Source organism: Coregonus clupeaformis, chromosome 20 (genome assembly GCF_020615455.1).
Source record: "Coregonus clupeaformis isolate EN_2021a chromosome 20, ASM2061545v1, whole genome shotgun sequence".
NCBI classification, from domain to species: Eukaryota; Metazoa; Chordata; class Actinopteri; order Salmoniformes; family Salmonidae; genus Coregonus; species Coregonus clupeaformis.
Genome location: NC_059211.1, coordinates 8,844,627 through 9,132,984, shown reverse-complemented (window position 1 = coordinate 9,132,984; position 288,358 = coordinate 8,844,627). Strand labels below are relative to the sequence as shown.

Here is a 288,358-nt window from a genome sequence, read left to right as displayed (position 1 = left end):
TGGAGCTACACCACACAGCCCCGACCATGGAGCTACACCACACAACCCCGACCATGGAGCTACACCACACAACCCCGACCATGGAGCTACACCACACAGCCCCGACCATGGAGCTACACCACACAGCCCCGACCATGGAGCTACACCACACAACCCCGACCATGGAGCTACACCACACAGCCCCGACCATGGAGCTACACCACACAACCCCCGACCATGGAGCTACACCACACAGCCCCGACCATGGAGCTACACCACACAACCCCCGACCATGGAGCTACACCACACAGCCCCGACCATGGAGCTACACCACACAACCCCGACCATGGAGCTACACCACACAACACCGACCATGGAGCTACACCACACAACACCGACCATGGAGCTACACCACACAACCCCGACCATAGAGCTACACCACACAACACCGACCATGGAGCTACACCACACAATACTGACCATGGAGCTACACCACACAACCCCCCCAAAGGTGCCCACATGCTTTTGTTTCTAAAATGAACAGCCCTGAGAGAAGAAACAGAGAGGAAGAAGGAATAAAATGAGCTTTAACGACCTTAGCAGTGATGCAGTAATGCCTGTGAGGTACAAACACCGGAAATCCAAAAACCACACGACCACAGTTGCTGTGCCATGTTGCAACACATTATTTTTGTCTTCTGGCTAATTTCCAACAGGATTGGAGAATAGTAGTAGACAGGGAGGGAGAAAGAGAGATGCTATTATGAAATGCTGGCCTGCACTGTCTCCAATGTGTATTTGGGGGTCTCTGTTGCAAGGCAGAGGAGCACAAGCTCACCTCACCCGGCTACAGTCAGAACTATCTGATTCAGGCTTGACAGAGTATACAAGCAGTTTTCCTAACAAAACCTAGGACACTGTTGTGTCCCAGAGAAAGTCTATAGTGTGCATTTAAATAACAAAAAATATTAATCTATTTTATTCTAATTAAGGAATTCTCAAGTTGAAGGAGCTTTATTTTCCTCTGCGTGAGTGAAACATATTTAGTCTGTCAATTAGTTTTGTGACAGAAGCCTCTGCCATGCCGTTGCCGTGCGTGTCCATAAAACTCCATCCGCCATCCTGCCAAGAACCTGGAACCTCTCTGTATATTTTCAGTGTACCCCTGTGAGATTTTGCTGGTACTTAACTTTATTTGCAGCTTTCACAAGCCCCCTCTCAACCACACAAACAATGTCCCGTAAGTCCACTAATGAGGTGAGACTGATACTCTGACAACTGCAAGCCTCCAAACGTGACATTTCCTCAACATGAGCAGCTTTCAAATAACTAGACAAATTCCAACCAAGCCAAAAATGTGGCTTACTTGTTGTTTTTTTTACAGCCGTTCTCTCTCCCTTAGATCACTCACTCACTACTGTTAGCCCACCACCTCCATTACTTTTTTATTCGCATGCGTTTATCTAGTTCTATTTTGTCAAGGCTGGTGTTGCTTGACTGAGCTCTAAATGGTTTGCTGTCACTCAGGCTTTGATTATGTCTGTCCTGCATATGGCTGCAGATGCTGCGAAAATGAACGGCACAAGAATGCAGTTGGCTGATAGGTCTCAAACCATATCACAGTAAGGATATTCAATCTGTGGTGATACAGCAGTAAAGTCATGCTGAGAGAGAGACACAGAGAGAGAGAGGGAGAGAGAGAGAGGCAAAGGGAAAAATCTCCCTCAAATCTTCTCATCTACAAAGGTTATTTTCTGAATAGTAAGTATTCTGGCACAAGCCGCATGTTTTGTTTTTTTCTTTTAACAGAAATATGCATAGCCACAAACAGAAAGCATATGGAAGTATTTATGGAGACTCTTTGTTCTCGCAGTGTTGAATGTGTAATGTCAAGTCTTAAAAACCTCTTTTCATGTGTTTTTTCCTCCATTCTCCTCCTTTTGAAAGTGTGCGAATTGAATTTATAAGGTACAGCATATTACAAGCGAGCATTGGTGTAATTTGTTGCAATTACATTTTATAAACCCGCCAGTTACTTTTGTTATGTCCAGCCCTGCAGCAATTCACTTGTGGGAAGGCAATGTTCAATATTCAACATTTACCATGCAAAAAAAAGTTTGTGCCAATAAAAAGCTACATTTATGTGCGCTGGGACAGTGGCAATTGTATTTTTATCTGGATTGACATCTCATGGAGAAATTTGATTTTCTGAAAATCTCCAAAGTTGTTTCTTTGCCCATTAATCTTCCGCCTCTGGAGAGCAGAGCTCGGTGCAGCATAGTCTCTCTCTGTTGATATGTGTCTCAAAGCTGCACCGAGCTGACTGGGAACAATGGCTGCCCCAGTGAGACACCATTTTGTTACAGAGTGTGTGATTGGGGACGGGACGTAATCTTGAAAGTACAGTGACACCTAAAGGCTAATCTATAGCCCCACTGTACCCCTGTTAGTGAAGTAAGCAATTGTCAGTGAAGTAAGCAACTTACCCAAGAACATGCTGAAATTTTGGGGAAAGTAATGAGTTTTCACTTCTACCGCACTTAATAGTTGCAAGCACTGGCGTGGGGCGTCACATTCCCTTCCTAATGACATGCCTCGGGCTGCCTGCAGGAGAAGTGGCATTTTCATCTCACAACCTGAGAATCTGATTGGCCTCAAAAAATATATATATTCTGTTTTTTTTTCATCGGGTTGGTGAAACTATGTAAAAAAATATATAGTGTACGTGCCTGAAAACATTAATTTAAGCTGTGTGTGTGTATGCGTGTGTGCGTGCGTGTACATGCTTCACCAATACAGTACAAGGCAGGCGTTTGATCTGAGCTTGTTTTCAGGCACAAGCCTGTGTGCAGTCCCAGTTTTTAATATGGCAGAGCACTGTGGGTCCCAGTGTAACAATAAACTTTGTCTGAACTGTCAGCAGGTCTTAATCACTAGGATTACTGCAACACTAAAATGTTAGAATCCTGTTAATAACCCCAGTGGTGAAAAAGGTAAACAGCATTAGAGATACAGTCTAAATATTATTTTGAATTTCAGTACTTAATTTCATCACTTGCAAATATGTCAAGTGGGGGGGGATGACAATTTACAATTACAATTAAATCATTTTTTTATTTGCAATTGGTCATTTCAAAGAGCCTTCAGCGGTGCTGTCATTTCAGTTCCCTAGAGACTGGAAAGCTCTTGCATATTGTCCACAGTCAAATAGCCAAGTCTGCTAATGGGACTTCAGACGTGTGGATCTGAGTATGTGAGAGTGAGCATATAGCCTGTGAACATAGTCAACTATAAGGTTTCCTCAGTTAAGAGCCAAGTGAATAGTTTATTGACATACAAAAAAGGAATAGAATAGGTAAGACACATACTATAAGACAACAAGAAATTACTGTAGTAATAATAATTATAATGATAATTTATAATTATTATTACTATAATTTCTGTATTAACCACTTATTTTATATTTCTGTACATTTAATCATATCTGACATTCTTAGTGTTATTAACCTAATACATTACATTTTAAATAATATTATTTTCTGTGTTGTGGTTTACAAAAAATAACAACAACAAAAACTTCCCCTGCCTTGTATTGTTTTAGGTCATGTTCACTGCCAATCAATTTCAACATAGCTTACCCCTTTCAAATAGTAATTATGCAATTTCCCTTTAAACTCTAAAACTGTCAAAACTGAAAATAAATATGTAAAAGATATGAGCAGAATCATATATAGTATGACACCCATATATTTAAATATCATAAATGGTGTCTAGGGGAGTGTGTGCTCCTTTAAAGATTCACTCCGGGATCTTAACCCACAACAAATTTGTAACATAGCACATGAAATGGATGACGTGGTACACAATTGGATGATGTAGTACACAAAAACCGGGGAACCGTTTTGGCTCGTAAGCAGGACTTTCAAAACCACTGGCTGAAGGTATAAAAAAGTTATTTAAGGGTAAATCCCTTCACTGATGGGCCCAAATATTTTACCACTAAAATCTGCACTTGTGTGCAGTCCATTGCCCCTTCATCTCAATGTTAAAAAGCCAGTGGCACTGTTTCAGGGAGTAAAGCGGCTTGACTCCATGGCGATAGGGTCTCATGTCTGTTTCATGCTCTGGGAATAAGGGCAAAAAAAAATTAAGCAAAAAATTGTTACAATACAGTCTGTTCACAAAAGACCCTCTGAAGTTTCTGCTATGCTACCATGTGAACAAGGGTTCATACATGCGTTTTCATTATTCACAGTGTGTGTTTCTGGTTGGTGTTAATGCATGAAGTAAAAATTGCACTTATTTAGCATTAGTATGTAAAGTTAATGTATTTAATTTTGGATACAGAATATGAATGGGTGGAGGTTATGGATAGTCTTTCTTACATGTTTTGTCATCCATTCTATTACATTCTATTCACTGGTAGTAACGTGTATTTTACTTTTATTGTAATATACTGTACGAGGCTGTATTTTAATAAATGAATAACCCATACATCCTTTCGCCTGACGGATCACTGCAAACAGAAATGCATGAATAGCATAACATTTTACTTGTGTGCTAAATTGAAGTATTGAAATTTCACACATTCTCTGGAAAAGGCTATTGTCATTTCATTGGCAAAGCCTGATAGGGAAAGTTACATATATTAGAAAGAGCCACAGCCATTGCTTACATTTTATGAAATTATTATGAATTAAGACAGACATAGTGTTATGAATCTAGTCTTTATTGAAGTTCAGGATGCTCGTGCGTATATGAACATATTTCAATTTATGTTAGTCTCACTGTTCAGGCTATTAGGAATGGAAAAAAAAGAGAAGTGGGGGAGAGAAAATATAAATTAATTAGACAGTGATGGAAATAAAGACTTAATCAACATCCTTGCAATTATTTTGAAAACAATCCCTCAGCAGTAATCACATTTACATTTACATTTTCGTCATTTAGCAGACGCTCTTATCCAGAGCAACTTACAAATTGGTGCATTCACCTTATGATAGCCAGTGGGACAACCACTTTACAATATGTTATTTTTTTTTATTTTTTTTATTTTTTTTTTGGAGAAAAAAAAGTAATGAGAGTGTAGCCTGAGAAAGAGAAGGGGGGAGTATGAGAGAGAGAGTGTGAGAGAGTGTGAGAGTGTGAGAGAGTGTGAGAGAGAGAGAGAGAGAGAGAGAGAGAGAGAGAGAGAGAGAGAGAGAGAGAGAGAGAGAGACTGGGGAGGTAGAGAGAAAGAGAGTAGCCTATATATGGAGATTGAGAAAGAATGAAGGAGAAGAGAGTAAAGAGAGAGAGAGGGGAGGAAAAGGTAAGAGTCAAATGGAGATAGGTAGTGAGACAAAGAGAAAACAAGAGAGATGAGAAAGTGAGAGAAAAAGAGAAAGATAACTGCTAAAATAAAGGAAACACTTGAGTCAATGAGGGATACAAAGCAGGTGTTTCCACACAGGTGTGGTTCCTGAGTTAATTAAGCAATTAACATCCCATCATGCTTAGGGTCATGTATAAAAATGCCCAGTTGCCCATTAATTTGGCTACCATTGCTAGAAGAAGAGATCTCAGTGACTTTGAAAGATGTATCTCAAAAGAGCATAGGGGGTTTAAAAGGTATGTGTGTTGATGTGTGTGTGTGTCTCAGTCACCAGATCTCAACCCAATTGAACACTTACAGTATGGGAGATTCTGGAGCGGCGCCAACCATCAACAAAACGCCAAATTATGGAATTTCTTGTGGAAGAATGGTGTTCGAGACACTTGTCAAATCTATGCCAAGACGCATTGAAGCTGTTCTAGTGGCTCTTGGTGGCCTAACACCCTAATAAGACACTATGTTGGGGTTTCCTTTATTTTGGCAGTTACCTGTAGACTGTCCAGAGGAAAATATGCCCTGACAACTCTAACCTCCACAATAAGCACTCACATCAAATGGCCATTATTAAATGCAGAGACTGTTGAGGTCTACTCTGATTATCATGTGTCCGGTGCATCTGTGCTAGTCATATGCAAAGCATCCGAATCAGCACTCTATGGTATGAGTCTGTTGTATTTCAATAATCACCTTCTCAGTGTTCGAGGTATGATATTGCATCACAACAGCAGAGGGCCGAGAATTTGTCTTGGTTGTGGCCAAAAAATAAATAACCATAAATGGTATTTTAGAAATCATCACTTTTCCCCAATTTGCTGTTATTTTTGCCTGTGCCTAAAGCTTGGCTTCTTTAATAAATGAATGGATAATTGAATAAACTTAGCTCCATGTGCTTTTCTCTTTCGCTCTATGTGCTTTTTAAATTCCCAATGTAGCCCTCATACCATCATGGCCACCTAATCATCCCCAGCTTCCAATTGGCTCATTCATCCCCGTTCTTAGTCAACTTACCTCAAAATGCACTCACTCCTGAATGAGGAGATAGCGTGCATTTGTTTCAATGAGAATACATATAATTTGGTAATACTGAACTAATGTAAGACATTGACGTTTTGTTGTTTCCTCCATATTATGGATATCAGAAATTGTTCTCTGCTCATTTTACTCTGGCTAATGAAAGGGAGATTGCATCCCAAATGACACCCTATTCCCTGTATATTGCACTACTTTTGACCATGGCTCCGGTCAAAACTAGCACACTATGTAGGATATAGGGTGCTATTTGACATGCAGAAGGAGAGTAAATGCATTGAATCTGGGCTGTGAGTCAGCCTATCAAAGTGGAGTGTCATGAAAGAAAGCCCTAGACAGACATCTGCTCTGCAATGTTGCTGTGTTGACAGAATCAGTTGAGCATGTTTTTCTTTATTTCCCAGACTTTATCTCCATGCTAATGGAATATTCTAACCGCTCCAATGTGTACTGATGTGATGTGAGCCGCATGGTATTGTGATATGTGTCGCGCTCAAACCCTTCCCTTCGCATTGCGCTCAAACCCTTCCCTCTGCCTTTTGGTATGAAAAACTGTGCCTGACTGGGAAGAGAAACCCTCTAGCAGCAGCTATTTATAGGAAGCATCTTGCATTTGCATCTGGAGCTTATGAGAGAAGCATGAAGGAGACAGTCAATTTGAAAATAAATAATGTATTCTGTGAGCCAACACATTTGTTTTCTGGACGAAAAAAAATACTTTCTTCAGGATTTCTCATTTTTGCCCAAAAGGTGAAATAGACAGTCTTACCTAAATTGAATTAAACTCTGTGAATTTTCTTCCTGTACTGCTGCTTGTGTAGGTTAGTTTATCTATTTTCTGGGACAGCTTCACAGCAAGATACATTTACCAGGCTCCTCTGTGGCATTACTGTGTTTATATGAAACCATATAAATATATGTAAAAAAAAAAAAGTACATATAATCATAAAAAATAGGGGGAAAAAATACAATCATAAAAAGCATGTATGGATTTTTAAACAGCTATAAAGAACATTCCTATATCCTCTACCACAGGCCATAAGGATATTGCAGATGAATAAAAGTCAGAGTTCTTTGGTTCATCACATAATGGCAAAGAGAAGAAAAAAAACCTTGATGGATTAAACATGTTATTTGTGTTCATTCCCGCTGTTTGATATTCCGCGTGACGCATGCATGTGTGATTTGGCATCTGCATAAGCTCAAACTGCCAAAGACAAAAAACGAAGAGCCCACTGAATCCAACGCCTTCCATCTCACAATGAACATCACAGTGAAATATCACTGGCCCTCCCAGTATCAGAGCAACCACATCTCTATATGTGCTCAAACATACATTACATTTTACATTTTTGTCATTTAGCAGACGCTCTTATCCAGAGCGACTTACAGGAGCAATTAGGGTTAAGTGCCTTGCTCAAGGGCACATCGACAGATTTTAACCACTAAGCTACCTGCCGCCCCATACCATGATATGCGTTCCCTGTGATCGCACAGCATCACATTTGTTATTGAACGTGTTAATGGGCAGAATCTAGAATGGCCATCTTCAGAGATGGCCATTCCCAATTGTCAGATGGTGGTTCTGTCCTCCCCAAACACATTAAATAGCATAATTACCGGCCTGAAATGGAGTGTGAAAGGAGTTGTGTGCTCAAGGCTTCAATGGAACGCATTTACACTTGTGTGTTGTCACATTTTGGTAGCAGCAAAGTATAAATATGTTAATGTCTGTTTACCCCATTCACCACAAAGGCACGGGTGTATTGAGAGAGAAGTTCGGTGGAGCACACTGCAGCTTTTGGAAAGAGGGGGCTGAGGAAGAGGGAGAGGAGGGGAAAAGGAGGAGAGAAAGAAGGGGGAAGAGGAGGATGGGGATGTATACATTATTAAATATGGCTTCATCACATGTTCCTAGTTTCTTAGGGACTTATTATTCCGCACCGCTTTAATGAATAACAAGAGCTAGAGAGAGGGAAGAGAAGAGAGATAAGGGTGTGATTCATGTAGCAAGTGCAGAGACCACCACCATCTGGCTTTCAACGGTACTGCTAGCACAACAAATGCATCCTGTGTTGGAAATGTAGAAATAGCAACCTCCGCTGTGGCCCCGGCATTAGCATCCGACAAGGTCCTTGCCTGCCGCAAAACATACAGATTGCATTTGCTTTGTCAAGGGTACTTGTCAAACCCATGACAGACAGATTTTATGAGCTTTCACGTTGATGTGGGAAGTCCATGTCTCATGCCTTTCTACATGTGTGTGATGTTGGGGCTTGAAGTTATTGCCGCGCCCGTATCCAAGGTGACTGGAAATAAATAAATAAATGTTTAGGTGGTGGGGGTTATTCTGATTTCCAACTACACTACTTTTAGGAAGTTGACTATCTCACTCTCTTTAATTCCCCAATATATTATTCACTGTCTTTACAAATGTACATTATTAAAGTGCTACTAGTTCTTTATTTCCGATGTTACAATCTTGGGCATTGTAGCTCTGCTGTATTCCTACCTTTCTCTTTCCGATAATGTTATCAGTGCAAGGTGGTGCGAGAGAAAACAAGTAGCCTACGCCTTTCAGGGTTACTGAGAAAAGCTCCAGGGTTCTTTCAGTGATGCAATATCAGAGGTTGTCAAGTCCGTTTACAGAACAGCGTGATTTGAGCTCACGCTCCCTGTTTCCCCCCCTTTCATTTCTGCTAGGAGAGTAAAAGGTAGTGTCAGTGAAGAACCAAAGGGGAGGCTCAGCAGCCAAGAAGAAAGGCTTTAGCCTCTCTCCCCCGCCCTTCGCCTTCGTCACAGTCCCAAGACCTCTTGCTTGCCTTGCCTTGTGCCAGACAGCTACTGTGGATATATGTGTTGTTGTTGTAAAAACAAAGCACATTATTCACATTAAGTGTACATTTCTGCACTTTTCCCAACCACTTTCTATTAGCGTTTGATAATGATCCAAATTGTGGTTCTATCCTTGATGGTTTTGCATGATAAGGGTGGCTTTGGTTATCATGGGTTAGACAGATGACCATTTATAAGTGATATTCTTCAAGAATCAATGGGTATATATAATTCAATTGATTCGAAACGGCTGTGTAGATCACAAAATTATAATTTTGCTGGGTGACAATGAGTGAAGGCCATTTGAGGAGAGTTGCATTGTCAGTGTTTGAAACACTACCTTGAAATGGATCACTGACAGTCTCCATAATATTAGACCAGTCTGCTCTGTGCCATGTCAGCTTTATTCTGTAACTCTAAACCCATTTGCAGCTGTTTTAAGGCCCCTTTGATATTTTATTCCCCAACAATCTTGCCAACTGGATGTCTGTTGCTGTCTGAAGGGCTGTTGTGTATCCACTCTAACGGGTGACAGCTTAGCTATATATTTTGCTTGGTCGAGCCTCCGAGGACAGCAAACGAGCAGATAAGCCAAAGGGATTCGGCCGGGGACTAGCGGTGCACAAAAACGTCATGTTTATCATCACTATCAAAGGTTATGCCTCGCCATAATCTGAAGAAGGACTGTCTGTCGTGGCTGATTGAGAGGGCAAGGTGGTCGTCGGAGGGAACAGCTGTCTCGCTCTTTCTCCAGAGGGATGGAATAAGGGAGGAAGAGGCAAGGGGGGTTGCGTGGGGCAGACACCTGTAACATGTCACTCAAAGGCTGTCATCACACATCAGAGTCATTCATCATGTTTATAAAACCATTAATCTCACTCAGCCGAGGAGCAACTGTTTGTAGACTTGTAGATCACAGACTGGACCTGTCTGCTCAATGACGGCTCGAGGCCTAATAGATCAATTTTATGTTAATAGGAGTGTGTGAGCGTGTGTGTGTGTGTGTGTGTGTGTGTGTGTGTATAAGCGTGTGTATGTGTGTTTATGAGCGTGTGTGTGTGTGTGGTGTGTGTGTGTCCATGTAGACATGAGATGATGGGAAATCAGAGACCTGTGTCCTCCTACCATCATCAGTCTTCTCTACCTCTGATGTGCTTGGGTTATGCCGCATAGCCAACAATCAACATACATCAGCTTCTGTGGACCTTCCCAGTGGCGGTGAAACCAGGTTACGTTTGCCTGTAACCAGATGCCGGGACCTAAATCAGTCCCCTTTAGTCTGGGATGAACGATTATCCACATAAGCCAGTGTCCGTACATTTGTTGGAGGTAATCTCACAAGACATGGTTTTATTACCTCTGTACGCCTAATGGAGTTAGGCCTCTGTCCCTCGTTCACTTTGCTCCTCTCCCTCCCCTGTGAACTCATGTCATGGCTGGGAGGGTCAGGTGAGGAGGTGAGGAGGGGAGGAAGGTAGAGACCACTGATATTGAGGTGGAGGGGGGAAGCCACTAATAATGAGGCGGAGGGGGCAGGAGCAGGAGATCAGTCTTAAAGCTAGAATCCTTAGTTGCTACATCCATTTCTGGACTTACAAATTCATGATATATACCGATTGATTATTGAAGAATATAACTTATAAATGCCTCATGAACTAGTTCAACTGCCGTACCCCATGATAACCCAAATATGCTTGTTTAACTCTGTTTGTAAACAATGTCAATGTAAACAAACACTGTATAGCCTCAAAACATGGTTTAAACTAGAATGTTGATATCATGGATGGTCAGTATTTGCATCCATAGCTCTGTCTATGAATTTGAGAGTGGTTACATTTCTCCAGGCCCATCCCTCAGCTTTCTAACAAAACAGAGGTGGGGTGACCGCTTTGTTATTGTTTCAATTAAGGATTCTGGATTTAAAGTAATAACAGTGTGTTCTGAGGGGTGGGGGAGGACAGTTTAGTGTATGTTCCTGTTTGTCTAACAGCATCAAATAAATTATGCAATTACCTAAAAGCCGGTCAGCCAGCAAGCGACCAGTAAACATTCCTTTTCTAAAAGTGCATATATTGTCTTGGCGTGTGTGTGTTTGCTCACTCATGTGTATTTTCTGCTGAATTTATCATGCCACATAAACACTCTGTTGTTAAGCTCTTCGGGGGCCATTTTAAGTGTGCAGAAAAAAACAGGTACCCAGTCCTTGCTTCGGGTTCAGCAGTTCACACAGTCACCTCGTGAACACATTTTGTAACCTCTGAGAGACATTGATGGCCCTCTGCTCTCCAGAGCCAAAGAAGGACTTAAATAAAATAATATATATCCCAGTATGGGTCCCGAGCACACTTGGTCACACTGACCCTTCTCAGGACCCTCCAAGCCGAGCAGGAAGAGCCAGGGAAGGGGAAGGGCCACCCCGGCCGCATGCTGCTCAGGTGACCAGGAAACGTCTGGCCACAGGCTGGCCACCATCTGGTCTGGTCAGCATGTGAGCAATGCCAGAGCAGAGTGAACTAGAGCCGTGGAATCGGAGGGCTGAGCTGGTCAGCTCTGTTGGCAGGGGCACAAAGAACATGCTGGGAGCCTGGGATTGTAGTGTGTGTTCAATGGTTTATATTCAGAGAGAGAGGAAATGGGGGAGAGAGAGAGAGAGGGACTGGGGAGGTAGAGAGAAAGAGAGTAGCCTATATATGGAGATTGAGAAAGAATGAAGGAGAAGAGAGTAAAGAGAGAGAGAGGGGAGGAAAAGGTAAGAGTCAAATGGAGATAAGTAGTGAGACAAAGAGAAAACAAGAGAGATGAGAAAATGAGAGAAAGTGAGAGAAAAAGAGAAAGATAACTGCTAAAATAAAGGAAACACTTGAGTCAATGAGGGATACAAAGCAGGTGTTTCCACACAGGTGTGGTTCCTGAGTTAATTAAGCAATTAACATCCCATCATGCTTAGGGTCATGTATAAAAATGCCCAGTTGCCCATTATTTTGGCTACCATTGCTAGAAGAAGAGATCTCAGTGACTTTGAAAGATGTATCTCAAAAGAGCATAGGGGGTTTAAAAGGTGTGTGTGTTGATGTGTGTGTGTGTCTCAGTCACCAAAGAGTGAGCAAAGAAAAAGAGAGATTGCTAGCCATTTATGCTTCATTCATTTGTATCCATTACCTGACGTACAGTATGATAAAACCTGTATGAATCCTTAGCCCCAAATTGACACCAAAGAGTCCCACGTAAAGGCCCCAGATGCTATTCTTTGCTATGCCCTGTGAAAACACAACGTAGGCGAGCAGGTTGAACCCCGCAAGGGGTCGAGTTCAGGCTGAAGATGAGAGGAGGGATCATGGAAGCCTTACAGCTGGGACTGGGGGCTCTCAGGTTCTCTCTCTCTCTCTTCCTCCCTCCCTCTCGCGCTCTCTTCCTTTTCCTCTCTCTATTTGACAGGACAAGACAGGGACCTCCTCTTTTTTCAATTTTTCCACCCCCAGGTTGAAATTGCAGAGGGAACACTAGCAGTGGCGCCAAGTGCCCCATGATGACCTGTCCATGTCCCTCCACTCTCTCTCTCTTTATTTATCCCTCTCTCTTTCTCCCTGAGAGGTGTCCTGGGACATGCAGACTTTAGCGAAGTGCATCTCCAAACACCCTGTCTGTGGGCGAGCCTGTTTGTTTTACTGGCCCTGTAGGAGGCAAAGGACCAGTCAACTAGGGTCAAGAGAAGCTGAGAATGCATAGCTGCAATTGGCTCGGGGTGGGTCATTCACTTCAGACCCCAGATTGGTTTTCAACCGCAATACTAGCTGTTAGCTGAAATATAGTGTTTGGACAGTGAAGGACTTATATGAATACACTGGTAACGCACTGTTCTTGCATTGTTTGATCTCACAGCTTAAAGGGATAGTTCAGCCCAAACAGCTTAAATGGATAGTTTAGCCCAAATAAATTAGATGGTGATAATCTGTGTCATTCATTAGAAAATTAGGCCTGCTGTAGGTTCCTCCTAATGTCTACCTGTATGTAGACAACAGATGGTGTGGGACTCAACTTAACTTTTGATTTATGAAAATGTCAGAAAAACATTGATTTTGGGGTGAGCTTCATGTATTATAATAACCCTTCATATAAAAGAGTAGCATGTATAAGGTCGGCACAGATCAAGTTTTAGGGCATATTGAGGCTATACCTAAAGCGTTTACTGCACTGTGTCTTCTCTCCTCTCGCGTATCATTTCCCTCTGTCCCCGCTACCCCCTGGAGAATGGCTGTGGAGGGAAGTTTACTGGCGTCACGGACAGCTTTGGCAGATGTGAGCAGCTGTGCTCTTGAGAAGGTCTACTTAAAGGGGCCTTACAGGTGTCGTAATCAGGAGTTTCAAATCCTCCTGCTGCCTCTCCCTTAATCAGCCTCCAGGCTATTTTTGCCGACCCCTTGGGCTCTTCAGCTTTTTAACTCAGAGTTGTGCCTGAGAAGGTGATCCTCTCTCTCTCTTTCACACACAACCACATATCCAATATCCAGACCCAAAGCCAGGCAGACACAATAATAGACACCTTCGGATGTGTGGAGGTGATATTATCAGGGTAGAAACTCGTCAATTTCAGGGAGACTGCAGTAGTTCATTTTTATCAAACTGATATTTCAGCTGCCTATTTTGAGTCGCTACTAGATCATAACATGCAACTTAGTATACCTAACACCCCCGGAAACCTTTATCCGAACTCTCCGCACACCTCTCCCTAACTCCGGCTCTGTTATGTCTGATGTCTGAGCGGAGGGTCGGTTTTATCCTGCTAAAGGCCCACTGAACACTTGACCGTCTGGGGGGCTTTACGACTCCCCCAACTCCAGAGCTCGAGACAAGTCGCTCTCCCAGGGAATGAAGAGCTCAGACAAGACAGAGGCGAGCTCAGACACAGACAGTGGGATTTTGTTTTGATGGCTGGGTTTAGGCAACGAGTCAATTACACTTCCCCTGGGTTTAATACTCAGTGTAGTCTACACGTTAGTTATTAGTCAGTTGAGCATTGGGCCTGTCTTCTTCTGGCAACTGTGAGAGAGCAGGAAGAGTACAGTCGTGGTCAGAAGTTTTGAGAATGACACAAATATTAATTTTCACAAAGTCTGCTGCCTCAGTTTTTATGATGGCAATTTGCATATACTCCAGAATGTTATGAAGAGTGATCAGATGAATTGCAATTAAATTGCAAAGTCCCTCTTTGCCATGAAAATGAACTTAAAAATGAACACAAAAACATTTCCACTGCATTTCAGCCCTGCCACAAAAGGAACAGCTGACATCATGTCAGTGATTCTCTCGTTAACACAGGTGAAAGTGTTAGCGAGGACAAGGCTGGAGATCACTCTGTCATGCTGATTGAGTTAGAATAACAGACTGGAAGCTTTAAAAGGAGGGTGGTGCTTGAAATCATTGTTTTTCCTCTGTTAACCATGGTTACCTGCAAGGAAACACGTGCCGTTATCATTGCTTTGCACAAAAAGGATATTGCTGCTAGTAAGATTGCACCTTAATCAACCATTTATCGGATCATCAAGAACTTCAAGGTGAGAGGTTCAATTGTTGTGAAGAAGGCTTCAGGGCGCCCAAGAAAGTCCAGCAAGCGCCAGGACCGTCTCCTAAAGTTGATTCAGCTGTGGGATCGGGGCACCACCAGTGCAGAGCTTGCTCAGGAATGGCAGCAGGCAGGTGTGAGTGCATCTGCACGCACAGTGAGGAAGACTTTTGGAGGATGGCCTGGTGTCAAGAAGGGCAGCGAGGAAGCCACTTCTCTCCAGGAAAAACATCAGGGACAGACTGATATTCTGCAAAAGGTACAGGGATTGGACTGCTGAGGACTGGGGTAAAGTCATTTTCTCTGATGAATCCCCTTTCCGATTGTTTGGGGCATCCGGAAAAAAGCTTGTCCGGAGAAGACAAGGTGAGCGCTACCATCAGTCCTGTGTCATGCCAACAGTAAAGCATCCTGAGACCATTCATGTGTGGGGTTGCTTCTCAGCCAAGGGAGTGGGCTCACTCACAACACAGCCATGAATAAAGAATGGTACCAACACATCCTCCGAGAGCAACTTCTCCCAACCATCCAAGAACAGTTTGGTGATGAACAATGCCTTTTCCAGCATGATGGAGCACCTTGCCATAAGGTAAAAGTGATAACTAAGTCTCTCGGGGAACAAAACATCGACATTTTGGGTCCATGACCAGGAAACTCCCCAGACCTTAATCCCATTGAGAACTTGTGGTCAATCCTCAAGAGGCGGGTGGACAAACAAAACCCCACAAATTCTGACAAACTCCAAGCATTGATTATGCAAGAATGGGCTGCCATCAGTCAGGATGTGGCCCAGAAGTTAATTGACAGCATGCCAGGGCAGATTGCAGAGGTCTTGAAAAAGAAGGGTCAACACCGCAATTAATGTAATTGTCAATAAAAGCCTTTGACACATATGGAATGCTTGTAATTATACTTCAGTATACCATAGTAATATCTGACAAAAATATCTAATAACACTGAAGCAGCAAACTTTGTGAAGGCCAATACTTGTGTCATTCTCAAAACGTTTGACCACGACTGTATATGTCTTCTGCTAGGATTTCCTCGGCAGAAGAGGCTGAAGGATGGGATCAATTAAACATCAGTGGATGCGCTTAAAGAATGGAATTCTCAGTTGAAGGAAGATGTTCTCTCTTTCTCTCTCTCTCCTTCCACCATCACCAAGGTTTTGAAGCATATAATACCTCAGATCATCTGAATATTGAAGTCAGTGTGTTCAGCTATTTGAAATAATTACGTGGCAAATGAAAACGTTTTTCAATGATCTCTGATTTTAAAGCAGAATTAAAATAATTCTGTTCTTTATTTTAACTCCATTTGAAGTTTCAGTGTTTTCAACTCTGGTTGAAAGGCTTTTTATCACATCCTCTCTGATGATTTGTTACCACCGCAAAGTCTGCGCTGAATGCTGGAGATGCTCGAAAAAGTCCTGAAGCATCAAACAAATAACTACTGTATGTGCAAATATATCTGGATCATGAAATGGCAAACAAAAATAAATCAATAATCCCGTAATGTATCTTAATGTGACAGACTGTGATATAATATCATCACCTAGAGTAGATAGTGGGTTTTATAGTAGGTTTTATCCAATAGCTGAAGGCAAGTGTTGTCCTGATACTCAATGCCAAAATGCCATTTTCCTAACATCCTCTCCTCCAGAATGATTCAGCAAACCATTCTTTCCTCATCTTCCGCCCTCTGAAATGTGAGGATGATTCTTATGTAACACTGACGAAAAGCTTCCTTCTCATCTCTAGCCTACCCTCAATGGCCCTTGACACTGTGGTTTTGATATCAGGACAGCCTCAATCTTAGCATGACTTTTTTCAATCAAGGCTGTCCAAATATGCACACCATAGAGTTCAATACATTTTTTATGGATCAAAGTGTAATTTTCATTGTTGATATCTATTAAATCTGAATATCAACAAATCAGTGTATTTGAAGCACAGTACTTTTATCCACCTCTGCCATATGTGTATGTCCAAGAAGGGTAAAAACATATAGCTAATTAAAAATAAACGATTTACTCTCATTGTAATCAAATTAATAATTGAAAGGTTGCATTAGATTTTTTATGAATGCCATCACCTTCACCAGCTTTTTTCCAGTACGCACATTCAATGAATCATCTGAATGGAACGAACATAGAGATCCTATTAAATTACTAGAAGTGCTATGTCATAAACCCTCAAAGTTCCATAATGGGGCGAAAATGGCAGCCATCTTGGTCAGAGAGAAATCCAAAACCTAATTGGAATGAATGGCAGTAGAGACATTGGTGATGGATTTCCTGCTTTTACTTATGATAAATTGTGTAATGAAATCATAGTCAACCTAAAAGTCATTTAATTATAAATACAGTTCTTCACATTTATTGTTTTACACAATATCTTATCACAGCACTGGCAAACCATGGTTTACCAACTCCCTGACCAACATGGCTGACCTTTGGACCATCATAAGAAGGTTCATGTCCCTTCCAATATTCTAATTCCTAATTCTATGGAAATGAATATGAATTAAACAAAGTGATGACATTCAATATTCGCATCTCTCAATGTACATAAGAAAATCTGATTGAGAGTAGGTATGATATTTTGAACCCACCTAAGGTATTGTTAATCGGTTTCTAAATCACACACCATATACCTTATGTGCAGTTCAAAGATAGGTCTGCCGTGCGTGATCTAAAAGATACTCCGACACTCGCAGTGTAAGTAAAGAGGCCAATTATTTCAAGTTGCAGAGCGAGAAGGAACATTCTGGCAATTATTGAAGTCTGGATTTGCCCAGGTTTGCTAAGAAGCTGGAGAGGATGTGCAGAAACAAATTACCGTATTGAGTACTAAGCATAATTGAGTTCAGTTTTACTATCAAAACTTTCTTACATGATCTGGGGTGTCTCCCTCAAGTTAAATAAATAACTTAATTTTAGTGCAGGGGTCTCCATCCTTTTCTAGCATGAGAGCTACTTTTAAAAAAATTAACATGTCGCAAGCTACAATTAGTTTTGTATAGCTTTAAAATAGGCACATTCTTCACTTGTCCTCTAACCTGCAACTCTTACCTGGTTCCTTGGTGTACAAGATATGCGTTTTCTGTCAATATACCTGGTAAAAGAATGGTTAATAAACAACTCTAGGCTCCATAAAATTACAGTATATGTTGTATTTTCCTTTCTTCTGTTTTATACTCTCGATATTACAATTATTCATAGACAAACAACGCACATTGATGTTCTGATTCCATGTCAATGCATAAATCCGATCAGAAGAACATTTTTGAGGTCTGAAAAAAACTATTTTTGAGTATAATTCCCCTGTAAATATGCATCTAGCAAGAGAGGAATGTGTCGATGTGTTAGGCCTACTGCTGCGGCAAGTCATGGCAGGGTTAGCAAAACAATCGCCACCTAATTGACACAAATAATCATGTTGTAAGCCTACTTTGCGATTAACATTTAATTGAGAAGGTTTTTGGGGAAAGTCTTTCTGTCAACCCACAAGACGGTTATCATTAGCATCGCTAACTGGCTACATACAGAGTGATAGACAAATGCGCACACAAAACCGACAGACGAGGGCAAAATTGCTGGAAATTAATTGGCAGATATTGTGTTACATTTGGCTTTTTAAGCCAATAGCGGCTAACCAGGGGCAGAATAATGTCAATGTGGCTTTGATTGGATAGTACTATGTTTATGATAGTTTGTGATGGAACACATAAAACATTTATGTACTTTCAGAATTCCTTGGCGAGCTAATCATACATAGGTGGTTTGCGAGCTACTGGTAGCTCACGATCTACCTGTTGGAGACCCCTGCACTAGGACAACATACTGATTTAACTATTTAAACTGAAGTCCATTTTATCCTCAGATTTAGGCCTTTGAAACTACAAATGTAACCAACAACTCAAGTAACTCATGCCAGCAGTAAAATTAGATTAAAAAAACAGATAAAAACACACCTTATGGAACAGCGGGGACTGTGAAGCAACACAAAGATAGACACATGCATACAAACACACGATAACATAAGCACTATACACACATGTAAACATGGATTTTGTGTTATAGATATGTGGTAGTAGAGTAGAGGCCTGAGGGTACACAATATGTTGTGAAATCTGTTATGAATGTATTGTAATGTTTTTAAAATGTATAACTGCCTTAATTTTGCTGGACCCCAGGAAGAGACAGCAGCTAATGGGGATCCATAATAAATACAAATACAAATACAAACTCTTCACCAAGAACCTGAAGAATACGTTTTATGAAATAGGAAAGTAAATACAAGTTTCGGAAGACCTTGAACGGTTAGAATTGTCCTCGGGGATGTCTACCCAAAGTGTGAGCTTCAAAAGACTAGCGTCTGACTCATAATAGCAAAAAGATAACAGCTATATTTACTAAAGTGATTTCATGCAAAATTACTACACATCATCACAACAACCAGTCCATCAGAAATACACAGGTTTTCCTCCATTCTAATATACGCGCACTCACGCACATGCACACACACGCAGGTGTGGATACTACCCAGACCAGACCAGTGTGTGTGAGTGTGTGTGTGTGTGTGTGTGTGTGTGTGTGTGTGTGTAGGGTTGGGTAAATTATTTGTAAATGTAATCCATTACAGTTACTAGTTACCTGCACACATTTGTAATCAGTAACGGAACTTTTAGATTACCCATACTCAGTAACGTGATCTGATTACTTTCAGTTACTTTTGGATTACTTTCCCCTTAAGAGGCATTAGAAGAAGAAAATCAAACGCATTTGGTGTGTCATCACAGTGGTCTCTGACTTGTTGTCTTACTCACTCAGGTGGAACAAACTTAAACTTGCGCCTCTTTTCAATGCTGAATTGAATGTCACTGAGAAAACAGAAAGGTGTCATAATGTATTTTTTTTCACAAACATCCTTTCTGCATTTAAAAGTAATCCAATAAGTAATCATATTTTTGCTGGTATGTAACTGATTACAGTAATCAGTTAATCCACAACCCTGTGTTTGTGTGGGGGTGTGTGTGTGTGTGTGTGTCTGACTCAAATAGCTGAGTCATCTGGGAGGAGTAGCAGTGACCTGTGTCCGTCATATTGTTGTGACCAATGGGCAGCGTCCTCCTCAGACGGCACCATACCTAATGATGACGGACAGGTCCTTGCGGTGGAGCCACACAAAGAATGAGGAGAAACTCAGACACAAAGAGGGTGTTTTTGTAACCAAGGTTCATTTGGTGGGAATGCGCTTTTAAAAGTCCACTCTGTTTAGAGTGGATGAGGTCACAGTCTGTTAAAGCGATTCAGATCCCCATTGCCAAAATACCCACAACTGGAGTCTGGAGTAAAATAAATCTGTGAAGTACTCGTCCAGCTGAGTCAGAAGAACTCAGAGATTCCCAAAGCGAGTGCTGAGCCCAGATTAACCAAATGTTTCGGACAGCCAGGTCAGATTAAGAATTGGGAGAGAAATGGGGGTGACAAGAGTGCAGCAATAACCAACACCAGAGACAGACCAAAGGTGGAATTTGACATTTTGAAGTGGAATATGCTATAGGAAATCCTTTAGTTGAGTTTGAGGTTTAAAAACACTTTTGACTGAATAAGTTTGTATTTGTAGAAAAAAATAATATTTATTTTTAAAAGACGCAAAAGATTCACTCTCCCCATAACGCCAAAGCAAAACATGTAGAAAACTGCACACATAAAAAAAGTAGAAGAACAACTGCTTGCCTTAATTAATAACAATTAAGAGTCAACGGATGACATTGGGAAACTAGGAAGCGTTTGGTGAAAAAAAAGTAATCTGTTGTTTTGAGGGTGAAATTTCAACGACAGGATTATGTCATCATTGTAACCAATTTTCAACATAAACTAACCTTGTGTAAAATACACTACATGACCAAAAGTATGTGGACACCTGCTTGTCGAACCTCTCATTCCAAAATCATGGGCATTAATATGGAGTTGGTCCCCGATTTGCTGCTACAACAGCCTCCACTCTTCTGGGAAGGCTTTCCACTAGATGTTGGAACATTGCTGCGGGGACTTGCTTCCATTCAGCCACAAGAACATTAGTGAGGTCGGGCACTGATGTTGGGCGATTAGGCCTGGCGGTGTTCGATGGAGTTGAGGTCAGGGCTCTGTGCAGGCCAGTCAAGTTCTTCCACACCGATCTCGACAAACCATTTCTGTATGGACCTCGCTTTGTGCACGAGGGCATTGTCATGCTGACACAGGAAAGGGCCTTCCCCAAACTGTTGCCACAAAGTTGGCGTTAAGATTTCCCTTCGCTGGATCTAAGGGGCATAGCCCAAACCATGAGAAACAGCCCCAGACCATTATTCCTCTTCCACCAAACTTTACAGTTGGCACTATGCATTGGGGCAGGTAACATTCTCCTGGCATCCACCAAACCTAGATTTGTCCGTCGGACTGCCAGATGGTGAAGCATGATTCATCACTCCAGAGAATGCATTTCCACTGCTCCAGAGTCCAATGGCAGCAAGCTTTACACCACTCCAGCCGACACTTGGCATTGCGCATGGTGATCTTAGGCTTGTCTATGGCTGCTCGGCCATGGAAACTGCGCTTCAGCACTGAGCTTGTGTGGCCTACCACATTGCGGCTGAGCCATTATTGCTCCTAGACGTTTACACTTTACAATAACAGCAATTACAGTTGACCGGGGCAGCTCTAGCAGGGCAGAAAATTGACAAACTGACTTGTTGGAAAGGTGGCATCCTATGACGGTGCCACGTTGAAAGTCACTGAGCTCTTCAGTAAGGCCATTCTACTGCCAATCTTTGTCTATTGAGATTGCGTGGCTGTGTTCTCGGTTTTATACATCTGTCAGCAACGGGTGTGGCTGAAATAGCCAAATCCACTCATTTGAAGGGTTTCCACATACTTTTGTATATATAGTATATGTTGAATTTGTACCTTTGAAACAACGTCAGATCTTCAATGTTATTTTCACTATTTAAAAAACACTATAGGCTGGGCAGCACCTTCTACTGGAGAGTTGATCTACAGCTATTAATTTGGTCTCCCATCCAGGGTTTTAACCAAACCCTGCTTAGCTTTTATATTTGTCACTGACTACTACCAATGTACTATCGCAAGAAAGATTATTGAGAGATCTCTTAATAACTAAATAAATGGAGAGAATGCGATGGAGGGAATGGCGTCCGTTTTGCGGGCTCCTGACCAATTGTGCTATTTTGTGTCTTGTTTTGCGCTGATCTTAACTATATTTGTACATAATGTTTGCCCCATCGTTTCCTATGACCGAAAAGAGCTTCTGGACATCAGAACAGCTATCACTAACCTCGATTTGGACGAGGACTTCTACTTCAATGAGTCTGAGGCAAAAGACATATTGATTATCACGCACCAGGCCCAAACCCCAACACTCGAAGAAGGAGGAGACGGCGCTATAGAGGCCGGTGTGCGGGATACCTGACGAGACTACGTCGGAGAGCGGATAAATCACATCTACCTTCCGTTCGATTGGCGAACATGCAATCACTGGAGAATAAACTGGATGAGCTCTGTCCGAGACTATCCTATCAACGTGATCTGAAGAACTGTAAGATCCTATGTTCTCAGAGTCATGGCTGAACAAGGACATGGTAAATGTAAATCAAACTGGTTTTTCTATACATCGGCAGGACAGAACGGTGGCGTCGGGAAAGCTCAAGGGAGGTGGTGTATGTCTCTTTGTTAACAAAAGATGGTGCGCAATCTCTTATACAGTGAAGGAAAAAAGTATTTGATCCCCTGCTGATTTTTTACGTTTGCCCACTGACAAAGACATGATCAGTCTATAATTTTAATGGTAGGTTTATTTGAACAGTAAGAGCCAGAATAACAACAAAAAAATCCAGAAAAACGCATTTAAAAAATGTTATAAATTGATTTGCATTTTAATGAGGGAAATAAGTATTTGACCCCTCTCCAAAACATGACTTAGTTCTTGGTGGCAAAACCCTTGTTGGCAATCACAGAGGTCAGACGTTTCTTGTAGTTGGCCACCAGGTTTGCACACATCTCAGGAGGGATTTTGTTCCACTCCTGTTTGCAGATCTTCTCCAAGTCATTAAGGTTTCGAGGCTGACGTTTGGCAACTCGAACCTTCAGCTCCCTCCACAGATTTTCTATGGGATTAAGGTCTGGAGACTGGCTAGGCCACTCCAGGACCTTAATGTGCTTCTGTTTTGGGTCATTGTCATGCTGGAATACCTATCCACAACCCATTTTCAATGCCCTGGCTGAGGGAAGGAGGTTCTCTCCCAAGATTTGACTGTACATGGCCCCGTCCATCGTCCCTTTGATGCGGTGAAGTTGTCCTGTCCCCTTAGCAGAAAAACACCCCCAAAGCATAATGTTTCCACCTCCATGTTTGACGGTGGGGATGGTGTTCTTGGGGTCATAGGCAGCATTCCTCCTCCTCCAAACACGGCGAGTTGAGTTGATGCCAAAGAGCTCGATTTTGGTCTCATCTGACCACAACACTTTCACCCAGTTCTCCTCTGAATCATTCAGATGTTCATTGGCAAACTTCAGACGGCCCTGTATATGTGCTTTCTTGAGCAGGGGGACATTGCGGGCTCTGCAGGATTTCAGTCCTTCACGGCGTAGTGTGTTACCAATTGTTTTCTTGGTGACTATGGTCCCAGCTGCCTTGAGATCATTGACAAGATCCTCCCGTGTAGTTCTAGGCTGATTCCTCACCGTTCTCATGATCATTGCAACTCCAACTCCACGAGGTGAGATCTTGCATGGAGCCCCAGGCCGAGGGAGATTGACACTTCTTTTGTGTTTCTTCCATTTGCGAATAATCGCACCAACTGTTGTCACCTTACATTTACATTTTAGTCATTTAGCAGACGCTCTTATCCAGAGCGACTTACAGTTAGTGAATACAGTAATCCCTCGTTTATCGCGGGGGTTACGTTCCGAAAATGACCCGCGATAAGTGAAATCCGCGAAATAGAAAACTTTTTTTTTTTTACAATTAGCAACTATTACATGTATACAAATACAGTGACTCACGTGTAGGCCGTTTCACTGCTCTTCAGACTGGGCCGCTGCATCCTGACTGCGCTCTGCAGTGTTCTCTTCTTCTGAAGCCCGCGGTGCAGGTGTGTTTGTTCGGGAGAAGAACATAGTGATAGGCAGCTGTTGTCGCTCTTTTTTCTTCTTTGCAAAAAGATCCTTGTACACCGACATGCCACCATCGATTACGTTGGAGAACTGTAACGAACGGCTCATCAAAGGGTCCCATTCCTCAGCTACTCGCTTAAGTTCAGTGGCCATTCGCACCATGGTTGCTAAGCGACCAAGCGTTAGTCCTTCCTCCTCATCTCTCGTGTCCTCTTCTCCCTCTTCTCTTTCATCGTCGCCCATCCGCAGGTGCTTTTGTCGGTCCAGGCCGTTTCGTCGACATTATGGGTTTAGGAGATGTTCGAAATTACAAGATAATTTGGCCAACTTAATGTAAATTTGCCAAGCTGTTTTATGTACGTACACATAACTGCACGAGACGACAAAATGATAGCACAATTCGTAGCATGTTTTGATACAAGAAGCGGGAGTGAGTTTTTAGCGAATCAGAATGCAGAGCACAATGCACCAAAAAAAAAATGCATTATGAAAATCCGCGAAATAGCGAATCCGCGATAAGTGAACCGCGAAGTGGCGAGGGATCACTGTACATATATATATATATTTTTATATACTGGCCCCCCGTGGGAATCGAACACACAACCCTGGCGTTGCAAACGCCATGCTCTATCAACTGAGCTACATCCCTGCCATTCCCTCCCCTACCCTGGGCCAATTGTGCGCCGCCCATGAGTCTCCCGGTCGCGGCCGGCTGCGACAGTGGCACAGTTAGCACTGCGATGCGGCGCCTTAGACCACTGCGCCACTCTTCTCACCAAGCCGCTTGGCGATGGTCTTGTAGCCCATTCCAGCCTTGTGTAGGTCTGCAATCTTGTCCCTGACATCCTTGGAGAGCTCTTTGGTCTTGGCCATGGTGGAGAGTTTGGAATCTGATTGATTGCTTCTGTGGACAGGTGTCTTTTATACAGGTAACAAACTGAGATTATGAGCACTCCCTTTAAGAGTGTGCTCCTAATCTCAGCTCGTTACCTGTATAAAAGACACCTGGGAGCCAGAAATCTTTCTGATTGAGAGGGGGTCAAATACTTATTTCCCTCAATAAAATGCAAATCAATTTATAAAAAAATTTACATGCGTTTTTCTGCATTTTTTTGTTGTTATTCTGTCTCTCACTGTTCAAATAAACCTACCATTAAAATTATAGACTGATCATTTCTTTGTCAGTGGGCAAATGTACAAAATCAGCAGGGGATCAAATACTTTTTTTCCTCACTGTATTAAGGAAGTCTCGAGGTTCTGCTCACCTGAGTAAAATACCTCATGATAATTTGTAGACCATACTATTTACCAAGAGAGTTTTCATCAATATACAGGTATTTCGTAGCTGTCTATTTACCACCACAAACCAATGCTGGCACTAACACCGAACTCAATGAGCTGTATAGGGCCATAAGCTAACACCCAGAGGCGCTCCTAGTGGCCGGTGACTTTAATGCAGGAAAACTGACATCTGTTTGACCTAATTTCTACCAGCATGTCACCTGTGCAACTAGAGGTGAAATAACTCTAGATCACCTTTACTCCACACACAGAGACGCATAAAAAGCTTTCCCTCGCCCTCCTTTTGGCAAATCTGACCATAACTCTATCCTACTGATTCGTGCTTACAATCAAAAACTCCAACAGGAAGTAACAGTGACACGCTCAATACGGAAGTCGTCCAATGAAGTGAATGCTAGGCACAGACTGGAATATGTTCCGGGATTCATCCGATGGCATTGAGGAGTGTACCACGTCAGTCACCAGCTTCATTAGTAAGTGCATCAACGACATCATCCCCACATTGACCGTACGTACATATCCCAACCAGAAACCATGGATTACAGGCAACATCCGCACTGAGCTAAAGGCTAGAGCTGCCGCTTTGAAGGAGCGGGACGCTAATCCGGACGCTTATAATAAATCCCGCTACACCCTCCTACAAACCATCAAACAAGCAAAGCATCAATACAGGACCAAGATCAAATCCTACTACACCAGCTCTGATGCTCGTCGGATGTGACAGGGCTTGCAAACTATCACAGATTACAAAGGGAAACCCAGCCTCGAGCTGTCCAGTGACACAAGCCTACCAGACGAGCTAAATAACTTGCATGCTCGCTTCGAGGCTAGCAACACTGAACCATGTATGTGAGCACTAGCTATTCCGGTTGACTGTGTGATCACACTCTACGTAGCCGATGTGAGTAAGACTTTTAAACAGGTTAAATATAAGGCGGCAGGGCCAGACGGATTACCAGGACGCGTACTCCGAGCATGCGCTGACCAGCTGTCTTCATCGACATTTTCAACCTCTCCCTGGCCCAGTTTGTAATACATACTTGTTTCAAGCAGACCATCATAGTCCCTGTGCCCAAGAACGCCAATGTAACCGGTCTAAATGACTATTGCCCCGTAGCACTCACATCTGTAGCCATGAAATGTTTTGAAAGGCTGATCATGGCTGATCATGGCTCACATCAACACCCTCATCCCAGACACCCTGGACCCACTCTAATTCGATATACCGCTCCAACAGATTCACAAATGATGCAATCTCTATTGCACTCCAAGCTGCTCTGGACAAAAGGAACACCTACATGAGAATGCTGTTCATTGACTACAGCTTAGCGTTCAACACCATAGTGCCTTCCAAACTCATCACTAAGCTAAGGACCCTGGGATTTTACACCTCCCTCTGCAACTGTACCCTGGACTTCCTGGCGGGCTGCCCCCAGGTGGTGAGGGTAGGCAACAACACATCCACCTGACCCTCAACACGGGAGCCCCTCTGGGGTGCATGCTTAATCCCCTCCTGTACTCCCTGTTCACCCACGACTGCGTGTCCTCGCATGACTCCAACACCATTATTACGTTTGCAGATGGCACAACGGTGGTAGGCCTGATCACCGATGACGATGAGGCAGCCTACAGGGAGGAGGTCAGAGACCTGGCAGAGTGGTGCCAGGCCAACCTATCCCTCAACGTCAGCAAGACAAAGGAGCTGATCGTGGACTACAGGCAACGGCGGGCCGAGCATGTACCCCCAAGCCATAAGACTGCTAAATAGTTAGACTCTTTTGACTCATCACATACACTGCTGTTACTGTTTATTATCTATCCTGTTGCCTAGTCACTTTATCCCTACCTATATGTACACTACCAGTCAAAAGTTAGGACACACCTACTCGTTACAATTTTTTACATTGTAGAATAATAGTGAAGACATCAAAACTATGAAATAACACATATAGAATCATGTAGTAACCAAAAATGTGTTAAACAAATCAAAATATATTTTATATTTGAGATTCTTCAAATAGCCACCCTTTGCCTTGATGACAGCTTTGCACACTCTTGGTATTCTCTCAAGTAATTTGTGTTATTTCATAGTTTTGATGTCTTCACTATTATTCTACAATGTAGAAAATAGTAAAAATAAAGAAAAACCCTTGAATTAGTAGGTGTGTCCAAACTTTTGACTAGTACTGTACATATCTACCTAAATTACTTCGTAACCCTGCACATCGACTCGGTACTGGTATCCTGTCTATATAGCTAAGTTATCGTTACTCATTGTGTGTTTACGTGTTATTATTTTTCTCTATTATATCTCTTTTTTATCTCTTTGCATTGTTGGGAAGGGCCCGTAAATAAGCATTTTACTGTTAGTCTACACCGGTACTTTACGAAGCATGTGACCATTTTTTTTGGGGGGGGATTTGAATCATATTCACTGTTGCTATGGAAGTCATTCCAAAGGGTAGATTTAACAGTGCAAATTAAATGTCATATATCATCAATCTATTTAGGCCTATATAGCATTTGCAAAGACAGCAACAGGTATTGTTTCAATTCAACTAAGGGTTCAACTAAAAATAGACAATACATATAGGCCTAGGTTTTCAAGCTCTGGTTGATTGCAAATTTAATCTTCACGTTGGATTCACGTCTCCATCTCAACCAAAAATCTAAGTTAATAAAGAATAGGACTAAATCAAATCAAACTTCATTTAAAGTGCTTTTAAGTTTGATTAGCTTAGATGTAGTGTCACGTTCATTTAATGACGGGACAGACCAAGGCGCAGCGTGATATACGTACATGTTTATTAAACCAAATAAATACAACGACAAAACAACAAACTAAAGTCCAAGGTAGCATACACAACATACCTTACACGGAACAAGATCCCACAACTAGACAGTGCCAATAGGCTGCCTAAGTATGGTCCCCAATCAGAGACAACGAGCGACAGCTGCCTCTGATTGGGAACCACACCGGCAACATAGAAATACACATACTAGATAATAAACATAGAAAACGCACAACAAAGAATATACACACCCTGACTCAACATTTAAGCGTCCCGGATCCGGCTCGGGGCGTGACGACCTCTCACTCTCCGCCTCCCTGTTGCGCCCCTGGTCTGGTCTGGAGCGGACTGGAGGTCTAGAGCGGAGAGCTGGCACAACCCGTCCTGGCTGGCTGCCCACTTTCGCACTACACGTGCGGGCACAGGACGCACTGGGCTGTGCACGCGCACTGGCAATACAGTTCATAGAACTGGCGCAAGATATGCAGGACCAAGGAGGCGTACTGGAGACCAGGAGTGTTGAGCCGGCACACCCCGTCCTGGCTGGATGCCCATCTTCGCACAGCACGTACGTGGTGCAAGCACAGGACGTACAGGACTGTGCCGGCGCACTGGCGACACAGTACATAGCTCCGCATAACACGGAGCTTGCCCAGTCATACGCATCTTCGCGTGAGTACGGGGAGTTGGCTCTGCTCTAACCCTAGGCTCCGCCAAACACCCCGTGTGCCCCCCAACATTTTTTACTTGGGGCTACTTCTCGGGCTTCCTCCTCGACCGGCCTCCTCCGTGTTGCCGTTGCTCCTCTCCTGCCTGGGCATCTAACTTAGCCCATGGTCCTCTCCCCGCAAATATCTCTTCCCATGACCACAAATCGGCCACCTGTGACATGGCCATTCGCTCCGCCTGGGCACGCTGCTTGGTCCTCGTTTGGTGGGATCTTCTGTCACGTTCGTTTAATGACGGGACAGACCAAGGCGCAGCGTGATATACGTACATGTTTATTAAACCAAATAAACACAACGACAAAACAACAAACTAAACGAAAACGTGAAGTCCAAGGTAGCACACACAACATACCTTACACGAACAAGATCCCACAACTAGACAGTGCCAATAGGCTGCCTAAGTATTGTCCCCAATCAGAGACAACGAGCGACAGCTGCCTCTGATTGGGAACCACACCGGCCAACATAGAAATACACATACTAGATAATAAACATAGAAAACGCACAACAAAGAATATACACACCCTGACTCAACATTTAAGCGTCGCCAGAGTCAGGGCGTGACATGTAGTTATATTCTTTAACTAAGATTTTTGGTTGAGATGGAGATGTGAATCTGACATATCAATTATTAATTTGTAGACAAACTGGATATTGAATTGTGTTTGGTTGTCAACGCAACCAAATATCAACATTTGAGGCAGATGTATCTTCTGCTTGGATAGTTCCATTTACATTATAGTCATTTAGCAGACGCTCTTATCCAGAGCGACTTACAGTTAGTGAATAGATATTTTTTTTATACTGGCCCCCCGTGGGAATCGAACCCACAACCCTGGCGTTGCAAACGCCATGCTCTATCAACTGAGCTACATCCCTGCCGGCCTCCCTCCCCTACCCTGGACGACACTGGGCCAATTGTGCGCCGCCCATGAGTCTCCCGGTCGCGGCCGGCGGCGACAGAGCCTGGATTCGAACCAGGATCTCTAGTGGCACAGTTAGCACTGCGATGCAGTGCCTTAGACCACTGCGCCACTCAGGAGTTCCATCTGTGCCACTGACTTAGTCTGGCTTTAATTCCAGTTTGTCTAAAAATGTATAATTGATATGTTGGATTCACATCTCCATTTCAATCACAAATCTAAGTTAAAGCATGGGACTACATCAAATCAAACTTTAAATGCATTTTAAATCAAGTTTTTCGAGGCCATTTAGTTGTGCTATTAGATGAAGCACAGTGATAACACATTAAGTTGTTGAATATATACAAAGTATCTGACATTGTATTCCCATTTGGACTTTGTTTAAATGGTTGAAAGTGCAGACAACACATTTAGATGACAACTAAACCAAAAATCAGGCATTGTTTTACCATTCAAATTTTGTTGTGATTTTAAATGGTTGAAAGCATAGTGGTAACACATTGGGAATTCAACAAACTTCTGTCTGTCTTTTTGAGTGGGTAAATAAAGGCTGAAATTGCATTGATCAATGTCTCAACCAACTATTACCCAATTATCCACATTGAAATTACGTGGTGTGCCCAGTGGGGTGTGTCTCTGCAACGGTATGGTATTCTGTCTATTAGTGTGTTAGTACATTTTTCACACAACCACAGGCCATGTAAGATCTATCGAGCAAGGTCCAGACTCAATCAAACCCGCAATGGGGAAGGCCAGTTTACTACGTTTACCACAATGTGGGTTTGAATTAAGAGTCAAGGAAGGGGGTGTTGGTCCAATATACAAGGAAAATTACAAAATATATATTCATCAATTTAGCTATCCACCTATCTCTTCCTATAATGGCTTCACATAATTGTTCTGACCTAAGTTCAACATATACAGTAGACAGTTAGCATCTAATCCTCTACCTAAAAGTAAAGCAGTCTAGGCTTCAGACAGACAGAATAACACAAGGGTGTCATCCTCAGTAGACAGACAGAGGGCATGGTCAACAACAACCCCTGGTTTAAAACCAGATAAACCAGACAAGAGGGAGAGACAGGAGTCAGAGGTAAAGAAAACTATTGCAGCTAATTGGTCAATAAAGCCGTCCGTTCCCATTCAGAGGAGCATCCTTCTATGTGATACCGGGGCCAGAGGTATCCATGTGAAATGAGACATTTGTAATTACTGGAACGGGCGTGTAGGTGTGTCTCAGCACAAATCAGCAGCAGTACAGCAGTGAGGAAGGGAGAGCGATGGAGGGATAGAAAGAGGGAGAGAAGGACTGAGTGTAGGTGTGCCTCAAAACAGCAGCAGTCTGGCAGTGAGAGACGGAGGTATAAAGGGAAAGAGGGAAGGAGAGTGTGGCTGGCAGAGAAGGGAGAGATGGAAGGATGGAGATAGATAGAGGGAGGTATGGAGCGAAAGAGAGAGGGAAGAAGGAGTGGATGTACGTGTGACTCCAGTCGGTGGCAGTCCTGCATTAAGGGAGGGAGAGATGGAAGGAGGAAGGGAGGTATAGAAGGAGTGAATGAGTGTGGCTGGCAGAGCTAGGAGCCAGCCAGACAGCTGCTCCCCTTGTCCCCGTGCTCAGCGGTTGACTAATAGGCAGAGTGGCCCTGTCTCATGTCTAGCAGCCTGGCTGGAGGGGATGTATTGATAATATCCGCCAGGATGTCTCAATCCCCCCCTAAAGGGAGCGCTGGGGGAGGGGCGGGCGAGCGAGGGAGAGGACAAGGAGTCCCTGGGTAGCGGTTTGGCTGTGAGAGAGATGGGGGAGGGGAGAGGGCGATAGAAGGGAGACAGAAAAAGAGAGAGCGGAAAAGAAATGCATGCCAATAAAGCATTTTGAATTGAATTGAGAGAACAAGAGAGAGAAATAGATAGTGGCAGAGAGGGAGAGGGGGCTCGGTAGAACGAGAGAGGAGGAGAGGATAGGATGCACTCTAAAAAATGCTGGGTTGCAGACATTGGGACACATTTGTAGCCAATGTTGGGATAGTTTAGATACACTTAGGTTGAAGTCATTAAAACTTGTTTTTCAACCACTCCACAAATTTCTTGTTAACAAACTATCGTTTTTGCAAGTCGGTTAGGACATCTACTTTGTGCATGACAAGTAATTTTTCAAACAATTGTTTACAGACAGATTATTTCACTTATAATTCACTGTATCACAATTCCAGTGGGTCAGAAGTTTACATACATTAAGTTGAAGGTTGTGCGGCGCCCATAGGGCGGCGCACAATTGGCCCAGCGTCGTCCGGGTTTGGCCGGATTAGGCCGTCATTGTAAATAAGAATTTGTTCTTAACCGACTTGCCTAGTTAAATAAAGGTTAAAAAACTTTTTTTTAAACAAAAAAGAACTGTGCCTTTAAACAGCTTGGAAAATTCCAGAAAATGATGTCATGGATTTAGAAGCTTCTGATAGGCTAATTGACATCATTTGAGTCAATAGGAGGTGTACCTGTGGATGTATTTCAAGGACTACCTTCAAACTCAGTGCCTCTTTGCTTGACATCATGGGAAAATCAAAAGAAATCAGCCAAGACCTCAGAAAAAAAATTGTAGACCTCCACAAGTCTGGTTAACCTTGGGAGCAATTTTCAAAAGCCTGAAGGTACCACGTTCATCTGTACAAACAATAGTATGCAAGTATAAACACCATGGGACCACGCAGCCGTCATACTGCTCAGGAAGGAGACTTGTTCTGTCTCCTAGTGATGAACGTACTTTGGTGCGAAAAGTGCAAATCAATCCCAGAACAACAGCAAAGGACCTTGTGAAGATGCTGGAGGAAACAGGTACAAAAGTATCTATATCCACAGTAAAACGAGTCGTATATCGACATAACCTGAAAGGCCGCTCAGCAAGGAAGAAGCCACTGCTCCAAAACCGCCATAAAAAAAAGCCAGACTACGGTTTGCAACTGCACATGGGGAAAAAGATCGTACTTTTTGGAGAAATGTCCTCTGGTCTGATGAAACAAAAATAGAACTGTTTGGCCATAATGACCATTGTTATGTTTGGAGGAAAAAGGGGATACTTGCAAGTCGAAGAACACCATCCCAACTGTAATGCACGGGGGTGGCAGCATCATGCTGTGGGGTGCTTTGCTGCCGGAGGGACTGGTGCACTTCACAAAATAGATGGCATAATGAGGAAGGAAAATTATGTGGATATATTGAAGCAACATCTCAAGACATCAGTCAGGAAGTTAAAGCTTGGTCGCAAATGGGTCTTCCAAATGGACAATGACCCCAAGCATACTTCCAAAGCTGTGGCAAAATGGCTTAAGCACAACAAAGTCAAGGTATTGGAGTGGCCATCACAAAGCCTTGACCTCAATCCTATAGAAAATGTGTGGGCAGAACTGAAAAAGCATGTGCAAGCAAGGAGGCCTACAAACCTGTCTCAGTTACACCAGCTCTGTCAGGAGGAATGGGCCAAAATTCACCCAACTTATTGTGGGAAGCTTGTGGAAGGCTACCCAAAACGTTTGACCCAAGTTAAACAATTTAAAGACAATGCTCCCAAATACTAATTGAGTGTATGTAAACTTCTGACCCACTGGGAATGTGATGAAAGAAATAAAAATCTGAAATAAATCATTCTCTCTACTATTATTCTGACATTTCACATTCTTAAAATAAAGTGATGATCCTAACTGACGTAAGACAGGGAATTTTTACTAGGATTAAATGTCAGGAATTGTGAAAAACTGAGTTTAAATGTATTTGGCTAAGGTGTAAAGTGAGGGAAAAAAGTATTTGATCCCCTGCTGATTTTGTATGTTTGCCCACTGACAAAGACATGATCAGTCTATAATTTTAATGGTAGGTTTATTTGAACAGTGAGAGACAGAATAACAACAAAAATTCCTGAAAAACGCATGTAAAAAATGTTATAAATTGATTTGCATTTTAATGAGGGAAATAAGTATTTGACCCATCTGCAAAACATGACTTAGTACTTGGTGGCAAAACCCTTGTTGGCAATCACAGAGGTCAGACGTTTCTTGTAGTTGGCCACCAGGTTTGCACACATCTCAGGAGGGATTTTGTCCCACTCCTCTTTGCAGATCTTCTCCAAGTCATTCAGGTTTCGAGCCTGACGTTTGGCAACTCGAACCTTCAGCTCCCTCCACAGATTTTCTATGGGATTAAGGTCTGGAGACTGGCTAGGCCACTCCAGGACCTTAATGTGCTTCTTCTTGAGCCACTCCTTTGTTGCCTTGGCCGTGTGTTTTGGGTCATTGTCATGCTGGAATACCCATCCACGACCCATTTTCAATGCCCTGGCTGAGGGAAGGAGGTTCTCACCCAAGATTTGACGGTACATGGCGCCGTCCATCGTCCCTTTGATGCGGTGAAGTTGTCCTGTCCCCTTAGCAGAAAAATACCCCCAAAGCATAATGTTTCCACCTCCATGTTTGACGGTGGGGATGGTGTTCTTGGGGTCATAGGCAGCATTCCTCCTCCTCCAAACACGGCGAGTTGAGTTGATGCCAAAGAGCTCCATTTTGGTCTCATCTGACCACAACACTTTCACCTAGTTCTCCACTGAATCATTCAGATGTTCATTGGCAAACTTCAGACGGGCCTGTATATGTGCTTTCTTGAGCAGGGGGACCTTGCGGGCGCTGCAGGATTTCAGTCCTTCACGGCATAGTGTGCTACCAATTGTTTTCTTGGTGACTATGGTCCCAGCTGCCTCCCGTGTAGTTCTGGACCGTTCTCATGATCATTGCAACTCCACAAGGTGAGATCTTGCATGGAGCCCCAGGCCGAGGGAGATTGATAGTTATTTTGTGTTTCTTACAACTGTTGTCACCTTCTCACCAAGCTGTTTGGCGATGGTCTTATAGCCCATTCCAGCCTTCTGTAGGTCTACAATCTTGTCCCTGACATCCTTGGAGAGTTCTTTGGTCTTGGCCATGGTGGAGAGTTTGGAATCTGATTGATTGTTTCTGTGGACAGGTGTCTTTTATACAGGTAACAAACTGAGATTAGGAGCAGAAAAAAAAAAAGAGTATGCTCCTAATCTCAGCTCGTTACCTGTATAAAAGACACCTGGGAGCCAGAAATCTTTCTGATTGAGAGGGGGTCAAATACTTATTTCCTTCTTTAAAATGCAAATAAATTTATAACATTTTTGACATGCGTTTTTCAGGATTTTTTTGTTGTTATTCTGTCTCTCACTCTTCAAATAAACCTACCATTAACATTATAGACTGATCATTTCTTTGTCAATGGGCAAACGTACAAAATCAGCAGGGGATCAAATACTTTTTTCCCTCACTGTATGTAAACTTCTGACTTCAACAGTATGTCATATTTGTATTACTGTTATATTAGATCGAGTATGTAATGTGCAACAAAATTCTAGGAAAGTTGAAATTCGTAGTGTACAAACTTAACATGATCAACAGAAATTACAAAGAAAGAAAGAAAGAAAGAAAGAAAGAAAGAAAGAAAGAAAGAAAGAAAGAAAGAAAGAAAGAAAGAAAGAAAGAAAGAAAGAAAGAAAGAAAGAAAGAAAGAAAGAAAGAAAGAAAGAAAGAAAGAAAGAAAGAAAGAAAGAAAGAAAGAAAGAAAGAAGAAAGAAAGAAAGAAAGAAAGAAAGAAAGAAAGAAAGAAAGAAAGAAAGAAAGAAAGAAAGAAAGAAAGAAAGAAAGAAAGAAAGAAAGAAAGAAAGAAAGAAAGAAAGAAAGAAAGAAAGAAAGAAAGAAAGAAAGAAAGAAAACTCCACGGTTGGATGGCATACCAGTCGAGGTATACCAAACCTTTTTTGATATACTAAGAGGACCATTATTAGCATGTTTTAACCACTCCTATGTAAATGGTAGATTATCTGACACTCAAGAAGAAGGTCTGATTCATTATTACTGAAAAAGGAAGTGGAAAATATAAAGATCCAGTCCATTTACAAAATTGGAGGCCCCTTACACTTCAGTGTTGTGATGCAAAAATTCTAGCAAAATGTATAGTGCATAGAATTAAAAAGGTATTGTCGGATATTATTCATTCTAATCTATTATTCATTTTTACATGGAAGATACAGTGGGGAAAATAAGTATTTAGTCAGCCACCAATTGTGCAAGTTCTCCCACTTAAAAAGATGAGAGAGGCCTGTAATTTTCATCATAGGTACACGTCAACTATGACAGACAAAAGGAGGAAAAAAATTCCAGAAAATCACATTGTAGGATTTTTAATGAATTTATTTGCAAATTATGGTGGAAAATAAGTATTTGGTCAATAACAAAAGTTTCTCAATACTTTGTTATATACCCTTTGTTGGCAATGACACAGGTCAAACGTTTTCTGTAAGTCTTAACAAGGTTTTCACACACTGTTGCTGGTATTTTGGCCCATTCCTCCATGCAGATCTCCTCTAGAGCAGTGATGTTTTGGGGCTGTCGCTGGTCAACACGGACTTTCAACTCCCTCCAAAGATTTTCTATGGGGTTGAGATCTGGAAATGCTTCTTACGAAGCCACTCCTTCGTTGCCCGGGCGGTGTGTTTGGGATCATTGTCATGCTGAAAGACCCAGCCACGTTTCATCTTCAATGCCCTTGCTGATGGAAGGAGGTTTTCACTCAAAATCTCACCATACATGGCTCCATTCATTATTTCCTTTACACGGATCAGTCGTCCTGGTCCCTTTGCAGAAAAACAGCCCCAAAGCATGGTGTTTCCACCCCCATGCTTCACAGTAGGTATGGTGTTCTTTGGATGCAACTCAGCATTCTTTGTCCTCCAAACACGACGAGTTGAGTTTTTTCTAGCAAACTTCAGACGGGCCTGGACATGTAATGGTTTAAGCAGGGGGACACGTCTGGCACTGCAGGATTTGAGTCCCTGGCAGCGTAGTGTGTTACTGATGGTAGGCTTTGTTACTTTGGTCCCAGCTCTGTGCAGGTCATTCACTAGGTCCCCCCGTGTGGTTCTGGAATTTTTGCTCACCGTTCTTGTGATCATTTTGACCCCACGGGGTGAGATCTTGCGTGGAGCCCCAGATCGAGGGAGATTATCAGTGGTCTTGTATGTCTTCCATTTCCTAATAATTGCTCCCACAGTTGATTTCTTCAAACCAAGCTGCTTACCTATTGCAGATTCAGTCTTCCCAGCCTGGTGCAGGTCTACAATTTTGTTTCTGGTGTCCTTTGACAGCTCTTTGGTCTTGGCCATAGTGGAGTTTGGAGTGTGACTGTTTGAGGTTGTGGACAGGTGTTTTTTAAACTGATAACAAGTTCAAACAGGTGCCATTAATACAGGTAACGAGTGGAGGACAGAGGAGCCTCTTAAAGAAGAAGTTACAGGTCTGTGAGAGCCAGAAATCTTGCTTGTTTGTAGGTGACCAAATACTTATTTTTCACCATAATTTGCAAATAAATTCATTAAAAATCCTACAATGTGATTTTCTGGATTTTTTTTCTCTCAATTTGTCTGTCATAGTTGACGTGTACCTATGATGAAAATTACAGACCTCTCTCATCTTTTTAAGTGGGAGAACATGCACAATTGGTGGCTGACTAAATACTTTTTTTTCCCCACTGTACATTGGAGATAATATAAGGCAAGTATTGGAAACAATAGAACACTATGGAAAATATGGGAAACCAGGCCTGCTATTCATAGCAGACTTCGAAAAGGCATTTGATAAAGTACGACTGGGGTTTATATATAAATGCCTGGAGCATTTCAATTTTGGAGAATCTCTTCTAAAATGGGTCAGAATCATGTATAGTAACCCTAGGTGTAAAATAGTAAATAATGGCTATTTCTCAGAAAGTTTTAAACTGTCAAGAGGAGTGAAACAAGGTTGTCCACTATCGGCATATCTATTTATTGTGGCCATCGAGATGTTAGCTATTAAAATCAGATCCAATAATAATATCAGAGGATTACAAATCCAGGCCTTAAAAACAAAGGTGTCATTGTACGCTGATGATTCATGTTTTCTTTTAAATCCACAACTAGAATCCCTCCACAGCCTAATAGAGGATCTAGATACATTTTCTAACCTCTCTGGATTACAACCAAATTATGACAAATGTACTATATTACGTATTGGATCACTAAAAAATACAATTTTTACATTACCATGTAGTTTACCAATAAAATGGTCTGATGGTGATGTGGATATACTTGTAATACATATCCCAAAGGAAATAAATGATCTCACTTCAATACATTTTAATAGAAAGTTAGCAAAAATAGATAAGATTGTACTACCATGGAAAGGAAAATACCTGTCAATTTGTGGAAAAATCACCCTGATTAACTCTTTAGTATTATCCCAGTTTACCTATTTGCTTATGGTCTTGCGAACAGTTTTTTAAATTATATGAGAAAAAAATATTCAATTTTATTTGGAACGGCAAGCCAGACAAAATTAAAAGGGCATATTTATATAATGAATATGAATTCGGAGGACAGAAATGATTAAATATTAAAGCATTAGACCTATCACTAAAAGCTTCAGTCATACAAAAGTTATACTTAAATTCGAACTGGTTCTCAAGCAAATTAGTAAGATTGTCTCACCCAATGTTCAAGAAAGGCCTTTTTCCCTTTATTCAGATTACAACAACTAATTTTCAGTTATTTGAAAAGGAAATCATCTCCCAAATATCACCATTTCTAAAACAAGCCATAGAAAGTTGGTTGCAATTTCAATTTAATCCTCCAGAAACGACAGAACAAATAATGCAACAAATATTGTGGTTAAATTCAAATATACTAATTGACAAAAAACCTTTATTTTTTGACAGAATGTTTAAAAAAGGTATAATCTTCGTAAATTATATCATCGGTAGGACTGGTGGAGTTATGTCACACATGCAGCTAACAAAAACATATGGAAATGTCTGCTCTACCCAAAATTACAACCAAATAATTGCAGCCTTACCGCAAAAGTGGAAGAGGAAAGTGGAAGGGGGAGAAAGTAAGGAACTTGTCTGTCGGCCTTGCATTAAAGAACATAATTGGTTAAGGAAAACTGTGATAAATAAAAAAGTATATCAGTTTCACTTAAGGACCAAAGGATTGACAGCCATCCCATATAGATTGCAAAATAGTTGGGAAGAGATTTTTGATGTACCGATCCCATGGCATAGTGTTTATGAACTGACACGCAAAACGACACTGGATTCAAAAATTAGAATCTTTCAATTTAAATTATTATATAAAATTCTTGCTACCAATAGAATGTTATTTATATGGGGGGATACAATCTTCCCAGCTCTGCAGATTTTGCTGTGAAGAGACAGAATCATTAGATCATTTGTTTTGGTTCTGTCCATTTGTAGCTTGTTTTTGGACACAGGTCCAGGAATGGCTAAAGGATTGCAATATTTACCTGGAGCTAACCTTGCAGATAGCATTACTGGGTGATCTGAAAAGTCATAGTCAATCGATCAATAATATAATAATACTTTTAGCAAAAATTTTAATTTTTTATTCACAATCTGTAGAAGCAATGAGAATAGAAAGGTTCAGAACTTTTGTAAAACATCACAGTACGGTTGAAATATATATGGCAAATAGAAATCCTATATGGATGGTGTTAAGAGATAGATGGGAGGTATTGAATGGAGTTGAAGGATGGGACTAATAACAACTAATAACAAGATAACTAATAATGTAAGCATACTGTGTCCATAATAACTATATAGGTTGTATGTTGGGAGCTTTTGGGAAAGAGCACAGTTAGAAAGATATGGCATATAGAAGCAAACCGGATGGACATCATGAAAATGATCAGAGAGGTTGAGAGTAGAAGAAGTTCAGGAGCAAAAAATATATATATATATATATATATATATATATATATATATATATATATATATATATATATATATATATATATATATATAATAGAATTATTGTAAAATAGACTGTGTCCATAAGGTGTAGATAGTAAGTATAGGCCGGAAGTAGAGGCCTGGGCATTGTTGTTCACTAATTTACTCCAAGTAGGGAAAGGATGGCGGGGTTGAAAAGTAATAAAGGGGAGTATATATATAAAAAACATGGGGGATTGGAAGTGATGCAGACAATTACATTGATAGAAGTTACAATCTATCTGCAATATTAAGCTGATCCATCCCTCCCAAGAAAGAAAGAAAGAAAGAAAGAAAGAAAGAAAGAAAGAAAGAAAGAAAGAAAGAAAGAAAGAAAGAAAGAAAGAAAGAAAGAAAGAAAGAAAGAAAGAAAGAAAGAAAGAAAGAAAGAAAGAAAGAAAGAAAGAAAGAAAGAAAGAAAGAAAGAAAGAAAGAAAGAAAGAAAGAAAGAAAGAAAGAAAGAAAGAAAGAAAGAAAGAAAGAAAGAAAGAAAGAAAGAAAGAAAGAAAGAAAGAAAGAAAGAAAGAAAGAAAGAAAGAAAGAAAGAAAGAAAGAAAGCGATAGAGAGGACAGTTTTCTGCGGGTCCTGCTGTCTGCTTCCCTTCAGAAGTGTTAATTCAGCCACAGGAAGAGGAGCTCACTCACTCGCACCTCTCACTCCCTCTTGTTAGTCACAGGTACTACTTTCACAGGCACTTTATTATACGAATGCCTGTATCTCTGTATTCCATTTCTTATAATCACTCCAGGGGTGGCTTTGGATATCACCCAATGTTGGGAGATTGAGGCTGCTGGCTGTCACCCCCATGGTTGGAACAAAGTATAGCGGCCTCTGTGAGAGCTGGACACAGGGCTACGCAGTGTGTAGTATTGAGTGAGTCTGTGGCTCTGGCTTCGACAGCAGCAAGCTGTTAGTTGGATATGCATTAGAACCAGTGGAGGCTGGTGGGAGGAGCTATAGGAGGACAGGCTCACTGTAATGACTGTAATGGAATAAATGGAACGTTGGCTAGCTTGCTAGCTACTTTCAGAACAGCTCACTGACCATTTTACTCGCCCTAGCAGAGCTGGTTAGGCTGTTTTTATGTTATCCAGAGCATTTGTGACTGCAACAGTGCTGTGGCAAAAATGTAATTAAGCTTTTTTTGCCAACGTTTACTGACACCGGCCATATTCAACAGGTGTTGAGTGTTCGTAAATTCATCAGTTATTCTGCGCTCTGGCACACTCAGACGAGAGTGCTCTGAAATCGGAGCAGATAGTCGGGGGGAATTTACCAGCTACGTCTATCGACAGTTGTCGCAGTGACATCCTAAACATTTTTAGAGTCTTTTGTTTAGACATGGTTCGAATCCAGGCTCTGTTGTAGCCGGCCGCGACCGGGAGACCCATGGGGCGGCGCACAATTGGCCCAGCGTCGTCTAGGGTAGGGGAGGGAATGGCCGGCAGGGGGTGTAGCTCAGTTGGTAGAGCATGGCGTTTGCAACGCCAAGGTTGTGGGTTCAATTCCCACGGGGGGTATGAAAAATAATTGAAAAAAAATAATGTATGCACTCACTAACTGTAAGTCGCTCTGGATAAGAGCGTCTGCTAAATGACTAAAATGTAAAATGTAAATGTAAATGTAGCTAGCTAGCTAAACAATTAACCATAATCCAAACTCATAACGTTACTACCCTGCATGAATCTGCAGGTAGCTAACAAACCAGGTTCAATGTTAGCTAGCTAATATTAGGCTATAACTAGCAATGCAAATGGCTCTGAGATACGAATAATATTACTACACTGATCATACACATAACATTAGCTAGCTAGCTAACAGTACACTTTAACTTAAAATGAAAAATGACTTTCTGACAAAATTAGAAACGTGTAATATCTGAAAATGTTGCTAGCTAGACTCTCTTACCCGTATACATGAATGGACACTTCTCCCTCTGTCACGGATGCCATGGTTGCCCTTAGTTTGAAGATGTAATCCGGAGCCTTCTGTGTTCTCTTTTTGACTCCGTCTGCATATTTGCAATCAAACACCAGAATTTTCTCCATCTCCTTAGCTATCATTTTCTAATTCCACTGATTTCAAAACTCTGCCCTCCAGAAAGTCGAGAGCAACACTTATGCAGTTCTACTACGCGATATCTTTCAAAAAAGCCTTGATAGAAAGGATTACCTACACATACTGACCAGCTCATATTATAGACAGAAGCGCGCTACATGGCAGACCAATCCGAACTCATCTCTCGGCATGTCCAGCCCACTCATTATCTCAGCCAATCATGGCTAGCGGGAAGGTTGCTGTCTTTTTCCATAGCTAAACCAACTAGGCTTGTAATTTAACACTTTTATTCGTATTTACAGATGGCATACACGTTTGTTATTAAGGCACATGAAAGTTCACATGTTCCAGAAGGCATTTCTGCCCAAAAACACATTTTGATAAAAATAAATAGCTTACGTTCAAATGGCGCTCCTGTGAAGTCATGACACGCGACATACGCCTAGTTTCCTGAAACGAGTCACATATGGAAACCACGTTTGACTCCGTTCCAGCCATTACAATGAGCCCATTCCTCCTATAGCTCCTCCCACCAGTCTCCACTGATTAGAACAGTGCACTGTGAAAAAGCCAGCTCAATCAATTGCTTAATCAGTGTCATTCTGTGAGTTGAGTGGACTTCAAAAGGACAAAAATTGAAGCCAATGTGTTAGAGATTGTTTACTCAACAAACACTGCTCGAAGTGAGCTGAATTTGAAAAAGCATGTTGAGTAAAATTACAAATTCATGTTTGCCTTTGGAAGGCAACACTATAAAAAGCCAACTTAACCAATTGCTTAATCAGCGTTATGTGAGTTCAGTGTACTTCAAAAGGACAAGAATTTGAGCTAATGTGTTTTTTTTTTATACTCAACAAACTCTGCTCGGAATTGTGCTGAATTTGAACAAGCTTGTTGAGAAAAATTATAAATTAATGTTAGCGCAAAACCACTCAAAACCATGCTCATCATTATCATATTTCCCAGCATGCTTTATTGCAGGTTGATTTTCTGAATTGTTCGTTTCAATACATGTGTTTTTGCATGTATATCAGTGGAGCCTCCTCAGAGGAGGAAGGGAAGGACCATCCTCCTTTGTGAGTTTCATAAAAATAAAAATTTTAAAACATTAAAAAAGTTATCATTTTTAGATAAGATTATACTAAATATAATCACGTCACCAAATAATTGATTAAAACACACTATTTTGCAATGAAGGTCTACAGTAGCCTCAACAGCACTCTGTAGGGTAGCACCATGGTGTACCCGGAGAACAACTAGCTTCCGGCCTCCTCTGGGTACAAAACCTAGGAGGGTGATGGTTCTCACCCCATTCCATAGACTTACACAGTATTTATGACAACTTCTGGAGGTGTTCTCCAACCTATCTTAGCTCTTGCAGCATGGACTGACATGTTGTCCACCCAATCAAAGGATCAGATAATGAATCTAGTACTGAAAGCATAAGCTACAGCTAGCTAGCACTGCAGTGCATAAAATGTGGTGAGTCATTGACTCAAAGAGAGGGAAAGACAATAGTTGAACTGTTTTGAACAAAAATCCTAAATGAAGGAGAAGCAAGAGAGAGATAGATAGAGATTTTTTTTTTTTCTTCCACTTACTTAGCTAGCAAATGCACCTAGCTAGTTTAGCCTACTCAAACACCCTGCTTAAACAGAGGGATGCTATGTTAGCTAGCTGGCTATGACTATCCAACACAACACTGGAACTCTTCCAAGTCAAGGTAAGCTTTTGGTTTTACTAATTTATTGCCACCGGGGCCCGCCGGAGTAAGTGCTAAACAGCTTGCTGACTGTACACTGTAACGGTACTGTATGATTGTAGCGGTTTACTAATGCGTATATTAGTTATGTTGACTATGACATTACTTTAGCTAATATGGTGACCGATGCAGGCTGTGTGTAGCAGTTATGATATGGTTTGGCTTGGAAAGGTTTTTTCGCCTGGTCACATACAGCTGATGTGTTGTGCATTGAAGTCCACAAGCGAAAGGAAAATGTGAGAGGAGGAGAGCACATAGATGCAAAAAGGAATACAACGTGGCTGCTATGAAAGTGAACTGTGTTGACACGTGATAGGGGTGTATTCATTCCGCCGATTCTGTTGAAAAACGTTTCTTAAACAGAAGCAAACAGAACGAAATGGGGATAAACATACCTGAGTTTGTCCAATAGAAACTCTCGTTTGCAAGTGTTGGACTAATGATTACACCCTATATCAGCTAGCAGGCAAGAGTGTGCAAGGCGGTATTGAATGTGTCACTCTCTGTCCATATGTAACTGTCTGTCACCTCAAATTTTTCTCTCGACCTCTGTGCACCTACGTTGTAAACTTTCATTCATAGGCTAGGTTGTAGCAACCTCATGATGGGTATAGGGAGTATCATGTAGTAGCCTAAACCTAGCACTGTTACATTGAACTGAGTGAATGGAATATGAATGACAGTCATCCAATATGCTGTAATAGAAATAAGGCCATACTCATTAAAAAATTAAATCATCCTCCCTCATCTTAAACGGCACTGACAGCCACTGATGTACAGTATATTGATTGATTGGTTGATCAATCTTATGCTACACAAACATAAATAACATACATTTTTCTAAACTAATCCAATCTGTTAGTTGTTGGACTTGCATACGTTACTGATATGGCTGTTTCAGTTTATATGATTTAGGTAGTCTCATCAATCTTTCATACCCTGGCAGTCATTCTAAATGCAGGTTGCAGGTGATTAAAAGTTGGATTCCAATAGGAATTACAAATAATTTTGCAAGCCAGCATAATGTGACTTGCAGGTTTGACGTGGCCTGTAAACCAGGAGTTTCAGACCACTTTGTTAGGGTGTAACTAGGCCCTCAAAGAAAGGCCTTATGCTATACAGTACCAGTCAAAAGTTTGGACACACCTACTCATTCCAGGGTTTTTCTTTATTTTTAACATAGAATAATATTGAAGACATCAAAACTATGAAATAACACATATAGTGAGGGAAAAAAGTATTTGATCCCCTGCTGATTTTGTACGTTTGCCCACTGACAAAGAAATGATCAGTCTATAATTTTAATGGTAGGTTTATTTGAACAGTGAGAGACAGAATAACAACAAAACAATCCAGAAAAACACATGTCAAAAATGTTATCAATTGATTTGCATTTCAATGAGGGAAATAAGTATTTGACCCCTCTGCAAAACATGACTTAGTACTTGGTGGCAAAACCCTTGTTGGCAATCACAGAGGTCAGACGTTTCTTGTAGTTGGCCACCAGGTTTGCACACATCTCAGGAGGGATTTTTGTCCCACTCCTCTTTGCAGATCTTCTCCAAGTCATTAAGGTTTTGAGGCTGACATTTGGCAACTCGAACCTTCAGCTCCCTCCACAGATTTTCTATGGGATTAAGGTCTGGAGACTGGCTAGGCCACTCCAGGACCTTAATGGACCAAATACTTTTTTTCCCTCACTGTAGCTGAACCAACATACATCTCAAGATAAATTGTATGTTCACTCAACTTTTAACTTTAACTTGAGTATTTATTCGACGTTATTTGCATATTTTCCAGTGTGCCTTTTTCGAGTGCATTGTATTTATCACCCATGACTGTATTTGTTAGCGACAGAGACGTGGTTGTTGTATTCAATGGCTTTTAGTCCTGAAGCCTTCACCAAGTTAGTGACTAATTAAACTCTTTATGACAATACATTACATACACTACCGGTCAAAAGTTTGGACACACCTACTCATTCAAGGGTTTTTCTTTATTTTTACTATTTTCTACATTGTAGAATAATAGTGAAGACATAACAACTAATGAAATAACACATATGGAATCATTTAGTAAACAAAAAAGTGTTAAACAAATCAAAGGATATTTTATATTTGAGAATCTCCAAATAGCCACCCTTTGCCTTGATGACAGCTTTGCACACTCTTGGCATTCTCTCAACCAGCTTCAACTGGAATGCTTTTCCAACAGTCTTGAAGAAGTTCACACATATGCTGAGCACTTGTTGGCTGCTTTTCCTTCACTCTGCCGTCCGACTCATCGGGGGATGGTGGAGGCCAGGTCATCTAATGCAGCACTCCATCACTCTCCTTCTTGGTAAAATAGCCCTTACACAGCCTGGAGGTGTGTTGGGTCATTGTCCTGTTGAAAAACAAATTATATTCCCACTAAGCCCAAACCAGATGGGATGGCGTATCGCTGCAGAATGCTGTGGTAGCCATGCTGGTTAAGTGTGCCTTGAATTCTAAATAAATCACAGACAGTGTCACCAGCAATGCACCCCCACACCATAACACCTCCTCCTCCATGTTTCACAGTGGGAAATACACCTGCGGAGATCATCCGTTCACCCACACCGCATCTCACTAAGACACGGCGGTTGGAACCCAAAATCTCCAATTTGGACTCCAGACCAAAGGACACATTTCCACTGGTCTAATGTCTATTTCTCGTGTTTCTTGGCCAAAGCAGGTCTCTTCTTATTATTGGTGTCCTTTAGTAGTGGTTTCTTTGCAGCAACTCGACCATGAAGGCCTGATTCACACAGTCCCCTCTGAACAGTTGATGTTGAGATGTGTCTGTTACTTGAACTCTGAAGCATTTATTTGGGCTGCAATTTCTGAGGCTGGTAACTCTAATGAACTTTTCCTCTGCAGCACTCTGGGTCTTCCATTCCTGTCGGGTCCTCATGAGAGCCACTTTCATCATAGCGCTTGATGGTTTTTGCGACTGCACTTGAAGAAACTTTCAAAGTTCTTGAAATGTTCCGTATTGACTGACCGTCATGTCTTAAAGTAATGATGGACTGCCGTTTCTCTTTGCTTATTTGAGCTGTTCTTGCCATATTATGGACTTGGTCTTTTACCAAATAGGGCTATCTTCTGTATACAACCCCTACCTTGTCACAACACAACTGATTGGCTCAAACGCATTAAGAAGGAAATAAATTCCACAAATTAACTTTTAAGAAGGCACACCTGTTCATTGAAATGCATTCCAGGAGACTACCTCATGAAGCTGGTTGAGAGAATGCCAAGAGTGTGCAAAGCTGTCATCAAGGCAAATGGTGGCTATTTGAAGAATCTCAAATATAAAATATACTTTGATATGACTTTCTTGGTTACTACATGATTCCATACAGTGAAGGAAAAAATTATTTGATCCCCTGCTGATTTTGTACGTTTGCCCACTGACAAAGAAATGATCAGTCTATAATTTTAATGGTAGGTTTATTTGAACAGTGAGAGACAGAATAACAACAAGAAAATCCAGAGAAACGCATGTCAAAAATGTTATAAATTGATTTGCATTTTAGTGAGGGAAATAAGTATTTGACCCCCTCTCAATCAGAAAGATTTCTGGCTCCCAGGTGTCTTTTATACAGGTAACGAGCTGAGATTAGGAGCACACTCTTAAAGGGAGTGCTCCTAATCTCAGCTTGTTACCTGTATAAAAGACACCTGTCCACAGAAGCAATCAATCAATCAGATTCCAAACTCTCCACCATGGCCAAGACCAAAGACCTCTCCAAGGATGTCAGGGACAAGATTGTAGACCTACCATTAGCTGGAATGGGCTACAAGTCCATCGCCAAGCAGCTTGGTGAGAAGGTGACAACAGCTGGTGCGATTATTCGCAAATGGAACAAACACAAAATAACTGTAAATCTCCCTTGGCCTGGGGCTCCATGCAAGATCTCACCTCGTGGAGTTGCAATGATCATGAGAACCGTGAGGAATCAGCCCAGAACTACACGGGAGGATCTTGTCAATGATCTCAAGGCAGCTGGGACCATAGTCACCAATAAAACAATTGGTAACACACTTCGCCGTGAAGGACTGAAATCCTGCAGCGCCCGCAAGGTCCCCCTGCTCAAGAAAGCACATATACAGGGCCGTCTGAAGTTTGCCAATGAACATCTGAATGATTCAGAGGTGAACTGGGTGAAAGTGTTGTGGTCAGATGAGACCAAAATCGAGCTCTTTGGCATCAACTCAACTCGCCGTGTTTGGAGGAGGAGGAATGCTGCCTATGACCCCAAGAACACCATCCCCACCGTCAAACATGGAGGTGGAAACATTATGCTTTGGGGGTGTTTTTCTGCTAAGGGGACAGGACAACTTCACCGCATCAAAGGGACGATGGACGGGGCCATGTACCGTCAAATCTTGGGTGAGAACCTCCTTCCCTCAGCCAGGGCATTGAATATGGGTCGTGGATGGGTATTCCAGCATGATAATGACCCAAAACACACGGCCAAGGCAACAAAGGAGTGGCTCAAGAAGAAGCACATTAAGGTCCTGGAGTGGCCTAGCCAGTCTCCAGACCTTAATCCCATAGAAAATCTGTAGAGGGAGCTGAAGGTTCGAGTTGGGACAAAAATCCCTCCTGAGATGTGTGCAAACCTGGTGGCCAACTACAAGAAACGTCTGACCTCTGTGATTGCCAGCAAGGGTTTTGCCACCAAGTACTAAGTCATGTGTTGCAGAGGGGTCAAATACTTATTTCCCTCATTAAAATGCAAATCAATTGATAACATTTTTGACATGCTTTTTTCTGGATTGTTTTGTTGTTATTCTGTCTCTCACGGTTCAAATAAACCTACCATTAAAATTATAGACTGATCATGTCTTTGTCAGTGGGCAAGCGTACAAAATCAGATCAAATACTTTTTTCCCTCACTGTATGATGTGTGTAAAATACTTATTATAATGAGCTAATGCTAAGCTAATTACCAGCTATGTGTGGCGCCATGTTTGTTGACATCATATAATGCATTTTGGTCTGTCAGACCAAAGATATTATAACAAAACCAGGTGAAGGGATGGTTCGCTCGTCTTTTGAGTAAACTTCCGGAAGTGAATGATGGAAGTGAATGATGGTAGATGACACACCCCCTTCAACATGCATACTGCAAACAGACCCAACTCATCTTGTAACCTCTTATCTTTGGTTGACGCGAAAAAACTAACATGGCGGCGCACACAAACTACCCATTGTCGGATTACTTTGATTTTAATAAAGTGTTTTACTCAAGTATTTCAATCACTGGTGAGGTCACCCATGATGTGATGATTTGTAAATAGTAATTGCTATTAGCTCATTCATATTATGGTTTCTGTCAGCCGAGAGTTAGGTAAGTACACTATACATTCAAAAGTATGTGGACACCCCTTCAAATGAGTGGATTCAGCTATTTCAGCCACATCCGTTGCTGACAGGTGTATCAAATCAAGCACACAGCCATGCAATCTCAATAGACAAACATTGGCAGTAGAATAGCCCTACTGAAGAGTTCAATGACTTTCAACGTGGCACCGTCATAGGATGCCACCTTTCCAACAAGTCAGTTCGTCAAATATCTGCCCTGCTAGAGCTGCCCTTTGTCAACTGTAAGTGTTGTTATTGTGAAGTGGAAACATCTAGGAGCAACAACGGCTCAGCCGCAAAGTGGTAGGCCACACAAGCTTACATAACGGGACCGCCGAGTGCTGAAGCGCGTAAAAATCGTCTGTCCTCAGTTGCAACACTCACTACCGAGTTCCAAACTGCCTCTGGAAGCAATGTCAGCACAAGAACTGTTCGTCTGGAGCTTCATGAAATGGGTTTCCATGGCCGAGCAGCCATACACAAGCCTAAGATCAACATGCGCAATGTCAAGCGTCGGCTGGAGTGGTGTAAAGCTCGCCGCCATTGGACTCTGGAGCAGTGCAAACATAATGAATCACGCTTCACCATCTGGCAGTCCGACGGACTAATCTGGGTTTGGAGGATGCCAGGAGAATGTTACTTGCCCCAATGCAAGGTGCCAACTGTACAGTTTGGTGTAGGATGAATAATGGTCTGAGGCTGTTTTTCATGTTTCGGGCTAGGCCCCTTAGTTCCAGTGAAGGGAAATCTTAACGCTACAGCATACGATGACATTCTAGACGATTCTGTGCTTCAAACTTTGTGGCAACAGCTTGGGAAAGGCCCTTCCCTGTTTCAGTATGACAATGCCCCCGAGCACAAAGCGAGGTCCATACAGAAATGGTTTGTCAAGATCGGTGTGGAAGAACTTGACTGGACTGCACAGAGCCCTGACCTCAACCCCATTGAACACCTTTGGGATGAATTGGAACGCAGACTGCGAGCCAGGCCTAATCGCCCAACATCAGTGCCCGACCTCACAAATGCTCTTGTGGCTGAGTGGAAGCAAGTCCCTGCAGCAATGTTCCAATATTTAGTGGAAAGCCTTCCCAGAAGAGTGGAGGCTGTTTTGGCAGCAAAGGGGGGACCAACTCCATATTAATGCCCATGATTTTGGAATGACGAGCAGGTGTCCACATACTTTTGGTCATGTAGTTTATGACTGCTTGTGTTAGGTCACTCTTTCCTCAGTTAGCACTATGACTAATGTAGCCTACATTTTCCGGTTTGGATGAGAATTGTGTTATGTTGTCGCTACTTCTGTGATTGTCTGAACATTGCATCCAAAAAATAAACTGCTCACATTGAGGATGTAACGTTGTAAAGATTGTGTTTGTACGAGATGTTTTTGTGAAAAAACTGTGTGGCCAACTCAAACGCTGACTGTTGCGTCAATCGTAAATGGACATTCTAAATACGTTTTCTAATCACACTGGTTTGAGCGTACGCTGCAGGGACCACTGTAGAATGATCACACCCGTGTGTTTGTACATCTCAAAGGGTTAAAGGTCCTAAATGATGTCACCACTGCCCTTGATGTTGTGCTGCTATATTTATTGACTTGGCCAAAGTTTTCGATAGGTAGACCACTCCATTCTTGTGGGTCGGCTAAGGAGTATTGGTGTCTCTGAGGGGTCTTTGGCCTGCTTTGCTAACTTCCTCTCTCAAAGAGTGCGATGTGTAAAGTCAGAAATCTGCTGTCTCAACCCCTGCCTGTCACGAAGGGAGTACCCCAAAGCTCAATCCTAGGCCCCACACTCTTCTCAATTTACATAAACAACATAGCTCAGGCAGTAGGAAGCTCTCTCACTTATATGCAGATGATACAGTCTTTGTGTTGAATCAAATCAAATCAAAACAAAATGTATTTGCCATATGCGCCGAATACAGCAGGTGTAGACATTACAGTGAAATGCTTACTTACAAGCCCTTAACCAACAATGCAGTTTAAAAAAAATAAAAAAAGTTAAATAAAAAAGTGTTTATTAAAGAAAAATAGAAAATAAAAGCAAATAGCCAAAGAGCAGCAGTAAAATAAAATAACAGTAGGGAGGCTATATACAGGGGGGTACCGCTACAGAGTCAATGTGCGGGGGCACCGGCTAGTCGAGGTAATTGAGGTCATATGTACAAGTGGGTAGAGTTAAAGTGACTCTACCCACACCACGGTAGAAGTGGTGAAGGACCATACTGAATGCCATTGTCGCCATTGCTTCAGCCGGTTAGGGGGGGTTGAGGTTCACACTGTTATTTGTCAAATCTTCCCTTCCATGCATCTAGATACCATCTGTGGTCACCCACTAAAACAAAAATAAAAAGACCCCACGCAATAAATCAGAGTATTAGCCACTAACAAATATTCATTAACAGGTGGGTTGTGTGTGGGTGTTGGCGTGTGTGTGGTAAAAATAGTAGATTAAAAACAAACAAAATGGCCAGGCCTTACTTAATTTGGGAGCTTCCTTTACAGCTGGATCCGGGTACCTTTAACTGCTCTCCCAAGGCACTTGCCTTAAGAAGCCTTTCAAAGGGAGTGATATAGAATCATTGATAAACATGTAAAGAAAAGAAACTAGGTACCGGACATTCCATCAGTCGTATACAGAATTATACTTCAGACACGTCAAATGATACAGTGCCCCGTCAAGCTGAATAGGCACCTTCTAAAGTAAACAATCCCAGAGCCCCTCTCTTGTAATCATTGTCAGTTTGACCTGTTGCATTGAAATACAATACTGTACAAACTGTCCTTGGGACATAAACTAGTCAAAACATGAAACCTGTTGTTTAACAAATCTGCTAGGACCTTCAAAAAGTTGGTGCTGGCTTATCAGCTCAATATTCGGTACTTAAAACATTTGCTTGGATCTACTTCATTCTGGACACAGTTCCACGTAATGGAAACAGATTATTGCTTAAGATGACATTACCTTCTTACTTAAATCACTGGTGCTACCCAAACTATAGAATTGAGAAATAAATTGTCAAAAACGTGTCTTATTGAATTATTCATACCTCTGTACCAAATTTCGCCACTGTCTCTCTTACAGCCTGTTTGAGTTCAGTGTGTATTGGGGGCTATCTATTGTTCCACAGGAAGCTTATCTCTAACCCAAACAACAGATGACTTAAACATGAGAGCAGTGGACCAGGCCTTGAAGAGTGCGCACCAACATAACATTTTCCATCACAAGATACCTACACTGCAACCCTCATCCTTCACATACAGCACCTGTTCTGCCAGTCACATTCTGTTAAAGGTCCCCAAAGCAGCTAGTGACTGGAATGAGCTGCAAAAAACACTCAAACTGGACAGTTTTATCTCCATCTCTACATTCAAAGACAATCATGGACACTCTTACTGACACGTGGCTGCTTCGCGTGATGTGTTTTTGTCTCTACCATTCTTTCCCTTTTTGCTGTTGTCTGTGCCTAACAATGTTTGTGCTGTTTGTGCTGCTACCATGTTGTGTTTTGTCATGCTGTGTTGCTGCTATGTTGTGTTGTTGTCTTAGGTCTCTCATTATGTAGTGTTGTCTCTTTTGTCGTGATGTGCGTTTTGGCCTACATTTTGTATCCCAGCCCCCGTCCCCACAGGAGGCCTTTTGCCTCTTGCTAGGCCGTCATTATCAATAAGAAGTTGTTCTTAATTGACTTGCCTGGTTAAACAAAGGTTAAATAAAAATAAAAAGCCACTGCGTACAGGCCAGTTTGGCACCCCTAGGGGTACTAATGCCCCAGGTTGAGAACCACTATACTAGAACACCTTTAAGCCTCCAACAGTGACTTTCAATTGATATTCAAAGAGGGCAACAACCATCCTGGGGATAATAACTCATATATTATGATTGGGTTGTTGTTGACGAGATGGAGGGGAAAAAATAAAACACACTTTCCAGATCAGAGGACTCCCTTCCATTAAAGTATAGCAGCCATTTCTTAATTAGTTTGTTGATGAATGTAGCCTTTTGTTGTTCGGCTTACGGAAGACGGAATAACCTTTAGGATGAAGATGCCAAAAATCACCTTGAAATAGTTTCACAGTGCATGGAGGAGTGTCGGGGAGAAAATTAAAGGAGTCCTTGGTATCCAGGAGACAAATGCCTGAGATGGTTAGGTGGTGTGCAATGTGGAGTGTGTTTGGGTTTGTCAGTAGTCGGGGCCCCCAGCTGCGACGACGATGCTGTAAACCTCTGCCTGCTGATAATGTCCTGTGAAGCATGTCATTGTAGATGCAAGCAAGCACGCACACACACAAATGGTCAAAGTGTACCGCTTTATCACATTTGAGCAATCCACCTCTCACACTCTGCTCCCAGGCCAATTTTCACTCAGGTCACAGGGATGGAGAATCAGAGATGAGGGGCTTGTGGACTTGAGCGTACACTGGACCCTGGCTGCCTGCACAACTGGCTGAACCAGGATCCAGGACAGGTGAGGGAGGGAGAGAGAGAGGGGAGGGGAGAAGGGGGACAGAGGTCAAAAGGACAGTGCAGCGCCGTAGCGCAGGGGCTATATTTTTGGGACAAGTTGAAACACAAGGCTGGCTGTCAGTGTCTGCCTGTTTGGTGCAGAGGTCTCTGACCAGGAAGCGGTAGGAACTCAAGGTCATGACCTAACCCACCACTTCTACTAACAGAGAGAAGAAGGGAGGGAAGAAGGGATGGGGGCAAGGTCACTGCGTCATCTGAGAGGCCAGAGGAAGCTGGAAGCCAGCCTGGTGTAGAGATGGTAAATGAAGGCCGGGCTCACTGGTCTTCCCTGGGGGTCCGGGTCAAGACAAGACAAGAGAGGGCTGCGGGTCTCTCTCTTACACGCCTTGACGTGAGTGACGTTTGACATTTCCAAATGGGATCCAGGTTAGGGCTAACATGGACAGCCTGTCATAGCTTTGTGTCGTATAGTCACTCTGTCAGGCTATCAAAGGCACAGAGACCAAGCACAGTCACTCAGATGGACTATTGGGATTGAAGTAAAGGCTCTATATAGAACCAACGAGGGTTCAATGGCTCGCTTCATACTGAATATGGCAGTCTAAAAGATTCTACATGGAACCGCAAAGCACCCTTATGCAGATATAGGATAAATAATAAAAGTGGGCAGAAACTTGAGAACCTCTTTTGTTTTAAGCATTTTATTGCTATGTAAACTTAAAAATCCATACCTCAACTGAAAAGGTATTACTCTTAAATAACACAAAGTTCAGGCAAAATAAAATATTTGGCATTGTGAATTGATGTTCAGCAAAGTGTAAGGGGAGAATACATTTTTAGCACAGAATTTCCGCCATACCTATTAGTAAGAGAGTTGTTATAAAACGTACAGTATACTGTATCATGGAGTCTGTTTCCTATTACTGTTGAAAATTGAACCCATAAATTACGTGAGAAACGTAACACAATCTAGCCTAAACATGTAATACTGCATTTCTCCCTATTAACATTTAAATAGTTCCTAATGAGGGTTTCTACTGTAATTGATCACATATTAACTTGAATTAACCTTAATTAAAGACCAATGGAACACATTAGTGGATGGATACGCGGTGTATTGGCACCTCACTGTTTGCACTGGCACTTGTACCTGCGGGAGTGGGAAATAGGACACAGCTGATAAAACACGCAATGGCAGCTCCTCGGACGAGGCAAAGCACTGTAGTAACAGTACGACTTACAGAGAATCGCCAAAGAGACTCAAAAATGGACATGTGACATCATAATGATGTCATTTTCTAGTTGTAGACTGAGAATGTCTCCGTTACAACCAGGTAAAGATGTCTTTATCATGACGATATCACGTAATGGAAAATAAATCATATTCTCGTTCTTATCTGGTAAGATTTATTTTACTTACTATTTAACAAGACATTTACAAAACATCCTATTACAACCAGCAGGGATTCGAACTGGTTAAGGGAACAGAACCGAAAACCAAAAAAGAATGACATTTCGGGAGGATCGGAAACGGAACCAGGAACGAAAGTGATCTCTAGTGTTCCGGAACAGAACCGCTATCTATGAATCTTGAAAAACATTTAATAATGTTCTTTTTAGTTCAAAAAATATTCCTAAAGTCTAGTATATAATTCTGTAATTTGTTGATGTTATAATGCTACTAATAGTCTAAACATATTCCAATTCACATCATGTCATGACGTTCAGCGCCTTAAGTCAAGCCCCCTCCATGTCCACCCCTCTTTCTTGCATCTCGCGCCTGCATTTATCTGACCAGTCAAACGTAAACAACTATTTTACCCTTTCCAGAGCAAGCTACTCTATCAGCGCTAATTGGAGGAGTAAAATAATGAGCTGAATGTAAAAACAATGTTGATTTCACAGGTTATATTTTTTTTAAACAAAAAATGAACGATATGAATCATTACCTTTTTGGGTTTGAATTGGTTCAGAACTTTATTTTCTGGTGGGAACACCGGAATGGAACATAAAAAATAAGGGCTCTGCTCGGTACGATTGGAAAATAATTTTGGTTCAAACCTCTGACAACCAGTATACAACCGGACTATGACATAAGATGTCATAAATACATTATCGCAACCATTTTTGCCCCCCGCTCATAAATAACACACACTAAATAATGTGTCATACAATCCATATGTGATACAACACATACATGTAATTTAAGATACCCAAAAATCTAAATTAGTGTATTTAATGCGAGTGCAGACCAAAAGATTTAACACAAAAATTCAAGTATTTCCCACAATGCAGTTGTTCTGTCTATGGACAACGTCTGGGTGTAGAACTATAATCTATGCATGCAAGAACTACTGCTTACAGCATCAGCAGCAGTTTGTGGAGTGAGTCATTGGTCATGTTCCAGATCGCCTACATTGCAGTCTCGCTGCACGCAGCAACCATGCGTGCCATGTCATCGACTTTGCAGTCGGGCGTCAGATTGCTATAAACACCTATCCAGACGTTGTGAGATCTGGCAGGCGACTGCAATGTAGTCGACAATGTAGTTGACCTGGAAACCGGCCACGCTGTGATATACTGCAAGATGCATATTCAACAGGACGATATCCGAGACTCCATTTTGGCTCCCTATGGTGAGGCTGCAAAGTCAACTCATTCACTAAATAGCAGGGATGCTTGGCTCACTAAGTGGAAATAAACATTCTAGATGCTCTGTGGCTATACTGTGCTGCACTTGTCATTACAGACGCAAAATATAAGCTATAGTTAAAAGTTTAAGGGTCAACTGCAACCAACATTGAGCATGGTCTCAAAATGAGGTGATCTCTCGTTAAACCATCAATATGCCCTAAGATCACCTACACTGCTGATCTCAATTGCAACCACTATTGACCACCATATTACCGCGCCCTAAAACTGATGTCAGTGTTAACTTTAAGTCTCGGTTGCTGCCAAACATTTTCAAGACTATTTAGCCCTCTGGGTATTATCTTTGGTATAAATTAAACCTATTATTTGAGCAGATCAAGCACAGATTTAAATATGACAATCATTACATACAACTGAAATGAGGTATTCCTCGTTTACCAGAGAGAATCTACTGTGGCAATTTACGCTATACATTTTATTAATGTAAAGCTTGTGTTGGTATACTTACTTTTCATTTCCAATATTTAATCCATTAATAAAAACTTGTCTTAATACTGTATGGTAATTTCTTATCAAAAGGGGAAAATAAAGTATTCCTGAACTGTCAGCATCTAAAATCAACTTCATCAAGCCAATCATGATTTTGTTAATACAAATCTATATTTTTATTAAGTTAGCGAGTCTAGTCAAGGTATGTCAAATGACAAATTATATTCTAATGTGGCCCAAACATATATAATGTACTGTATTGTACTTTACTGTACTCGAGTAGAGTATAGTATAGCTCAGTAAAGTACAGTACAGGAAAGTAGAGTACAGTATAGTACAGTTGCAGTTTAGTACTCTACTGTAATGTACTATACTCTACATCCCTGTACTGAACTATACTCTACTCGAGTTTCTTACAATTCACTGGGTCTATATTCTTACAATAAATATTGATTAATTCAACTGATCTGCTGGTTTATTCTTGTGGGTTTTTGGTTGCAAGCAAGTTTGTTTTAACACGCAGGTGCATGTAAACTCCCATTAGTAGCGTTTTAAGAAATCCAGCGCTAAACTGCAGCTGCGCGTTCTACCAAGTTCTGCCTGTTGGTTGCAATTGACCCAATGGTTTTACATAAGTTAGTCTTTCCTCTCTCTACTGTACTTTGGGTTGTATTGACAGGAACATAAAGTGACTGTTAAAACAATGTAAACTAAAGCAACACATTGAAATAAGTTAAAAAATAAATAAAATACAAACAGCACCAAAATACATTTTGCAATTGTCATAACCAGCAAAAAAATAAGCTTATTTTTTTTCTCAACGAAGGGATAACTTGTTAATCTCATTCCATCTGCATACTGCGTCAGCATTCGCTGCATTCATGGAACATTTTACAAAATAAATGTAAGAATCCTTGTTCTGTTAGTTTTTTTCCTTTACAGTACCTTGTAACTGTACAGTGAGCGGATATATACAGCAATGTAAGGTACAATGAGAGAGAGAGAGAGAGAGAAAGAAAGAGATAAAGAGAGACTGAAAGAGACAGAGATAGAGAGAGAGAGACAGAGAAAGACTGGGTCGGGGCACATGAGAATGACCCATTGTCTGACACTAAGTGGAGCTCAGATCAAGAGTCCTGTTGGAACATTGGGCTGTTCTGGGCTGAGCAAGTGTGTCACTAATCTCACCCATATGTTCTGGCCTTTGTGGGGCCGCTGTGGGGTCCAAGGTCCACCAGTTCAGCCCTCATAACTGGTTAGTTGAACGGGAGGAGGGATTGGCTGGGGGTTACAGCTCATGAGGGTGGGCCTGGGCAGTCAGTCAGAACTGACCCATCCGGGTGGTGAACAGGCTGCGTGAGCGCGGCATGGCCGAGGAGACATGGCCGAAGCTGGACGAAGGCCACTTCATGATGAACTGGGAGGTCACTGGCAGCAGATACCTGCACAGACGGAGGGAAAGATGGAGGGAAGAGAGGAGGGGGAAGGTGGACAAGGGACATAATGAGGGGAGGATTAGAGGCCCAAAGGGTCACAGTGAAGAGATCATGGCCGCATTAACCCATTATACCTGCAAGCTGACGACACATTTACGAACTGAGGTTACGTCTCCCCTTTTGTTCCAGCCTAGACTAAAATACTTGCACCTTTCTAATGATGAGCTATGACTATGAGTTCCGCAGCCATCAAATAGACATCTGGCAAAAAGATATACAGTTGGTAGAGAAGGTGGGGATAAGACCAGTGTGAGGTGAGATGGCGTGAGTAAGTGAATCTAGAGCACCTGGATATGTATCAAATGTTATTCATCACATGCTTCATAAACAACAGGTGTAGACTAACAGTGAAGTGCTTAAAATAGAGAAATAATAGAAAAGTATTACACGTAATAATAAAAGTACACTGAACAAAAATATAAATTAAACATGTAAAGCGTCGGTCCCATGTTTCATGAGCTGAAATAAAAGATCCCAGAAATGTTACGCACAAAAAGCTTAATTCCCCCCAAAAATTTAAACAAATTTCTTAGCATCCCTGTTAGTGAGCATTTCTCTTTTGCTAAGATAATCCATACACCTGACAGGTGTGGCATATCAAGAAACAGCATGATCATTACACAGGTGCAACTTCTGTTGGGGGACAATAAAAGGCCACTATAAAATGTGCAGTTTTGTCAGGGAGGGTGCCTGCTATTGGCATGCTGACTGCAGGATTGTCCACCAGAGCTGTTGCCAGAGAATTAAATGTTCATTTCTCTACTACATTGTTTTAGAGAATTTGGTAGTACGTCCAACCAGCCTCACAACCGCAGACCACATGTAACAATACCAGCCCAGGACCTACACATCTGGCTTCTTCACCTGCGGGATCAGCCACCCAGACAGCTGATGAAACTATGGGTTTGCACAACCGAAGAATTTCTGCACAAACTTTCAGAAACCGTGTCAGGGAATCTCATCTGTGTGTTCGTCGTCCTCACCAGGGTCTTGACCTGACTGCAGTTCGGCGTCGTAACCGACTTCAGTAGGCAAATGTTCACCTTCGATGGCCACTGGCACTCTGGAGAAGTGTGCCCTTCACGGATGAATCCTGGTTTCAACTGTACCGGGCAGATGGCCATCGTGTGGGCGAGCGGTTTGCTGATATCAACATTGTGAACAGAATGCCCCATGGTGGCGGTGGGGTTATGGTATGGGTAGGCATAAACTACGGTTAATGAACACAATTTTATTGATGGCAATTTGAATGCACAGAGATACCGTGAAGAGATCCTGAGGCCCATTGTCGTGCAATTCATCCGCCGCCATCACCTCATGTTTCAGCATGATAATGCACGGCCCCATGTCACAAGGATTTGTACACAATTCCTAGAAGCTGAAAATGTCCCAGTTCTGCAATGGCCTGCATACTCACCAGGCATGTCACCCATTGAGTTTGGGATGCTCTAGATCGCGCTGCATGAGGCAAATTGTGGTCACACCAGATACTAACTGGTTTTCTGATCCATGCAACTATCTTTTTTTGAAAGGCATCTGTGACCAACTGATGCATATCTGTATTCCTAGTCATGTGAAATCCATAGATTAGGGCCTAATTAATTAATTTCAATTGACTGATTTCCTCATATGAACTGTAACTCAGTAAAATCTTTGAAATTGTTGCATGTTGCATTAATATTTTCGTTCAGTGTAATAATAAATACACAATGAGTAACGATAACTTAGCTATATACACAGGGTACCAGTACCGAGTCGATGTGCAGGAGTACAAGGAAATTGAGCTAGATACAGTGGGGAAAACAAGTATTTGATACACTGCCGATTTTGCAGGTTTTCCTACTTACAAAGCATGTAGAGGTCTGTAATTTTTATCATAGGTACACTTCAACTGTGAGAGACGGAATCTAAAACAAAAATCCAGAAAATCACATTGTATGATTTTTAAGTAATTCATTTGCATTTTATTGCATGGCATAAGTATTTGATCACCTACCAACCAGTAAGAATTCCGGCTCTCACAGACCTGTTAGTTTTTCTTTAAGAAGCCCTCCTGTTCTCCACTCATTACCTGTATTAACTGCACCTGTTTGAACTTGTTACCTGTATAAAAGACAACTGTCCACACACTCAATCAAACAGACTCCAACATCTCCACAATGGCCAAGACCAGAGAGCTGTGTAAGGACATCAGGGATAAAATTGCAGCACAAGGCTGGGATGGGCTACAGCACAATAGGCAAGCAGCTTGGTGAGAAGGCAACAACTGTTGGCGCAATTATTAGAAAATGGAAGAAGTTCAAGATGACGGTCAATCACCCTCAGTCTGGGGCTCCATGCAAGATCTCACCTCGTGGGGCATGAGGAAGGTGAGGGATCAGCCCAGAACTACACGGCAGGACCTGGTCAATGACCTGAAGAGAGCTGGGACCACAGTCTCAAAGAAAACCATTAGTAACACACTACGCCGTCATGGATTAAAATCCTGCAGCGCACGCAAGGTTCCCCTGCTCAAGCCAGCGCATGTCCAGGCCCGTCTTAAGTTTGCAAATGACCATCTGGATGATCCAGAGGAGGAATGGGAGAAGGTTGTGTGGTCTGATGAGACAAAAATAGAGCTTTTTGGTCTAAACTCCACTCGCCGTGTTTGGAGGAAGAAGAAGGATGAGTACAACCCCAAGAACACCATCCCAACCGTGAAGCATGGAGGTGGAAACATCATTCTTTGGGGATGCTTTTCTGTAAAGAGGACAGGACGACTGCACCGTTTGAGGGGAGGATGGATGGGGCCATGTATCGCGACATCTTGGCCAACAACCTCCTTCCCTAAGAGTAAGAGTAAGAGCATTGAAGATGGGTCGTGGCTGGGTCTTCCAGCATGACAATGACCCGAAACACACAGCCAGGGCAACTAAGGAGTGGCTCCGTAAGAAGCATCTCAAGGTCCTGGAGTGGCCTAGCCAGTCTCCAGACCTGAACCCAATAGAACATCTTTGGAGGGAGCTGAAAGTCCGTATTGCCCAGCGACAGCCCCGAAACCTGAAGGATCTGGAGAAGGTCTGTATGGAGGAGTGGGCCAAAATCCCTGCTGCAGTGTGTGCAAACCTGGTCAAGACCTACAGGAAACGTATTATCTCTGTAATTGCAAACAAAGGTTTCTGTACCAAATATTAAGTTCTGTTTCTGATGTATCAAATACTTATGTCATGCAATAAAATGCAAATGAATTACTTAAAAATCATACAATGTGATTTTTGTTTTAGATTCCGTCTCTCACAGTTGAAGTGTACCTATGATAAAAATGACAGACCTCTACATGCTTTGTAAGTAGAAAAACCTGCAAAATCGGCAGTGTATCAAATACTTGTTCTCCCCACTGTATGTACAGTACATATAACTAGGAATTAAGTGACTAGGCAACAGGATATTTAAAACATTAGAAGCAGCGTTATGTGATCAGTAAAAAAAAAAGTGTTTGCAAAAAAGGTCAATGCAGATAGTCCGGGTAGCTATTTGGTTAACTATTTAACTAACTATTTAGCAGTCTTATGGCTTGGGGGTAGAAGCTGTTCAGGGTCCTGTTGGTTCCAGACTTGGTGCATCAGTACCACTTGCTGTGCGGTAGCAGAGAGACCAGTCTATGACCTGGGTGGCTGGAATCTTTTTAAAAAATGTTGGGCCTATATGCCTGGTATAGAGGTCCTGGATGACAGCGAGTATGGCCCCAGTGATGTACTGGGCCGTATGCAATACCCTCTGTAGCACCTTTCGGTAGGATGCAAGCAGTTGCCGTACCAAGTGGTGAAGCTCTCGACCAGCTCCACTACAGCCCCGTCGATGTGAATGGGGGTGTGTTCGGCCCTCCATTTCCTGTAGTCCACGATCAGCTCCTTTGTCTTGCTGACGTTGAGAGGTTGTTGTCCTGGCACCACACTGCCAGGTCTCTGATCTCTACTTATAGGCCGTCTCACTGTCGTCGGTGATCAGGCCTACCACCATCATGTCGTCAGCTAACTTAATGCTGGTGTTGGAGTCGTGGATGAACAGGGAGTACAGCAGGGGACTAAGCACGCACCCCCGAGGGGTCCCCATGTTGCGGGTCAGCGTGGCGGATGTGTTATTGCTTAACCTCACCACCTGGGGGCGGTCCGTCAGGAAATCCAGGATCCAGTTGCAGAGGGAGGTGTTCAGACCTAGGGCCATTAGCTTAGTGATGAGCTTGGAGGGTACTATGGTGTTGAACGCTGAGCTGTAGTCACTGAACAGCATTCTCACATAGGTGTTTCTCTTGTTCAGGTGAGAGAGGGCAGTGTGGAGTGCAATAGAGATTGCGTAATCTGTGGATCTGTTGGTGCAGTATGTGAATTGGAGTGGGTCCAGGGTGTCTGGGATGATGGTGTTGATGTGAGTCATGACCAGCCTTTCAAAGCATTGATGTGAGTGCTACGACAGGTTATCTTGGCGTTCTTGGGCACAGGGACTATGGTGGTCTGCTTGGAACATGTAGGTATTACAGACTGGGTCAGGGAGAGGTTGAAAATGCATCCATAGCTCTGTCTATGAATTTGAGAGTAGTTACATTTCTTCAGCCCCATGCCTAAGCTGTTTACCAAAAAAGTGGCGAGTTTACCACTTTGTTATTGTTTGAACTGCAGATTTTCTCTTTAAATATTAGTACAGCTCAAACACAAACAACTCACTGTAACACTTTGCTTTATAACTTATAAGCATGTATGAACCTTTATAATGTCTAATAACAAGGCATATAATATGTAATTTAACTATATGTATCAATATTTAAACTCATTCAAAATGGCAAGGGACATCAATTAAGTAACTCAGGGAGAACAAAAATTACATGAGTAAAAAACTGCTTGCTCCAATTATACAGATTTTCAATGGGTAACTCTAATAAAACAGTTTGTCAACTAAACCATATGGATTATGGTGTGAAATAATGTTATTATGTTAGCTGCCAGATACCACTGTTCACTCTGACAGACTTTCCCTGTAAAATATCTCCTGGAAAAATTAGTCGAGCTGCTTCTTCTTCTTCTTTTTAAAGTCGACCGAAAAAAAGACTTGCTGCGTCGAGGGCATCTGCCGCAACAGAGCCCGACCCAGGAGAGTTGAGCAGGATTCAAATTAACTTCATTTAGCTCAAGAAGAATGTCCTTGAAAACCACTCAAGTGGGCCGTGCGGGTACTTGTCAAGCACAAGCTTTTCGATTGCGGTTGTTAAACTACCCACCCACAGTACTACTTGGCCTGTTCTAGAGCGGATTACTTAGCCAATACCCTCTCGTATTGCTGCACTGCTTCGCTACATCCTCACAACTTCAGGGGCACTGCTTACAATGGTTTCCGATGCGAGTTTCAACATTGACATTTAAACGTACAGTAGGATGGTGTTGCGGGATTGTCTGTCACCTTTCGGATTCATCCCTTTCCTGGTTTCTGATTATGTTGTCTGCGTCCAAAATGGCACCCTATTCCCTAATCTGTTTAAAAGTAGTGCACTACATAGGGAATAGGGAGCCATTTCGGAAGAAGCTTTGATTTCTCCTGAAGGCTTTCCTCTCTATCTGATTCCGTTCTGTTTGAGTTTTATTACAAACCCCCTAGACCGTGTTCGAAGGGGATCAGTCTGAAACTTTGGTGTTTATTATACTTCTTGGAAGGCATTACCATATTTCTTCCACGGAACACTTGTTGGCCAATGTATGGAAATGCCACTGCAAGAAATTAAATTCAAACATGGACTATGCGGTGATGCTTGTGGGTGGTGGTTTGTGATTGTGTGTACTCTTTTCCCTTTCTACTTCTCAGGAATTCACACAGAGAACAATCTTTCCACACTAGGTAGGCCGATCACGTGATATGGTCCCGACACTTAACTGTACTGAATAGAATAATTCACATTGTACTTTTCAGCTGGATTCAAGCAACTATGGTGGATGTGTAACCAGGCCAGCTCAGTAAATCTTGGTTTGGTTCGGCTTGGTTCAGTTCAGTAGTTTGAAAAGACATCTAGGCACACAATAATACTGTTGTGTGGCTATGTTCATATGTTCTGCCCACACAGAAAGAGAAGGCCTGTTCTGAGACCTACTGTATGTGATCAGTGACACATGTGTTCTGTACTCCTACCATGAGAGGTGCTTAAGTTAGAGTGGCAGTGTCTCTCATCACTGAGACCCACTCCACTCCAGTGTGTGTGTGTGTGTGTACCGCACAATATGTCTGTGTAAAATGCGTATTTGAGAGTGTGTGTGTGAGTGTGTGTGTGTTTGGCATGCGCGTGTGTGTTGCATATGTGTGCATTTACGAGCGTGTTAGTGTGTGTGTGTGTGTCAGGTAAGCAGGCAGCATAAGGATGCAGGTCAGGGGGTCCAGACACAACGGCAGTGAGTAGGGTATGAGTCACAGGCTAGCAGAAGGAGGTGACAGGTGCAAGATGGTGCTCTTCTCATAGGCAGACATAATGTCACCCCATCGAGACAAAGCATGTGGCTAATGACAAAATAACCGTAACCAGCCCCATGGTGGCCATGGGGCATTCACAAGTGTCTGATGGAATCAAAGGAAGGATGGCCATCGTTGTGAAACTGTGCTAAGCACGCAGTGCGATGGAACCCATTCTGTGTCAGTGACGAGAAGAGGTTAGGTTATTGGCCGGCCAGGGCTCACAGTCTCTTGCGATTGCATGTTGACAGGCTACTTCCCAACAGTCTCAACTTGTTTACTTTCCTTGCCTCCTTCCCTACATGACCTCTAATCTGTCCTTTCACCAGACAGCTTTCTTAACCTTTATTAGACTAAGTCTGACGAAAAAGGAGACAAGGTGAGGAATCTATCTGAGACTACTGGGACACAGCTACAGCAAGCCACAGTTAGCAGGAAGGTGTACAGTGAGGAATTGGGGTAGGGCTCAATTCCATTTTTATTTCAGTCAAATTCAGAGGATGAATTGAAAGTCCAAGGGTCCAATACTTTTGGATTCTTGAATGTTGAATTTCGATTTCCTTCCAGAGTTGACTGAATTGAAATGGAATACACTTGGAAAGTGTAAACACAACTAGAGACACCTCATTACCACATGTTTTTGACAGCATTACGGTAGCTAGCGAAAGAGTGTAGGAGCAGTTGCTAACTAACTGTAAATAACTTTAGCTAGCTAACTAACTTGGCTAACCGTGGGGTGAAACTATTCACTTATTCAGTTAGTTAGCTACCACACTGCTCTTTACTAGCAAACATAATGCTGCATTTAGCTAGGTAGCTATCTAACTTGGCTAGCTGAGGGGCGAAACAATTCACTTATTCACAGTTAGTTAGCTACCACACTGCTCTTTGCCAGAAAACATAAAGCTGCCTCCAAAACTATCAAGGTGTCTCCACTAACATTTTGATATTTGCAACATGTGGTCTTTCCAAGCATTTTGAGATCAACCCTGGTGAGGACTCAGTCAGACTGTAGGCAGCAAAGGGGTGAAGCCGGAGTGAGGGGAAGAATAGAGGTCACTGAATCGAGCATAGACCTGCGTCAATGGGCGAGGTGGCAGAGGAAGAAGAGGCAGTGGAAGAGGAAGAAGAGCCATGGGCGGAGGTGGCTGGTCCTGCAGCCAATGGTGAGCTTCCATGGTGAGCACACACACACACAGGAAGTTAAGAGAGATAGACCAATTTATTATTTTAATGGACAGAAGGAAGGATACCCCTCAGGGGCTAAGCAGGTAAATAGTATTCATTCAGGCAGGTTGCTTAATTCTCTTTCATATGCATGACTTTCCCCATAGGAGTGCTAAACGTGTGCTGCTGGCTGGTCTAGGGCTATTGATGCCGGGGCCGAACCACATAATCCCCTGGAGGCAGTGGTTCGATACCTGTTCCGCCACTCACTTTTTCTACGCTGTATCCCTCTCATCTATCTCCCAATCTCATAATCTAAAATAATACCTGTCAATAAAAACTTCTAAATAAGGAGTCCGACACACACACACACACACCACATCACTCCCACCCCTGTCTCTTGCCATTGAAAGGCGTCAAGTTCCTCAAAGATAAGGCATGAAGTTCTTCAAAAGAGATTCTGTTACACAGTCGACTATTATGCTCTGGTCAAAAATACTGTTTAAACAGACGGTTTTCTGTTAAAACTATAAGAAATAAATCATAACATTTCACGTGAATTCACAATATTGATGGTCTACATCACGCTTCCTGCAAAGAGAGAGACATTTTTATAATTTATGCTGCTTTTGCTTTTCATGACAGTGGCGTGTGTAGCTTGTTGTTGTTGTCGTCCAATCACAAGTCATCAAACCGGCACTAGGCTACAGTCAGAGCTAGAGCCTCCGTATAGCAAGTTATTCTGAGATATCTAAGCTAATCAATGGAAGATGGAATTAAAATGACAGAACTAAAAGTTAAATGAGAAGTACAGGCTACAACACCAAGAGTAAAAACAGGTAGGCTGCTACTTAATAATCTGAATGGAGTTGTTGTTATTTACTGTAGGAAGGGGAGAAAGCGCACAGTTAATAAAGTAGCTAAAGTTACTTTTTTTTTACTAACGTTACAGCATTGTTAGGTATTTGTTAAATTTGTACTTTTTCCTTTATGGTGATGATCGGAACCTAATACAGACTATCCAAAATCCCCCCAAACCCCACCCTTTTAATGACTAAGTTAGAAAGTGCAAAGTGATAGCCTGTTAAATATACACTGGTTATGAATCATCTAAAGCGTGCTGGGGGAAGGAGCAGGCGTAAGGTAATTTGTGGTACGCCTCATCTGGCTCATAATTGAATTAAACTGGCCTCAGGGGGCCTGCTAACCTGCACGCTAATCCCAAGGTCATTCCTTCCTGTTAACATTGTAGCCCTGTGTGTTCTTAGCTTGTGTTCCAAATAGCATCCTATTCCCTATATAGTGCACTACTTTTGACCAGGGCCCATAGGCTACAGTCAAAAGTAGTGCACTATATAGGTGATAGGGTGCCATTTGGGACGCATCTTAAAAGTTTACACATTCAAAACCAACCCCCCACCAAGTCTTACGAGGATCGACCTTAAAAATAGAAGTGTTATAGAAGGGGTATAGAGGCTGGGGTAAGGTGTTGGTCAGGTGAGATTCCTGTGAAGAATCGTAGTTAGGGCGAGATGGGGGGTTGTTGGGGCACAAATGTGCGGAAATAACGTTGTGAGCTGCCGGCATGCAAAGTTTCAAATGAGACCCATACTTTTTGAAATTTGTGTGTGTGTTGGTATCGGGATTGGGAAGGGTAAGGAGTAATATTAGAGTTGGCAGGGGGCAACAGAGTTAGGCGGGAAGTGGAAGAAACACTGGAAGAGAAAATATAAACACCTACCACTTGGTTCAGGTGCTAGATAGAGAAAGAAAATGCATGAAAAAAAAAATTATGTATTGGTGGGGTGCACAACACTTGGGCAACATTCTGATCCCCAGTGGAATTTTCATCAGGTCTGAGATTCGAAACATTGAAATACCAATGGGAATCATAACGTTGTCCAAGTCTTGTGTGTTGTCTCACTAACAACTCCATATTGGGGGTAGGGGTAAAAAATTCCCTAAGTTCCCAGTTTTTTTTCTCAGAAATGCCGTTTGGAGGCTTCCCAGAATCAGGAGGGAATTAGCATAGAGACCTCTAAACAGGAATTCTGTAGAACCTGGGAACTGGGAAAGTTTCTACCTCCAATCAGAATTTCAGGAAAAACCCGGGAACTTCAGGAAAGTTTCTACCTCCAACCAAGATTTATTTTTAAGTGTATGGAATTTTACAACCCAAGTTGGAAGCATATCAGTTGCGAAAATGATTTGTTTCATCAGTAGAAAACAAAAGAAGAATGGATGTTGATTGGATGTTGATCCTTACCTAGTGTCGTCCCATTCGGGGTTGAGGCCGGTGAGCGAGCCCCGGGACTCGGAGACGAACTTGTAGACAACGAGAAGGCAGTCCCTGCACAGCTGCACCAGCCTCTGGCAGCACTGGAGCTCCTGCGGCGACACCACCTCGCTGCTCTTATTGAAGATGGTCTCCCATGACGAGCTGCGCCACAGAGCACACACACACAAAGACATAAGCTGATAAAACAAATGCTGTACATTTAACCCCCTTTATCACACTGGCCATTCCCCCCGACTGTGAGGCGCTCAGATCTGTGAGAGAACTGAGGGGGCGGGGCGTTTTAATGTCTCTCCTCTCCGTCTCAACTGAGGGGGCGGGGCGTTTATCCTGTGGCTAGGGCGGCCCACGTCCTTCCGGAGTGCGCACCCTAATTAGACACAAGCAGCAAGTGGTGCCTGAGCCGCATCCGCTGGCTAATCCGCTTGGAGACTCGGACTCTCATCAAGTGAAATAAAGCCACTCACTGACTCGAACAAGGCCTGTTCACAGGCTACAGTACGGCGCACTCGGTCATTGACAATCAATTACCAGCTGTGGCAGTTGCCGGGGCAGCTATACAAAAACCCACGTAGCCCCCCACGACGAGCGAGGTGGCGGCGCTGCTAACTGGTTACAAAAATAATATGGAGAGGGAGGAAAAGGTTGAACCTTTATCAGCAACGAGATGAGAAGCTGGCTGAACCACAGCTGGCTCTTGAAGATGATATAATATAATGTTCGTGTGTGTGCATTTGTGAATAGGAGTGTGTGTGTGTGTGTTTCTATAAGGATGCAGAGTAAGATGAGTCACTATGTAGAAAGCCACTTACAGTCGGCACAAAAATGGCACACAAAAAAAGTCGGGAGAGACATCAAAGGACCTTACTAACAAACAGAAGTGGGTGAGGAAAGAAGAGTATGGGACCTACTTTAGCCATCCATCCTTCCTTCCTTCCTTCCTTCCTTCCTTCCTTTCTGACACATAAAAAGCCTAGATGATAAGAAAACAAGATCTGTGGCCACATTATGCAGACTGCAAAATGTGTCTCGACTCTGATAGACACGCGTTGCTTTCATCCCTGTAGCTCTTCGCAGGATGAGAGGGAATGTCTGTCTACTCTGTCTGTCTACACGGTCTGTCTGCCTGTCTACTCTGTATGTCTGCCTGTCTGTCTGTCTACTCTGTCTGTCCGGCTCTCTGCCAGTCTGTCTGTCTTTTTGTCTGTCTGTCTGCCATCTCCACAGCAGCGCATGTCTCGGCCTGCCAATAAGTCCACCAGCTGTCAATCAAACATGCATTTTGCATAATGTGGAGCCTAAAAATTCTGTCATTATCATGCTGTAGCATGGATTTCAGTTGTTACATACTTGTTGGACATTTGTTACTGAAATATGCACTTATCAAGACAGAGAGAGATACACGCACAATCCCAAATCGATCCCTAGCCCCTACCCTCTATGCACTTGGGGTGATCTGAGAGAATTGGATAGGTGTAAGCACAATGGTGAAAATTCCACTTAGCCTATCAGAGGGTGAGGGCATGGTGGAGCTATTACCATATTGTTAATACTCTCATATCTTTGCAGGTGCATAGGGGATAGTGGGTAGGGGTCGATATGGGATTGAGCACTACAGTACCAAGTATTGAAGAGAAATCAGTTATTGAGAGAGAGAGAGAGAGAGAGAGAGAGAGAGAGAGAGAGAGAGAGAGAGAGAGAGAGAGAGAGAGACCTACCCAGTGTTGGAGAACAAGTTCCACAGGCCCTGTCCATGGCTCCAGAGCAGTCGGTTGAAGACGCGGTTGAAAAGGCGGTACAAATGTAAACTGTCCACGTCGGGCTCCCTCCAAATCCGCTGCAGCACCGAGCGCACGTTGGTACGGACGATGTCCAGAACCTTCATGATACATTAAAGAAACAGACGAGAAAAAGGGAGAGTGATAGAGAGAAAAAAACGTTAGCACGTACGATGTCAAGAACCTTCATCAAACATTAAAAAAACTCACAAGATAGAGGGAGGGAGAGAAAGAAAATCAAAATAAATCAAGGTTTGAACAGACGCCAGGGGGACAGCATGAAAGACCACCGCAATGCAATAATATATTAAGAATCTAACAGGGAATTAGATAGTGTGCTTGCGAAGCAACACACTACTGTTATTCGTCATACTTCCAATTACTTATTATTATTATTCCCATCGCTACTCATCCTACAGCTTTTATGCAAAACATACCATTTCAACTTTATAATGTGCAGAGAGGTCTAACTTGAGTTGCTGAAATTAGTTTTTTATACTCATCATACTTTAAAAAATATAATCACTTAAAAATGCTAATTTTAACATGGAGGGTGACCAAAATATGAAATTTTTTGGAACACTGCTATTTGTACACCTTTTAAGATACAGAACACTCCAAATTACAAACCCTGCAAAAATCATTCTGATAACTATTATACCTCCTTTTACAATATTTAGCTTTTTGTAACTCCAAAAACTCCCATTAGTTAACATGGTGTTTCAAAACTAAACTTAATTGGCTAGCAACCCAGCAACAAGTAACTCCTTGTATAAGCTGAAGTACGCAAATGTTGTCAAAATAACACTAAATTCAATGCCTGATGTTTCCTATAGTCCTACTAACGCTTTTTTACTGATAAAATAAGCCATTTATAGGGCTGCCAACTTTTGAAGAAAGCTTGGAGTGAGATTTGCTGTGAATTTCAGTGGCACAACTCCTAGACGGGGAAGATTGCACTGTTTTAAAGCTCATTTCCTGCAATTCTACATATTTTGACAAGGCTTAGGCCTATGACAAGGGTGAATTTTATCTTAATAAAAACCACAGGTCAGGTGTATTCAGGATGCTTTGAACATTAAATGAACACTCATAATTTCTTACTTTGAGATTTTTTGGGGGGTGAAATGTAAAGTATGCAAATATTGTTTTAACATGTTTTATTCATACAGTAATGAAATGAGATAGGGAGACAGGCAAATGCTAGAAACAGTGGGAAGGTTGGAAGCAGGAGTTGATCCATGTTCTCAGGTGGAAAGTTGTATGTGACAGGTGCCGGTGAGTGTTACCACTACACCAAGGCTCTGCACATTTTTATATTAATGGTTGATGGCAGTGGGTAACCAACTCATAGACTGCAGTCTCCTTGTCCATAGACTGCTTTCAAGGTAAGGACACAAACATGTTGTATTTTGTCATTTGGGTGAAATATCGCTTTAAAATAGGGCTGGAAGAAAATCCTGCTGGCTCTCCAGGAGGGTTGGCCACCCCTGATCTATGTTTCCCAAGTTTTGTGTGTCCCCCAACCTTCAAGAAAAATCAAATGAATATCAATATTTAGGTGGTTTATGCCTACTAGTTGAAGATCCTTGCCATCATCTTACTCTACATAGACAAAATATGATGTGTTTATGAATTGTGACCCACCATACCATCTCTGCCTAGCATGTGCACAATACTAAAATGTCAAAAATTATATTTGATTCCTGGAGCATTTAATATCCAATGCTTATTTGTATGACTTATTCAAAACTATCCATGCATGGCTGCAACAATGCATAGACTAATATAATTCATTTTCAAAGATTTCAGATATGTGATTACACTGGCAAAATTGGAATAATAAAATAAGTGTGGGGAATAACAGTAGTGTTCTTGCTGACAAGCACATTAATTACCCTATGTTTCCACTGATCAGACTAAATAAAGTAAATAGATAACAGATAATAAAATCTCCTGAAGACAAAATGACATAAATCTGCCACTACACCCTAACTAAATTATTTTGGGAATCAAACTTACACTTTTGGGATCATAATATGTTTGACAAAATGATCAGGTCACCATACTAAACTTCCCTGCTAAAACATAATGTCTGCTCAGTTGGTAGAGCATGGCGCTTGCAACACCAGGGTTGTGGGTTCGTTTCCCACGGGGGGCCAGTATGAAAAATGTATGCACTCACTAACTGTAAGTCGCTCTGGATAAGAGCGTCTGCTAAATGACTAAAATGTAAATGCTGCCTTTTCGTTGTCACAGCCTAAATGGCAATCACCAAACGAGGGGACTAATGCAAGTGTGGATTAAATCGACTTTAGTACATATTGTCAAAAGGCTGCATTCTGCAATAGGGACGGGAGTAACAGCAACCTAATTATGTTGACAACATTGTACATAAAACAGCGCTCCCGTGCTACTCTTTTTACAGTTTTATAAACTCAGCAGAGAATGTTCTCTCTCTCCATTCATCTCCACTCTTGAGGGTGTTTCTTTAAAACATGCATCTAATCTCCTTGATCCCTTACATACAGTTGAAGTCGGAAGTTTACATACACTTAGGTTGGAGTCATAAAACTTGTTTTTCAACCACTCCACAAATATCTTGTTAAGTCGGTTAGGACATCTACTTTGTGCATGACACAAGTAATTTTTCCAACAATTGTTTACAGACAGATTATTTCACTTATAATTCACTGTATCACAATTCCAGGGGGTCAGAAGTTTACATACATTAAGTTGAAGGTTGTGCGCCGCCCATAGGTCGACCATAGGGCAGCGCACAATTGGCCCAGCGTCGTCCGGGTTTGGCCGGTTTAGGCCGTCATTGTAAATAAGAATTTGTTCTTAACTGACTTGCCTAGTTAAATAAAGGTTTAAAAACTTTTTTTTTAAACAAAAAAGAACTGTGCCTTTAAACAGTTTGGAAAATTCCAGAAAATGATGTCATGGATTTAGAAGCTTCTGATAGGCTAATTGACATCATTTGAGTCAATTGGAGGTGTACCTGTGGATGTATTTCAAGGCCTACCTTCAAACTCAGTGCCTCTTTGCTTGACATCATGGGAAAATCAAAATAAATCAGCCAAGACCTCAGAAAAAATATTGTTGACCTCCACAAGTCTGGTTCATTCTTGGGAGCAATTTTCAAACGCCTGAAGGTACCACGTTCATCTGTACAAACAATAGTACGCAATAATAAACACCATGGGACCACGCAGCCGTCATACCGCTCAGGAAGGAGACGCGTTCTGTCTCCTAGAGATGAACGTACTTTGGTACTTTGAAAAGGTGCAAATCAATCCCAGAACAACAGCAAAGGACCTTGTGAAGATGCTGGAGGAAACGGGTAAAATAGTATCTATATCCACAGTAAAACGAGTGCTATATCGACATAACCTGAAAGGCCGCTCAGCAAGGAAGGAGCCACTGCTCCAAAACCGCCATAAAAAAGCCAGACTACGGTTTGCAACTGCACATGGGGACAAAGATTGTACTTTTTGGAGAAATCTCCTCTGGTCTGATGAAACAAAAATAGAACTGTTTGGCTATAATGACCATCATTATGTTTGGAGGAAAAAGGGGGTTGCTTGCAAGCCGAAGAACACCATCCCAACCGTGAAGCACGGGGGTGGCAGCATCATGCTGTGGGGGTGCTTTGCTGCAGGAGGGACTGGTGCACTTCACAAAATAGATGGCATCATGAGGAAGGAAAATTATGTAGACATATTGAAGCAACATCTCAAGACATCAGTCAGGAAGTTAAAGCTTGGTCGCAAATGGGTCTTCCAAATGGACAATGACCCCAAGCATACTTCCAAAGTTGTGGCAAAATGGCTTAAGGAAAACAAAGTCAAGGTATTGGAGTGGCCATCACAAAGCCCTGACCTCAATCCTATAGAAAATGTGTGGGCAGAACTGAAAAAGCATGTGCGAGCAAGGAGGCCCACAAACCTGATTCAGTTACACCAGCTCTGTCAGGAGGAATGGGCCAAAATTCACCCAGCTTATTGTGGGAAGCTTGTGGAAGGCTACCCGAAACATTTGACCCAAGTTAAACAATTTAAAGGCAATGCTACCAAATACGAATTGAGTGTATGTAAACTACTGACCCACTGGGAATGTGATGAAAGAAATAAAAGCTGAAATAAATCATTCTCTCTACTATTATTCTGACATTTCACATTCTTAAAATAAAGTGGTGATCCTAACTGACCTAAGACAGGGAATTTCTACTAGGATTAAATATCAGGAATTGTGAAAAACTGAGTTTAAATGTATTTGGCTAAGGTGTATGTAAACTTCTGACTTCAACTGTAAATAGACCAATCATACTGTATGCTTCAATGTGCCGCAGTTCACAGTGCTGTGGCAAGACAGGACAATGATAGGGGTTCTGCTCATGATGTTAAATTGCAGGCACAGATTACCTTCAGAAGTCACAGAATGAGTTAAATAAAGTCCACCTGTGTGCAATCTAAGTGTCACATGATCTGTCACATGATCTCAGTATATATACACACACCTGTTCTGAAAGGCCCCAGAGTCTGCAACACCACTAAGCAAGGGGCACCACCAAGCAAGCGGCACCATGAAGACCAAGGAGCTCTCCAAACAGGTCAGGGACAAAGTTGTGCAGAAGTACAGATCAGGGTTGGGTTATAAAAAAATATCAGAAACTTTGAACATCCCACGGAGCACCATTAAATCCATTATTAAAAAATTGAAAGAATATGGCACCATAACAAACCTGCCAAGAGAGGGCCACCCACCAAAACTCATGGAACAGGCATTGAGGGCATTAATCAGAGAAGCAACAAAGAGACCAAAGATAACCCTGAAGGAGCTGCAAAGCTCCACAGCGGAGATTGGAGTATATGTCCATAGGACCACTTTAAGCCGTACACTCCACAGAGCTGGGCTTTTTGGCAAACACTTTTGGTGTTCACCAAAAGGCATGTGGGAGACTCCCCAAACATATGGAAGAAGGTACTCTGGTCAGATGAGACTAAAATTGAGCTTTTTGGCCATCAAGGGAAACGCTATGTCTGGCGCAAACCCGACACCTCTCATCACCCTGAGAACACCATCCCCACAGTGAAGCATGGTGGTGGCAGCATCATGCTTTGGGGATGTTTTTAATCGGCAGGGACTGGGAAACTGGTCAGAATTGAAGGAATGATGGATGGTGCTAAATACAGGGAAATACTTGAGGGAAACCTGTTTCAGTCTTCCAGAGATTTGAGACTGGGACAGAGGTTCACATTCCAGCAGGACAATGACCCTAAGCATACTGCTAAAGCAACACTCAAGTGGTTTAAGGGGAAACATTTAAATGTCTTGGAATGGCCTAGTCAAAGCCCAGACCTCAATCCAATTGAGAATCTGTGGTATGACTTAAAGATGTACACCAGTTGAACCCATCCAACTTGAAGGAGCTGGAGCAGTTTTGCCTTGAAGAATAGGCAAAAATCCCAGTGGCTAGATGTGCCAAGCTTATAGAGACATACCCCAAGAGACTTGCAGCTGTAATTGCTGCAAAAGGTGGCTCTACAAAGTATTGACTTTGGGGGGGTGAATAGTTATGCACGCTCAAGTTTTCTGTTTTTTTGTCTTATTTCTTGTTTGTTTCACAAAATAAAATATTTTGCATCTTCAAAGTGGTAGGCATGTTGTGTAAATCAAATGATACAAACCCCCCAAAAATCTATTTTAATTCCAAGTTGTAAGGCAACAAAATAGGAAAAATGCCAAGCGGGGTGAATACTTTCGCAAGCCACTGTAGGATAACAACATTGAGGTAAGATAGCTATTAATTTTGATACATGACATAGGCTTATAGTGTTTTCATATTTTCATGTACACTTTCATATTCAATGCAAAATACCTGATTTCCCACAAAAACAAGTGTAGTTTTGGGAAATCGCAACGTAATTTCAAGCATACCACAAGACTTTATAATTTAAAGCCTGGATATTTCAGCTCCTGTCATCCTAATTGTACTTTTTGCAACCCGTGGATTCTTTTTTTTAAAGACGACCACTGCAACATAAAATCTCTAAAAGTTGATGCGAGGAAGCGGCACCACTGTAAACAGTGCTCGGTGCTTTGTTGTAGGACGTATTATGTTACAAAATCAGACTTTGGATATAGGCCTAATGTTGATGATTTGTTAGAGAAATACCGCATTGAGCAACTCCGGGTCGTATTTTTCTGGGGAAATGTATTCTATACCATAAGGAGTGAAATGTCCTTCCTAAATTGCGTTTTCTCGCACTATGAGCCTGTGGGAACATAGTGGAATGGATACACAAGTGTGGTTGTTTGAACCTGTTAAGACAACGATATGCACATTCCAATGATCCAATGCAACAGTCTACAGTCGTGGTCAAAAGTTTTGAGAATGAGTATTGGTCTTCACAAAGTTTGCTGCTTCAGTGTTTTTAGATATTTTTCTCAGATGTTACTATGGTATACTGAAGTATAATTACAAGCATTCCATAAGTGTCAAAGACTTCTATTGACAATTACATTCAGTTTATGCAAAGAGTCAATATTTGCAGTGTTGACCCTTCTTCCGCCCTGGCATGCTGGGCCTCTGCAATCCGCCCTGGCATGCTGTCAATTAACTTCTGGGCCACATCCTGACTGGTGGCAGCCCATTCTTGCATAATCAATGCTTGGAGTTTGTCAGAATTTGTGGGTTTTTGTTTGTCCACCCGCCTCTTGAGGATCGACCACAAGTTCTCAATGGGATTAAGGTCTGGGGAGTTTCCTGGCCATTGACCCAAAATGTTGATGTTTTGTTCCCCGAGCCACTTAGTTATCACTTTTGCCTTATGGCAAGGTGCTCCATCATGCTGGAAAAGGCATTGTTCGTCATCAAACTGTTCTTGGATGGTTGGGAGAAGTTGCTCTCGGAGGATGTATTGGTACCATTCTTTATTCATGGCTGTGTTCTTCGGCAAAATTGTGAGTGAGCCCACTCCCTTGGCTGAGAAGCAACCCCACACATGAATGGTCCCAGGATGCTTTACTGTTGGCATGACACAGGACTGATGGTAGCACTCACCTTGTCTTCTCCGGACAAGCTTTTTTCCGGATGCCCCAAACAATTGGAAAGGGGATTCATCAGAGAAAATGACTTTACCCCAGTCCTCAGCAGTCCAATCCCTGTACCTTTTGCAGAATATCAGTCTGTCCCTGATGTTTTTCCTGGAGAGAAGTGGCTTCCTCGCTGCCCTTCTTGACACCAGGCCATCCTCCAAAATTATTCGCCTCACTGTGCATGCAGATGCACTCACACCTGCCTGCTGCCATTCCTGAGCAAGCTCTGCACTGGTGGTGCCCCGATCCCGCAGCTGAATCAACTTTAGGAGACGGTCCTGGCACTTGCTGGACTTTCTTGGGCGCCAGGAACCCTTCTTCACAACAATTGAACCTCTCTCCTTGAAGTTCTTGATTATCCGATAAATGGTTGATTTAGGTGCAATCTTACTAGCAGCAATATCCTTGCCTGTGAAGCCCTTTTTGTGCAAAGCAATGATGACGGCACGTGTTTCCTTGCAGGTAACCATGGTTAACAGAGGAAGAACAATGATTTCAAGCACCACCCTCCTTTTAAAACTTCCAGTCTGCATGACAGAGTGATCTCCAGCCTTGTCCTCGTCAACACTCTCACCTGTGTTAACGAGAGAATCACTGACATGATGGCAGCTGGTCCTTTTGTGGCAGGGCTGAAATGCAGTGGAAATGTTTTTTCATGGCAAAGAGGGACATTGCAATTAATTGCAATTCATCTGATCACTCTTCATAACATTCTGGAGTATATGCAAATTGCCATCATAAAAGCTGAGGCAGCAGACTTTGTGAAAATTAATATTTGTGTCATTCTCAAAACTTTTGACCACGACTGTAGACAGAATGAACGGGACAGTATGAAAAATGTCTGATAGCTCGCTTAGGAAACACTTTCTGTAGGCTAGTCTTAGAAACATTGTTTTTACCGTCTGTAGGACGAGGTGCCACTAGTTTTTAGGCTAATCTACAGTATAGCCTACAATGTTAAAGATATTCTCCTATCTAATTTCATACCCTATCGAAGACATGCACGGTTGCATGATTTCATTAGTAATTGGCACCGTGAGCAGAGGAGATCGATGTATGCAACATTGGTCATTCAATGTTTTAGGGAATATGTTGCTGTTTACATAATTTAGTAATGCGAGAATACACTAGGCCTACTTTCACATATTTGTAAAGGATATCTAGACTACAGATGGTATGAGGGATTATCCTGCACTCCACTGTTTAGCTGAAGCAAATTGGAACCCAGTGTCATCTAGCTACATAGTTTTCTAAGGCGTGATTTGTACTGTTAACTGCGTCTTACGTTATGGTGACACCAGGGGTGATAATAAGGCAGGTGTATTTATTTGACGGTTAAACTTGTCTCTTTCATCTTTTAAGGTAGACATCCAAAACACACTTTTTTCTTACTTTAGCTGCTTCGATGCAGCATTTTCATAACTGTTATGTTAGGCTATAAGTTACTTTTTAAACTGTAAGCATTTAAAGTTGCATTAATCAACATTGGAACCTTGGTTTCAATGGTCACCAAATATTTACTTTTCATTGGTTTTACTGGAAGATATTTCAAAGATATAGGCCTAACTATCTCACTATGTCAACTTTTTCCTCTACCATTAATAATAATACTTTCAGCCAGCTGAGCAAGCAAATAAAGCTTCTACTGAAACCTCCTTTTCTAGTTAAAAAAATTTATGCACTCACTAACTGTAAGTCGCTCTGGATAAGAGTGTCTGCTAAATGACTAAAATGTAAAATGTAACCTGAGGTTTCTAGTTTATTGGGAGTGTTCTTTCTTAGCTGGCAGGTGTGGCTGTGTATACTTGGAAGCTGATGCACACACAATACACAAACACACACACACACATACATAGTAATCAGACAAAGTGTGTAGGTAGGCAGTATCTGATGAAGGCAGAAAGAGTAGTACAGGCACCAGAGATTGCAGGCGGTCTATGAGGGCTCCCTCATCCCTCCTTTCCCTTCTCTTTTATTGCATATTTCAGAGCAGTGTAATTGCTATTGCTGTGGAGCCTTTTGATTTCTTGTCTCATTACTGATGGCCATGATGTGTGTGTGTGTGTTCCTGTGCGTGCTCGCGTATGTGTGTTTGTCGATATAGGAGAGTGTGTGTTTCTAAGGGCAGAGATGCACTTTTAATGGGCTAGCGTAACGTTGTCTCTATTTGACTGCTACCTCCACCATCACTAGGCAGCCTCCAATGCTAATCAGATAGCAGAGTGCTAGGATAGCTACAAGCCCAGCCAACGTATGGTGTTCATTAGAAAGGACCAGGGACAAGAGAGTCTATAGCATACATTCCAGCACATTCCACCACCACAGCCCACATAAGAGATCAACAACATTAATGTAACTTTTGTTCACTGCTTGTTATTCCTTGCTATGTCTAGCTAAGGCTGTCAACAACGGTGATGCTAGGCATAGCCACTTGCTCCCTCCCCCTCAGTCCTCATTCACTCCCCTGAACAGATCTGAGACAACAAGGCAGGTGTAACCAACAGCTCCTCCTAGTTTCCACCATATTGCTTTCACCTATCCAGATCTGTCAAGGGGACTGAACGGGGAGGCCAGAAGGGAGGAGCAAGTTTTTTAAATGAAATGCATGGAATTACATGTTTTTGATAGCACTCACTAAGAAATCTGCACACATCCAGAAACGCTGGTGTACTGAATTACCAAATGGCTCAATATGAAAATAATATAACACAATTAATACAAGCATTAAAGGTACAATCTGCTATATTTACAGCTGTTCAATGGCAATTTAAATAAATGATATACTGTATACCCATATACTGTAGGTTATAAAAGAGTGGGTACATTTCCCCAGCCCCATCTCTCATCTTCATTATGAATCAAGAGGTGGACTCTTGATTTTGACTGAAACACAAAATCAGGATAGTGGCTTTGATAACACTCACCTTCCTTTGTTTGGTGGAATCCAACTTCACCAGCCAGTAAGAGGCCACTTTGGGTTTGTGGTACTTCCAGTTGTCTAATATCTGAGAGAGAAAAGCACAGAATAAAATCAACAATCTGCAACAATAACTCAACAATAACTGTATTATTCACCAGTTGGGACATTGTGAAAAGAGGAGTAAAAGAGGAGTAGCCTTCGAACAAAAACTTAAACCCCCCGCAGCATTTTGCAAAGAAAGGAGACAAAAACTAAAATGATCTCCTTTTCCTATGTGTGTGTTTTTCTCTCTTTCTCTAGCTTTCTCTCTCTTGCTCATCCCCCGTTCTCAGCAATCAGCTCATAGAAGCAAAAAACAAATTCTCTTCTCTTTCTATTCTCCCCCTCTCTCTCTCCATCTCATCCCTCATTTTCAGCAATCAGCTCATGGAACCGGCGGGGTATTGTTACTCCGGTATTCAAACAGTTCAGGGTCTAACATTTGCGTTGTGCCTTGGAGACTAAATCAATGTCTTGCGGTAGAGACGCCGGGAACCGCGGACAAGGCCAGCTGCAACCGAATAGGCCTTTTCATCCAAGACACACAACCCAAAACTATATTCTATAGACCCGGCCGCCTCAGACCACCGCACCTTTTCACAGTTTATGGCCGTCTGTCAATCTGTGGAGTCTGGTGTTAGCACGGGTATAATTGACCTGTATTTTTTTTATTTTCTTCTTTTATGGTGTGAATGTGTCCAAAGAAGAAAGGCCTTACATTCGTCGAAATTGGCCTATATGGATAGGGCCAAATTTAAATTTTTCTAACAGAAGAACTATAAAAAACATATGCATGACCATGATAGCAAATGAAAGAGAAAACTTTATTATGGGGAAATTATCAGACCAAAGATGAGGACACAACAGTTCACCTGAATCCAAACATTACACTGTTGATTTGATGTGCATTTTCACAGCATTTGTCAATAACGAAATCTGACAATACTCTCCATACATTCAGTAACATTATAATAATATTCATTGAAATGTTGGAATAGGTGCAAGATAAGAAAAAACTATTACAAGGGTTTGAGTGAGAGGTCTAACTGGTGTCTCAAATTGGCCACACCCCTCTCCAAACTGTGCAGAGTTCCTAAGTAATTTCAATGCACTTATAACTCAAGGAAAGAGCCTTCAACTATAAGGTGTTCTTTTGAGCCCTCCTAGCTTTCCCATTGAGGAACTGAAGCAAGTAGACTTATAGTGTTTTGTTTGGAACACAGCCCTGCGTCCCCACCATCACACACTTACTGTTCTTGTTTCCGCAATCCAAAAATGGCTAGCTAATATGATCTTACAGTGTCAGGCTTTCAAAAGGCACTTCAAACAAACAGATTGTAACTTACAGGAAGAACCATTTTGGGTTCCATGTAAAACCCTTTCCACAGAGGTTTCTACTTGGAACCCAAAAGGGTTATCCTATGGGGACAGCCGAAGAACCCTTTTGCAACCCTTTTTTCTAAGATTGTATGCACACAATTTATGCCCACCTGACCCAGATTCCAGGTTCTTCGTGGAACCAAGAGGGTTCTACCTAGAACCAAAAAGGACTCCTCAAAGGGTTCTCCTATGGGGAGAGCCGAAGAACCCTTTTAGGTTCTAGATAGCACCTTTTTTTCTATGAGTGTAGCATGGAGTCATGAGTGCAATCAAGTGCATGTTCCGGCGCAACTTTTCTTCACAATATGACAAACATAGGCTCATTCTGTTCAGGACAACCCAGTGTATAATGCATGTCATCCTTCTAACTCTGGATCAACCATAGCGATCATAAATGTTGATACTGTAAATGAATTTTCAATTATGGAAATGTGAACTGCACATTTGGACTCATGGGTGTGTGGTTTTCTTGTATGACATCAAAGCGGTATTTTTTATAATATAATCCTCAACGTTTTATCTTTCAGAACACATCGATCAAAAGTAGCTCAATTAGCGGGAGGGATGGGGCATCTTCTTGTCGTGCGTGGTGCTCAGGTTTATAACGGCTGTCAGTCAAAACCCATACAGCGCTGTGAAGCAGAGAACCTGAGCTCTGATGTCATGTATAGCATGTTACAGTACAGCCACTGTGTTCCAATTTAGGCGCTTATTAATGATAAAATCTGCCATTTTCAACCTGTAGACGGGATGACAGGTGCTGTGAGTGGAAAGTGTTAAACTGAAACTGAGCTGAACCTATATGAAATCAGACACCTAATTTACATTAACATAATAATAATATTGATTCTCTATTACGATGCTAACCTTGCTATTTTACCAATCGCTATGTTTGAAATGCAGTGGTAAAGGGAATAGTGTGCCATTTGGGATACAACTGTGCCATTTGGGATACAACGATTCCACATGATTGCTGTGGTTCTGAATAATACTTGGCTCACGATTTCTAACAGATATCAAATTTACTTTGAAAATAACATCAATCACAAAATCACCTCAATTAGTCATTTTCGCAACTTGAAACCACATTTAAAGTAAAAATAGCAACTGTGTGGCTCAGTAGGTAGGAGCAATGTTTTGAATATAACAATAGCAAGCCACCATAGTTAACTATGAATATAAAACATTTTTAAGGTGCAATATAATATTTCCTAGTTGCTAAAATTCTAATAGTTTGCCTAATTTTATTTTATGTGACAAAACAAGCAAGTGTAGACAATCATTGTACCATCTAAACCGCTGTGAAATATATTTTCAATAACCAAAAATATTGTATTTCAGCTGTTTGAAGCTGGTGTACAAAATCGAAAGTAAAAGACACAAAAACTAAACTTAAGCATGGAAAGCATAGAAACAGCGCACATAGAACAGCTCTACGGCTTCTTAGACTTGCTTTCAACGCGAATGACAGATCTACAGTGGGGAAAAAAAGTATTTAGTCAGCCACCAATTGTGCAAGTTCTCCCACTTAAAAAGATGAGAGAGGCCTGTAATTTTCATCATAGGTACACGTCAACTATGACAGTCAAATTGAGATTTTTTTTCTCCAGAAAATCACATTGTAAGATTTTTAATGAATTTATTTGCAAATTATGGTGGAAAATAAGTATTTGGTCACCTACAAACAAGCAAGATTTCTGGCTCTCACAGACCTGTAACTTCTTCTTTAAGAGGCTCCTCTGTCCTCCACTCGTTACCTGTATTAATGGCACCTGTTTGAACTTGTTATCAGTATAAAAGACACCTGTCCACAACCTCAAACAGTCACACTCCAAACTCCACTATGGCCAAGACCAAAGAGCTGTCAAAGGACACCAGAAACAAAATTGTAGACCTGCACCAGGCTGGGAAGACTGAATCTGCAATAGGTAAGCAGCTTGGTTTGAAGAAATCAACTGTGGGAGCAATTATTAGGAAATGGAAGACATACAAGACCACTGATAATCTCCCTCGATCTGGGGCTCCACGCAAGATCTCACCCCGTGGGGTCAAAATGATCACAAGAACGGTGAGCAAAAATCCCAGAACCACACGGGGGGACCTAGTGAATGACCTGCAGAGAGCTGGGACCAAAGTAACAAAGCCTACCATCAGTAACACACTATGCCGCCAGGGACTCAAATCCTGCAGTGCCAGACGTGTCCCCCTGCTTAAGCCAGTACATGTCCAGGCCCGTCTGAAGTTTGCTAGAGTGCATTTGGATGATCCAGAAGAGGATTAGGAGAATGTCATATGGTCAGATGAAACCAAAATAGAACTTTTTGGTAAAAACTCAACTCGTCGTGTTTGGAGGACAAAGAATGCTGAGTTGCATCCAAAGAACACCATACCTACTGTGAAGCATGGGGGTGGAAACATCATGCTTTGGGGCTGTTTTTCTGCAAAGGGACCAGGACGACTGATCCGTGTAAAGGAAAGAATGAATGGGGCCATGTATCGTGAGATTTTGAGTGAAAACCTCCTTCCATCAGCAAGGGCATTGAAGATGAAACGTGGCTGGGTCTTTCAGCATGACAATGATCCTAAACACACTGCCCGGGCAACGAAGGAGTGGCTTCGTAAGAAGCATTTCAAGGTCCTGGAGTGGCCTAGCCAGTCTCCAGATTTCAACCCCATAGAAAATCTTTGGAGGGAGTTGAAAGTCTGTGTTGCCCAGCGACAGCCCCAAAACATCACTGCTCTAGAGGAGATCTGCATGGAGGAATGGGCCAAAATACCAGCAACAGTGTGTGAAAACCTTGTGAAGACTTACAGAAAACGTTTGACCTGTGTCATTGCCAACAAAGGGTATATAAAAAAGTATTGAGAAACTTTTGTTATTGACCAAATACTTATTTTCCACCATAATTTGCAAATAAATTCATTAATAATCCTACAATGTGATTTTCTGGATTTTTTTTCTCATTTTGTCTGTCATAGTTGACGTGTACCTATGATGAAAATTACAGGCCTCTCTCATCTTTTTAAGTGGGAGAACTTGCACAATTGGTGGCTGACTAAATACTTTTTTTCCCCACTGTATAACTCACATTTCTATGTGAATTTGGTCAGGTCGCCCAAAAAGTTACATATTGCAGCTTTAAGTTCACAGTCACAGTTAACCACGGTGGCTCACTATTTTTACATTGTCATCTCCCGAGTGAGGTAACCAGTCAGCCAGGTGCGGCTGCTCATCTGCGCCCCTATTAAGAGTTTATTAGCGGGACAGGTGGAACTGTAATTGTGTCACACGACCTCGACACCAATGTAGGAGAGGCGAACCGTCCAGGGGGAAAGAGGCATTGATAAATACACAGGAGCGGAGGGGAATACAGTGAGGCTTTCTGCTGCCCACGTTTTGGCCATGAGGGAGTTTTCAAAGACAATAGGCAGTCAGGAGGCCATTGTGGAGGGGCTGGGAGGTCAGGAATAGTCCCATACTGTATGGTTGGCTCTGGCCATTGTATCTCTTTGGAAATACGCTGTATATACTTTCACACACACACACACCTCATCCAGAACGGCCTCGGCCATCTCCTCAGTCTTCCCCGGGAAGCGGATCCTCATGGCGCTGAGAGCGGCCAGGCTCTGTCTCGTCAGCTCTGTCTCCTGGTCTTTACTCCTCAGGATCAGCACGGGATCGCCCTGCACATACAAACACACACACATGTTCAAAACACACACATAAGCCAAACAAATAAACAAAACAAATAAATACAGGCCCGACAGACACACATATAGGTCAAACACACACACACACACACACAAGAGTCAAACACACAAAGGAAAGAAAGGAGAGAAAAGAACATGAATGGGGTTTAAATGCTTTTCATCATGGGTTTCAGCTGAGATCTTCAGCTTGCTGCGAGAGAAAGAGAGAGAGATGGGGTAGAGAGAGAGAGAGAGAGAGAGAAGAGAGAGGGAAAAAGAAAGAGGTAAAGAAAGACAGAGAGAGATCGAGAGAGAGAAGACAGTGTGGCCATGGTAATTGGAGAGCACTCCAGCGGCTCATCAGAGATTCCATATCGCTGAGGCCTCCAGGAACCAACTGAGCCTGGCCATATAGAGAGAATGGGCATAATGTGTGTGTGTGTCAAGAGAGGCCAGCCACAGAGCTACAGTAGGTTAGGGGGACAGCTATCTGTACAGGCTTAGCGCCACACAGCACAGGGCCTCATCCAAAGAAGGGCCATCCACAGAATGTAGAGATAGTTTTAGCAACTTTAAAAGGTTTCGTCAGGCACTATATGGTATGGTAATGATAGCCTACTGTACGCTCCCAAGGGAGGGGGAGAAAGAGAGGGTGACAGAGATAATGTGATTGTAGTGTGAATGTAGAAAGTGTAATGATAAGTGCGTGTGTGTGTTTGTAACTCACCATGTTAGCGTGGATGGTACCTAGACTACTGCTGTGTGGCACCCTGTGGGCGGAGCCGCTGCGGCTGAGCGAATGAGAGCGCAGAGAAGCGGAGCTTGGCCTAACGAGGACCGTCGCCGCCGGAACGGAGGGCCTGGCCAGTGAGGCTCGCGTCTCATTGGTGGGTAACTGGCCGGCCAGGGAGGAGATAGAACGCGGGCAGGAGATGGAGCGTCTGATTGGCCCAGAGAGGGTCGGAGAGGAGGAGGCAGAGGGGCCTGCCTTGCCTGGCTTCATCAGAGGTTTCCAGTGCACCCGTCCTGAGAGAGAGAGGGATGAAGAAAAGGAGAAGAAAAAAAGATGACATGAAATGAAGGAATAAAGTGGTGACCTAAATAACTTAGTCCAAAGAGGGGGGAACTCTCTCTCCCTCTCTTTTTCTCCCCCTCTCATCTGTCTTCTCATGCTCTGCTTTTCATACTGTCCACTTTCATTCCATCGTTGGAAATGAAGTGTGGCATTAAAAGTCCCATTCTGGGGCCTGACGTGGTGGCCTATTGAATGTGGCTTTCATTAATCACTACAGCATGTGTTTCTGTGGCTGTGGCCCGGCTGTTCTCTTCCCTCTTCAGGCTGGATTAGAGAGCAGGGCAGCGGGCCCTTCCAGCCCAGTCACAGCCACAGAACCTCCCCAGGACCACGGAGCTTGAACCACCTCCAGCAGCACGTCCAGCCAGCCCAGTGTGTGTGTGTGTAAGCCTGGAGATGAAAGTTTGTGTGCATATGTGTGCGTCTGCTCGTATATGTGTGTCTGTCTGGACATGAGACAGGGTGTGTGTGTGTGTGTGTGTGTGTTGCTGCTCCACCGGCGAACCTTGAGGACGGAACTTGCCAAATCGGCCACATTATAGGGCTTAGCTGAGGCTGCCCCCAGATGGGCGCTTATGGAGTCGGTCGGCGGAGGCAAAGTCACTCCAGCGAAGAGCAGCTCCTCAAATCCAGCCAAATCACTTCTTTGTCCTTCATTCTGGATCTAGGCTGCATCCAAAATGGCCACCTATTTCCTATGTAGTGCTCTACTGTTGACCAGGGCCCATTGGACTCTGGTCAAAAGTAGTGCACTATATAGGGAATAGGGTGCCATTTGGGATATAGGCCTAATGGAAAATCTAATGCTAGAGCAGAAAAACACCCAATATTTCACAATGCAACACACAAATATATTTGTGTGTGTTTTTTCCACCTGGACTGGGACTGGGACTTTGAAACTTGGTGGAAAAGACAAATTACCTTATAAACCTGTAGGAATGTCCAACTTATCAATCTTTCCCTCTAGTTTCCCGAAGAGCACATTTCAGGCCAATTTGCTGAAAGAGTTTTCAAGGTAAGCCACAAGCCTCTCTATCGCTCTCTCTCTATCACACGCCACACACACACACAGTTTCATATCCAGACACACGCACACACACATACACACACTCGGTTTCATATCCAAACACACACACATACGGTTTCATATCCAGACTCACCACACACACACAAACACAAAAACAAACACACACACACGACGACGACTAGTAGAATAAAAAGCCTTCTCATGGAACCATCATCAGGCGATGACCCTAATTAAAAAAGATGGATTTAGCCTGTTTCATGTATTAATTAGGTAAACAAATGGATTGTACAGCTTTACATCAGTAATTTAGCTAGACCCGGACCTGGCCGACCAACACCACCACACCCAACACTGCATTATATCTAGGAACTTGGCACGCTGGAGAGAGAGAGAGAGAGAGAGAGAGAGAGAGAGAGAGAGAGAGAGAGAGAGAGAGAGAGAGAGAGAGAGAGAGAGAGAGAGAGAGAGAGAGAGAGAGAGAGAGAGAGAGAGAGAGAGAGAGAGAGAAAGAGAAAGAGAGTATGTGTGTGTGAGTGTAATATAGAGCAATCGTGTGTCTAATGCCTATGTGTATGTGCACACGTGTATTAGAGAGAAAAGGTGCGTGCTTGTGTGCGTGTACGTGCGTGGGCACCTACCTACTTACCAACCTGCCTGCCTGCGTGTATAGGACAGCCTAAGTGTGTGTCTGCATGCGTGTACGCACACACACGTGTGTATGTGACACAAGTTTGTTTTAGTAATTATTGGACCCTTGTAGTCATCTGGAAGGCATCAGGGCCAGAGAGCCCTCTCATATAACAGCCTTCTCCCCAATATACCAGGACTGCATCCCAAATGGCATCCTATTCCCTATATAGCTTAGTGCACTACTTTTGACCAGGGCCCATAGGGCTCTGGTGAAAAGTAGTGCCCTATGTAAAGAATATGGTGCCATTTGGGATGCAGCCCAAGAAAGGAGGAAATGGAGAGAATGTCCTGGAAATGTCCTTATTATAGAAGAGGCCTCTGATTGCTAATAAAGACATTCCCAGACCCCCTCCTCCATTTTACGAGGGTGTGTGTGTGTGAAGGGGGGAAGGAATGTGTGTATGTGTGTGTGCGTTTCTGTGTGTGTGTCTGTCTCTATGCGTGTTCGCCTGTGCATTTGTGTGTTTCGGTGCATGTGTATGGGGTGCTCTCCTCCTCTCCTCCTCACCTGAGCGCTCCGTCGACGACTTATACTTGTTCTCTCCCAGGTCGTAAGAGACACTCTTCTTCTCCCTTGTCTTCCCTCCTTCCCTCTCATCCTCCCTGTCATCCTCCTCTTCAGGGCCCTCCTCGGAGCTGCTGTTGTTGACACTGCTGCCGCTGGCGTCTCCTCCATCGCCTCCGTACTCCCTTTGTCTCCTGCCGCACGGCGTCTGGGCGCTCTCAGGCATGGAGGACAGGGGCTGACACACACACACACACGGAGAGACACACACCCACAGACAGAGAGAAACACAGACAGAGAGAGAGAGACATGCACACACAGAGAGAGAGAGATCGAGAGATAGAGATAGAGAGAGAGAGAGAGAGAGAGAGAGAGAGAGAGAGAGAGAGAGAGAGAGAGAGAGAGAGAAAGAGAGAGAGAGAGAGAGAGAAAGAGAGAGAGAGAGAGAGAGAGAGAGAGAGAGAGAGTGAGAGTGAGAGTGAGAGAGAGAGAGGGAAGATTATGTCAGCACCCACAGACACACCCTTCAACCCTAGCCAATTACCGTCCGTCACTGTGAGAAGCAGAGGTGACACCACGGGCCCGTACGTGTGTGTGTCAGTGTGAGTGTTCATGTGTCTACAACTATGTGTGCATCGGTGTATGTGTGTCTGTGTGTACTGATGTACGACCTTAATTTTAGCAAGTTTGCTACAGCAGGAAAATAATCCTGCAGCAACAGAAAATGTGAATTATTATGTGGATTATAATTAATGGACATTTTTTGTAGGGGTTGATACATTTTTTGTTAGGGCAAATCAAGAGTGGAAATTATAAACTTAATAGGCCTTCATTCATAAACCATGAATACACTACAATTTTGCATTTGCTGCTGTGCAGGAAAATTCTCAGCAACAAAAGAGTGATCAAATTAAGATCCTACATCTGTATGTGCATCTGCGCACGCACATGTGCGCGTGATCCACATCCCATTAATGTCTACACACCCAATGAGCCGTGTGTGTGTTGTCTCTGTAGCTGTGATTAAAGCGACGGTGGAGAGAGACATATTAATTCAATCCAAGCGGCCACTCAAATCCTCCTTCTTGGCCTTTGTACAATGAATTTATCATTTCCCCCCTCACCACCAGACACAAAAAAAGTTAATTAAATTGAATGTCTATTTCACACCGTGGAAGGAACACATTGTTAGCATTAATAAAGCATTCACATCTGTTATTCATCAACTAATTTAGCAAGCGTTTCTCGCGTACAAAACGTATGTGCAGACTGTGATCCTAGGCATGAGCTTATATACAATCACCAGAGGAGAGACAGGAGAGGAGAGGAAAAAGGGGGGAACAAAGGGGCGAGAGTGAGAGAGAGGGGGAAGAAAGAGAGAAAGGGAGAGACAAAAAGAGAAAGGGGAGAAAGGAAAACCATCTCTCTCTATCACCTTCTCTCTCTCTCCCTCTATCAACCCTTTCTACTCAGTGGCAACTCAAAGCAACGCTGCTTAAGTATGAATCCATAGTATTTAAATTGCTTCATTTCAACCCCTCTCTCCTTCTCACCCTCTTTTTCCAGATGGCCCGTAATACAGCCCCTGGGAGTGTGTCGATCCATCAGAGCACTCAGCGGAGGGCCAGCAGGCCAGTCAGTCCACGTCAGCCCGCACTTGGCATGGTCCAAAGTGACAGGCACAAATTAATTTCGACAAAAGCAATTGTGTCTGAATGAGTCGTTATCCTCGCGGAAAGGGCCCTAATACAGCAGAAAACTGTCCCATTGAGTTGCTGCGCACACTTGGTGACTGCGTCCCAAATGGCACCCTTTTCCCTATATAGTATTTTTGGTTAAAAAAAATAGTGCACTATGTAGAGAGGAGGGTGCCATTTGGGATGCAGCCCGTCGTGCATTTCCCCTACTTCAGCGGAGGAGTGAGGGATGGGTTTAGATGTGGGGTTGTGGAGAGAAAGGGAGAGAGGGGAAAGGCGATGGGGAGAGTAATGTGCTGTCATGGGGGATTGGGGGGATTGAGGCATGTGGGGTAACGGACTGAGAGAGAGAGAGAGGGAGAGGGGAAGTGAGGGAGAGGGAGAGCTGACAGGCCTTCCCTTAGGGGATTGGTTGTACCAGGGCGTTTCTCGCTCTCTTTCTCGCTTTGACTCTCGCTCTCCATTACTTGCTTTCTCTTGATCACTTTCTCTCTCTCTCTGATACCTTAGGATACCTAGGGGGCGCCAACGTTTTGTGGGGGGGGGCCTTCCTTGATAGAAAAAAATATATATTACAATGTGATTGTTTATACCGATCTAAAACAATGTAAAAATCTGCGAGGCTAGAAGCAAGAGGTAAAATGCCATGGGAAGACATGACTCTGATGCACATGGGAATATCTTTGGTTTGTCTCTATGACATTCAGAAGCTGAGCTACAGCCTTCTGAAGTCGAAGAGTAAAAGAAAATGGACTTTGCTTGGGAAGTAATCTTATACAATGTATGACTCTGTCGCTATCAATTGATCTACCTATTCACTTTCTGTAAAATAGTATGTATAATTAAATTGAGGTTTCATATAAATGATCATATAAAAACATATTTGGTAGCAGAATAACATTTGGAGAAATCGGGTCTAGACTTTATTTTCCTCATAATTATTATTATTAAATAGCCTACCTAAAAGATGTCATGAGTTGCAGGACGTATAATTGCAGGAAATAAGCTTCAAAACAACATTTTCCTAGGTCCCTCAAAACAAAATCAAGCTAGTGGTGTATTTAATATAAGCTATCTCAATAAACAATCTTTTTTTTTTTTTTTAAGAGGGGGGATGAAATTTTTCAAATGTGAAAAAGGGGGACCAGGGGTAAAAAGGTTGGGAATGCCTGCCTTAAGGCATATGCCCTTCTATACATCTCCCTCTCGCTCTCTCCCTTTTTTTCCTTCTTCCCTTTCTCTCAGACTTTCTCCTTCTCTCTTTCTGTGTGTTCCCTTAGGGCATCTGCCCCCTCTCTCTCCCTCCCTCCACCTATCCCTTACTCCCTCCATACCTCCCTCTCTTCACCTTCCTCCCTTTCTTCTTCTCCATCCCTCCCTCCCTGCCTCCTTCCCTCCCTCTCTATCTCACCTTGGGTCCTCTCTGCCGTGAGGATTTCCCCAGAAGCTTCTCGTCGTCCAGCTCACACTGCTCCAGCAGGTCCAAGATGTCCTCCTCCTGCAAACACACAGAATACAGTAGGTTAGTATTTGATAAACCTCATGAATCCATTAATAAAAGGACTCAATGGAGATGTAAATCATCCATTAATGTGAATGGGAGACTTAACCAGAAGTTTGAGTATGCATGCAGATCTCAAGTCAGAATACCAGCCTTTGTGAGAAAGAGGAAGAGTGCAGTACAGTATGGTACCGTAAAACACGGTATCGTAAACCAAATGCCAAATTATGAATTCAATCAATTACACATTCAATCAATCAATCAATCAATCAATCAATCAACCACCACTAATAAGGGTTGTAAGATTCTGTTGCTACTCCCGACCTGCAAGCAGACATGAAAACTCAGGTGTTCCACTTCCATAGTGCGTCAGTACCATAGCATAGCTAGACCATGAAAGACCTGGCAGAACATGTTTTGCTCTTTGGGTTGACTCTTTATTTATGTATGGGCTGCATCCCAAATGGCACCCTATACCCTAAAATAGTGCACTATGTAGGGAATAGGGTGCCATCTGGAACGCACCCATGATCAATCTGGAAACGTTATCGTACCCGTGGCCAATACGCTGGGCCCCTTTTCCTTTTTGGCCGCGGCTGAATTGGAGAGAGGGTGATTAATGTTGCTTTGTTGTCACGCATGGCACCCTCCCATTGTCTCTCAAATACAGATTAAATGTGACTGTGGTCTCTCAGATTAGCAATCAAGTAGCTTTAGGCTGCTCAAATGTCAAATGGGGGGACAAAAGTATGTGTGTCTGCTTGTGTGTGTGTGTGTACACGCATGTATTTGTGTGCCAGGGTCATAAGGCCAAAGCTGTGTTGGCATTTGGTTAAGTCCCTGATCATGAACCAACCAACCAGCGCAGCCAGCCTCTCTCTCTGCAGGAGGTTAGCTCATATAGACTCAAAGCCACATGTACATATGGCAGATCCCTCCAAATCCCTCTGCCGTGCTCTCTTCCTCCTTCCCTCCCTCCCTTTCTCTTTCTCTCTCCTTCCATCTCTCTCGCTCGGTCCATTCTAGGCTATTGCTAACTCTCTGTTTGTCTATCTGTCTCACCCTCCCTTCTCCTACTCTCAAACACACTTTCTCCTCTTTTGCTAAATCCCTCTCTTCCTCACAGTCCAAACCCCCCAAGTTACCAAACATACCTTACCTCTTTCTCTCGTCTGTCTCATACTCCACGTCTTTCCCCTCGCTCTCTCTCCCTTTCTCTCTTTCTTTATCCCTTTCTATAGAAACCAAACACCACCACTCCATCTGAAATTCATCATGAATAAAACTCCTCAGAAAGGCAGTGTGCATCCCAAATGGCACCCTATTCCCTACATAAAGCACTACTTTTGACCAGAGCTCTATGGGCCCTTGTCAAACGTAGTGTACTATTGGCAATAGGGTGCCATTTGGAATGCAGCCCGTCTCTCCCCCAATGCCAGAGCATCCCTGCGATTTCCCTATTAACAATGCTTTTCCCTATGAACGTACCCTCGCACCACAAACCACAGCAACACAGCTGCTTCCACTGCATTCCATAACATTTTTTACCATCGCAAGCACCTTCAAATACATTGAGATCCTTGAGAAAACCTCTTCAAATTAACACTGTGACAATTCACAGAGAAGAGCTAAGGAATAACAGTGAACGCCTAGACTGAGGAGAAGGGGAAAGGCCAGAGCCAGACAAAGCAACTGGAAACAAAGATGGAGGTTGTACGGGTTCGTCCTGCTTTTAACAAATGTAATGTTCAGCGCTCAATGGATGCTTTTCAAGGACAAGGTGACAAACACGGCTCGAGGAGAGGGCAACACACACGCACGCAAACACACGAAAACACACACACACACTCTCTCTCTCTCTTTGTATGTATTTTTGTCTCTTATTTTTCTTGCAGAGGAGAGAATATATATAGAGGATAGGAGCGAGATAGAGAGAGAGAGAGAGAGAGAGAGAGAGAGAGAGAGAAAGAGAGAAAGAGGGAGAGAGCGCAAGAGAGGGAGAGTGAAAAAGAGAGAGCGGTAAAGAGAGGAAAGAGTGTGTGTGTGTGTGTGTGTGCTGTTGAGTCTCAGGTACATGCCTTCATTCGTTTCAGAGGATTATTCATTTCCTTTTGAAGTGAGGCCGCTCGGCCGGCGAGGAAGGTCTGAAAGGCAGCCGAGAGGAGGCTTTCATACTTCTCCAGGAGCAGCTTGTCATCTGGGGGGTAAATACGTCTGTGGGAGCAGAGAGAGGGAACGAAAACAATGACGGAACATTAATTTAAATAAACAGTAACCGGCGAGGAAAGTCAACCAGTACCTTTTTCTATTTACGTGTTTTTTTTATGAACGTTTAAGTTCCCTCCCACTGGGCACAGACGTCAGTTCAACGTATATAATTGATTTACATTTGGTTGAGTTGTCAACTAATGTGAATTCAACGTAAAATCAACAAAAAATGTCACTTAAATCGAATGACATATTGAATTTAAGTTAAAGGTTGGGTGAAAAGAAGACTAAATTCTCATACGTTGATCACTTTTTTCAAATCCAATCAGTTTTCCATGTTGATTCAACGTCATCACATTTACTTTTTGGGTTGAAATGATGTGGAAACAACGTTGATTCAACCAGTTTTTGTCCAGTGGGCTCAGTGCTAATAGATGGATAGTTGAATTGATGGTGGAGAATGGCTTAAATGTATGTACAGATGTAGGATTTGACATTTTAGCCAGTTTGCTGCAGCAGGGATAATAATCCTACAGCAATAGGAAATGTGACTTTATAATTAATGGGACGTTTTGTTAGGATTTATGCATTTTTCGCAAGGGGAAATCAAGTCTGACATTTCAAAGTGGAAATTACAAACTTCAGAAGCCTTTTTAAACCTCAAAGAAGTTTGGCATTACCTGCATTGCAGGAAAGTTATCCTGCAACAGGGTGATCAAACATCTGTATAGCCAGTCATTTGGAAGTGCAAACAGCCCGCTTTGGGGTTGGATAGGCCCCCTCACCACCATAATCAAGGGGAAAACCAATGTAAATGTTGAGATCGTGGGGGGATAAAGCTGTCAATCCTTTAAGAGCTACACATGTGAGTGATGGCTCAACTCGAGAGGCAAAGTTTAGCGATGGCCCTATAGGGCTCTAGTCAAAAGTAGTACACTATATAGGGAATAGGGTATCATTTGGGACGCAGCCTGTGTGTTCGCCGTCGCTCATATCTTGGCCCCCGCTTTTAAACATATGGCAGCTTAATCTGCGATTTGACCAACATTTCTTCTGAAGGAGTTGTTCATGTTCAGAATGTTTCTGCATATTTTGGCCCTTGATTTGATTAGTTGGGGATCGTGTAAGAAGTCGCAATTACATCAGCTAAAAACTTGACCTATTTCAATGAGTTTCGTATTACGTCTTGACTCGTCCCTCCCAAGCCTTTTATTAAATCCCCTACGCTGTTTAATACACAGACACATTCACACATAAACACGCACAGACATGCACGCACACAGGCATGCACACACACACATTTCTGAGAAGTTTGATAAACGAGACGCAGTGACAGGCACTGGACCTGAGCTCCCTTTTAAGCCGGTCTCTCGTCTGACTTCCGTACCTGAAGCGCATTTCATCTAATGACGGGCTAAGTTCGTTAAGAGACTCCGCTAACGAGCAAGCCTAAATCAGATCCCGATGCCGTGTATGAATCACAGGGGCTGCTTCCCAAATGGCACTGTATTCCCTATATAGTGCGCTATGGCCCTATGGGCCCTTGTCAAAAGTGGTGCACTATAAAGGGAATAGGGTGCCACTTGGGACACAGTCAGGCTCTATTAGCTCGGGTTCCAGACTGGTGTGTCTGGCAGGGTTAGCTACCGACAATAATTCACAGACGCTTGTCGCCATTAGACTATCCGCTCATTGAGTGTTCAGGGAAGAGGTCACTTATGCAAAAAGGAGAGAGAGCGAGATGTGGTGGGAGAGAGAGAGAAAGAGAGACAGAAAGAGAAAGGAGAGGGATAAAGAGAGTATTAACAATGAACGAAAAACAAGTTCTGACTCAGACACGTCAACGTTACTATAAAGAATTGACGGGCCTACGTACGTCTTCTGAAGTCTTTATCAGAGAGAGGAGGAAGAGGAGGAGGAGGAGAGAGAGATCAGACGCTTACTCATTTGCCTATTCTTTTCGCATTACGTGGCTGTGCCGCCGCCTTTGTGAACGCACGGGATTCACGACTCGAACCTCCCCAACTCACTCTCTCTCTTTCTTTCTCTCAATAACTCCTTGGTACCACTCACGCACAAGAGTCACAACTCAAGCCTCCGCACCCCCTCACTCTCTCTCTTTCTCACTTTCTCCCCACTCAAACGTTCTATTTATTTTCTCTCTCAATGTTATTTATCCTCCTGAGATCCCGGTGCTCCGCATGTGACCCCGTAAATGTAAGAGGAGCCTTCCTCGCTCGGTGCCTCTTCCCCCCTTACCTGTAGTTCCCCAGATGTCTCTTTTCATGCTCCTCCCGGGAGATCTGCTTGCGGACCTGAGTCAGTTGCTCTTTCTGCAGAAATAAACCACAACAGGTAACAAAAAAAACATTGGGTAAAAAATACATAAATGAACAGCCCAAATTCACCATGGGCCGATTCAGACTTAGGAAATATATGCCTTTCCTACGCACGCCTTTCCGACGCAGTTCTCAGTAGTTGGTATTCAGACTTACCTTATGCAGGCGAGTAACACGCTCTACAGATGTGGCTATCTTGTATTATATGAAAACGTTGAATTCAACTGCTGAAAACCCTCCCAATTGCTGGCCAACAGATTTTCTTGTTGATTTTTCATTCAATCGGGTTGTCAGTAAATGTATCTTAAAGTGGAACTGACACTGTTTTTACTACTTTGCAGAAATGAAACAAACAGATATTAAAATATTAGCATTTTATGTTTGAAACCCAACTTTATAAGATTTATTTTTGTTTTAATAGGGTATATTTGACTCAAGATTCCATTACGTAGAGTAAGGCATTGTTTGCAGAATTAAAAGGATGCAGTCAATGCATGATTAATAAAATTCACCAATAAATCACTAGGTAGTCTAATAAATATTGCTATCAGGTTGTAAATCACAGTTAGTACATTGTTTGTTGCCTCCAGCAATTCAGGGGATGAACTGTTTCAGATTCACTCAACCAATATTTTGGGGGAAAAAGGACGAAAAGGGCGGTGATTGGGAATCTCAACACAATCAATCTAGCTATGCAGTACGTGGCTAAGGCTATAGTTTATCTATTTACAGTGAGGGAAAAAAGTATTTGATCCCCTGCTGATTTTGTAAGTTTGCCCACTGACAAAGACATGATCAGTCTATAATTTTAATGGTAGGTTTATTTGAACAGTGAGAGACAGAATAACAACAAAAACATCCAGAAAAATGCATGTAAAAAATGTTATGAATTGATTTGCATTTTAATGAGGGAAATAAGTATTTGACCCCTCTGCAAAACATGACTTAGTACTTGGTGGCAAAACCCTTGTTGGCAATCACAGAGGTCAGATGTTTCTTGTAGTTGGCCACGAGGTTTGCACACATCTCAGGAGGGATTTTGTCCCACTCCTCTTTGCAGATCTTCTCCAAGTCATTAAGGTTTCGAGGCTGATGTTTGTCAACTCAAACCTTCAGCTCCCTCCACAGATTTTCTATGGCATTAAGGTCTGGAGACTGGGTAGGCCACTCCAGGACCTTAATGTGCTTCTTCTTGAGCCACTCCTTTGTTGCCTTGGCCGTGTGTTTTGGATAATTGTCATGCTGGAATACCCATCCACGACCCATTTTCAATGCCCTGGCTGAGGGAAGGAGGTTCTCACCCAAGATTTGACGGTACATGGCCCCGTCCATCGTCCCTTTGATGCGGTGAAGTTGTCCTGTCCCCTTATCAGAAAAACACCCCCAAAGCATAATGTTTCCACCTCCATGTTTGACGGTGGGGATGGTGTTCTTGGGGTCATAGGCAGCATTCCTCCTCCTCCAAACACGGCGAGTTGAGTTGATGCCAAAGAGCTCGATTTTGGTCTCATCTGACCACAACACTTTCACCCAGTTCTCCTCTGAATCATTCAGATGTTCATTGGCAAACTTCAGACGGCCCTGTATATGTGCTTTCTTGAGCAGGGGGGACCTTCGCGGGCGCTGCAGGATTTCAGTCCTTCATGGCGTAGTGTGTTACCAATTGTTTTCTTGGTGACTATGGTCCCAGCTGCCTTGTGATCATTGACAAGATCCTCCCGTGTAGTTCTGGGCTGATTCCTCACCGTTCTCATGATCATTGCAACTCCACGAGGTGAGATCTTGCATGGAGCCCCAGGCCGAGGGAGATTGACAGTTATTTTGTGTTTCTTCCATTTGCGAATAATCGCACCAACTGTTGTCACCTTCTTACCAAGCTGCTTGGCGATGGTCTTGTAGCCCATTCCAGCCTTGTGTAGGTCTACAATCTTGTCCCTGACATCCTTGGAGAGCTCTTTGGTCTTGGCCATGGTGGAGAGTTTGGAATCTGATTGATTGATTGCTTCTGTGGACAGGTGTCTTTTATACAGGTAACAAGCTGAGATTAGGAGCACTCCCTTTAAGAGTGTCCTCCTAATCTCAGCTCGTTACCTGTATAAAAGACACCTGGGAGCCAGAAATCTTTCTGATTGAGAGGGGGTCAAATACTTATTTCCCTCACTGTATGTAGGCCTATTTAGCTATATGAATTGATAGCTAAGTCATTTAGCTATCTAGAACCTTAAATTACAGAGACAAGTACTGTAGCTAGCTAGCTAGCTAGCAGCTGGAAGAATGTCATGTTATCACCTGGACAAGTGGGTGAGTGGTAGACTTCCCCCCCATTGTATTCACAGTGCAATTTTGACTGTCAACTAAATACTGAAAAAGTATGAGAGGGTTTATATACTGTCCCCTGTGCTAGATTTTAGCTCATCTGGCTCAGGCTAACATCGTTGTTGTTGTTGTTCTGTACAGGCTGAGGTAGTTATCGAGAACCCAAGGCATTAACAAGGCATTCTGCCTTATCCAAAGGGTTCTCAGCTATAAGCACCGCTTACCGGTGGGACCAGGGGAACTACAATCCGGACGCTCTGTTTTGACATTTAGAAACCTGAATAATCATCGCCTGTTATACGGTTTTTGAAACATATGGAACTTATCTTTTATATCAGCGAGAAATAATCATTCAAATAAAAAATACAATAACCCTAATCCTATAAAAGTGTGATGTAATTTAACCTTTTATTTTAATATTATTATTTCTCGCTGATATGAAAGATAAGGTCCTTATGCACCAAAACCGTACCGCAAGCAATGCGTGTTAACGTTCAGAACGCGCGTCGGGGCTCTTAACAAAACTCCCCCGGCCAGAAGATACCTCCATGAATAGACACTAAAGGTAGTTAGTGTCTATGAATGGGCTAAGGCTGAGGGAGAAATAGTCTATCTGTTCGTTGTTTGAGCAATAGGACTGTAAAGTTCCCAAAAGTAAGACTCCTGTCATTTATATATTTGCAAAAAACTATTCAGGTTTATTTTGTGACTTTTGCTACTGCTTTCTAAACAATGATCCAAACAAAGTCGCGCTGTTCTGCTACCTGTAAACACAGTCCAGTGCAGTGCAACATCAAAGTGAATGGCACATGCTCATATGCTATGGCCTATTTTTATAATAGGCCTACTCTAGCTGTGATTGGTTATGGCACAGCAGTCTGTGTATCTGGACAAGACTGAGTTTGTATTGTTTTAATTTACTGCAGTGTCTATTAATTGCTCAAATGCACGTCTTTCCCATTCATATTACTATAAATAAATACCTGACTCTATGAACGTACAGTGAGGGAAAAAAGTATTTGATCTCCTGCTGATTTTGTACGTTTGCCCACTGACAAAGAAATGATAAGTCTATAATTTTAATGGTAGGTTTATTTGAACAGTGAGAGACAGAATTACAACAAAAAAATTAAGAAAAACGCATGTCAAAAATGTTATAAATTGATTTGCATTTTAATGAGGGAAATAAGTATTTGACCCCCTCTCAATCAGAAAGATTTCTGGCTCCCAGGTGTCTTTTATACAGGTAACGAGCTGAGATTAGGAGGACACTCTTAAAGGGAGTGCTCCTAATCTCATTTTGTTACCTGTATAAAAGACACCTGTCCACAGAAGCAATCAATCAATCAGATTCCAAACTCTCCACCATGGCCAAGACCAAAGAGCTCTCCAAGGATGTCAGGGACAAGATTGTAGACCTACACAAGGCTGGAATGGGCTACAAGACCATCCCCAAGCAGCTTGGTGAGAAGGTGACAACAGTTGGTGCGATTATTCGCAAATGGAAGAAACACAAAATAACTGTCAATCTCCCTCGGCCTGGGGCTCCATGCAAGATCTCACCTCGTGGAGTTGCAATGATCATGAGAACGGTGAGGAATCAGCCCAGAACTACACGGGAGGATCTTGTCAATGATCTCAAGGCAGCTGGGACCATAGTCACCAAGAAAAAAAATTGGTAACACACTACGCCGTGAAGGACTGAAATCCTGCAGCGCCCGCAAGGTCCCCCTGCTCAAGAAAGCACATATACAGGGCCGTCTGAAGTTTGCCAATGAACATCTGAATGATTCAGAGGAGAACTGGGTGAAAGTGTTGTGGTCAGATGAGACCAAAATGGAGCTCTTTGGCATCAACTCAACTCGCCGTGTTTGGAGGAGGAGGAATGCTGCCTATGACCCCAAGAACACCATCCCCACCGTCAAATATGGAGGTGGAAACATTATGCTTTGGGGGTGTTTTTCTGCTAAGGGGACAGGACAACTTCACCGCATCAAAGGGACGATGGACGTGGCCATGTACCGTCAAATCTTGGGTGAGAACCTCCTTCCCTCAGCCAGGGCATTGAAAATGGGTCGTGGATGGGTATTCCAGCATGACAATGACCCAAAACACACGGCCAAGGCAACAAAGGAGTGGCTCAAGAAGAAGCACATTAAGGTCCTGGAGTGGCCTAGCCAGTCTCCAGACCTTAATGCCATAGAAAATCTGTGGAGGGAGCTGAAGGTTTGAGTTGACAAACATCAGCCTCGAAACCTTAATGACTTGGAGAAGATCTGCAAAGAGGAGTGGGACAAAATCCCTCCTGAGATGTGTGCAAACCTGGTGGCCAACTACAAGAAACATCTGACCTCTGTGATTGCCAACAAGGGTTTTGCCACCAAGTACTAAGTCATGTTTTGCAGAGGGGTCAAATACTTATTTCCCTCATTAAAATGCAAATCAATTTATAACATTTTTGACATGCATTTTTCTGGATTTTCTTGTTGTTAATCTGTCTCTCACTGTTCAAATAAACATACCATTCAAATGATAGACTGATAATTTCTTTGTCAGTGGGCAAACGTACAAAATCAGCAGGGGATCAAATACTTTTTTCCCTCACTGTATGAAAACATGAACATTTGCACATCTATGTGCTCGCTTATCACAACAAACAAACCCCCCAAAAAATCGACATATTCTTCCCGAGGGTGTATATGAACAGATTTGAATAAGATTTAAAATGGTGCAAAATCGACTTTAAGCCACCTTTAACCCAATGAGTCCCACCATTGTGCTGGCATAATTTTGGACTTCTATCCCCTTTTAAACATTGTGTGTTTGAGCTACAGACTGCAAGGTACCATTGGATTTGTCTATTTATTCTGCAATCATTGGTACCAACCATTAGTCTGTGTGATTAACGGGGGATGAGCTAGAGCTGTGTTTGTGAGACAATGGCGGATCCCGAAGTGGCCCAGGGCCGGGTCTTTTTTGAAAGAACGTCTGTAGAGTCAGAATGGTTTGACTACAGACTATTAAAATATATATATATGAAAAGCTGAGACGAACATGAACACGCACGTGTAACATGTTTAGCTCTATGCTGCTCACAGGCTACACAAGAGTCATTAGAAGATAAGGGGTTCTTCTACATAGACGATCATAGGAAATCCCAGGACATAGCACCTATAATACTGTAATAAGCTCACAGTTGCTGTCACAAACTCCACACAGTTGTCACTAACTAGTTAGATATTAATTTCCCACTGAGCGAACAATTTCTGTACTTATAGCATTCATATGAATTCATTTTTCATCAGGTTTTTGCTTTAGGGCACCTTTAGTGTACCTTTCATTTGAATTTTGTCAACAAACTCATTAGAATATATGGAGAGTACGGGTTCAAAATATTAGGGATCAATGAAAGAAAGACATCTAAATATATGCATATTCATCTCTGTTTCAGCACCAATTGGTAGATGGAAAATACTCTGATATAAAATATATTGATGAATCACAAATACAGTGGTTTGATTCATCATGAAAGTTGCCATATTCAAGTTCAAACCATGAAATACTGGAAGGTGAGAAAAGTGTACAATAGGGTAATATTATAATAATAATTGTCCTATAAATCTACCCCATTCCTCACTAATCATGGAACTGTAATAACAACGGTCCAGTCGTCGTGAACCGTGCACCAGGCTCCAGGTTTGAACTGCTACCTGTGGCGTGAGTTCCATAATGATTCAAATAGGCTACATGTTCCAAATTAATACACAACGTTAGCCTAATATGATCCAATATTGCTAGTGACCCTCAGGAAGCAACTACACGGACGTGACAGAGGAAAGAAAGGTTAACAGAATGGAATGTTGCAAAATGTAGGCTACAAATTGAAGGAAACTAACACTAAAGTGACAGTTATAAATGTATGTGGATATTACTGACGGTGGCTCCTGATAGTGGCTAATATTTAACATGATACAAATTGTTTATATATATTTTTTAACCCCAGGCAAGCAATTAAAACATTCTAGAGCGCATAAATCAACTCGGTTGGTTCGGCGCTACAGAAGCCTATAGCTTGGGTCTCCAAATTTCATCCCCGAAAATTATTAGGACATACAATTACAGTGCCTTGAGAAAGTATTCACACCCCTTGACTTCTTCCACATTTTGTTGTGTTACAGCCTTAATTTAAAATTGATTACACTTAGATTTTTATTTGTCACTGGCCTACACACAATACCCCATAATGTCAAAGTGGAACTATGTTTTTCGAAATTGTTTTGAGTCAAAGGTATTCAACCCCTTTGTTTTGGCAAGCATAAATAAGTTCAGGAGTAAAAATGTGCTTAACAAGTCACATAATTACATTTTACATTTACATTTTAGTCATTTAGCAGACGCTCTTATCCAGAGCGACTTACAGTTAGTGAGTGCATACATTTTTATTTATTTTTATACTGGAATCGAACCCACAACCCTGGCGTTGCAAATGCCATGCTCTACCAACTGAGCTACATCCCTGCCGGCCATTCCCTCCCCTACCCTGGACGACGCTGGGCCAATTGTGTGCCGCCCCATGGGTCTCCCGGTCGCGGCCGGCTACGACAGAGCCTGGATTCGAACCAGGATCTCTAGTGGCACAGCTAGCACTGCGATGCAGTGCCTTAGACCACTGCGCCACTCAGGACACACATAATCAGTTGCATGGACTCACTCTGTGTGCAATAATAGTGTTTAACATGATTTTTTAATGACTACCTCATCTCTGTACCCCACACATACAGTTATCTGTAAGGTCCCTGTCGAGCAGTGAATTTCAAACACAGATTCAAGACCAGGGAGGTTTTCCAATGCCTCCCAAAGAAGGGCACCTATTGGTAGATGGGTAAAAAAATTTTTGCAGACCTTGAATATCCCTTTGAGCAGGGTGAAGTTATTAATCACACTTTGTATCACTCCACCCAGTCACTACAAAGATACAGGCGTCCTTCCTCAGTTGCCCGAGAGGAAGGAAAACGCTCAGGGATTTCACCAGTGGTTACTTTAAAACAGTTACAGAGTTTAATGGCTGTGATAGGAGAAGACCGAGGATGGATCAACAACATTGTAGTTACTCCACAATACTAACCTAATTGACAGAGTGTAAAGAAGGAGGCCTGTTCAGAATACAAATATTCTAAAACATGTATCCTGTTTGCAACAAGGCACTAAAGTAATGTAAGGCACTAAAGTAATGCAAAAAATGAATGTGGCAAAGCAATTCACATTTTGTCCTGAATACAAAGTGCTGTGTTTGGGACAAATCCAATACAACACATTACTGAGTACCACTCTCCATATTTTCAAGCATATTGGTGGCTGCATCATGTTATGGGTATGTTTCTAATCGTTAAGGACTGTTTTTCTGGAAAAAAATAAACGGAATGGAGCTAAGCACAGGCAAAACCCTAGAGGAAAACCTGGTTCAGTCTGCTTTCCACCAGATACTGGGAGATTAATTCACATTTCAGCAGGACAATAACCTAAAGCACAAGGCCAAATCTACACTGGAGTTGCTTACCAAGAAGACAGTGAATGTTCCTGAATGGCCGAGTTACAGTTTTGACTTAAATCTGTTGAAAATCTAGGGCAAGACTTGAAAATGGCTGTCTAGCAATGATCAACAACCAATTTGACAGAGCTTGAAGAATTTTGAAAATAATAAATGGGCAAACATTGTACAATCCAGGTGTGTAACGCTCTTAGAGACTTACCCAGAAAGACTCACAGCTGTAATCGCTGTCAAAGGTGATTATAACATGTATTGACTCAGGGATGTGAATACTTATGTAAATGAGATATTTCTGGATTTCATTTTCAATACATTTGCAAAAAAATTCTAAAAACATGTATTAACTTTGCCATTATGGGATATTGTGTGTCATGACTTGCCCTCATGGGTTGAGGATCAAAGATGCCGGCTCGGCAAAGGTTTGAACACCCCCTTTCCTGGGGGACAGTTTTATGACTGGTTATGAGGTTTGCATCTAATTGTTGTATAAAACGAATGATTAAGTATAATAATACTTTTGTGAAGATAATAATGTGATGTTAGCATTCTAGATGAGATGATTGTATTCCCTATTGATTTGTTCTCAGTCAGTGGCCACGCCCAGATGAGCACAAACATGATGAAACGCCCCCTTTTCTACTCAAGTATAAAACCCCTCATAACGAAATTCACCTCAGACCAAGCAGATTACGGTATAAGCCGGATGTTGCAAATGTTGCACATTTCTACCAGACCAGGAAGTGTGAAGCTGAAGCTACACGGCTTAAAATGGTTAGACCAGGAAGCCCCACGGCTTAAAATGGTTGACACGCTACAGACCAGCAGACGTGAAGCGTGAGCTAAACATTACAAAATGGTTAAACTCTACAGACCAGCCGACATGCAGCGCGAGCTGAATATGGCAAAATGGTGAAACTCTGAAACTCTCAACCTCTACACGAGGTGAAGAAGAAGACAACGCACTAGACCTTATCATCTCAGTCCACAGCTGGCATGTATAGTCGTCTAGAGAACTTTCACTAAAGACACGAGTTGGGAGGGACAATCCCTCTCAGACAACCGTTTGTGCATCTGAAGTATCTAATATAACAGATCAACTACGAACTACAGGGTATGCTGAAGTATCCATTCTAACCACCACTATGTCCAGAAACTCTACCAAGGACATTGGGATCTCTGGTGGGCAAACCAGAGTCCTACATCATCAACTATCGAGGACAGCTACACGTAAATACATGTTGCATTTCTAATCCGAATGAGCGGGTGCTAAACATTTGTATTTCCGTGAGCGTAGTTTCCAAAGTATCAACGATAGTTTGAATCTCTGTCTCTCCCTTCCAAGCATTCATGCTATTGTTAGTCCAGTCCATTAGGGACCTGTTTTCATTGTATTACGTTAGTAAAAAATAACCTGTGTGTGTGTGTGTGTGTGTGTGTTTGTATTGTGTTATTATTTAGTTAGTTAGTAAATAAATAATTAAGCCAATTTGTGTATTGCTGATTCATCAATAAAGTTAGGGTTCTTGCAGGTTCAAGGATTATGCGACGTTCAGAATGAGACTGATAAGAGGTAATTATTTAATAAGTGACTGTTATCGATATATATATATATCTAAGAGTTTAATTCGGGAGATGGTAACTCGTTAAACAACTTCTTCCGTGGTGCCCCAAATTCCGAATGAGTTAATTGTTACATGATTAATTTAATCAAGTGACAATTAAACATAGTTAGTTGATTCGATATATAACAGTCACCATATTAATATAAGTCACGTCATGACATGTGACACAACAAAAAGTGGAATAAGTCAAGCGGTATGAATAATTTATGAAGGCACTGTAAAATGTGTAATAACGGCACAGCTATTTATAGCCTACTTCACTGTGGAAAAGGGGCCACAATACATGTCATGTTGATATGATTTTCAGTTTGCTTCCATATGACTTGTTTCACATTCATCTCCAGCGATCATAAGGAAAAATAATCTAAAACAACTGCTATTTGTATTTACAATCGCCTTCTCCAAACCGATTACTCATTTACGTAGCTCTTATCAATAGCTCTTATCAATTTATAAATTACAGTGTATGGAGAATGGTATTATTTCTATCGGAATTCTATCGGAATGGAAATAGTAGATGTTTTTTCACTTGAAACCGAAAGGTGCTCAACCTTATTCATGGTTTCCTCGTGCGTGAAGACGTTGAAATTATTAGGGAATTAAGTCAAGGTCAGAATATCGCTTATCTGTATACACCTCTGCCATACCTCAATTTCTTTGATCTCCACCCCAATTGGTACCTTGCTGGCACTGGCTTTTCCCCATGCGTAAGTTCAAGGTCAGAATACACAAAAAGGGAATAATGCACAAGTAACTTGGTTCTGAATAACAACGAGTGAAGGAATGACACGTTTCTCTATTTAGAATCGGACTAATGAAGTCAGAGGCACAGAGCGGAGAAGCACAAAAGGCCTAGTGTTGAAAAGAAAGGAGTCGTCCTCCCTCCTCAACACCTGTTTTACACCGGCCCTGCCAATTTAAAATTCACATGGATTTTTCCTCCCACATTCCCATTTTTTTTATACATCAAAGAGCCATAATTGTGAGAAGGTCAGATGGTAGATTTTGCGAAGAGAGTCAGTCAGGGTTCCTCCAATTACAGTCACTGATCGGCTAAATTCTGGTACATGTCCGTACACTCACCCCTGGGTAGCGACGTATGTATCACCCACACTTGGATCTCACCGTGCCCTTTTAAAATAAAATATAGCTTGTGTTGCCATATGCCCCCTCCTTTCAGACCGCTAAAGGTTGATCAATGGACTAATCAAGGGGTGGAACCCACTAGCTACTTAAACCTGGCACTTAGCTCTGGAGAACGCGACAACCTCAACCAGCCTACTTCTAAAGCGTGTATAATGAAATGTTACGCTGTCGACTGAAACTTTTACAAGGGGAAGAAAAGAGCAGTAGTTTCTCTCATTCTGTCAAAAGTTTTTGTTTCTTGTTCGAGTCACTGCCACCGGCATAGTTAAGGCTATGTCGACATACGTTTTATTTAGGACTACTGTCCTTTAACACATCTCATCCATCTTTCTGTCGATCTCTCCATATCTGTTCAATAACAATGTGCATAATCTGCTAAATGGCATATATTATATTATTATATATTATTGTGCATTCAAAATACTAAAGCAGAGGGAATTCCTAATACTGAAATCATTTTAAAAAGTTGTTTTTTTACGCACCAGTTCTTCTTTCCTCCGCTCCAGCGTGTGGCGCTGTTTTTCTGCCTCGGAGGAGGCGGCCGAGAGCTTCTTCATGGAGCCCTGGCCGTAGAGCCGTCTCTGGGCCTCCGCCTTCTGCTGGGCCAGGTTACGCTTCTTGTCGCTCGCTCTGAAAGAAGAAACCACAACACAACAGAGACAAACAATGAAAACAATAAACTTTCTCTTTCTTATTTAGCTTCCCTCCAATACCTTTATTTACGAATTCTATAAAGTCTAATTTGATTATTCTTTCAAAGCCCCCATCCTCTCTCTTTTGGCATTGAAGCACAAAAAGTGGAATGCTGAACGTACCAAACCTGGATTCTTTCAAAAACCATAGCTGCACCTGAGTTTGCCCTCGAGTAATGGAATGAATATCGTCCAAAAAGTGCAAACCCACACTCCAGACAGGCTCAATCAAATGCTCAAAGCATTTGAAAAAAGTAAAGTTGGAAGGAGTCAGAAACATTGACTTTCTTCATATTCCTAATAAAGAAGTCAATGGTCCCCACTCACTAGCCCTTTAAATGTAATATTGTGCCCTGCAGTGGGCTCTGGGGTCACTCTGTGTCCTGGATTCCCCGGGAACTGCCCTAGCTCATTTGGGCGGAGGGATACGGATTGTGTTGACACCTTTCTAGAGCTGGGACTATAAACCGAATGTTATCGACACTGACCATACCGATCACTTATCGCAGGAATTTTGCTGATATTGTTCATTACATAGCCTATACTGGAGAAATGTGAAGTTTGAAATGAAATACGTTTGTTATGGGACAATTGATGACTACAACCATCAAACTAGTAGTAGTAGTTTAAAGTATAATAAAATAAAAAATAAAAACTGTTGTACATTAAAGTTATAAATGTATTGTTCTATTTATCATTATCACATCAATTCAGGCAATTTTTTGCTATATGGATTTTTTTCATATCACACAGCTCTACACCTTTCCAATTGAACCAAGTCACAAGCCCACCCTGCCACCACCAGCTACACCGGCCCACTCCTTAGAATGGTAAGGTATTCTTATTTAAGGAAATGTAACAATGTTTCTTTCACTCAGTGAACATACGCAGTTTGTCTGGTGCCAGACGTTGTTTCAATGTTCTTTCATCATGCCAAGATTTATTTGTTGGGAAATAATCTAATCTCCCCTTTTAGTCTTTCTGAACGCCGTAAACATCAGCAATGAAACAAATTCTTCTGATAAGGGATTAATTGTACTGTACTGCGTTAGAGCTGTTCCAAAATGCTTTTTCTTCTAATGATTTACTATACTGTACTGGGATGACCTAGAGCTGCGTTCAGTGTATCACTGTTACACAGTGCTGCCAAGCAGATCTTTTCCAATTCTTCTGATAAGGTATTTATATTGTACTGCACTGGGATAGAGCTGCATTCAGTGTATCACAATGTATCACTGTTACACAGTGCTGCCAAACAGATCTATTGTAGGGGTGTATTTGATCCACTCCAGTGTGTAAGTCCTAATGTAGTGGCATTCGTTGTTGTTTGTGGGGAGTGTATGGGGACTATATTTAGCCGTGTGATGGAGAGGCATAGAGAGAGCAGAGAGCTGGAGGTCAGGTCTGGGATGATCAATCAGTGTAGAGACTCAGGGCAGCCTGGGGACAGCACGGCCACAACTAGTCAGTATGGATACAATCACACACGCAAACGTGTACACAAACACATGCGCATGCGCACACACAGGCACACATGCACGCGGGCACACATGCACACACACAAACAGGTACCCACACACAGACACGTATACATACACTTATTGTGACCACTAACCGGCCTCCGCCCAGTAACCTGCCCTGAACTTTAGTCACTGTTACTAGCCGGCTACCACCCGGATCTCAACCCTGCACCTTAGAGACTGAGAACAAGTATTTGATACACTGCCGATTTTGCAGGTTTTCCAACTTACAAAGCATGTAGAGGTCTGTAATTTTTATCATAGGTACACTTCAACTGTGAGAGCCGGAATCTAAAACAAAAATCCAGAACATCACATTGTATGATTTTAAAGTAATTTATTTGCATTTTATTGCATGACATAAGTATTTGATCACCTACCAACCAGTAAGAATTCCGGCTCTCACAGACCTGTTAGTTTTTCTTTAAGAAGCCCTCCTGTTCTCCACTCATTACCTGTATTAACTGCACCTGTTTGAACTTGTTACCTGTATAAAAGACACCTGTCCACACACTCAATCAAACAGACTCCAACCTCTCCACAATGGCCAAGACCAGAGAGCTGTGTAAGGACATCAGGGATACAATTGTAGACCTGCACAAGGCTGGGATGGGCTACAGGACAATAGGCAAGCAGCTTGGTGAGAAGGCAACAACTGTTGGCGCAATTATTAGAAAATGGAAGAAGTTCAAGATGACGGTCAACACCCTCGGTCTGGGGCTCCATGCAAGATCTCACCTCGTGGGGCATCAATGATCATGAGGAAGGTGAGGGATCAGCCCAGAACTACACGGCAGGACCTGGTCAATGACCTGAAGAGAGCTGGGACCACAGTCTCAAAGAAAACCATTAGTAACACACCACGCCGTCATGGATTAAAATCCTGCAGCGCACGCAAGGTCCTCCTGCTCAAGCCAGCGCGTGTCCAGGCCCGTCTGAAGTTTGCCAATGACCATCTGCATGATCCAGAAAAGGAATGGGAGAAGGTCATGTGGTCTGATGAGACAAAAATATAGTTTTTTGGTCTAAACTCCACTCGCCGTGTTTGGAGGAAGAAGAAGCATGAGTACAACCCCAAGAACACCATCCCAACCGTGAATCATGGAGGTGGAAACATCATTCTTTGGGTTGCTTTTCTGCAAAGGGGACAGGACGACTGCACCATATTGAGGGGAGGATGGATGGGGCCATGTATCGCGAGATCTTGGCCATCAACCTCCTTCCCTCAGTAAGAGCATTGAAGATGGGTCGTGGCTGGGTCTTCCAGCATGACAACGACCCGAAACACACAGCCAAGGCAACTAAGGAGAAGCTCCGTAAGAAGCATCTCAAGGTCCTGGAGTGGCCTAGCCAGTCTCCAGACCTGAACCCAATAGAACATCTTTGGAGGGAGCTGAAAGTCCGTATTGCCCAGCGACAGCCCCGAAACCTGAAGGATCTGGAGAAGGTCTGTATGGAGGAGTGGGCCAAAATCCCTGCTGCAGTGTGTGCAAACCTGGTCAAGACCTACAGGAAACGTATGATCTCTGTAATTAGAACAAAGGTGTCTGTCCCAAATATTAAGTTCTGCTTTTCTGATGTATCAAATACTTATGTCATGCAATAAAATGCAAATTAATTACTTAAAAATCATACAATGTGATTTTCTGGATTTTTGTTTTAGATTCCGTCTCTCACAGTTGAAGTGTACCTATGATAAAAATTACAGACCTCTACATGCTTTGTAAGTAGGAAAACCTGCAAAATCGGCAGTGTATCAAATACTTGTTCTCCCCACTGTACATACAAATATATACAGTTGAAGTCGGAAGTTTACATACACCTTAGCCAAATACATTTCAACTCAGTTTTTCACAATTCCTGACATTTAATCCTAGTAAATATTCCCTGTTTTAGGTCAGTTAGGATCACCACTTTATTTTAAGAATGTGAAATGTCAGAATAATAGTAGAGAGAATGATTTATTTCAGCTTTTATTTATTTCATCACATTCCCAGGTGGATCAGAAGTTTACATACACTCAATTAGTATTTGGTAGCATTGCCCTTAAATTGTTTAACTTGGGTCAAACATTTTGGGTAGCCTTCCACAAGCTTCCCACAATAAGTTGGGTGAATTTTGGCCCATTCCTCCTGACAGAGCTGGTGTAACTGAGTCAGGTTTGTAGGCCTCCTTGCTCGCACACGCTTTTTCAGTTCTGCCCACACATTTTCTATAGGATTGAGGTCAGGGCTTTGTGATGGCCACTCCAATACATTGACTTTGTTGTCCTTAAGCCATTTTGCCACAACTTTGGAAGTATGCTTGGGTTCATTGTCCATTTGGAAGACCCATTTGCGACCAAGCTTTAACTTCCTGACTGATGTCTTGAGATGTTGCTTCAATATATCCACATAATTTTCCTTCCTCATGATGATATCTATTTTGTGAAGTGCACCAGTCCCTCCTACAGCAAAGCACCCCCACAGCATGATGCTGCCACCCCCGTGCTTCACGGTTGTGATGGTGTTCTTCGGCTTGCAAGCTCCCCCTTTTTCCTCCAAACATAACGATGGTCATTATGGCCAAAGAGTTCTATTTTTGTTTCATCAGACCAGAGGACATTTCTCCAAAAAGTACAATCTTTGTCCCCATGTGCAGTTGCAAACCTTAGTCTGGTTTTTTTATGGCAGTTTTGGAGCAGTGTCTTCTTCCTTGCTGAGCCGACTTTCAGGTTATGTCGATATACGACTCGTTTTACTGTGGATATATAGATACTTTTGTACCTGTTTTGTACCTGTTTCCTCCAGCATCTTCACAAGGTCCTTTGCTGTTGTTCTGGGATTGATTTGCACTTTTCGCACCAAAGTACGTTTAGGAGACAGAACGAGTCTCCTTCCTGAGCGGTATGACGGCTGCGTGGTCCCATGGTGTTTATACTTGCGTACTATTGTTTGTGCAGATGAACATGGTACCTTCAGGCATTTGGAAATTGCTCCCAAGGATGAACCAGACTTGTGGAGGTCTACAATCTTTTTTTCTGAGGTCTTGGCTGATTTCTTTTGATTTTCCCATGATGTCACGCAAAGAGGCACTGAGTTTGAAGGTAGGTCTTGAAATACATCCACAGGTACACCTCCAATTGACTCAAATGATGTCAATTAGCCTATCAGAAGCTTCTAAAGACATGACATAATTTTCTGGAATTTTCCAAGCTGTTTAAAGGCACAGTCAACTTAGTGTATGTAAACTTCTGACCCACTGGAATTGTGATACAGTAAATTATAAGTGAAATAATCTGTCTGTAAACAATTGTTGGAAAAATTACTTGTGTCATGCACAATGTAGATGTCCTAACTGACTTGCCAAAACTATAGTTTGTTAACAAGAAATTTGTGGAGTGGTTGAAAAACGAGTTTTAATGACTCCAACCTAAGTGTATGTAAACCTCCGACTTCAACTGTATATATTACATCATATTCTTTGCAGCGGTGGCAATAATTTAGTAGGGGTGGGCCACCGCTGCTAAAGGAATATAGTGGAAACTCTGCACACACACACACACACACACACACACACACACACACACACACACACACACACACACACACACACACACACACACACACACACACACACACACACACATATACAGTACACCATAAAGCATACTGTAAGTAACACATAACGACCGATTGAACAATGCACAAAGAGCATGGAGCAATGAAGAGGGCCTAAGCTTTGTAACTCTTTTTTTTCGCCATCCAACAATCCAGCACGTAACCCACTTTTACAAGGACTGCAGCATTAGCAGTTGTTAAAACAAAATACAGAAGCCTAGTAAACAACGCACTCCGTATCTCTAATGAAATCGCTCTAAAACTAATAACAAGAGGGGTAGATAGTGCGCACATCAAAGAATTGAAAATGTTTGTGGTGAAATAAAGAGAATCAATACAAATCTAAAACATTCAAAAGCCTTGGCCATGCAAAAGTTCAGCGTATGCTTTTTGATGAACTCATAATGGGCCTCGGGAGGCCGTGCGGATGATGATATTGTAGAAGTGTTGCTGATACACCGCATCTATAGGCCTACCTGATGTTGAGAAGTTTCAGTGCGTTGAGCAAGACCCCTTTCTTCACGTCGTAATCAATCTTTTGATCGGTCCCGAAGCTCGGCGCTCGATTGATCTGCAGGAGAAATTATTAAAATATAATTTTTTTCAACAGTGAAAAACAATTTTAAAAAACACTTTTGAATTGATTTGATTTATTTATTGTCTTAAGACATTGTACAGTTGCGAAGTACAAAGCCCAGAGGATAAAACATGAAAGCATTGTAATGTCTCTCTTTATGTTGTGTTACTTATGATTATAAGAATGGATTAAGCAACATTATTGAACACTTATTTCCAATGTGGTCTTTGCTTGTGCACTTTAGGGAGATTAGTGAGAGGAGGGAGGGGGACGTGTGTGCGCACGCGTGAGTGTATGTTAGGGAGGGGGGTTAGTGTTTATTGGTTGGAGGACACTTTAGAGCCTGGTCCTGTGACCTTTGACCTGGGCCCACATCCTGTCTGGTGGGCAGTGGGGGGGGGCAGCTGTCACCAGATATGTGACCCCGTCTCTGTGAGCCAATGACAGTGACCGGGAGCTCGGTCCGTGGCGTGCTACTGCCCCCTGTGTCCTATGGGACGATGGCACTGCCAGCCAATACAAACAGGCTCTTATTTCTCCGTGTTTGAGAGCATCAAACCTGTACAGCATTGTGAGTAAATTGTGCCTGACTGACTGATCTACAAATAATAAGGAATAGTTATTTATGATGCTAGGTGATTTGTAGATCAGTCGGTGGGCAATGTCGACTACAATGTCGAACAAGCCCAATAACACAGTACAGTAGCTCAGTACAAGCAGCACAAGCCATATGAATGGGATAAAACGTTCAGAGGATTCACTCACAGTGGCTCCATGCAAAAGCCCTATATAATTCGTTTTCATTCTTGCAAAATTTAAGAATGGCCTCCTTTCTTTCAAAAAGGCAAAAGGGTAAAAACGTTGTCAGTCAGTCGGGACAACGGATTCAGATATTAAGCGTTATACCGGACATCACAAAATCTATTATTTTCGGCGTTCTCATCCCCAGATGGTGGGGGAATTGTGGGCAGCAAAAAAAAAGGGGCCAGCATATCAAGGAGAGAACACTGATTGAATTCTGCCTAAAAGGGAGTTCAAATGACGGCGGCGCAGCCAGCGCTAACGGCGGGATCAGGTTTCAGTCCTTGAGCGCCACAACGAGATAACACTACTCCCCCGGTGACACATTCGCGCCACCTCTTTACCTTTTCATACACACAGCACTGCCACCATTTGGTGTAATTAGCTTAGCATTAGGTTGTGAAAACACACATAGGCACACACACACACACATATATATATTTAAATAACACTACATTTACACAAACAAGAAGGGAAACCTCCAGGTGCACACACTAAGTCAGTTCTATTTCCTGTAGTAAGCTCAATCTACACACTGTATTTGCGTCAGCAAATGGCCCCAAGACAGAAACACTGCAAATGCTCCCTAGGTACCAAGGCTCTGCGTTTCTCTCCTGGACGGCCAATCGCTAATCCCCAGCACAAAGGTGCTCGCTGATGTGTGCCAGGGCTTAGGGAGCGCTGCTGTAAGATCATATTTACATCACAACCTAGGCTCCATGCACCACTGAGCGTAGTGGCGCTAGGGTTGGCAACAGTGCGCTAAATCAATGAATTTACTGTAGCGGCCGTAACCCTACCAGGTCCTGTTGCCCCCATTGTCCCTGGGCCCTTTGAGCACAGACTGGCAACAGTACCATCGGAAAGCTGTACCTTGACACAAGCATGTACACACACACACACACACACACACACACTGGGTTACAGTAGCCGCAAAGAGCTAGTAACCTTGCCTGCCCCGCAGATAACCAAACAAAAACCAACAAAGAGCACTCATCAAGGTCTGACAATGCAGGAGGTGCCTTAGATTTACAGTGTCAGCCATTTAGCTTCTCCTATCCCAGTGTTCTCTCTCGCTCAGTGAAGTATGTTTATCCCAGTGCCTGAGAGATTTTAGCCTCATGTCCCACCTTCAGAAGAGAGAACATAATAGAAAGGGAAAGAGAAAGGGAGAAGAGTGTGCTTTTCATTTATATGCCCCTCACATAGTGTATGACACACACAAAGAGAGCATGGGGGTATGTACTGTACTGTGTGCTGAATGGGTAGTGCAGTTGCCATTGGTAATCCCGGCTGCGTTTTTTCTTGGCTTGTCTAATTTTTCAGTGTGATTTGTGGTGTCAATCTGTCACTGGGAGACCGGCAGCATAACAGACTCGCTCTTTCTCTTTCTTTCTCTCGCTCTCTGTTGATCTCCATCACTTTCTGTCTCTTTTCTCTCCTTATTTCCTTCTATCTCTCTCTCTCTCTCTACTGCTCTCCTTTTCTTTCTCCCCATCTCTCTCCTTCACTCCCTACTCTCTCTTTCTCCCCTTCACTCCTTCCATCTCTCTCAACCCTTTCAATCTCCTTCTCTCCTTCCCCTTCTCTCTCTCGCCTTCTTCTCTTGCTCGGTGATAGTCAGGCCAGTCTGCGCCTAATGAACCCCCGTAGCCTCTAAAATCCTGCTCTGATTTCCTTAAGTGTCTCAGGCAGGGGCTTAAAGAGCACGTGTTCCGAGAGGCATTCAATAAAAACGAAAAGATTATACGTTTTAACCTTGAGTTTTTCCCAAATTCACATTGACAACTGTAAATATATCAATCCCACTGCAAGAGAGTGAGAGAGCAAACGAGAACAAACAAAACATACATGTTTATATCATCGTTTTATTTATATATTTTTCCCCGGTCGATTTCAATTCTTCCAATTTAAAGGTTGGGATCAGAGTGAATGTCAGCTAGGTACATAGTGAATCAGTTACATACCCCGGGAAAATGTCTCTCTCTCTTTTTTTTTTTGCACCTGGATACGTGTCTTTGATGCATAAGTAACCTGCCAATGTTTCTATAGGCACATGTAAAATGTAGCTCCGTGGACGGGCGTTCTGCGTGCGATTAGCCCCACGTGAATCAACCATTTGGTTTAAATCGACTTTGATGTATTCACACTTTAATGATCCTGATTATTAACCTTAAAGCACATACGATGGGTGGATTTTGGACGGTTCAGTCATAAGAGAAAAAGTACAAATTCCCCCCACATAGCTGTCTGACACAGTAAGCTGAGTAGAGCCTTAAGGGCATTGGATAGAGCAGAGAGAGCCCTATAATAATATACGTATTAATGGATCAATGAATCAGTGCTCGTTCTCGACTCCCATTCTGTTTGTGTTTAAATACTCTGCAGACACTCAAATGCACGGTCGTGATTAATCTCTCTCAGTAAGACTAGCCTGCCTTATTATGCCTACATTAGTGTAAACAAAGCCTGGCTTTCTCAAACTCCGATATGGCCTCAAACACTCAGGGGTATCGGCGCAGTTCAACAGCCACCAGAATGGACTGTTATTGCAACACGAAGGCAAAAAGGGAGAGCGGTGATCCAGCTGGTCAGCCGGTTAAATGGGGCTCCGGTTTCGCCGCCTTCTCAATTACTGTTTTATTCCTTTGTCGCGTTTATAATGGTTAATTCCGACAGAGAAACTTGAGCTGGGAGTGGGAGCAGTCCAGAGCATGTTAAAGGTCCTGGGACTTACCAGACCAACACTTCACAAAAAGTCACCTGCCTTGACCCGCTTTGAATGGCTTGTACACATGCTTGTCCAAGGCTAACACCACACACACACACACACACACGATTGCTGCTATCCCAGCCTGATGATAAATGACTAAATGCTGGTGCTTGTTTTCAACTGGCCCATATACCAGACCTGTACATTCCTAATATGGTGCTTATTCTGTGAAATTGTAATGTAAAAAAATGTCATATAATAATTAACCTAACTTAGTTTTGCCATGGTTATGGATGGAGACAGACAGATCCCATGGATCATTGTAATTCTTATTTAAAGGGACAATATGCAGTTGGTTCATCCATTTTTGGACTTAAAGAAAAGTACCCATTGATTCTTGAAGAATATAACACATGGCTCATGAGCTTATTTCAACTGTCGTACCCCATCAGAACCCAAAACATAAGCTTGTTTCCCTCCAATGTTTGTAAACAAAGTAAATGTAAATAAACACTATATAGCCTCAAAACATAGTTAAAACTATCATTTGTATATCATGGATGGTCAGTCCTTGCATCCATAGCTGTCAATGAATTTGAAAGTGGTTACATTTCTCCAGCCCTATCCCTCAGGTTTTTTCCAAAACAGAGGTGGGGCGTTAGCTTTGTTATTGTTTAAACTGCTGATTGCTGCTTTAATAAACCCCTTATGAAGCCGTACAGCTGGAAGCTGAATACTGCCATCTAGAGTTCCATAGGTGATTAAATAGGCAGGGGCATGAAGGTATTCATAAACATTTAAAATATTACAGGAATAAAAAATTATGGATTTAAATCAGTGCAATAACTTATATTAATAACATATATTGGGGGACAAAGAAACTAAAATATAATGAAAAATGTCCAACTATATGTATGTTTTTGAATTCTTGGAAATGAAATCAAGATGGTGGAAATGTCTTGAGAAGAGGAAAAGGAGCATGATAACTCATTCTTAATCACCCCGAATTCACCTTTAATATTTAAGGAACAAAATGTATTTCAAAGCTTTGTTGAAATTATAAAACAGAGGTATTTTAATAAAAATAGTATCCAAGGCACTGTTTCCTTTATCCCCTAAATACTACAATTCACATTCCTACATTTATGAATATGTATTTGTAGCTCCATAAATACAAATGTGATATATTATAATATATAGGGCATAAAATAACCATGGTATCTCCACAGATTAAATATAATTTTATGAAAGCTTATGCAACTATGACCTACTTAATATTTTCTGAAATGAAAATAGACATTGAGGTATTTTAGGGTATTGTATTTTAGGGACACTATTGGATGTGTCTGCCCTGTGATGTAGACGTCTTTGGACTGGACACAGCGGCAAGGAGGGGAAGTAGTCGTCGCGCTGCATAGAGGATAACAGCAGAAGATCAAAGTGCGTGCGTGAGAGAGAGACAGAGAGAGAGAGAGCACGAGTGTGTGTTTGTGTGTGTGCGTGCATATGTGTGTATTTGTGCGCACCTTGAAAAGAGCTGCAGTATTTGTTTACACTTGCCAGTGCAGATCATTTCCATTCATCCCCCCAGCAGTAGAAAGGATGTCTGGCTTGTATTGGCTCTCAAGAAGGGACAAGCGAACCAAACTCATCTTGAAACAATTGGAGAGGGGGTTAGAGTGAGCTTCGTCTGACCACCGAGGGGGGTGTGGCCTGAGCTGTCGCCCGTCCCAAACACCAGCAGCACGCTTGACTCAAAGCACGCCTGCCCCATTAGCTGCCAATCACTCCTTGCGACACACCCCTGAGGTGGTGAAATGGTGGTATGGCTGTGAGGAGGAGGGGGGAAGTGGGCAATTACGCTGCAGCCTTCAACAAACAAACCCTGTAATGAGTGCGCTTCACATTGGAGAGCAGTGACATCACTCGTCACTGTGCGTGTACATGTGGCGCAAGAGTGTGTTTTCAAATACTCCCACACCACCTCTTTCAGACAGCCACGCCAACAAGGGCGGCAAAACACTTTTGTGTGTGTTTGCCCTTTTTTTCTTCTTTTTATCCACCTCCCATTTTGTTATGGGTCTGCTGCGTGTTTTACAAGTGTCAAGTCCCTCCCAGCCCCTCCTGAAGTATGAAAGGATGGGTTTGATGCTGGGAGAGATCAGAGCAGGTCGCAGTGGCTGCCCTGGAGAGAAAGAGTAACCCCTACAGAAACACACACACTGACACAAACACAGGAGTTCTGCATGCACAAAACATGCAGAGGCTGCCCTAAGAAGCTCCCTGATGTCTTTGAGAAGCTGGAGACCGGTGCCGCGGCACGAGACTCGGGTCAGCCTCGCAGCGACCTTCCAGCACTGTGTCCCAAATGGCACCCTATTCCTGATATAGTACACTACTTTTTACCAGGGCCCATAACGCTCTGGTCAAAAGTATTGCACTATAGGGAATAGATTGCCACTTGGGGCCCAGCCCAGGAATTATTCCTGCTAGATGCAAACAGTTGTTCCTTTTATTTGGAAAACCAGCTGTATTTCTTTTGATCACATACACACAAAAAAAAGAGTAAAACAGGATTTAATGAGGGCCGAACTCGACGAGTGGTCCACAGGCCAGTGTTCCCGGCCAGAGAAAACCCACCAATAATTCCTAAACAATAAATATGCTCACACCCAGGCGCTCCGTCTGTGGGATAGACATGCCGAATCATTTAACGGGACAGTTTGCATGTATATTCTCCCTTTTCTCCCTCTCGCTGTGCGCCCTGAATATTCTCTCCCGTCACCCGCTTTTGACATTATTCATCATGCTGGCTTAACATCTCCAGTGTGAATGGGGTCCTGGAAAGACTTGAGAAACAAGGTTCCTATGGGAGAGTGAGGGCCCTGGGGTGAATGATATCAGCGTTGCACCGCAATATTTAGTTAATGAGCGAAAGCATCCCGCATGACTCTCTCTCTCGCTCTCTCTGCCCCTTTCTTTTCGACACTACCCCAAGATACAACCCTTTGCTTGTATCTGTTAGATTTTTTTTTTCAGTGGGAGTTTTATTTCCTCACAAGCCCCCAGTATACGTCACCAGCGTTAATTATGTTCTTCTACTTTTTTCTCCTTTTCTTGCATGTGTGCAAACGGAACCCTTAAAATGATTAGAAAGCCAACAGTCTAACCAGTCGGTGAGCGTCGAATGGCGATGAATGAAAAGCTGCCAACGAGATGCAGATGCTGTGTGTGTGTGCGTGCGTGCATGTGTGTGCATGTATGTGTGTGTTTGTGCGCATGTATGACTTTGTATGTATGCATCAACGCAGGCGGGTCAATGAATGTGAGGTTTCTTGGGTTACACCATTTGTGTGTCTCTCCCCGTGTAATGCTGATGTTTTGACTGTCAATAGGAGGTAGAACCGGTGTTGAAAACCCAAGGAATTAAGATAAGGATCGCACAAAGCCTGTCTTTCTCTCACTGCTCAGTACAATGAGCCCTGCGTCTGATGTTGCTTTGGTTCGCTCGAATCTCTCACTCCCGCCTTCTCCATTTTCTCCTCCATCTTCAACCTAACAGCCACACTGCTGAAGTAATGCTTTGGTTATTATCGAGCAGGTGTGTGTTTGTACAAATGTACAGTCCCTTTTTCTGAATATCAGCACTTATTTTCAATATTTTTCAAGCTCCGTTGATTTTCCTTTGTGTCCGTTCATTGGGAAATCGCAGGAGCTCGAGATTGCCGAGGGTCTGTTCAGCTACGAGCAAGTGTCCCTAATCAAGGGTGTTTGCAACGGCACACAATGCTGAATGCCTTGTCAAAGCTGTGTGGCGACTTTTCAGGCGTAATTGCAGGATGTGAAACGCAATCATGTTCTTTTCTTAAAACCTACCCCCACAAAGAAACACACACGCATTCACACACACACACACACACACACACACACACACACACACAGCAAAGCTAATCGTATTTGACATTTTCTTTAATATGATAACATCTACCTTTCAGGTAGCCATAAGAATCCGACTAGACGTTCATTACTTCTCTCTAGTTGGAACGGTGCTATGCCATGATCAGAACAGTGTGGAGCCGGCGCAAGATACGGCTCAGAAAACGTACCTCAATCCAGTGATGGGAGATGGCAGTGTCCTCCTAAGTATCCCATTATCCCAACTGACAAATCGAAAAGATTGAAATACTGCTAGTTTTTAATGAAACTGCCTTTTTCGTCAGCATGCTAGGCTAGCTAATGCTAAAGCAACCCATTGGATTCAAAACTTCCGGTAGCATATAGAGACTCCATGTAATCTGGCCTGACACCGATGAGGTAACCTGAGATGTGAAGTCTCCACAGTTAAACAATTTTGCCTAGATTATGATTAACACATACACAAGTGTAAACAAACACAAACACAGCATAATTTTGACTGTGTGGGAATCTAAAAAGAACTAGAATACTAATCGACTTGGGATAATATTACATTTGCCCTAAAATGTTGTAATGCTTTTAGTTTAATTAAGATTTGTATCAGAGGGGATGGGATACGGGGACAGGGTTTGCAAATGGTTAAAATTCCAGGTGAGTAACCTAATATTTACTTCACTACTTAATACATACAACCACTACCATGAGCCAAGCAGCTGCAAAGAAAACGACTAAAGTTATTTTCAGGCTTCGTAGGATACACGCTGAGGGCTGGGGAGGGTTTCTGCACTCACGAGTGTATCCTGAGTAATCACTTGAATTTTGGAAATAAATTATTGTTGCTGTAAATGTAGCGTGAAAGAGAAGCGTTTTTTTGGGGGGGGGGCCGTGAAACTGGCAAGGATGTTAATTGATGAGAGTTATGGCGGGCTGCTAGTTGCACTGGGGGAATCATTACTGCTGAAGTGTAACAACTGCATCCATGGCTGTTTGCCTTCCCACACACACACGCATGCATGAACACAAAAGTATGCACGCACACACACATACACATCGCTCCAAACTCCAAACTTACACGGCAAAGGCATCAGCAGTCACTGAGAGTGCCTCACTCTCCGTGTCCTTTTGTCATTCAACTACACACACACAAACTCGGGAGTGTCAGGTAGTTACATAACATTTGTGTTCCACCATGAGTCGGCCAAATCTCTCAGGAACTACAGAGCGGCGCTTTCAAAAAACAGATAATATTATTTTGGGTTCACGCAATAGTGAAAACAAACAATTATCACCGAGGCATTTCATATCCTAGAGTCAATTTGTGAGAAGAGAAAGAAAATGGCATGCAGCACTTTGGGTTAAAGGATTTAGGCCAGTGGTCACCAACCGGTCGACCAAACATTTCTGTAAAAAGCCCAACGAGGCTTGCATTCCTATTTTTTTATTCGTGCCACGCTGTTTGCGGTAGGTGCACTTGATCCAGCTGCCCTGTGCACCGGGTAGTTGAAGTGTTCCCATTTTTTACCATTTCATGTGTCTGAAGGTACAAACTCTGCCTACCCAGCAAGCCCGGAGACCAAATCAAGTGCACCTATAGGCCTACCGCTGGCCAATCAGATAGCTCAGATCACCATGTCTGCAGTATATACAGTCAATGGTCTGCAGCTACCACGAGCCCAAAGCGAAGTTGATAGTCAACTCTACGGTGTGAGATTTCAAAACTTTAAAAACCATGACTAGAGGGACTGCTGTTTTTATGAGTGAATTCATGTTTAAGATTTTATTCAGCACTGTCAACACTTTATACGCCATAAAACGCCCTCTTCCTATCCACTCGTGCTACAAAGTGTATTGATAGACTTGCTTGTGTCTTTTTAGTATCAAGGAATATTTCACGTTCTCTGGTCATACGAGTAACAACATGAATTGGTGCATGAGTCAGAAATAATAAAGTGTAACGCGAGTTTCGTCATTAGCTGGAAGACGGTGCCCCCTTTTTGGTCAGTCAGCAGTCAGCAGAGGGAGGGAGAGCTGAGGGACAGTGAGAGGCAGCCTCTCCGCTGGTCTCGCTCTCCCTCTCCCGAGACTGACCATCAGATGCAGGCATCATCAGTCCAGTAAAATATTATTTTTAATAATTATTTCAATTCATGCCTCATGAGTAATACAACAAATGATCTATTACCAGTGTGATCATATACCTCAAGTTTTGAAATATTATTTTTAAATGGTCTGAGAAGAACATTGGCAGGGCAACTCAAGAATAGTGATAATGTATTGAGCCTATAGCCTACTGCACAAACCTCATTGCTACAGAACTGTTTTGAATAGGTTAATGTTGCATAGGCTTAAATTTTTTAAGTAATGTTTAAAAAAATATCTGAGCGCTAGATCTCGGCCTGCATTTTGACTCAGAAAGTGATCTCGGCTCAGAAAAGGTTGGTGACCACTGATTTAGGTCATGCTTTAACTGGCTGACATCAGTATTGGGAAGATAGAAATCCTGGACTGGAGTTTTAAGCTCCAAACAGGAACTGGGTCAAACTGCAGTCCTGACCTATATGTCTGTCTATCGTGTGTCTGTCTGTCTGTCTGTCGTGTGTGTGTGAATGAAATGAAATGTTATTTTCGTGTCAAATCGGCAGTTGGCAACCCATCCCTTATGAGATTCATTGACACATAAACAAACATTACAATAATTCACTGTGATAATTCAGTGATAATTCTTCTTCCGGTGCTATCTACAGCGCGCATCGCATAAAGAGTAAAAAATTAAATCTATACATAACAGTAAATAAGGTTATCCAAACAGAGCAGTAAAAAATATACATGCATACGTTACATATACAGATAAATAAATACAGAAAAATTAAACAGAAGGCATTTGAACCCAGTCTGGCACAAAGATAAGGTTCATGTGGGAGACATGCCTGCACACAATCTATATACACACGTGCCATTTGCCACATAGAAGCTAAATATGTTTATAATTTAATTATTGGTAGCCCTTTTTCATTTATTCCAGGCTTGATCTAAATATTCTGCGAACAGAAATACACAATGGACAAAAAAACATTTCAGTTTCTCCTCATTGCTCAGCCACATAACGCCAGGGTATATCAGGTGGGCTTTCTGGAATAAAAGCAGTGTATATCGTGGTAAAAAGGGCAATAGAGGATAAAAATGAGTTTCATTCTCTATTTCTTCGAGGTCCCAATAGTTACATATTCTTTCCTCTTCCATTTCACCACAATACCGAACTTGTTCTTCTATTCTGGTGGGGACCTGAAATTCCCAAAAGTCCCCACAAGGATAGTAAAATAAGGAAAATTTTCCCTCGTGGGGACATTTCCCACATCCCCACGAGAACAAAGGCTATTTTAAGCTTAAGGGTTAGGTTTAGGGTTAAGGTTAGAATTAGGGTTAGGGTTAGAATTAGGGTTAGGGGTTAGGTTTAGGCGTTAGGGTTAGGGGTTAGGGTAAGGGGTTGTAGAAAATAGGATTTTGAATTATTATTAATTTTTTTTGGGGGGGGGGTCCCCACGAGGATAGAAAAACAAGTGTGTGTGTGTGTGTGAGTGTGTGTATGTGTGTGTTTGATTGTGTGCATTTGTTTGCTTCAGTGTGTGTATGTGTTTGCGCACCACTCACAAACCGGAGTGGAGTGTAAGCAAAGTCAGCCTGTGTTTATGATAGCAGTCACTGTGAGGTAGTCACTCTCGCTGTCCCACTGATGCCACATTATTTCAGTTTATCACCACTGTCACGTCGTCAAACCATTGGAAATTTGAAACACAGCAGACAGGGGTGCCCCTCCTCTCTCAGACCGAGAGACGGACACAACCAGAAAGATACACCATTACTCCTATCTATGTCAATTGTATTTCCACAAGCCTGCATTTGTAGCAAGTATGAAAAAATCAAAAGAACACTTAACTTCTCCCACTACATTTGACTAAATTAAAATGTACAACTGCAGTAGCCATGATAGTTACTTAATAACACACGGCTGTTCATTTTGAATTAGGAAAAAATAAAGCTTATTGGAACTTGGTCCAGATATCAAAGTTAAACATTTTCAGGGAATTCTACAATGACGGTGCAATAACCTCCCTGGAATATTCTACCTGGAAACACTCAGATTTATAAAGCAGCTTGCTCATTTTCAACGAGGGTTGGTGTCAACTCCATTTCAATGTAAACAATCTGACTAAACTCCAATTTTTTAAAGAGCTTTGTAAAAGGGACTCAACAAACTTTAAAGAATGAAGCAAGAATAAAGGAGCAATTATTGTAAATTATTACTACAGATTTATTCAGGAATTGAAATATCCTCATTGAAAATAAATGGTCATTTTCCATTCCTGAAATTGAATTTCTGTTCACTTCCTGAGTTCAAACTGAATCAAAATGGCAAAGACCCCAAGCATGTTTTTCATAACAACAACAAAAATCTGAACATGTGTGTGCGCACATGCAAATGTATGTGCATTTATGCGTGTTTCAGTGCATGCCGTACCTCCAGAAGCCAGGGTTTGAGCTTGCGGTCCAGGATGATGTCAAAGCCCAGCACCTCGAAGCAGACGCTGTCGCTCCCTGGTGGCTGTCCGGGGCGACACATGCGGTAGGCATGGAGGACGTGGGGCTCAGCCACTATCAGAGTCTTCACCACCAGCTCCTGTCAACACACACAGAGAGTCAGATCCTATCACCACACACACACCTCCTCTCCCTCTTCTCTTTCCTCTACCTCTAATAATTCTAGAATTATTCAACATATTAGGCCTGCGTTCTCAGTAGTATATGCCAGAATCTGAAGTCTGCACTAGAGAGACCTCAGATGTAAACATTTTAATTCTGTTATAAATTACTATTTAAAAAAAACATACATTAATTCACTGTCTAGGTCTGAGACATAATTATTATGTACATTATCTAATGTGTAAACAAAAGGAAAAATGCATTGTTGATATAACTGCCTGCTCTCTCAAACACACACACACACAACCTCACACACGATACACATAAAGAAGATTCACACAAGCTCACACACACGCATGCACAAGTTCACACAAGACTGCAGGCAGTGAACAGAGCAACGCGAGGAGTAACATTAGTTAGAGTGTGTGTGTGTGTGTGTGTGTGTTTTGTGTGTGTGTGACATGGAAAACAGGCCTAGCACAGACCAGGCCCTGTGTTCTCTTATCAGGGCTGAGGCAGGCGTTGGCTTCCCAGGAGACGGACTGTGTTTCAGGGACGGCCTGCGGTGTGTGTACTGCAGGAAGGACAGGTCTATATGTATCTCATGCAGGCAGTGGGGGTATACGAGGGAGATGCAGGCAGGTACCCTGTAAAGAGATGCCCAGTGTAACATTGGCTTGGGTTATTCGCCAGGCTGGAGACTGGTATGTGTTTGTGTGTTTCAGATATTTGTGTTTGTGTGTGTGTGTTCAAACCAGGTAGCTTTGGCCCACTTTGGACAGAGAGGAGAAAATCGTATCAATAAACAATCCTACAATACCGTTACCTTGTTTGTTAACCTCTTTTTTTATATACACTACAAGTTAAAAGTTTGGACACACCTACTCATTCAAGGGTTGTTCTTTATTTTGTCTATTTTCTACATTGTAGAATAATAGTGAAGACATCAAAACTATGAAATAACACATATGGAATCATGTAGTAACCAAAAAAAGTGTTAAACAAATCAAAATATATTTTATATTTGAGATTCTTCAAATAGCCACCCTTTGCACACACTTGGAATGCAGTCGCAAAACCAATTAAGCGCTATGCTTCCTGAAGCACCTCCCACAAGTTGGATTGGCTTGATGGGCACTTCTTACGTACCAAACGGTCAAGCTGCTCCCACAACAGCTCAATAGGGTTGAGATCCGGTGACTGTGCTGGCCACTCCATTATAGACAGAATACCAGCTGACTGCTTCTTCCCTAAATCGTTATTGCATAGTTTGGAGCTGTGCTTTGGGTCATTGTCCTGTTGTAGGAGGAAATTGGCTCCAATCAAGCGTCATCCCCAGGGTATGGCTTGGCGTTGCAAAATGGAGTGATAGCCTTCCTTCTTCAAGATCCCTTTTACCCTGTACAAATCTCCCACTTTACCACCACCAAAGCACCCCCAGACAATCACATTGCCTCCACCATGCTTGACAGATGGCATCAAGCACTCCTGCAGCATCTTTTCATTTGGTTTGCGTCTCACAAATATTCTTCTTTTCTTCTTTTGCCCATCTTAATCTTTTATTTTTATTGGCCAGAAAAAAAAAGAAAAAAAAACCCATTGTAAAGTGGTTATCCCACTGGCTATAAGGTGAATGCACCTATTTGTAAGTCGCTCTGGATAAGAGCGTCTGCTAAATGACGTAAATGTAAATGTAACACAGGACTGATGGTTGCTGATAATGGGCCTCTGTACGCCTATGTCGATATTCCATTAATAATCTGCCGTTAACAACATTAACAATGTCTACACAGTATTTCTGATCAATTTGCTTTTCTTTCAAAAACAAGGACATTTCTAAGTGACCCAAAACTTTTGAACGGTAGTGTATGCGTTTCAAGAAGCTATGCGTATGTTGCACGTCACAACTTCACAGGAGAGGCATCTGAACGTTTATTTTGATTTGGATCAAAAAACATTTTTGTCAGAAATGCCTACTGGAACATGTGAACTTTTATGTGCCTTAATAACAAACTTGTGTACCATTTGTAAATACGAATACAATTGTTAAATTACGAGCATAGTTCGTTTAGCCACGGAAAAAGACAGGAACCTTCCTGCTACCCGTGATTGGCTGAGATAATGGGTGGGCTGGACATGCCGAGAGATGAGTTCTGATTGGTCTGCCATGCTTCTGTCTATAACATGAGCTGCTCAGTATGTGTAGATAATCCTTGCTACCGCAGCTTTTTTGAAAACGTTGCTACTGCTCTCAACATTGCTGCCCAGAATTTAGCAGGCGCTATCGACAAAGATCAGTGGGAAAAAGTTGTGATGGACTACTTTCTACACATGGTCAGTGTGAACCGGAGTGACTTGACACAACAACGGGGCAAACAAGCTGTAGCTAGCTACAAACCAAACGGAAAAGACACGCTGCCGTAAAGCATGCATCCATGTACACGGGTAAGAGTTTAGCTACATTTTCAGATACTTTTGTCAGAAAGTCGTTTTCATTGCAAGATAAAGCGTACTGTTAGTTAGCTAGCGAACGTTAGCTTGCTGGCTTACTAGCTAACGTTACGTGTATGATCTGTGTAGTAATATTATTTATATCTCAGAAAGCCATTTGCATTGCTAGTTACACCTGTGATTGTTTTATGCCTCTCTCCCATGTCAATATGCCTTGCCTATTGCTGTTTCGGTTAGTTCTTATTATACAATTTCACTGTAGAGCCCCCAGTCCCGCTCAACCTGCCTCAGATAGCTCTTTTGTCCCACCCCCCACACACATGGAAACCGGCTCAATCGGTGCCTCCAGTGATGCTATCTCTTTCATCGTTACCCAACGCTTAGGTTTACCGCCACTGTACTCATATCCTTCCATATCCTTGTCTGTACATAATGCCCGGAAATCTGCCCATTTTATTCCCTGTACCCAACGCACTAGAAGACCAGTTCTTAAAGCCTTTAGCCGTATCCTTATTCTTCTCCTCCTCTGTTCCTCTGGTGATGTAGAGGTTAACCCAGGCGCTGTAGCCCCCAGTATCACTCCTACTCCCCAGGCGCTCTCATTTGTTGACTTCTGTAACCGTAGAAGCCTTGGTTTCTTGCATGTTAACATCAGAAGCCTCCTCCCTAAGTTTGAGTTATTCACTGCGTTGGCACACTCCGCCAACCCTGATGTTCTAGCAGTGTCTGAATCCTGGTTTAGGAAGGCCACCAACCCTAAATCCGTAAACATGGGCTCCCTCATAGATATCATCCTGACTAATTTACCCTCTAAATACACCTCAGCTGTCTTCAATCAGGATCTCAGTGATCACTGCCTCATTGCCTGCGTCCGTAATGGGTCCGCGGTCAAACGAACACCCCTCATCACTGTCAAACGCTCCCTAAAACACTTCAGCGAGCAGGCCTTTCTAATCGACCTGGCCTGGGTATCCTGGATGGATATTGACCTCATTCCGTCAGTAGAGGATGCCTGGTTGTTCTTTAAAAGTGCTTTCCTCTCCATCTTAAATAAGCATGCCCCATTCAAAAACTTCAAAACTAAGAACAGATATAGCCTCTGGTTCACCCCAGACTTGACTGCCCTTGACCAGCACAAAAACATCCTGTGGCGTACTGCATTAGCATCGAACAGCCACCGCGATATGCAACTTTTCAGGGAAGTCAGGAACAAATATACACAATCAGTTAGGAAAGCAAAGACTAGCTTTTTCAAACAGAAGTTTGCATCCTGTAGCACTAACTCCAAAAAGTTTTGGGACACTGGACTTTAGTCCATGGAGAATAAGAGCACCTCCTCCCAGCTGCCCACTGCACTGAGGCCACCGATAAATTTACGATAATCGAGAATTTCAATAAGCATTTTGCTACGGCTGGCCATGCTTTCCACCTGGCTACCCCTACCCCGGCCACAAGCTCTGCACCCTCCGCTGCAACTTGCCCATGCCCCCCCCCCGCTTCTCCTGCACCCAAATTCAGATAGCTAATGTTCTGAAAGAGCTGCAAAATCTGGACCCCTACAAATCAGCTGGGCTAGACAATCTGGACCCTTTCTTTCTAAAATGAGCCACCGAAATTGTAGCAACCCCTGTTACTAGCCTGTTCAACCTCTCTTTCGTATCATCTGTGATCCCCAGAGATTGGAAAGCAGCCGCGGTCATCCCCCTCTTCAAAGGGGATGACACTCTAGATCCAAACTATTACAGACCTATATACATCCTGCCCTGCCTTTAGAAAGTATTTGAAAGCCAAGTTAACAAACAGATCACCGACCATTTCAAATTCCACCGTACCTTCTCCACTATGCAATCTGGTTTCCGAGCTGGTCATGGGTGCACCTCAGCCATGCTCAAGGTCCTAAGCGATATTATAACCGCGATCGCTAAAAGACAGTACTGTGCAGCCGTCTTCATCGACCTGCCCAAGGCTTTCGACTCTGTCAATCACCACATTCTTATTGGCAGACTAAATAGCCTTGGTTTCTCAAATGACTGCCTCGGCTGGTTCACCAACTACTTCTCAGATAGAGTTCAATGTGTCTGTCACGGATACAGCCGAGGCTGCCCCTCCTTGCTCGGGCAGGCTTCGGCGTTCGTCGTCACCGAAGTACTAGCTGCCACCGATCGATGTTTCTGTGTCACACTAGTCCTTTCTTTATTATTCACACCTGTTACTCATTAGGCTTATTGGTTTCCCTATATTACCTCTGTTTTCCCTCCTGGGTTTGTGCGTGATTGTTCGTTGTTACGTCGTCTGTTGAGCTGCTGTTTTGCTCTTCCCTGCATGGAGGGTTTGATATGGTTTACTTTGTGTTTAGTAAAGCCATACTTTTCTCAGTTCTGTGTCCTGCGCCTGATTCCGTTTCACCACTTCACCCAGACGCTGACAGTGTCATATCAGAGGGCCTGTTGTCTGGACCTCTGGCGGTCTCTATGGTGGTGCCACAGGGTTCAATTCTCGGGCCGACTCTATTATCTGTGTATATCAATGATGTCGCTCTTGCTGCTGGTGACTCTCAGATCCACCTCTACGCAGACGACACCATTTTGTATACATCTGGCCCTTCATTGGACACTGTGTTAACAAACCTCCAAACGAGCTTCAATGCCATACAACACTCCTTCCGTAGCCTCCAACTGCTATTAAACGCTAGTAAAACTAAATGCATGCTTTTCAATCGAACGCTGTTTGCACCCGCCCGCCCGACTAGAATCACTACTCTCGGCGGGTCTGACTTAGAATATGTGGACAACTACAAATACCTAGGTGTCTGGTTAGACCATAAGCTCTCCTTCCAGACTCACATTAAGCATCTCCAATCCAAAGTTAAATCTAGAATCAGCTTCCTATTTCGCAACAAAGCCTCCTTCACTCATGCTGCCAAACATGCCCTTGTAAAACTGACTATCCTACCGATCCTTGACTTCAGCGATGTCATTTACAAAATAGCCTCCAACACTCTACTCAGCAAATTGGATGTAGTCTCAGTGTCACAGTGCCATCCGTTTTGTCACCAAAGCCCCATATACTACCCACATTGTGACCTGTACGCTCTCGTTGGCTGGCCCTCACTACATATTCGTCGCCAATCCCACTGGCTCCAGGTCATCTATACATCTCTTCTAGGCAAATCCCTGCCTTATCTTAGCTCATTGGTCACCATAGCAACAGACACCCGTAGTATGCGCTCCAGCAGGTATATCTCACTGGTCATCCCCAAAGCCAACACCTCCTTTGGCCGCCATTCCTTTCAGTTCTCTGCTGCTAATGACTGGAACGAACTGCAAAAATCTCTGAAGCTGGAGAATCTTTTCTCCCTCACTAATTTTAAGCATCAGTTGTCAGAGCAGCTTACCGATCACTGCACCTGTACACAGCCCTTCTGTAATTAGCCCACCCAACTACCTCATCCCCATATTGTTGTTTATTTTGCTCATTTGCACCCCAGTATCTCTATTTGCACATCATCTTCTGCACATCTATCACTCCAGTGTTAATACTAAATTGTAATTATTTTGCACTATGGCCTACTTATTGCCTTACCTCCATAACTTACTACATTTGCACACACTGTATATAGATTTTCTATTGTGTTATTGACTGTACGTTGTGTTTATCCCATGTGTAACTCTGTGTTGTTGTTGTTTTTATCGCACTGCTTTGCTCTATCTTGGCCAGGTCGCAGTTGTAAATGAGAACTTGTTCTCAACTGGCCTACCTGGTTAAATAAAGGTTAAAAAAAATAACTGCCTAATGTTAGCTATCTAGCTAACATTGAACCTAGTTGGTTAGCTTTAGCTACCTGCAGATTCATACTCCAGCATTTCATGCATGGTGGCAAGCTATGACAATCCGTTTGTACTGTAGCTATGGATTGGGATTATGGTTCATTGTTTAGCTAGCTAGCTACATGTCTAAACAAAAGACTTGCGGGGTGATTACGGCCATCTATTGTATTTCATGAACATGTGTACATGTCTAGACAATAGTGACCTATCCACTTAGCTAGATGTGGCTGGTTATAGCATTTCTTTCACATGACCCATAAATTTAGACAAGTGTCTTGGAAAGCAATATCTAATAATTATAAAATATTTATGCAATATGGACACTTTCAAAGTCAGATTAGGATATAGGCCAAGGACTAGATAAAGTGTATTTTTACCTGGAGTTTTTCCTTATTGTAAGTTACTACTTAAACCACTTTTAGTCTAACAAACTTTGGTTGTTTACTACACTACTTTACTCACTCTGTTTAGCACATGGCCTCACATGTGAATCTTTAAAGAGATGGGTGGGGCTAAGGCTTAAGAGGGTGTGAACTATGCTGAATAGGTGTAGACAAAGAAGAGCTCTCCAATAGGTGTACCAAAACATGCAAGGACCATTTTCTCAAAAGTGGGGTTACAAGTTTATCAACTTTGAAAGCAGAATAACTTTTCCATTGTTCCTCAACTGCAGTGTATGATATACCATTTTGTACCGTAGCTCTGTCTTTTATCCAATGTAAAAAACACCATTTCTATTTGCTACATAAGACCGAATTGAGGCTGGTCAGTCACATACAGTCATGGCCAAAATTGTTGGCACCCCTGAAATTTTTCCAGAAAATGAAGTATTTCTCACAGAAAAGTATTGAAATTACACATGTTTTGCTATGCACATGTTTATTTCCTTTGTGTGTATTGGAATAACACAAAAAAAAACAGGAAAAAAGCCAATTTGACATAATTTCACACAAAACTCAAAAAATGGGCCGGACAAAATGATTGGCACCCTTAACTTAATATTTAGTTGCACACCCTTTGGAAAAAATAACTGAAATCAGTCGCTTCCTATAACCATCAATAAGCTTCTTACACCTCTCACCCGGAATTTTGGACCACTCTTCTTTTGCAAACTGCTCCAGGTCTCTCATATTGGATGGGTGCCTTTTCCCAACAGCAATTTTAAGATCTCTCCACAGGTGTTCAATGGGATTAAGATCTGGACTCATTGCTGGCCACTTCAGAACTCTCCAGCGCTTTGTTGCCATCCATTTCTGGGTGCTTTTTGAAGTATGTTTGGGGTCATTGTCCTGCTGGAAGACCCATGATCTCGGACGCAAACCCAGCTTTCTGACACTGGGCCCTACATTGCGACCCAAAATCCTTTGGTAATCCTCAGATTTCATGATGCCTTGCACACAGTCAAGGCACCCAGTGCCAGAGGCAGCAAAACAACCCCAAAACATCTTTGAACCTCCACCATATTTGACTGTAGGTACTGTGTTCTTTTCTTTGAAGGCTTCATTACATTTTCGGTAAACAGTAGAACGATGTGCTTTACCAAAAGCTCTATCTTGGTCTCATCTGTCCATAAGACGTTCTCCCAGAAGGAATTTGGCTTACTCATGTACATTTTGGCAAACTGTAGTCTTGCTTTTTTATGTCTCTGTGTCAGCAGTGGGGTCCTCCTGGGTCTCCTGCCATAGCGTTTCATTTCATTCAAATTTCGACGTATAGTTCGCGCTGACACTGATGCACCCTGAGCCTGCAGGACAGCTTGAATTTCTTTGGAACTTGTTTGGGGCTGCTTATCCACCATCCGGACTATCCTGCGTTGCAACCTTTCATCAATTTTTCTCTTCCGTCCACGTCCAGGGAGATTAGCTACAGTGCCATGGGTTGCAAACTTCTTGATCATGTTGCGCACTGTGGACAAAGGAACATCTAGATCTCTGGAGATGGACTTGTAACCTTGAGATTGTTGATATTTTTCCACAATTTTGGTTCTCAAGTCCTCAGACAGTTCTCTTTTCCTCTTTCTGTTCTCCATGCTTAGTGTGGCACACACAGAAACACAATGCAAAGACTGAGTCAACTTCTCTCCTTTTTATCTGCTTTCAGGTGTGATTTTTAGATTGCCCACACCTGTTACTTGCCCCAGGTGAGTTTAAAGGAGCATCACATGCTTGGAACAAACTTATTTATCCACAATTTTGAAAGGGTGCCAATAACTTTGTCCGGCCCATTTTTTTAGTTTTGTGTGAAATTATGTCAAATTTGCTTTTTTCCTGTTTTTTTTTGTGTTATTCCAATACACACAAAGGAAATAAACATGTGCATAGCAAAACATGTGTAATTTCAATACTTTTCTGTGAGAAATACTTCATTTTCTGGAAAAATTTCAGGGGTGCCAACAATTTTGGCCATGACTGTATATTTGGTGGTATTTTGTAAATGTTTTGTTGACAGGTACAGTCCATTCGGAAAGTATTCAGACCCGTTCACTTTTTCCACATTTTGTTACGTTACAGCCTTATTCTAAAATTGATTAAATCATTTTTTTCCCTCCATCAATCTACACACAACACCCCATAACAACAAAGCGAAAATAGGTTTTTAGAATTTTTTGCAAATGTATACAAATAAAAAAAAACAGAAATACCTTATTTACATAAGTATTCAGACCCTTTGCTATGACACTCAAAATTGAGCTCAGGTGCATCCTGTTTCCATTGACAATCCTTCAGATGTTTCTACAACTTGATTGGAGTCTACCTGTGGTAAATTCAATTGATTGGACATGATTTGGAAAGGCAAACACCTGTCTAAATAAGGTCCCACAGTTGACAGTGCATGTCAGTGCAAAACCGAGCCATGAGGTCGAAGGAATTGTCCACAGCATTGTGTCAAGGCACAGATCTGGGGAAGGGTATCAAAACATTTCTGCAGCATTGAAGGTCCCCAAGAACACAGTGGCCTCCATGATTCTTAAATGGAAGAAGTTTGGAACCACCAAGACTCTTCCTAGAGCTGGCCGCCCAGCCAAACTGAGCAATCGGGGGAGAAGGGCCTTGGTCAGGGACGTGACCAAGAACCTGATGGTCACTCTGACAGAGCTACACAGTTCCTCTGTGGAGACAGGAGAATTTTCCAGAAGGACAACCATCTCTGCAGCACTCCACCATTCAGGCCTTTATGGTAGAGTGGCCAGACGGAAGCCACTCCTCAGTAAAATGCACATGACAGCCCACTTGGAGTTTGCCAAAAGGCACCTAAAGACTCTCAGACCATGAGAAACAAGATTCTCTGGTCTGATGAAACCAAGATTGAACTCTTTGGCCTGAATGCCAAGCGTCACGTCTGGAGGAAACCTGGCACCATCCCTACAGTGAAGCATGGTGGTGGCAGCATCATGCTGTGGGGATGTTTTTCAGCAGCAGGGACTGGGAAACTAATCAGGATCGAGGGAAAGATGAATGGAGCAAAGTACAGAGAGAAAACCTGCTCCAGAGTGCTCAGGACCTCAGACTGGTGTGAAGGTTCACCTTCCAACAGGACAACGACCCTAAGCACACAGCCAAGACAATACAGGAGTGGCTTTGGGACAATGTCCTTGAGTGGCCCAGCCAGAGCCCGGACTTGAACCTGATCGAACATCTCTGGAGAGACCTGAAAATAGCTGTGCAGCGACGCTCCCCATCCAACCTGACAGAGCTTAAGAGGATCTGCAGAGAATGGGAGAAACTGACCCAAATACAGGTCTGCCACGCTTGTAGCGTCATACCCAAGAAGACTCAAGGCTGTAATCGCTGCCAAAGGTGCTTTAACAAAGTACTGAGTAATGGGTTTAAATACATATGTAAATTTGATTTCAGTTAAAAAAATCTAAAAACCTGTTTTTCCTTTGTCATTATGTGGTATTGTGTGTAGATTAATGAGGGGGAAAAACTATTTCATCAATTTTAGAATAAGGCTGTAACGCAGGGTTCTTCAATCCTGGTCCTGGAGGGCCGAAACACCTCTGTTTTTCATCCTCTCCTTCTAATCAGGGGCTAATTCAGACCTGGGAAAACCAGGTGAGTGCAATTAACTACCAGGTAGAAATAAAAAACAGAAGTGTTTCGGCCCTCCAGGACCAGGATTGAAGAACCCTGCTGTAACGTAACAAATTGTGGAAAAAGTCAAGGGGTTTGAAAACTTTCCGAATGCACTGTATATTCTGAAGTTACTATAGGATTTGACCTGAACATTTTAAGAGATAGATGAGAGAGGGAGTGCAGAAAGTGAGTGGAGAAACGGGGGATCGAACCGCTGCCTCCAGGGGCATATGTGGTCCAGGGGCGGCAGCACTAGCACTAGACCAGCCCGGCACGATTGTTAACATCTTCAGGTCAAATCCTATAGTAACTTCAGAATCCAGCGCATAACTCAAACTTTCGTATAAATTATGCATCGATGTCAACAAGAGATTTACACGAAAATGTAAATTACATGCATGTTTCTCGAGTTTGAATCCTGCCTTTTTAATAACATCTCTGTCCTTGACAGGGAGTGAAAGAGAATCGAGATGGTCAGATTCGTAAAAAAAAAAAGCCTACGAAGGATGGTTGAAAGGAAGCAGGCAGTGAGAGAATACCGTATGTGAACAGAGAGAATATGAGTATGTGAATTGCAGTGTGAAGAGCAAGAAGGTAGTAGATGGCAGAGTGAAGTCTCTAGAAGAGAGAAAAGCGGCCAGTGTCTTGTTGAGCTTGTGCACCGAGGATACAGTAACTAACTAGCCGATACCGTGTCCATATTAGGACAGACACAACCCTCCATGGAGTCACTGGAAGTACTCTGACACAACTTCCGTGGATATGTGACTGTCCTAATGTAGTTGATACGGTAGGTTCAATCAGTAAAGCTGGTAATGGATGGTTCACTTTACTTCATTCAGTAAGCACAATATAATTCACATTGCTTCCTCTTCTATGGGCACAGCGGGAATTTATATCTGATGTTGACAATGTTCTCATCAACAGCACAGCATCATGTCACTACAGAGGGAAGGAGAGGGAGGTAAAGAGGATCAAGAGGGAGAAGTGGAGGGATGAAACATCTGAAGCGGAGGTGTCAGCAGAACAGACTGACAGAAAAAAGTAAGCGTTTTGGGGAGAGATGAGAGAGCAAGAGGTTATGAGAGGTGATACATGAAAATGTTGGACACAACAACAGCGGGGCACCGAGAGGAGAGATGGATAGAGTAAGGGTGTGTCCCAATAATCTCTCCTTTCTCCTGAAGTGTGCACTCGTTCTTTACTACCTACAAATTTGAAAGCATTGGATTGGTGTATGCATGGGCTAGAGGGAGTTCCCATATACCAGTCATTGAGGGGTATACAGTGGAGAGATGATTATGGGAGGAGTTGAGAAACAGCTGCACCAAGGTCAGAGAGAGTGAGAGAAAAAGAGAGGGAGAGAAATTTAAGAGAGAACGCAAACCATACAAACGCCTCAATTCAGACAAGATGAAAGAAACTGGAGAAAGGTGTTTGGATGGACAAACCGCGAGCAGAACGAGGAAGTGAGACTTCCAAGAGACGCCTCCACTTGTTTTGTTTCGCCCATCCAAAAGCCAAACAAGCCTGGAGGTCGTTGAATCCCTGTCATAACAAAAGTCTTCAAACCTTGGCCGAAACTGGAATGGTACGCGGATGCTCAGTGTGTGTGTGTGTGTGTGTGTGTGTGTGTGTGTGTGTGTGTTTGTGTGTGTGTGTGCACGCATTCACGTGTGCTCACACTTACGGAAACATCCCCCCAGAACTTGGCCACGTCGTAATCGTTCATGCGCAGGAACTCAGTGAACCAACCAATGGACCTCTTGCTGCCTTTGTCTGCCGTCTCGTCCCTCTCGAAGTTCTCGTTGTGTTTGTTGACGGAGTAGTTTGTTAGATGCATGTACAGCTGGCTCTGTGGAGAGAGGAAGGGGTTTAATGAACGATTGAATCGTTTCAAATCAAATCAAAATCAAATCAAATGTTATTTGTCACATGCGCCGAATACAACAGGTGTAGACCTTACAGTGAAATGCTTACTTACAAGCCCTTAACCAACAATGCAGTTTTAAGAAAGAATACCAAAAACAATCACAAAAAATCCAATATAAAATAATACGAAATAAAAGTAACAAATAGTTAAAACGCAGCAGTAAAAATAACAATAGCGAGGCTATATCCAGGGGGTACCGGTACCGAGTCAATGTGTGGGGGCACATTGAAATCCCTAGTTCAGGGGCCGTATGTATCAAGCATTTCAGAGTAGAAGTGCTGATATAGGATAAGATCCCCTCTGTACATCTAAATCATATTCATTGTGACCTAAAAAGCCAAACTGATTCTTAAGATTGACACATACGGACCCGGGTCAGAGTTAACAAAATGTTTGCTACACTGCTGTAGTTCTTACTCACCCCTTTTGCTTTTAATTGTTTAACCCTGCATATTGTTACAAATACAGTATGTCCTATATATTTTGTCTCTTTATATGCTTTGTTCATACAGCCAATGATAAAAGTATAATGACAAAAAAAAAGGTTGCTACTAAGACCAATGCCATTTGTAGTTGGGCTATATCTCAAACAAGAAGACAAGACATCCCTGCCTAAATGGCAGTAATGCCATGGCCACTATATTCCCTGATAGCAGGCTGGCAGTCGGAAAATGGCACCATAGGCCCTTTATAGTGTAGTGTAGTGTAGTGTAGTGTAGTGTAGTGTAGTGTGTGTGTGTGTGTGTGTGTGTGTCTGTGTATTTGCCTGTGTGCATGTGCATCCCCGTGTGTGTATTTCACACTCACCAGGTTAGCCTCGTTGGGCGCGTGGTATTTCTCTGTGCCCATCCTGACGAGGCCGTCGTTGTAGAGGAAGATGCGTAGAGGGTCACAGGACGTTACAAGGATGTAGATCCTGAGGTCAAACTTGTAGCCCTCCATTAGGAACGGTTTGTCTAGGTACTCCTGCACTATGAAGTGGTCTTGAGCTTGAGCCGGTAGCTTTTCACAGTTTCGTATCAAGGAGATCCTGACAGAAGAACAACAACATAAATAACTTTATGTCTCTCACTACTTTTATTGAAGTAGCTTCAAAAGCTCAAGTGTATTGAGAATTTGGAAACAGAAAATATGCTCTATATGAATGACTACAAAGAAAAGGCAAGGCCAAATCTCTTTCACTAATGCTCCGGTTTACAAGTGCTCTACACAAATATACAGACACACAAAGTCCTACGAATAACTCAAATGAAAGCCTGTATGAGCACAAGTGCAGCATCTGGAGAGGATTGTAAGATTTACATTTTTTGTCAAAGCAAACAGTCCATCCTTGGGAGCAGTAAACGACATCAAATGCTGTTCCACGGCCTCTGACTATGTGCAGGTTAATAGGAAAGGACACGCTTGCCCATTTCAACCTCTGCTATAATTTATTTGCTTTGGTCTCTTGTCACTGGCACTCAGGGGTTATAGTATGCAGGCTGCAGTTCCCCCCAGTTAGTCTGACTTGCGGCCATTGAGTGGGGGTGAGGGTGTTTTCCAAACAAGAAAACTTGGTCCAGGGTAAAACATATCACCAGCACTCAGAGCTAAATTGGTTACATATTGGTGCATCCCCCCCACCTTTTTGTTTCATGGGAGTAGACCAGACTTGGGATAATTATAGTTTTAAATATGCTTTGTGGAAAGTAAATAATTGTTTCCTATACTATTCCAATCTATCTGACAGTAGATCATATTTGATCTACATGATACATTTATATCTGAACATTTTTAAATGTCCATTCTCCTGGATGTCCATTGCCCCTGGTGTAGATAATCAAGTCAAACCAATCAACCAATTATATTTTGTACAGTTAACAATAAATAACTTGTGACGCTCAAATACTGTATGAGTCTTTCAACATGCCACTGAAAAGGTCGAAAGCTGCAATTCATTTTATGATACCTGAAAATACTACAGAGAAATTAAAAGCCATTTGAAAACATTGCAAACAGAAAGCTGAAAGCTTAGCAAAAACAACTTTGAACCTCTTTGCTCATCTTGTTTCAAACACACCCTATACCATCTTTAAAGAGATAGTTTACTCAGAATACAAATTAACATGATTTTCCATCTACCTTGGCTGTAGTTGATTCAAGAAGGCAGTTTTTGAATATTTAGTTTCCTTTCCACAGTTAATAGCCAAATGTTATTACTGTTAGCATTCTTAGGAACACTTCACATTAATCTGTTATTGTGCCTGTGCAATAACACTTTAATTACTTTTGGAACAACATTTTATTAGCATGTTGTTACATAATACTTTGGTAATTGCATTTTAATTGCATAGCAATGAGCTGAGTTTTTGCAACTACGTAAGAGGAATAGTGACTTGTATGTATTAACTCGATTATTATGCAATTGTAAAGCAATTCCAAAGTCCTATGTAAGAACAATGTTACTATTGTAGTAATCAATCAAAGTTGCTACACATGTATAAGAACTTGATGTCAAGTGTTACTAAATTACCTTGTCTCAATTTTGAAACTGCAAGAGTGGTCCACTCTAATGTTGAGATGATTCCATGTCCCTCAGGTATTTAATTCTAGACTATATATTAAGATTCATATATGATAGCCCTCCAAACCATGTGCTCATGATCATATATTTAGACTAATTAATAATAATAATAAGCCATTTAGCAGACACTTTTATCCAAAGCGACTTACAGTCATGCGTGCATAAATTTTTTCCGTGTATGGGTGGTCCTGGGAATCGAACCCACTACCTTGGCGTTACAAGCGCCGTGCTCTACCAGCTGAGCTACAGAGGGCCACAATTCAACTGCCTGTTGTAATTTTTGGTTCTTCATCAAATATTTGGCAGCCATCAAATAAGTATTTGTTTTGTTTTCAACTAACTTGCATATATTCAAATACCTTTTCTGTGAGGTATTCAAAATATTTTCTAATATTATTTGTTTTTCTGAGACCTGTATTTGAATATCAAAGACAATAATAACCTTTAGTTGAAACCGGTTGAAACTCTATATTCGATGACCTCGAGTATTTGAAAAGTTGGTATTTTCAAATAAACTACAAAATAGAACTATTTTCTGCCCAGGTCTGGGGTAGACAGAAGCTTTGGCCTGGATGGAGGCTGTAGGACCTTATAGGTGGTTTGGTGGCACTAAGCCACAAGAGGAAAACGAGGAAACCTTGTTTATACAAGGTTTTCTAATGTTGGCCTGATCACATCCAAGGGAATACAGGTATGGTATAGGCTAGGGCTGACCCCATTTAGTATACTGGTCTATTGTTTGGTCGATAGGCTGTTGGTCGACCGACATTTCCTTAGTCGAGCAGTATATATATATATATTTGTAAAAAAATGTAATGGTGTACAAGACACCTGCCTGATTCTCGCCTGTCTGAGTGGAGTAATCCATTGTGGAGGCCACCCTAAGACATGTGCTACTGAAATTGTATATGGTTATATTACATAAGAACAATGGTGCAACACTAATAAAAATAATATTATTTTATAACAAATGCGCTTTCTCCCTCATTGGATAGTGGTCGCTATCCGTGGTTCTGAAACATCAGTGTGCTGTTGAATTGGCGCCTTTTCCTAAACAATGTTGCTATGTGCATAACAGCAAAGTTACCCAGCATATTGGTGTTGAGTACAATGCGGCGGAGGCAGCAGATGAGGAGATGAGAAAACAACCCTTGCCTTAATTGTCTAAGAAAAGTGATGAGAGAAGAAACCCCAACTTTATTAGGTCTATAATCAACAGCCTAACTGTTAAATGTGCCTGGCTTTATAAATTATCCATAGACAGTTAGGAAATCTGTCTTTTGAAATAAATGAATTAGGCCCTAATCTATGGATTTCACATGACTGAGCAGGGGCGCACCCTCTGGGGAGCCAGGCCCAGCCAATCAGAATGAGTTTTTCCCCATAAAAGGGCTTTATTACAAAACATATTGATACAACAGTAGCTAGGATGGGGAGAAATCTGTCTATAATAAAGCGCTGCTCTGCATTCTTAACAGCACTATCAACAAAGCAGGTCCTACAGGCCCTAGTTTTGTCGCACCTGGACTACTGTTCAGTCGTGTGGTCAGGTGCCACAAAGAGGGACTTAGGAAAATTGCAATTGGCTCAGAACAGGGCAGCACGGCTGGCCCTTGGATGTACACAGAGAGCGAACATTAATAATATGCATGTCAATCTCTCCTGGCTCAAACTACTTGTATTTGTGAGAGGTATTGACATGTTGAATGCACCGAGCTGTCTGTTTGAACTACTGGCACACAGCTCGGACACCCATGCATACCCCACAAGACATGCCACCAGAGGTCTCTTCACAGTCCCCAAGTCCAGAACAGACTATGGGAGGCGCACAGTACTACATAGAGCCATGACTACATGGAACTCTATTCCACATCAAGTAACTCATGCCAGCAGTAAAATTAGATTTAAAAAACAGATAAAAATACACCTTATGGAACAGTGGGGACTGTGAAGCAACACAAACATAGACACATGCATACAAACACATGATAACATACGCACTATACACACATGTACACATGGATTTTGTGTTATAGATATGTGGTAGTAGAGTAGAGGCCTGAGGGCACACACTTTATATGTTGTGAAATCTGTTATGAATGTATTGTAATGTTTTTAAACTGTATAACTGCCTTAATTTTGCTGGACCCCAGGAAGAGTTAATGGGGATCCATAATAAATACAAATACACATTTCATCAGCTGTCCGGGTGGCTGGTCTCAGATGATCCCACAGGTGAAGAAGCCGGATGTGGAGGTCCTGGACTGGTGTGGTTACATGTGGTTTTCGGTTGTGAGGCCGGTTAGACATACTGCCAAATTCTCTAAAACGACGTTGGAGGCAGCTTATGGTAGAGAAATGAACATTCAATTCTCTGGCAACAGCTCTGGTGGACATTCCTGCAGTCAGCATGCCAATTGCACGCTCCCTCAAAACTTGAGACATCTGAAGGCATTGTGCTGTGTGACTAAATTGATTTTATTGTCCCCAGCACGAGGTGATCCTGTGTAATGATCATGCTGTTTAATCAGCTTCTTGATATGCCACACCTGTCAGGTGGATGGATTATCTTGGCAAATGAGAAATGCTCACTAACAGGGATGTAAACAAATTTGTCCACAAAATTTGAGAGAAATAAGCTGTTTGTGCGTAAGGAAGTTTTCTGGGATCTTTTATTTCAGCTCATGAAACATGGGACCAACACTTTACATGTTGCGTTTTATATTTTTCTTCAATATAGGTCTAAAGTATCAAGAAGATCTGAAGAGTCAGTGGTATAACTTTGATAGAAAGATAGATGATGTGGACAGGGTTAAAAAGTATTTGTAGCTGGAGCGGTTATAGATTAGACGACATGATTGATGAGCGCACATGTCAAGTAATCAAAACCCACTTTTGCTGGGTTTAATTTGGCACCAGTGGGGATCTTGTGTTTAAGCCCAACACTTTTTAACAAGCTTCGGTTCAGACACAAACAATAACTTCATTTAGTTCTCCGACTGAAAATAAATTACTGGGGAAGATATAACTTAATTTCCTGCGTCACGCTGTGCGTTTCTCAAATCTAAATCTCTCGCATCCCCCTCCAAATGGCCGAGCTAATCTCATCATCTTTCACTTTCTTAATGTATTGCAATAATTCAGCCGTTGCCGGCTTTTATTTTTTAATAAATAAGGGCTTACTGACTGTAGCATGGGGCCATAAGTATTGCTCATATCCCACAAGGACAAACAGAAATGAGTGTGGGCCAATACACACGTGTTATACGCACTTCAATACCTCCATCTATTGGTGCAAAGTCAAAATACAGCCTAAGCTCCCTTAGAATACTACAAGGCTGAAAAGGCTTATTTTCAAGGCTTTACAATACTACAAGACCCTGAAAAACAGCCTATACATTGTCTACATAGTGCCGGAAATAATGCGTACCAAAGGAATCAGAGATAATTAAAAAAAAAAAGTGTAGCCTCGTAGCCATACTGTCTGTGCTGAAGCCAACTCTTGTCTTACATCATTGCAATGGTGGGCAATAATACTAGGCTAATACTTTTTACACAACATACTTGAAAGACCCTTTGGACTTTGTGATTGACCTGGGCCTTGATCATTTGTGCAGCAACATAAAACTTTTAAAACGTTTTGCAAAAGACAATGAATAGGTATGTTTGTTATTGGACAAGTCCAAGTACCACCTTGTTCCAGGCCGTCTTCTTGCGTTTGGTGCCAAATGATAACGACCCTGCATTTCGCCTGAAATGGCTGTCATTGCCTTCTGAAGGAGAGACAGAAGCAGCCCTGGGCAGCTGGGTCTATTTCTAGTCTGACCCGATCTCCGTGGTGATCTGTGGTGATTCAACAATCACATGCAGGGAACTTCAGGGAATGGACTTGCCAGGGCCCCGGCCGCGTCCTCGCTATCCACTGATTTATGTATGGAGAGTTGAAAACGAGGCCTGCTATGAGAATCGCTTTAGTCGTTCCACTGAATTACATAATTGAGGTCCTGGCACGTTATTATTTCCACGCTTATGTCAGGGCCATCTCTCTCACACTCTCCCCATTATCTTTCTCTCAGTCAGTTAGTCAGTCAGTCACTTGTAACGGCCCGAGGCAATCCATCCTCACCCTCCACCCTTGACCTACCCGTGACCCATGGCTCCGTTGGCAGGTTTGACGATAAACGTCTTCTGCTTGCGTTTCCGCCGCAGCTCCTTCACATAGTTCTGAAACTGGGTGTACTCGGCGGGGAAGATCCACGTTTTGGGAATAAAGCTGTACTCCTGAGGCTGGCTCTTGATCATTCTGTGTGCGGGGAGAAGAGAAAGGGAGCAGGGACAATAAGAGGAATAAATATATTTGCTGTAAAATTGTTTATATAATAAACCACAAAGCTTTGTATAATGCTTAGCCAATTACTAACTGGTAACCAAATTAGTGGTATTAAAATTACAGAAAAAGCACTTACTTGGACATATTCCTTGCCAAACAGTCTTTCCGGCAAATCTCCCCCATCCCAGGGAAATGGTTAATTTTCTACAGAAAAAGAGATGCAGACATAATAATGTTTTTGAGGCCATTGCGCCGTTCACCTCCAACCTCGCCCAAAAATTGAAACATTAAAGAGAAAACCCTGATGTGAGATTACAATGTTCTGACATTTTATGCCCAATTACGGACTCAAAACAAAAGGTGACTGTGAGACCTTTCTTAATCTTTATTTGGTTTACCCCATCGTTTTTAATTTAAAACAAAAAAAGTCGATCAATCTCTACTCCAAGGGGCAAGGTAATTGGTTGTGCATCGGAGCTCCTGCAATTGTAGGCAGTGACAGGTGAATGAATTGCTTTGAATGTGGGAGAGAGAAAAAAGCCAGGGTTTTCTGTATTCTTTGACCAAATGAGGCTGAACAGGGGTGTTAATTAGGCTCGTATGAACTGCAGCTTGACAGCAAACTTTCCAAGTAAATCACAGAACGAGAGAAAGAAGGAATGAAAAAAATTAACACGAACACGTGTGTGAAAGGAATCTGTGATTATCCGTATGAGACAGATGTAACTAGGGGCTCTGAGATTTGGAAGAAATCTCACAATTAGGCTGAAAGCTGTGCATGTGAGAGGCTTCATGAGTGAAAATCAAAACTGATTGTTCAGGGCTTCTTTTTTTCTGTTGTAAGCTTATGAGACTATTGCATCTGAAAGTCTAATCATCCTAGCTATGTAAAGTATGTAGTGATACTTCTAATTTCCACAGAGAGACATTTGAAGCATACCTACAGAAGTAACGTTCACTGCGTGCAGCTCACCGTGCACTAACATAAAGAACATGAGCACATCTACTGCTGCTAAGCTTCCCAGTAAAGCAATAAAAACAAGTAAGCATCCCAGAAGAAAAGTGCTCAAAATAGCCCACGTTAACATATGTAGCTTAAGAAACAAGGTTCATGAAATCAATAATTTGCTAGTAACAGATGACATTCATATTCTGACTTTCTCTGAAACTAACTTAGATAATACCTTTGATGATACAGTGGTAGCAATACAAGGTTATAACATTTACAGAAAATATAGAAATGCCAATGGTGGAGATGTTGCTGTTTATATACAGAACCACATTCCTGTGAAGATTAGAGAGGATCTCATGTTAAATACTGTTGAAGTAATATGGCTACAGGTTAATCTGCCTCACCTAAAGCCAATTCTGGTGGGAAGCTGCTATAGACCACCAAGTCCTAACAGTCAGTATCTGGATAACATGTGTGAAATGCTTGATAATGTATGTGATATCAATAGAGAGGTATACTTTCTGGGTGATTTAAATATTGACTGGCTGTCATCAGGCTGCCCACTCAAGAGAAAGCACAACCGATTGGCAAATGTATTGCAAATTGAGAAATCATGTGACTAAACGGAATAAAAATTGCTGAGGATAATAGCGGACGATATTGCCACTCCTATTTGCCATATTTTCAATTTAAGCCTACTATAATGTGTGTACCTCCAGGCTTGGAGGGTCGTCGTCGGGTGAGGTTGTGTCTCTGTCTGGCGGGAGGTAAGCTTGGCTTATATGGCTTTATTGGTGTCGAGTAAAGCTTAAACTATGTAGTTAGATTGTAGTTAGGTATTGTAGGTAGTTATCGTGGGTTATTGTATGTAATTATCTTAGGTATTGTATTCGGCTGAGCCCGGTGAAGCACAAGGCTAGCTAACCCACTACCTGGACTAGCTAGCGGGTGGCTACTGGTAACTATTATCAACTGTGGATAGTTGTTTCACGCTTGAGAGTACCTGTAATTACGCCAGCTAGCTGCCTACAATAATTACATACAATAATGCCTACCATTCAGCTGTTTTTCTAACCTCATTGTCTGAAGCGTTAACGTTAGGTAGTAAGTAGCTACTGTGCTTGAAATGTAGCTAGCTTGTTGCTACCTGGATAGCTACTAAACAATAGCTGGAACAACCTAGCGAACAGACGCGAACTGGCTGAATCGATTCAGTGGCTAGCTTTGCACTTGGCAAGCTAACAGTAGCTGCTAGGAGTAAGTTATAGCCTACATTTGTGTTTTGTTTTTACATACTGGTAGCCAGAGTCGTTCAAGGGAATTCGGGACATGGGTGACTAGTTAATGTTAGCTTGGCTCTCTCTGTGTGTTCGTGCCGTGGGAGGACGGGTTTCTTCGTTGGCAGAAAGCAATGGCTAGCTAGTATGCTAACTATTCTAGCTAACTAACTGGCTGAATAAGTTGACGACGGACTCGCTCAAGCTGTCGGGACTAACCCACAACGTTAGACACGGACACGAAGGATCTGCTTGGCGTGTTGACACACTGGTGGTTTGTTGTGGCCGAGTATTGGTGCTAAACCATGTTGTTGGAGCCCGGCATGCTAGTTGGCTGTGGCGTCATATGACTAGGTGCCCTGGACGGTTTTCACGGAAGAATACTGTACCAAGTTAGCTAGCTGAATAAATAATATGCCATTTAGCAGACGCTTTTATCCAAAGCGACTTACAGTCATGCGTGCATACATTTTTGTGTATGGGTGGTCCCGGGGATCGAACCCACTACCTTGGCGTTACAAGCGCCGTGCTCTACCAGTTGAGCTACAGAGGACCACAAATAAACAAAGTTAGTCTATTCCTAGAAAACATTGAACCGCTGTAGTTTACAACAATTATAGTTTCTGAGGTGGAAGTTGGGAGAGTTATATTTGGGTGTTTCAGTGAAACGTAAGTGAGGGAGGCCCCACTCTCTCGCTTTCCCAGATGTTTAGTTCATTTCATTCTGATCTCCTTTGCATTATTGTAGCCATTTTCTGAAGCCTGTCAACTATGCCTCTGTCTATCCCTGTTCTCTCCTCTCCGCAGAGGCTATACAAATGCCTCACACCGCGTGGATGCTGCCTCTCTAACCTGGTGGTCCCTGCACGCACGACCCACGTGGAGTTCCAGGTCTCCGGCAGCCTCTGGAACTGCCGTTCCAACAAGGCAGAGTTCATCTCAGCCTATGCTACCCTCCAGTCCCTCGACTTCTTGGCGCTGACGGAAACATGGATTACCACTGAAAACACTGCTACTCCTACTGCTCTCTCCTCGTCTGACCATGTGTTCTTGCATACCCCGAGAGCATCTGGTCAGCGGGGTGGTGGCACAGGAATCCTCATCTCACCCAAGTGGACTTTCTCTCTTTTTCCCCTGACCCATCTGTCTATCTCCTCATTTGAATTCGATGCTGTCACAGTCACTAGCCCATTCAAGCTTAACATCCTTGTCATTTATCGCCCTCCAGGTTCCCTTGGAGAGTTCATCAATGAGCTTGACACCTTGATAAGTTCCTTTCCTGAGGATGGCTCACCCCTCACAGTTCTGGGTGACTTCAACCTCCCTACGTCTACCTTTGACTCATTTCTCTCTGCCTCCTTCTTTCCACTCCTCTCCTCTTTTGACCTCACCCTCTCACCATCCCCCCACACTCACAAGGCAGGCAATACGCTTGACCTCATCTTTACTAGATGCTGTTCTTCTACTAATCTCACTGCAACTCCCCTCCATGTCTCCGACCACTACTTTGTATCCTTTTCTCTCTCGCTCTCCTCCAACACTACTCACTCTGCCCCTACTCAGATGGTAATGCGCCGTCGCAACCTTCGCTCTCTCTCTCCCGCTACTCTCTCCTCTTCCATCCTATCATCTCTTCCCTCTGCTCAATCCTTCTCTCTCCAATCTCCTGATTCGGCCTCCTCAATCCTCCTCTCCTCCCTTTCTGCATCCTTTGACTCTCTATGTCCCCTATCCTCCCGGCCGGCTCGGTCCTCCCCTCCTGCTCCGTGGCTTGACGACTCATTGCGAGCTCACAGAACAGGGCTCCGGGCAGCCGAGCGGAAATGGAGGAAAACTAGACTCCCTGCGGACCTGGCATATTTTCACTCCTCTCTACATTTTATTCATCTGTTTCTGCTGCTAAAGCCACTTTCTACCACTCTAAATTCCAAGCATCTGCCTCTAACCCTAGGAAGCTCTTTGCCACCTTCTCCTCCCTGCTGAATCCTCCTCCCCCTCTGTGGATGACTTCGTCAACCATTTTGAAAAGAAGGTTGATGACATCCGATCCTTGTTTATTAAGTCAAATGACACTGCTGGTCCTGCTCACACTGCCCTACCCTATGCTTTGACTTCTTTCTCCCCTCTCTCTCCAGATGAAATCTTGCGACTTGTGACGGCCGGCCGCCCAACAACCTGCCCGCTTGACCCTATCCCCTCCTCTCTTCTCCAGACCATCTCCGGTGACCTTCTCCCTTACCTCACCTCGCTCATCAACTCATCCTTGACCGCTGGCTATGTCTCTTCCGTCTTCAAGAGAGCGAGAGTTGCACCCCTTCTCAAAAAACCAACACTCGATCCCTCCGATGTCAACAACTACAGACCAGTATCCCTTCTTTCTTTTCTCTCCAAAACTCTTGAGCGTGCCGTCTTTAGCCAACTCTCTTGCTATCTCTCTCAGAATGACCTTCACCACGTGCTCTCACCACTGGTGTCCCCCAGGGCTCAGTTCTAGGCCCTCTACTATTCTCGCTATACACCAAGTCACTTGGCTCTGTCATATCCTCACATGGCCTCTCCTATCATTGCTACGTAGACGACACACAACTAATCTTCTCCTTTCCCCCTTCTGATAACCAGGTGGCGAATCACATCTCTGCATGTCTAGCAGACATATCAGTGTGGATAACGGATCACCACCTCAAGCTGAACCTCGGCAAGACGGAGCTGCTCTTCCTCCCGGCCATTACGGTTGACAACTCCGTTGTGTCCTCCTCCCAGAGTGCGAAGAGCCTTGGTGTGACCCTGGACAACACCCTGTCGTTCTCCGCTAACATCAAGGCGGTGACCCGATCCTGTAGGTTCATGCTCTACAACATTCGGAGAGTACGACCCTGCCTTACACAGGAAGCGGCACAGGTCCTAATCCAGGCACTTGTCATCTCCCGTCTGGATTACTGCAACTCGCTGTTGGCTGGGCTCCCTGCCTGTGCCATTAAACCCCTACAACTCATCCAGAATGCCGCAGCCCGTCTGGTGTTCAACCTTCCCAAGTTCTCTCACGTCACCCCGCTCCTCCGCACACTCCACTGGCTTCCAGTTGAAGCTTGCATCTGCTACAAGACCATGGTGCTTGCCTAGGGAGCTGTGAGGGGAACGGCACCTCCATACCTTCAGGCTCTGATCAGTCCCTACACCCAAACGAGGGCATTGCGTTCATCCACCTCCCGCTCAGCCCAGTCAGTTCCCGCTCAGCCCAGTCAAAACTGTTCGCTGCTCTGGCACCCCAATGGTGGAACAAGCTCCCTCACGACGCCAGGACAGCGGAGTCACTCACCACCTTCCGGAGACACTTGAAACCCCACCTCTTTAAGGAATACCTGGGATAGGATAAAGTAATCCTTCTACCCCCCTTACCCCACCCCAAAGAAAGAAAAAAACATATTGTAAAGTGGTTATCCCACTGGCTATAAAGGTGAATGCACCAATTTGTAAGTCGCTCTGGATAAGAGCGTCTGCTAAATGACGTAAATGTAAATGTAAATTCCGCTACCTAAGAATAGTAAAGCCCCCTTTACTGGCTCAAACAGCCGACCAATTAGCCTGTTACCAACCCTTAGTAAACTATTGGAAAAAATAGTGTTTGACCAGATACAATGCTATTTTACAACAAACTTTCAGCATGCTTATAGAAAAGGACATTCAACAGCACAGCACTTACACATAGAGCAAGAGAGAGAGAGAGAGAGAGAGCTTCTGTCTCCAACTAAGGACCTAGAGCAGCGCCTAGATCTTCTGCACAGATTCTGTCAGACTTAGGCCCTGACAGTTAATCTCAGTAAGACAAAAATAATGGTGTTCCAAAAAAGGTCCAGTTGCCAGGACCACAAATACAAATTCCACCTAAGACACAAAAAACTATACCTACTATACCGCGGCCTAAACATCAGCAATTCAGGTAACTTCCACAAAGCTGTGAACGATCTGAGAGACAAGGCAAGAAGGGCCTTCTACGCCACCAAAAGGAACATAGAATTTGACATCCCAGAATCTGGATAAAAATACTTGAATCAGTTATAGAACCCCATTGCCATCTATGGATGTGAGGTCTGGGGTCCACTCACCAACCAAGAATTCACAAAATGGGACAAACACCAAACTGAGACTCTGCATGCAGAATTCTGCAAAAACATCCTCAGTGTACAGCGTAAAACACCAAATAATGCATGCAGAGCAGAATTAGGACGATTCCCACGAATGATCAAAATCCAGAAAATAGCAATTAAATTCTACAAGCACCTAAAAGGAACTCAAACCTTCCATTACAAAGCCCTCACCTACAGAGAGATGAACCTAGAGAAGAGCTCGTGCTGGGACTCTGTTCACTAACACAAACAGATCCCACAGAGCCCCAGGAGAGCAACACAATTAGACCCAGTCAAATCATGAGAAAACTAAAATATAATTACTTGACACATTGAAAATAATCAACTAAAAAACTGCAAACTGGAATGTTACTTGGCCCTAAACAGAGAATACACAGTAGCATAATACCTGACCACTGTGACTGACCCAAAATTAAGAAAAGCTATGTACAGACTATGTGAGCATGGCCTTACTATCGAGAGAGACCGCCATAGACAGACCTGGCACTCAAAAGAAGACAGGCTATTTGCACACTGCCCACAAAATGAGGTGGAAACCCAGCTGCACGTTCTAACCTCCTGCAAAATGTATGACCATATTAGAGACATATATTTCTCTCAGATTACACAGGCCACAAAGAATTTGAAAACAAATCAAATTTTGATAAACTCCCATTTCTATTAAATGAAATACCAAAGTATGCCATCACAGCAGCAATATTTGTGACCTGTTGCCACAAGAAAAGGGCAACCAGTGGAGCACAAACACCACTGTAAATACAACCTATAGTTATCTCTTTATTTATTTTCCCTTTCGTACTTCAACTATTTGCGCATTATTACAACGCTGTACATAGACAATATTATTACATTTGAAATGTTTCCTGTTAATTTCTAATAGTTTATTCCCCTTGTTTATTTCCCTTTTGTTTATTGTCTATTTCACTTGCTTTGGCAATGTAAACATATGTTTCCCATGCCAATAAAGATATTGAATTTTAATTGACATCAGCAAGACAAAGAAGCTGATCGTGGACTACAGAAAACGGAGGGCCCAGCATACCCCCATTCACATCGACGGGGCTGTAGTGGTGCAGGTCAAGAGCTTCAAGTTCCTCTGTGTCCACATCACTAAGGAATGATCATGGTCCACACACACCAACACAGTCATGAAGACGGCACGACAACGCCTCTTCCCCCTCAGGAGGCTGAAAAGATTTGGCATGGGCCATCAGATCCTCAACAAGTTATACAGTTGCACCACTAAGAGCATATTGACTGGCTGCATCACAGCTTGGTATGGCAACTGCTTGGCATCCAACAGCAAAGCGCTACAGAGGGTAGTGTGTACGGCCCAGTACATCACTGGGGCCGAGCTCCCTGCCATCCAGGAGGTGTCAGAGGAAGGCCCTAAAAATTGTCAAAGACTCTAGCCACCCAAGTCATAGACTGTTCTCTCTGCTACCATACGGCAAGCAGTACCGATGCATGAAGTCTGGAACCAACAGGACCCTGAACAGCTTCTACCCCCAAGCCATAAGACTGCTAAATAGTTAGTTAGATAGTTAACCAATAGATACCTGGACTATCTGCTTTGAACTCTTTTGACTCTGTTACTGTTTATTATCTATCCTGTTGCCTAGTCACTTTATCCCTACCTATATGTACATATCTACCTCAATTACCTCGTACCCCTGCACAACGACTCGGTACTGGTACTCCGTGTATATAGCCAAGTTATCGTTACTCATTGTGTTATTATTTTTCCATTATTTCTCTGCATTGTTGGGAAGGGCCAGTGAGTAAGCTTTTCACTGTTAGCATGTGACAAATACAATTTGATTTGAAGAGAGAGAGAGAGAGAGAGAGAGAGAGAGAGAGAGAGAGAGAGAGAGAGAGAGAGAGAGAGAGAGAGAGAGAGAGAGAGAGAGAGAGAGAGAGAGAGAGAGAGAGAGAGAGAGAGAGAGAGAGAGAGAGAGAGAGAGAGAGAGAGAGAGAGAGAGAGAGGTCAGCCATTTTAAAGTGACTGGCACTGTGACAGGCCGGCACACTCTTCAAGTGAGCTGACAAGGCTGTTGTATTGGAGGAGCCCGGGGACACAGCAGGGACCCTGACATGCCCTGTCTCCAAACCTCCCCTCCATCTCCTCTTCTCGGGCTTGTGACGGATGACGAAGCAGAGCAGTGTGTATGCAGCACTGGGCCGGGGTGGTTGAACCAAGAAAACTAGTTAAAACGAGTTAAAGTAAAATCAAAGCTTCTTCCTGCTCCCCTCATGGTACATTGGCTGCTGCTGAGGCGCTCACCTTGTCTGACCGTGGCCGCTCTCACCTGTTGTGCCACGACAGCACTAAAGGGTCATAAAACCATGCAAGCAACAGGGGGCAACCCTGGCTGATCCCTGGGCTTGACCAAGCGAGGTTGGTCACTTATTCACAGGTAAGCCAATGATGGTCTTAAAGGATTGGAACTACAATTGTTTTACAAGATGTGTTGTATGTAATGACAATGGGAAAAGCAACATTTGTGTGGAAACGAAGTAGAGCTGTGTGTCACAAGGTTCCAGCGTTGCCAGATCTAGCAAAATAATTTAGCCCAATGATCACTCAACCACTTTGATCAATGATCACTCAAACACTAGAGAGGAGTTGCCACATTTATCCAATAGGTGTCTCCACAATGACAATCTAAATACAATTGGTACAATTGCTTCACCTTGTTCTCTGCATCTCTCCATTTGATTGGTAGGACTGGAGAAGTATGTAGCTAACTGCTAGTGCTAACCGTAACCCTATCCCTTAGCTTTTCTCAAACTAAGATAAAATATGTACCATGGGCTTACATACCAAATTTGGTGTTATTTGGACCTATAATACATTAGAATATGTTTTTCAAAGGTTTTCCAAAAAGTCCATGATGGAGGAAAATCTATCCTGATGGGTCCTTGAGGCAAATTTGTTCAGCATGAGGAAAGACACCTACATTTTAAATGTCAAGTCTCTAGGTCAAATGGGGTGGCGGATGAGGGTTTTAGTGAGACCGATTATAACAGCCCTGCCTATAGGCCAATCAGCTGCATTCTTTTTGACCAAGTTACTCATGGCCTCTAGTTCTGTGTGCCAAATTAGAAATAAAGTTACCAATCTACACTGAGTATACCAAACATTAGGAACACCTTCCTAATACTGAGTTGAACCCCGCCCCCTTTTCCTCAGAACAGCCTCAATTCGTCGGGACATGGATTCTACAAGGTATCGAAAGCGTTCCACAGGGATGCCGGCCCATGTTGACTCCAATGCACAGTAGTGTCAAGTTGGCTGGATGTCCTTTGGGTGGTGGACCATTCTTAATACACATGGGAAACTGTTGAGTGTGAAAAACCCAGCAGCGTTGCAGTTCTTGACACAAACTGGTGTGACTGGAACCTACTACCATACCCCATGCAAAGGCTCTTAAATATTTTGTCTTGCCCATTCACCCTCTGAATGGCACACATACACAATCCATGTCTCAGTTGTCTCAAGGCTTAAAAGTCCTTCTTTAACCTGACTCCTCCCCTTCATCTACACTGATTGAAGTGGATTTAACAAGTGACATCAATAACGGATCATAGCTTTCACCTGGATTTGCCTGGTCAGTCTATGTAATGTAAAGACCAGGTGTTCTTAATGTTTTGTATACTCAGTGTATGCTTGAGTTGTTTGACCATGTCAAGGAAAAAATAATCTAAAAATAACAATAGGTTTCTCAGCTTTGCTGTGAACCCCTAAATATCGGTGAAGTAAGCAAGAATTTCCTTTATTTTACGGCATAAGACCTAACTAATTCTCACTTGAAACATAGTTTTTGTTTTTAATAGGCTAAATTGCACATTCTGTTAACATGTGTTCTTGCAATTTGTAGTCTATGACATTTCAGGTTTAGATATGATAATTTATCACTAAGTAGTTTGGATGTAGTGAACTACTTTTCAAAGTAACTAAAGTAAGTACTATAGTAAGAAACCTATAATTTTCTTAATGGTAGCATTAGAGCAGCTTAACTTCTTCTAGTGTGAAGTAATTGGTACCTTGGTAAACTATATTTTCAGAGTAGCTTCCCCAACACTAATGCGGTTAGTTCGTTGTTCTCACATCACCTGTTAGTTCATTGTTCTCACATCACCTGTCATTGTCACGCCCTGACTCAGGGGATTCGTATATGTTGAGTCAGGGTGTGTATATTCCTTGTTGTATATATTCTATGTTGTATTCTAGTATGTATAGATCTATGTTGGCCGGTGTGGTTCCCAATCAGAGGCAGCTGTCGCTCGTTGTCTCTGATTGGGGTTCATACTTAGGCAGCCTATTGGCACTGTGTAGTTGTGGGATCTTGTTCCGTGTAGGGTATGGTGTGTTTTCTAGCTTGGACTTCACGTTTCGGTTGTTGTTTTGTCGTTGTGTTTATAAGTTAATAAACATGTACATACATCACGCTGTGCCTTGGTCTGACCCGTCATTCAACTAATGTGACAGAAGATCCCACCAAACGAGGACCAAACAGCGTGCCCAGGCGGAGCGAATAGCCATGTCCGGCCCGGCCTGTTCCTGCTCCTCGCACCAAGCCAGTGGTGTGCGTCGCCAGTCCGGCCCGGCCTGTTCCTGCTCCTCGCACCAGGCCAGTGGTGCGCGTCGCCAGTCCGGCCCGGCCTGTTCCTGCTCCTCGCACCAAGACAGTGGTGCGCGTCGCCAGTCTGGCCCGGCCTGTTCCTGCTCCTCGCACCAAGCCAGTGGTGCGTGTTCCTAGTCCAGTCCGGCCCATGCCTGCTCCTTGCACCAGACCAGTGGTGCGTTTGTCCTGTCCGGTACGGCCCATGCCCCTTCCACCGGTGCCTGATCCTGCTCCGGTCAGCGGCTCCACTCCGGAGCCAGAGCAGTCCGCTCCACCGGTGCCTGATCCAGCTCCGGTCAGCGGCTCCACTCCGGAGCCAGAGCAGTCCACTCCATCGGTGCCCAGTCCAGCTCCGGTCAGCGGCTCCAGTCCAGACCATGACGTCAGCCCCTCTCCAGGTTCGGGGTCTCCCACACCAGGGTCCAGACAGGGCCTGGCGTATCGTGGGAGGAAGGAGAGGGGAAGCAGCGCGCCAAGGTCCAGACCAGACCAGGGGCGCAACAGGGAGGCGGAGAGGGTGTGGTCGTCACGCCCGGCCCCTACCCTGGTATGTGAAGGTTGTGCGGTCGGAGTCCGCACCTTTGGGGGGGTACTGTCACGCCCTGACTCAGGGGAATCGTATATGTTGAGTCAGGGTGTGTATATTCCTTGTTGTATATATTCTGTTGTATTCTAGTATGTATAGATCTATGTTGGCCGGTGTGGTTCCCAATCAGAGGCAGCTGTCGCTCGTTGTCTCTGATTGGGGTCAATACTTAGGCAGCCTATTGGCACTTTGTAGTTGTGGGATCTTGTTCCGTGTAAGGTATGTTGTGTGTTCTACCTTGGACTTCACGTTTCGTTTCGTCGTTGTGTTTATAAGTTAATAAACATGTACGTATATCACGCTGCGCCTTGGTCTGACCCGTCATTCAATGAACGTGACAGTCATGATGTGCGCAAGTGCTGCTCTCCTCTCACTCATGTGACTCAGATGCCTGCTGCAGCACTCACTCACTCACTGAGTAACAGCCTGCCTCACTGCCTGAAAGTCAGCAGCAGGTCATAGTGAAATTCATAAATATATATTTATGTTTTTAAATGCCCTGGTGGCCGAGGTGCAATTTAGAAGGTTCCATGCTATCCGGGGTCCTTGGGACGTCCCTACCCCATTGAAATCAAAATGTAAAATGGTTAGGTAAGGTTAAGGATTAAGGTTAGGGTAGGGACATCCCAAGGATCCCAGATAGAACTGACCAATTTAGAAGTAGCCCAGAAACCCACAACCAATACATTTTCACCAGGGGCATCGTTTTCAAAGTAGCCCAATTTGAAATGAAAACCACACACATGGAAACCCTGCGATGTTCTCTGAAAAGTGTTTACCTCTATAGAGTTTTGGAGGCAAAAATGTACAGCATTATTTTCTAATGTATTTCTCAGTACGAATTAAACTGCACCCTTCCCCCGCAAGAACATAGTTCACAAACAAACGTCTTTACTTTAAAGAAATAAACTTTACCCTACCCCATGTGGAAGGTCACAGGCATGCCAAGACAAAGATGTGTCAAACTGTTCCCTACTTACCTGGTAGTTCCTGAGATCAGCAATTTTCTCGTGCTGCACAGCCGAGTCGCTCCAGATGAGGTTGGCTGTCTCGTCCTCATCTCGGGTTTTCAGGAAGGCCATTTCATTGATCACTATCCGAACTGGAAAACATAACACCTCACATCATTGAATAGTCACTAAGTTATTAACCACTGGGCACACCACATAATTTCAACGTGGATAATTGGGTAATATTTGGTTGAGACGTTGATTAAAGAGATTACAACCTACAGTACCAGTCAAAAGTTTGGACACACCTACTCATTCAAGGGTTTTTCTTTATTTTTACTATTTTCTACATTGTAGAATAATAGTGAAGACATCAAAACTATGAAATAACACATATGGAATCACGTAGTAGCCAAAAAAGGGTTAAACAAATCAAAATATATTTTATATTTGAGATTCTTCGAAGTAGCCACCCTTTCCCTTGATGACAGCTTTGCATACTCATGGCAATCTCTCAACCAGCTTCACCTGGAATTATTTTCCAATAGTCTTGAAGGAGTTTCCACATATGCTGAGCAATTGTTGGAGGATTTTCCTTCACTCTGCGGTCCAACTCATCCCAAACCATCTCAATTGGGTTGAGGTTGGGGAATTGTGGAGGCCAGGTCATCCGTTCACCTACTCTGCGTCTCACAAAGACACGGCATGTTGATTACTTTTTTCAAATCCAATGTATTTTCTACCTTGATTCCACGTCACAATACAATGACAAATTACGTTAAAACAACATTGATTCAACCAGTTTGTGCCCAGTGGCTAGACATTCATCTCGCTAATAATAAGTAGGTTATCTGTATTCATATTTATTTTTTTACTTCAGTAATGCTTCTCAGGCTCTATTTAGGTGCAAGTGTCAAATGCAAGTTAGTTTGCAATTTGATCATCTAAAAACTGGAGCACTGGCATTTTCCACCACTTACGCCAGGTTCAGCAATTTACGCTGAGGTGGGAGGGGAGGTAATATATGAGGTGTGTCCTTAAAAACAAGCGTAAAAGTGACAATTTCATGCAGTGCTAAAGGGAAGTTTCAAGACCCACCAAAAGCAGGTCTTAACAGTAACGCATGGATTTTGAGAGCAGAAGCGCAGCCTATCCAGCCGTGACGCACAGTGGCCATCGAACAAGAGATGTGCCTTTTGTGCCGGTGAATCTCGTATTTAGAAACATAAAAAGCGATTGGTTTTACCCCACAGCTATCCACCCTTATCAGTGACCCCACCATATACATATTCCTACATATAACTATTAACTTCTGCTGTAGCAAGTATTTCAAATTACAACCCAACAACTGAAACCAGACTGTGACCCTTCTCCTCTCCATAGGATACCTAATTTCTAACAATAACATGTTCTGACAGAATGTAAACTTTCTGCATTCCCCTCTCTCCCTCAGTAACATGAATAAGGATATTTCATATTTCATATTTAGAAGTCAGAACCCATCACTAGCAAATAGATCCAAGATTAGCTGGCTACTCACTATAACGTGGGCTTGTGCTTGAGAGATTGTTTATGAGACTGATAGATTAATTATTAATGACTCATTATTACACCCTGAAACTGTGTGAAATGTGTTAGAAATGTGTGAGTGTAGGACCAGTAAAGACTATGGCATTGAGCTACTATTTAGCAATGTGAGTAAGAGTTAGACCAGACAACAAAGGAGAACTGTCTAAACCAAGATATAGGGGCCTCCCAATTTAGGGTGGAGAGAAACTGTTAGACTTTTTGAGGAGTATGCAGGATATTGTGAGGATGCGATAACTGAAGTTTGCCACCTGGCCGAGCAAGGAGTAGGAAAAGATAAGAACAGTGTGTGTCCTAATGGTCAGGAGAGCAGAGGAAAATATGAGCTGGGGGGGTTGCAGGATGTTTGTATGACGTATGAGTATAACAGATGGATATCTCTGACTATGCAGACCGGGACTCTGTCCGTTACTTAAATCCCAAAAGACTTACAACCTTTTGGGAGACGCACAGAGACACTGGAATAGTTTGTTAAATAATTCACATAACAGCTTGGTCCTTCTGAGCCGGACTCCAATACCTGCTCTGTATTCAGAGAACCTGGGGTTAAAGAAATACAGGTAAGAGAAGGGATTTTTGAGTAAATTTGGACGGTTAAGATCACTAGAGGAGGGAGAACCCATTCCTGTTGTATGAGACTGTCAGGAATTACCAAGATTACATTGTGGGGATGAATTCCTCTGTAGAGTATGAGATAATTCTGGGGGACTAGTCAAGACTACATATACAGGAAGGGGTGGTTCCAGGTGGTTGTATAGAAAAGAGGGAGAACCCATTCCTGTTGTATGGGGCTGTCAGGAATTATCAAGATTACATTGTGGGGATAAATTCCTCCGTAGAGTAGGAGATACAGTGGGGGAAAAAAGTATTTAGTCAGCCACCAATTGTGCAAGTTCGCCCACTTAAAAAGATGAGAGAGGCCTGTAATTTTCATCATAGGTACACGTCAACTATGACAGACAAATTGAGAAAAGAAATCCAGAAAATCACATTGTAGGATTTGTAATGAATTTATTTGCAAATTATGGTGGAAAATAAGTATTTGGTCACCTACAAACAACCAAGATTTCTGGCTCTCACAGACCTGTAACTTCTTCTTTAAGAGGCTACTCTGTCCTCCACTCGTTACCTGTATTAATGGCACCTGTTTGAACTTGTTATCAGTATAAAAGACACCTGTCCACAACCTCAAACAGTCACACTCCAAACTCCACTATGGCCAAGACCAAAGAGCTGTCAAAGGACACCAGAAACAAAATTGTAGACCTGCACCAGGCTGGGAAGACTGAATCTGCAATAGGTAAGCAGCTTGGTTTGAAGAAATCAACTGTGGGAGCAATTATTAGGAAATGGAAGACATACAAGACCACTGATAATCTCCCTCGATCTGGGGCTCCACGCAAGATCTCAACCCGTGGGGTCAAAATGATCACAAGAACGGTGAGCAAAAATCCCAGAACCACACGGGGGGACCTAGTGAATGACCTGCACAGAGCTGGGACCAAAGTAACAAAGCCTACCATCAGTAACACACTACGCCGCCAGGGACTCAAATCCTGCAGTGCCAGACGTGTCCCCCTGCTTAAGCCAGTACATGTCCAGGCCCGTCTGAAGTTTGCTAGAGTGCATTTGGATGATCCAGAAGAGGATTGGGAGAATGTCATATGGTCAGATGAAACCAAAATAGAACTTTTTGGTAAAAACTCAACTCGTCGTGTTTGGAGGACAAAGAATTGCATCCAAAGAACACCATACCTACTGTGAAGCATGGGGGTGGAAACATCATGCTTTGGGGCTGTTTTTCTGCAAAGGGACCAGGACGACTGATCCGTGTAAAGGAAAGAATGAATGGGGCCATGTATCGTGAGATTTTGAGTGAAAACCTCCATCCATCAGCAAGGGCATTGAAGATGAAATGTGGCTGGGTCTTTCAGCATGACAATGATCCCAAACACACCACCCGGGCAACGAAGGAGTGGCTTCGCAAGAAGCATTTCAAGGTCCTGGAGTGGCCTAGCCAGTCTTTAGATCTCAACCCCATAGAAAATCTTTGGAGGGAGTTGAAAGTCCATGTTGCCCAGCGACAGCCCCAAAACATCACTGCTCTAGAGGAGATCTGCATGGAGGGATGGGCCAAAATACCAGCAACAGTGTGTGAAAACCTTGTGAAGACTTACAGAAAACGTTTGACCTGTGTCATTGCCAACAAAGGGTATATAACAAAGTATTGAGAAACTTTTGTTATTGACCAAATACTTATTTTCCACCATAATTTGCAAATAAATTCATTAAAAATCCTACAATGTGATTTTCTGGATAATTTTTTCTCATTTTGTCTGTCATAGTTGACGTGTACCTATGATGAAAATTACAGGCCTCTCTCATCTTTTTAAGTGGGAGAACTTGCACAATTGGTGGCTGACTAAATACTTTTTTCCCCCACTGTAATTCTGGGGGACTAGTACCTATACAGGAAGGGGTGATTCCAATTGTTGTGTGAAACTGTTTTGAATAACTTGTTATATAGAAGAGGTGGCTAAGGGATTTTTAACAGTACCAACCATGGGGGGCAAATCCTCACAAGAGGTCCCAGAATTTACTGGGGATGAGAAATACATGGAAATGCGAGACAAACGAAATGTGTATTATGGACATATTTGGAGAAAGAAATATGGCTTTACTGGGCGACGTGATGTAATTAAACTGGAAACCATGATTAAACAAATGCATGTAAATTGTGGTACTGATCTAAAGAAACAGAAAAGAGAGGGCTTAGAAACAGCCAGGGTGTGGCTTGTAGAAGCTAGAAAGCGGGAAGAAGGCAGGAAGAAAAGAGAAGTGAGTGAGAGTGAAAGAGAAGTGAAGGTTGAGGTCTCCGTGCCTCCCCCAGAGCAGAGGGCAGAAAGGTTATATCCAAACTTGGCAGACCAGGCATGGAGAGAAAATCCAGATGATGAATATGTAGGGAGGAGAAGGAGAGTGCAGGGGAATAATGTCGCCCCCCCACCGGCCCCACCTCCCTATGAGGAAGAAGGGGCTGGAGGAGGAAGGGAAGATGAAGGAGAGGAAGAGCCAGAGGTAGAGGAGTACAGGACAAGGGCAGAGAAAGTCAGACAGGAGGCTAAAAGGGAGAAAGAGAAAAGGAAAAAGCTAGAGAGGCACAGGGCTGAGGCCAAGAGAAAGGGGAATGATGAGTCAGAAGGGGAAGAATCAGATGGGGCTGGCAGTGGTAAGGGTAAAATGGAGCAATCCTATCCCTTAATAGCCCTGCCAAACCCCAGAGCAGGAGAAGACAACCAGCCTGATACCTTACCAGTATACAGAGCATGGACTCAGAGGGATGTAGTGAGAGTAGTGGAAGGGATACCCCACCCCAAGACGGGGGTACACCAGTTCAGAAGAGATATGGAAGGGCTGACCGCCAGCTTTAAGCTGAATACAGGGGAACTAGAGAGGGCAGTCAGACAGATAGTGTTAAAAGACTGGGCGGCAGTGAGAGGGAACTGGGTTCCCGGAGATGGGAATGTGCAGGTCCTAGAGTGGGCAGAAGGAGGGGCTTATGGAGATAAGTTGGCACAACTCTGTGATAATCGGAGAGAATATTATCACAGACATGCCGACTTCTCCAAAGTCCATGAGTGTAAACAGGGAGACAGCGAGACTATTAGTCAATACCTAGAGAGACTGAGATGTGTTCAATGCAAACAGTGGGCTAATAGACCAGGGGCACCAGAGGGTCCGTATCACCAACAGTTAAAGATTGCCTTCCTAAGTGGAATGAGGCCAGAAATCTCTCAAACAATAAATAATACCCTAATTGGCTGGGGGACGGCCACCTTAGCTGAGGTTAAACGTTATGCAATCCATCATGAACAGAATGTAAAGGAACGAATCAAGAGAAAGGAAGCGAAGGGAGCTGAGTACCTAGTGGCAGTCCTAGGGGAGATGGGCGGTAGGAGAGACTGGAAGGACCTAGGAGAGAAGAGAAGCAACGGTAATAGTGGAGGCAGGAGTGAATGGAAGTGTTTCAATTGTGACAAAACAGGACATTTTGCTAGAGAATGTGAGGAACCATGTTGTCACTGTGGAAGGAAAGGGCACCAGTCAAGAAACTGTAAGCAGAAGGGGAAGAGAGGAAAAGGAGGAAAGTATAATCCAGGCAGAGGAGGAAGAGAGAGGGGGAGAAAGCCAGAATCAGAGGAAGAAGAGGAGGCATGACTAGAGTGGGAGGAAGAGAGAAATCAGGAGAAGCAGGAGAGAGAACTGGCGGTGTTTGATCTCTCTTGTAGATTTGGCATTACAACAGGAACAGAAATGATACATAACATTGACAGTAATGGGTAAAAAGATAACATTTATCTGTGAAACTGGGGCAGACCGTACCTGTATTTGTAAAGATAATACACCAGAGGGAATTGACATTAATGGTAAAAAATTATAGTGCGATCAGCCTCTGGTCATAAAGGTATTGAACAACTGTCTGCACCAGTAACACTGAAACATGTAAAGACAGGGAGTGAAGCTACTCTGCCTCTACTGATTTCAGTACAATGTCCTGTTAATCTATTGGGAAGAGATGCGATGACGCAGTTAAACATAGAAGTAAGACCGACAGTGAGGGGAATGCAGGCTCATGTGGTAAAGGATAATATGGTTGTAAGTGGTGAAGGGGAACCATGTTATTGGTATAGCCAGGACCTGTTGAGGGGAGGTAACTCAGACATACCAAAGACCTTAGTAGACTTGACTAAAACCCTATTACCTGACTCACCTAAAATGACTAAGGATGACTTACATTGTACTCTGTGGTATAATACACACTCTGGCCCTAGTAAAGAATATGAGGAAGCTCTGTTTAAAACCACAGAAAGGACAATAGGCTTGAAATGGTTTCATTATGATGACACCCATGCAGCTGCAGAAGTCGAATTGGGGCCACAGAGTCAGCAATTCTATAGAGAGAGATGGAGCCCACATGTCTCCTTGGCAAAGGAAGCTCAAGAGTGGTTAGATCTGGGGAAATGGGTGACACAGGCAAAGTATGTTAAAGACTGGCAGACTGCTCCTAACGGGGACCAACATAGCCAATCAACCGGCCGATATCGTAGGAAGTTGGATTGGAGAGCAGGTTGCACACCCGCTGTGCACCTAGACATAAGATGTGATAATTGATGACCAGACATTTTCCTCACAGAGGAACAAGAAAGAGACCTTGAGATTGTACCTCTAGAGTTGTGGTCTAAGGGACCAGCCGATGTGGGGTTAATTAAGGGAGTAACTCCAGTCCAGGTGGTTCCACGGTCAAACCATAGGCCATACCAAAAACAATATCCAATGAAACCAGAAGCCATTATAGGGATTACTCCCACATTTGACCACTTACTCAAAGGTGGAGTGGTAATCCCGGGGGATGAGGCACAGTGTAATTCACCTGTATTTCCAGTAAAGAAGGCAGCTCCAAGCAATGATTGGCGAATGGTAATGGACCTACAGGGGGTAAATAAGAACATAATTCCAAGATCACCCTGTGTTCCAGACCCACACACTCTATTGAACCAATTGAAACCAGAACATTCTTACTTTCCTGTGATAGACATAGCTAATGCTTTCTTTAGTATTCCTGTACATCCTGATAGTCAAGGATGGTTTGGCTTTACCTTCAAAGGTCAGAAATACACATACTCGAGACTTCCACAAGATTATTCGGAAAGTCCTACAATTTTTTCCCAGGCTATCACACGTAACCTGGGAATGTTTGAACCCCAAGAGGGGAGCCAAATGTTGATATACGTCGATGATATACTGGTAAAAAGGATACTCTCCAGTTGTTAACTTTTATGGCAGGACAAGGGCACAAGGTCAGTAAAAAGAAACTACAACTCTGGCAGAAAGAGGTAATATATCTAGGTCAACCGATAACACAGGATGGGAGAACCCTAAACTCGTCAAGAAAAACAGCAATATTAGAAGCTCCTAAACCTCTGAATAAGAAACAAATGATGAGCTTTTTGGGAATGATAAATTACTGTTGAGCATGGATTCCCCATTATGCATTACACACTGGAAAATTGAGTGATCTTATCTATGGAAAAGCTATGGCAGCACATGATAAAATAATCTGGAATAACAGGGCAGAGCCATGTGTCAACCGGAGGGATGGTAGAGCAGATTAGACAAAACTTTGTTGCATATGGGATTACAAATAATTTAAAAAACTTTTGTTCAAGATGTGTTATCTGTGCTCAAAGTAATCACCAGGGCAGACAAAGGGCACCTCTGGGTGAGTACCCTCCGGCTAAGTACCCCTTTCAACAATTAGAATTTGACTTTATAGAGCTGACCAGGAGTGAGGGAAAGAAGTGGTGTTTGACTATAATAGACAAATACACTAAATGGGTAGAAGCTTTCCCAACCTCCTCGGCAGATGCTATAACAGTAGCAAAAGCAATATGCCAGGATATAATACCAAGGTTCGGCCTTCCAGAAACGATTTTTTCTGATAATGGATCCCATTTTTCTAATCAAGTAATAGATAATATTGGACAGAAGTTACAAATAAACATGAAGAAGCATTGTTCGTATAGCCCGAAATCGGCTGGACTTATCGAACGCATGAATCAGACGATTAAGGCTAGATTATGAAAAACTCACATGAGCACAGGAAGGAATTGGGTACAATGTCTGCCAATCGTACTAATGACTATCCGAATAACGCCAGATAAGAATGGATTGTCCCCCTTTGAGAAAGTGTTTGGAAGACCTTACAGGATGCCACAGTTGGCAGGGCCAGAACAGGCAGATATAGAAGTAGAAGACACATTGGCACAACACATGAGAAGACTGTTCATTAACCAAACACGTATGTCAAAGATTTTGTGCCCCACAGAAGAACTAAAGGAGAAGGTAACCCACTCCATCCAACCAGGTGACTGGGTGTGGATCCAATCCTTGAAGAAGAAAGACTGGAAGCAGCCCCGTTGGGAAGGTCCATATCAGGTCCTGTTGGTGACAGCCTTCGCTGTAAGAATTGCGGAAAGATCCACCTGGGTGCATGTCACACACTGTAAAAAGGTAAACCCAGCTACACCTGACGAACAAACATAGAGTTAGGAGAAAGAACCGATCACCACTAGGGCTCGGGGGTTGGCTCCTTAACGAAGATTCCCTTACCCTGTCTGATCATCCCTGTGTGAGTTCGATAGAAGGTAAAGCAATGGGTTGGCCTCTGGCGTCTGACATGTTCTCAGGGTGAGGGTGGGGATTCACAGGTCTCCTGACGGTAGGTAGCTGTCTGATTGTGGGGGCCATATTCCTAACACACTCAAACCCTCCTGATCCGCCAGAAGTAGTAGTTAACCTAACACAAGTTGATAAAATAATACCCGAGCACAGTCTACGTAGGCATAGGAGACAGCTAGACGTAGGGAAAGGGGAAGTACTAGTGACTGTAGGAAAGGACATCACCTTTGAGGTCTTTGCGGACCAATTGGGGAGTTGGGGACTACTGGCTGGTAGTATCGTAAAGGATGGGAGATATATATGTATGTCACCATGTACATCCTGGGACCATGTAGTTGCTCATACCGAGAGGGTGGGATATGTCAATCTCCATACACAGTTTAAGGACAGGTGGAGTATTGTGAAAGTAGGGAATTACCAGAAATGGCAGTGCGACCCATATAAGGGTAGGTACTGTCTGAAAGTCTGAATTACGCAAAAACAGGTAAAGGCTACGGATGAGGGAATGTGGTACATAGGATTTGACTGCAAATGTTGTGGAGACCCATTAGTGGCTTTCTGGGTAGTAATCAACCCAGCAGATGTTATAGACCTGACAAGTGAGATATCCTCTTCAACTGGGGCACCCTATAGAGTAAACCTCTCTGAGGGAGGTAGTGAGACCGGGGCTGTGGTGAAGATAGTACAAACTATAGACCTGAAGGAAGTAGTACAGGTGGAGATGGGGTATAGGGATCCTAACCTGTGGTTAGAATGGATTCAGTATACGGCAAGAACTATGTCTAAAGAGGACTGTTATGCCTGTGGGACAGCCAAACCAAGGTTAACAACTACTCCGTTCCCCTTGACGGGCTTTAACTCTCCGTCAGGTTTATCCTGCATGATTAAATTGTTCAAGCCACCTGGGAATGAGGTGAAGGAGTCTTGTAGTAACTTGCACTATCTGTATCCCCCGATAACAAAGTCACCCCGACCTAGGTTACTTCCGTTTGAAGTCTCAGGGGATTCTTACTGTTGTTTCTCTAGGACTGATAAGATAGGATACAGGGTAGGGCATCTTAGCTCCTGCTCCCACACAGAGAATGTCACAACTAAAGAGACCGTGACTAATCTCTCCTCTTTGTTGCAGCCAGAGGATTTTAGGAGCCAAAACCAGGCCCATGCTGACATCTGGTGGTTGTGTGGTGATAACAGACTGTGGCCTCACCTACATACTAATTGGACGGGAACCTGTGCACTAGCTCAGCTGGTAATGCCCTTCACTCTCATCAAACAATCAAACGTGTCAGAGACTGGTGAGTTGTCACGTAGAAAGCGGGACCTCCTCCCGGGATCCTTTGATGAAAGGATATATATTGATGGGATAGGAGTACCTCGAGGGGTTCCAGAAGAATTCAAAGCTAGGAATCAGATCGCAGCTGGGTTTGAATCAAGTATTTTCTGGTGGTCAACAATTAATACAAACGTAGATTGGATAAATTATATTTACTATAACCAGCAAAGATTTATAAACCACACTCGTGATGCAATAAAGGGATTGGCTGAGCAGACAGCGGCAACTAGCTTAATGGCATGGCAGAATAGAATAGCTTTAGATATGCTTTTGGCTGAGCGGGGCGGAGTTTGTGTTCTGTTTGGATCTATGTGCTGTATCTTCTATGGGTATACTTGTTCTTTGTGGATGTTGTCTTATTCCCTGTGTCCGAAGGTTGGTGAGCAGGGCGATGGAGGAGGCGGTTTCCCAACAGATGGTGAGATACGGCCCAATCCCGGACTCCGACCTAAAGAATGAAGGATATGACCTACCAGGCTTGGTGGAGGATGACGATGATTCAGATAGTTTGAGACTGGATGAAACTTTTCTTAGTTCTAATGTGTGAAGGTTGCAGTGAAAATCTAACGAAGAGCTGTGATTGGATGTTAACCTAGAACTACAAATCTCTAGTTTAAAAGTTATTGTAATGATTTTTGTGTATTAAAGTCTTGTTTTAAGTATGATGTACTAATTAATCAATATTGCAGGATGTGATGAAGCAAATGTTCTTCACTATAGGCTTAGACTGTTGTTTCCAGATAGTGGGTAAACAGGTTAGGTACCATTGCTAAAGAGTAACATTACACTTTTAATCATGGGGTAACCCTGATGAACCTGTATTGAATGAGACCATTTTAAATGTTTTTATATGCAAACCAACGTATTACTTCAATGAGTGTGATTCATTTCTATAACAACATATATTTTGTATGTGTGTAATATTTAGTCAAAGGGTGGATTGATAGATTAATTATTAATGACTAATTATTAAACCCTGAAACTGTGTGAAATGTGTTAGAAATGTGTGAGTGTAGGACCAGTAAAGACTATGGCATTGAGCTACTATTTAGCAATGTGAGTAAGAGTTATACCAGACATCAAAGGAGAACTGTCTAAACCAAGATAAAGGGGCCTCCCAATTTAGGGAGGAGAGAAACTGTTTGTTAGGATGTTTGTATGATGTATGAGTATAAAAGATGGACTCTGAAATTGTGATGACAGAATTCTCAATTAATAAATATCTCTGACTATGCACACCGGGACTCTGTCAGTTACTTAAATCTCAAAAGACTTACAACCTTTTGGGAGACGCACAGAGACACTGAAATAGTTTGTTAAATAATTCACATAACAGAGACCTGTGTTAATTTTCTATAATGTCTGCTACAAGAAGTTAGTCATCATTAGTGAATATGCATTATGCATGGTTCTGGTTAAATTTGTAACAAAAAGGGCCTTTTCATAGATGGACTTGAAAGCCAGATTATTGTTGTCTGTTTTAAATGCAGTGTATTGTACCTTTAATTGTACAGCTAAACTTATTTAGAAAAAATTAAAATAAATATAGATAGATACAGTGGGGAAAAAAAGTATTTAGTCAGCCACCAATTGTGCAAGTTCTCCCACTTAAAAAGATGAGAGAGGCCTGTAATTTTCATCATAGGTACACGTCAACTATGACAGACAAATTGAGAAAAAAAAATCCAGAAAATCCCATTGTAGGATTTTTAATGAATTTATTTGCAAATTATGGTGGAAAATAAGTATTTGGTCACCTACAAACAAGCAAGATTTCTGGCTCTCACAGACCTGTAACTTCTTCTTTAAGAGGCTCCTCTGTCCTCCACTCGTTACCTGTATTAATGGCACCTGTTTGAACTTGTTATCAGTATAAAAGACACCTGTCCACAACCTCAAACAGTCACACTCCAAACTCCACAATGGCCAAGACCAAAGAGCTGTCAAAGGACACCAAAAACAAAATTGTAGACCTGCACCAGGCTGGGAAGACTGAATCTGCAATAGGTAAGCAGCTTGGTTTGAAGAAATCAACTGTGGGAGCAATTATTAGGAAATGGAAGACATACAAGACCACTGATAATCTCCCTCGATCTGGGGCTCCACGCAAGATCTCACCCCGTGGGTTCAAAATGATCACAAGAACGGTGAGCAAAAATCCCAGAACCACACGGGGGACCTAGTGAATGACCTGCAGAGAGCTGGGACCAAAGTAACAAAGCCTACCATCAGTAACACACTACGCCGCCAGGGACTCAAATCCTGCAGTGCGAGACGTGTCCCCCCTGCTTAAGCCAGTACATGTCCAGGCCCGTCTGAAGTGCATTTGGATGATCCAGAAGAGGATTGGGAGAATGTCATATGGTCAGATGAAACCAAAATGTAACTTTTTGGTAAAAACTCAACTCGTCATGTTTGGAGGACAAAGAATGCTGAGTTGCATCCAAAGAACACCATACCTACTGTGAAGCATGAGGTTGGAAACATCATGCTTTGGGGCTGTTTTTCTGCAAAGGGACCAGGACGACTGATCCGTGTAAAGGAAAGAATGAATGGGGCCATGTATCGTGAGATTTTGAGTGAAACCCTCCTTCCATCAGCAAGGGCATTGAAGATGAAACGTGGCTGGGTCTTTCAGCATGACAATGATCCCAAACACACCGCCCGGGCAACGAAGGAGTGGCTTCGTAAGAAGCATTTCAAGGTCCTGGAGTGGCCTACCCAGTCTCCAGATCTCAACCCCATAGAAAATCTTTGGAGGGAGTTGAAAGTCTGTGTTGCCCAGCGACAGCCCCAAAACATCACTGCTCTAGAGGAGATCTGCATGGAGGAATGGGCCAAAATACCAGCAACAGTGTGTGAAAACCTTTTGAAGACTTACAGAAAACGTTTGACCTGTGTCATTGCCAACAAAGGGTATATAACAAAGTATTGAGAAACTTTTGTTATTGACCAAATACTTATTTTCCACCATCATATGCCAATAAATTCATAAAAAATCCTACAATGTGATTTTCTGGATTTTTTTTTCTCATTTTGTCTGTCATAGTTGACGTGTACCTATGATGAAAATTACAGGCCTCTCTCATCTTTTTAAGTGGGAGAACTTGCACAATTGGTGGCTGACTAAATACTTTTTTTCCCCACTGTATATATCGTGAATCGTCCATAAGTTTGAAAAAAATTTACATATGATTTTTAGGCCATATTGCCCAGTCCTAATTGATACACTGTGATCCATTGGCGGCTAAAGAAATGAGCCCATGGAACTCAGAGATAGCCTATAAGCCAATGCAGCAGTAGGCCTATAACATAGTCAACTAAGTAAAATACATAGATCTAAAGCTGACAAATAAAAACAGTAGAAAATATCCTGATGAAAATTCAGGTTCTTTCAATCGCATTCATCTCTCTACTCCGCCTGTCTGCCTCCCTTTCGATCCGTCTTGACTTGAGCTATCTCTAGTGAAGTGCAACATTGTATCATATCAATCAACTGGGTCCAGCCCAAAGCTGTCGCTAGCGAACTTGCAACATTGTATCAACATTTTACATTTTTGTCATTTAGCAGACGCTCTTATCCAGAGCTCAAGGGCATATCAACAGATTTTCCACCTAGTCGGCTCAGGGAGCCCAACGTTCTTAACCACTAGGCTACCTGCCACCCACTTTAATTAATACATGCATTAACAATTAACAAATGTATGTGACCAAATGACAGGGATTAATGGTACATTTACTAGGCCTACTTGTGACGTGTAATGGGTTATTTATAAAAAATAAACAATCAATCAAAGGGCAAAAATTCACACAATGAAACAAGAATTGTCGGGAGACAGCTGAGCGCATTTCTGGAGGGCTTAGTGCATGTATTCTGGAGAGAGACGCGCCATATCTTCGCCACACACCCCTCCCCTTCTTCTTGTCTCAATATTTTCAATTATACTCAATACACATTATCATCACACATATTTTAGATGCTTTTCACAGACAGCCGCAACTAAATAATCAGCTAGGCCTATTGCCACACAAGCTGCCCAAATTACGGGCTTCCCAAATAGGCATAGGCATACGCATTTGTGATTTGAAACAATCCACAGCTATTTTTTATTAAAGAAGCTAATGATCCTCTGTGGCTAAGTCATGCTCGCGGGTGAAGTATTTTGAATTATTTTATTTAGAAAGGAGTAATTATATAATTTTGGCAAAACATCAATTTACTTTAGGTGAAGCCAGCATCCGAACAGTGCAGTGTGCACCCGCCAAATTTCCTTTCCAATTCGCAAGTTGCTGAAACCAGAGATCTGTATATAATGATGAGATGCTCATGTCTCCGCCCTAACAATGGGAGTCATTGTCCCAAAGACGGGAAGGCAGGCGACAAGCTTAGGCCTACATATTAAGCCCATTGAAACGCGTTGGGCTTATTCTGGACATATTTTGGCGAGAGTGAGCCCTCTCGCTTCGCCTCTATCTCTCTGCTGAAACTATCTCACCGGAGAAAGCATCAGAGTGAGCAACACAGCGCCCCTCTGTCTTACTATATGTAGCCCATGTATATGATGCTCTCTGGATAGAAATAGTATGGCATGCTATACTATTTATGTCCAGACAGCATCAGATACAGGTCTACACATACTGAGACAGAGGGGCACTGTGTCGCTCGCTCAGATGCTTTATCTGAGATTGATGAGTCTTTCTGTCGGCGCCCATCTCGGTCAAATAAATTATCTATATTTCAATATTTTATTTGGACAGGCAAGGAGGTATGGTAGGGCGGGCCGGGACCCCTTAGGTCTGCCCATAACGCCGGCCCTGCATTTTATGGTCAGTACGCAGGCCACTTTATAGTTTACCGTCAATGTTAGCATACTAGAACTGTATTGTGTAGCAGTGCATGGACTGCAGATGTATTCTGATTTTGTAATTCATGTTCTCTTATACTGCATTATCCTTCTAGTTAGACGTAATAGAAGACGATGACATACAGCATATCATTTTAAGTCAGTATGATGACATTGGTTGAAGCTCAATGTTAAATTAAAACCTCCCTACCATCATATCTAAACCAATATGACACCAATGTCGATGAAAATTCGAAAAACAACTTCATTGGGAGGTACACAACAACCTCCCCCCCTTCTCGTCATGAGCAGTCCGTCCGTTACAAATAACCACATATCGGATTTCTAACGGGGTCGTTGGCAATTGAGTTTTCTGATATTCTGATAATTGAGCATCCATAAAGTGACCATTGGACTGAATTTTTTTGGGATTGACTAAGTTTGTAGGTGCAACAGTTTTTATTATATTTATAGCTCTCCCATTTCTGTCCATTAAAGGTGGTACACCTAGAATTTCTCCCCTATGTGGAAGCTAGGTGAATTGCAACAGCACTAGGCTGCATTAAAAACAAATCTCACCTCCCCCGCATCTCATTTCCCTGTAACATGGTGGAGACTCGCGCTTGAGCCTTTTACGTTTTGGTCCACCAGCTTGAAACAGCTATAAAAACGATTTTTTTGTTATTGAAAATATATTTCACAGCCACAAAGTCAAAACAGCTTTCCCATTTTGACAACAGATGCCGCTTCGGCGGGAGAAATCAATAGGTGAATATCACAGCCAATCAAATCCTGTGAAACACTATCATTCCATTATTAATGCAGATATATTGTGGACATTTTCTGAAATTGCAATGACAAAAATCCTATGTGAAGCACCACAAAAAAAAAAAAAAAAAAAAGCACCAAAGATGTACAAATCTTTGTAGCATTTCTGACAATGCTAACATATTTTTCAGCCGAAGCTCTACTGTAGATAGCTAGCTATATGGTGGCATTCAAACTGAGGTTAATCAATAAATGCAAACAGATACAGTATTTTCATTAGCTAGGTACCAACGTTACCTAACGTTACCTGTCCAAAGTCCAGCAGCTAGCCTCTGTGGCTAGCTAACACCAGTCATCTGAAAGCTAGCTAACAGTTAGCTAACGAACAGGCAAAGAAAGAAAGGTAGCTAGCTATAGAGTGGCTTGCCAAAGTATTCACCCCCGTTGGCATTTTTCCTATTTTGTTGCCTTACAACCTGGAATTAAAATGGATTTTTGGGGGGTTTGTATCATTTGATTTACACAACATGCCTACCACTTTGAAGATATAAAAAAAAAAAAGTGTGACACAAACAAGAAAAAAGAAAGAAAAAAAGAACTTGAGCGTGCATAACTATTCACCCCCCCAAAGTCAATACTTTGTAGAGCCACCTTTTGCAGCAATTACAGCTGCAAGTCTCTTGGGGTAAATCTCTATAAGCTTGGCACATCTAGCCACTGGGATTTTTGCCCATTCCTCAAGGCAAAACTGCTCCAGCTCCTTCAAGTTGGATGTGTTCCGCTGGTGTACAGCAATCTTTAAGTCATTCCACAGATTCTCAATTGGATTTAGGTCTGGGCTTTGACTAGGCCATTCCAAGACATTTAAATGTTTCCCCTTAAACCACTCAAGTGTTGCTTTTTTTTATTAGCAGTATACTTAGGGTCATTGTCCTGCTGGGAGGTGAACGTCCTTCCCAGTCTCAAATCTCTGGAAGACTGAAACAGGTTTCCCTCAAGAATTTCCCTGTATTTAGCGGCGTTCATCATTTCTGACCAGTTTCCCAGTCCCTGCCGATGAAAAACAGTGAAGCATGGTGATGAGAGGTATTGGGTTTGCGCCAGACATAGCATTTTCCTTGATGGCCAAAAAGCTTGATTTTAGTCTCATCTGACCAGAGTACCTTCTTCCATATGTTTGGGGAGTCTCCCACATGGCTTTTGGCGAACACCAAAAAGCAATGGCTTTTTTCTGGCCACTCTTCCGTAAAGCCCAGCTCTGTGGAGTGTACGGCTTAATGTGCTCCTATGGACAGATACTCCAATCTCCGCTCTGGAGCTTTACAGCTCCTTCAGGGTTTTCTTTGGTCTCTTTGTTGCCTCTCTGATTAATGCCCTCCTTGCCTGGTCCGTGAGTTTTGGTGGGCGGCCCTCTCTTGGCAGGATTGTTGTGGTGCCATATTCTTTCAATTTTTTTATAATTTAAATGGTGCTCCGTGGGATGTTCAAAGTTTCTGATATTTTTCTATACCCCAACCCTGATCTTCTCCACAACTTTGTCCCTGACCTGTTTGGAGAGCTCCTTGGTCTTCATGGTGCCGCTTGCTTGGTGGTGCCCCTTGCTTAGTGGTGTTGCAGACTCTGGGGCCTTTCAGAACAGGTGTATATATACACTGACATCATGTGACAGATCATGTGACACTTAAATAAAGTCCACCTGTGTGCAATCTAACTAATTATGTGATTTCTGAAGGTAATTGGTTACACCAGATCTTATTTAGGGGCTTCATAGCAAAGGGGTTGTATACGTTCAAAATTTTTGAAACAAGTTATTTTTTTCATTTCACTTCACCAATTTGGACTATTTTGTGTATGTCCATTACATGAAATCCAAATAAAAATCAATTTAAATTACAGGTTGTAATGCAACAAAATAGGAAAAACACCAAGGGGGATGAATACTTTTGCAAGGCACTGTATTTGGTTATGGAAGGTTTTTACACAAATTACTTCAGCCATTAGCTAGATAACTAGCTAGAGCCAGACAACAACAGCTGACTTCGACACAGAAGCTAGCTAATGTTAGCTAGTTCATGACCAAATTCTAGTCCTACATTTTCCCACAAAACATAGCTAGTTAGCTCAAAACCAACATCAAACGTTGGGGAAATTGTCACGCTTCTACCTTACAATGCATGCAATGTAGAGGTCTTCACAGATCCACCTATACCAGAATACCCGAAAGGGTCCGGATCCAGAATTCTAAATAATGTCAAGGGTCTGGGTCAGATCTGATATGATACTCACGGGTCTCGCGTATGTGTAATTTTAACTGACTTGTCCGGAAGGGCCCGTACAGATCCGAACGTGACTGCTGCAGTAGAGAGAGAGAGAGAGAGAGAGAGAGAAATGTTATCATTTATGCTGCTGCTCTTGCTTTTCACGAGAGTGGAGCGTGGCGCGTGTAGCTGGTTGTTGGCCAGTCATAAGTCATCAAAGCGACAATAGGCTACAGTCATAGAGCCTCGCTCCATGTGTGGCAAAAGTTAGGAGATATCTAATCAAAGGAAGATGGAATTAAAATGATGTAATTAAAAGTTAAAGGAGAAGGATAGGCTACAACGACCAAGAACCAACAGGTAGGCAGGCTGCTACTTAATATTCTGAATGGAGTTGTTGTTATTTGTAACTGTAGGATGAGAAAGCGCATGCACTACAGGCTCATTTAGCCTGGCTAGCTAACGTTAGCTAGCTTAACTAGCTTCCCCCGGTTTGATGCAGTCGAAGACAGGTACTACGTAATATTTGATGATAAATAATCTAGCTATGGAAGCTATTGGTATACTATAGCGTGAGTTGGCTCAGTTGGTTGCTGTCTCTCATCGCTCCCTCCCTCCTACCTGCTCCCCATGTCACTCGCTCACAGTACGTCCACTCCCCCGCCTGATAAAGCTGCACCTCTCTCCCTCCTCTCGCGCTTTATCAGCTCCGGTTAATAAAGTAGCTTAAAAAAGAGATTTTCTTCTGCTTCTCTAAATCGTATTGGGTCTGGATCTGACCAGGTATATACGGAACGGGTCTAGTTGTCCTCAGGTCCATTCGGAACGGGTCTCTTTATTTAAAAATATTATTTATGCATATCGGGTCCGGGTGGGAAAGCCCCAGGTCCATTTCGGAGTTGGACCTGTGAAGACCTCTAATGCAATGGTCTTTTGCAACACTAGCTAACTAGCTAGCTACTCCATAGTCGAAGCTATGGTAAGAGCAAGAAACATTTCACTGTCAGACAGGACGCAACTCAAACTGGAACTGAGAAAACAAATTGCTAGCTACATGTCCCACAAATGCACATGTAAACAGCGTCTCGGTTTGCACTGCAGTGTGCAAATGCATGCTTGCTAGCATCAGAAATGTTTGAATCCTAAGCAATCTGCATACACATTGTTTGAAGCACAATAGACCAACATAGCTACTGTAGTAGGTCAAAGCTGTGTGCTGGAAAACTTTGGTAGAGCATGGGTGGAGTAGGCATTGTGGTGCTCATGTGAATTTCCTTTCTTTTTCGGCTTTAGACCAATGCCTATTTCTCACTTTAAAAAGTTGGCTGTGTTATCTGTGAGAAGCCTTATTTCATTACATTTACATTGCATACTGTAGTAAGCTAAGCTGATTAAGCCTTTATACTGTATGCATCTTAGTCATAATTGCATATTATTGTGTCTTATAATATGTTCCTTTTTCTATTCCTTGTAGAACCACATCCTACAGTTAAATAAAGAACCTTAAAGAGTTTCAGTGTGTGGTTCACGGTGGTGAGGTGACAAGCCAAGATGAGGACGTGTGTTCATCAGACCCCAACCTTGTGGCTGCGCTCAGAGAGCATATCAGACATGCAGAGATGGCACAGGCCCCCTCCAGATCAGCAGCAGTTGTGTCACCTGACCGTGGTGAGTCACCAGACCACTCTGTAGCCCCAAGCAGATGGCACCATCACCCCAAAGACAGACGTAGGTGCCCAGTCACGGTGGGGGCCCAGTCTCGGCAGGAACCCCCCCCCCAGGCGACGTCAGGACTACTATGACACATCAGATAGAAGACATTACTCGCCTGACCGCTGCCTTTCTGATTACCGTTATCCTCCGCTTGCACCCAAACCAGAGAAAACATACTCCTACCATACCAGACTTTGTCCATCCTGACCCAAGGGAGTTTGCACATCTGAAAGTAGCCCTAGAAAACATTGTCTCAGCAGATACAACAGAAAGGTTAAAGTTCCAGATCCTCACTGATCACCTGAGACTAGAAGAGGCCCTGCTGATTTCAGATTCATACAGTAACTCCAGGTACCCATATTCAGACACCATGGTCTCTCTGTCACACCCTGATCTGTTTCACCTGTCTTCTGATTGTCTCCAACCCCCCACCAGGTGTCTCCCATTACCTTGTGTACTTATACCTGCGTTTTCTGTTTGTCTGTTGCCAGTTCGTCTTGTCCAGTCAAGTCTTACCAGCGTGTTCCCGTGTTTCCTGTGCTTTAGTTTTTTGCTTTTTCTAGTCTTCCCAGTTCTGACCTTTCTGCCTGTCCTGACCCTGATCCTGCCTGCCATCCTGTACCTGCCTGACTCTGACTCTTTGCCTGCATTGACCTACCGATTGTCTGCCCCTTGTACTGTAATAAACTCTGAGACACGTACTATCCGCCTCCTGTGTCTGCATCTGGGTCTTAGCCTGAGCCGGTTAGTACGAACTGGCCATGACTGACCCAGCAGACTCGGACCAGCGCCGCAACACTGTCTCCTCCCAAGGAGCCACCATAGGAAGACACAAGGGGTTACTACAAAGTCTTATGGAGGGACTCCATACTCTGGCAGAACGCCATGACCATGCGTTCAATACATTGCTGGAGCAATTCCACAGACTCCCAACTAGGCAACAAGCCACAACAGTAACCCCCCAGACTCTCAGCAACCTCGCCACCAGCGGCGCCTCTTCCCAGCCTACCCCGGTGTCCCGAGAACCTTGCATACCACCTCCGGAGCGCTATGCTGGACATTCTGGAACCTGCCGGGCGTTTCTCTCCCAGTGCTCCCTCATCTTCGAGCTACAGCCTTCTTCGTTCCCCTCAGACCGCTTACACAGACTAAACACTAAGAGCTGTCTTTATTGTGGAGCTACGGGACATTTCTTATCTACCTGCCCATTAAAAGACCAGGCTCATCAGTAAGAACGAGTACACTGGTGAGCCGTAAGGAGAGTTTACAATCTCTCTCTACTCGTAACCCCCTCTATGCTACCCTGTTGTGGGGAGACCAGTCCAAATCCATCCGGGTGCTCATTGACTCGGGGCTGATGAGAGCTTTATGGACACTACCCTGATGTTGGACCTGGGTATCTCCACTCAACCCCTTTCCATCCCGATGGACGTCAGAGCACTGGATGGGCGCTCTATGGGCAGAGTCACTCACAATACGGTTCCTATCAACCTGCGAGTGTCAGGCAACCACAGTGAGGCTATGCAGTTTCTGCTCCTGGAGTCTCCTTATGTACCCATGGTTTTGGGGTTTTCATGGCTCCAGAGGCACAACCCCCTAATTGACTGGGCTACGGGTTCCATCATGGGTTGGAGTCCGTTTTGCCATGTGCAATTTACCTTCTCTCGGGCACCGCACCGCCTCGGGGGCAACTTTATTCCCTGTCGGCGCAGGGTTCTTCTTTGTGGAGAAGAAGGACAAGACCCTGCGTCCGTGTAGACTACCGGGGTCTTAATGACATTATGGTTAAAAACCGTTACCCGCTACCACTCATCTCCTCAGCGTTCGAGCCTCTCCAGGGGGCGGTCATCGTCACCAAGTTGGACCTTCGGAATGCCTACCATCTGGTTTGGATACGGGAAGGAGACAAGTGGAAGACAGCTTTCAACACGGCTAGCGGTCACTACGAGTACCTGGTGATGCCCTTCGGACTGACCAACGCTCCCGCAGTGTTCCAGGCCCTGGTCAATGATGTGCTCCAGGACATGTTGAACCAATGTGTTTGTGTACCTTGACGACATCCTAATGAATTCCCGGTTAGCTCAAGAGAACGTTCTCCATGTCCGACAGGTTCTCCAGCGTCTCCTGGAGAACCAGCTTTTCGTGAAGGTGGAGAAATGTGAGTTCCATCGTTCCACCATCTCCTTCCTAGGATACGTCATCACTGCAAGGTGAGAGCGACGGTGGATTGGCCTCAACCCACATCCAGAATGCAGCTGCAATGTTTCCTGGGGTTTGCTAATTTCTACCGTCGTTTCAGCCGGGATTACAGCACCCTTGCTTCCCCCCTCTCTGCACTCACCTCCCCCAAGGTTCCGTTCTTATGGTCTCTAGCAGCTGACCGGGCTTTCTCAGACCTCAAGCAGCGATTCACTTCAGCTCCCATCCTAATCCATCCGGACCTCTCCCGTCAGTTCGTGGTGGAGGTCGACACCTCGGACGTCGGAGTGGGGGCTGTCCTTTCCCAGCGTTCTGCCCAGGACCAGAAGCTGCATCCCTGCGCCTTCCTTTCCCATCATCTTAACCCTGCTGAGAGGAACTATGACGTGGGAAATCGAGAATTACTCGCAGTCAAGATGGTGTTGGAGGAGTGGAGGCACTGGTTAGAAGAGGCGGAACACCCATTCTTGGTGTGGACGGACCATAAGAACCTGGAATATCTCCGCACTGCCAAGCGCCTCAACTCCAGGGAGGCGAGATGGGCCCTGTTATTCACTCGTTTCCATTTCACTATCTCCTACCGCCCGGGGTCTAAGAATGTGAAGCCTGATGCACTCTCACGTCTGTACAGCCCCGCTACTACACCATCGGACCCCGAGACCATCCTCCCTACTTCCTGTCTAGCGGCTGCTATCATCTGGGGAATAAAGAGTCTGGTCCGCAAGGGGGGGCCCGGCTAACCAGATGTTTGTCCCGGACTCTGCCTGTGCTCCGGTACTGGAATGGGCACATTCCTCAAGACTCACCTGTCATCCTGGCTACCGTCGGACCTTGGCTTTAGCCACCGTTTTTGGTGGCCCACCATGGTTCCTGACGTCTCTGCGTTCGTTGCCGCCTGCACTGTCTGTGCACAGAACAAGACTCCGCGGCAAGTGCCGGCTGGCCTCCTTCAACCACTCCCTGTTCCTCACCGCCCCTGGTCCCATATATCTTTGGACTTCGTCACGGGTCTCCCGCTATCTGAGGGCAATAGGGTGGATAGGTTTTCCAAAGCCGACCATTTTATCCCCATTCCTAAGTTGCCCTCAGCTAAGGAGACGGCCCAGCTCATGGTGCAGCACGTCTTCCGGATCCATGGACTTCCGGTCGACATGGTCTCCGATCGCGGTCTTCAGTTCTCATCCCGGTTCTGGAAGGCGTTCTGCACCCTCATTGGGTCGTCGGTCAGCATGTCCTCTGGTTTTCATCCCCAGTCTAACGGCCAGTCGGAGTGAGCAATCAGGACCTGGAGACGACTCTTCGTTGCCTCGTCTCCACCAATCCCACCACCTGGAGCCAGCAACTCGTGTGGGTGGAATATGCCCGCAACACCCTTCCCTGTTCTGCTACTGGTCTCTCGCCATTTAAGTGTTCCCTGGGATATCAGCCCCCACTCTTCCCTGAGCAAGAGGAAAAGGTCAGCATACCTTCTGCCCAGATGTTCGTCCGTCGCTGTTGCCGTACCTGGAAGAGAGCCCGGGCCGCTCTTCTCAAGACCACCTCCAGGTATCGACGACAGGCGGACCGCCACCAGACCCCTGCTCCCGATACTGTCTTGGGCAGAGGGTATGGCTTTCCACTCGGGATCTGCCCCTCTGGGTGGAGTCCCGCAAACTTTCCCCCCATTTTAAATCGACCCTTTCCCCATCTCTAAGGTCCTTAGCCCCTCTGATGTTTGCCTTCTGTTAAACCACACCCTCCGTATACATCCCACTTTCCATGTATCTAGAATTAAACCCCTGTTTCACAGCCCTTTGTCTCCAGTTTCCTGTGTCTGCATCTGGGTCTTAGCCTGAGCCGTGATACTCTCTCACCAAGCAGTTTGGACAACCCCATCAGCTGGCCCTGCAACGCATTGCTGAGCTTATGGATGGCCCTGACATTCACAGTTGAGATGTTAAGGCTTTCTGTATGTTTGGTCTCACAGTCCCTTCCTTACTGTCCATGTTGGAGCAGCTGACATGATTTTTGAATGACTACCTCATCTCTGTACCCCACACACACACACACAATTATCTGTGAGGTCCCTCAGTCGGCCAGTGAATTTCAAACACAGATTCAACCATAAAGACCAGGGAGGTTTTCCAATGCCTCGCAAAGAAGGGCACCTATTGGTAGGAGGGTAAAAAAAAAAAAAGCTGACATTGAATATCCCTTTGAGCATAGTGAAGTTATTAATTACACTTTGGATGGTGTATCAATACACCCAGTCACTACAAAGATACAGGCGTCCTTCCTAACTCAGTTGCCGGAGAGGAAGGAAACCGCTCAGGGATTTTACCATGAGGCCAATGGTGACTTTAAAACAGTTACAGAGTTTAATAGCTGTGATAAGATAAAACTGAGGAAGGATCAACAACACTGTAGTTACTCCACAATACCAACCTAAATGACAGAGTGAAAAGCCTGTACAGAATAAAAATATTCCAAAACATGCATCCTGGCACTAAAGTAAAACTGCAATAAATGTGGAAAGAAATGTACTTTATACCCTGAATACAAAGCATTTTGTTTGGGGCAAATCCAACACAACACATCACTGTGTACCACTCTTCATATTTTCAAGCATGGTGGTGGCTGCATCATGTTATGGGTATGCTTGTCATCGGCAAGTACTAGGGAGTTTTTTTTGGGATAAAAGAAATGGAATAGAGCTAAGCACAGGCAAAATCCTAGAGGAAATGCTGGTACAGTCTGCTTTCCAACATACACTGGGAGACAAATTCAGTTTTCAGTAGGATTATAACCTAAAACACAAGCCCAAATATACACTGGAGTTGCTTACCAAGATGACATTGAATGTTCCTGAGTGGCCTAGTTACAGTTTTGACTTGAAAATGGCTGTCTAGCAATGATCAACAACCAACTTGACAGCTTGAATAATTTTTTTAAAGAATAATGTGCAAATATTGTATAATCCAGGTGTGCAAAGCTGTTAGAAAGACTACCCAGAAATACTCACAGCTGTAATTGCTGCCAAAGGTGATTCTAGCATTGACTCAGGGATATGAATAGTTATGTAAATGTCATATTTCTGTATTTCATTTTCAAATATTTCTAAAAACATGTTTTAACTTTGTCATTATGGGGTATTGTGTGTAGGTTATATGAACCAAACCATTATTTTTTCCGGAGTTTCTCTCCACATGGGGTCACGATTGCTAGTTTGGGAAATGCTACCTTAGTCACTAGTAGTCACCCCCTTGTTGTGGCCTTTTTTTGAGATACACGTTTCCCACTGTAAATGTGGAGGCGGCTGCAGAAAAGGCCTTCATTCTTAGATTTCCCTATGCACCCCTAGTTTGTCCCTTTATTTAGAATGCCCGACAGCTCATAAGTCAATCACCCCTAACTTTCTGTCCAATCAGAGACGTTCTCTTTAGTCTGCTCGTTGTAGGTCCCGCCTCCAGTCAGTGAGTTGCGGTGAAGACAGAGAAAAGACAGTTTGTATCTCCACAGAAGTACCGTAAAACTTCAATTAATAGCGCAGGCATTTATTTGCTTAAATCACTGAACACAACAGGCGCTTATTACAGACAGGCTTCTATTAGAGCAAGGTGTCTATTTCCTTAATGCACACAGCTTTTGCTTATTTGCATTTGTTTAAGAGGTTTTCTAGCGACATTTATTTGGAGACATCCATAACAATGAGCTAATGAGGCGCTAATGAGGCGCATAGAAAATGTGCTCACTCGTCAGGACACTGTTGTTCAGAGGAGCTAGCCAACAACACAGATAACACAATCACTTCAAACTGAAGCTGGAAAGACAACAAACTAGCTGCACTTCATTTTGTTTTACCTTTTTTCAATGACATTTCTTTGTATATATCCATAAAAATGATGTTAGCTGATTCATGATTTCGACTGGCTGAAAAACACTGCCTGCCTGTCTGTCTCGTCCCGACTCCCGACACGTTCAATACTATGGGACAGCTGGAGATCGAATTTGAATATGGAAACAATGTTGCAAATGTCGGAGTGACAGACAGCAAGGTTTATACAAACCTCCGCTGTTGAAAACTAAATGTTAGTCTAAAAGATAATGTCTAGATGCTTGTTATAGTGGAGATCAAGTTTATAAGTTGCTTTGTTGGGCTGATGAGACAGTGGATTGCGCAGTCAGATGGAACAGAATAAATAGGCATTTTAACGTCATAGATTTAGCCAGTGATAACTTGTGGAATAGACACCGGCTAGAATGCAGTTTTAACCAATCAGCATTCAGGATTAGACCCACCCGTTGTACAAAGTTGTATACAGTGGCTTGCGAAAGTATTCACCCCCCTTGGCATTTTTCCTATTTTGTTGCCTTACAACCTGGAATTATCATTGATTTGATTTACTTGATTTTTTTTGTGAAACAAACAAGAAATAAGACAAAAAAACTGAAGACTTGAGCGTGCATAACTATCCCCCCCCCCCCCCCCCCCCCACCCCAAAGTCAATACTTTGTAGAGCCACCTTTTGCAGCAATTACAGCCGCAAGTCTCTTGGGGTAAGTCTCTATAAGCTTGGCACATCTAGCCACTGGGATTTTTGCCCATTCTTCAAGGCAAAACTGCTCCAGTTCCTTCAAGTTGGATGGGTTCTGCTGGTGTACAGCTATCTTTAAGTCATACCACAGATTCTCAATTGGATTGAGGTCTGGGCTTTGACTAGGCCATTCGAAGACATTTAAATGTTTCCTGTTAAACCACTCAAGTGTTGCTTTAGCAGTATGCTTAGGGTCATTGTCCTGCTGGAAGGTGAACGAACCTCCGTCCCAGTCTCAAATCTCTGGAAGACTGAAACAGGTTTCCCTCAAGTATTTCCCTGTATTTAGCGCCATTCATCATTCCTTCAATTCTGACCAGTTTCACAGTCCCTGCCGATGAAAAACATCCCCACAGCATGATGCTGCCACCACCATGGTGTTCTCGGGGTGATGAGAGGTGTTGGGTTTGTGCCAGACATAGTGTTTTCCAAAAAGCTCAATTTTCGTCTCATCTGACCAGAGTACCTTCTTCCATATGTTTCGGGAGTCTCCCACATGCCTTTTGGCAAACACCAAAAGTGTTTGCTTATTTTTTTCCTTTAAGCAGTGGCTTTTTTCTGGCCACTCTTCCGTAAAGCCCAGCTCTGTGGAGTGTGCGGCTTAAAGTGGTCCTATGGACAGCTACTCCAATCTCCGCTGTGGAGCTTTGCAGCTCCTTCAGAATTATCTTTGGTCTCTTTGTTGCCTCTCTGATTAATTCCCTCCTTGCCTGGTCCGTGAGATTTGGTGGGTGGCCCTCTCTTGGCAGGATTGTTGTGGTGCCATATTCTTTCCAATTTTTAATAATGGATTTAAATGGTGCACCGTGGGATGGTCAAAATGTATAACCCAACCCTGATCTGTACTTCTCCACAACTTTGTCCCTGACCTGATTGGAGAGCTCCCTGGTCTTCATGGTGCCGCTTGCTTGGTGGTGCCCCTTGCTTAGTGGTGTTGCAGACTCTGGGGCCTTTCAGAACATGTGTATACAGTGGGGGAAAAAAGTATTTAGTCAGCCACCAATTGTGCAAGTTCTCCCACTCAAAAAGATGAGAGAGGCCTGTAATTTTCATCATAGGTACACGTCAACTATGACAGACAAATTGAGAAAAAAAATCCAGAAAATCCCATTGTAGGATTTTTTAATGAATTTATTTGCAAATTATGGTGGAAAATAAGTATTTGGTCACCTACAAACAAACAAGATTTCTGGCTCTCACAGACCTGTAACAACTTCTTTAAGAGGCTCCTCTGTCCTCCACTCGTTACCTGTATTAATGGCACCTGTTTGAACTTGTTATCAGTATAAAAGACACCTGTCCACAACCTCAAACAGTCACACTCCAAACTTCACAATGGCCAAGACCAAAGAGCTGTCAAAGGACACCAAAAACAAAATTGTAGACCTGCACCAGGCTGGGAAGACTGAATCTGCAATAGGTAAGCAGCTTGGTTTGAAGAAATCAACTGTGGGAGCAATTATTAGGAAATGGAAGACATACAAGACCACTGATAATCTCCCTCGATCTGGGGCTCCACGCAAGATCTCACCCCGTGGGGTCAAAATGATCACAAGAACGGTGAGCAAAAATCCCAGAACCACACGGGGGACCTAGTGAATGACCTGCTGAGAGCTGGGACCAAAGTAACAAAGCCAACCATCAGTAACACACTACGCCGCCAGGGACTCAAATCCTGCAGTGCGAGACGTGTCCCCCTGCTTAAGCCAGTACATGTCCAGGCCCGTCTGAAGTGCATTTGGATGATCCAGAAGAGGATTGGGAGAATGTCATATGGTCAGATGAAACCAAAATATAACTTTTTTGGTAAAAACTCAACTCGTCATGTTTGGAGGACAAAGAATGCTGAGTTGCATCCAAAGAACACCATACCTACTGTGAAGCATGGGGTTGGAAACATCATGCTTTGGGGCTGTTTTTCTGCAAAGGGACCAGGACGACTGATCCGTGTAAAGGAAAGAATGAATGGGGCCATGTATCGTGAGATTTTGAGTGAAACCCTCCTTCCATCAGCAAGGGCATTGATGATGAAACGTGGCTGGGTCTTTCAGCATGACAATGATCCCAAACACACCGCCCGGGCAACGAAGGAGTGGCTTCGTAAGAAGCATTTCAAGGTCCTGGAGTGGCCTAGCCAGTCTCCAGATCTCAACCCCATAGAAAATCTTTGGAGGGAGTTGAAAGTCTGTGTTGCCCAGCGACAGCCCCAAAACATCACTGCTCTAGAGGAGATCTGCATGGAGGAATGGGCCAAAATACCAGCAACAGTGTGTGAAAACCTTGTGAAGACTTACAGAAAATGTTTGACCTGTGTCATTGCCAACAAAGGGTATATAACAAAGTATTGAGAAACTTTTGTTATTGACCAAATACTTATTTTCCACCATCATATGCCAATAAATTCATTAAAAATTCTACAATGTGATTTTCTAGATTTTTTTTTCTCATTTTGTCTGTCATAGTTGACGTGTACCTATGATGAAAATTACAGGCCTCTCTCATCTTTTTAAGTGGGAGAACTTGCACAATTGGTGGCTGACTAAATACTTTTTTTCCCCACTGTATATACTGAGATCATGTGTCAGATCATGTGACACTTCGATTGCACACAGGTGGGCTTTATTTAACTAATTATGTGACTTCTGAAGGTAATTGGTTGCACCAGATCTTATTTAGGGGCTTCATAGCAAAGGGTGAATACAGTGAGGGAAAAAAGTATTTGATCCCCTGTTGATTTTGTACGTTTGCCCACTGACAAAGACATGATCAGTCTATAATTTTAATGGTAGGTTTATTTGAACAGTGAGAGACAGAATAACAAAAAATCCCAGAAAAATGCATGTCAAAAATGTTATAAATTGATTTGCATTTTAATGAGGGAAATAAGTATTTGACCCCTCTGCAAAACATGACAGTACTTGGTGGCAAAACCCTTGTTGGCAATCACAGAGGTCAGACGTTTCTTGTAGTTGGCCACCAGGTTTGCACACATCTCAGGAGGGATTTTGTCCCACTCCTTTGCAGATCTTCTCCAAGTCATTAAGGTTTCGAGGCTGAACCTTCAGCTCTCTCCACAGATTTTCTATGGGATTAAGGTCTGGAGACTGGCTAGGCCACTCCAGGACCTTAATGTGCTTCTTCTTGAGCCACTCCTTTGTTGCCTTGTCCGTGTGTTTTGGGTCATTGTCATGCTGGAATACCCATCCACGACCCATTTTCAATGCCCTGGCTGAGGGAAGGAGGCTCTCACCCAAGATTTGACGGTACATGGCCCCGTCCATCATCCCTTTGATGCGGTGAAGTTGTCCTGTCCCCTTAGCAGAAAAACACCCCCAAAGCATAATGTTTCCACCTCCATGTTTGACGGTGGGGATGGTGTTCTTGGGGTCATAGGCAGCATTCCTCCTCCTCCAAACACGGCGAGTTGAGTTGATGCCAAAGAGATCCATTTTGGTCTCATCTGACCACAACACTTTCACCCAGTTCTCCTCTGAATCATTCAGATGTTCATTGGCAAACTTCAGACGGGCCTGTATATGTGCTTTCTTGAGCAGGGGGACCTTGCGGGCGCTGCAGGATTTCAGTCCTTCACGGCGTAGTGTGTTACCAATTGTTTTCTTGGTGACTATGGTCCCAGCTGCCTTGAGATCATTGACAAGATCCTGTGTAGTTCTGGGCTGATTCCTCACCGTTCTCATGATCATTGCAACTCCACGACGTGAGTGGATCCCCAGGCAGAGGGAGATTGACAGGTCTTTTGTGTTTCTTCCATTTGTGAATAATCGCACCAAATGTTGTCACCTTCTCACCAAGCTGCACGGCGATGGTCTTGTAGCCCATTCCAGCCTTGTGTAGGTCTACAATCTTGTCCCTGACATCCTTGGAGAGCTCTTTGGTCTTGGCCATTGTGGAGAGTTTGGAATCTGATTGATTGATTGCTTCTGTGGACAGGTGTCCCTTTAAGAGTGTGCTCCTAATCTCAGCTCGTTACCTGTATAAAAGACACCTGGGAGCCAGAAATCTTTCTGATTGAGAGGGCGTCATATACTTATTTCCCTCATTAAAATGCAAATAAATTTATAACATTTTTGACATGCGTTTTTCTGGATTTTTTTGTTGTTATTCTGTCTCTCACTGTTAAAATAAACCTACCATTAAAATTATAGACTGATCATTGCTTTGTCAGTGGGCAAACGTACAAAATCAGCAGGGGATCAAATACTTTTTTCCCCTCACTGTACATATGCACGCACCACTTTTCCGTTATTTATTTGTTACTAAGCTGATTAAGTCTTTATACTGTATGCATCTTATAGTCTTAATTGCATATTATTGTGTCCTTTTTCTATTGCTTATAGAACCACATCCTACAGTTCATTAAATAACCTTAAAGAGTACCAGTGTGTGGTTCATGGTGGTGAGGTGACAAGCCAATTAAGACAGCATCCATACTGCTCTAGCCGGCAGCCTTGTAGTGATTCAATATATCCAACCCAGCAACCTAGCTTAGGTATCTGAACACAGGTTTACCCCTGACCTATTTTACAAAAAAGAGAAATGAATGGCCCATAATGTATTCAAATCCCACTGGAAACATTAATCCAATGACTGACTATTCATTATTCAGTGACTAATTAAACATTCATATGCCATAACGAAACAACGTATTAATTAATTTCTTGAAAGCTTTGGCAAACCTGAAGATGCTGGACCTAATGTTGTGTAATTGCACTTTAACAAGTACAAATGTTTCCAATGTGACTGTGACAGTCCAATTACACTGGAATGTCTAATGGCATTCAGCTAACCTAAAGCAAAAAACTATGTGGGGTTGTCTGTTCCCTTTGCTCCACTGCAGTGATTGACATACAATCCCATCAGTAACTCTTATTGTATGGTCTCTCTCGATATAGTAGGGAGTTCAAATTAAACTGTAAGGTGTAGTTCAACAGCTCTATTTAGGTAAAGCTTTGGCATCAATTTCTATGGCGAGCATTACAAAAATGAGAAAAAATCTCCAACTGTATACTGTATCCTGTTTTTAAATTTAAATTTGTACACTACCGTTCAAAAGATTGGGGTCACTTAGAAATGTCCTTGTTTTCGAAAGAAAAGCAAATTTTTTGTCCATTAAAATAACATCAAATTGATCAGAAATACCCTGGAAAGCGTTGCGGTTCCGGCGGTGTCCGGTGAGCTCTTGCTGGCCCTTGAAAATCCGGGGGAGAGGGTGTAAATCTCGCGCCAGGCCGTACCCATATCCGCAGCAGGTCTCCAAGGTGAACAGCCTCTGGCATGTTAGAACAAGGTAGGTAAGGGAAGTTGGCAAGTCAGATCCGTAATTTCGGGATAAGGATTGGCTCTAAGGGCTGGGTCGGTCGGGCTGGGGTGCGAAGCAGGGCTGGCCTCAAGCCCAGAATCAGTGGAAAAAGCGAAAATTTGAGCCAATGCAAGAAAGGGAACACATATTTCACCCTAGGAAATGGGTGCAGGTCGGAGGGCTATCTAACATGTGCAAACAGAGGGCCAGCAAGGGAAACAGACCAATGAAGCATGGACATTTTTAATGTAGTAAATGGTTAGAGCCAGTTTGCGCTGTTCTGTGACGGGAGTAGTACACAGCGTTGTACGAGATCTTCAGTTTCTTGGCAATTTCTTGCATAGAATAGCCTTCATTTCTCAGAACAAGAATAGACTGACGAGTTTCAGAAGAAAGTTATTTGTTTCTGGCCATTTTGAGCCTGTAATTGAACCCACAATTGCTGATGCTCCAGATACTCAACTAGTCTCAAGAAGGCCAGTTTTATTGCTTCTTTAATCAGCACAACAGTTTTCAGATGTGCTAACATAATTGCAAAAGGGTTTTCTAATTATCAATTAGCCTTTTAAAATGATAAACTTGGATTAGCAAACACAATGTGCCATTGGAACACAGGACTGATGGTTGCTGATAATGGGCCTCTGTACGCCTATGTAGATATTCCATAAAAAATCAGCCGTTTCCAGCTACAATAGCCATTTACAACATTAACAATGTCTACACTGTATTGCTGATCAATTTGATGTTATTTTAAAATGGACAAAACATTTGCTTTTCTTTCGAAAACAAGGACATTTCTAAGTGACCCCAAACTTTTGAATGGTAGTGTATATATATTAAAGTATTTTTCCAGTTTTATTGAAAGGGATAGACAGAAATGAGCTGGGAGAACATAGTGTAAAGACCGGTGGGGCCAGGATTCGATCCCTCGCAGGCAGGGGGATTGCATATGTGCCAAGGGCCGCAGCCTTAACGGCTCAACCACTATTATGTTCCATCTTTCATCATTACCTTTAATGACATACATTTTGAACAGGTGCAAGATTAGCTCTAGTAGAAATGCTTGGTCCATCTGGTCCTTCATGTTCATTTGCTACACTAGACGCCCGCTATGGCTACAATATGGCCAGAATGAGAGTCTCTGCACAGCTAGAGAACAGATTCACAGCACGACTCACAACTACAGTACCCACCACAACATCCCTCTACCCATCAACCTCTCTCTGTGTTGCTGACTCCATACTTTAGTATGTGGTGGGTTCACCCCTGAGATACCATCACCCAATTTACAGAATACTTGAAAAGCGCTTACTCAGCTCTTTTACCTTCCTTGGAAAAATCCACTGCCAGGTTAAATTACTTCACTTGAGAATGTATTTATTCTTTGACAAGGGTGAACTGTCTTGGATATTTTTTCAAAGGCTTGACTCAATTAGTTCTTGTTTTTAGAGTTTCAAAAACAAATGCAATGCTCAAATGGTCTGCCAAGCCAAATCAGATAATTAAATTAATGTTTTCCTTACATTTACTGTGGCTTATGAATACACAATTTATTGGAATTTACAATATTTCAATGAGATCTAGTTACTAGTGTGGGGTTAGTCCCAAATGTTGGGTCAGGACCGACAATTGGGTCATGGGCAATTATTTTTGGGTCACGACTTAACACTAGCCAGCGATAACACTAGCCAGAAACATAGGCTTTGTTTACTTGATGAGTCACAAGAAAACTCCAGTTTTAGGTGGCTCACTCCATAAAACGTTAGGCAACCACTGAGCAAGAGTTCACCTGAATATGAGGAACTGTCTATAGAATCACACCAGTTTGCTTTGAATGAACACATTTCCCTACAATTTAAAGATTAAGCTAAAATCACAACTCAGTGGCCTTGTAGTTAGCGTGTCCACCCTGAGATTGGAGGGTTGGGAGTTCGATCCCCAGCCGAGTCATACCAAAGACTGTAAAAATGGGACCCGATGCATCTTTGCTTGGCACTCAGCATTAAGTAGATAGATTGGGGGTAAGGCCCTGTTATCGACTAGCGTCCTGTCCAGGGGGTGTACCTGTACATCAAGCTGCCCCACGCTATAGAAACATGACACAGGCTCCTGCTCCTATGAGCCATTCCGGCCCGCTCGTGCAAGGCTACTTAACATCACAACACAAAACACAACATTCCCTCGTACCGATTTCATATTTGGTGCCAGCCACGTTGGCCGTAATGGTCCCCTTCTTCTTCTTGGTGCAGACCTTTCTTCTCCCGCTGATCTGGTGGGAGCCCGCAGATGGCCCGTTCATGGGGGATGGTCCTTGATCCTCTGAAGGAGGGAGCCACAGTACAAGATTAGCTACAGTACAGGGGTGATTTCACTAGGAACCAAAGAAAGCAAACGGGCAGAAAATCTAGTTTTCATTGCAAAACATTTTCCTGTTGTAAAACGTTTTGCTATGGATTGCTATGGTGTGAACTAATCAATACCCCCAGTACAGGGTGGGAGGATAGGATGTAGTGATTGGTTGGTTGGATATTCATACAGCCATTGTCTACAGTCCAGTTGTGACTCAACTGGATGCAAACGGACATAAAAAAGGCCTTGCTCTGTTATGCTGGAGGTGGGCCTCCTGTAGCTCAGTTGGTAGAGCATGGCGCTTGCAACGCCAGGGTTGTGGGTTCGATTCCCACGGGGGGCCAGTATGAAAAATGTATGCACTCACTAACTGTAAGTCGCTCTGGATAAGAGCGTCTGCTAAATGACTAAAATGTAAAATGAGGTGACCCTTCTATTATTATGCGCTGGGCGTGCATACATACTAGACATTGAGGCTTTGTCAGGCCCCGCTATTGAGGCATCCATCCCAGTGTGTGTGTGAGATAGAGAGAAGAGGGCATCTCAGCTCTATGAGGTAATTGGCCATGTCAGGCCTGGAGAGTAGAGGTGTCATACTCACCTCCATCGTCAGGGGGAGAGGGCATCTCACGGGCCGGGGGATCAAAGGGGGGAAAGGAGCACTCTGCCAGGCTAGCGGCCGAGGGGACACTGAGCAGGGCCCTCCAGAGGCACTACTTATGTCTTCCCTGTCTGGACAAATTTGGTTACGGCAGCCCGGCGCGGGATCATCTGAGCCCCAGCCTATCCTCTTCCCTCAGTCTGGTCATGAAGGTAGTGAGGAGGGGATGGCAGAGGGGTGGAGGTGGAGGGGGGGACCGGGGAGTGGTACTGCTTAGAATTCAGCCCAGCCACCAGAGAAAGGGATGGATGTGTCGGGTGTCTGGTGCCTGGTGCCTGTGCAGGAAGAGAAGAAGAAGGCTTTTTTTACAGCCAAGGTTGAGGAGGATGAGGAGCAAACTGACTGCTTCAGGGCAATAACTGCTGCTTGGCTCCATGCATGCTTTGCTCTTCGCTGCCCTAGACATCCTTTTGATGTGCAGCTCGCACAGATCTCACACTATATAAATAAATCTGACACAAAGCACTGTGTCCCAAATGGCACCTCATTCCCTATGTAGTGCAGTACTTTTGACAAGGGCACATAAGGTCCATAGTAGTGCACTGTATAGCGAAGCGTTGCTCTGGAATGAGTTCACAGTGACAGAGCTTCACTGTATGGAGCTGCGTGACTGAATACTGCACCCCTCTGGCGCTATAGCAGACGTACAGTCATGTAATAATTAATGCAATGCCGTAATCACAACTAGCCGATATACAGGACAGCTGCATGGGAGCGTCATTAAATATTAATGTGGCTGTCAAATAAAGGGTTTCAGGCTTGTCCCTCCTCTCTCTCCAGGTCTCGTGTTTGTGCCATCTGTGCCCGTTAATGGCTTGAGTGACCACAATCAGATGCAACTGTTGTTGAAGAGTAAAAGGACTCTATCAAAATATCTGTAGCTCATTTTCTTATTTAGTATGGTGTCAAATGTGATCAACAGTATATTTTTCGATTAACCATAGCTTATTTATTTCAACAACAAAAATGCCACTGTAGAGATCAACAGTAGCCTGTAGTGGTCATATTGTGAAATGCTCTTTAAGTGATTCATACATTTGCCTATACAATACAGAGCGAACAACACAAACACACACACACACACACACACACACACACACACACACACACACAGAAACACAAACACTACCAGCCAGCTAAAGCAAAACAGCTCCATTGATTCCATCAAAGTCAGCGTAATTAATTAAAATGGGAAAACAATCCAATCACATTACTCAATCACTCAATAACTCCCGGTCACTTCTTTCCAAACAACGGGTTGCCGTGCTCTCTACCCACAATTCACAGCGAGGATAGAGAGAGTGTAGCGGGGGAGAGGGAAAGGGCAACAACAAGGGAAAGGATGTGCTGAACTGCTGACAATACCTCTCCCCTGGGTGTTGTAGCCTACTGTTAGCCAGAGAGCATTCACCTCCCGGTGTCATGTTAACCCTCTGTGGCCCTGAGGCCCCAGGCAGATATAGGCTAGTGCCAAGGCCCCCACATTTTTTTGATACCCCTACCCAATGTAGAACAAAACACTACCATGTTTGTTAATACTCCTAATGTCTCCCATATATGAAATGAATGGTTGTGTAAAAATATTTTACTGCAAAAGTGGTTAAATTGATAGATATTGTGACACACACCCACTCAAAAAGTGCAGAATCATAACTGGCTGGAGGGTAGATGGGCCGCAAAAGCTCATGTAACCCAATATTGCAAGCTCTGATATTGCAAAAAAAAATTGAAAAGTTTGAAAAGAAGTAGTCCGTTGTCTACCCTACATACACAAACAAACAGCATTAGGATATCTTAATGCATCTTGGAAATATAGACCTGTAAACACAGATATACAATAGGCGGAAATGTCAACTATGAATATTTATGATGAATGTAAGCTTTACTTTTTGGTAGCTGATTAATAGACAACTTCCCAAGTCAAATTTGCTCTCATTCAGTGCTGTTTCATCCTGCCTGACAAAAATACATACAGTTGCACATGTTTTTGATGTTGTGGCTAGTGTAATCTGCTCTAAGGAAAACAAGTGGGCTCAGACATCGGAATTTGATTTTTTGGGGTCCAAGGTTCCTTGAAGGATTTTGTATATTTAGCCCCTACTCTTGTAGTAAGGGACCACCACAGATGATCTTTGGGGCCACCATGGATTTTGCGTCAAATGCAATTTGGCGTCCAAAATCTAAAATGGCTGTCATAATACCATTTGATGGAGGTTAAATCACATGTAAATATGAATTTTGTAGATGAGAGGCACTTTTTCACTCATGCCCATAAAGACTGTTTTGGTGTAAATCTATTTTATTCTGAATGCAATATTGCAAACATGATTACACTCAAACACCTTCGCCTGCATATACACACAGTTTATTAGGTACACCATCCCATTCACGAAAATGATTCGCGCCTACAGAGAGTGAGTCCTGTGGCCGTGGTTTGCTATATAAAGCAGGCAGACAAGCATCGAGGCATTCAGTTACTGTTCGATTGAACGTTAGAATGGGCAAAACTAGTGACCTAAGCAACTTTGAGAGTGGTATGATCATCGGTGCCAGGAGCGTAACAGTTCCAGTATCTCAGAAACGGCTGGCCTCCTGGGCTTTTCACGCACGACAGTGTCTAGGGTTTACCAAGAATGGTGCAACAAACAAAACAACATCCAGTCTGCAGCAGTCCTGTGGGCAAAAACAGCTTGTTGATGAGAGGTCGAATGAGACAAACCTGCAAATAACTGGCGCAGTACAACAGTGGTGTGCAGAACGGCATCTCGGAACGCACAAATCATCGGTCCTTTTACAGATGGGCTACTGTAGTTCCACTCCGATCTGCTAAAAACAAGAAGAAGTGTCTCCAGTGGGCACGCGATCACCAACACTGGACAATTGAGGAGTGGAAACACATCTCCTGGTCCGACGAAACCCACACGGTAGGGTCCCTTGATACCAATTGAGCAACGTTTCCATGCCACAAAGAATTCAGGCTGTTCTGGAGACAAATGGGGGTCCGACCCGGTACAAGATGGGTGTCCCTAATAAACTGGCCACTGAGTGTACGTTGCCCTTGTGTTATTCGGTCTTTATAAGGGTCTCATAAGGCTCTTGGTATATCTAGGAAAGAGTTTGCGTTAGGAAAATGTGGCGCTGGACATTTGACCAGCAGCATTTTAATTTACCGGATATTTAAGAACTTTAACGGACCCATATGCATTGGTTGCGTAAACTGATTATGGCGTCCACCCACGGTTTTCAGAATGACAGAAATCACATTTAGTTTTTGGTCATTGGTCTTTACAGAACATGCAACTCGGATGCAACGGCGTGCGACATTCTTACCGAATTCCGATGAGCAATTTGAAGATGTTAGAATACATAGGCGGCCTGTCCATAAGGCTAGGGGAAGCTTTTAATTTAATTTAATTGCCAAAATTATATAGTCAAATTAGCTTACTCCTGTCTATACAGAAATAAATACAATTATTCAAAATAGGCTACTACACCAGAAAGCATGATTTGGCCACAGAGGATCATTAGCTTCTTTTTTTGTTTTGTTTTTGTGGATTGTTTGAAATCGCATAGTCTACAGTCAGAAGAGCCCACAAATTGGGAAGAGCGAGCAGCAAATACCAAATAGATTATTGTTGAGTTGCGACTGTCAGTGAAAAACAGAGAGACCCAGCCAGCCATATAGCAGTATTTCTAAATACAAATCACAGAAAAACTGTTTGGAAAACAAATGGCTATTGCTGTAAAGAGAAGAGAATGAAAATACTCCAATCTGTCTTTTAGTTCAACTTAATTGAGCGAAAAGTAAACTAACATTGAACATTGACATTGACATTTGTCCCCGGTGAGTGTGCGTATTCACGGTCTTTATCAATGGGTCAATGCCCCGTTGTTATTTTATTAAATTTTTTTGATGGACGTCATTGTGTTTGTGTCTCCCCTTCTCGTAGGCCTAAAATATGGATCAGACAATGTCATTTTTATTTATCTGTTTGTCAGTGTCAGCAGAGTAGGCTACCCTGTAACATTTGTCGTAAAAGAAAAATGGCCAACATGTCTCCAGTCATATACTGTATAGTGTAGTAGAATTGTATGAAATGTGTTTATAAAAAGGCAAAAAAAATTATGTGCAAAGAAAGGAGAAGAAATGTAGGCTATCTGATATAGCTTATAGCCTAAGACATACAGTCTTTTTTGCAAACAGTGATTGAGTTACACTACCGGTCAAAAGTTTTAGAACAAGAGTGTGCAAAGCTGTCAAAGCAAAGGGTGGCTATTTGAAGAATCTCAAATATAAAATATATTTTGATTTGTTTAACACTTTTTTGGTTACTACATGATTCCATATGTGTCATTTCATAGTTTTGACGTCTTCACTATTATTGTACAATGTAGAAAATAGTAAAAAATAAAGAAAAACCCTTGAATGAGTAGGTGTTCTAAAACTTTGGACCGGTAGTGTATATAATTAGCCTAAATTATGGCTATCCAATCTAATCATCACATTAGGAATAGTAGGCTGTCTTACATTAGTCTGCAAATGCGAGGATGCATGAAATGCTTTATTATAAAGGTGCATTTTTATGGTGAAAATGTGCTTCCCCAAACTTGAAACTTGTTAGAATAACTTCCCACATTTACTTTTCCTCAGCCAACAAGACGAGTAACAAACAGCAAAATCACTAGCCTATGTCAATCTACTATCCCCCATAGTAGAATAGTTTACCTATTCTATTGGTCAGCTTGTCGTTCAGTGCGAAAAATAAATAGCCTATTCCAAACAGACTCTGGGACAGTTCTGGGATGATAGATCCCAAATTCATACAACCAGTAGGCCTAGGCTACATCCACCCCCCAAAAAAAGCAATGAGGCTCATACAACAGATCAGAACGTTTAGCATAAAATGTTGAACAACTATAGTTTCTTCACATTATATGCACAGCAATGCGCACATGGCAGCAGGCTATGCGCAAATGTTCGTTCCATAATGCAATTAGAGGGAAGACACCATTGTGAGCGGTTTCATGTGACATAGATGAAAATAACCATTAGAAATTTAGAAAGAGGGGAGATCTAAATATGCAACAAATAGCATGGGTTGCTAATATGACTAGGATTGTGCCTTTGTTTACTGGACAATGAAAGAAAGTTGATTTGAAAACCAATAGAACATGAGAAAAATGCTAGTTTCAATGGCATATGGAGGTCTTTATAAAATATTTGCCTGCACGTTTGGTTGGATTTTGGCTAGGCTACTTTGAAGCAAGGTAAGACATGCCTCATAATGTCTTACCGCTGTTTGAGCTGTATCAGCAGCTCTAGCGCTACATCCACTGGTATTATTTCAATCAATGAATAGGCTAAAAAGCATTATTTCGCAATGGGACAGGGGCGGTGTGTTCATTAGGGCGATATGGGCGACGCACTGCCAAACGGGAAAAGGAAGGGATTCTTTTTCTAATCAATTATATCACGGCAACAGTAGTTTTCAGTGTTCTAATCTAGACGTCTGATCTGCCACTAAATGTCCAATCAGGCTAAAGTCGTGCTTCAAATGGCCCCGCCCGTTTTGGGGCGATTTCAGTCAGGTTGAAAATCGCCCCAGAAGTCTCTCAGACTCTCATGTAAAATCTTTTTTTTTTCAAATATCAGAGCTTTCAATACAATCTCTATGGGTTCCGGGAGGGCTTGCACTTACGCGCTTTCGTCATACGTAACATAACCATGAACATAACTAAGAAAAGAGCGGGTAGCAGCGTCAATCAATTCACGTACTACTGTCAAGATTGCTAGCGTTCAGTGCAACTCGATTGTCTCTTTGAAAGAAGTTCATTTTTGTCTGCGAACAAATCAAGATAAATTGGCAACGAAACAATTAGGACCTCCCAGACCAAATTTTATAATTCAACAGGTTTCTACTAAAGGGGGAAAGTCCTACACCCGAGGATTTTCCAAAAATTGGTACGAACGAAAAACCTGGCTAGCAGGCTGCGATGTAGCTAATGCAGTCTTCTGCTACCCCTGCTTACTCTTTCACCCTGAAGGCGGCACGGCAGACAGCACCGCTTGGACAGCGACTGGTGTAACGGACATGCACCATCTTTCAGAAAAGATTAAGAAACATGAGCTGTCAAAGACCCACATGGATAGCTGTTTGAGATTGTCTGCTTTGGGGAGAGTGAACATTGCCACTCAACTGGATGAGGGATACAGGCTAGCTGTCCGCCGCCACAACGATGAGGTTAGCAAGAACCGCCACATCCTCAGCCGGCTAATCCAGTGTGTGAAGTTTTGCGGAGTGTTTGAGTTAGCTTTGCGAGGCAAAGATGAAACTGAGGGCTCCACCAACCCTGGTATTTTTCTTGGACTTGTCAACTTTGTGGCACAATTAGATGAGGTGTTTGATGACCATCTTAAAAATGCTAAAGTTTTCAAGGGCACATCAAAGACCATTCAAAACGAGCTACTGGAGTGTATGCTAGCGGTCATGACGGAACATATTGTGGAGGAGGTGAAGTCGGCGAACTTCGTAGCTATCCAAGCTGACGAGACCACGGACGTTTCTACACAGACACAGCTGGTGCTTGTGCTGAGGTACATAGATAGCAAGAAGATTTTATTTTTTTCCTGGGGCTTTTTCACAAAATCATGCCCCACGTCGACATTCTGTACCAGAAGCTACAGAAGAAGGACATCGATGCTGTCTTCATCAAACGTGCCCTCGACAGCTTCACAAGCAGTGTGCAGGCCATAAGGTAAGATTAAACAATATCATTCGATCTTTCTCAAAGCAGAGCTTTATTTGAAAATGTATGCATGAAAGGAGACATCATCATATTTACAAATCTATACAATTGGCCAGAATATGGTTGTTCATTTTTACAAAGCCATACAGATAGCTGTGTTTACCTTCTCTAGAAATTATTTTCAAATTCTGTTTTCAGGCAAAATGTCTATCACTGTTCATTTTCACAAATCTATACAAGAGGGCAGAATATGGAAGTCTATAAAAATGTCTTATTACCAATAACTTGCATCAATGTTTTCAGTAGCCTCTATCAAAAGCTCCTGCTTGCTTGTTGTGAATTATGCTCAGGTGCACATATTTCCAATTCAACCATGAGGCCTTTTTGAAGCAAGTAATGTGTATATCAGTATTGACGTATATGCTGCCCCTGTCTTCATGTTGTTGCTGGACATATCTTTTTTTAAATGTGTGTAGGTCACCTAAATCATCAGAAAAATTGCCCCCCCTGAGAATTTTTTCAGGAGCCGCCACTGCAATGGGATTATATTTTTCTCCCGGACAATTGGCCGGCGGCGATTTTATTTTTACTGCTTTTTCATTTATTTATTTTTGGCCAAAAGCCGGCTATTACCGGCTACCGGAAATCCTGATCTAGGACTATGAGTGGCACTGCCATGCCTCGGTTGAGTTTGAATACCTGAAGACAAATAACACACATTGAAAAGCTGATGTCCAAATCTCATTCACACAATTACAACATATCAACAACGTTTCCCTATTTTCCCCCACTGAAACTACACTGAACAAAAATATAAAACGCAACATGCAACAATTTCAAAGATTTTACTGAGTTACAGTTCATATAAGGAAATCAGTCAATTGAAATAAATTAATTAGGCTCTAATCTATGGATTTCACATGACTGGGAATACAGATATGCATCTGTTGGTCACAGATACCTTAAAAGAAAGGTATGGGTGTGGATCAGAAAACCAGTCAGTATCTGGTGACCACCATTTGCCTCATATATTTTCAGCTTCCAGGTGATGGCAGCGGATGAATGGCACGACAATGGGACTCAGGATCTCGTCACGGTATCTCTGTGCATTCAAATTGCCATAGATAAAATGCAATTGTGTTTATTGTCCATAGCTTATGCCTGCCCATACCATAACCCCACCATTGGGAACTCTGTTCACAACGTTGACATTAGCAAACCGCTCGCCCATACACGTGGTCTGCGGATGTGAGGCCAGTTGGACGTACTGCCAAATTCTCTACAACAAAAATTGGAGGTGGCTTCTGGTAGAGAACATTACATTCTCTGTCAACAGCTCTGGTGGACATTCCTGCAGTCAGCATGCCAATTGCATGCTCCCTCAAAACTTGAGACATCTGTGGCATTGGTTTGTGTGACAAAACTGCATATTTTAGAGTGGCCTTTTATTGTCTCCAGCACAAGGTGCACCTGTGTAATGATTATGCTGTTTAATCAGCTTCTTGATATGCCACACCTGTCAGGTGGATGGATTGTCTTGGTAAAGGAGAAATACTCACTAACAGGGATGTAAACTAATTTGTGCACAAAATTTGAGATAAATATGATTTTTGTGCGTATGGAACATTTCTGGGATCTTTTATTTCAGCTCACGAAACATGGGACCAACACTTTACATGTTGCGTTTATATTTGTTGTTCAGTATAAGTATGCAAGGTTGATTCAAAGTCTTTAAGGTGACCAAAACATGAATGTGTCCTAACAGGGTGAGGAGACAGAGTAGCCAGTGGTGGTTGTTGTTCTTGGGGCCTGACCAGGTTACACTGCTAACTGGCCATTCTGGGCAAGCTGCAGCAACAAGGGCAGTATCCTTCCTGTATGACTGGTGGGGTATTGGGGCTGTGTGGGGATTAGTTTCCAATTCTACAACAGTTGGGTGCAGACACTCAGGAGATGCAGCTTGCAGCGAGACCCATTGACTAATTGGAATGTTATCTCAGCCTGAATGATGCAGGGGATGCTCCATAGTGGAATGGTTAGTTGTCTGGTTGTGAAGGACAGTCTGTGAAAGGGCTCTCACAAACAGACCGGCCCATAGATCTTTCCAACGCCTAATTGACCTGTGGCTGGATTTTTTAAATGTTGAATGTGGCAGAAGTCCTGCAGGTCACATCCTACATCAGGGTTCTTCAATTCCGGTCCTGGAGGGCCGAAACACCTCTGTTTTTCATCCTCTCCTTCTAATCAGGGGCTAATTCAGACCTGGGACACCAGGTGAGTGCAATTAACTACCAGGTCGAAATAAAAAACAGAAGTGTTTCGGCCCTCCAGGACCGGAATTGAAGAACCCTGTCCTACATATTCCTTTGGAAGTCTGGTAGGATGATAATAATAATAATAATAATATGCCATTTAGCAGACGCTTTTATCCAAAGCGACTTACAGTCATGTGTGCATACATTTTTGTGTATGGGTGGTCCCGGGGATCAAACCCACTACCCTGGCGTTACAAGCGCTGTGCTCTACCAGCTGAGCTCCTCATTAAAATGCAAATCAATTTATAACATTTTTTACATGCGTTTTTCTGGATTTTTTTGTTGTTATTCTGTCTCTCACTGTTCAAATAAACCTACCATTAAAATTATAGACTGATCGTGTCTTCGTCAGTGGGCAAACGTACAAAATCATCAGGGGATCAAATACTTTTTTCCCTTACTGTATGATGTCAATGCACACCAGTACTTTCCAGATGGAATGTTGACTGTTGAATGGCCTACTGACATGTGGCAGTCCAGTTCCATGGTCTCTGTCTGTAGTAACTGCCAGAGGGGAGGACTGAAGGTGGAGTGGGCCTATCAAGGACAGTTCTGGGAGATTCAGGATGGCATTGACATTGGAGTGCTGCAATTCCTATGACATGTGAAGGCCCACTAAGTTGATGGCATTTCTTGTCAATTAGTGTCAGGTTGTCTTGGTTCATTGTAGTGAACACCTGCCTTATGTGCTTGTCATCATGTGTGGTTGCATTCTCCCCATACACCATAATGTCACCAAGTCAACATATACAGCAACTCCAGTGCAGACAGCCAGGATAGTGAACATGATTTTCTGGAAAAAGCAATGTGCCAGCTCAACCTGAACAGCATAAGAGTGAACCGGAACACTCCCAACGTGCATCACGAATGCAGTGAGCCAGCGGAAAGTCATGTTGGATGCAGGCAGCCATATCGGAGTAACCATGAATCAAAGCTCAATTCTAAAATGATAAGGAGGTGACTTAAGAGCCCAATCCTGGAGGCACAAGTTATACCACAGTGGGGGCAAGTTGCAGACCTAGGGAGAGGGTGTCAGAGTCCAGTGTTGGATTCTCTTTCCTTTCGTTGGAGCCTCCGAGTTGCCTCATTGATCCTCAAAGAGGCTTGTGACTTAGAATCCTTGGGTCTGCTGCCTTTTCTATATCCAGACAAAGGTGTTTGAGTGTAATTATGGCAGGCATATTGGATTCCCAACATAGTTGAATTGTACAAAAATAGTCTTGAGTACAGGTCATAAGAACAGTACACAAATAAAATAAAATCCACAGAGGAATCTTTGACTGAAAAAATGATTTTAGGAGTTGTGTCACAATATCTATGAACTTAACCACTTTTGCTATAAAATATTTTTACACAATCATCCATTTCATATTTGGGAGACATAAAAGGTATGAAAATACATGGTTGTGTTTTGTTCTACCTCGGGTAGGGGTTTCTCAAAAAATAAATCCCTTTTTGAGGATTGGCCACTAGCCTAATAGACAGGCAGGAGAGACAGGCAGGCAGATGGACGGACGGACGGACAGACAGATGGACAGGCGGGCGGGCAGGCGGACGGACAGACAAACTCCAGCTCTCCACTCCAGCTCTCCCCAGGGAGTTCAAACTCATCTATTAATATGCTACTGTATGCATCTGTCTGTATGCGTCTGTTACTGTATGCATCTGCTATTGTGTGAACCCACAGCTGACCCTAACAATAATAAGAGTCCCAAATGGCTGGGCTCTCTCCCTAGACAGTAGGGGGATGGGCTGGAGAGACTAGGGGGCAGGTGTAAAGTACTGTAGAAAGATTTACAAGTAAGCACTAGAAATGTGCAGGAGTCTCCTCATTTGTATGAAGAGGGTACATGTGAAAGAATAATAGTTTAATTCAATAAAAATCGGATTCTATTACAAGTTACAATCAGAATGCTTCGGTAATGTGCAGCCCAGGACATTTTCTCTTCTTTGACATAGACCTAGCCTACTTATTTATTCCAAGGAATAAGCAACCCATAAGCAGGTCAAGGACAAGTCCTGGGTTAAATGGCAGCACCTCTTTTCTACTGTTATGTCATGAAATGGCATGGTTAATCTGCTAAAGAAAGAGAATAGTGTCTATTAGGCTATCTATCAGCCTAGTCTGCTTTCATAATCCAGCCCCTCTCTTGCTCGGTTTCTCTGTCTGTTTGACTTTGCCTCTGTCTATCTGCTCTTCTATCTGTCTCTGAGGTTGCCTCACGGGTTGGTAATTGCATGAACAACCACAAGAGGGACTACTTGCATCATATTTAGGCTAGACTGTGCTATTATGCAGAGTAAACTATTATAAATGAGCTAGGCCTGTAAGCTAATAGAATGGTACCAAAGAAAGATTCTACGTCAATTCAGAGCATATTACCCCATTTTTTTTACACATATTTTTTTAACCAGATGATTGTCATTTTATTGAGTATAGCCCTACAAAAATTATACTATACCATTTAAATGATTATCACATTATTGGCTTCTATTTTATTTATTTTCTGGACAACATGATTTATGTGCTTGCTTATCCTCCACAACCTTCAGAACACTCTTTCGCCGGCAGAGGGACACAGAAAGGTGGCACTGCCATGCTGAATGACTGAGTTTCTATGGACGCTGAGCCAGAGTGAGCTCATGCCCATACCCACCCTCTAATGCCCGATGAATTAAGGAGTCATTGTCAAGGCCAGTTCCTCTATCCACTTCTCCATTCACCATCCCTCATTCACAACAAATGTGTGTTTGTTGGTCTGTCGCAGTAACGTGCTACTCTGGCTCCCCATCAGCAAGCCCTAGACACTGTTCTCTGCTGGTCATGTTCATTTTATGAAAACAATGGCTCACGTCTTATTCAAGACAGGAAGGCTTACCGTTTTCTATCACACATTGTAGAATACATAAAACAGATAGGTCATGTCTTCATTTCAAACAGCCTACTGATTCAAAACATTTCTCATCTCCCCGTACAAGAAGGATCTAAAAAGACAGAGCAAAGGTTGAATACTTAAACTGTCTTCATAAAAGTCTGAGGCACACAATAGCGTCACAACACTGTGTTTACAAAGACGCTTCAAAGCTAAAAAGGATCTCCCCAGAGGATTTACGCATGTCTGCCTACACATGAAAACTTGTTTTCAAAGCAGAACGTGGAATCAATAGAGGGGTCTGAGAACACCACTTAAAGGCCCACTCTGTGATATTTACCAGAGGTGTGGACTCGAGTCACATCACTTGGACTCGAGCCTTGAGCTAGCGCAGTCACTAACAGAACATAGGCCTACGCCATTGCACCAAATTCTTGTTTCAAAAACATATAATCTGTGCTTCAGAACCATACATTTGTGTGTCTTGACTTTTGACCAATGGCCAGTCATCAGCATTGGCGCGCAAAGGCAGGTGCACATATCCAGATTAGTGACCAGAAAGTGTTTGTTTAATGTTCTCTAGTTTTGCCTGGCAACAACAGAGTAGCCTATGCCTACCTACATTAATATTATCCATATAAAGTACCGTTAAGCAATCTGCTACAGACGCATCTTTGCCACAAAAGGCTACCTGGTGATTTCATTGATCATTTTCATTTAGGCCAAGTTTGGGTGGGTTATTATTATATACCTCAGTGGTGGTACTGGCTATATGTCTAAAGATAGCTGTAACATCGCACTACCTTAAATACTTATGTGATGAAGATGTAACATATTCTGGTGAATGAATAACGATATTTGTTTATTCTGGAAGAAAAAGTCTACAGACAGATCATGCTTTCCATCCGACCAGCAGGCCGTAAGATCGTGCTTGCTCTGGACTCCAGAGAAGTGTCAATGGGACATGATATCTGTAGTCGATATTGACTGCTAACATGAATTACTTTCAGCTCAAAATGCTGATGTAAAACAGTTTATTTCTGTGTCTTGCATTTAGAAAATGCATCACCATTTATGGCTGTAATGACAGGCTACATTTGCGCAGCGATTGTACGTGCATGTTCGCCCTGTGCGCGAGTGCATGTGCTTGCGCTGGGGTCGCAAGCTCCTTTTTGGGTGTCTGAGGTCAAAAAGTTTTAAAGCCACTGAGCTAGCGAACAGATTGCTGATTTGCTGTACAGCTATAGGATTGGGTACAGCGCAAACGTCAAATTGTAGGGAGAGAGGATTGCCATAAATTAATATGAAGCTCCAAAACAATTAGGTGATCAAGAATATTAACCGTTTACTTCGCAAGCTCACCAGCAATGCGGCATCAAGCAACAATTACTAGCATAGGCCTACTGTTTTTTTTTGGCATGAAAGTGATAATTTACTTATGAAGCTTGCATTTTGAATTTGTTGTTAAAATTAGTTATTACATAATCAACATTTGTTGTAGACCAAATAATGAAAAGGGCTTTTTTGATAGCCTCAATAAATAGACAAAGATTTGTAGTTGAACAAGTCATTGCATGTATAGATTTTTTTTTACTTGACTTCATACTTGCTCTTAGAATACACAACTTGGACTTGACTCGAGACTCAACCCGTTCTACTTGGGACTCAACTTGAGACTTGAACCTTGTGACTTGAGACTTACTTGTGACTCGAATAATAGTGACTTGGTCCAGCCTCTGATATTTACAGCTGTTCTTGATCATATTGGCCTAGCCTACCCATTGATTCTTGAAGAATATCCCTAAATGCTTCATGAGTTTAGTTCAACTGTCTAGCCTAACTCTATCATAACCAAATGCTTGTTGTTTTTGTTTATGAACGATGTCATTGTAAACAAACACATAGCTTAAAAAATATGGTTAAAACTATCATGGTGGTCACCTCATGGACTGTCCATCAATCCCCATCCCTCAGCTTTACTGCAAACCAAGGCGGGCATGCCATTTTGTTGTTGTTCAAATTACGGAGTAGGGCTTTAAAGTAATGTTGGAGGAAGGGGGTTTAGCAGACATCAGCCAGGTCTTTCCTGTACATGTGGTACTCTCTGGCCCTGCCACTTCAGCATTCATGAGACCTCTGGGTACCTATAGCCATTTAAAAAGGGCAAAGACAGTAGAGTGCCTTCAGAAAGTATTCACACCCCTTGACGTTTTTACATTTTGTTGTGTTACAAAGTGGGATTAAAATGGATTTACATTTTCAGACACCTTGACTTTTCCAAATTTTGTTACGTTACAGCCTTATTTTAAAATGGATTCAATTAAATAAAATCCTCATCAATCTACACACAATACCCAGTGGTATTTCTAAAAACAGGTTTTTCAAAAAAGTTAGCACATTTCCAAAAAATTAAAATACATAAATACCTTATTTACACAAGTATTCAGACCCTTTGCTATGAGACTCGAAATGGAGCTCAGGTGCATCCTGTTTTCATTGATCATCCTTGAGATGTTTCTACAACTTGATTGGAGTCCACCTGTGGTAAATTGATTTGATTGGACATGATTTGGAAAGGCACACACCTGTCTACATAAGGTCCCACAGTTGACAGTACATGTCAGAGCAAAAACCAAGCCATGAGGTCAAAGGAATTGCCGTAAAGCTCCAAGACAGGATTGTGTCGAGGAACAGATCTGGGGAAGGGTACCAATAAATGTCTGCAGCATTGAAGGTCCCCAAGAACACAGTGGCCTCCATCATTCTTAAATGGAAGAAGTTTGGAACCACCAAGACTCTTCCTAGAGCTGGCCGCCCGGCCAAACTGAGCAATCGGGGGAGAAGGGCCTTGGTCAGGGAGGTGACCAAGAACCCGATGCTCACTCTGACAGAGCTCCAGAGTTTCTCTGTGGAGATGGGAGAACCTTCCAGAAGGACAACCATCTCTGCAGCACTCCACCAATCAGGCCTGTATGGTAGTGGCCAGACGGAAGCCACTCCTCAGTAGAAGGCACATGACAGCCCGCTTGGAGTTTGCCAAAATGCACCTAAAGGACTCAGACCATGAGAAACAAGATTATCTGGTCTGATGAAACCAAGATTGAACTTTTTGGCCTGAATGCCAAGCGTCATGTCTGGAGAAAACCTGGCACCATCCCTACGGTGAAGCATGGTGGTGGCAGCCTCATGCTGTGGGGATGTTTTTCAGCGGCAGGGACTGCAAGACTAGTCAGGATTGAGGGAAAGATGAACGGAGCAAAGTACAGAGAGATCCTTGATGAAAACCTGCTCCAGAGCGCTAAGGACCTCAGACTGGGGCGAAGGTTCACCTTTCAACAGGACAAAGACCCTAAGCACACAGCCAAGAAAACGCAGAAGTGGCTTTGGGACAAGTCTCTGAATTTCCTTGAGTGGCCCAGCCAGAGCCCGGACTTGAACCTGATCGAACATCTCTGCATAGACCTGAAAATAGCTGTGCATCTAACCTGACAGAGCTTGAGAGGATCTGCAGAGAAGAATGGGAGAAACTCTCCAAATACAGGTCTGCCAAGCATGTAGCATCATTCTTAGGAGACTCAAGGCTGTAATCGCTGCCAAAGGTGCTTCAACAAAGTACTGAGTAAAGGGTCTGAATACTTATGTAAATGTAATATTTCCGTTTTTTATTTTTAATAGATTTTGGGGGGGGGGGGAATAAAAAAACTGTTTTTGCTTTGTCACTATGGGGTATTGTGTGTAGATTGATGAGGGGAAAAAACAATTTAGGCTTTAACGTAACAAAATGTGGAAAAAGTTAAGGGGTCGGGAATACTATCTGAATGCCTGTAATTGTAATTTTCTCGACCTTTGCACACCTGGATTGTACACTATTTGCACACCTGGATTGTACACTATTTGCACATTATTCTTTTTTAAATTCTTCAAGCTCTGTCAAGTTGGTTGTTGATCATTGCTAGACAGCCATTTTCATGTCTTGCCATAGATTTTAAAGCCGATTTAAAGATGCACTATGCAGAAATCGCTCCGCGATTTCCTGGTTGCTAAAATTCTAATAGTTCGCTTAATTTCAGTTTATGTGACAAAACAAGTATAGTTTAGAGAATCATTGCAGGCCTCGACATTAACGCTTGTCCGCTTGCCCGGGACAAGGAAAAAAATTGCCGGACAAGGAGAATATAGACTGAGCTTGTCGGTAAAACATAATCACACAAACATGTCTAACAATTAATCTGATCAACTGGAATCAAAGTGTCCTGAAGATGCGAATGTGTTGCGCACTGTCAACTCCCAATCTCTGCACGGAGACACTTGTTTATCAGTGCGCTGCAAGTAGCCTACAGAGATTGGGTGAAATGAACTGAGCTGCGAGTTGGAGTGGCTCTTCTGAAGTCTCTCTTTCATCACGTATCCTGTGTGTGTGTGCCTGCGGTTTTACCTCCGTTTTCAAATGTGTGTAGCCTACTCTCTTGCCAGTGTTATCTCTGGGAGATGGAGAGCAGGCGATAGCAATCTAATAAAATATGTTTTTACAAGCACCGAAATCTGGTCAGGCACCAGGAAAGCACCCCATTGTCCACCACCACTACCAAACCTTGAACCAGCTGCTAAAAAGGCAGCATACAAGGAAAAAGGATAATAAAATGTATTCCGACCGGGAAAGAAGAGTTTCCATGGGTTCGACATGTCGACACAGAGGGAGATGTCATGTACTGCTCAACATGTCAGGATTTCCCCAGTATTGCAGACATGTAAGTTAATCAAAATAGTTTTAACTGTTCTAGCGAATGTTGAATTTAGCAACCCGGTACCGACTGACTGGCTATCTATACAGCCAAGTTAGACAGCTAACGTTAGCATAAAAGGCAGGCTAATGTTACTTTCCAGTCAATTAGCCACCAACAGGTTACATTGATAAGCTAGCTATGCAGGGATAGTTCGGGATTTTGGCAATAAAGCCCTTTATCTACTTCCCCACAGTCAGATGAACTTGTGGATAACATTTTTATGTCTGCATGCAGTTTGAAGATAGTTGATAACTAGCATTAGCGCAATTGCTCACTAGCGATATTGCACTAACGCTAGTTAGCATTGGCTAGCGAAACTACATCTAACCAGAGATACTTTTGGGGAGATTCTATGGAATCACATTAACGGCCAATGTGCACGTTGCCCATGCGTCGTCAATGGTGCATTCTAGGCGATTCTGGGACAAGGAGAGCTCTCCTTCAAGGAGTGAATTGGGCGCTAGCTCAAAAACCCAACATTAGCTTGAATTGCGTGACGATTAGCTTAGCATCCGCATAACGCAGCATGACAACGTGAAAGCGATTGGTCGACAGTCTGCTGGTTTTGGCATTCATTGCCTAATGGGATTCCTATCTCCTAAGTTCTCTAATACTGCATTTGAGATCTATCTCTTTATCTATGTATGCCGCTATGGTAACCAGCAGCTTTAATTAGCCTGGCATAGGTTATTATTCTAATCCGTATTATACAGTAATTAATCAAATTCTGCCACACAAGGGAAAATGGAAATTACATTTTAGTCATTTAGCAAACGCTCTTATCCAGAGCGACTTACAGTAGTGAGTGCATACATTTTTTGTGCATACATTTTTCGTACATCAATGAATTCACTGATGTCACTGATGTAATTTATTGTATTCAGATTCAGTTTGTTATAGTTTCCATATTGTTGGAGAGTCAGGGGTTGTCCACTCTTATTAAAAAGTAACAATAATTATCAAATCGCATCTGTCAATATATTTTTTTAACTACTACAGAATCTTCAGTTTCTGACAAATATTTGTAGCTATTGGACAAGTAAAATATCAGCCCCACTTGTCAAGCCCTGCATTGAACCATCTAAACCGCTGTGAAATGTATTTTCCATAATCAAAAATATTATATTTTCAGCAGTTTGAAGCTGGTGTACAAAGCCAAAAGTAAAAGACTCAAAAACAAAACTTAAGAATAGGAAGCATAGAAATAACGCACATTGAACAGATCTACCGCTTCTTAGACTTGCTTTAAATGAGAATGACATATCTATAAAACTCACATTTCTATGTGAATTTAGTTGGGTCGCCCAAAAAGTTACATATTGCAGCTTTAAGTCAAAACTGTAACTAAGCCACATTTTTTGCAGTTTTACTTTAGTGCCTTATTACAAAGAGGATGCATGTTTTGGATTGTTTTTATTTTGTACAGGCTTCCTTCTTTTCATTGTGTAATTAGGTTAGTATTTTGGGGTAACTACAATGTTGTTGATCCATCCTCAGGTTTCTACTATCACAGCCATTAAACTCTGTAACTGTTTTAAAGTCACCATTGGCCTCATGGTGAAATTCCTGAGCGGTTTCCTTCCTCTCCGGCAACTGAGTTAGGAAGGATACCTGTATCTTTGTAGTGACTGGGTGTATTGATACACCATCAAAGTGATATTAACAACTTCACCATCTACCAATAGCTGCCTTCTTAGCGAGGCATTGGAAAGCCTCCCTGGTTGTTGTGGTTGAATATGTGTTTGAAATTCACTGCTCGACTGAGGGAGCTTATAGTTAAATATACAGTGGGGAGAACAAGTATTTGATACACTGCCGATTTTGCAGGTTTTCCTACTTACAAAGCATGTAGAGGTCACATTGTATGATTTTTAAGTAATTAATTTGCATTTTATTGCATGACATAAGTATTTGATACATCAGAAAAGCAGAACTTAATATTTGGTACAGAAACCGTTGTTTGCAATTACAGAGATCATACGTTTCCTGTAGGTCTTGACCAGGTTTGCACACACTGCAGCAGGGATTTTGGCCCACTCCTCCATACAGACCTTCTCCAGATCCTTCAGGTTTCGGGGCTGTCGCTGGGCAATATGGACTTTCAGCTCCCTCCAAAGATGTTCTATTGGGTTCAGGTCTGGAGACTGGCTAGGCCACTCCAGGACCTTGAGATGCTTCTTACGGAGCCACTCCTTAGTTGCCCTGGCTGTGTGTTTCGGGCCGTTGTCATGCTGGAAGACCCAACCACGACCCATCTTCAATGCTCTTACTGAGGGAAGGAGGTTGTTGGCCAAGATCTCGCGATACATGGCCCCATCCATCCTCCCCTCAATACGGTGCAGTCATCCTGTCCCCTTTGCAGAAAAGCATCCCCAAAGAATGATGTTTCCACCTCCATGCTTCACGGTTGGGATGTTGTTCTTGGGGTTGTACTCATCCTTCTTCTTCCTCCAAACACGGCGAGTGGAGTTTAGACCAAAAAGCTCTATTTTTGTCTCATCAGACCACATGACCTTCTCCCATTCCTCCTCTGGATCATCCAGATGGTCATTGGCAAACTTCAGACGGGCCTGGACATGCGCTGGCTTGAGCAGGGGGACCTTGTGTGCGCTGCAGGATTTTAATCCATGACGGCGTAGTGTGTTACTAATGGTTTTCTTTGAGACTGTGGTCCCAGCTCTCTTCAGGTCATTGACCAGGTCCTGCCGTGTAGTTCTGGGCTGATCCCTCACCTTCCTCATGATCATTGATGCCCCACAAGGTGAGATCTTGCATGGAGCCCCAGACCGAGGGTGATTGAGCGTCATCTTGAACTTCTTCCATTTTCTAATAATTGCGCCAACAGTTGTTGCCTCCTCACCAAGCAGCTTGCCTATTGTCCTGTAGCCATCCCAGCCTTGTGCAGGTCTACAATTATATCCCTGATGTCCTTACACAGCTCTCTGGTCTTGGCCATTGTGGAGAGGTTGGAGTCTGTTTGATTGAGTGTGAGGACAGGTGTCTTTTATACAGGTAACGAGTTCAAACAGGTGCAGTTAATACAGGTAATGAGTGGAGAACAGGAGGGCTTCTTAATGAAAAACTAACAGGTCTGTGAGAGCCGGAATTCTTACTGGTTGGTAGGTGATCAAATACTTATGTCATGCAATAAAATGCAAATTAATTACTTAAAAATCATACAATGTGATTTTCTGGATTTTTGTTTTAGATTCCGTCTCTCACAGTTGAAGTGTACCTATGATAAAAATTACAGACTTCTACATGCTTTGTAAGTAGGAAAACCTGCAAAATCGGCAGTGTATCAAATACTTGTTCTCCCCACTGTATGTTATGAGGTAGTCATTCAAAAAAATAATGTTATACACTATTATTGCACACACAGTCCATGCAACTTATTATGTGACTTGTTAAGCAAATGTTTACTCCTGAACTTATTTAGGCTTGCCATAACAAAGGGATTGAATCCTTATTGACTCAAGACATTTCAGCTTTTCATTTTTAATTAATTTGTAAGAATTTCGAAAATCATAATTCCCCTTTTACATTACGGGGTATTGTGTGTAGGCCAGTGACAAAATCTACATTTAATCAATTTTAAATTCAGGGTGAAACACAACAAAAAGTCAAGGGGAGTGAATACTTTCTGAAGGCCATATCTGACTCGTTTCAGGAAACTAGGCGTATGTCGCGCGTCACTCCTACACAGGAGAAGCATTTTAACGTAAACTTTTTTTTGTATCAAAATTTGTTTTTGGGGGGCAGAAATGCCTTCTGGGACATGTGAACTTTCATGTGCCTTCATAACAAACTTGTATGCCATCTGTAAATACTAATTTTTTTTAAAATTGCGAGCCTAGTTGGTTTAACCATGGAAAAAGACAGGAACCTTCCTACTAGCCATGATTGGCTGAGATAATGGTTGGGCTGGACATGCCGAGAGATGAGTTCGGATTGGTCTGCCATGTAGCACACTTCTATCTATAACATGAGCTGGTCAGTATGTGTAGGTAATCCTTTCTAACTCGGCTTTCTTGAAAGATATCACGTAGTAGAACTGCAAAAGTGTTGCTCTCCACTTTCTGGAGGACCGAGTTTTGAAATCAGTGGATTGCCCGGTGGAAGCAGAGTATGAAAGCTAAGGAGATGGAGAAAATTCTGCCGTTTCATTGCAAATATGCAGAGGGAGTCGAAAAGAGAACACACAGAAGGCTGTTGTATAAAACGCCCGTCTCCGGATTACATCTTCAAACTAAGGGCAACCATGGTATCCGTGACAGAGAGGGAGAAGCGTTCATCCATGTATACGGGTAAGAGAGTCTAGCTAGCTACATTTTCAGATATTACACATTTCTAATTTTGTCAAAGTCGTTTTCATTGCAAATTAAAGTGTACTGTTAGCTAGCTAGCTAGCTAGCTAACATTACGTGTATGATCTGTGTAGTAATATTATTCATATCGCAGAGCAATTTGCATTGCTAGGTATAGCCTAATGTTAGCTAGGTAGCTGACATTGAACCTGGTTGGTTAGCTACCTGCAGATTCATGCAGGGTAGTAACGTTATGAGATGGGATTATGGTTAGTTGTTTAGCTAGCTAAGTAGCTAGCTACATGTGTAAACAAAAGACTCCACTATGCAAGTAACCATTGCACTGTACCGTTTACACCTTCTGTATCCTGTGCATGTGACAACTAAACTTTGATTTTATTTGATATAGTATGTAAAGAACAACATGACCGGCACCAAAGTCAAATTAGGATATAACGTTAGGCCAACGAGACAGTGTCCAAGTTCTAAAATTCTCCGGTAGAATGCCCTGCTTTTATTTCGTCACACTCACAACCAACTGTAAGCTATTTTCTGTAATTGGCTCGCCATTAACTTGTAAATAATTATCTTGTTGTGAGTTTATCTTCCTGTAATCATTAATGCAAATGAGCTAAAGTGAAGACGTTGTCAACTATATGATATGGTCATTAAAGTTAGCTACCTACAGTTGAAGTCGGAAGTTTACATACACCTTAGCCAAATACATTTAAACTCAGTTTCACAATTCCCGACATTTAATCCTAGTAAAAATTCCCTGTCTTAGGGCAGTTAGGATCACCACTTTATTTTAAGAATGTGAAATGTCAGAATGATTTATTTCAGCTTTTATTTATTTCATCACATTCCCAGTGGATCAGAAGTTTGCATACACTCAATTAGTATTTGGTAGCATTGCCTTTAAATTGTTTAACTTGGGTCAAGCATTTCGGGTAGCCTTCCACAAGCTTCCCACAATAAGTTGGGTGAATTTTGGCCCATTCCTCCTGACATAGCTGGTGTAACTGAGTCAGGTTTGTAGGCCTCCTTGCTCGCACACACTTTTTCAGTTCTGCCCACAAATTTGAGGTCAAAGCTTTGTGATGGCCACTCCAATACCTTGACTTTGTTGTCCTTAAGCCATTTGCCACAACTTTGGAAGTATGCTTGGGGTCATTGTCCATTTGGAAGACCCATTTGCGACCAAGCTTTAACTTCCTGACTGATGTCTTGAGATGTTGCTTCAATATATCCACATAATTTTCCTTCCTCATGATGCCATTTATTTTGTGAAGTGCACCAGTCCCTCCTGCAGCAAAGCAACCCCACAGCATGATGCTGCCACCCCGTGTTTCACGGTTGGGATGGTGTTCTTCAGCTTGCAAGCTCCACCTTTTTCCTCCAAACATAACGATGGGCATTATGGCCAAACAGTTCTATTTTTGTTTCATCAGACCAGAGAACATTTATCCAAAAAGTATGATCTTTGTCCCCATGTGCAGTTGCAAACCGTAGTCTGGCTTTTTTATGGCGGTTTTGGAGCAGTGGCTTCTTCCATGCTGAGCGGCCTTTCAGGTTATGTCAATATAAGACTTGTTTTGCTGTGGATATAGATAATTTTGTACATGTTTCCTCCAGCATCTTCACAGGGTCCTTTGCTGTTGTTCTGGGATTGATTTGCACTTTTTGCACCAAAGTACGTTCATCTCTAGGAGACAGAACGCATCTCCTTCCTGAGCGGTATGACGGCTGAGTGGTCCCATGGTGTTTATACTTGCGTACTATTGTTTGTACAGATGAACGTGGTACCTTCTGGCATTTGGAAATTGCTCCCAATGATGAACCAGACTTGTGGAGGTCTATAATATTTTTTCTGAGGTCTTGGCTGATTTCTTTTGATTTTCCCATGATGTCAAGCAAAGAGGCACAGAGTTTGAAGGTAGGCCTTGAAATACATCCACAGGTATACCTCCAATTGACTCAAATGATGTCAATTAGCCTATCAGAAGCTTCTAAAGCCATGACATCATTTTCTGGAATTTTCCAAGCTGTTTAAAGGCATAGTCAACTTAGTGTATGTAAACTTCTGACCCACTGGAATTGTGATACAGTGAATTATAAGTGAAATAATATGTCTGTAAACAATTGTTGGAAAAATTACTTGTGTCATGCACAAAGTATATGTCCTAACCAACTTGCCAAAACTATAGTTTGTTAACAATACATTTGTGGAGTGGTTGAAAAACGTGTATGTAAACTTCCGACTTCAACTGTATCTAACAAGCTAGAAACTAACCAAAACATTGTTTAGAAAGTTGCTTTTAGTTGCCTGGTTTGCTAGATTGACATACACTAAATTCATTTTTAAACGGGTGGGTTTATTGGTGTTAAAACACACCAGTTATGCTATTTTGGACCACCAGGCTGCTGCCTGTAGTTTTTGTGTTTATACTCTTTCATAACGACAACGACAAGTTTGATGTCAAACGACAGTAGAAGGTTCATGATGTCACTGCGACAACTGTCGATAGACGTATTATAAACCAGCCTTTAGTCTTGAAATCTTTGGTTGTTTAGTACATTGCCTCACGTGAATCCTTAAAGAGATGGGTGGGGCTAATGCTTAAGAGGGTGTGAACGATGCTGAATGGGTGTAGACAAAGAAGAGCTCTCCAGTAGGTGTAAAAAACATTCAAGGAGCATTTTCTCAAAAGTGGGGTTACAAGTTTATTAACTTTCAATCTATTTCTATCCATCTATATGCTGCTGTAGTCATCCCCACCTCTTCTTTTCAGTGAAATCGGTGCAAACGCACATGGCTTGAGATCGGTGCACACGCCCTGGGAGGGAGCAAGCGGTTTTAAATTGCCTCTGAGTCTAAAATTAAACTGTCAATATGACTCTGGCTTCATAATGTGCTAATATAAGAAGCTGGTGTAGAGTCATGGGTATAGAGATAACCGATGGTCAGCTGGATTCTAAACTTAACCTTCTAAGCTGCAGTATCATAACATTCTGTACATGCACATTAGCCCAGGGGTTCCCAACCTTTTTTCCCCAGGGCCCCCTTTTTTTACATTTGAAAACTGTCACGCTCCTTTTTTAAACGTATTGTTTATTGAGATAATCAAACTGGTGGTATAGGCTTTGTTTAATTTGAGGGACCTAAGAAAATGTTGTTGTTTTGAGACTCATGAAATCGTTTAGGTAGGCTATTTAATGATTATAATAATTATAATAATAGATAAGGAAAATAAAGTCTAGATCCGATTTCCCCAAATGTTATTCTGCAACCAAATATGTATTATTATGATAATTTATATGAACCTGAATTGAATTATACTGTACATACTCTTTTACAGAAAGTGAGTAGATCAAATGATAGCGACAAAGTCACACATTGTATAAGATTATGACCCTTGCAAAGTACAATTTATTTGACTCCTCGACTTCAGAAAGGTTGTCGCTCAGCTTCTGAATGTCATATAGACAAACCAAAGATATTCCCATGTGCATCAGAGTCGCGTCTTCCTCTGGCATTTTAACGCTTGTTTCTAGCCTAAAGCATCGCAGATTTTTGCATCGTTTTAGAATGTTTTTATTTTACAACTCAAATTAAGGATGGTCCCTATGTACACCAGCTAGGTTTGGAACCCCTGATCTAGCCTGTTAGCCTATTTGTAGGCCTAACTAACTATCCTATAAAACTAGGCTATAAATAAATAGGGCCTACAACTACAAAAAAATCTAACTTAGTTGCAGGCCTTATTGTTTATTGCCTTTAATCCAGTGATTATTGTCAGATTAGAACAGTACTTCTGCATATGAACAGGATGCAGTGCGATAACCTTGTGAGGGGATTTTTACCACTGTTCTTTCATTATTTGTTATTTATTTTTATACTTATCATTTTTTACTTAACACTTATTTTTCTTAAAACTGCATTGTTGGTTAAGGGCTTGTAAGTAAGCATTTCACTGTAAGGTCTACACCTGTTGTATTCGGCACGTGACAAATAACATTTGATTTGATCTATCGAGTCTGTTTTGTCTGACTAGGCTATACTGTACCTATTTGAATATTGACAGTATTGCAGTGTAAAACCTCTTAAATGATTACAAAAACTGTGTATGTTCCTTTTCATTTCCAATGACTCAAAATGTATTGGTTTTCACACAAGAACATATTAGCATCTGGCAATGAGAATAATAAACAATTTCTACACAAAATCAACATGAAGACTTTCTATTTGTGCATAAGATGGAATACACCTAATTGATAGCCTTATTGTTTAAAGAAAATATAATTTGATTTGTGATATACTGTAAACCTCAATAGATAGGCTAAATAAACAATATTATTAAATACATGAACATACAGTGCCTTCGGAAAGTATTCAGACCCCTTGACTCTTTCCACATTTTTATGTTACAGCCTTATTTTTAAAATTGATTAAATTGTTTTTTCTCTCATCAATCTACACACAATACCCCATAATGACAAAGCAAAAACAGGTTTAGAAATGTTTGCTAATTTATCCCAAAAAAAAATATGTAATACCACATTTACATAAGTATTCAGACCCTTTACTCAGTACCTTGTTGAAGCACCTTTGGCAGCAATTACAGCATCGAGTCTTCTTGGGAATGACGCTACAAGCTTAGCACACCTGTATTTAGGGAGTTTCTCCCATTCTTCTCTGCAGATCCTCTCAAGCTCTGTCAGGTTGGATGGGGAGAGTTGCTGCACAGCTATTTTCAGGTCTCTCCAGAGATGTTCGATCGGGTTCAAGTCCGGACTCTGGCTGGGCCACTCAAGGAAATTCAGAGACTTGTCCCGAAGCCACTCCTGCATTGTCTTGGCTGTGTGCTTAGGGTCGTTGTCCTGTTGGAAGGTGAACCGTCGCCCCAGTCTGAGGTCCTGAGCGCTCTGGAGCAGGATTTCATCAAGGATCTCTCTGTGCTTTGCTCTGTTCATCTTTGCCTCGATCCTGACTAGTCTCCCAGTCCCTGACGCTGAAAAACATCCCCACAGCATGACGCTGCCACCACCATGCTTCACCATAGGGATGGTGCCAGGTTTCCTCAAGACGTGACGCTTGGCATTCAGGCCAAAGAGTTCAATCTTGGTTTCATCAGACCAGAGAATCTTGTTTCTCATGGTCTGAGAGTACTTTTGGCAAACTCCAAGCGGGCTGTCATGTGCCTTTTACTGAGGAGTGGCTTCCGTCTGGCCACTCTACCATAAAGGCCTGATTGGTGGAGTGCTGCAGAGATGGTTGTCCTCCTGGAATGTTCTCCCATCTCCACAGAGAAACTCTGGAGCTCTGTCAGAGTGAGCATCGGGTTCTTGGTCACCTCCCTGACCAAGGCCCTTCTCCCCCGATTGCTCAGTATGGCCGAGCGGCCAGCTCTAGGAAGAGTCTTGGTGATTCCAAACTTCTTCTATTTAAGAATGATGGAGGCCACTGTGTTCTTGGGACCTTCAATGCTGCAGAAATGTTTTGGTACCCTTCCCCAGATCTGTGCCTCGACACAATCCTGTCTTGGAGCTATACGGACAATTCCTTCGACCTCATGGCTTGGTTTTTGCTCTGACGTGCACTGTCAACTGTGGGACCTTATATAGACAGGTGTGTGCCTTTCCAAATCATGTCCAATCAATGAATTTACCACAGGTGGACTCCAATCAAGTTGTAGAAACATCTCAAGGATGATCAATGGAAACAGGATGCACCTGAGCTCAATTTCGAGTCTCATACAAATAATTTATTAACCTAACGTACCAGGCGTAAAAGAAACGCTTGAACTTGATGCCCCACATTCTGATCATGACAAGAACAAAAAAACTGTTCAACCAATACAGTAAATGTCGAGGAGGAGTTAAGATGGAGTGTTGCCTTGTTAATATTCCGGATGGAAACAACTTCAGAGAGCAAGCTAGCATGTGCCGTAGCTAGCTGCTAGCCAGATATAAGCTAGTGTTATCTAGCAATAATGGAATCTCCGACAAAGTTGACACCAACAAAATTGGTATGTGGCGTCTGTCGACTTTGTGGCAAGAACTTAATCTCAAAGGGTAGGGGAGGGATGTAGCTCAGTTGGTAGAGCATGGCGTTTGCAACGCCAGGGTTGTGGGTTCGATTCCCAAGGGGGGCCAGTATGGGAGAAAAAATATATATATATAATAATAATGTAAGTCGCTCTGGATAAGAGCGTCTGCTAAATGAATAAAATGTAAATGTAAAGAAAGACAGACACTATAGGCATCTGCTATATGTTTCACCGGGGACTGTAAAATGCGAGGCGCATGTCCTTTTCCCCTGAAAACTGGATGTTTCCGGTTTCTTCCGACCCCGCTGAATTTATGGATGTGACAAACTAACTTGTTATCTTGAAACCTTACTGATTAGCTACATAATCAACTTGCCCTGGGGTTGGTCATTTCTAGATGGGCACTGAGTGATTGCTTTGTAGCAAGATAATGTAGCCTAGACAACAAAGAAACTGTAATACTCACAGTGACATAGAAGAGTAACAAGCTACAGCCTACATCCAGTAGGTTGAGATATTACATCAACCTTAGAAATAAAATATGAATTACTCAAATATTTATATTATTCAGAGTGAGCAATAATATATTTGTGATAGACAATCATTCATGCAATGCATCCATTTATCATGTAAATAATATTGTTGCCAGATGGCAGCTCAAATTATTACTAGGCCATCCGATGGCATCTCCAGGGGCGTCAACTGGGTATGGAAGGGTCGCCATACCCTAGCTCAACACCAACATTTTACAATAGGCTACTAAAATCAATCCAATCCTCATTAAAAGGCATATGCAGTTTAGCGGTATAACAACGCTGACTTTAGGACCATGCGGGAGCAGGAGGGAAGGCTGTTTGTACGGCTGGCTAGCTGGCTTTATGGAGAGCGCATCGACGCAGCTGCAGGGAACAGCGCAACTTTTTCTCTAAACAGTGCATAGATAAACATGGCTGTAGTAGATGGCTTTAGCTAAGTAACCCCAACCACCCTAGGTTTAGTTGAAATGACACCCCTGGGCATCTCAAATCATCACTAGGCCATAGCCTACTCCTTTGCCTGACAACATTGTGTATCCTAAGAAAGTGTTCTAGGAAAGGAGTTGGATAAATCTGAGGTTCCTGTTTATTAGTGAAGGGTCACCAGAATAGTTTTATTGATGATGAGCAGATACAGCCTACAGCTACATAGTCTGTTGTGCAGGTGTCCCATGATCGGCAGAGAAACTATACAGACATGATAAGTTAGCTTTATGTCAATGGGAGCTGGCCGTCTTCTCTGCTGATTGCAGAACTATTCTCATCCAACTAACGTTAGCTAACGTTAAAGCTAGCTTCAAATATTAAATCGAAACTGTCAGTGAGTCCCATAAAACTCACTGACCCTAACCCTGTAATTGTGTTTTAAAATTTGATGCCATCATTGTGTCCTAATGATGCGAAAGTGTACAGCTACCAAAGATTTGTGTATACATTGACCTATCTAGGTAGCTAGTTAGTTAGCCATCTAGCTAGCTAGCTATCCAGCCAGTATGCTAGCTACGGCCCCCCTTCATCATCATGCAGAGTGGCCAGAGAGCCACAAGAGCTGGCAACACTTCCAGTAAGCTAAAGTGGGATGACACATAGCTAAACATGCATGAATAACAATATTATATTTGCAGACTTCTCATGCTGGAAAGAAAAATAGTCTGATACAACCCTGTTATTTTAGAGGAAAAGGATAGAAGCGTAAGGTAGCTACCTTATTTTATCCAGGCAGTTGTAGCTAACGTTAGTGCTTGGATCAGCCGAAACAAATGATGATGATAAACCAGTAGCCTATGCACAGTCTCGCGTAGTGCTATGATGTTGGGGTAAATGCTAACGTTCAATATTTATAGGTAATAGGATATCATAATATTTAATGTAGCTAGAAATACACATAATTATGTAAATTAATTGTCCTATGGCGTGCGTTCAGTTCCTGAGAAAGGGTCCAAGGAAGGGTGAAACCAATTCCTCGATAGGTGTGCATGAGTTGTAAATAATTCAATATGTATTGATCACTTTACGACAAATGCCGGACGTATTGCGCATGACATTTTCAGATATTTTATTATTATTTACATTTTGTATTATTTGGCCATTGTAGAGAATGAAACGGGATGCTTTTACAATAGAAAGAAAATCACACATTTTACTGCAGTTGCTGTTTCCAGTGCAAACAGGAGACATGGCAACCTACGCATTCCACAGAGTTTCTAAACCCAGAGTCGCAACATCGCGAGACTTCCGGGAACTATTACAAAGCAGACCAGGTCGGGGTTTGAGAAGTTAAAATGATTCCTTAGTTCTTAGTTTTCTAGAAATCTAAAGGCACCTAGATTCAAGCCAATGTCTTAAGTAATTGAACGTCTTATTAATCCACCCTCGTGAAATTTACAAATTGACACGTTCTCATTTTCGTAAAAAACTACTTAATTTCGAAGGAGTGCCTTTGATTTGACGGCCTGCACATGCGCAGTTCGGCGCAGGACAACCCTGTTAAGTGTTTCTGCGCGTGAATTTAGCTAGCCAACGTCGCCATGACATTGCCTACAACCGTGATCGGGGATCTTCATACTATACTGTCTTTGCGCATTCTCTATCTCTGGCAACACAGCCCATGGAACCATCCGGGTGCACCTGACAGCCTTAATGGCAATAATTTTGTGTAAAGATGTCAATAATCATAATAATAATACTATTTCACTGTTAATGTGAACTTTTCTTATGGACAGATTATGTACTTTCTCTCCATTAGTTTGGCTTCCATAATTTGCAGAATTTGTGACTTTCATGACCATGAATCGTGAGATAATGTCATGTCATGACTACAGCTCAGACTGAAATAATTTAATAGGTTTTAATTATACTTATAAACACATGCATTGTTAATTACCACCATGTGCAATAAAAACTTCAACTAAATTGTTTACATTGTAGGAAATCTGTGAAGAAATGTACCACCAGTGATGATCAGAGAGAATCCTACAATGCAATGGGGCTTCTGATAGAACACCATGTACTGTATCAGGACAAATACGGTCCAAATGAAGCACATACCTGTACACATATGAGCAAGCACTAGGGGGGGATCAAATATAAATAATGTAGATTGTCCTTGCCAGTATGGCAACTAATAATGTGGTGTGTGTGAATATTCAGTCTCTTTGGTCTATTGCAGTCAGTCCCCCGGGTGCATGTTTTGATTTTTGCCCTACCAGTACACAGCTAATTCAAATAATCAAAGCTTGATGATGAGTTGGTTATTTGAATCAGCTGTGTAGTGCTAGGGCAAAAAACAAAACCCAACCCCTCTGAATCAGAGCCACCACACATACATTCTGGCATGCCCCAAAAGAAGGGTCTGAATGCAGCAAGTGTCCAGAGGGCGTTCCCCGACAAGGAGGCATTCCCTGACAATGGGGCATTCCCTGACAAAGTCCCTTCTTTCTTTATATTTTAGTCCCACAAACTACCCCATACAGTAGGTAGCGGAAAAATACACCTTATAGGTTGTAGTCTGCCAATAAACTTCAAAGAAGAAGGGGGAAAAAATGACATATCTGTTTCCGAAGAGGACAACGATGGTCACTGATCGAGTGGATGAGCAGGGGATTGGAGAGTGGGAAAGCTATGGCGGCGGTGGATGTTCTGTTTGAAACCAACGGCATGTCGGGTGAAGATGAGAGTACAGACAGTGAGAATGAGTTGGCTACATTGGCTAAAAATATAGGAAACAAGAGAAGTAAACTTGTGGTGGAAACTAGGAAATCCAAGCCTAGTTATCTGGGAGATCCGTTTGACGTATCGCGGAAAATCTGTGATAATAATACATTTATTTAAAAAGCGCTTTTAATTACAAACAAGAATTTCAAAGTTGCTTTGAAAACAAAAACAAACGTAGGTATCTGAAAGTTCATGGTTGATGGTCTTCCGTAGCTTCATGTGATACATTGGAGGATAATGTGACGTCAGTCAGAGTCACAAGAAGTCATGTTTAGATTTTGTGTGTGTCCGCTAGCAAAAGAAGCGCGCTTTGCACCTTAAAAACATATCGGAGTGGAATGTTGTGTGTATGGCTCTTCGAAGCAGAGCGCCTATAAAGGGGGTTATCTCTGGGGTAGCGCATGAAGTTCATGCAGATGAAATACCTGAGGAAGTAGGTGGGGTGGTTGGTGCATGTCGATTGACCAGTATGGTGGATGGAGTGAAGAAATACATTTCATCCACACTTTTGTTGTTTGATAAAGAGTCTCTCACTTCTCATGCAAAGTGAGGCTTCATCCTGTAAGTCTAAAGCGAAAAGGGTCAATATCAGGGGATATATTTATCTATATATTTCCGGATATCTGACATTTTATCAGATATAAGGAGTAGACATGCTCCAGATACGCATGTCCTTAATTTCATATATGGAGCTAGGATATTCTCCGTAATGGGACAGTTTCTAAATGCATCCAATTCGGACCTCAGAAATGTCTCTGCTACCATATGAGTCCAGGGAGATATCTGGGGTGAGATACATTCAAGACAAGCAAATGATGCACGTGCACACGCTTACGTATTTGTAGAATATTCTAACTCCGGAAAGGGTATGTGTCAATATACAAGCCTTTATACTTAGGCATTAACTAATCCACATATTTTCAGAAATGTATCATATCTGTAGTCATTACCTGATCATTTACACTACCAGTTTTAGAACACCTACTGATTCAAGGGTTTGTCTTAATTTTTAAAGGTAGGGGGGGTATACAGAAGATAGCCCTATTTGGTAAAAGACCAAGTCCATATTATGGCAAGAACAGCTCAAATAAGCAAAGAGAATCGACAGTCCATCATTACTTTAAGACATGAAGGTCAGTCAATACGGAACATTTCAAGAACTTTCAAAGTTTCTTCAAGTGCCGTTGCAAAAACCTTGAAGCGCTATGATAGAACTGGCTGTCATGAGGACCGCCACAGGAATGGAAGACCCAGAGTTACCTCTGCTGCAGAGGATAAGTTCATTCGAGTTAACTGCACTTCAGATTGCAGCCCAAATAAATGCTTCACAGAGTTCAAGTAACAGACACATCTCAACATCAACTGTTCAGTGGAGACTGTGTGAATCAGTTCTTCATGGTCGAATTGCTGCAAATAAACCACTACTAAAGGACACCAATAAGAAGAAGGGACTTGCTTGGGCCAAGAAACACGAGCAATGGACATTAGACCGGTGGAAATGTGTCCTTTGGTCTGGATAATCCAAATTGGTGTCATTTTTTTTTTTTTTTTTCTTTGTGGGGGGGTGGAAAGATCAGCTTAATATTGCAGATAGATTGTAACTTCCATCAATGTAATTGTCTTCATCACTTCCAATCCCCCATGTTTTTTATATATATATATATATATATATATTCCCCTTTATTACTTTCCAACCCGCCACCCTTTCCCTACTTGGGGTAAACTAGTGAACAACAATGCTTAGGCCTCTACTTCCAGCTTATACTTACTATCTACATTTTATGGACACAGTCAATTTTACAATAATTATATTTTGTTAGTTTTTTTCTCCTGAACTACTTCTACTCTCAACCTCTCCGATCATTTTCATGATGTCCATCCGGTTTGCTTCTATATGCCATATCTTTCTAACTGTGCTCTTTCCCAAAAGCTCCCAACATACAACCTACATACTTAGTATGGACACAGTATGCTTACATTATTAGTTATCTTGTTATTATTTTGTTGTTAGTTGTTATTAGTCCCATCTTTGTGAGACGCGGTGTGGGTGAACGGATGATCTCCGCATGTGTATTTCCCACCATAAAGCATGGAGGAGGAGGTGTTATGGTGTGGGGTGCTTTGCTGGTGACACTGTCTGTGATTTATTTAGAATTCAAGGCACACTTAACTAGCATGGCTACCACTGCATTCTGCAGCGATACGGCATCCCATCTGGTTTGGGCTTAGTGGGACTATCATTTGTTTTTCAATAGGACAATGACAAAACACACCTCCAGGCTGTGTAAGGGCTATTTTACCAAGAAGGAGAGTGATGGAGTGCTGCATCAGATGACCTGGCCTCCACAATCCCCCGACCTCAACCAAATTGAGATGGTTTGGGATGAGTTGGACGGCAGAGTGAAGGAAAAGCAGCCAACAAGTGCTCAGCATATGTGGGAACTCCTTCAAGACTGTTGGAAAAGCATTCCTGGTGAAGCTGGTTGAGAGAATGCCAAGAGTGTGCAAAGCTGTCACCAAGGCAAGGGGTGGCTATTTGAAGAACCTCAAATATAAAATATATTTTTTGGTTACTACATGATTCCATATGTGTTATTTCATAGTTTTGATATCTTCACTATTATTCTACAATGTAAAAATTTTTAAAAATAAAGAAAAATCCTTGAATGAGTAGGTGTGTCCAAACTTTTGACAGGTACTGTAAGTTAAGCGTGTGAGACAAAATGGCGGCCGTGATTAATTCTATTTTTATAATACATGTTTTTAGCTCCTAATGGTTTTAATTGCATGAGCTAAGGCTCACATTATTTTTATTTTCATGTGTACATACAGTATGAGACATGCCAATTATATGTATTTTAACCAGTTATATGTTATGAAATTTGGAGTTGACTGTTAAATGCTAACCGCTGACTAGCTTAGCACCAGGGGAGAACGACTGCCCCCTCATATTGAGGATTTCAAGTTGAAGGCCAACCGGAGTACTGCAGGATCCCCATTATAGTCAGTGGGAGTATGGCAGGATTTCCCAAACTCGGTCCTCTGGACCCCAATGGCGTTTTGGTTTCTGCCCTAGCACTACACAGCTGATTCAAATAATCAACTAATCATCAAGCTCTGATCATTTGAATCAGCTGTGTAGTGTTAGGGCAAAAACCAAAATGTGCACCCCTTGGGGTCCCGAGGACCGAGTTTGGGAAACACTGGAGTATGGTTATCTTCGTGGTCAATATTCATAGATATATATTTTTTTATATTCAAACACAGTTATTGTACCAACATTTTCTTCTATTTGTAAGTCCTTGAACCGATTATTTTAAAATTGCACACATAAGGATAATTTGCAGCCTGCAGTACCCCGGTCGGCCTTCAACTTGAGATACTCAATGAGAGGGGGCAGCACTGAGTTAGCTGCAACGTCACTTCCTGGTGTAGCTCAAACTGTGCATGCGATGTTTCCAAAAACTCCTCCATGAAGCTAGATGGTGGCGCCAAAACTACACTTCCTGATCTTCAAATGCCACTGAGACTTCACATTGGAAACAATGGGGTGACATCATCAATGGCTTTGTCCATTCTTTTTACAGTCTATTCTTAGCAGTAGCCTGCCAATTTGCCTTAGCTATTTTTAGCTCCTGTGTTAGCTAGTCTATGGGTTTTTGTTACACTGAATATGTATGCCTCTTTTATAATTTGTTTTACTAGTAGCCTGTATAAATAGAGAATTGTATGTACTGTTGTAGCTTATGTAATACAAGGGTGTTATTTTAGTGGTTTTGTACACCACCAGACCATATTTTAGTGTCATTACTAATTACATGAATAGCTGATTGCTATATGATGTATGTCATTGAGAAAGAGGTTAATGTATTTGTGAATGTGTTTTTCAATTAAATTAATGTAGCAGATGTTTTATCCTGTTTCACAGTGTCCCACACCTGGGACCTGTTACACAGGCCCAACGAAACAAGCTGTTTGTTCATCACCCAAAAGCAGTTGCTTGCATTTGCAATTGCACCTCAACTCACCCATTGTAAAAAATTAATAAAATGAAAGAGAATTGAAATACAGTAGCTACAGTGCCTTCAGAAAGTATTCATACCCCTTGACTTATTCTACATTTTGTTGTGTTACAGCCTAAATAAAAAATGGATTCAATTGATTTTTTCCCTACCCATTTACACACAATACCCCATAATGGCAATGTGAAAACAAGTTTTTTGACATTTTTGCACATGTATTGAAAATGAAATACAGAAGTATCTAATTTACATAAGTATTCACACCCCTGAGTCAATACTTTGTAGAAGCCCCTTTGGCAGCGATTACAGCTTTGAGTCTTTCTGGGTAAGTCTCTAAGAGCTTTCCACACTTGGATTGTGCAACATTAGCCCATTATTATTTTCAGAATTCTTCAAGCTGTGTCAAATTGGTTGTTGGTCATTGCTAGGCAACCATTTCCAGGTCTTGCAATATATTTTCAATTATATTTAAGTAAAACTGTAACTAGGCCACTCAGGAATATTCACTGTCTTCTTGGTAAGCAACTCCAGTGTAGATTTGGCCTTGTGTTTTAGGTTATTGTCCTGCAGAAGGGTGAATTCATCTCCCAGTGTCTGGTGGAAAGCAGACTGAACCAGGTTTTCCTCTAGGATTTTGCCTGTGCTTACCTTCATTAAAAAAAAATTTAATCCTGAAAAGCTCTTGAGGTCCTGAACGATTACAAGCATACTCATAACATAATGCAGCCACCACAACGCTTGAAAATATGGAGAGTGGTAGTAATGTGTTGTATTGGAGTGCCCCAAACATACACTTTGTATTCAGGAAAATAAGTGAATTGCTTTGCCACATTTTTTGCAATATTACTTTAGTGCCTTGTTGCAAACAGGATGCATGTTTTGGAATATTTTTATTCTGTACAGGCTTCCTTCTTTTGACTTCGTCAATTAGGTTATTGTGGAGTAACTAATATGTTGTTGATCCATCCTCAGTTTTCTCCTATCACAGCCATTAAACACTGTAACTGTTTTAAAGTCACCATTGGCCAGGTGAAATGCCTGAGCGGTTTCCTTCCTCTCCGGCAACTGAGTTAGGAAGGACGCATGTACAGTGTCTTTGTAGTGACTGGGTGTATTGATACACCATCCAAATAGTAATTAATAACTTCACCATGCTCAAAGGGATATTGAATGTCTGCTTTTGTTATTTTTTACACATCTACCAATAGTTGCCCTTCTTTGCGAGGCATTGGAAAGCCTCCCTGGTCTTTGTGGTTGAATCTGTGTTGTGAGTTGTTAAGCACATTTTTACTCCTTAACTCATTTAGGCTTGTCATAACACAGAGGTTGAATACTTATTGACTCAAGACATTTCAGCTTTTCATTTTTTATTAATTTGTAAAAATTTCAAAAAACATCATTCCACTTTGACATTATGGGTTATTGTTTGTAGGACAGTGACCAAAAAAATCTCAATTTAATCTATTTTAAATTCAGGCTTTAACAACTAAATGTGGAAAGGTCAAGGGGTGTGAATACTTTTTTAAGGCACTGTACTTAGGTTTATTTGGGTGTGATCATGCATTGATTGTATTTAAACTGAACAACAACATAAACGCAACATGCAACAATTTCAAAGGTTTTACTGAGTTACAGTTCATATGAGGAAATCAGTCAATTATTCATTAGGCCCTAATCTATGGATTTCACATGACTGGGAATACAGATATGCATCTGTTGGTCACAGATACCTTAAAAAAAGGTAGGGCGTGGATCAGAAAACCAGTCAGTATCTGGTGTGACCACCAATTTCCTCATGCAGCATGACACATCTCCTTTGCATAGAGTTGATCAGGCTGCTGATTGTGGCCTGTGGAATGTTGTCCCACTCCTCTTCAATGGCTGTGAGAAGTTGATGGATATTGGCGGGAACTGGAACACGCTGTCGTACACGTCAATCCAGAAAATCCCAAACATGCTCAATGGGTGACATGCCCACACGGCGCCAATACACGCTGTCTGCCATCTGCCTGGTACAGTTGAAACCGGAATTCATCCATGAAGAGCACACTTCTCCAGCGTGCCAGTGGCCATCGAAGGTGAGCATTTGCCCACTGAAGTCGGTTACGACGCCAAACTGCAGTCAGGTCAAGACCCTGGTGAGGACGACAAGCGCGCAGATGAGCTTCCCTGAGACGGTTTCTGACAGTTTGTGCAGAAATTCTTTGATTGTGCAAACCCACAGTTTCATCAGCTGTCTGGGTGGCTAGTCTCAGAGGATCCCGCAGGTAAAGAAGCCGGATGTGGAGGTCCTGGGCTGGCGTGGTTACACGTGGTCTGAGGTTGTGAGTCCGGTTGGACGTAGTGCCAAATTCTCTAAAGCGACGTTGGAGGCAGCTTATGGTAGAGAAATTAACATTAAATTCTCTGGCAACAGCTCTGGTGGACATTCCTGCAGTCAGCATGCCAATTGCACGCTCCTTCAAAACGTGAGGCATCTGTGGCAATGTGTTGTGTGACAAAACTGCACATTTTAGTGGTATTTTATTGTCCCCAGCACAAGGTGTACCTGTGTAATGATAATGCTGTTTAATCAGCTTCTTGATATGACACACCTGTCAGGAGGATGGATTATCTTGGCAAAGGAGAAATGCTCACTAAAAGGGATGTAAATAAATGTGTGCACAATTTGAGAGAAATACGTTTTTTTGCGTATGGAACATTTCTCAGATCTTTTATTTCAGCTCATGAAACATGGGACCAACACTTTACATATTGGGTTCATATTTTTGTTCAGTATAGTTATATTTGGCTGCCAAACTTGCTCCCACCATTATGAAATGTGATGTTCATTATTTTGCTTTCCTCATCATCCCAGAAACGGGTCAGTGGGGGAAGCTGTGCGCTTTTAACCTTCACAGTTATCCCCACTGTCTATACGTTTCAGCACAAGATGTAAATAATATTACAAAATTCTAAAATTATGTAATTCAATTGATATTAAATAAATCTCTATTAGATTCAATGTTACTAAACTGAAGCAGAAAGACTGACATTCATTAAACTGGTGCATCTTTTGTCTCCCGCAGGTTCCGTGGGAACTGGGAGATGGGGGCACCTAAGGGGATTCTATTCAGAGTGGGTGTAATGGATGAATACCAGTGTGGGGATGTAGACAATGTATTACAAGATGAAGATTCACTCATAGAAGGGTTCAGCAACTCAGTCCTGGTTGAGGTAGTTCTGAGTTTCAGGTTTTTGATTGGACTTCTAACACTGGTCTACAGAGATGAACAACAAAACATCCACCCAGAGAACTAAGAGCATGTGCGTGCTGTTCAGGAGCAGCTTCAATCAGATCAATCAATCAATCAATCAATCAGAGCTCAGTTGGTAGAGCATGGCGCTTGCAACGCCAGGGTTGTGGGTTCGATTCCCACGGGGGACCAGTATTAAAAAATGTATGCACTCACTAACTGTAAGTCGCTCTGGATAAGAGTGTCTGCTAAATGACTAAAATGTAAAATGTAAAATGACCCCAGACCGCAGTACTACACTGACATGTCCTGTCTAGTGTGTCGGTAGAAACCAACTGGACACCTCTTCTGTGCTTCCTGTATTATTGCGTATTGGAGGTGTGGGACTTGGCTTGGTGCAGCTGCATCCAATCTGCAAACAAATTGTGACATTGCTTTTTCTGCTCTTCCAAGACCACACCTACAGCAGGTCCAGGATGGGCAGGCTGAGCCGATACTCATCTTGCAGGATCTAAACTACTACAACCGTAGGTTCTCAGGCCGGCCCAGATCTCTCATGGATCGCCTGTGGGACATCCCCACGCTGCTGCGCCACGCCATCAGGAAGAAGTTCTCCATGGGAGGCATCTTCTGAATGTTCTGTATCTGTATCCTGTGTCTGGTGGGACGCTCATCTACCTGGCCTCCTGGCTGGACTTCATCCCCAAGGCCCTGTTCAGCTTGCTAGGCTTCATGGACAACTTCTTCGTCATCTTGCTCCTCTTCCTTCATCTACATCTCCATCATGTACCGCAAAGTGGTGACTCAGAGACTGGCAGGTTGATGAACAGCCTGTCCAGTTCGGATCATGCTAGATAGCTAATTAGAACAGGTGGTCGCCTCTTGTCTTCCGTTTGTTTTCTGTAAACAAGCGTTTTAACATGGAGATATGGCATAATGTGGAAACACTAACCCTAACCCTATGAAGGTGTGTATCAATTTAACCTTAAAAAAAAAAAAAGTATTATTATTATTTCTCGCTGATATGAAAGATAATATCCTTATGCCTCCAAAAGTCTATCGCAAGCGATGCATGTTAATGTTGAGACCGAGTGTCGGAGATCATACCAAAACTCCCCCCTAAAGAAGACGTCTTTCTCCAATGACTCTTATGTATAATGTAATGGACCTGAGAGTCATGATCAAGGGCTAACGTTGGACACTACCAATACTTAGCAGGTGATCTCTTCAGCTGTTTAGATGAACAACCAAAGTTAAAAAACTAGTTAATTGTTAATTCAGGAATGTGTCAATTATGAAGAACTGCTCAGTTTTAAAACACCTGAATTAGTGATCTGGCTAGCCAGCTAATGAGAAATGTTGCAAATCATCTTGTTCAATCTGTGATTTGTTTGCAGGACAAAGCCATCTTTCCCGACTGGTGTGGAGATAAGAAATTGTAACATTATGTGATTAAAAACGCGAGCTGTTTTACATTTTACATTTTAGTCATTTAGCAGACGCTCTTATCCAGAGCGACTTACAGTTTAGTGAGTGCATACATTTTTCTGCTCAATGTAGGCTTGCTTGCAAGCAATGCCTTGGTTTTCAAACCATGCAAGAGCTTGTTAGCCACTCCCAATTCTTTGGGGCTTTGCTTTGCCTCTTGAGTGTTCTGACTACTGAGAAATGGTTCACCATTTTATTGTCACCAGAACTCACTACTGTCAACGTGGGTTGAAAAAGCTAGCTAGCTAACCAAGAACAACTGGAATGCCACACTCAGCCTTCAAGTGCCTTTAGCAGCACTGCAGTCAAGTAAACATACTCCCAAATTGCTTCCTGATGTCTACAATAGGTGGACAAGAGGGCATTGAAATCATAATTATTCTATTGACTACTATTACATACAAAAGAAAAGACTATAGCTATTATTACAGACAAAACAAAAGACTAGAGCTATGATCAGAATGAGAATGTATTATGGGTGCATAGCTTATGGAACAGCGGCGAAGACACCTGTACGTGCATTATTAGTAGAGGCAGGAAAGAATATTGTTGTTAGCTTATTGGGTTAGACTGAAAGGCTGTGAGGTTGGTCATCTCACTGCTACTGTTCTAGATGACTGTTGCGAATATACTAGTGAACAAGGCAGAGGTTTTGGATGGACAGTTGAAAAGCTTGCTGATGACAGTGGTCTGAAGGAGTTGGAGGTTGGCCCTTCTGTGGTGATGGGGGATGTTCCTCCTTGGTTACTCCCGGATCCTGTTGTTGATCTAACCTTGGTAGAGAAAATAAAAGATTGGTCAGAAGTGAGTGATATAGGGGAACTGGTTGATAATTACCTTGGTAGAAGCTTTTATAGTTTTTTACAGATTTTTACAGATGGCTCCAAGGACCCAGATAGTGGTCGTACAGGAGCAGGCATTTACATTCCGCAATGTGATGTGGAGTTATGTTGAAGACTAACAGATTAACTGTCAGTATACTCTGTTGAACAGTTGGCGATAGTAGTAGCTGCCCTCCAGGACGTTTAACCTGTCAGAATTGTAGTATGCTCAGATTCCCTGTCTGTATTGAATAGTTTGTCATCTGGTAAATCTAACAGGAGTGACCTACTATTAAAGGCATTATTATTATTATGGAGAATCGAGAGACAGGGTGTAGTGCGATCTGATGTGTCCCAGCCCATTCGGGAGTGGGCCAAAAGGGCTTTAAAACAAGATATAATTTATATTTGTGCTCCACTGGGTAGAAGTGAGGCCAAATGTAAGATTAGAGCCATTATGATAGATGTATGGCAAAAGAGGTGGGACTCTTTTATATGCCTTCCAAAGAAAGGTTGGTGGACCAAGATTCAAGGGTCAGATTATGAAGGACATTGTACATTGAATTTATTATATAATTGTATCTGGTTGGCAAACATGCAAATGGTTTGTGTATGGTTGATGAAACAGTGAAGCATGTGTTGATGTATTGCTGTAAGTACCGGTATGTGGAAGAGAGGGAAAGATTAATGTGTAGGGATTTTGGGGATGGGGGAGGGTTTGATAGACGTTAGTAGGGCTCTTTTTTTAATTTTCTTAATAGTACAGGATTAGATAGTAGGGTTTAGTTTATCTTAATGTTTCTTTATTCATTTAGTCTAAGCTGTGATTGACTACACACTCCAGTACAGTAGGTGGCGGCATGCACCGTTTGTTTGCGGACCGCCATAATATGATAGAAGATTACGTTTTCGTAATTTCCGGTGTTTGCAAAAATATATATATTTATATATTTTTTACTGGTGCTGGTGACAACGGTGGAACGACAGGCTGAGGTGAAAAGCCTGAATATGTCTTTATGTCAGTGACATAGGGGTGTTTCACTAATTGCATCTAACGATAAAGTCAACTGCAAAAAAGGTCAAAGGGGTTGACAGAGTACGGCAGTCCCATTCGGTAGTGCAACTAACGGAATAAATGTTAGTTAGCCAGCTACAGTAACGTTAGCTAGTTAGCTAACAAGCAGAACATTAAGTATCTGTCTGAAGACGAATAGCTTGCTAGCTACGGAGGACCCCTCAACACTATTGTCGCTTTAGATACATCGCCGTGTCTTTAATTTTAGTACAATGGGAAACGCTGCTACAGCTAAGAAAGGCAACGAACAAGAGAGCGGTAAGTGATGATTGCTATCTCGACTGCAAAGGTAGCTAGCTAAAGATGTTCGTGATTTCAAGAGCCATGTTGATAAAGGATTGCAGGCTAACGTTAGGGGACGAACTGGCATAGCTAACTAGCGTAACAAATGTTAGCAACAGCGCGCTAACGTTAACTACCTACCACTGACAGCTGGCTAGATGATGCTGCCGTTGTACTACCAGCAGTGCAACAAGGCAGGGGAGGGAGGGCACACTAATGAATTTGTGTTTGAGGAACGTTAGCTAGCTAAACATTTTTGCAAAGTGTCAGACCGTAAAGAACCATTTACCTGTTTAATGTTGATATTCACGAATACATTGGCCGTTACTGTAGTTAGCTAAGCAGCTACCTAACTTAGCAGCTAAGTAAGTAAAGTAGTTAGCTAGGTAACTATAACTGTTCGCTAACGTTTTTCTTTCAGAAAACCGCTGACTTTAAAGTGGAACTGACAGCGTTTTAACTAACGTACTTTGCAGATCTGAAACAGACAATCATAATATCTGTAAAAAAATATAACATTCCCAGTTTGATACAAAACCAACTGAGGTTTTGAAAATAGGTTCTTTTTGACTCAACATTCCATGATGTACACTAAGGCATTAGTGGCAGAATAGATGGATGCAGTTCAATGCATGATTATAATTCACCAATACATTTTGTGGGAGTGAAAAAATATTGCTATCAGGTTGTAAATCACAGCTGGCCTGGTACATTGTTTGCTGCCACCATTTTTTAAATTTAATTTAATTTAACTAGGCAAGTCAGTTAAGAACAAATTCTTATTTACAATGACGGCCTACACAGGCCAAACCCGGACGACGCTGGGCCAATTGTGCGCCGCCCTATGGGTCTGTAGTGACGCCTCAAGCACTGAGATGCAGTGCCTTAAGACTGCTGCGCCACTCGGGATGCACTGTTTCAGTTTTAATGACTCAATATATTGGACAAAAACGGACGAATGTAACTAAGGCTGGGAATGTCAATACAATCAAACTAGCAAGGCAATGATCCCAAATCAGTCTTAACTAATATGCTAGTGTATCTATTTATGTAGCAAGCTAAAAACACAGAGCCTAACGTTAGCTAGCTAGCTGCTAGCAGGACGTAATGTCATTGGAGGAGTGGATGACTGACTGACTTTTTCCCTGCCTTGTACCGTTTTTCGATAGCTACACAGCAAGAGATGCACGTGTCATTTGGTTAACTAGCAAGAAATGTGAATCGCTTTGCTAGCTAGCTATGCTGAACGACTGTTGTCCAGTTAGCATATCTCTTGCGTTTTCAAATTCACTCTAGCAAGCTATCTAACGTTACTCCGATTTCAGTCTGAGTGTGCCAGAGCGCAGAATAAGGGGCTGTTCTACCTTTTCATGGTTGTTTGATCAATAGGACTGTGAAGTTCCCAAATGTAAGAGGACTCCCGGGGTGTTGACATATGTGACCGACTGCCTCGATTCGATCTTATGAAGCAACAATTGAAATTGTGTTTTTTACATTGGATAAAAGTAGAGACTCAGAGCTAGAAAATGGTATATCATACACTGCAGTTGAGGAACAATGGGAAATTAATTATGCTTTGAAAGTTGATAAACTTGTAACCCCACTTTTGAGAAAATGGCCTTGAATGGCGGCAGGTAGCTTAGTGGTTAAGAGCGTTGTGCCAGTAACCGAAAGGTCACTGGTTCTAATCCACGAGCCGACTAGGTGAAAAATCTGTCTGTGCCCTTGAGCAAGGCACTTAACCCTAATTGCTCCTGTAAGTCGCTCTGGATAAGAGCGTCTGCTAAATGACTAAAATGTAAATGAATGTTTTGGTACATCTACTGGAGAGCTCTTCTTTGTCTACACCCATTCAGCATCTTTCACACCCTCTTAAGCCTGAGCCCCACCCATCTCTTTAAGGATTCACATGTGAGGCCATGTGGTAAACGCACACTATATCAAATAAAATCTAAATATGTTGGTCACATGCACAGGATACAGAAGGTGTAAACTGTACACTGAAATGTTTACTCGCATAGTAGCAATATCAAAAACAAAAAGTGTCCAGATAAAAATATTTTCTAATTTATTAAATGACACTTACCCGACACACTTGTCTAAATTGATGGGTCATGTGAAGGAAATGCTATAACCACCCCCCAGCCCATCTTGCTAAGTGGATGGGTCACTATTGTCTAGACATGTACACATGTTCATGAAATACAATAGATGGCCGTAATCACTCCCAGACACACCTGGCTAATTTGGTGGGTCATGTAATAATCCGGCCGACGTGGAGTCTTTTGTTTAGACATGTAGGTAGCTAGCTAGCTAACTAAACAATGAACAGGCATAATCCCAACTCATACTACTACCAATACAAACATTGTCATAGCTGTAGTATGAATCTGCAGGTAGCTAAAGCTAACAAACTAGGTTCAATGTTAGTTAGCAAACATTTGTCTATAACTAGCAATGCAAATGGTTTTTCTGATTAGAATAATATCACTACACAGAGCATACACATAACGTTAGCTAGCGAGCCAGGAAGCTAACGTTCGCTAGCTAACTAACAGTACGCTTTAACTTGCAATATCACGGCAGATTGGAACCATTTAACTCCATTTTGTTTGTAGATACAGTGGGGGAAAAAAGTATTTAGTCAGCCACCAATTGTGCAAGTTCTCCCACTTAAAAAGATGAGGCCTGTAATTTTCATCTACTAATACATATTTGGTAATGGATGAGGGGTTCTGCGATATCGTATTTAGCGAGGGCTGGAGTGGAGATGAACTCAGAAGATGATGACAGTGAAGTCATTTACATTTTTACATTTTTGTCATTTAGCAGACGCTCTTATCCAGAGCGACTTACAGTTAGTGAATACATATTTTTTTATACTGGCCCCCCGTGGGAATTGAACCCACAACCCTGGCGTTGCAAACGCCATGCTCTATCAACTGAGCTACATCCCTGCCGGCCATTCCCTCACCTACCCTGGTCGACGCTGGGCCAATTGTGCGCCGCCCATGAGTCTCCCGGTCGCGGCCGGCTGCGACAGAGCCTGGATTCGAACCAGGATCTCTAGTGGCACAGTTAGCACTGCGATGCAGTGCCTTAGACCACTGCGCCACTCATGAGGAGACAGATAATGACAGACAAAATGAGATTTTTTTTCCCAGAAAATCACATTGTAGGATTTTTAATGAATTGATTTGCAAATTATGGTGGAAAATAAGTATTTGGTCAATAACAAAAGTTTCTCAATACTTTGTTATATAACCTTTGTTGGCAATGACACAGGTCAAACGTTTTCTGTAAGTCTTCACAAGGTTTTCACACACTGTTGCTGGTATTTTGGCCCATTCCTCCATGCAGATCTCCTCTAGAGCAGTGATGTTTTGGGGCTGTCGCTGGGCAACACAGACTTTCAACTCCCTCCAAAGATTGTCTATGGGGTTGAGATCTGGAGACTGGCTAGGCCACTCCAGGACCTTGAAATGCTTCTTACGAAGCCACTCCTTCGTTGCCCGGGTGGTGTGTTTGGGATCATTGTCATGCTGAAAGACCCAGCCACGTTTCATCTTCAATGCCCTTGCTGATGGAAGGAGGTTTTCACTAAATCTCACGATACATGGCCCCATTCATTCTTTCCTTTACACGGATCAGTCGTCCTGGTCCCTTTGCAGAAAAACAGCCCCAAAGCATGATGTTTCCACCCCCATGTTTCACAGTAGGTATGGTGTTCTTTGGATGCAACTCAGCATTCTTTGTCCTCCAAACACGACGAGTTGAGTTTTTACCAAAAAGTTATATTTTGGTTTCATATGACCATATGACATTCTCCCAATCCTCTTCTGGATCATCCAAATGCACTCTAGCAAACTTCAGACGGGCCTGGACATGTACTGGCTTAAGCAGGGGGACACGTCTGGCACTGCAGGATTTGAGTCCCTGGCGGAGTAGTGTGTTACTGATGGTAGGCTTTGTTACTTTGGTCCCAGCTCTCTGCAGGTCATTCACTAGGTCCCCCCGTGTGGTTCTGGGATTTTTGCTCACCGTTCTTGTGATCATTTTGACCCCACGGGTGAGATCTTGCGTGGAGCCCCAGATCGAGGGAGATTATCAGTGGTCTTGTATGTCTTCCATTTCCTAATAATTGCTCCCACAGTTGATTTCTTCAAACCAAGCTGCTTACCTATTGCAGATTCAGTCTTCCCAGCCTGGTGCAGGTCTACAATTTTGTTTCTGGTGTCCTTTGACAGCTCTTTGGTCTTGGCCATAGTGGAGTTTGGAGTGTGACTGTTTGAGGTTGTGGACAGGTGTCTTTTATACTGATAACAAGTTCAAACAGGTGCCAATAATAAGTTACAGGTCTGTGAGAGCCAGAAATCTTGCTTGTTTGTAGGTGACCAAATACTTATTTTCCACCATAATTTGCAAATAAATTCATAAAAAATCCTACAATGTGATTTTCTGGATAGTTTTTTCTCAATTTGTCTGTCATAGTTGACGTGTGCCTATGATTAAAATTACAGGCCTCTATCATCTTTTTAAGTGGGAGAACTTGCACAATTGGTGGCTGACTAAATACTTTTTTCCCCCACTGTACATCTTGTTTGGCCAGCGTTGTCAAGTCACTCTGGTTCACACTGACCGTGGTGTGTGCAGAAAGTAGCCCATCACTTTTTCCAACTGATCTGTCAATAGCGCCTGCTAAATTCAGGGCATCAATGTTGTTAAGAAAAGTTTGTAGTGTTTGTAAAATGTTTGTAGTTCTCGATGGCTAACGTTATATCTCGGAAAAACGGCACGGTAGAAAGGACCATCAACACATACTGAACAGCTCACATTACAGACAGAAGCATGCTACATGGCAGACCAATCCAAACTCATCTCCCGGTATGTCAAGCACCTCCATTATCTCAGCCAATCATGGCTAGTGGGAAGGTTCCTATCTTTTTCCGTGGCTAAACCAACTAGGCTCGTAATTTAACAATTTTATTAGTATTTATGGATGGAATACAAGTTTGTTATTAAGGAATATGAAAGTTCACATGTTTCAGAAGGCATTTCTGCCCCCAAACTTATTTTGATAGAAAATAAATGTTTACATTCAAATCCCTCTCCTGTGAAGTGCGACACCTAGTTTCCTGAAACAAGTCACATATTTGCATAAATCCATTCAGGTGTATTTTGTGGCTTTTGGCAAATGCGTTCTAATGATCTAAAGTTGCGCTGTTGCAACTGCCTGTAAACACACAGTCCAGTTTAAAGTGAATGATGGCAGGCCTATGGCAATGGCTTGTTTGCAAAAAGGACAACTGTAGCTCTGATTGGCTATGGTGCACCGGTCTGCGTAGACTCCGGTTCTGGACGAGACAGATGTTTTATTTACTGCAGTGTCTATTAATAGTCCAAACGCAAGGCCGCTTTCCCACTCTATATTGCTAAAGAATTTTCACAAATGCCTTAATATATGTAATTCCCAAACATTCTAAGAATTTATGGAAACGTGAAATTGACCATATCTAAGTGATCACTTGTCAGAAAGTCATTTTAAAAGTGTTTAATTCTTCCTGGGGGTGTATATGAACAGATTTTAATAAGATTTCATGTTGCTGAAATGCTGTCAGTTCCACTTTAACTAGTAGGCTAGCCAGTAACAGCAAGCTAACCTAGCAGTTGTCCACTATCTGCTAGATGTCAGAGATGGGAACAGTGTTTAGTTAGCTAACGTTAGCGAGCCATTTGGACTTTTGGACTGCTAGCTTTAGATGGGGCCCTCATACATTAGCCAGCAGATTCTGACCCTACCTTTACGCTTGTTTACACTGAGCTGCACTGGGTTCAGAAAGCAATCATGGTTACATAAGGGCCAGTTCAATAAATTGCCCACCCTCCCCTTCATAGAATTTACTCAAAATAATGTTACGACCCTGTGTTTCTAAACGTGGATATGGACTATGCCACTTCAGCATGCTTTTGTGGCACAGTCGACGCCACACAGGGTTACGACCAGAAGTTTGAGGGTTCGCTGACCACCACGGACGAGCGCACTCTCCCTGCCTGATCAGAGCTGGCTGAAGACTGATCAGCTAGGGGAAAATCAGATTTTAAACATTTTGATGCCATATTTCTAATTATATCAAATATATTCAACACAATTTCCACCAATACGTGTCTGTGCCAATGCACCACACAACCAATAAACAAAGCATACCGACTTCGGGCACTTCAATATCTTGGTTTGCGTTTTCAACACCCCAATAAATAGACTGTCAATTTCGACAAATAGAAAATACATCTGCCTACCCAGTATCGAAGGCTTGGCATGACAATCTCCGAATGTGATACGATTTTGATGTTTGTTTTGTAACAGATGTCACTTTCATTTACATTTACATTTACATTTACATTTTAGTCATTTAGCAGACGCTCTTATCCAGAGCGACTTACAGTTAGTGAATACATATTTTTTTATACTGGCCCCCCGTGGGAATCGAACCCACAACCCTGGCGTTGCAAACGCCATGCTCTATCAACTGAGCTACATCCCTGCCGGCCATTCCCTCCCCTACCCTGGACGACGCTGGGCCAATTGTGTGCCGCCCATGAGTCTCCCGGTCGCGGCCGGCTGCGAAAGAGCCTGGATTCGAACCAGGATCTAGTGGCACAGTTAGCACTGCGATGCAGTGCCTTAGACCACTGCGCCACTCAGGCGCAGTGGCCACTGCTCAGTTTGGATAGATTTTTTTTTGTTGATTTTTTTTTTCAGTTCTAAAGAAAATACTGACAGTACAACATTTAAAAGTGACCTGGATTGCACAATAATCCATTGTGGTCCCTATTTTTTAAACATAAATACATACACTACTTGTCAATTTTTTTTAGAACACCTACTCATTCAAGGGTTTTTCTTTATTTTTACTATTATTCTACATTGTAGAATAATAGTGAAGACATCAAAACTATGAAATAACACATGGATTCATGTAGTAACCAAGAAAGTGTTAAACAAAGCAATATATATTTTATATTTGAGATTATTCAAATAGCCACCCTTTGCCTTGATGACAGCTTTGCACACTCTTGGCATTCTCTCAACCAGCTTCATGAGGTAGTCACCTGGAATGCATTGAAATTAACAGGTGTGCCTTGTTAATTTGTGGAATTTATTTCCTTCTTAATGCGTTTGAGCCAATCAGTTGTGTTGTGACCAGGTAGGGGTGGTATACAGTAGATAGCCCTATTTGGTAAAAGACCAAGTCCATATTATGGCAAAAACAGCTCAAATAAGCAAAGAGAAACGACAGTCCATCATTACTTCAAGACATGAAGGTCAGTCAATCCGGAAAATTTCAAGAACTTTGAACGTTTCTTCAGGTGCAGTCGCAAAAACCATCAAGCGCTATGATGAAACTGGCTCTCATGAAGACCGCAACAGGAATGGAAGACCCAGAGTTACCTCTGCTGCAGAGGATAAGTTCATTAGAGTTACCAGACCCAGAAATTGCAGCACAAATAAATGCTGGTTGAGAGAATTGCAAGAGTGTGCAAAGCTGTCATCAAGGCAAAGGATGGCCATTTGAAGAATCTCAAATATAAAACATATTTTGATTTGTTTAACACTTTTTGGTTACTACATGATTCCATATGTGTTATTTCATAGTTTTGACACATTAGCGATACAGACAACAAAAAATGCTTGACCGACCTAAGGACAATTCTTACAAGCATATTTTGGCTGGTCAAACTTATTCTTTAGATGTTTCGGGCTGCTGGTGAACCATGGTGTAGACATAATTCAAATGAGACTGGACTAGCGCACTTGCCAGAATTTTTAAGGTGTCTATAGCTAGGTTTCCATCCAACTGGCGACAGATTTTCATGTGACTATTCTAAAATGTGCATAAAAACGAAATGTGTATTTTCCCATCAGAGTTGTTTCCGTTGTATTTACTTGTTGCGTATAAAAGTCTGTGGGTAAATATAGTGCACATAAAATTACTTTTACGGTTAAATTGTACCGAATAAAAAATACAAGTTTAATGGGTTTCCATCGCATTTTCAACTCTAGGCCTACTGATGGTTTTGTCAATAAAAATGTTGAGTGGGTTTATTTTTGGACTTTTCACTGTATTTTGCACCAGGAGGCTTTGTGTTGCAAGTCATTAAAGATGGATAACGTCATGAAGGTGGTCATCCAAACTGTTAATTTCATCCGATCCAGAAGCCTGAATCACCGTCAGTTTGACAGCCTTCCCAACGTTAGCCAGTTAGCTTCGGTGCTTGACTGCTGTTAGGTCAGAACACTCGGATCAACCCTACTTTTCATCCAGATCGCACACTGGCACTCCAGATTACATTTACGAATACACCCGTAGTATAAACCAGCCTTTAGTCTTAATCTTTGGTTGTTTAGTACATGTGAATCCTTAAAGAGATGGGTGGGGCTAAGGCTTAAGAGGGTGTGAATGATGCTGAATGGTGTAGACAAAGAAGAGCTCTCCAGTAGGTACCAAAACATTCAAGGGCCATTTTCTCAAAAGTGAGTTTACAAGTTTATCAACTTTCAAAGCAGAATTACTTTCCCATTGTTCCTCAACTGTAGTGTATGATATACTATTTTCTAGCTCTGAGTCTCTACTTTTATCCAATGTAAAAACACAATTTCAAATTTTGCTACATAAGACCGAATCGAGCCGGTCGGTCACAAATGGTGTAGGAGGAGATACACGCCCAAATGTTCACATTTTTCCCATGTAAGTCTTTGGCACTTTTATTGCCATTGCAATGCATTGGGAACTCATTTAAATGTTGTAGTATAAATGCTATAAAACATATTTTCTCAAGCAATCTAAGCTGGATAACAAATGGGCAGTCGGCACATTTTGACGTTTTTTTTTGTGTTAACTTAAGTCGTTTAAGGGTTAGAGCGAGCGGAATAAGGCAATTAATATCAGTATGTAAGAATTCTAGAGTTGTGCATTGCTTTGCAATGTTGGTATTGTGGTGTTTTAGGCTAGTCTAGGTAGGATAATTGTATTGTCCCTAAACAAGATCCATAGGGGAGCTTTTTGAGCTGCGTGTCTCATGTCTTCACTGTTCTTTCATGCACAATGATGCACCTGGTCTCTCCAACCCTGATGTTCTAGCAGTGTCTGAATCCTGGCTTAGGAAGGCCACCAAAAACTCTGAAATGTCCATCCCCAACTACAACATTTTCCGTCTAGATAGAACTGCCAAAGGGGGCGGAGTTGCAATCTACTGTAGAGAGAGCCTGCAGAGCTCTATCATACTATCCAGGTCTGTGCCCAAACAGTTTGAGCTTCTACTTCTAAAAAATACATCTCTCACTGTTGCCGCTTGCTACAGACCCCCCTCAGCCCCCAGCTGTGCCCTGGACACCATATGTGAATTGATTGCCCCCCATCTATCCTCAGAGTCCGAACTGCTTGGTGACCTAAACTGGGATATGCTTAACACACCGGCCTTCCTACAATCTAAACTAGATGCCCTCAATCTCACACAAATTATCAAGGAACCTACCAGGTACAACCCTAAATGCGTAAACATGGAAAGCTGCCGCGGTCATCCCCCTCTTCAAAGGGGGTGACACTCTAGATCCATACTGTTACAGACCTATATCCATCCTGCCCTGCCTTTCGAAAGTATTTGAAAGCCAAGTTAACAAACAGATCACCGACCATTTCGAATCCCACTGTACCTTCTCCGCTATGCAATCTGGTTTCTGAGCTGGTCATCGGTGCACCTCAGCCACGCTCAAGGTCCTAAACGATATTATAACCGCGATCGATAAAAGACAGTACTGTGCAGCCGCCTTCAGCAACCTGGCCAAGGCTTTCGACTCTGTCAATCACCGCATTCTTATTGGCAGACTAAATAGCCTTGGTTTCTCAAATGACTGCCTCGCTTGGTTCACCAACTACTTCTCAGATAGAGTTCAATGTGTCAAATCGGAGGGCATGTTGTCAGGACCTATGGCAGTCTCTATGGGGGTGCCACAGGGTTCAATTCTCGGGCCGACTCTATTCTCTGTGTATATTAATGATGTCGCTCTTGCTGCTGTTGACTCTCAGATCCACCTCTACGTAGACGACACCATTTTGTATACAACTGGCCCTTCATTGGACACTGTTAACAAACCTCCAAACGAGCTTCAATGCCATACAACACTCCTTCCGTAGCCTCCAACTGCTCTTAAATGCTAGTAAAACTAAATGCATGCTCTTCAATCGAACGCTGCTTGCACCCGCCCGCCCGACTAGAATCACTACTCTCGGCGGGTCTGACTTAGAATATGTGGACAACTACAAATACCTAGGTGTCTGGTTAGACCGTAAACTCTCCTTCCAAACTCACATTAAGCATCTCCAATCCAAAGTTAAATCTAGAATCGGCTTCCTATTTCGCAACAAAGCCTCCTTCACTCATGCTGCCAAACATGCCCTTGTAAAACTGACTATCCTACCGATCCTTGACTTCGGCGATGTCATTTACAAAATAGCCTCCAACACTCTACTCATCAAATTGGATGTAGTCTATCACACTGCCATCCGTTTTATCACCAAAGCCCCATATACTACCCACCATTGTGACCTGTACGCTCTCGTTGGCTGACCCTCACTACATATTCGTCGTCAAACCCACTGGCTCCAGGTCGTCTATAAGTCTCTTCTAGGCAAATCCCTGTCTTATCTTAGCTCATTGGTCACCATAGCAACACCCACCCGTAGTATGCGCTCCAGCAGGTATATCTCACTGGTCATCCTCAAAGCCAACACCACCTTTGGCCGCCATTCCTTCCAGTTCTCTGCTGCTAATGACTGGAACGAACTGCAAAAATCTCTGAAGCTGGAGAATCTTTTCTCCCTCACTAATTTTAAGCATCAGTTGTCAGAGCAGCTTACCGATCACTGCACCTGTACACAGCCCATCTGTAATTGGCCCACCCAACTACCTCATCCCCATGTTATTTATTTTGCTCATTTGCACCCCAGTATCTCTATTTGCACATCATCTTCTGCACATCTATCAATCCAGTGTTAATACTAAATTGTAATTATTTTGCACTATGGCCTATTTATTGCCTTACCTCAATAACTTACTACATTTGCACACACTGTATATAGATGTTCTATTGTATTATTGACTGTATGTTTTGTTTATCCCATATGTAACTCTGTGTTGTTTTTATCGCTTTGCTTTATCTTGGCCAGGTCGCAGTTGTAAATGAGAACCTTTTCTCAACTGGCCTACCTGGTTAAATAAAAGTGAAATAAGATACATTTAAAAAAAAGCAATAATGCCGGAGGGGGTTTGGTATATGGCCAATATACCACGGCTAAGGACTTTTCATAGCCGTGGTATGTTGGCAATATACCACAAACCCCCGAGGTGCCTTATTGCTATTATAAACTGGTTACCAACGTAATTAGAGCAGTAAAAATAAATGTTTTGTCATACCCATGGTAAACCACGGCTGTCAGCCAATCAGCATTCAGGGCTCGAAACACCCAGTTAATAATAAAAGTTAGCGCGCAGAAAAGCGTAGTACATAAGGGAAGTACCATAACACCTTGATATAGGGAAGGCGTATACAGTCAGATTAGGAAATTTGGCTAGGATGGAAGAAATTATATAGTAAAACCTGCAAAAGAGTGAATGTAAACCAGAGAAAAACGCACTACCCTCCCCTGTGCCCAATAAAAAAAAAAAAAACACACAACCCTCCCAAAGCAAAAAAAGGGACAACCCTGTCCTATTTTGGACCAAATTTTGGGCCCGGTTGCATAAAACATCTTAAGTGTTTCCCTTAAAGGTTTACCTTAAGGAATAATTTTCCCTTACCTAAGGGAATTGTTTAAGGGCGTTGCATAGAGCCCCTCAAATATTTCCTTAGGAAAGGGCATACTTAAGGGGTTTTACAGTAGTTTGAAGGGATGTATGGCAGAGAGTATCTGGTTACCATGGAGACTGCCTAATTCACTGACTAAACGTCTTGTCAGATTTCTTTCATTTTGTGAGATAGCAAAATAGAACTTCTACAGTCACGACAGGATAACCAAATTGCTTCAGAAGATTAATAAATCACTTGTCAAGCTAGTTTAGAGTACCTATAGCTAACTAGCCAGCTAGCTTTGTAGCGATGGATTGTGCACCTTCCATTGTTTAGCTAAGTACAGTAGCTAGCTGGTTGATGTTTTCCTTTTGTAACCAGAGCAGATGAAAGCAACATTCACCTCCATAAATGCTGTTTACATTGAGATCCATACTGAATTAAGCAGTTAAGGGACCTCATCCTTAACTTTTTCACTTAATTTAAGGGAGAAATTACCCTTTAAAATGTTTTGTGCAAATGACTTAAAGTTAAGGAAACTTTAAGGGAAAAGATAAGGGGGAAATTAACTTGAGATGTTTTATGCAACCGGGCCCTTAAGACACCATGGAGCTGGCACAAGATTTGTCAAAAAATGTACCTCAATAGAGGGATGGGATATGCCACTGTACTCCATTACCCATATCTCGCGCAGGCTCCACGGTGTCTTAACGTACCCATGATTGCGTTCCGACCCCAGTGCAAACAAGCGTAACGGTAGGGTTGGAATCTGGCCAAAAGAGGGGCGGCTCTGACTGCATGTGTGGGTATGGATGTGGGTACGCAGACCCCGGCCCCTCATGCAGTGTTTTCTGTAAGCGCCGGTCACTGGCCAAGTAGCCGGAAAGACTCGTTTTCAGCCGGCAACTTTTTCCAAAGTCAAACTGTGTGCCTTCCTAGTGCAGCTTGAGTGCCATAGATTAAAAAAAAATGGGCACAGCTTCATCACTGTCATGGTTTCACCATTTACTTTACTGAAAACCGTGTGTCTCTAGCCCAAATGGTTCAAAAGGTATGAATGTGCACACATGGCGGTACGCTCGAATGTTTCAAAATGTAATTTGTGGTAAGACGCCGTTCTAAAATGCACGTGCGATTGGTTTCATGGACAGAGGTGGACATATCTGTTAGAAATTGGCGCAAAAAACTATCATTGCATTTTCTAACCACAACCCGATGTAAGTTAGGGCTGGATACAGTGATTGTTGGAATATAGTAGGCAGCACTTTGAATACATTTGTTGTTTGACATGACTACAAATGAATAAGCCAGGGAGGAATTATTGTGACAGGGTAGGAACGAAAGTGTTGGTCAGTGTTTCCCAGGGGACCCTATACAATGTTACATTACATGTTTTACATTTTAGTCATTTAGCAGATGCTCTTATCCAGAGCAACTAACAGGTGCAATTAGGGTTAAAGGAACACTGGGATTTTGGCAATGAGGCCCTTTATCTACTTGCCCAGAGTCAGATGTGGATACCATATTTGTCTCTGCATTCAGTTTGAAAGAAGTTGCTAACTAGCGTTAGCGCAATGACTGGGAGTCTATGGGTATTTACTAGTAGATAGCATGCTGGTAGATAGCACAATGACTGGAAGTCTATGGATAATGCTAGTTAGCATTGGCTCACGAAACTACCTCTAACGTCCTTCATACTGGAGACAGAGACATAAAAAAGCAGCCAACAAGTGCTCAGCATATGTGGGAACTCCTTCAAGACTGTTGGAAAAGCATTCCAGGTGAAGCTGGTTGAGAGAATGCTTAGTGTGCAAACCTGTCATTAAGGCAAAGGGTGGCTATTTGAAGAATCTCCAAATATAAAATGTATTTTGATTTGGTTAACACTTTTTTGGTTACTACATGATTCCATATGTGTTATTTCATAGTTTTGATGTCTTCACTATTATTCTACAATGTAAAAAAAAAAAAAAAGTACAAATAAAGAAAAACCCTTGAATGAGTTGGTGTGTCCAAACTTTTGACTGGTTGTGTGTGTGTGTGTGTGTGTGTGTGTGTGTATGTATTTTGCCCATTCCTCCTGACAGAGCTGGTGTAACTGAGTCAGGTTTGTAGGCCTCCTTGCTCGCCCACGCTTTTTCAGTTCTGCCCACACATTTTCTATAGGATTGAGGTCAGGTATGTATGTGTGTGTGTGTATTTATTTTGCCCATTCCTCCTGACAGAGCTGGTGTACCTGAGTCAGGTTTGTAGGCCTCCTTGCTCGCCCACGCTTTTTCAGTTCTGCCCACACATTTTCTATAGGATGTCTGTAATGTGTGTGTATGTTTGTTTGTTTGTTTGTTTGATTTCTCCAAAAAGTACGATCTTTGTCCCCATGTGCAGTTGCAAACAGTAGTCTGGATTTTTTATGGCGGTTTTGAAGCAGTGGCTTCTTCCTTGCTGAGTGGCCTTTCAGGTTGTCGATATAGGACTCGTTTTACTGTGGATATAGATATTTTTGTACCTGTTTCCTCCAGCATCTTCACAAGGTCCTTTGCTGTTGTTCTGGGATTGATTTGCACTTTTCGCACCAACGTATGTTCATCTCTAGGAGACAGAACGCATCTCCTTCCTGAGCGGTATGATGGCTGCGTGGTCCCATGGTGTTTATACTTGCTATTGTTTGTACAGATGAACGTGGTACCTTCAGGCGTTTGGAAATTGCTCCCAAGGATGAACCAGACTTGCGGAGGTCTACAATTATTTGCTGAGGTCTTGGCTGATTTCTTTTGATTTTCCCATGATGTCAAGCAAAGAGGCACTGAGTTTGAAGGTAGGCCTTGAAATATATCCACAGGTACACCTCCAATAAACTCAAATGATGTCAATTAGCCTATCAGAAGCTTCTAAAGCCATGACATCGTTTTCTGGAATTTTCCAAGCTGTTTAAAGGCACAGTCAACTTAGTGTATTTAAACTTCTGACCCACTGGAATTGTGATACAGTGAATTATAAGTGAAATAATCTGTCTGTAAACAATTGTTGGAAAAATTACTTGTGTCATGCACAAAGTAGATGTCCTAACTTACTTGACAAAACTATAGTTTGTTAACAAGACATTTGTGGAGTGGTTGAAAAACGAGTTTTAATGACTCCAACCTAAGTGTATGTAAACTTCCGACTTCAACTATATATATATATATATATATATATATATATATATATATATATATATATATATATATATATATATATATATTGATCCTATACAAGCCCCGATCTGATATCATGAAAACATACATGTACTGATGTGTGTACATATCAGTTTAGGCCTACACGTGGGACATATTTTTAGCATTTTCTCCTGAGCAGTTTTGTCAAATATATATTTTTTCTACATGTTCTACAGGTACCAGATTTTTTATTTTATCTGTCCATTCTACAATTTAATCTAATATTAAGCAATAAAAAAAAAAGGTTATCAAGTTGTAATGATGGGCATGCAACAGACTATAACACTCTTGAGAATTGTTATGCATTACCACTGGAGAGTAATATCACCTTTGTTAGAAAAGCCTATGTCATCGACCTAGATCTATGTTGTTTACAAAATTATTGAAGGTGATGTGCTCAGTTCATTAAAAAAAGCATGAGGGCTGTTAATGTCTAGTATTAACGTGAAAATAGTTTAGACAGTGGTCTAGAGTTCTGATGCGTCTTTCTTTTGCAAGAACTGAAGCACACTTGAACAGGAAGCCCATACCATTTTAGTATGTGGTTAGCCAAGCGTCGCAGTTTGCAAATCATCGCAAACAGGAAGTGTATATCACTCTGTATGGCCCCCAGTTGAAAAACAGCTTTGGTTACCTTTTAGCTGTAAGATTGGTCTAGCCGTGGGGAAGGGAAAAACGCCATTTAAATTCTAAATGGCCCAGGGAAAGGATCATTCCTTCCTAAAGCTGGACGACCTTGCCAGCCGATTCTTCAACCGGTATCGCAAAGTCAACCAAGAGCAAAAAGCCCAGGAGAGCGAGGGGCCTCATGTCTCAGAGTTCACCATCATTTGGGATAAATTGAGTAAGTTACTGTGTGCTCTTCATGCTGTAGCTATCGAATTAGGCAGGTGTAACCAAGTGGGTCTAATTATTAGACGAGCTCAAACTCGCAACTTGTGTAACTGCTTTTATTTGAAAATCATTGATGTCAACGTTGGCAAAACCCTAATCAGTAGGAATTAAAACTTTGGTGTGTTTTAAGATTAATCTATTGGTTATTCAGACCCTGTGTCCCTTTTATTTTAGCCTAAACCACCAGTCTGGTCTCTCTGGTTTAATTATCAGCCCTGACAAGTTTGAAGGAAACGCAAGGCTCAGTTAAAGGGTTGAGACACTCATTTAGAAAAAGCACCAAGAAGTCAAGTATTTCTGTGTCCATGTAGCCATAGAGATACCAGGGGTGTATTCACTAGAAACTTAACAGAAGCAAATGGAATGAAACCAGGAGGGACCTACCTGAAACGTGTTTTCGTTGCTACGGTGTGCACTAATGAATACACCCCTAGGAGAAAATTTAGACCTAGGTACTGTTTCTTTTTTTTTCTTGTCATACGACAACCATGGAACTTTCTTGATTTCTTGAAATGTTACTAACTATAGAAGTGTTCGCTTGAGCTTCACCTTGGATCTAAAATGGTATGGAGAGTTAGGCTAGGTCTTACACGGAGTCAGTCCCATATAACTCTACCTAATGCTACTTGCCCTGGAATCCAGTGCCCAAAGTCAGCAGGTTATTATATAATGTATTAAATTCACCAGGAAGAAACCTTCTTAAAACCTTCTTTGTAACTTCGAAGATGTATAGTATACAAACTGCACTGTCAACAACATTGTGGCATTCGGTCTCTGTCGCCTCGTCTGAATGAGATCTCTCTGTCCTGTCATTTTCTTTGTGCCACTTCTTGGCGGGGGAGGGTGGATGGTCTTGTGTTCTATTCTGAAATGTATTTTTTTTATAACTTGTTTTCTCCTCTTTTGTCTCTGTTCTAGCCATAACAGTCCTGTGTCACGTTCAATGTCAGTGAGCTTTCGAACAGCTAGTGAGAGACGTAGTCTCCTTTACCAGTTAAGCCTACTAGCATGTCAGACATGAGGCCCATGGAAAACGCCCCTCTTATCGTGTAGTTAGAGCAGAGAGCTACAACTCCTGCTACAGACAGACAGGAAGTTCTCCAACGACATGGCTTAGGCTACATGCAGAAACCCTGTCAGCTCAACAGCTAGCTCAGTCTTAACATATAGAAATGTGTAGCCTTACAGAGCCATAATCGAGATTAGAAAAATCTAATAGGTAGACATATGGGCCAGGAGTTGGGCTCAAATCCAGTCAAATTAGGGTATGAACTGAAGTTTCATTCATGAATTTAAAGTTGTCTTTGTTTGCAATGTGAAGATTGTGGACTTCATCATCATATGAATTAAATCCAAGTTTATTTATTGAACTGAACTGAGATTCCCCCCAACTCCAATGGTTTCAGGCTAGGCCATTTGAGTTAGGCTATTTGAAATTGCAGTCTTATGTGTGTCTTATGTTGTCTTCTCCAATGTCATTTTGTTGTTACATCTAATCCACTTGACTATCTAGCTAATGTTCTTGTTTTTACATAAACCTTTCTTCCCTCTCTTTCTCCTCTTCATCATTTCCATCCATGTGGGTGAATGTTCCTGAAAAACCCTTGGTGAACTATAGAGACTTTTGGTATGCACATTCTCTTCCATAAGCTGTCCTAAGTCACAGAGAAAGCAGACAGCCTATAGCCTAGATATCGCCTAACAAATAGGCTAGGACCACAACCTGGCTGCTACTAAAACAGTAGAAAATGTTGCAAATGGTTAGCATTTGTGGCTATTCTTCAATAGTATCATCATGACTAACTCATGGATTTGGCCAATTACTTTGTCATTCCTCTGTGACTATGGACCGCTCATGTCTGCTGTGGTTTCCACAAAGCACTTTCTATGCCTACACTCTAGTTAGTTTGCTGTGGCTTTTAAAACATTTGCTGATTTCCCCCTTGAATAGTGTTAACCCTCTGAAAGGGATGCACTATCGTTGCTCTTTGAATTAGCTATCTATAAAGCCTGTGAGAGCTCTTTGCATCTCTTCATTGTAAATTGCTAGCTAATAAAGATGTTTTAAGTACAGTATCTCTGCCTGGTACTTGACTTTGGCCTGACCTTACTATCGGTTTATTTAGTTATTGTGATCCCCTGAACTTGTTGACTGTTAGATACACAGCAACTCTGATCTAAGTAGAAAGATAGTAGGTCTATAGACCTGTCTAACCTGTGTTTTATTTGTGCTAATTGTCTTCTTTCTTCACCTTTTAGTGAAAGAGTTCTTAGCCAAAGCCAAAGAAGATTTTTTACGAAAATGGGAGTGCCCACCACAGGTAAGAGACTAATAACAAAATACTTATTTCCCACAGGTAACGAAACACTACACTGAACAAAAATATAAAATGCAACTATTTAAACGATTTTACTGAGTTACAGTTCATATAAGGAAATCAGTCAATTTAAATGAATTCATTAGGTCCTAATCTATGGATTTTTATATGACTGAGAATACAGATATGCATCTGTTGTTCACAGATACCTTAACAAAAAAAGGTAGTGGTGTGGATCAGAAAACCAGTCAGTATCAGGTATGACCACCATTTGCCTCATGCAGCGCAACACTTCTCCTTCGCATAGAGTTGATCAGGCTGTTGATTGTTGTCCCACTCCTCTTCAATGGCTGTGTGAAGTTGCTGGATATTGGCGGGAACTGGAACACGCTGTTGTACACGTCGATCCAGAACATCCCAAATATTCTCAATGGATGACATGTCTGGTGAGTATGCAGGACATGGAAGAACTGGGACACAGGTTAGACATGTATACAGATCCTTGCGACATGGGGCTGTGCATTATCGTGCTGAAACATGAGGTGATGGCGCTGGATGAATGGCATGACAATTGGCCTCAGGATCTCGACACGGTATCTCTGTGTATTCAAATTGCAATTGATCAAATGCAATTGTGTTTGTTGTCCGTAGGTTATGCCTGCCCATACCATAACTCCACCGCCACCATGGGTCACTCTGTTCACATCTTTGACATCAGCAAACTGCTCTACCTCATGACGCGCGGTCTGCCATCTGCCCTGTAGAGTTGAAACTGGGATTTAGCCGTGAAGAGCACACTTTTCCAGCGTGCCAGTGGCCATCTAAGGTGAGCGTTTGCCCACTGAAGTCGGTTACGACGCCAAACTGCAGTCAGGTCAAGACCCTGGTGAGGACGCAGATTAGCTTTCCTGAGACTGTTTCTAACAGTTTGTGCAGAAATTCTTCGTTTGTGCAAACCCACAGTTTCATCAGCGGTCTGGGTGGCTGGTCTTGGACGATCCCTCAGGTGTAAAAGCCGGATGTGGAGGTCCTGTGCTGGCGTGGTTACATGGGGTCTGCGGTTGTGAGGCCGGTTGGACATACTGCCAAATTCTCTAAAACGACGAAGGCGGCTTATGGTAGAGAAATTAACATTCAATTATCTTGAAACAGCTCTGGTGGACGTTCCTGCAGTCAACATGCCAATTGCACACTCCCTCAAAACTTGAGACATCTGTGGCATTGTGGTGTGACAAAACTGCACATTTTAGTGGCCTTTTATTGTCCCCAGCACAAGGTGCACCTGTGTAATGATTATGCTGTTTATTCAGCTTCTTGATATGCCGCACCTGTCAGGTGGATGGATTATCTTGGCAAATGAGAAATGCTCACTAACAGGGATGTAAAGAAATGTTTGCACTATTTGAGAGAAATCAGCTTTGTGTGCGTGTAGATAATTTCTGAGATATTTTATTTCTGCTCATGAAACATGGGACCAACACTTTACCTGTTGCGTTAATATTTTTGTTCAGTGTAGAATTGTTTTTTCATTTCCTCACCTACCACTATCAGAATAATTGCAGAATGGACAGTAAACCACTTCCTTATGCATCCTCTGATGTTGATCTGATGGGGACCAAGAGGCTAATTCCTCAATCTGGAGTGTAAAGTGTGTACACTGATGTTATCCTTATAAAAAGCCATAGTCCCAAACATCTGTAGTATCGTTGAGGAAGTTTAAGTTACCATGGTCTCAATAGTTTAGAATTAATAGCCAATGTTTTGAAAGAGAAAAGGGAACTGCGCACCCATCCATTCCACATGTAGCGCAACTTCTGGAAATAATACATTTTTGACCAGCCAACTCAAATAAAGTAAGGCCGGGATTCAATACACATTATTGTGCAGTGCGGGTACTGCAGGCAATGTTTTCAGAAAGCAGGATCCCCCATTATAGTCAATGGGAGTATGGCGATCTTTGTGGTCAATATTTGTAGATATACCCACTAATTTTGCCGTTATAATAAGGTTGGTAGCAACATGGGGAAATCATTGTGAAAATCTGTTGCAGCTAAAGTCGACTACAAAATCCACAATGCAATGCTCTCTCTATGGGCTAGCTGGCAAATGTAGCTACACACAATAATACCAAAGACAATATCATGTAACATAGCTAGCTAGCTGTTAAATTGCCTAAACAAACTGCACTATGAATTTAGGAGTCCACAATCTCACCATGTTCAACCTGCAGATCGATGTGCCTCACTGAGTGGAGTCAAACATTCGCAACGGCAGATATACTTTTGAGGAAATGGGAAACGGTGCCCATGCCTGGCAATGGGCCGCGCGGTGCATTCTGGGCGATTCTGGGACAAAGGAGTGAATGGGAGTCTATTGGGCGCAAACTCAAAAAAACAACATTAGCACGAATTTCGTCAACAAGAAGTACAACATTACAAAGCTTTTCCGAAATGTGAGATAATCAACTTGCTGTCTGTTGTATAGTATAGCTTTGAAACCTTTCGAGGAAAATAGGCACGTTTCTCGACATATACACTGACTTTGAGAAATAATTGTGTGACGATTAGCTTAGCAACTACGTGAAGCAGCTTGACAACGTGAACGCGATTGGTTGACAGTTTGCTGGGTGGGGCGTTTAAAGGTTCCTTCATTCATTAGATTCCTATTTATTTTCTATAATATCTCTGGCAACTGCACGATGCAATGCAACCTGGACTAAAGAGGCAGACAAATAGGAAAAATGTGCTAGACCCTCCGTTAAATTACACATTTCTCGAGGTAGGAATATCGCAAAAATATGATCAATGGCTTATTCGAGAGAAGACATCCTCCCGAGTTATGACATCAGCCAGCATTGAAATCTGACATGTATGATAAACGTTTTCGCAATCTAAAAGTTGTATTCCTATTAACTTAGTGTAGTGAGTTTGGGCCCCGTGTAGCTCAGTTGGTAGAGCATGGCGCTTGCAACGCCAGGGTTGTGGGTTCGTTTCCCACGGGGGGCCAGTATGAAAAATTTATGCACTCACTAACTGTAAGTCGCTCTGGAAAAGAGCGTCTGCTAAATGACTAAAATGTAAATGTAAAAAATGTGAGAGCGACTTTCTCGCGGTGCTACGTAATACCGGCCATATTTCTGCCTGCTTGAACACCAATAACTCAGATAAACATGAAATGACCCAGAGAATCGATAGAACATCACTCAGAGATATACAAAAACAATAGAACATTCAAAATGGCCGAACCTTTACTTAAAGGATAATTTAGTGGCTACCGGCAACCTGCAGTACCCCGGTCGGCCTTCAATTTGAGATTCTCAATGAGAGGGGGCAGCACTGCGCTAGCCTGCAACGTCAGTGTTCTCCCCAAATAATGTAAGAGGGGCGCTGCGCCACCTTGTGGACTGCTCAAACTGTGCATGCAATGTTCCAAAACTCTTCCATGATGCAAGATGGCAACACGCTAAAACGACACTTCCTGTTCTTCAAATGCGCCACTGAGACGTCACATAGTAAACAATGGCTCTGTCCATTCTTTCTACAGTCTATGAGCAGGGAACTAGACAGCCTGCAATGTTCCTTTTAATTAAAGGCCAAATTACCCAACGTTTGCGGAGATCGCATAGATGGTAAACGCTGCACGTTGGCTCAAGCGTAAATTACCTTCATTAAAGTGTGCTGCCCTGTATTGAACTCCTGCCTTAATGTCGGCTCACTGTTTGCTGGCACATTTTAAGGATGTGCTTTCCTCCTCAGAGCACAACTGGCCTGGATGACTTTGACAGGCTGAAGACTCTAGGCACGGGCTCGTTCGGTAGAGTTATGTTGGTGAAACATAAAGGAACAGAACAGTTCTACGCCATGAAGATCCTGGACAAACAGAAAGTGGGTACCATGCAATAACATGCACTGGGTTGTGTTCATTAGGTTAGGCAATGGAAAAAGAAAATGAGCGTTCCTTATTGGGTAAGTCCAGGTTGTCCCTCCCTGTTTCAGTTCGCTTTCTTCCGTTTAATGCCTAATGAACATGACCCTGGTTTGTTTTGAAGGAGGTTGAACAAAACCTAGGCCGGTTAAATCACCTAGCACAGTAAAGTTGGCTGGCGTCAGAGAAAGGCTGGCTTTATCTAGCTTTTGTGCTCTGTTGCATGGGTTTACACTAATTCAAAAGGAAATGGAAAGTATATGTCTTCTCAGGTACTGTGAGGCTTGGTTAACCACAAAATACATTTTGTATTTTTGAAGTGAAACTTAATGAGACACAGTATGAGACATCCTGTACCTTGTTATTGCACTGGTATATTTGTTTTGTTAACTAGATGATACACTAAGGCTGATGATGGTCAGAACTAAACAGTTTTCACAGTTTCAGCTAAAATGAATATGTTTGTACCTTCAATGTGTTTGTTATGCTCAGTGAGAGCAGGGGAAAAAAGTAGAAATTCTGAATGAAAAATGTAAACCAGCCATTGAGGCAACAATATTTTGTTAGCTACAAAGTAACTGTTTTGCCACTCACTTTTTTTCAGCTGACTGCTTTGTCTGTTAACTTAAAGGTCATGAAATGTCAATCCCACGCAGGTTTCAAAAAGTGACTGACGTGCCTTTTGAACCCATGACCATTGACATTTTGAAAATGACCTCTGACAGTTTTGCTTTATACCTACACTGTGATATTTTTACCACATAATACTGTATTCTAAAACTGTTCAAGATTAGCAATTGGACTGGCCTATTGAATTAATTCCCCTGATCATCGTAAATGGTGCTGCCTTGCGGTGACTAGATCGCATGGCTGCCACCAAATGTAGTAGGGATGTTCCCTTGATATCGTCTCCTACATTATTTTCCTGTGTATCAAATGAAATAAAGTGGAAAGGCAAACTTTATTCTCGCGTGTAGATTTGTAAGAATCAGAAGTTCCCACTACGAGCATCCTGATAACAAATAATATGCTACAGATGTCCAGTTGCACGTTCAATGCATGTTTAAAAAATCGACTAAAGTGCTACAAACGTTGCCTATTGCCCAGGCACTCCTTCCTTGATCTCCCAAGATAGCCACCACCATAAATTCTTCTTTGTGAAACTGTCACATATTCTTCATTAGTGGGATGGTCACATGCAGTAGTTTTATCAGATGACCGGTGACTTTTGTCTTTACTGTTGTGCTCCTCTCCTCATCGTTATGCCTCCTCTCTCATTGCTCTCACAGGTGGTGAAGCTGAAACAGATAGAACACACTCTAAACGAAAAGAAAATACTGCAGGCGGTGTCCTTCCCCTTTCTCGTCAGACTAGAGTATTCCTTCAAGGTATGTCAGCAGCAGTAGGATGTCCAAAAATGTGCACTGTACAATTGGTGAAAAAGATGAGTGTTACCTTGGAAATAGAGCTGGGATGATAAAATGAAAATGGCCTTCCTTGGTACGCCAGTAATTTTCCGTGATTTTGCTACACAATGTTACTGTAGATCAGGGGTGTCAAAGAAAGAAAACCTGCAGATACCCGGCCCTCCGTGGAATGAGTTTGACACGTGTTGTAGATTGTTTTAAAACCATTATTTGGTCAACCGTAATAGCCTATGCATTATGTTGATTCTTTTATTTTTTTTACTTTTTACCCCCATTTTCTCCCCAATTTCGTGATATACAATTGGTAGTTAGTCTTGTCCCATCGCTGCAACTCCAGTACGGACCAAATGTAACTGGGTGTGTTCTAACTTTATTTGAACCATAGGACAACTCCAACCTCTACATGGTGATGGAGTATGTTCCAGGAGGAGAAATGTTCTCGCATCTGAGACGCATCGGGAGGTTCAGGTAAATCAAAAAAGCTTTGACACCATGTTCATAGCCTGGTATGTCTGTATACTTGAGATCCAAAATAATGGGCACGATCTATGTGTTATAAGGTATTGTGTTGTCTTTGGTTTCATTTTTTTTCACCCGTTTGACATTACGTTAACTGAACATTTTCTTCTGTCTTCAGTGAACATCACGCACGATTTTATGCAGCTCAGATAGTACTCACTTTTGAGTACCTCCACTCGCTAGACCTCATCTACAGAGACCTGAAGCCTGAAAACCTTCTCATTGATCACCAAGGGTACATCCAGGTACGGAAGCAGCGATATCCAAACCAAAGCATATCCACATTTGTTGGCTATGAACTCTCATCTAAGACTTCTGTCTTGAGATTGAATAGCAAATAATGAGACGTTAGTCATCACATTACCATTAAATAGTCCATGCAAATTTGCCCTATGCAAATATGTACCAACTGGACTGCTATTATTGCATGGTTCTAATGCCATTGTCGATCCTTTTCAGGTCACAGACTTTGGCTTTGCCAAAAGAGTAAAAGGCAGGACCTGGACATTGTGTGGAACTCCAGAGTACCTGGCTCCAGAGATCATCCTCAGCAAGGTGGGCCCTCCTGTCCAATATAGCGTGTTGGACATAGTGTGTGTGACTGTTTTCAACCTACCTGTAGATTTGAAATAGTTGCCAGTGTTGTTTGCACAGTATGTGCAAAGAAAGTTGCTCAACATTGTTTTCTCCGCTGTACTCTGCTAGGGTTACAACAAAGCTGTGGACTGGTGGGCACTGGGAGTCCTGATCTACGAGATGGCCGCCGGGTACCCTCCGTTCTTCGCTGATCAACCAATCCAGATCTACGAGAAGATCGTGTCCGGCAAGGTAGGCAGGAATTGACATTATGTGCAGTCTGGACTGACATCATGTTACCGGACACCATGCGTTCTTGAACGGATTTGACATGGTATGCAAAACTAATGCATACATATTAGTGTCCTACAAAACTCTTTCTTCACAGGGGTGATTTGCCTATAGATTGAAACGGCCCCTACTGTCAAATGACAAAGGAGCTATTAGCTTAAATGGTTTCCCTTGATGTTCTGGTTATTTGCCAACCTTACTGTGCATGTTTCTATCATACCTGTGACTTTTATCCATATTTTAACAATAAGCTCCACAGTTAAAGCCCAACTCCGCTCCTGTGTTCTAGGTACGATTCACCTCCCACTTCAGCTCAGACTTGAAAGACCTGCTGAGGAACCTGCTCCAGGTGGACCTGACGAAGCGCTACGGCAACCTGAAGAACGGGGTGAATGACATCAAGAACCACAAGTGGTTCGCCACAACGGACTGGATCGCCATCTACGAGAGGAAGGTACGTCCCGACCGTTAAAGTTTTAAGTGTGAAATAAACACTGTTGGTTTGGAACAGTAAACAAACTAGGTAACGCATGAATCCCCAGAAAGATTGACATTCCAGGTGTAATTAAATATGAACTTTACCGTCATAAAAATACTGCCAGATATAACACATTTGCACTATAAAGGCTTGTAGACAAGAATGTTGGGAGTTCAGTGCTTTCCCCTCTAACCCCCATCACCAAAATAGATTGATTGCCTTTGCCACATAAACAATGTGTAGCTGTTATGATTGTATTGTGGTCTTTAGAGCCACTCCCACACTTGTCCTGTTGCCTTTCAGGTGGAAGCTCCCTTCATACCAAAGTGCAGAGGACCAGGAGACACAAGCAACTTTGACGACTACGAAGAGGAGGACGTCCGTGTGTCCGACACAGAAAAGTGTGCGAAGGAGTTTTCCGAATTCTAGCGAGGGGCGGCAGGTGTTCCATCAGGGCTCACATGCATTGGGATTTTTGCACTCTTTTGAGGGTGAAGGTGGAGCTGAGACATGACGTGTTCAAAACAATTGCCTAGTAACTTCATTCCACAAGGCTGAATGAGGTCCTTCTTGCCATGATCCTCCTCGCGTGCAGTTAGCACTAAACATATATACAGGCACATTATGCAGACACCCTTCGTGCTGCAACACAAAAATACTAGGTAGACCACGTTTTTGTCTTTTTGTTTCCTATTCTGTTTTTAAAACATTTGTTGCTTTAAAGAATCCTCTCCCCCCTCCTTCCCTCCATTTTAAACCAAGTGATTATTTGCAAAGCAAGACAAAAAACAATTAAATGCCCGTTTTACAGTGGCACAAAGAGTGATTGATTATACTAGTGGTATGACAAATGTTTGTGATTTTTAAATTGGAAAAATAAGTTGTTGTTTTTTGCTCCTAGTTCTTGCCAGCGACTCTTGCCAGTTCTTGTGTGTTAGGCCTACATGCTGGAGTGTGTTTTTAGGTTTGATTAAACTTTCTTGGCCCAGTCTATAATCCTAAACATTTTGCTGTCCTTAAGAAGTAGACTGTGTCTTTGTGCATAATATAAATATATATACAGTATCTTTTTACAAAGAAATGGATGTCAGGAAAGGACTCAAAACAATACCACAGTCACACGGGCATTCAGTCCTTGACAAGAGGAGTACAGTAGTAGCAAGGTAAACCTAATTACAAAGCAAAAACATGTCTGTGCTATGTTTAATTTATCATTTGTAGCAACGTTTTACTTGTCAGGTCATGGGGCATTTCTTTATATATTTTTTTACCTCCGAGTAGGTATTGTGTTCAGATGAAGTAAGATTATATATTTTCAGGTACAACAACCCCAAGAGGGGGAGGAAACTTATGGGCTTTAACTACACTGAACAAAAATATAAACGCAACATGCAACAATTTAAGATTTTACTAAGTTACAGTTCAAAAAGGAAATCGGTCAATTGAAATAAATTCATTAGGCTCTAATCTATGGATTGCACATGACTAGGAATACAGATATGCATCTGTTGGTCACAGATACCTTAAAAAAAAAAAGTAGGGATGTGGATCAGAAAACCAGTCAGTATCTGGTGACCACCATTTGCCTCATGCAGCGTGACACATCTCCTTCGCATAGAGTTGATCAGGCTGTTGACTGTGGCCTGTGAAATGTTGTCCCACTCCTCTTCAATGGCTGTGCGAAGTTGCTGGATATTGGCAGGAACTGGAACACACTGTCGTACACATCGACCCAGACCATCCCAAACATGCTCAATGAGTGACATGTCTGAGTATGCAGGCCATGGAAGAACTGGGACATTTTCAGCTTCCAGGAATTGTGTACAAATCCTTGTGACATGGGGCCGTGCATTATCATGCTGAAACATGAGGTGATGGCGGTAAATGAATGGCACAACAATGGGCCTCAGGATCTTGTCATGGTATCTCTGCAATCAAATTGCCATCGATAAAATGCAATTTTGTTCGTTGTCCGTAGCTTATGCCTTCCCATACATAGCCCCACCGCCAGCAAACCGCTCGACCACACGGCCATCTGCCCGGTATAGTTGAAACCGGGATTCAGCTGTGAAGAGCACACTTCTCCAGCGTGCCAGTGGCCATCTAAGGTGAGCATTTGCCCGTTGAAGTCGGTTACGACGCCAAACTGCAGTCAGGTCAAGACCCTGGTGAGGACGACGAGCACGCAGATGAGCTTCTCTAAAATGGTTTCTGACAGTTTTGCAGAAATTCTTTGGTTGCGCAAACCCACAGTTTCATCAGCTGTCCGGGTGGCTGGTCTCAGGCGATCCCGCATGTGAAGAAGCTGGATGTGGAGGTCCTGGGCTGACGTTGTTACACGTGGTCTGCGGATGTGAGGCCGGTTGGATGCATTGCCAAATTCTATAAAACGACATTGGAGGTGGCTTATGGTAGAGAAATGTACATTCAATTCTCTGGCAACAGCTCTGGTGGACATTCCTGCAGTCAACATGCCAATTGCACGCTCCCTCAACTTGAGACATCTGTGGCATTGTGTTGTGTGACAAAACTGCACATTTTAGAGTGGCCTTATATTATCCCCAGCACAAGGTGCACCTGTGTAATAATCATGCTGTTTAATCAGCTTCTTGATATGCGACACCTGTCAGGTGGATGGGCTATCTTGGCAAAGGAGAAATGCTCACTAACAGGGATATAAACAAATTTGTGCACAACATTTGAGAGATATAAGCTTTTCGTGCATATGGAAAACTTCTGGGAACTTTTATTTCAGCTCATGAAACATGGGACCAACACTTTCCATGTTGTGTTTATATTTTTGTTCAGTATAGAATCACTGAAATCCCCTGCTATGCAAAGTGGGGTACTGCAGGGGGTACTGCAGGGGGTCCGTGGCCAGATATTTTATACACACACAGTGCATTTAGAAAGTTTTCAGACCCTTGACCTTTTCCACATTTTGTTACGTTACAGCCTTATTCTAAAATTGAATAAATTATTTTTCCCTCATCAATCTACACACTACAACCCATAATGACAAAGCAAAAACATTTTTTTATTTTTATTTGTGCAAATGTATTAAATCTAAAAATATATTTACATAGAGTACCAGTCAAAAGTTTGGACACACCTACTCATTCAAGTTATTTTTTTTATTTTTTATTTTTTTACAATTTTCTACATTGAAATAACACATATGGAATCATGTAGTAACCAAAAAAGTGTTAAACAAATCAAAATATATTTTATATTTGAGATTCTTCAAATAGTCACCCTTTGCCTTGATGACAACTTTGCACACTCTAGGCATTCTCTCAACCAGCTTCATGAGGTAGTCACCTGGAATGCATTTCAATTAACAGGTGTACCTTCTTAAAAGTTAATTTGTGGAATTTCTTTCCTTACTGCGTTTGAGCCAATCAGTTGTGATGTGACAAGGTAGGGGGGTATACAGAAGATAGCCCTATTTGGTAAAAGACAAAGTCCATATTATGGCAAGAACAGCTCAAATAAGCAAAGAGAAACGACAGTCCATCATTACTTTAAGACATGAAGGTCAGTCAATACGGAATATTTCAAGAACTTTGACAGTTTCTTCAAGTGCAGTCGCAAAAACCATCAAGCGCTATGATGAAGCTGGCTCATGAGGACCACCACAGGAATGGAAGACCCAGAGTTACCTCTGCTGCAAAGAAACCACTACTAAAGGACACCAATAATAAGAAGAGACTTGCTTGGGCCAAGAAACACGAGCAATGGACATTAGACCGGTGGAAATCTGTCCTTTTGTCTGAGGAGTCCAAATTTGAGATTTTTGGTTCCATCCACCATTTCTTTGTGAGATGCAGAGTAGGTGAACAGATTATCTCTGCATGTGTGGTTCCCACATGGAGGAGGAGGTGTGATGTGTGGGGGTGCTTTGCTGGTGACACTGTCAGTGATTTATTTAGAATTCAAGGCACACTTAACCTGCATGGCTACCACAGCATTCTGCAGCGATACGCCAGTCCCACTAAGCGCAAACCAGATGGGATATCATTTGTTTTTCAACAGGACAATGACCCAACACACCTCCAGGCTGTGTCAGGACTATTTGACCAAGGTGAGTGATGGAGTGCTGCATCAGATGACCTAGCCTCCACAATCACCCAACCTCAACCCAATTGAGATGGTTTGGGATGAGTTGGACTGCAGAGTGAAGGAAAAGCAGCCAACAAGTGCTCAGCATATGTGGGAACTCCTTCAAGACTGTTGGAAAAGCATTCCACGTGAAGCTGCTTGAGAGAATGACAAGAGTGTGCAAATCTTGCATGAAGACAAAGAATGGCTACTTTGAATAATCTCAGATATAAAATATGTTCTGATTTGTTTAACACTTTTTTGGTTACTACATGATTCCATATGTGTTATTTCATAGTTTTGATGTCTTCACAATTATTCTACAATGTAGAAAATAGTACAAATAATGAAAAACCCTGGGATGAGTAGATGTGTCCAAACTTTTGACTGGTATCGTAATTATTCATATCCTTTACTCAGTACTTTATTGAAGCACCTTCGGCAGCGATTACAGCCTCGAGTCCTCTTGGGTATGACGTTACAAACTTGGCACACCTGCATTTGAGGATGGGGAGCGTCGCTGCTTTCAGGTCTTTCCAGAGATGTTTGATCGGGTTTAAGTCCAGGCTCTGGCTGGGCCACTCAAGGACATTCAGAGACTTGTCCCGAAGCCACTCCTGTGTTGTCTCTTCTGTGTGCTTAGGGTCGTAGTCCTGTTGGAAGGTGTACCTTCGCCCCAGTGAGGTCCTGAGCGCTCTGGAGCAGGTTTTCATCAAGGATCTCTCTGTTCTTTGCTCCGTTCATCTTTACCTCGATCCTGACTAGTCTCCCAGTCCCTGCCGCTGAAAAACATCCCCACAGCATGATGCTGCCACCTCCATGCTTCACCGTAGGGATGGTGACAGGTTTCCTCCAGAAACTCGCTTGGCATTCAGGCCAAAGAGTTACATTTTGGTTTCATCAGACCAGAGAATCTTGTTTCTCATGGTCTGAGAGTCCTTTAGGTGCCTTTTGGCGAACTCCAAGTGGGCTGTCATGTGCATTTTACTGAGGAGTGGCTTCCGTCTGGCCTCTACCATAAAGGCCTGATTGGTGGAGTGCTGCAGAGATGGTTGCCCTTCTGGAAGGTTCTCTCATCTCCACAGAGGAACTCTGGAGCTCTGTCAGAGTGACCATCGGGTTCTTGGTCACCTCCCGGACCAAGGCCCTTCTCCCCCGATTGCTCAGTTTGGCTGGGCGGCCAGCTCTAGGAAGAGTCTTGGTGGTTCCAAACTTCTTCCATTTAAGAATGATGGAGGCCACTGTTCTTGGGGACCTTCAATTTTTTGCTACCCTTCCCCAGATCTGTGCCTCAACACAATCCTGTCTCGGAGCTCTACGTACAATTCCTTCGACCTCATGGCTTGGTTTTTGCTCTGACATGCACTGTCAACTGTGGAACCTTTATATAGACAGGTGTGTGCCTTTTCCAAATCATGTCCAATCAATTGAATTTACCACAGGTGTACTACAATCAAGTTGTAGAAACATCTCAAGGATGATCAATGGAAACAGGATTCACCTGAGCTCAATTTCGAGTCTCATAGCAAAGGGTCTGAATACTTATATAAATAAGGTATTTCTGTTTTTTTATTTGTAAGAAATTTGCAAAAAAATCTAAACCTGTTTTCGCTTCGTCATTATGGGGTTTTGTGTGTAGATTGAGGAATAAAAAAAATAAATAATCAATTTTAGTAACTTAACAAAAGTGAAGGAGTCTGAATTCTTTCCGAATGCACTGTACACACTACATGGCCGCAGGTATGTGGTCACCCCTTCAAATTAGATTAGGCTATTAAAGTCACACTCGTTGCTGACAGCCATGCAATCTCCATAGACAAACATTGGCAGTAGAATGGCCCGTACTGAAGTGCTCCGTGACGTTCAACGTGGCACCGTCATAGGATGCCACCTTTTCCAAAAAGTCAGTTTGTACAATTTCTGCCCTGCTGGAGCTGCCCCGGTCAACTGTAAGTGATGTTATTGTGAAGTGGAAACGTCTATGACCAACAACGGCTCATCTGTAAAGTGGTAGGCCTCACATGCTCACAGAACGGGACCGCCGGGGTGCTGAAGCGTGTAAAAATCGTCTGTCCTTGGTTGCAACACTCAGTACCTGGGTTTGGCGGATGCCTGGAGAATGCTACCTGCCCGAATGTATAGTGCCAACTTTAAAGTTTGGTAGAAGAGAAATAATGGTCTGGGGCTGTTTTTCATGTTTCGGGCTAGACCCCTTAGTTCCAGTTAAGGCAAATCTTCACGCTACAGCATACAATGACATTCTAGACGATTCTGTGCTTCCAACTTTGTGGCAACAGTTTGGGGAAGGTCCTTCCCCGTGCACAAAGCAAGATCCATACAGAAAAGGTTTGTCGAGATCAGTGTGGAAGAACTTGACTGGCCTGCACAGAGCCCTGACCTCAACCCCATCGAACACCTTTGGGATGAATTGGAACGCTGACTGCGAGCCAGGCCTAATCGCCCAACATCAGTTCCCGACCTCACTAATGCTTGTGGCTGAATTGAAGCAAGTCCCTGCAACAATGTTCCAACATCTAGTGGAACGCCTTCCCAGAAGAGTGGAGGCTGTTGTAGCAGCAAAGGGGGGACCAACTCCATATTAATGCCCATGATTTTGGAATGAGATGTTCGACGAGCAGTTTTTTTGTACGTAAATTCAGTGTAATTTTAAGCTTTAAAACTGCAACATTTTCTCTGCCTCATGGCAAAATGTGTAGAATTGCAGAATATTAGCTTTAAAGCTGCTGCTGCAAAAAAAATCGCTCTGCTCCATGACAAAATGTGTAGAATTGCAGGAAATTTGCCTAAACTGATCATTTTATTTCCAATGCCAAGAGGCGGGCCTTTTTAAATGTTCTTTACCTGGGCTGAGACTTGGTTCGTCCAGCCATGCACTGCAGATGTCATTGAGTACGGTTACATGCACACAATAATCCGATTATTGTGGATAGTCAGGTTAATATTTAAAGAGTTTACATGCTTTGCAAGAAGAACGATTTCCCTAAGATGCATACTTTCAGTTTTTCTGAACTCACGTCACACGCGCGTGAGAGGGACGCTTACGCTACCCAGTGCTTGCACATGCGCAGGTCAAATACACCACTGGAACGTCGATTAATCTGTTTACATGTCCTAATAATTTGAAAGATTGCTCAGAAAACCAGGTGTTTTAATCTGCGTATGCTTACTTCAATTATGACCTTACACCGAGAAGCAGAGGAAAGTGTTTCTTTACTTGACTAATGCCATACTCGGCCTTCTGCCATAATCAGTTTAATATCAAATTATTAGTGTGCATGTAAACATACTCATAGTAACACTCATTTTAGGGTATTCTATCTCACTGGAGTTGTTCTGATTATGAGGTGGTCCCTGATTTTTAATTTGCTATCACAAAAGGGGTCCCTGGACTCAAAGTGAGAACCCCTGCTGTATACAATAGGTCATCTTTTTGGCAGCACATCCAAAAACTTACTGAGTGTATTTGCAGAAGCATTTAGTTGTTTTGAATTAAAGAAAAAATACAGAAATACAGCCGGTATGATGCATTGAAAATGTAATTGCTGACATGCAAAACATTTTGGGACTATATTAACAATGGACTAATGAAACAAATACCAAAAGATAGTTTTTGGGTGGAATTTTCCTTTAATTAAAAAAATTAGTTTTGGGTGGAGTTTTCCTTTAGCTGTTCAAATGTTAATGGTTTAGTTGCTATAATTTTGTCAGATGGTACATAGTTGTGGCTGTGAATCAGTGTTGGTTACCTGGGCAGGTTCAGTCTCACCTTTTTGTTTTGAAGTGATCATTTAGCAAAGCGCTCAGAAGACATTGTGTAACTGCCATACTGCCATTTTTATTTTATTTTATTTACTCCTGCATGTCTGTCTCCATTTCTTACCCCCATACAACAGTATACTGTTGTGACTCCCTTGTATGGGTATTCAAGATGCTTGAGTTCTAAGTTGTATTCTCATTATCTAAAACCAGTTTTCTAATGCCATTTTTTTTATTGCGCTTCAGCACCTTTTTATATGGCATTTTATTCAGCTTTTGTTCATCTCATTTCACAGGCACAATTGTTTTCTTATGTAGGCTATTTTATTTATTTATACTTATTAGAGATGTCTAATAAATGTATATTTTTATGGTTAAACTTGCATAGTTGAAGGTTCTGTCTGTTTTATTTACTGGAAAGTGTTTAGACAGACAATAAAAAATAAAAAAAAAGTTTAAATATTTCATGAAGTAAATAGAAATAGGCTACTTTGTAATCTTATGCCTTGTTAACGTCCTGGATATTAAGCATGTGTCAATCCAATCTCTACAAATGTGTTAATCCATTTTCCAAAACTGTATGGTAAATTCACAGCAACTTTTAAGTTTGAATGATGTGTGTAATGTTTATTGCAAAGTTACTTGTAAATTAAGGCACTATTTCCTGAGCTACCAGACACTCCTTACAGATTAAAATCGTTTCAATGTATAACTTCTTTATAGTCACACGCATACCAGTATGGGCCATAATATGAAATATCGATGTACAGTTGAAGTCGGAAGTTTACATAAACCTTAGCAAAATACATTTAAAATCAGTTTTTCACAAATCCTGACATTTAATCCTAGTAAAAATTCCCTGTCTTGGGTCAGTTAGGATCACCACTTTATTTTACGAATATGAAATGTCAGAATAATAGTAGAGTGATTTATTTCAGCTTTTATTTTTTCATCACATCCCCAGTGGGTCAGAAGTTCACATACTCTCAATTAGTATTTGATAGCATTGCCTTTAAATTGTTTAACTTGGGTCAAACATTTCCGGTAGCCTTCCACAAGCTTCCCACAATAAGTTGGGTGAATTTTGGCCCTTTCCTCCTGACAGAGCTGGTGTAACTGAGTCAGGTTTGTAGGCCTCCTTGCTCGCACACGCTTTTTCAGTTCTGCCCACACATTTTCTATAGGATTGAGGTCAGGGCTTTGTGATGGCCACTCCAATACCTTGACTTTGTTGTCCTTAAGCCATTTTGCCACAACTTTGGAAGTATGCTTGGGTTCATTGTCCATTTGGAAGACCCATTTGCGACCAAGCTTTAACTTCCTGACTGATGTCTTGAGATGTTGCTTCAATATATCCACATAATTTTCCTTCCTATTTATTTTGTGAAGTGCACCAGTCCCTCCTACAGCAAAGCACCCCCACAGCAAAGCACCCCCACAGCATGATGCTGCCACCCCCGTGCTTCACGGTTGGGATGGTGTTCTTCGGCTTGCAAGCTCCCCCTTTTTCCTCCAAACATAACGATGGTCATTATGGCCAAAGAGTCTCCAAAAAGTACAATCTTTGTCCCCATGTGCAGTTGCAAACCGTAGTCCTGGCTTTTTTATGGCGGTTTTGGAGCAGTGGCTTCTTCCTTGTTGAGCGGCCTTTCAGGTTATGTCGATATAGGACTCGTTTTACTGTGGATATAGATATTTTTGTACCTGTTTCCTCCAGCATCTTCACAAGGTCCTTTGCTGTTGTTCTGGGATTGATTTGCACTTTTCGCACCAAAGTACGTTCATCTCTAGGAGACAGAACGCGTCTCCTTCCTGAGCGGTATGACTGCTGCGTGGTCCCATGGTGTTTATACTTGCGTACTATTGTTTGTACAGATGAACGTGGTACCTTCAGGCATTTGGAAATTGCTCCCAAGGATGAACCAGACTTGTGGAGGTCTACCATTTCTTTTCTGAGGTCTTGGCTGATTTCTTTTGATTTCCCCATGATGTCAAGCAAAGAGTCACTGAGTTTGAAGGTAGGCCTTGAAATACATCCACAGGTACACCTCCAATTGACTCGAATGATGTCAATTAGCCTATCAGAAGCTTCTAAAAACATGACATCATTTTCTGGAATTTTCCAAGCTGTTTAAAGGCATAGTCAACTTAGTGTATGTAAACTTCGGAATCGTCTAAAATTGTTGGAAAAATTACTTGTGTCATGCACAAAGTAGATGTCCCAGCTGACTTGCCAAAACTATAGTTTGTTAACAAGAAATTTGTGGAGTGGTTGAAGAACGAGTTTTAATGACTCCAACCTTAACCTCCAAGTATGTAAACTTCCGACTTCAACTGTATTTAGTTTGTTGGATATTTTGCACAATGTCATTTAGAAGGCTGACACTTTTTCCCACCCATATTTACTTGTTTGCAAGAGAAGTATAACATAATTTGCTGTAGCAGATTTTATGGAACAAAAGATATGTTACTGTAATACATTTAATTATTTCTATTAAGATATTAGAATATTTTGTATATAATTTGACTGAAGATTCTGTTTGCTTGCTGTATGCAATAAATGCCGCAGTGACATTCATGGACAATAAGGTTTTAATAAAAGCTGGATGCCATTTCCCCATGTGGTTTTACAATCTTTAGATGTTGTTGTTGAATATTACATTAACATTACTCTTACTGATATGCTTGGAAATAACATTCATTATTATTTAAAATGTCTTCGTTGTTTTGGTTTCAACTTGAAGTTGGGCTACAACTTTGAGAGTATTTTCTTGTTTTAATATGAAATCAGATTGTATGCATGTAATTCAAGTTGTTTGAGGTTGTATGGATAATTCAGACTGCCTGTTTTCTTCCACTCTTTCACCAAAAGTATGCTATCAGGAATTGTCCACTGATTTCTACAAAAGCCTCATCTTTATCGATTAGTTGAAGTTTGAGGTGTATTTTCAAGAAAATCCTGACATTTATGGACCTTAATTTAAAAGTGTACGGGTCATATTTGATTTGTTACATTCTTTTTAACAAAAATATAAACTAAAACAAAAGATCTCAAATGTTCCATACGAACAAAGCTTATTTCTCTCATTTTGTGCACAAATTTGTTTATATTGTTTATACCTCCCGAGTGGCGCAGTGGTCTAAGGCACTGCATCGCAGTGCTAGCTGTGCCACTAGAGATCCTGGTTCGAATCCAGGCTCTGTTGTAGCCGGCCGCGACCGGGAAACCCATGCGGCAGGGATGTAGCTCAATTGGTAGAGCATGGTGTTTGCAATGCCAGGGTTGTGGGTTAGATTGTAAGTCGCTCTGGATAAGACTGTGTGCTAAAATGTAAATGTAAAATATCATTTTCCAAGATAATCCATCCGCCTAACAGGTGTGGCATCTCAATAAACTGATTAAACAGCATGACCATTAAACAGGTGCACCTTGTGCTGGGGATAATATAAGGCCACTCTAAAATGTGCAGTTTTGTCACACAACACAATACCACAGATGTCTCAAGTTTTGAGGGAGCATGAAATTGGCATGCTGAATGCAGGAATGTCCACCAGAGCTGTTGCCAGAGAATTGAATATTCATTGCTCTACCATAAGCCGCTTCCAACATCGTTTTAGAGAATTTGGCACTACGTCCAACCGGCACGCCAGCCCAGGACCTCCACATCCGGCTTCTTTAACTGTGGGATCGTCTGAGACCAGCTACCCGGCAGTTGATGAAACTGTGGGTTTGCACAACCAAAGAATTTCTGCACAAACTGTCAGAAACCGTCTCGGGAAGCTCATCTGCGTGCTCGTCGTCCTCACCAGGGCCTTGACCTGACTGCAGTTCGGCGTCGTATCTGACTTCAGTGGGCAAATGCTCACCTTCGATGGCCACTGGCACGCTGGAGAAGTGTGCTCTTCATGGATGAATCCCGGTTTCAACTGTACCAGGCAGATGGCAGACGTATGGCATGTATGGTGTCGTGTTGGCGAGCGGTTTGCTGATGTTAACGTTGTGAACAGAGTGCCCCATGGTGGCGGTGGGGTTATGGTATGGGCAGGCATAAGCTACGGACAACAAACACAATTGCATTTTTCTATGGCGATTTGAATACACAGAGATCCTGAGACCCATTGTTGTGCCATTCATCCACCGCCATCACATGTTTCAGCATGATAATGCACAGCCCCATGTCGCAAGGATCTGTACACAATTCTTGGAAGCTGAAAATGTCCCAGTTCTTTCATGGCCTGCATACTCACCATTAAGCATGTTTGCGATGCTCTGGATCTTTTAAAAAAAAGGTATCTGTGACCAACAGAGCCATATCTGTATTCCCAGTCGTGAAATCCACCAATTAGGGCCTAATTTATTTATTTCAATTGACTGTGTTTTTTTCATATGAACTGTAACTCAGTAAAATCTTTGAAATTGTTGCGTTTTATATTTTTGTTCAGTGTATTTCAAAATACAGAGAGAGATCTTCCCTAATTCAATTTCCTTAGGTTTTCCTCTAGGGTCAGCAGTTGTCCAGGTTCAGTGACACTTGACATCTCTAACAGTAGGCCTATTATATCATTGTCCCTGTCCATTTTGTTTCTGTGTTACAACCTGTGTTTACACATTGCTACTTACAACCATGTCATCCTTACATGCTGACAAAACTGGCTCCACGTGTGCGTCTGCCATTGTGCGCATGTTGATTTTGTCTATCCCCACCAGATTTGGGCAATGCACTTTCTCCAGACCCAATGTTGAGTTGTTTGTTAAAATATTTAGTTTTTCTTTCCTTTGCCTGGAACATTATGGTAATACTATTCATTGAACACATTGATGGTTGAACTGTTTTGTTGTCTATGCCTTTCCGGGTTATTCATGTTTAATACAAGTTAAAATATGCATGTCTCTCCTCCCTAACAATGGGAGTCATTGTCCACAAATTGGCACGGCGGACTGTCTAGCTCCCGCCTATCCTTTCTTTGGATTGGTGGATACATCTCATTATTGTAATCCTTTTTTGAATATTTGATGAGGGTTGTTGACGTCAACCACCTGTACTCAATGGCGAGAGATGCTATGCTACTAGCCTCATGCCATGAATATGCATAGCTATCTTGAGACCACTCCGATAGTGTTTTTTTCTCAAAGTTGCTGGGATGTCACGTCCTACTTATATCAGTACACTTAACAAATTAACCATTAAGAAACGTCTATTCGATCAAATAAAACTCATGTAGCAAATAAGCCATTTATTTTTTGCTTCACTAAATTAGACCCGCATTGACCTCCATACAAAATCTCCCTTGTTTGGTGGGCGAAACAATGAAAAACCGCCACCTGCTGGAGGGAGACAGATTTCCTACCGAGTTGGGCCTCTCTTCCTCGGTTTTTACGAGTATATACCCACCCCACCTAGCACAATGTCGTTGAAAAGACGACTATGCTCGACGTCCAATCTATGTTGGTTTTGATTTAATATATATTTTTCAGGTCGTTTCAACAACTTGAAAACATAATTTCAATGTACTTATACACATTATTTTTTTTTATTAACGCTCAAACTTCACTCCAGTGTTTACACACAGTATTTATTTACAACATTCAAGTGCTAATTGTCTTCGTTCCACTACTGAAGAAGCATGACTCAAATCACCTACTCATATTTAAAACATCCAGTGTGACAAAATATAAAAAAAAATATTATTCCATGCCTCACCATTAACTGAATTATTGCAAATACATATTAACAAAGGGGTTTTCATTCAGTTTTGATATTTACATTTCATGTAACATTTAGTAATCATTATGTATGCGACCAACAATTTATTTGTACAATTATATTGTTTACCAACAATGGAGTAAAACAGGCATATATATTTTGAGTTGTACATTGCATCCTATTCTTACTCTTTTATTCAATGGCATCAACATATTGGAAAACCAATGAACTGACAAATCAACCAACTCCTGCAAAACCAATGAACAAATACGTGAAAAAGCAACACAAATCTTGGTCCATCTTAGTATGAAAAACCAGTATGAATCAGTATGCATCTTCCACCTTGTCAACATTGTGCAAGGGTATGTACAGAACATTATGGACACCTGCTCTTTACATGACAGACTATCCAGGTGAAAGCTATGATCCCTTATTGATGTCACTTGTTAAATCCACTTAAATCAGTGTAGACGAAGGGGAGGAGACACGTTAAAGAAGGATTGTATATGTATTTGTATTTATTATGGATCCCCATTAGCTGCTGCCAAGGGTCCAGCAAAATTAAGGCAGTTATACATTTTTTAAAACATTACAATACATTCACAACAGATTTCACAACATATTAAGTGTGTGCCCTCAGGCCCCTACTCTACTACCACATACAGTGGGGAAAAAAAGTATTTAGTCAGCCAACAATTGTGCAAGTTCTCCCACTTAAAAAGATGAGAGGCCTGTAATTTTCATCATAGGTACACGTCAACTATGACAGACAAATTGAGGAAAAAAAATCCAGAAAATCACATTGTAGGATTTTTTATGAATTAATTTGCAAATTATGGTGGAAAATAAGTATTTGGTCACCTACAAACAAGCAAGATTTCTGGCTCTCACAGACCTGTAACTTCTTCTTTAAGAGGCTCCTCTGTCCTCCACTCGTTACCTGTATTAATGGCACCTGTTTGAACTTGTTATCGGTATAAAAGACACCTGTCCACAACCTCAAACAGTCACACTCCAAACTCCACTATGGCCAAGACCAAAGAGCTGTCAAAGGACACCAGAAACAAAATGGTAGACCTGCACCAGGCTGGGAAGACTGAATCTGCAATAGGTAAGCAGCTTGGTTTGAAGAAATCAACTGTGGGAGCAATTATTAGGAAATGGAAGACATACAAGACCACTGATACGCACGACCCACGTGGAGTTCCAGGTCTCAGGCAGTCTCTGGAACTGCCGTTCTGCTGCCAACAAGGCAGACTTCATCCCAGCCTATGCTACCCTCCAGTCCCTCGACTTCTTGGCGCTGACGGAAACATGGATTACCACTGAAAACACTGCTACTCCTGCTGCTCTCTCCTCGTCTGACCATGTGTTCTCGCATACCCCGAGAGCATCTGGTCAGCGGGGTGGTGGCACAGGAATCCTCATCTCTCCCAAGTGGACATTCTAAATTTTTCCCCTGACCCATCTGTCTATCTCCTCATTTGAATTCCATGCTGTCACAGTCACTAGCCCATTTAAGCTTAATATCCTTGTCATCTATCGCCCTCCAGGTTCCCTTGGAGAGTTCATCAATGAGCTTGACGCCTTGATAAGTTCCTTTCCTGAGGATGGCTCACCCCTCACAGTTCTGGGGGATTTCAACCTCCCTACGTCTACATTTGACTCATTTCTCTCTGCCTCCTTCTTTCCACTCCTCTCCTCTTTTGACCTCACCCTCTCACCGTCCCCCCTACTCACAAGGCAGGCAATACGCTTGACCTCATCTTTACTAGATGCTGTTCTTCTACTAATCTCACTGCAACTCCCCTACAAGTCTCCGACCACTACTTTGTATCCTTTTCTCTCTCCCTCTCCTCCAACACTACTCACTCTGCCCCTACACAGATGGTAATGCGCCGTCGCAACCTTCGCTCTCTCTCTCCCGCTACCCTCTCCTCTTCCATCCTATCATCTCTTCCCTCTGCTCAATCCTTCTCCCTCCAATCTCCTGATTCTGCCTCCTCAACCCTCCTCTCCTCCCTTTCTGCATCCTTTGACTCTCTATGTCCCCTATCCTCCCGGCCGGCCCGGTCCTCCCCTCCAGCTCCGTGGCTTGATGACTCATTGCGAGCTCACAGAACAGAGCTCCGGGCAGCTGAGCGGAAATGGAAGAAAACTAGACTCCCTGCAGACCTGGCATCTTTTCACTCCCTCCTCTCTACATTTTCTTCATCGGTTTCTGCTGCTAAGGCCACTTTCTACCACTCTAAATTCCAAGCATCTGCCTCTAACCCTAGGAAGCTCTTTGCCACATTCTCCTCCCTGCTGAATCCCCCCCTCTCTGTGGATGACTTTGTCAACCATTTTGAAAAGAAGGTTGACGACATCCGATCCTCGTTTGTTAAGTCAAATGACACTGCTGGTCCTGCTCACACTGCCCTACCCTATGCTTTGACTTCTTTCTCCCCTCTCTCTCCAGATAAAATCTTGCGACTTGTGACGGCAGGCCGCCCAACAACCTGCCCGCTTGACCCTATCCCCTCCTCTCTTCTCCAGACCATCTCCGGTGACCTTCTCCCTTACCTCACCTCGCTGATCAACTCATCCTTGACCGCTGGCTATGTCCTTTCCGTCTTCAAGAGAGCGAGAGTTGCACCCCTTCTCAAAAAACCAACACTCGATCCCTCTGATGTCAACAACTACAGACCAGTATCCCTTCTTTCTTTTCTCTCCAAAACTATTGAGCGTGCCGTCTTTAGCCAACTCTCTTGCTATCTCTCTCAGAATGACCTTCTTGATCCAAACCAGTCAGGTTTCAAGACTGGTCATTCAACTGAGACTGCTCTTCTCTGTGTCACAGAGGCTCTCCACACTGCTAAAGCTAACTCTCTCTCCTCTGCTCTTGTCCTTCTAGACCTGTCTGCTGCCTTTGATACTGTGAACCATCAGATCCTCCTCTCCACCCTCTCCGAGCTGGGCATCTCCGGCGCGGCTCACTCTTGGATTGCGTCCTACCTGACCGGTCGCTCCTACCAAGTGGCGTGGCGAGAAGCTGTCTCCGCACCACGTGCTCTCACCACTGGTGTCCCCAGGGCTCAGTTCTAGGCCCTCTCCTATTCTCGCTATACACCAAGTCACTTGGCTCTGTCATATTCTCACATGGCCTCTCCTATCATTGCTACGCTGACGACACACAACTAATCTTCTCCTTTCCCCCTTCTGATAACAAGGTGGCGAATCGCATCTCTGCATGTCTGGCAGACATATCAGTATGGATGACGGATCACCACCTCAAGCTGAACCTCGGCAAGACGGAGCTGCTCTTCCTCCCGGGGAAGGACTGCCCGTTCCATGATCTCGCCATCACGGTTGACAACTCCGTTGTGTCCTCCTCCCAGAGTGCGAAGAGCCTTGGCGTGACCCTGGACAACACCCTGTCGTTCTCCGCTAACATCAAGGCGGTGACCCGATCCTGTAGGTTCATGCTCTACAACATTCGAGAGTACGACCCTGCCTTACACAGGAAGCGGCACAGGTCCTAATCCAGGCACTTGTCATCTCCCGTCTGGATTACTGCAACTCGCTGTTGGCTGGGCTCCCTGCCTGTGCCATTAAACCCCTACAACTCATCCAGAATGCCGCAGCCCGTCTGGTGTTCAACCTTCCCAAGTTCTCTCACGTCACCCCCGCTCCTCCGCACACTCCACTGGCTTCCAGTTGAAGCTCGCATCTGCTACAAGACCATGGTGCTTGCCTACGGAGCTGTGAGGGGAACGGCACCTCCGTACCTTCAGGCTCTGATCAGTCCCTACACCCAAACGAGGGCACTGCGTTCATCCACCTCTGGCCTGCTGGCTCCCTACCTCTGCGGAAGCATAGTTCCCGCTCAGCCCAGTCAAAACTGTTCGCTGCTCTGGCACCCCAATGGTGGAACAAGCTCCCTCACGACGCCAGGACAGCGGAGTCACTCACCACCTTCCGGAGACATTTGAAACCCCACCTCTTTAAGGAATACCTGGGATAGGATAAAGTAATCATTCTACCCCCCCGACTCCAACCCCCCCAAAAAAAAAATAACATTGTAAAGTGGTTATCCCACTGGCTATAAGGTGAATGCACCTATTTGTAATTCGCTCTGGATAAGGGCGTCTGCTAAATTACGTAAATGTAAAATGTAATAATCTCCCTCGATCTGGGGCTCCACGCAAGATCTCACCCCGTTGGGTCAAAATGATCACAAGAACGGTGAGCAAAAATCCCAGAACCACACGGGGGGACCTAGTGAATGACCTGCAGAGAGCTGGGACCAAAGTAACAAAGCCTACCATCAGTAACACACTACGCCGCCAGGGACTCAAATCCTGCAGTGCCAGACGTGTCCCCCTGCTTAAGCCAGTACATGTCCAGGCCCGTCTGAAGTTTGCTAGAGTGCATTTGGATGATCCAGAAGAGGATTGGGAGAATGTCATATGGTCAGATGAAACCAAAATAGAACTTTTTGGTAAAAACTCAACTTGTCGTGTTTGGAGGACAAAGAATGCTGAGTTGCATCCAAAGAACACCATACCTACTGTGAAGCATGGGGGTGGAAACATCATGCTTTGGGGCTGTTTTTCTGCAAAGGGACCAGGACGACTGATCCGTGTAAAGGAAAGAATGAATGGGGCCATGTATCGTGAGATTTTGAGTGAAAACCTCCTTCCATCAGCAAGGGCATTGAAGATGAAACGTGGCTGGGTCTTTCAGCATGACAATGATCCCAAACACACCGCCCGGGCAACGAAGGAGTGGCTTCGTAAGAAGCATTTCAAGGTCCTGGAGTGGCCTAGCCAGTCTCCAGATCTCAACCCTATAGAAAATCTTTGGAGGGAGTTGAAAGTCCGTGTTGCCCAGCGACAGCCCCAAAACATCACTGCTCTAGAGGAGATTTGCATGGTGGAATGGGCCAAAATACCAGCAACAGTGTGTGAAAACCTTGTGAAGACTTACAGAAAACGTTTGACCTGTGTCATTGCCAACAAAGGGTATATAACAAAGTATTGAGAAACTTTTGTTATTGACCAAATACTTATTTTCCACCATAATTTGCAAATAAATTCATTAAAAATCCTACTATGTGATTTTCTAGATTTTTTTTCCTCATTTTGTCTGTCATAGTTGACGTGTACCTATGATGAAAATTACAGGCCTCTCTCATCTTTTTAAGTGGCAGAACTTGCACAATTGGTGGCTGACTAAATACTTTTTTCCCCCACTGTATCTACAACACAAAATCCATGTGTGTGTATAGTGCGTATGTTATCGTGTGCTTGTATGCATGTGTCTGTGCCTATGTTTGTGTTGCTTCACAGTCCCCGCTGTTCCATAAGGTATATTTGTATCTGTTTTTAAAATCTCATTTTACTGCTTGCATGAGTTACTTGATGTTGAATAGAGTTCCATGTAGTCATGGCACTATGTAGTACTATGCACCTCCCACAGTCAGTTTTTTATGTTTTTAGGTGGTAGATCAGCTTTAATATTGCAGATAGATTGTAACTTCCATCAATGTAATTGTCTGCATCACTTCCAATCCCCCATATGTTTTATTTTTCTCGCAAATATAATATATATATATATATATATATATATATATATACACAGTGCCCTCCACAATTATTGGCACCCCTGTTTAAGATGTGGTCGAGGACTTCCAAAAACCCAAATGCAAAAGAACCCAAATGCAAAAAAAGAGAAAAATCCAACCTTTTATTTAAGTACATTACTTTGGTGTAAAAAAAAATAATCACACATTTAGAAAACTTGAAATCATGTGTCCCACAATTATTGGCACCCCTGATGTTAATACTTTGTACAACCCCCTTTTGCCAACAAGACAGCACTTAATCTCCTCCTTTAACATTTCACAAGATTGGAGAACACAGAGAGAGGGATCTTTGACCATTCTTCTTTGCACAATCTTTCTAGATCATCCAGTGTCCTGGGTCCTCTCTTATGCACTCTCCTCTTTAGCTCGCCCCACAGGTTTTCGATTGGGTTGAGGTCTGGGGACTGAGATGGCCATGGGAGGAAATTGAGTTTGTGACTGCTGAACCATTTTTGTGTAGATTTTGCCACATGTTTTGGATCATTATCCTGCTGAAAGACCCAATGATGACCCATCTTCAGCTTTCTGGCAGAGGCCATCAGGTTTTTATTTAAAATGTCCTGGTAGTTCAAAGCGTTCATAATGCCATGCACCCTAACAAGGTTCCCAGGGCCTTTGGAAGAGAAACAGGCCCACAGCATCACAGATCCTCCACCATACTTCACGGTGGGCATGAGGTGCTTTTTGGCATACTCATCTTTTGTTTTACGCCAGACCCACTTAGTGTTTGTTGCCAAAAAGCTCAATCTTAGTCTCATCTGACCAAAGCACACGATCCCAGTTGAAGTTCCAGTGCCGCTTAGCAAACTCCAGACGTTTACGTTTGTGAGTGTTAGTGAGAAAAGGCTTTTTCCTTGCATGCCTCCCAAACAGCTTGTTGGCATGTAGAGAGCGTCTGATGGTTGTTTTGGAGACTTTGTGACCCCCAAGATGCCACTCTTTGATGCAATTCTGTGACAGTGAGCTTAGGACTTTTTTTTTACTTCTCTTACCATCCTCCTCACTGTGCGTTGTGGCAAGATAAACTTGGGACCTCTTCCAGCCTTGTTTGTCACTGTTCCAGTTGTTTTAAACTTCTTAATGATTCTTCTGACTGTAGATACGGGCAAGTTCAGGCGAGTGGCTATTTTCTTGTAGCCATTGCCTGACTTATGAAGGTCGACACAAATCTGCCTTACTTGAATGGTGTGTTCTCTTGTCTTTGCCATGTTGACAAATGGGTAAGAGAATTAGGCCTCTGTGTCACGTCATATTTATACCCCAGGGAAACAGGAAGTCATGAATTACTAATGAAAAGTTCCTAGATACCCTGACCAACTTTAGCAACTACAGAAAGATATATTTTTTAAAAAATCAATTAAAATTTTCAGCAGAATTGTTAGGGGTGCCAATAATTGTGGGACACATGATTTCAAGTTTTTTTTTTCCAAATGTGTGATTTTTTTTTTTTACCACCAAAGTAATGTACTTAAATAAAAGGTTGGATTTTTCTCTTTTTTTGCATTTGGGTTCTATGTTGTTTAAAAAAAAAGGAGAATTTTTGGAAGTCCTCGACCACATCTTAAACAGGGGTGCCAATAATAGTGGAGGGCACTGTATATATATATATATATACGTACACATACAGACGTGGTCAAAAGTTTTGAGAATGACACATTGGTCTTCACAAAGTATGCTACTTCAGTGTTTTTAGATATTTTTGTCAGATGTTACTATGGTATACTGAAGTATAATTACAAGCATTCCATAAGTGTCAAAGGCTTTTATTGACAATTGCATTCAGTTTATGCAAAGAGTCATTATTTGCAGTGTTGACCCTTCTTTTTCAAGACCTCTGCAATCCGCCCTGGCATGCTGTCAATTAACTTCTGGGCCACATCCTGACTGATGGCAGCTCATTCTTGCATAGTCAATGCTTGGAGTTTGTCAGAATTTGTGGGGTTTTGTTTGTCCACCTGCCTCTTGAGGATTGACCACAAGTTCTCAATGGGATTAAGGTCTGGGGAGTTTCCTGGCCATGGACCCAAAATGTTGATGTTTTGTTCCCCAAGCCACTTAGTTATCACTTCTGCCTTATGGCAAGGTGCTCCATCATGCTGGAAAAGGCATTGTTCGTCACCAAACTGTTCTTGGATGGTTGGGAAAAGTTGCTCTCGGAGGATGTGTTGGTACCATTCTTTATTCATGGCTGTGTTCTTAGGCAAAATTGTGAGTGAGCCCACTCCCTTGGCTGAGAAGCAACCCCACACATGAATGGTCTCAGGATGCTTTACTGTTGGCATAACACAGGACTGATGGTAGCGCTTCTCCGGACAAGCTTTTTTCCGGATGCCCCTAACAATCGGAAAAGGGATTCATCAGAGAAAATGACTTTACCCCAGTCCTCAGCAGTCCAATCCCTGTACCTTTTGCAGAATATCAGTCTGTCCCTGATGTTTTTCCTGGAGAGAAGTGGCTTCTTTGCTGCCCTTCTTGACACCAGGCCATCCTCCAAAAGTCTTCGCCTCACTGTGCGTGCAGATGCACTCACACCTGCCTGCCGCCATTCCTGAGCAAGCACTGCGCTGGTGGTGCCCCGATCCCGCAGCTGAATCAACTTTAGGAGACGGTCCTGGCGCTTGCTGACTTTCTTGGGCGCCCTGAAGCCTTCTTCACAACAATTGAACCTCTATCCTTGAAGTTCTTGATGGTTCAATCTTACTAGCAGCAATATCCTTGCCTGTGAAGGCCTTTTTGTGCAAAGCAATGATGACGGCACGTGTTTCCTTGGTTAACAGAGGTGGGTTCGATTCCCACGGGGGGCCAGTATGAAAAAAAAAATGTATTCACTAACTGTAAGTCGCTCTGGATAAGAGTGTCTGCTAAATGACTAAAATGTAAATGTAAAATGTAAGAACAATGATTTCAAGCACCACCCTCCTTTTAAAGCTTCCAGTCTGTTATTACATTTACATTTTAGTCATTTAGCAGACGCTCTTATCCAGAGCAACTTACAGTTAGTGAGTGCATACATTATTATTATTTTATTTTTCATACTGGCCCCCCGTGGGAATCGAACCCACAACCCTGGTGTTGCAAACGCCATGCTCTACCAACTGAGCTACATCCCCGCTACATCCCTGAGTTATTCTAACTCAATCAGCATGACAGAGGGATCTCCAGCCTTGTCCTCGTCAACACTCTCACCTGTTTTAATGAGAGAATCACTGACATGATGGCAGCTGGTCCTTTTGTGGCAGGGCTGAAATGCAGTGGAAATGTTTTTTTGGGATTAAGTTCATTTTCATGGCAAAGAGGGACTTTGCAATTAATTGCAATTCATCTGATACTTTTCATAACATTCTGGAGTATATGCAAATTGCCATCCTAAAAACTGAGGCAGCAGACTTTGTATAAATTTATATTTGTGTCATTCTCAAAACCTTTGACCACGACTGTACACATACATACATATACATTGAAGGAAAAAAGTATTTGATCCCCTGCAAATTTTGTACGTTTGCCCACTGACAAAGAAATTATCAGTCTATAATTTTAATGTTAGGTTTATTTGAACAGTGAGAGACAGAATAACAACAACAAAAATCCAGAAAAACGCATGTCAAAAATGTTATAAATTGATTTGCATTTTAATGAGGGAAAGAAGTATTTGACCCCTCTGCAAAACATGACTTAGTACTTGGTGGCAAAACCCTTGTTGGCAATCACAGAGGTCAGACGTTTCTTGTAGTTGGCCACCAGGTTTGCACACATCTCAGGAGGGATTTTGTCCCACTCCTCTTTGCAGATCTTTTCCAAGTCATTAAGGTTTCGAGGCTGATGTTTGGCAACTCGAACCTTCAGCTCCCTCCACAGATTTTCTATGGGATTAAGGTCTAGAGACTGGCTAGGCCACTCCAGGACCTTAATGTGCTTCTTTTGAGCCACTCCTTTGTTGCCTTGGCCATGTGTTTTGGGTCATTGTCATGCTGGAATACCCATCCACGACCCATTTTCAATGCCCTGGTTGAGAGAAGGAGGTTCTCACCCAAGATTTGACGGTACATGGCCCCGTCCATTGTCCCTTTGATGCGGTGAAGTTGTCCTGTCCCCTTAGCAGAAAAACAACCCCAAAGCATAATGTTTCCAACTCCATGTTTGACGGTGGGGATGGTGTTCTTGGGGTCATAGGCAGCATTCCTCCTCCTCCAAACACGGCGAGTTGAGTTGATGCCAAAGAGCTCCATTTTGGTCTCATCTGACCACAACACTTTCACCCAGTTCTCCTCTGAATCATTCAGATGTTCATTGGCAAACTTCAGACGGGCATGTATATGTGCTTCCTTGAGCAGGGGAACCTTGCGGGTGCTGCAGGATTTCAGTCCTTCATGGCGTAGTGTGTTACCAATTGTTTTCTTGGTGACTATGGTCCCAGCTGCCTTGAGATCATTGACAAGATCCTCCCGTGTAGTTCTGGGCTGATTCCTCACCGTTCTCATGATCATTGCAACTCCACGAGGTGAGATCTTGCATGGAGCCCCAGGCCGAGGGAGATTGACAGTTATTTTGTGTTTCTTCCATTTGCGAATAATGGCACCAACTGTTGTCACCTTCTCACCAAGCTGCTTGGCGATGGTCTTGTAGCCCATTCCAGCCTTGTGTAGGTCTACAATCTTGTACCTGACATCCTTGGAGAGCTCTTTGGTCTTGGCCATGGTGGAGAGTTTGGAATCTGATTGATTGATTGCTTCTGTGGACTGGTGTATTTTATACAGGTAACAAACTGAGATTAGGAGCACTAAGAGTGTGCTCCTAATCTCAGCTCGTTACCTTTATAAAAGACACCTGGGAGCCAGAAATCTTTCTGATTGAGAGGGGGTCAAATACTTATTTCCCCTCATTAAAATGCAAATCAATTTATAACATTTTTTGTTGTTATTCTGTCTCTCACTGTTCAAATAAACCTACCATTAAAATTATAGACTGATCATTTCTTTGTCAGTGGGCAAACGTACAAAATCAGCAGGGGATCAAATACTTTTTTTTCCCTCACTGTATATGGTCTGTTTACCACGGCTTTCAGCCAATCAGCCTTCAGGGCTCGAACCACCCAGTTTGTAATGCGATATATTAGTCTCTCACAATATCACAATCTTTCACAATAAACAAGTAATTCACAATAATACTCAAAGCAGGCATAGTAATATAGACATTCGTTTTTCAATGTCAAATATTTAAGTAGGCATAGTAATAAACTCAATGTTTATTTGTTCTGAAGATACAGGAGAGTTTACATAGCAAAATTAAATAGTAGCCATACATACAGTAATGGCAGTATAGTACAATACAAGGAATACTTGTACAGTGGTGCAATAGAGGCAACAGCTGTGTGTGTGTGTAGAGATGTACAAAGAGTCATCTTGTGACAAGAACATGGAGAGAATAGATACTTTATTTTCCATTGGTTAGAATGGAAATGTTTCTTCTGCTTTTCCCAACACCCTTCAGTGCAGCACCCCTGGGTGGAGAGCAATTGTGGGGGGTTAAGTGTTTTGCTCAAGGGCACAATGGTAGGAGTTGATATTTGGGAGCCTTCCAGCTGCCAGTTCAGTTCCAAACCCATTTTTGTGTCGTCCTGGACTTGAACCATTGTAGTCATGGCACCACACTCATTCATTGCTCCTGTAGTAGCCTAGCCCTAGAGCAGTGCTTCCTGGTCCTAGGGACCCAAAGGAGTGCACATTTTGTTTTTGCCTTAGCACTACACATCTGATTCAAATCATCAAAGCTTGATACTGTGGTCCTCTGTAGCTCAGCTGGTAGAGCACGACGCTTGTAACGCCAGGGTATTGGGTTCGATCCACGGGACCACCCATACACAAAAATGTATGCATGCATGACTGTAAGTCGCTTTGGATAAAAGCGTCTGCTAAATGGCATATTATTATTATTATTATATGTTGATCATTTGAATCAGCTGTGTAGTGTTAGGACAAAAATAAGATGGTGCACCCCTGTGGGTCCCCAGGACCAGGATTGAGAAAATGAGGTTGGAGAGGCAGACCAGCAGCTGGAAGGTTGCTGATTTAAGCCCCGGGCCGGGCAACACAAAAATGGGAATGGAACTGCCAACTGCGATTGTGTCCTTCAGCAAGGCACCTAACCCCCCACAATTGCTCTCCATCCAGGGGCTCTGCACTGCTGCTGACCCTGTGTCAACTTGTGTGTTTTTGTTGGTGTTGGGAAAGGGAGAAGACACATTTTCCATTCTAGCCAATGGATTATAAATTTGTATTAAATTCATTTTTGAAATCATCCATGTCTTTATCCAGCATAGTGTCCATCTAGAGAGGGATAGACAGCCCTGACAACACAAACTGGCTCCCCATGTAGTCCACTCAAGGAAAAATGTCTGCCATCAAGCATTATTGTCTGAAAAAAACGACAACACATTAGACTCCCCTGCACAGGCATTTGCTGAAATATATCAGCACAATGTTGATGGGACACATTTCACTTTGATTATAACCCACAGAACCCCAAGATGAATATGAATTGTTAGCCTAGGCATCCGATAGTGCATGAGCACCCATGCATCCGCTGCCTAGGCTAATTAATTGTCTAAAGCCAAATCGTCCTCTAAGTTACTCGTCTTCATCAATATATATATATATATATATACCCAAAAAAATACAGGACAGATATGCATGTCACTTTCACGTAGTAATAGTATCTAGAAAACAGTCTTATGATAATGGGCTGGCATTTCGATAGATATCTAACTAGGTAGCCTAGAGTTAAGCCTAATAATAGAAAAGAATGTAGCCAAATCCTCTACTTTAGTTAGTTAGTAAGCTATCTAGGTCCATTACAGGGTTAACTGGGCAAGCCACTCCATGAGCTTTGGGGGTATAAAGCTATAGCTAGCTACAGTATATCACGTTTGTTTGCACAGAGAGCAGCTATGGTAGCTTACCAACAATACATGGATGTAGCTAGCTTTGGGACACAACATCGGGAGTCTGTGTATTGGTTGGACTTCCTGAGTTGTGCATTGTTGTGGTGGTTGGCGATGGAAAATAACCATAGCACAATATAGCCGGCTTCACCCAAAAAACGTTTCCTGTCAACAGAAGCATATATATAATCTCTAGGAACTCAATCTACCAGACATAAAGTGAAATGTGTCCCTCACTATCAAATAAATGTCACCATATTCCTACCAATTTAGACAGCATGCTGTAAGACTTCCTACCATGAAATATATCACTGTTTACACAGCAGGAATATGGTGTGGTTCGGACAAAAGTTGGAATCTGACGTTTATGCCCACATGCAGGAAGGCCCGAATTGCAGGCTGCAGTTGCACACTATTGCAACAACACAGCACTAAGGGTCGAGTGCTGTGTTGTTGGGGTTCATTGAAACAGGACAACGTGCGTGGATCACTGCTATGAAGGTCTGGCTACATTTCACTTCAGGTCTACCCCGTAGCTATAGCTAGCTAGCTAAACTTCTTATTCTTCTTGTTGTAGCTTTCCGGCAGACTAAACGCTTTGTGGCGTATTGCTGCCTTTCACAGGTCTGAGTACAAATTACACATTTAGGACACAGAAAAAAGGGGAGAGGGGAAGTGGAGCTAGCTACAATAAAAAAAAAAACTTGCGCCACGCAATGTAAAGTGGTCAAGGGCCAAGATTCATCAATCAACAAAAAAGGTCTATAGCCCTTTATCATGACTCTCAGTTCCATTACATTACACGAGTCATTGGACAAAGGTCTCTTCTGTAGGGGAGAGTTTTGTTAAAAGCCGCAATGCTCGGTCTGAACATTAACATGCATCACTTGCGGTACGGTTTTGGAAACAAAAGGACCTTATCTTTCATATAAAAAAATTCAAACATTTAAATTGGTTAAATTGATACACACCTTTATAGGGTTAGGGTCCCCACACAGCCATATTTCCAAGTTACAGCGCTTGTTTACGGAAAACAGACAGAAGACAGAGTGGACTACCTGTGCTAATTAGCAAACACCTGTGTGTAAACGGAAGACAGACACCACAAACATGTTGTCACTGAAAAATAATTTTGGTTGCAACTGTGTTAAAACCGGTTAAAACAGCAAGTGTGTATTTTGCATTTGTAATATTATTTTGATGTGATATGAAAGTAGAGGGATTTATGTTCCTAGAACCAAACCGCAATTGAGAATCGATTCACGTTTAGATGGAGTATTTGGCTGTTTTGGCTTCCAGAGCCAATTCGCCCTTTAAACAGAACATTTAAGGTCCTTGGACTAAGGAGTAACGTTAGGCTCCTTTAGTCCAATATAAGGTTAACTAATGCTATAGCAGTCCATTAGATTCCATGAAAATGCCTAGCGTTGGGGTGAGTAGCTACCGGAAGTGTTGTCAAATCCAATGGGCTGCTATAGCATTAGCTAGCCTAGCATGCTCACGAAAAACTAGCAGTCAATAAAAACGAGCAGTTTTCCAATCTTCTCGATTTGTCAGTTGGGATAATGAGATAATTAGGAGTACACTGGCATCTCCCATCCCTGGATTGAGGTACGTTTTCCGAGCCATATCTCTCATCGGCTCCGCGCTGTCCTGATCGTGGGCTAGCCGCATTCCAACTAGAGAGAGAATGTGCACTTGCCTTTGGTCACGACTAAACACATGACACACACAGAGACCTGCATTTTTAAGACGGGTTATTAACACTTTCCTGTGGATATTTTGTCTAAAATTTCGACCAACTGGAGGACCAATGGCAAAGGGACTGTTTGGAATTGTTCAATTTAAATGTGTGTGGTGTTGCCTACATAATTTGAAAACATCACCACATTTCGTGCCTAGATGCTAGCTAGCTAACAGCTGAGCTTAATCATTTGACAGGTCAGTCGTGTACCTTCAGAACAGCAGAGACCGAGAGGATGACTATCAATCTTCTACAATCTCTAATGACAGTTGTTTAGGAGTTGCCCAAATTCTTTCATATTTCAAAACATTATGATAGTATAGTATAATAAAACTCATTATACAGTAATAAAACACATTTTCTGAAATGAAGCACAGCTTCATAGCCCTGTTCATGTGAACCTCATTATTCTTGTTATGATAGGTTCCAAGACAGGAAATGCTACGCCTGAAGCAGAATAGATGAGAAACCAATGTTCCAGGTGGAAAACATCATCCTGCCATTACGTTTTAAGACAGAAGACATCTAATGAAAATGTACTCCAATGTCAAGGACGGTAAGCTAAGAGATTGTTCCATAACACCATCATCAGCACTTTACTGGCTGTAGCCTATAATCTCAAGGAGCACAATTTGTCACACCTCCTGACCTCCTGTCTAGCCTGTAACATTTTAGAGAATTGTATGCAGCAGGAATATTTTTTTTTATATGGATGCAATGAATAGTGTCATTACAAAGGGGCTGGTGGGGATTAAGTGGGGGGAAAGCTAGCTTGTGTTAAAAGGCACCTCCAGAATCCCCATCGTTCTCAGGCCTCACATACAGTACATACCACAGCTTGTTGTACTAAGCAGCCATACAACAAGAGCATGTAGTTCTACATGTATCAGCATGTCTTGACTTCCTTATCTAAATAGTGCAGATAAAACAGCAAAAACTGTTGTCCTTTGATAAGTGTCTAGCTAGTAACAAACACATTTGAGAATTATAGACAGGCCTTTAGACTGGTTGATGACAGTAACCAGGTTTCCATCCAACCTTTATAAAGTACATGTCACAGAAAAATGTGGATGACAGGCCTGATGGAAACAGCAAATTTGTCGGTAAACTTTCAAAATGTCGACAAAACAAAATATGCTAGACATGGGATGAAAATACTTTTATGTGCAAATATTGATATAATAACCATCATATCGAAGTAAACTTGGAGTCACGTGATGATATGTTGTGTGGTCCTCCCACTACAACTCGTGAAAGCATACAGTTCATTAGGCTACAGATGAAATAAATTGTGATGAACTTCACAAAGTGATGCGCTTGATGCTCCTTTCCCAAAATTATTCTGTTGACATGATGATCGATATTTGGCTGCACAAATAAAAATAATCTCGCTCTTTTGTCCATAATCTCATCATGTAGGCTATACCCGCACTGTATCTGAGAGCTGTTGGCTACATTTACATTTACGTCATTTAGCAGACGCTCTTATCCAGAGCGACTTACAGTTAGTTAGTGCATACATTATTTTATTTTTCATACTGGCCCCCCGTGGGAATTGAACCGACAACCCTGGCGTTGCAAACGCCATGCTCTACCAACTGAGCTACATCCCTGCCGGCCATTCCCTCCCCTACCCTGGACGACGCAGGGCCAATTATGCGCCGCCCCATGGGTCTAGAGAGCACGTGGCAAGACCAGAGTGGTCATATTCGCTATATAACACAACATTGTTTGTGAC

At 42.5% G+C, this 288,358-nt stretch overlaps 2 protein-coding genes and 1 pseudogene across 6 annotated transcripts; 2 read left to right on the top strand and 1 right to left on the bottom strand.

The window, feature by feature from the left end:
* Positions 1-56,734: 56,734 nt before the first annotated feature.
* Positions 56,735-220,532, bottom strand: ttll7 (tubulin tyrosine ligase-like family, member 7). Of its 2 annotated transcripts, none has more exons than XM_045205294.1 (21): positions 220,308-220,532; positions 191,432-191,766; positions 190,669-190,800; positions 156,677-156,798; positions 144,245-144,312; positions 143,923-144,081; positions 138,023-138,245; positions 136,973-137,137; positions 124,747-124,905; positions 112,701-112,795; positions 106,896-107,043; positions 95,702-95,775; positions 93,313-93,448; positions 91,145-91,231; positions 88,040-88,274; positions 85,467-85,765; positions 84,599-84,733; positions 79,635-79,715; positions 69,547-69,707; positions 67,799-67,972; positions 56,735-57,846 (listed from the first exon to the last, which is right to left on the bottom strand). In XM_045205294.1, the coding sequence occupies exons 2-21, from the start codon at positions 191,454-191,456 to the stop codon at positions 57,726-57,728; spliced, it is 2,799 nt and encodes a 932-aa protein (XP_045061229.1). In that variant the 5' UTR covers positions 191,457-191,766; positions 220,308-220,532; the 3' UTR covers positions 56,735-57,725. The 2 variants fall into 2 exon arrangements, with proteins under 2 accessions (XP_045061229.1, XP_045061230.1); XM_045205295.1 differs by lacking the exon at positions 56,735-57,846 and adding an exon at positions 65,273-65,536.
* An 8,932-nt stretch (positions 220,533-229,464) lies between these two features.
* On the top strand, positions 229,465-230,397 carry LOC121573044 (annotated as a pseudogene).
* A 2,442-nt stretch (positions 230,398-232,839) lies between these two features.
* prkacba (protein kinase, cAMP-dependent, catalytic, beta a) lies at positions 232,840-259,718 on the top strand. 4 transcript variants are annotated; one of them, XM_045205292.1, is made up of 11 exons: positions 232,840-233,216; positions 250,813-250,821; positions 251,454-251,515; positions 255,268-255,396; positions 256,726-256,824; positions 257,249-257,331; positions 257,501-257,627; positions 257,842-257,937; positions 258,088-258,210; positions 258,539-258,703; positions 259,031-259,718. In XM_045205292.1, the coding sequence occupies exons 1-11, from the start codon at positions 233,171-233,173 to the stop codon at positions 259,154-259,156; spliced, it is 1,065 nt and encodes a 354-aa protein (XP_045061227.1). In that variant the 5' UTR covers positions 232,840-233,170; the 3' UTR covers positions 259,157-259,718. The 4 variants fall into 4 exon arrangements, with proteins under 4 accessions (XP_045061227.1, XP_045061228.1, XP_045061225.1 ...); XM_045205290.1 differs by lacking the exon at positions 232,840-233,216 and adding an exon at positions 248,522-249,144; XM_045205293.1 differs by lacking the exon at positions 250,813-250,821.
* The last annotated feature ends 28,640 nt before the right edge of the window (positions 259,719-288,358 follow it).

Coding starts and splice junctions, on each gene's coding strand:
- ttll7 (XM_045205294.1), bottom strand. CDS start 191,456: ATGCCCTCTCCCCCTGACGATGGAG. Junction 91,232..93,312: donor ATCCTCTGAAACGAATGAAG/GCATGTACCTGA, acceptor GTGTGTTTGCAG/GAGGAGGACATCTTGGACCT. Junction 84,734..85,466: donor GTACCATCCACGCTAACATG/GTGAGTTACAAA, acceptor TTGTATGTGCAG/GGCGATCCCGTGCTGATCCT.
- prkacba (XM_045205290.1), top strand. CDS start 248,994: ATGGCCCAGGGAAAGGATCATTCCTTCCTAAAGCTGGACGACCTTGCC. Junction 255,397..256,725: donor AGATCCTGGACAAACAGAAA/GTGGGTACCATG, acceptor TTGCTCTCACAG/GTGGTGAAGCTGAAACAGAT. Junction 256,825..257,248: donor GACTAGAGTATTCCTTCAAG/GTATGTCAGCAG, acceptor TTTGAACCATAG/GACAACTCCAACCTCTACAT.